This window comes from Pagrus major, chromosome 9 (assembly GCF_040436345.1).
Source record: "Pagrus major chromosome 9, Pma_NU_1.0".
Taxonomy (NCBI): Eukaryota; Metazoa; Chordata; class Actinopteri; order Spariformes; family Sparidae; genus Pagrus; species Pagrus major.
The window spans coordinates 23,505,306-23,793,663 of NC_133223.1; the positions used below are offsets into that span (position 1 = coordinate 23,505,306).

Genomic DNA, 288,358 nt, shown 5'->3' on the forward strand with positions numbered 1-288,358 from the left:
CAGTCTAGACAGTATTTAAAGGGATTTAAACATTTGATTTGGCCTATAAAACATTGGATTTTGTTATTTTAAAGTTTACATTTAGCACATTTTCATGATTAATTTTATGATTATATAACCTTTATTTTACGAGGCAACACATTCAGAAAAGCTCCGTATTTACAGTGACGGCATGGCGAGTGCCAGATGACACTGTGGGGGAAAGGAGGTGGAGTGGAAAAAAGGCAAACATAAGATAATTTGTAATGTTTCTACCAAGTAACTTTGATTACTCAAGCCTAATGAAATGAATATGAATGACCAAAAAGTATCTCTTTCCTCCAGAAAAGGATTAGGACCACTTGAAAAAAACATTTTGAATTGTTTTTTTTCAGTTTTTTTTTTCAGAAAGAGTCAGAACACAAATACTTTTTCCCCCAGTGTCCCTAATCCTCTTCCTTACCTTCCTCAAGTGAAATTCAATCATTTTTCCTCGAACTGATACAGCATTCTTTTTTATAACAGGAAGTAACATGTGGGATTTCATTCGAAGTGAACAACAATAAATGTCACCAAACGTCACCGTATCTGCATTCAGAGTCACGATCCTCTGTTGAACCCTGCAAAGACACATCTGTGTTTTCAGCGATTTCTGCATCTGTCGTATCTGCTCGTACCATCAGTCCCCGTCAGGATGAGCCGGGATGTGTTGTCAATCTTGGAGTCTTCGTTTTTGTCATTCTAACACTGAATAAAATTCAATGAGGAAACATACGGCAACAAGATTCTGTTAATGACATAAAAACAGGATTCTCTATGTTTTTGGATTGTAACATAATGCAACATTATACAGTACAAGAATTAATGTGTTAGCCTCGAGCCCATTAACTATTAAATTCACATTCGACCCTTTGAGGCAAAAGGTTGGGTGCATTAGAGTTAACAACTTTAAACAAATCAGAAAAACAAAATGTTGTTGTTCAACACCATCCCTGACCAAATAACCCTTAAAAAAAGGCCTCCATTTTATAACTGATTATCCTCATTCTTGTGTGTGAAAAAACATTATTTGTTCTGGTGCTCACCCTCCATCTGTCTCTTCATCCATGTATCCAGCACTTCCTCCGTCTCACTGATATCATCCCATTTCACCATCACATCCATCTGGCTTTAGACACTGCACCTGAGGGAATCCAGAGAAGCTTTCCCATTGGAGATAATGAGACAACACTTAAACTCGTCCGCAAAACTGTGCCTCCAATGAAAAGGGATGAATTGGCAGCTGCTTAAAGACGAGCCATGGAGCGCTCTCTTAACAAAAACTGATTAATATGATTATAATCGCCTCACTGTTTTTTATTCTCCCTGTTGAAATATACACTTGAGCTCCACGGAGAGAGTCAAGCAGCCAACAATCATAAGTGTCACTGGGTTATGGATTACAGTGGTTTCGCCCCAGTCCAGGACTCACCTCAGAGACTTCATAAAGCTCCTGACTCCTGGCCAGGCTCTCATTAGGGCCCACACATCCCTTTGCCCTCTATCTGACAGCCCTTGGCGAGTGTCGTAGTAAATGTGTGTGTGTTGAATGTCTGAATTCGTCAGGCCAAACCGTGTATATATCGCAGCTCGGTGATGACGACACATACACATATACAATAAGACACACTGGGGTGATTTACAGCAGTGTGGACAGCCTCTGTGTGAAACATGTCAGTTCAGAAGCATAATCTCCCCAAAATTCTGCCAATTATTAATTTATCACCGCTTCTTGACGAGGCTCCAGGGAGGTCAGGATATATACAGTACGGTGAAACAATGAGATGAGAGACAAGGAGGGACTAAAGGCCTTCTGATTATTTTACCAGACACAGAAACAGACATTTCTTCCACAGTACAAGTTGATTACTATACTATATATTTTATAGTTATTCTTCTCAAAGCAGTTTTTGAATGATCTAACCACAGAATTTTGACCTGATGTCACTCTTAAATTGACTGATTACAGATTTTAACCTTGAAAACAGTTAAAAATATTATAAAGTTAATAATCTTGCTGTTTAAGTTTTGTGTACTGTACTTGTTAACACACCAGGAATATTACAATATTTTTAAGCCTGCTCAACAAACTAAACACCAATTCAATATTTATATATCTAACTATTTAAAAATGAATGGAAATATATATACAACATTAACATTAAAGAATTACATTGTGATGTTCAATGATCATATGTGAAGATAAAGTAAGAGTCCAGGAGTAGAGATTTTTGTAAAGTGTAAACTTTTAGGCACTTAAAGCACTTGGTTGTGATTGGAGAAAGATCTTGGCCTTCATTCAATATTTTGAAAAGTTAATTTTACATAAAGGAAAAAAAAAACAAAAAAACATAGAATTTCACATAAAAGAAATGAGCAACAGGCTTAAAACAAGCAGCAAATTACATCCAGACAATACATTTACCAGTGTTCAGTAACAGTACGCGTGCATTCAGTGGTCAAATACTCCTTAACTCTGTTTTTATATCCCTCCATGCTCACTGAGTTTCAGGTGTCTATGGCTCACACCAAGATGAAGGTGCAAAATCTTCTAAAGCACTTTCACCAAAGACAGTACGCGTTCGACGGATGACGCACATAATTTGTCGGCATGACCGAAGGCTGCAGCTGCTGATAGTTTTAGGAGTCAGTAGAGAACACAAATGAGGAAGCAGTTCATGCAAAATGGCAATAACGCTCCAATCCACGTTTGTACAATACAGACCAACCAACTTTTTCATACAAGCTGCAGTGAAGCTTGTGAAATGCAGCATGGAACACTAATCTGACGTTTTCAAAGATGAATTTGCATATCATCATAATCAAAACACCCATTTCATGAATTTTTTCCTCATACTAAAAGAAAAACAATTTAAAAGAAACCCAACTTCACCTAGACCTTTTTAGAGAGACACTCAATGTGATGTGTAAAAAAAAATTATTCAATAATATACTGAGAAATGGTCAACGGTACTGCAGACTGCTTTTCAACAAGTGGCTGCAACAGAAATCAAAATAATGTAGCTTCTTGAGATAATATTCATGCATTAATGATAAAAAGAAGTGACTGAACATAAGAGCAAAGAAATGACACAAAGCATCTGCTAAAAGACTGAACAAGCACTATACCTTTGAAGAAAGCTAGGTCTTAGGCAATGAGCATTTTATCTCACCTTGCTTGATCTCCATTTTCAGTATAGAAAAAGAGAAAACAATCCTTCTTCTGCTGAAGTTGTCTGATGCTGCATTAAAAACAGAACTTAAAATCCATACCAACTCAGTTAATCTTTATGATTGTTGATTATTATCCATTAATTTGCCAGATTTTTGAGGATTTATACCGAAACTATTTCCCCTCTGTGCTTGTCAGAGTAGATGTCAGTTGAGGAGCAGTGCCATTCACTCTCCCTTTTCATAATGCATTTCATTTTTCTGTGTCTGTGAACAGCCTCTTGTGTCTGTTTAAATGGAGTGTATTTAGAGGAGATGCTGGGCTTCACCCTGAAATTGACTGCTGACACTTTACAGACATTTACTAAACTCTGTGCCGGGAATGGAAGTGAAAAAAAAAGAAAAAAGACAGACTAATCATGAATAAATTTTCCCTCATCCACGTGGCCAAGATATTCTATTTACACTTTTCTTTGGGTCTTTATATCCATTTAATGAGATTTCAAATACATGTGAAGTGAGCGGCATTTAAATTGCTATTCAGTCTGGAGGCATGGCACTGGAAAAGGGAGGGATTCCTCCGGATGACAGAAGAGCTATTACCGGACTCGCTCCATTCGGTGAACAGAGCAGTTCTGGGAAATGCAATAAGAGGCAGGCGCTGCTGGGGATTGTTTGAGGCTTTGAGACTTTTAATCTGGTGAAGGTGTGGTGTGGAAAAGAAAAGACGAGATGTGTGTGAAAGGATGCCAATATTAAAGGAGGCGAAGGGCTGTCTTTAAAAGTGAGTGTCCTGGTGTTTTTAATCATCCTGTCACATAAACCTACAGTCAATTTTAATCATGTTAACACTGATTTATCCCATAAATCTGCTGTTAAATAAAGTGAAAACAAGAACCCTCCACACACAGTATGACAATACCCACATGCATGTAGTTGTACTGAGTAAATAGTACATTCAGTCCCAACATGTTGCACAATCTCAGAGTAAAATCTCAAACTCAGACAGGATGTAAAATCACAATCACAATCACAAAGAGCATACATTTGTAAACAATGAAAAATATAAAATGAGTTCAAATGCATCTTCTTAGTTATTGTCTTCCATTTATTTTACTGTAAGTCACTTCTTCCTATGGAATACAGGATGTTCAAGCATATGTCTGGGCATTAACTGTCTGCACATGTACAATTATAATATAATGTATGTTGTGCAATAATAGAACACATACATGTATAGAATACATGATATGTATTTAATGGTATCCTGTCCTTTTAAAATAACTTTTATCACTGACTTTGACTAATTCTTTTTTACTATGACATTATCCCAAGCCTTAAATCTAAACAGCCAAATTGCCAGAATAATTGTTGGCTATGTATATTTCTGCAAACCACGGCTATGTTGATACTTTGCATTTCTTTATGTTGCAACTTTATGTTTTTTTTCAGTTTCAGTTTCCTATTTTATGTTGTGACATTGCCAATGCTCTGGTCAGGTTTAGGCACAAATAAACACTTGGTTAGGGCTCGAAAAAGATCATGTTTTGGCTTAAGATACCTGTTTCGGTTGCCATAAAAACGTCTGGAAATTCTCCTGAGGTCATGAAGTCTATTTTCTTTGTTTGTTTGGGTTCAGGTTTCAATTTCCTTCTTGTCAAAATTGCTGTGCTTATGCTCTGGTTAGGTTTAGTCGAACATCATGTTTTTGCTTAAAATAGCCACTTTGGTAGGGGTTAGGGTTTAGAGATGTCCTAAAGTCTCATTAAATACACCCGATTTTTTTGGCACAAACACAGCTGCAGAGGGGCCGACTTCCCGTCAAAAATGTTTATTTTGTGTTCTTGTTTTGTGTATGTTTGTTGCCACAAACATGGTTGGAAATTGTCCTGAAGTTTCCTAAAATACATCATGGCATGCTTACAATAATACAATGCTGTGGTCCCTAGTCAAAAATATCCAGTGCTGTCCAACATAAACCCTTCAACGTCCCAGTATTCCGAAAGTCAGGTCATAAACTTGTAATGTGAATATGATTTGACACGCATTGTTGAAAGACCAAAATAGTACGTAGCCGATGATAAATACAAATGTGAACGTATCATTAGTTTGCAGAAACATTAGTAACCATAAACATCATAGTGAGAAGCAGCAACATGGATTTTTCTCATCTTCCTATCCATGAGAAGACATTTAGGTCTAATACAGTGTAGACTACAGAAAGACCCACACATACAACCCTATTTGACCTCTCTCTCAGCTGGGTGACAGAGACCACGAGAGGAATGAATAGTGATGAGCCTGAGAGGACACTGAGGTTTCTGGAGGCTCCACAGGCTCTGCAAGCCAAAGACCCAGTGTGAGTAAGAGGTGAGAGAGACAGAGGGATCAACTGTGTGAGAGAGGGCCAAGAGCTTCAGGGCCCATCCACAGGGAACCTGCCAAGTGCTGACAGCAACCTCCATGACACCACATTGGATTTCAACTGGGACTGCAAGCAAAGGAAAAGTCAGAGTAGATTTCAATTTCACAGGCGACGATTTGTTTCTAGCATTATGTCCATTTTAGACGGGATCATTTACTATTTCAGTGTATCCAAAGCACAATGATACTGCACAGATATCACTGTTATCTAAATGCATTTCATGAATACATGAATAACTGCTTTGACGTTCCCTCCTATATTGTTTTATATACAGTGTCAAAGTCCAATATACCATGTACTGTTTACAGCATAATTAATTTTTAAGCATTGTATAACCTGCGGTTCCTGTTACCAGCAGTGTCCATCCAAGGAGTTTGATTTTGAATCATCAGTACTCTGCATCAGAAATGATCTATTTATTTGATAGAAATTCAAGTCAGGCCTGTATACATAAAACAAATACATAAAAACTGACCGTAACATAAATCTTTAATATCTTGTAATCTTTTGAATGAAGATAGATTTCCAAAGTCAGCTGTTCCTCCTACATGGCAACCACGAACCACAAACCAGAAGTATTCTCACCATAGTTACTGCACTCTAGTATACTTTAAAGGTGTAATAATTAAGAATTTTAGCATAAAACATTAAACAATTAACAGTTTTGATGTAATGTCTAAGCACCTATGCGTGGTGTTGCAGAGATATCTATTAAAGTTTGCATGCTAACCAGCTAGCCCCTAGCCAGTTTATACCTCAAGAGCTGATAGTCTGATTGCAAACAACACTCCCCCGCTTCTCCGAGCCCCCAGTCCGGGGCAGTCTGCTAATATGACAGCTAGCTAACACCTGCAACAGTTATATGCTGCCCTCGGAATGATCAGAAATATGTTTTAAGAGATTTTTTTTATTATTACTTGATTTTACAGACATACCAGCCACAATCAGATCTGAGTAGCTTTCATAGCCATGGTGTACTTGACATGTACGAGAATCTTACTTCAATAATAAGCCAGTGTACTGCAAAATATGTCATAACTTTTTATGAAGTGAGTCATAGCGCATCTGGACACATCCTGTCATCCCATGCTACACTGTACTTATTGTTCTGCCCTTCCTCTTCCTCTGGATGTCTCAGCTAGCACCCCATTCAGTCCCTCCCCACTGAGGCCATCGTGTGTCATCCAGGTTCCACTGATGCTGGATGAAACCAATACCTACGGATTCCATGAAAAATATGTATGCATATATCAGCCTGTGACATCATAATGACACAGCTGCCACAGTTATGCGTCTTCAATTTCAGATCTGAATAACACTCATAAATAAACGTTGGGCATTTTGACTTTTGGACAGCTGGTTTTCTAATGTATCAACATTCTTCAGATAATGGTTTTAAGGGCTTTTGTGGTTGCTTTTCTTTACAATGGACATTAGGGAGCAAGTACTCATCTAATCCATCTTGTCAGGAATCCCACAGTGAAGGGAAAACCTAACTCAGATAGGACATTTATCAAATAAGTTGTGCTTGCTTGCTGATTGTCAACAGTTGGACACTGTTGGACACTTTTCAACTTGTTAGCAAAGTCTGCATAGAGATGTTCACAGTTTATCTTGACCCACATGAAAACTGCCATTGTTCACTTCTTGTGTTTTTTTTTTTTTGGTTTTGTGCAGATATTCCAACTTTTACATGCAACCTGGATCCCTGTCTCCAACTAACAGTTGATGTTGGCTTCTTTTAACCCGAAATTCGGTCTTTCTCTAAACTCAACTATGACATGATATGGAGATCGCCGATCAGAGAATGTTTTTATCAATCGTTTTTGCAATGTCTCTGACAAACAATGGACTTATAATTATTGATTGGTTGATTCTCAACTCATCCCTCATTAAAGCTCCTTCTAAAAATACCTTGGCTATAGAAAAATGTAGCACACATTTCAAATTTCAAGATGGCAAAAGAAAATGTGAATAAATGCTTGTTTACAGCCACTAGAGTTATAAGATTATTAGAAATTGGTTCATTAAAGAAACAGAAGGTGGAGATAATTTTCCATTTGGGTACCATTAAATAATTACAGAAAAGGGTGCAACAAGATGACTAAATAAAATGACTGCAAGTCAAACCTCAAAAAAAAAGAAAAAAAAAATAGAAATCACAGTTCAAATTTGGCATTAATGATGGTTTTATTAGTTAATTTGAGGAATATGACAGCTACTTATTGCTCCTAACAAATCTGATGTTTTCTTTTCCTCATATTTTCCATCTCTCCAATGGACGTTTAAGTCAAATGCTTGGAACATCATGATTTATTTGCTGTTTGTTGACTCTGCATTTTGATTTTATAGAGCCAGCTTTTGTCCCTTTGTCTTAGCGTGACATCAACAAAATATACCACTAATGTCCCGTCTGAAGTATTGAACGGATGAAAATTGGTGGATGAACAGTCAGTTTGTCACCATACTGTTGTTATTGCATTTGATGCTCAGGGGGATCTTAACGTCTCACCGAAATGTTACGACAATCAAATCCGATACGTAGGATGAACTCTACTCACCAATTACTTATCAGTGGGTTAATATCTTATAATATATAACTATAATGAAATATAGGCAGGGAAGACGCCTGACATGATGACAAGGGTTTACAGAGCTAAAGCACATTGTTACGAGGGCTTCTTGCAGAGATATTTGTGCATGTGCGGTGACGCCTACAGGTAACACCTGCTCCTAATCTGTCATCATCATGAAGCACTTGTTGGCAGAAAATCAGGTAATAGACACCGGCGTGGCATGAGTGTTCCTGTGATGACAGTGCTAACACCTCCATTTCCTGTTCAATTACCAGCTTTTTACAGAGACACCTGCACACCAGTTTCCCAACGTGTGACGTCGTAGCACGAGGTGGCCTGGACTTGGATTGATGGGCGATGTTGAATAAGATGATAAGAAAAAGTAACACAACTTAAATAATGGATTGATTTTATATTTATTTTGTTTTCCTCTGGTTTTACGCCCTTTCATTTACTCTCCATTTTTTTATTGCTCATTTCCTCTGTCCTTTTCCTTCTTCTCCTCCTCTCTGCTCGGGTCTCATGGGTCCTCCTGACAGCTGGTTTAACTGACATTTGTTTGCCAACAACAGGCCGGCGAACACTGATCACTCAATCCTCCGCTGTCCAAATATTTCAGACTGTTTCCATATCAGAGTCGAATCATTGGAAACTCCACGGCATCTCTTATTCATGGTAGCCATAAATTATTCTCCCTGATATGAGCTCCAGTCACGTAAGGCAAAGCTGGAGACTGTGGCACACTTTGACAGAGATATAAAGACGGAAAGAGACGGAAAGAAGGAGGAAGAGACAGAAATGAATGGATGTAGAGTGAGGGTCAAAGAAAGTGATTAGCAGAGGGTCAAAAGACATGACGGAGAAGGACGAGCAGCAGCTAAAAGTAATTGAACAATTCCCTCTGGATGCTTCACCATCCAGACAGGGAAAGAGTTAAACGGTAGCGTGTGTATGCTGAAATTGTATCAAACTGTATTTTGCATTTAGCAGGACTTACAGTTTATGATACATTATATGAATTAGCATTCGTATTTTTCACATGTTGCACATGTCCACTTTGGACACTTGTGGGACTGTGTGATTATTCATTGACTAATTTGTTTTTGTTCCTTTTTTTCTTTTAAACCTTTAAGTGGCATGAATCACATAAATTAATGTATTTCTAGTGTGTGAAATCAGCACAAATATGAACATAGTTAGAGGATGTTTTGCTTAAGAAATAAAAGCAGGCCCTTCTTTTTCTTTGTTTTTCACATTTGCCTTTGTTTGCCAAGTAAACGTGTCAACCGACCTTTTGTTATTTGGTAATACACAATCATATTTTCAAGGGAAAATTACTAATTTTCATTTATTATTTTTAACACCCTGTACATATATTCTGACATTTTTTTGAGACTCTACGTTATTTTCAAAGCAGACATGTTGAAGTTTTCATAGCAGGAAGATCACAGGTGTTACTATAAATATCAAGGGAGGCTTTGTTCTATTTGAATATCCCAACAGGCCCTGACAGTACAGCTTGAGCAATACCAGGACCCTGTGAATTCCATCCCTCGTAATACTGTCTACAATATCTTAGATGGTGAAAAGCAATGTTTCAGTAATTGTTATCTGACATTTTGACAGTCAAAATATGTTGTTACACTTAATATATTAAACATAAAGGGAACTTCTTTTTAGACAATTATCACCTGCTAAAGTAGAAGATAATTTGATACTTTTTGACAGCAGTGTTCAGCAAATGTGCTCAGATTAGCAGACTGGACATTTTAAAAGCTAAAGAGCCAATGTTTGTTACATGGGCAAAAGAAAACCTGAGCAACAAAAAACAGAAAAAAAAACTCTTTATGACACAGAAAACCTTTGATATGGTGGCACTGGTTTGCCCGATCTTTTACGATGGAACATTTTGAATGACAACAAAAATGCTGCATCTTGGGAAATTCCCCCTCCTTAACCGTCAGTGACGTGGGCACAAGTGAGTCAGTGAGAAAAAAATCCTGTGAATAGGATTTCAGTGTGTACTCATTTTTGTGTCCCTCTTGGTGGAGAAAAAAGGAAATTTGACTTTGAGCTGCTTGTCAGACGCTTTCAGTAACTTAGAGACGGACAGATGTTTTACACATTTATACTGTAAAAGCTATCTGGTTGAGAGAAAGTGGACACTGGTACAGTCACACAAGTGCCATTATATATATGAGTGCCACTTCTATTCAAAGAAGATCACACACACACACACACACACACACACACACTGTAAACACATTCAAGGTTATGTTCCTACAAGCAGTGTGGGGGCAGGTCAGCGCCGCAATAAATCAGCTCCCTGGTTGGTTTCGTATTGTGTATTATTGTAGAACCCACCATAGCTCGGCACTTAAAGCCTCTGATCCATGAAGAGTGCCGGTGTGTGTCACAGTGATGGATATAGTCATTACGCTGCCCTCCTTGTCTCTGTATCTGTCCTTCTGGTCTATGGAACTGTTGTACTCTCACTTCACACATTCCATAAAACTTCTTCCTCTGTGTCACAAACAGAGCAGGTATGGAGGCTGGCTCAGGTGGTGTAACATTGATTTCAGGAATGCATGAATGAATAAAGGGAGAATCTATTTGTGTGTGTGTGTGTGCTCATGCTTTGAACTGTAATGTCAATGTGAGATCATGCAAGAGAGGGTCAGAGAGGGTAAGAGGGCTGCTGTATGTGCACTGGTTAAAAAATGATTTATTGGCGGTAAAATCTATTCTTTAAAAACATCACAGATTGGATCATTAAATATATTTTTTACATAATATATATTGCATTATATTCTGTGATATATGATATATTTATATCTCAATATATGATTTTTAAATTAATAGTAAGGTAATTCCCAATTAAAAATGTTAGGCAGATATCGATTTACTTACATTCTGTGCTTCAAATGAGATATTGGCATATTTCTCTTAATTTCTATGAACAAATTCAATATAAACAATGTATTATTCCATCTCTCAATATTTTTGTTTTATTCATACAGAAAACATGAGTCATTTAAAATTATAATAATTGCAAAGGCAGATGGGCACTGAGTATTAAATGTTACTCAAGCAGAACTAAACAGTGTATTTATTAGGGACTATTTTCAGCTGTGGATCAATACACATTTTGTGCGCTAGTGAGTATACACAGCACCAGGAGAGTGTGTGTGTGGGATTGATTTAAAGTAAGTAACATATAATACACACAGTGCACGGCTGGTGTTGCTTATTTATGTGTTCTTCAGTGTTCTGACTAATAGAAAAAGTGAGATTGTCATCAGCCTGAGGTTTTATTAAAAGTTCTCATTCTGGTCAAGTGGTATTATTTTTGGCACAGCTGTTTCAAAAACAACTGGATCGCTTACTGTTTTCCTCAGAGTAGAAACTAACAACACAGGAAAAAAGCAAGAGTTTATTCATTTATTTAGTCTAATATGAAGACGTGACAGCAAACAGAAATGGTGCCAGGCTGTTAGTTCACTAGTGAGCCTTCATTTTCCTCTGAGATTTCGTGCCTGATTATTCTACAGCCGTAGTATTGCGCAATCAACATTTACTTCAGAGAGGCGAAGTCCTTTCCCTTCTGGGGGACAACCATGGGACCTTATCTCAGAAAAAAAATATGTACAGTAGTCAATGGCAAGAAACAAATCTTTTTTTTGATCCCCGTTCGTGTCATGAACATGGTCCCACAGGAATGAGTCCTAAAACCTGGACATCATTTAGCTTTTTTGCACTTCTGGTTCCCTCGTCTCAAAGTCAGTGTCACAATTTAATTATAAAGCGCAGAGCTTATTTTCAGCAAAGATGCAAAATCCAATTTAAAAATCCTATGGGCTTTTTGACAAGGGAACCAGGGTGATGCTAACGTCAGGGTTAGCTACAAAAAGACATCCTCCGTACCCCACCTCTACACATATGATGTTCTTCAATTTAAAAGACAGATTTTTCAACTCTAGAATGTTGCATTTTGTCATAAAACTAATGAAGTGTAAGACTTTGAAAATGCATAATTAGAAAGACGACACCCATCAGTCATGTGCAGTAAGTGACGTCGGGAGTCGTCCTGTATATTAGATAGCTCACATAACTGACTAACATAACTATTCTGTACCAAGGTGACGGCCATGTTGGTGTTGTTGACGTATATTGAGCTAGATGATCACTGAGCGGTTTTCACAGAACTAAATAGTATTTTACTATCTTGACTACAACGTGCAGCTTTCTTTAATTACAAAAAAAAATCTTTTAAATGGACAAACACCATATGTGAAATTCATGAAGCAATTCCAACTGGATAAAAAAAAAAAATAATAATAATTTTCAACCATTCACAACCATACACATTTTTTTTCTGAAATAAGGCCCAAAACTTGTCCACTGCCAGTTTAAAAGTGTAAATTGTGCAAACTTTCAACCAAGGCAGCCAGCTGTCCCTGTGATTGCGTGTCTGCTATTCAATAACCTAGATTCCATCTCCGAGGATTCTCCACGCTGTTTAGGATAAACGCAATCACTACGATTTTAAGTGTTGGCATCAGCTTTCACATTTCATTCACAGCTCTTGTGTATCTGTAGATTGCCTGCTGCTAACTCAACAACAGACTGCTGTTTGAACTCTCACAGCACAGTGAATAGCAATAGCACATCAGAAGGTGTAAAACCACCTCAATTCACCCCCCGAAGGCCTTCAAGTGATCTCACAGTTTCCTCAGTGTTGTGGTAAATTTATAGTCTAACACATTTGGGAGCCCTGTGAATTAGTTTCCTCTCTATAACACCAAGAGGGAGAGGGGCCTGGTAGTAGACATTGTATTTAGGAGTAGTATTGACCAAGAGACGCTCCACTGCTAATGATCTCCATAGGGAGACACACACACACACAAACATCTCAATCTGGGGAGTCTTTGAGTAGCAAGAGATTATGAGTGATCTTAAAAATCCTGCCGAGCAGTGGTCCATTGTCTCCAGCAGAATTTTCATATTTACTAAAGCAGTGAAGGGGCTACAACAGCTCAGAGAGGCTCGGCAAACAAAGGCTGAGCAGGCGAGGATATCTGCCAGTGCTGGAGGAGGGCCAGTGCCAAGCATGGAACTAAAACAGAGAACGAAACATGGAATGCACACAGACAATTCGTTTTTATTCATTTTTCAGGATATATTTTGTTAATTGGATCCCGTTTTGTGAGATGCATCAGGAAAAATATTGGGGGACATTTTGCAATGTTAATGTTACTTTGCCATTAATTACGGTAATGTTTAAAAATTGTGAGGAACTGAAAAGACAAAACAACAGATATGTAGCCAAGTACTTAAAGTAGAAGGGAAATTATTATTATTATTTTTATTAATTTAGTGTTCCTAAGATAAATATTCTATATTTTGCAAAAGAAAAAATAAATAAATAAATCTGGAGAAATGAAAAAACTGCAAGCTCTTGCAAATTTGGGTGAAATTGGTTGTCTAATTATTTTACATATATTATACACAGCAGGTTCACCTGTGCATTGAAATGAGACTTCAGTGAGCTAAGCCTGCTCATGCTTGTGAGAGCTGACCAATCAGAACAGAGGGCTTTTCTGGAGAGGGCCTTAAAGAGACAGGCACAAAAAACAAAGCATTCAGACAGAGGATGAAGAGAGGTCCTGCAGAAAAATGGATAGTAAAGGAAAAATAGGAATAATAATAAGTTTTTTAACTAAAAGCTAAAAAGCATTTTCTAAAAAATGAATCTGAACATGAGTATAATATGGCACCTTTAAAATCAGATTGAGATCTTCCTGGAGTCACTGTTGTCTGGGAGTGATAGAAGATTTCATTTCCAGCTCTCTTTGATTCCCTTTTATTCTAGACTCCTAAATGCAGAGTTAAAGTAACCGATGTGAATAATTGTCCACAGGCATGAAACAGCAAAGCATTAGGCCTTGGATAATGTTAGATGACAAAATAGGGATCAAAGGTAACAGGAAACAGCTAACAAGTGTTTCTTTTCCCAAAAGAAATGAAATGGACTCAACAATATGATTTAATGATTCTTTCATTTTGAGTTTCAATTCAAAGGTAGTAACATGAACACAAACCCAGTGCTACTTCACCATTACAGATGGAACTCTAACAGTGCTGTTTTATGATATTTTAGATTACGCAGCAGAGGAAAATTCTCAGAAGTGAGGGAGTAATGTCTCTTTTTTTCCATTTCCTAATAACGTGGCCCTCATTCCCATGCGTACACTGAGAGTTTTTAATTGAAAATGGAAATTTCTCTATTTAAGTCCTGATTATCATAGCAGGTGGAGAGCAATTAAAATAAATGAATGGTGATGTGCCTCTGTCCGTGCGTTAAAAAACGCTGGGGGCGTCTTAACACACTTTGTTCACACCTAGGTCTTAGATTCTCTTATCACATATTTCATTTAACATTTGGCCTATATTCAAAGGAAAAGGGAGGAGGGCAATCACGCTGCGTGTGTGCGCTTTGTGAGCGTGCACATGTGCACATCTGTGCGCGCGTGTCCTGGCTCAGAAAAGATGGTTTACTTTCGGCTTTTGAGTATTGAACAGCTGAGAATGCAGGAAGCCTGGAGCAAGTGCTGTGGAGAGCGTCTGTCATCTGCCACATGGAAAACTGAAACACTCACGTCGTAGATCATCATCATCCTCATCATACAGATACATACGCACACACCCATAAACACACACACACACACTAAGAGGATGACAGGATGTAGGAGAGTCCCAGCAGGGAGGAGGAAACATCGGAGAGCTTTATAGAAAGAAATTATTTTCACTTATGGTCAGAAGCTTACAAAATGCAACTTTTACTTCCATTGAATTAACCAGTGATGGGGAAGCTTCTTTGAAAGCAGCTTTGCAAGCTCACAATTACTCCACACTGGAGGAAGTTAACCCACAGCAACAGCACCCTCGGGAGAAATCTAGTTTTGCTGACACAAACAACTTAGAAAAAAGTAGTTAAAAAAAAAATCAATCAAATTGACAATGTACAGGTGAATAGAAGTTATAGCAAAATATAATAGTCACATGTCAACACATTCTCCCCCTCCAGCTCTAATACAAAATACAAAGCTTGCTGACAAACAATTAAGTCATTATGACACATGACTTATGGACTGTTATTAACACACGTCAAGATTTGGTTAGGTTTAGGCTACAAAACTACTTGGTTAGGTTTAGGGAAAGGTCATGATTAGAGTTAAAATAACTGTGTTCAGTCTCATAATGTTACCTAACGTACATAACATGAAATCACTCATGACTCTTGGTCGCAAACTGGAAAAGAATTCTGATATCTGGACCTTAAGTCCAGTAAATAACCCATCCAACTACCCTGACCACCACCTGACATGGACTCTATCACTTTAGCGCTTCAAGGTGCAATGCTAGAGGGGTATCTACAGTGTCAAACTCAGAAATGTCGGACCACTGACCGGGCTGCTGACCCGTTGGGAGCGAGAACTGAGCTGCACATGGCAGCAAAAAATGCCACTGGGTTGACTTTATTGCAAAAATGAAATACCACACTATCATGGGAAAGTGCAGGGAATCTCAGCTTTGGTTTTGCACGCAATAGCTTCTCTTGGCATTTGTAGCAACAGTCATACTTGTGACTAATTGACTCCTGATATATTTAAGTGAAGTTTTACAAGTCAAGATTTGAAACATTCATCAAAGGTGAGCTGACGATCCAGCTTCCTGGAACACCCTTGTCCTAAAGGACAACATAGCAAGCAATGTTATATATTCGGTGTGAACACATCTGGATTTGATATTATCAGCTAAAACAGAAAAAAACTACACAATAGTTAACTTCACCAAAAATGTCAATAAATAAATAAATAAATAACATATATGCAGTTGAAGTTCACAACTTCCCAACACTGGATTTAACACAGATGTAGTCAAATGTTCGGTTAACTTTTATTGTATACAGCTGTCGACAACATGAACTTACATCATGATAAAAACAAGGTTTCCTGAGACAGCTTTCCCCTTGTCTAACACAGTCTACATGCCACATTCATTTTAACTTTAAATTTTCAATCTCATGCAAGTTTCAGATGTATCATGTCCTCAAAAATGTGGTAAACTCTATTCTGCAAATGATCTGAATGGTAAGTTTTGTTACATCTAGCCTACATGGGAAATGTCTGATTTGGGAATCTAAATTGTTTGACATGTGCAGTGAGATCCTAAATTGCAGATAGGTGTACAGAAAATCTGGCCGCGGTTTGCAGCAGATACTTGTGGTAAAGTATCTCTTTACCACAAAAAGAAAAGCATGAGAGGCCTGTTTCATATAGACGACGGAGTCAGTAACATAGGGCTTGGTTGTCTTCTGATTGGAGCATGTCTTGTTGATATCATTATACCCCTTCGAGGAGACGCCAGCTGCTGAGGTTTAACTTAAAATGATTCTCTAAAAATAGCCACAATCCATCACTGCTTCATGTCTGATCACATACGTCGATCTGGATTGTACATGAAAAACGGTCATGTGCCAAAATGTTCTGGGTGGTGTTTTGTCAAGAAAACCAGAACTAGTTGGGATTAAGGGAAGTTGCTTAAGACGGGAGGGCCGAATGACAAGGGGCCACCAAAGAAAAAAGACAGAGGCAACGATGCACAGACATGTAGTGGAGTTAGAAAGCGATCTCAGAGGTGTGTTTGACAGGAAACACAGCCGTCGCGTCATGCTATGCCCCAGTTGGGTGTCGTCTTCGACTTCAGCCCCCGCTGATGGATGATGAGACACCAGTGGGAGCCGACCGGCGAGGCGGGGTCCGGGAATTGGAACCAATGTCTGGAGCAGCCTCCTTTGTCATAAATTAAAACAGGGCAGCAAGGATTGAATAGCACAAGTATGTGTGTGTGTGTTTTTATACTTTGTGAGAACCAATTTGAGATTTAGACATCCGTAGTGGAGACATGTTTGTGATGTGAGATCATTTTTGTTGAAAGAGTTAAGGGTTTATTGACTACAAAAGTTCAAATCTGCATAACTTTAACCAATCATTTTTAATTTCTTATGTTTTTATTGGGATTTTTGCTTTACCTTAATTGGCCTTTTCATAAACAGAGCTAAAATGACACTGTTTTAACCCTGCTTTTTTCTAAATATCACATTTAAAGCAATGTTGTGACATCTACCTGATTTTCTATTTTAATTAGATTTTATTTTTTATTTCATGATTAAAATCTGGCCTTAACTGGATTTTGGTTTGTATTAGCATTTGATTTAGGTAACATTAGCAGTTAGTAGTAAATGGGAATAACAGTTTGAATGTAGCTGATAGAGTGTCCTCAGAAGTAAGGGGGGACCAAAATGTCTGTGTGTGTGTGTGATGTGTGTGTGTGTGATATATAGCGTAGCCGTGTGAACGATATCAGTCCATGTGTATGCACTTGTGCGTGCTTGCCCATGCATGACTATCCGAGTGCAGTGACCAGCATGTGTTTTGGAATCTCATATTGCGTCCAGATGTCACGGGAAATCAATTCAAGTCAAAGACAGCCGAACGTGTTTCATAAGGCTCACAAACCCGCGGCAGGTGCAGCCCCCTCCACAGCTTTCAACAATGCGCTGGTGGTTGGTGAGATGGGTGGAAAAGTTAATGGAAGCTATTATGGTAAGAGGGAAAATATATTAAATATGGGATATTAGCTATTATCAGTGCAGCACCTTCATGTTTCAATTATATTGCAGTATTATTTTATGCTTAATGTATAATAAACATCAACAGACAATTGGATATATAGAATAAACAGTCTATATGATTGAAGTTTTCCATGTACCCTGCCTGGTAAATGCAGCCCTTTCACTGATTACATGCGAAGCATAAAGTAAAGTAACCTCTGACAGGAAATGACATGCAAAATACTAAATTTGACTCCGCAGTGCTGGTCCAAACTCAGAGAATATAAACAGCAAAAATTCTATATGATGAGTGAATGAAGGTTGCAGTAAAACAAACTAATTCACAATGAATTAAGTATTAGTTTCCAGATTTTGGGATTATGAAATTCCCAGAAATATCCCATGAATTTGAAGCCATCCCGACATATCTGTATTAGATTAGTCTTTGAAGGTTAGCTGATGTAGCAAATCTTAGAATTATGCACACCTTACTGACAAAACTACTGAAAATGTGATAAATATAACTATAAAGAGTGATCAACTGAAGACAGTACCAGGGCTATTGTAGGTAAAAAAATAAATAAATAAAATGAAATACAGAGCCTGGGTTGAGGGTAATCTTCCATGAAAACACACACTGAGATTTAAGTGGTAAATTATTAGAAAGAACTTGAATATTAACTGAGATTAAAAAGATGCAGTGTTTTACGCCTGCAGTGGATGACCTTATCAAATTATACTTACAGTAGCAACTAACAGAACTTGTGATTTTAGCCCACAATCACAATATTATCCTCAGCATCCAGACTTTGAGGAAACATGCAGACATTTCATACTGCTGCACCTCTGCCAAACATGCGGCCTGTTTACTGGTGGCGTCTGTGGTGCGATGAGGTTGATCCAAAAAAGAAGTAATTTCCTTGTCCAAAAAAACAAAAAACAAACACTTTTTTGTTTGTTTGTTTTTTTCTAGCAAATTTATGACTTTATAATCACAGCAAGTATTCGAGTTTTTATCTCATAAATTTGTGAGGGTTCTCCTCAAAAATCTCTGAAGTTGAGCTTTGAAATTTAACATTTTTGTTCATATTCAGAAAAACTCCTGTAGGAGCTATAATGGTGGGGACAAAATGCAATGACTGTATATTAATGTTGTCTCGCTGTCAGAAAATATACAGAAAAAAAAAAAATATCCTGAGATGCAACATACTGTGAATTATAATTGCAAAACTTGAAGTGGGTTTTGCACAAATAGTATTTACATTGTGTGACCATAAATCTGATGCAGAATGTTTTCAAATTATGATCCAAAAGAAATGAGGGCATCATCTGTCTGTCAGCTGTTTGTTTGCGACAGTATATTCTGTATATCTGCAGTGTACATGATTCATTCATTCGATCATCCATCTCAAATGTTACCATTCTTTATCTAAATTCCTGCTTTTTCGATCACTTCATCCTCATAAGTCAGATCACTTGGACAAAGATAACGCTCTTAAATAACAACACATTCTTTCCTCGAGAGAAGTTCATGGGAAAGTCTCATAAAAAAAGTTATATATGATAGGAGGAGTTTGATGTGTTAGTGATTTATGTCCCGTGTTCCAGTCTACCTCTCAATCAAACTCATGTGTAACGATCGCACTCCCCGCGGTCCTCGTTACCAGCATGATCCTGTGACCCACATACAAACTGGACGCACTTTCACATACAGATACTCGCTCATGGAGGTCTACAGAGTAGAAACCACATATGACGCATTTATGAAAAATATCTGCAACCGTAATAGTTTTCGACATGCCAACAGTGTTGAATTGTCTGTCATTCCAGTACAACATGATCCATTATCCTAAATTCACATGACAAATAGTCTTCAGCGAAGGGAGTGGAGTGAGAAGTGAGAGGATGGAAGAGTCTCTGCTGGAGAGAGGAAGAGGGAACACTCCGTCATCTGTCTGGTTGGGCTCGTACTGGAGAGAAAATGTACTCGGGGTCCACAAAGAAAACACAATAAATTACTCTCTGCTCCTCATTCATAAAGCAGGATTATCATCCCAAATTCATACATCACATAGAGAGAGTCGTTTGCGTTGTGCACACAGGCACGGCCATATGGAACTAGGCAGGACTAAGGAGACACATTCACACAGACACACGAAGCCAAAAGACATTAATCCACTCTGCGACTGGGAACCGGTCCAAATGGGCTTGTGTTTGTGTGTCTGGGTGTCTGATGTTTTGGTATGAGGCGTGTAGCAATCAATCCCCCATGTATACTAATATGATTATGACTCTGTCATCTGTAAATGCACCTCTGAGGGCTGTAAATGTAGGGAAGAGCTGGCATTAAGGTGCAAGCGACAGATGCTTTTTAGATGAAATAAACATAAACGTTTGATTTTTGATTTGCAAATATTTGGTAAAGAAAGGAGACGGTAATGCTCAATAAAAGATGTTTGCCAAACCGACATTCAACAGGAAAGGAGAAGCTGCTATGTTGCTATGCTACAATTATGCTGGTCCTGCTAGTGATTGTTCGTCCATTTTGGCAGATTAAAAAATATTAGTAATCAACCAGGGTGTGAGGCAAATCATTGTAGTATGTTTTAAAGTGGTGCAAAAGGTCAAATTGAGTGAATAAAAATGTAACATTACTTTACACTCAATTGTGTTTTTGTAATTCATGCTGCTTGTTTGATCACCAGCTGATGTGATTGGCCACCACAGCATGACGTTGGGTTGCGTTTCTCCAAAAGTTAATTCTGTTTCGACTTCTGTTTCTGTCTAGAAATGGCTATAATATAATGAGATGCTACGAGCATATACTGACATCGAGCAGTTAGCCTCCTTCAGTGTATGGATAACAAAATCCAAATGCACCCTGGGACATGTAGCGAATGGACAAGGTTATTCTGTAACGCAGCAAAGAACATGTTATCGCAAGCTCTCACGAGTAACATAAAATGGGTTGTCGGGGCCTCGAGTTTAACGCTGTTAAACTTGTGACTTCAGTTATATAACCCACACATTCACTAAAGCTTTGAGATCATTTCCAAGGTGGTGTTACGAATAGGTTCAGTTCAGTTCAGTTTTGTTCAGTTGTCTTGTGTTCTTTAGATCAATAACCAACCTATTTTTATGCATTACCCTTAATAGCATTTTCACAATTTTAACTTTCAAGAATTTGACCATCTGTTCCTGAGCGAGGTATTAAGTGTTGAATGCACAATAATACGATACTCTTTCATGTGTTAATACATCTCCGAGATGTTTAATGCGGTAAAAGTGAAAGCAAGAGGTTAAAATAATGTTGTTCATGTTTTATGAGTATCTAAAACGTTCAGTGGGCCTGTTAAGAAATGTGATGTTCATGTCCAGCATGTCATTAAATTAATTCTCCTCTCCGTGCAAAAACTTTCCATTGCAGTCTTGGCCAGCACAAATGTTCCACATCTGACTTAAAAGAATAAATTTACTGCGTCTTTGCTCAAAGTGGACACAATACATGAGTAGGGGTTGTGATTGTTTTCAGTCAATGCCAAGTCAGTACATTGTTGGTTTAATGGCTGCAGAGACTGTTTGTTTTGATGAAAGCGCTCCACGTTTCATGTCCAAAATAAAGACTTTATGATCATGTAGCTCTCATAGAGCATCTGGGGTCACTGACCAACCAAATAGGCTAACTTGAACTTGCAGATGGATGATGATTAAAGCAGCATTAATTGCTTTCTGGCCACTTGGGGGCAGCTATACAAGTCGTAAACACAACGCCTGGTGCATTTCATTTGGTCACCTGTTGCTTTAACTTACAGGGAATCACCAGATGATAGGTCAGGACTAAACGTGACATGAATGAAACTTAAAAACATTACCTCGTCTCCAAAGACTTCTGCCTGAGTCGATCTGCAATGGTGGTTGTTTAACAGTGAAGACAACAACTGTGTGTTTAATGTCATACCAAATTTGACAATAGGATTATCTTTGACACTGAAGAAGAGACCTTGTAATTTGACAGAACTGAAAAAGCCTGAAAGAAATTGAAAGCCTATGGTCAGGTCGGGTCGGGTCCATGATCACTGACAAGAACAAACCTGCAGATAATTCCTTCACTTCTTATGTTTACCTCACCCTGTGATACCTCTGGGAAGGAAAGTGTAATTCCCTTTTTCACACACTTTCTTTCTTACCCTGTCCTCCGTCCACATGTCCCCTCATGGACAAAGGATGGTGCCACATCGTCTCACGAATGTGTTGATGATGACAGCAAATCATGCGGCCTCACACCTGTAACACATCATTCTCAGCTTGCCGCCCGACCACCTGCTCCCACACTAATTTACTCCAGCCGCTCCCTTCGCCGCCACCCACATTTCACACAGAGACAAGCTCATACTAACCTTTACCGGTGGTGGAGTGAAGGTGAGAGGAGACGGTCACATGTGGCTCGGGGCTAAAGTCGTGATTGCTGCAGACAAGGAGTCTGCTCTGGTGTGGATACTGGCTACTTCCTAACAGGAAATTTGCGAGAAAAAAAAAATGAAGTGGAACAATGGCTGGATGGTGTGAGACACAAGACTGGATCAATAAAAAAGGGAGCGCTTTTAAGGCACGGTTGTTTGATCAACATGAGTCAGTCCACTTTTCACATGATCTCATAGTTTTCCACCTGCCCTCTTTCCATCTCGGGTGTTTCTATTCTATCCGTGGGATGGCCTCATCTTTTCATCTGTGCTCTGTATCTGAGAACGGTACAGTCGCCACTGGAGCAGCGTTTCAGATACACCTGTTGTTGCTGTGTGTGTTTGAACACTAATGAATGTGTCTTCAGTACAGCTACTCTTCTACTCTTGCCATCTCTCCATGAGCGTACATCTGATGTTGAACTTTGAGCCCTCTCTGTTTTTTTGCAACAGTCCCCTATGGCACAAATCCATCTATCTGTATCTTTCTATCTGCGCTTTGGCTCTGACTAGATTCCATACAGTAGAGTATAAACAAGTAGGTACTGTATTGCTTGTTTTCATCATAGGGATTCATTGCAGTCCTTACTTAAGGACTAGTGACGCAAACCCCAACCTCTGTAATGACAGAAAAATATTCATTGTACATCACATCAAAAATTTGCACCATATTGCTTTGAGTCTGCCAAATGCAGTGCTGAATGATGATAAAGGCAATCAGCAGGGGGTGCTATAGAGCTATACTCCAGGTTTATTAAGCCTAATCAATGTTCTGATGATGATATCCAGGTGAAGTGTTACAGTGTAAAACAGAGATGTTTCCATCTAAAAGTCCCTGAGATGGTCTTCACAGCATATGAGATGAGGTACCCTGACAAGGCACCTGCACCACTGGTGGTGAATAACTTTTGGCAAACAGATGTTTGGGTATGACAATGTCTGGCCCGTGTACAACCCCTACGTTACTCTAATTTGTATCTTGATCAGTATGCATTAAACGATGATCACTAAAAGAAGCCAGATGCTGCTGCTTTCAGCTTTCTGTTTTTGATCCATCTTTCTCAGCAAACCAACAAAGACCGGTGCTGCCTCTGAGTCTCCATCAAATGTTTTTATCAAGATCAATGATACTGTCTCAATCATCAGTAACTGAGCCGCGTTTCCCAAGAGGTTTACTGATTTAACTCTGGCTGGCGAATGCTGGGAAACTTCAATACATTTGCATTTGAAATGAACTTGAAGTGAAATTAAAATTAATATTTGGCAAGAAATTAGTATCCTTGGTGTTCAGACATGTGTACTACAGTCGAGTTAACCAGCAGTGCCAGGTTTGCTTCCTCTTTCTGTGTGGAAGCTAAATAGACCAGTGTCTCGGCACACAACTTTCAAAGTCATCAGATTGCTGAGCTGTTCACGCTACACAACTACACACTTTCTCTTCTGTAATCAGGAGTCTTGCAGCGGTTGCACTTTGCACTACATGATTGATCACCGACAGGGGGTCACACATTACAAGATCATATATAAAAGATGTGACACGTGAGAGAGACAGTCCAAGTTGTCCAAGTTGTTTGTGCGCTGATTTGCAGCAACAAAGCAGAGAAATAAAAGAAAAGAATGCAGGTGAGAGGATGGATTAGCATGCACAGAGAGCAAAGATTATTTTTGCATTGAAAGCGTGAAACTGCCCACTCGTGTTCTGGTTCAGCAAGGACGGCACAGGTTCAAACACTAAACAGCTTGTGTGTACATGTTCTGAGAGAAACTATGGGATAATATTGGCCCACTCCATATAAATAGATGTACGATAAGACGGGGTTCAGAGAGCAGAGAAGGACAGCGGAGTAGAGGAGTGTCTGCTCTCACTGGCTGTAGCTCGTTCCTGGCTCCCTGACCCGTCTGCGAGTCAACCAGAAATGCAGCCGGCTTGAGCTTTCCTCGGCTTCCCCCGTCTTCGAACAATTCTGGCATACTAATAGTCACTCCGATCTGTGACTGATCTGGGGCTTTTTGTTTGCCATCTCCAGAAAACCCATTGGCAAGATCAGGGCTAAAATCCTGTCGTGTGAACTTGCTGAGAAAGAGGAAAAACATCTTGTAACAACTCAGTTCTTCACAGCTGACGTTCTGCAGCTGTGTATCAGGCAGAAAACCAGTGCGTTATCAGCGATGACTTCCCTCAGATGTCACTTAACAGTCGCATGGGAGACGCCCACCCAGAGGCTTCAAGCTCCAGTGTTTCCATAAACACGCCCAAAAACATTTTCATCAACCAAACAAAAGTTGTAGTATTGTTCATATTATAACAGTTCATATTTCACCCTCTCGATTTTCTCTCATTCGACCATTTCCCTACTCCGCGCCTGTATTTGTATATCTTCTTTTGTTTAAACTTCTCCTCTGCTCTCCAAAGAGCAGATAAGATAGTTTATCAGTGGATGAGATGAATAGTCTGGGACAGTAATATAGATGGTGGCTTTGACCTGTACAGGCTCCTCAAACTCGTTCCAAATCAATCTGCCGTTCCATCACTGTGACCCAGATGTCCATCCTTCTTCCCTGTCTCTATCTCCCTCCCTATCTCTTGCCAATCTCCATTCATCAGTCTTTCTATCTCCATTCTCTCCTCTCATCTTTTCACCCAAAATTACTCGAGTTAGACTTGCTCGACGGTAAGAAAAAGTTTGTCTTTGAGCGCGGTACTTCAGAGAAGAAAAGAATACATGAGGATGAATTGGACTTTCAAAAGAAGTTTGCCCTGAAACCTTTTGTTCAGTTGCTCTCATGCAGTATTCATGTTCTCGATGAACTCTCTCTGGCTTTGTTTTTAGTTTTTTTTCCGCCCCTAACTAATCAGGGAGAGAGTTAATGACCTTGAGGCATTAGCGAAAGAGTGTGACTCACACCTGCCGCTTTGCTGAGTGTGTGTGAATGTGCGTGGGAAGGCCAAACGGATACATTTCTTTTCCTTTTGTTCTTCTGTTGCAGTGCATTACGGACAGTTTTACATTTAAGGTGGGTGACTACTAGATCTCAAAATTGCGTCAGATGAAAACATTAGATCTTCTGGAACGTAATTACATCATCCCTCCTCTTCTGCAATGGTTTAATGGCACTCGACTGGAGAATTAGCGCAGCCAACTGCTTATTTCGATGCACCCATCTCAAAAATATTCACATAACAGTTGTAGATGAACAACATGCATTAATTTGCATTTATTACATGCAAATTAATTGCTTGTTTGGGTGAAAACTTGACTGCAGACGCACATACTGTAATAGGTGCATTTGTTTCCAGCAAGTTTCCAGCTCACATCAGCAGTCCGGCTGCCAAATTTGCTTTTCTTTCTGTCTGAAAGTTCATCTTTTATATTTAGGTAAATTATGGAGCATAAAATACTCACTATTGAAGTCGTTATTGAATAAACTCTCAAGAGAAAATCCCGACTTCAATGTCTTATTGATTCATTTTTACTTTAGCTGACTTTGCATTTCCGAGAATGAGTGTTAAACTCACATCCGTATTACATTTTAAACCAGGAGTTTAAAGCCGCTCCCTTCCAAAGGCCCTCACTGATCGTATACTGTATATCAGCCTTTCAATATGGGAGTCAGCCCCTTGCGACAGCCGCGACACTTCTTTGCAATTATTATAACCATATTTTCCCGTAATACGGAAGTTTGACATGTCTTTGCTGTGTTTTGTCAGGAGCAGAATGAGATCGAGGTAAATCCCTTCTTGTTCCTTTTGTAATCCTGTGTCTGCTTTCCGACAGGGTATTGGAGCCTTAGCAGAGATGTGAATCGATGATGGTATTTGCACAGTTCTTATCACAGCGCCCATCTACTGTCATAGAAACCCAGGGATTACATTCACCTCCGGCTTACTGCTGACAGCGACGGAAGAAGGGGGCAGCTACAATGATTTGTTTTCTTTCTTTCTGTCTTTCTCTACAAGAACACATGCAATCCCGTGTTTTCTCTTTGTCTCACCTGAAATGTATCCTGATGGAATAAACTGATGAAGGTTTCAGTTCAGTCACCTGATCACAAGCAGCAAGATTAGGCACTGATGTGAACATTGTGGGACATCAGAGAAGAAGAGAGCCGAAGGATTACATGGGGCTCACAACATGCAACAAAGACCAAAACCACAGAATGGAGAGGAGGGGTAGGAGGCAAACGGAGCGGGGGACAAAGCAAATGAATAGAGGAAAAAATTATGTTTGAAGAATATCAATTAAAAGAGGCGTTGTGCATGAAAATAAGGAGCCGTGATAGATTATTTTTAAACTTTGATGAGTGCTAAACTTCTTTGCTTCTTTGTTGTTCTTTAGAGTAAGTGCAGGGGAAGCAGTGCAGAACTAGAACAAAGAGCCGCAACACACATCTGTCCTTTCTGCTCTGCATGCAGGAGGCCACCTCCAGCTGTCTGCATAATAAACACTCTCTCTCACACACACACATAAACACACACACACCGAAAACAGGCAAATATGCAGGACTGCGTGTGCGCGCTCACACACACTCACGCAGGCAGCCTCAGTTCCTGGTGAACGTCGCTGTGAGCGCGAACATTAAGATGTTGTAATTTTTGGGATAATTAGTTGGCCTGTCAGTTTTATGGCTGTACCTTGCTAGCTCCGAGATTAGGCCTCCGAGACCTCCTGCTCCGCTGCACACGTAGCACTGTGCCATTGTGTGTGTGTGTGTGTGTGTGTGTATGAGAGAGAGAGAAATGGAGAGAGAGAAAGAGGGAGGCAGAGCAAAAGCCACAGAGAGCGAATTATAATGCCGCTATTTAATTAGCCAAACCTCATTCAGCTCTGTCTCTTCCATCAGTGATTGTGAACTGCCATCACCATTAAAGAGATAGAGATTTCCCTCGGCCATATATACTCTAATGTATCTTTGCATATACAATAATTGCAAATTCATAGCTATCATTTATATTCAAATACCCTTTGTAATTACTGTAATCATAACTTTTCTGAGAGAAGTGCCAGTTATTTCAGGCCTTGAGAGAAATACTTAATAAGTTTGAGCCCAAAAATTAAAGAAAACTTATGTAACTTTTTTCCACCTTAAAACAGCAGCTTCAAAATCATGTTGATGGTACAGTGTGTTGTAATAGGGTGAATGGTCTCTCTGTCTCAGCCACTCTGCACTATGTAACTTCAGTGATAGGGTAGGATCACAGCGTTACATACATGTTTACTTCAAGACGTAACACTGTTATGGAGTGATGAGTTTTGTTTGTAGTTAGCATCTACATTACGTCTGACAAATTGCTACAGACTTGGGATTTGTATTTACGACAGTGGTGTTGCACTCAGAAACTGTGGGGGGCGCCAAATTGGACAAAATGACAACTTCATATAATACACAATACAAAATACATATTGTTGCTTTAAAGAGCAAGTTTAATTAGATTTTCTGAGTCACAGTGGCAGCAGGTTACCACATCCCATATTTTAAGAGTAGCCCATTTGTCTTTCCTTAGCCGTCTCATCCAGCTCTTCCTGGGAGATCTTGAAGTGGTGGTGAAGTTACAAACAGCAAGGCTGCCAAAAGGGTGACCGCAGCTGAAGCAGCATTTGTGAGCCTGACACCATTTTAAAGGGGAGCTGGGGGGCCTTTCCAATCGTGTTTGTGCCAACCAAAACCAAATATTTTTGACAGCACGTCTGGCCATCTGCAGCCGTGTATGTAGTGACAAAACCAGGTGCTTTTAAGGAAACAAATGGACATTTCCAGCCATGTTTGTATCGAACAAAACAAGTATTTTAAGCCAAACAATGATGTTTTCCTAACCTGAGAAACTGTTTTTTGTGCCTAAACATGCATAAGCACAGTGTTGTGACTCAAAGAAAATTGAGCCTAGACAAATATAGAGTGGTGGAAAGAGTCCTGAAATATTACTCTATTACAAGTAAAACTACCGGTATTAAAACAATACTTAAGTAAAAGTACAAAGTACTCCTCTCAAAAACTAGTATGAGTCACTTTTGATGTTTTTTGACAGATGTTTAATGCATTATCAATAACAGGCATTCAATCAAGTAGTTTTCTGTTTCACTAACCTTTAGTTTTTTCTTGTCTGTACATTGTATGTCAGGGTTTTCATTGGTTTGTGATCAGATAGCCTTATTGGCTACAGAAATGCAGATGAAAGGTTTCGATATGAATTCAAATTGTACTCGGGAATCAATTATGATTTTCAAGGTAACTAAGTAGATTACATGGTGTAATGCATACTCAAGTATGAGTAAAATATAGATTGGAAAATAACCCCCCAAAAATTACTTAATTACAGTAATTTAGGTAGATGTGATTAGTGACTTCCACCCCTGCAATATAAAATTGCAACATAAAGAAACGCACAGCATGAACTTATCTGTGGTTTTGCAGAAACGTGCTCAGCTGACATTTACTCTCATGAAAGGGTTCATAATGTAAAAAAAAAAAAATCCAAAGCTAATCAGCGCCTCACTACGACGATATTTTTCCATCACACAGGAACAGTGTACATTTACTGATAACATGAATGCGCAGACACACACCAACACATGTGCATTGGCAAGGAAGTTTGCCTCCACATACCCCACCACCCCTCCTCCTCCTCCTCCACCCCTCCCCACACACATATTCGCACACGCTCTCCAAGGATCTGACTTTGTCTTTTGAAAAGACTCAATAATTATCCAGCGAGAACAATGCATGCTCAGGGAATGAGCTTGGCAGCACAACGGAGTCTGAGCGTTATTTTCTTTTCATGAGTAACGGAGGCTGGCCGACACGGGAAGAAGTGGAAGAAAGAAAAGCCAGCGAGGAAGACAATTCAATCTTTTTATTTAGCACACGGCTGCAGCTTGCGGACATCTTAAACAGTGTGTTTACTGGCTGCAGTCCATTAGCTCATACAGACTGTTAGTAATTCATTTCCTTGGACACACACTCACACACACGCACATACATGTGCACGAAGCAATTATTCACGACTTGAAACAGGAGAAGGCAACTAATTGAATTATGGTGCATATAAACAATAAACTCGGGAGAAATAAACCTGCTGTTTCCATACTCCCCGCTTTACATCCAGCCTCTTGGCAAATAGCCTGCATGTAACACACACACACACACACAGAGAGAGAGACACACACACTTACCAAACTGGAGGTCGGGGAAACTTTATCTCCCATAGGGCGACAAAATTGTTGTAAATCTTAATTTTATGGACGAAATTACAAAAGAAAATCAATAGATTTCAAGATTCTGAATGATACATACCCTCAGGGGTAGAGCCAGCGTCTTGTTATCGGAAGGTAGCTGGTTCGATTCCCCTGGTCTTCATGTTGAAGTGTCCTTGGGCAAGATACTGAAACCCAAACTGCTCCTGATGTGCTCGTCGGCACCTTGCATGGCCACCATGCAAAAGCGTCTGCTAAATGCCCTAAATGTAAATGTAAATACATTAAATGGATTGATGATTTGATGCTATAATGCAATCCCACATGATGCTTACACTGTAGAATTCTGGTCTCGCTGGACCTAAAAAAATCCGTCTCAACCTTCCACCCCCCTCTCAGAGGTACGAAAGTCATTCATCTGCTTTCTTTCATCGCCTCCCTGTGAAGCAGATCCGATTGATGGCAGCCGATTCAATAACAGCCTTTAATTAACAGAAAGCAGGTCTCCTTGGAACCTTCCTTAACAGTACAGAGTTCACAGTACAGTAGGTATTAATCATCACAAGATTCTTTACAGGCCGATGCTGCGGAGCGGGAATTAAAGACTGCTGTAAAAAAACACTTGGGTCAATCGTCTTCTCACCTACTTTCACCCACGCTCAAATTTGATTTTGTTATTGTAACACTTAAATGCATATTGAAACACATATTCCAAGATAAATGTAACACACTCACTTGGGATTCTTTATTAGGGAGCTGTTTGACAACTCCGGAGGCACCACTACTGAGTATTTCTGGCTCCAGACGTGTGTTCTAACAAACGTAATTGGCAGTGTTCATACGGTAGGTGGGATCCAGTTTGGGGTTCACATCCTTGTCACTGCAGTGGTGACTCGTGCTGGTTGATTGGGGTGTCTAAACAGAGTTTTTTTCTCTTTGTAAGATTTGATTGTATATATCACTCCTGCTTCTTACCTAAATAATGTCTCCCTGGCCCTCTAAAACCCATGTAGTGTTTGGATGATAACCTACATTATCATCCATCTCCTGGGGAAACAGATGACACTGGATATGGATATTACTCCAATGTTTCTTTTTTTTTCTTCCATCCCATTACTCTGTTGGAGAAAGGCTTTGCAAAGAGGACTTTTTTTTCCTTACACTTCGCTGTCCACAGTCAGGGTGTGAAAGTAGAGACTGTAAACACTTCAGATGGAGCAGTCTTATCATGGCTGAGGGTTCATTAATTTTTTTAGTTTGGTCATGCCAGGAAGAAAATTGAAAATGTGATTCAATGTTATTAAAAAGATAAGAGGCTGTCTCAATCTAATACAGTTCTTTCAGAGGTCTACTTTTGTGCCCGACTTTAGTTTGCATCCTTGTACAATGAAACAACAATGCATTGCTAGTTTTTCAGTAAATGAAATAAAATCAAATTCAAGGTCATCCAGAACTCTTTCTATAGACAGGAGTTAATAGAAAAGAAAGATTGAATAACATTTCTGATGTTATGCTCTAAATAATGTATGTTTGATGTCCCAGGCATCACAATCTGTGTTTATATCAAAGCATTTTTTGAAGTGGCATTTTGAAGTATCACTTTACAAATTGTAAAAATGGCAAAATTCATAGAAGAAGAAGGTGTTTCCACTGTTGTTCCCTGATTCCCATTAATTCCCACATTCCCTCGTAGGTGGCAAAAGAAACGGCATTTGTGTCTCCTTCATCATCTACAACTGGTTTTGTTTCCGGTTCATTATGTCTACTTCTTCTACGGCTTCTACTCTTTTGCAGCCATGCGTGACATGGCCTATACCGCCAACAGTCGGAATAGGAGGACAGCAAGAACAATGGCGGTCTATCGAGCTTTATTTGCGCTGCTGACTCTACTTTTAGTTTATTAACGCTCCTCCCGAAAAGCGTAGATGTGGTTCACCGTTACTGTGATGTCATGGCACACCGCTCTGTGTGGTGATTCATTGCGAAGTCACATCACCACCTACAGGCCCGGCATGCACACTACAGCACTTGCAATAGTTTTTGGGGATTCTTGTGCACGAGGATCGTTTTCACAACATTTAAAAGGCAAAGGAAAAACTTGTGCAAAAACTGTTGTCATCTAAACGTGGTCTAATATTGGAGTGACATACTCCTTTGTGTCACTACTTAGTTATATCAACATCATGACAAATATGGTGATAAACCAACATAACCAATCAAGCTGCAACATTACAGACTTCCCTGAGTGACCCGATGACCTCTGTGAAACAGACGGCATCTAGGGGACATCATGCTTGTCTGCGAGTACAGCCCGGAGGTATTACCCTAACCACCACACACACACACACACACACACACATACACACACACAAACACACACACACACTTACACACATTTCCCCTGGCTCTGTCCTAGGCAGCATATGGCAGACCTTGAAGTTCAAGGACACCAGTGTTTCACAGATTTAGGAGATTCATCACTGACAAACACACATTCATCTCAGCCTTACCTTGTAGGAAACACACACACAGGCACACACATCCATGCTTGTGCACACACATGACAGAAAAGTCAGAGAGAAGCAGAGGCAGCCACCAGCTCTACACAGATTAGCTTCTATCTGACGACTGGAGGTGCAGCGGCTTAACAAAAGGGTCCCTAGAGGAGGGGTGACGATGGACACACATACAAAACACACATGATGCCTTTTGTTGACCTTGTATGGATGCAAGAAGGCATACAAAAAGTTATTTCTGGTACAGCGCAGACATAAGCTTTAAACAGTTTACATTAAAAACAATGTAAATCCTCATGTTTACTTTATTCCGTCCAAATGTGAAATCTAGAAACTCGCTTCTTACTTTTGTTGATGTAGATGGGATAAGATTTAATCCGTCCACACAAATATTGAAATCCACGGACGTGCTGTACATGATGCGGAGCGTTGATGCAGAGACACAAAGTGCGTCTCATGTGACATATTGTCAACAAACAAGTAGCGCTGCCCGGCCCCTCTTATTTGTCAGCAGCCTGGCCTTGGTGTCTCAGCCTGACATGTTTGAATAATCCGGGTTGTGCTTGAATAAGCACAGCTCATATCAGCCTCCCATGGATCCGATGGATCATATCTGTTGGCCCGAGCATTTGTCACAACAAAAGGCGGAAACAAACACAATGGCTATGGTAACTTAGATCATGTCTAATGCTTCACTCACCATTGTTATTTATCGTAGATGTTGTTTAATAAGCGTGGTGTGTTTGTGTGAGATAGATAGACAGATAGATAGATAGATAGACAGATAGATAGATAGATAGATAGATAGATAGATAGATAAAGAAAGATGTGAGGTTTTCATTGATTTTTATGAATCTGACCTGTGAAAGAGCAAGACTGTGTGTGTGTGTGTGTGTGTGTGTGTGTGTGTGTGTGTGTGTGTTTGCCTGTGTGTGTATGTGTGGCGGACTAATTAGCCTGTTTGTTCTACATGCTTTATGGGTCCTAGGGGAGCGCCAGGAGATGGGCACATACATACCTTGCTCCCTACAGAGGCCCATCTGTTGTACACACATACACACACATACTCACTGCCATAGACAGCCACTATAAAACTGCTGATGAGGGAACACAGATATTGATGGGATCACTCATTTAAACTGTCTGTTCGGAAATACTGCTCTACTGACAGCAGAACGAACGCAGTGATGAAGAGGAGAAAGAACAAAGGCTGGGAAAAGTGTCTGTGCCTCAAAACCATCAGCATTTATTTGGATTTTAGCATTACTGTCAGTATTTTTAAAGCTCCTGTTAGTAAGACAGTTGATTTCTGGATCTCATCCCAACTTGTCAAATGCTGAGACTTTTGGACGGCAGCCGACCCAACCTATAATCCCAAAGAGTCAGTATTTGACAAGTTGGGGGAAACCCAAAACATCAGTGTCACTATCTTACAAACAGAAGCTTTAATTTAAACAGCTTGGTACATTGTAATGTAATGGGAAAAGCCACAGTATGTAATGTAAAATAATCCAGGACAACCCAAGACTACTACAATCTAAGTATACAAGTAATTTGGGTTAAAGGTTTTTTAATTAAGACCATCGCACAACAGTATCTATCAAATGTTATCCATTGTGTAACTGAAAAATGTCTTTACTTTGAGCTTTAAAAAATGGCAACTCAGTTCTCCTCAACCAAATATTAGCTAAGTGCAAAACCACAGGTAAGTTTAAACTTAACGGTTCTTCATGTGCCGATGCTATGGATAGGTTAAAACCCAAAAACCACTTAGGGTAAAGAAAACATCATGATTTGGCTTAAAATACCTGTTTTTGTCACAACAAACGTGACTGGAAATTGTCCCGAGTTCAAAATGTGGCATGTGGCTGGACCATGTCTGGTCAAGGTGTGAAAATGTGGCCAGTTCGTTACTGGGGTAGTCAGTGGTAGAGTTTACGTACAATTTGAATTTCTGGGATATTACATGCTTATGTGCAAAAAAATTTGAATATTCCCTTGTCAGAGCGCGACAACTTAGTGTGAGTCACAGGCAATTTGGTAAAACCCCTTGGTGGTGATTTCGAAACGGCAACGACCATTGGGAAATGCTAACACTCGACCGCTTGGACCAATCCTGTAACTTCATCAGTCAGTCAGTCATAAACAAACACATTTGTAGGAGTGGCCATGCTTTTGCGGTCAAGCCAAAAAAATCAATGTGGTACATAGCCCGTGACACGTACACTAGGAGGTATCTGTGTTTCGCTGGAACATTAACTGACATTACATCCTGGCAACTTGGCTGACATCAAACACATTGTCTAACTGCCAAATCACATTTATGATAAAACCCTTTCAATACATATTGATTACCGCATACTCAATTGTGTGCGAGGCATCAATTTTCCCAGGGTCAAACACAGAATCATGTTATTCTCACACTTTAATATCTTCCAATCAATCACAGAGGTTCATGACCATTCAAGACTTTCACCTTCTTTCCTCCCATATCGTTCCTTGTTTATACACTCAAAACCCCTCTGTAGATCAATGAACAGAAGCCAGCCATGCTCTCTGAGTCTTGAGTCTTAATGTTAATTTTAAGTATTCCTACTGAGATGCACCATATAAATTGATCACTCTGATGAATGAATCTCAGCTCAGAAAATGTATAAATTACCTTTGTATGCACCTGGGTATAAGACTTTTACTGCGCCATTTGTCGAGACCACACTCTGTAATTATGAAGAATACCTTTCTGAAACAGGAAAAGATCCATTCCTCTCAGAAGTTGTCAGAAACCGCTGGCCGTATACATCCCTGTGGAATTTATTTAATTATCACTCCGCACCAATGCTGCTCACACAAGCTGAATACATAGTATCTGAAACAACAGGGATCTCCCACCGTACGCTATCAGAACTCCTCGGCAAAACAAAGGCAGGCGGAGGAGTCAATATTCCACCTTTCGGAGAAACACATAACTGTGAGGCTGAAATATAACACATTGTGTGGTAAGCTCTTTCTCACTTGGCTAACCTTGAATGAAGCCTCAGATGAGAAGAAAATGCTATTTTCACCTCACTCCTGGGCTTCGCTCTGAGCTGTGTGTGTGTGTGTGTGTGTGTGTGTGTGTTTCTCTGCCTGTGTTTCTGTGCTCTATTTTCAGGACAGAGATTGCTTTCGTACAACCAAGACCATCTAATTATTGAGTTTCCAGTTTATTAGCAGCACTGGTCGTATCTAACGCAGTCAAATACCGAAATAACAAATTCTCTCGGTTCCTTTTTGGTGTTTTATTTTGTTTTGTATTTTTGGTTTACTTACATGCATGAAGGAATTCAGCTGATTTCAGTTTATTAGGATCCCCATTAGCAGTGCTGCAGCTCTTCTTCCTGGGCCTCGAAGGAGACTGAACACCAGAGACTATATAATGCAATCCAATACAACACTACCAATAACAGACTTGGTTCAACAAAACCTGAATATCAGTATTTTATTGTAGAGCTATTGGAATAGAATGTATATGATTATATGGGTAGTTAGAACAGCAGACTAAAAGTCTACAGTCATGCTAACGGCTATTGGCTGGCACAGTTTTGCTTTGAGCTCAGTGCTAACGTCAGCTCGCTTAAATGCTTGCAATGTGTTACATGCCAATGTTTATGCTGGTGAAAATGTATGTTTTATTATGCTTGTGTGTGCCAATTAGCACTTAACCCAAAGAACAGCTGAGCCTGACAGGAATGCCATTTGTTTTGCAAGTATTTAGCGATACACCAAAGTGTTGGATCATGAGCTCATGATTTTATTTTGTTTATCATGAGCTGTGTCTCAATTTTGGGGCTGCATCCTTCGAAGGACGCGGTCGATGAAGGCCGAACTAGCTTAGTTAAATGTGACGGTCTGGTCTACGGTGGGTTTCCTATATACGTCACCGCAATAGATTTCCAAATGCAGCTTTTGAAGGATATGACCCCCGAATTGAGACACAGCTATGGTGAACATTTTAGTGTGAAATCCTGAAGAAGTACCCCTTGGGAATGCCACTAGTTTTTCTGTGTGTTCTGTGGTATTCCCCGCCATAATAAGTGTCTCCAGGACCACATTTTACCATGTTGACACTCACACAGACTCAAAAGGGGAAAACATTACCAGCTGATGGCAAACATATGAAAAACATAAAGAATACAAAAAACAAATTTCAGATTTCTCTCCAATTTTAAACCTTGTTCGACTTTTCGTTTTTCCTGGTGAACTACCAGTGGAAGAGACCCCTCTGCATCGTATGATTTCTCTGATAAATGGATTATTCGTCACAGCAGCAAGATTCAATCGCAGGGTATGAATGGTTCAGCAGCTTAAGTGTGTGCAAAAGCCTCAGTACTCAGTGGGCAGTATCATATTAAAGTTTGGGTGACATCTGAGACATGGTATGTTCGTGTGTGCAACTGATTTGAAATGGCTGCTTTTAGAGAAGCTGCTCGTGGACGTTTTTTATTATTCTTTTTGGGCTCATGGTTTCAACCGAATACGTCATGCTCTTGAACAATACTGTTAATTTTCGACTAAATTTCAACTGAAAGCTGGAGGCTGCATGAGGGTCTGTATTACACGTGAGTCTGTTTTTCCCTCCCTACATACCAAACCACAGTGGGGTGTCGCTTTCACAACTTCATTCCTCCATCCATCAAACACTCAACCCTCGCCTTTCTGTTTTTTGCCTCTGTATATCAGACCCCATCTTTCCCTGCCTGTCTCTCACTCTCTCTATCTCAGTGGGATTCAGGCCCTTAAACTACTTTCCCTGTGGCCTCTGACCTCTCAGGTCACATCCTCCCTGTCCCTGACCTTCAGAGTCAGAGCAGCCTTGGGAAAGCGTCGGCGGACTGATTTACCGATACACGGGATGGTGGAGCTCCAGGGAGGTCAGGAGGGGCTCGCATTGCTTCACGATCCCACGAGCTAGGCTGGATTCTGGGTTAGTGGTGATTTAGTGATAGGGTGTTCTGGATCTGAAGTGCAAAGTCAAAGGACACGTGGGAGACATGTAGAAATCTGAGAAGTGTGTTGCAATGGAGTGATGTCTCTTTTCGCAGCTCCATCATGTTAGACAGGCAAGGGGACGAGAGGGGAGCGGCTTCCGGTTCAGTTAGTAGATGTTTTTTGTTCAATGAGGATCACACGCCCCAGTCTCATGGTATTAAAAATACCTCTCTAGATATCCAGGTTAACATACTTTTATTCTAATTAAGTGTTTTGAAATGCAATGTGCGGGGAGAAGTCGGTAGCTTTCTTTAACTTCAAAGTAAGCTTTCCCATAGTGCCCGTGGCTTCTAGCTGTGGTGAAGTTGGAAAATTCAAAATCAGTATATTTGTACTGAAAGAAAACACTGCTTTCTGTGTTTTAAATAATTGTCCAACCCTTTACAAGATTCGATTTTGATTATACGGTACCTTTTATAACCTTCCATTATGTGTGTCGTCTTTCTGAACCCCAGTCAATAAAAGTTTAAAAGACAGTTTTCTTTGTCTGGTTGGAAAAGTTGGAAATCAGGAAGGAGGCTGTAATGTTAACATGATACTTTATTGGTCCCTCAGGGGAAATTATTTCTCTTTTGCCCCCTTTTACAGAAAGGTCAGAGGTCAGGGTCAACTACAAAGCAGCACCGCTGGAGGTGGAAAATGTTCGGTCCATCTCAGTCAGTAGGTTTCCATGCACACTGACATCGAGCTACGGTCATAGCTTGATTAGGCAGTTTAATTGGTTTACTGCCATCGTCCCAGTATACAAGCAGCAGGAGAGAATCAATTTATTGACAGTAGTATGTCCGACTCCACCACGGTAGGTGGCAGTACGCACCGTTTCAGCTAGTTGCTACTGGATCTTCATCCGGTTGACCTATTACATCACATACCAAACAAGTTAAGAAGCGGCAAACGGGCTGCACAGGGAACAGTGAAAACATGGATGACTTTTTTGCACTGTACATTACATAATATATATTGAAGTAATACCTTCTTCATTGTCTTCTTCCTTTGTTTTTCCCATCTTCCTAATACGGATTCATGCCATGGACGACTTCCAGGTCAATGCCCTGGTGCATGCGCAGAACGCTGAGCCAGTCAGTTCAGGTCCAACTTCGAGAAATTTGATTTAGTGTGATTTCAGTCAGACTAACATGATTACATGGACTTTAAAAATCTGTTTTTTTTTTCTAACATCATGTAAACGTACTGAGTGATGGTCAAGTGACAGCGTCCCTGCAAAGTAATACTGGGTGGAACTTGTTTTATCTGTGGGGAGGTGAGCGCTGGCATGAAAATGGCTAAATCCCCAGCATGCAGCTGCTAGCTTGTTTAGGCTTGTACAGTTAGTGACCAGGTCAGTGTTTGAGTAATTTGACATTTTCAGCGTGTAGGCTGCGAGCTCAGAGTTTGACTGAAAACAGTAGCACGCTGATAGCACGAGGAAGAGGACAATGTGGCCTGAAACTGGCACCCAATGACAGGCTTTATACCAACAGTCTACACCTGGTGAGTCAGACCTACACAGAAGTGGCTGTTGTTAGTGCAATGTCACGGTGATTCAGTCTATGTGCAGGGGTGTCTCTGAAAAAAGTGTTATTCTTGCTTTATTTAACATTACAAATGTACTTTTTCTTGTATTCATGCCCAAATGTCGCATAGTATATATATTTAAATGTATTTTCATCACCAGCAGTGTGCTGAAAAAGTACAGGGACGTAAAGATATACGCCACATTATCTACATCAGACTTTTGTGTCAGGTTGGACTCATACATGGAGAAACCCTGTGGACATTAATACACAAGAGAACAGATAGAGGGAGGTGTGGATTTAGATAAAACCCAGTCTTCATGGATTAGCCTGACATTCTGCATTTCTCCTGTACATTATCAGAGAGCAGTTTTCTCTTTAACCGTGTGGATGTTTGTTTATCTGGCAGAGGGGATTAAACACACTGTGTGCCAACACAACCATGTGTCCTCTCCCTCACTTTGTTCATCTTACATTTTCAAAGAGCCAATTAGCATCATCCATCTGCCATTATACTTTCAGATGTAATGCACTCGTGAACCTGGAATCTCACTCTCACTTTTACGCTCTGTTTAACTGAGCTCGTGGAGGTTGCAAATTGTATGCATACATGTAATATATAGCGCGTGCAAGATGTTAACAATATTTAATCAGCATTGTGAGGATCATTTGTAAAGAACTTGGCTGCATCTGACTCCCACCTAGCTTCTATTCTTATCAATGCCTGGTTAATGATTCAGGTGAGCTGCAAGCAAGACAGATAAAGAGTTACGTTTCAACGAAACACAAGTTAAATCTTATGGTTTTAGTTTAATGTTTCAAGCTGTGATTATATAAAAAAACGTAAAGGTGCACTATGTAGATTTGGGGAAGACTTTTTAATCAGAAGAGAGACTGATTTTTTATGCCTAAACAAACTAAATAAAGTATCTCTGTATAAACTGAATAAACAAACTCACTTTAAAGGACGACTCACTAACATACTGTTTTAGTTTGTTTGTATTTGGCGGACCCTGCCACCTTTCTAGCCTCAAACAGTGTTCTGGGGAACCTTATTTTCCTCTGAGAACAGCTTGTTTATTCAGTTATGGATATAACAAATATTGCTAAGCAGTATTATTACTTCATTAATATTGTAAATATTAAAATTCTGACTTTAAATCTCTTCAAAACTACCTAGTGCCCCTTTAAATCAGCTCTGATTGATCGATCAGTTTATATCCTCAGTGTTGGATCATCTACATGTGCAGAATGATTTTGTTTAAAAATGTCCAAATAAGAACAGATAAACATACTGCATGTTTACAGCAACCTAATATAATGAAAATCTCTTCAGTTTGTATATGATAAATTGTTAGCATATTAAAACGGTGTAGTCATTACTAATGGACAAAGAGCATGGTCCATTTTGGATATCCCATAAAGACTCAACGCACACAGTTTACAGTGAATTCATAATAAAGGAATCTCCCAGGCTACTTTTGGCATACTTTGAACTGTACTTTTAATTTTACTGTCAACAACAATCTCTAAAAATGCTGTATGAAAGTACTTTTACCCAGCCTTCAGTCCTGCCATCATGGTGGTCCTTCATTTATTGCCTCCATTAATCATATGGCAGGCATTAATTCAGCCAGCTTTATCCTACAACAAACATGAGCCGTTTCTGACATGTTTAGAAACAATGTCAAATCACCTAATGACAGCCCACGCTAAACAGACAGCTGAGCGCATGACATGTTTTCAGCTTTGCACATGTTTAGGGCTTTACTCAAACAAACATCATCAATTTTACTCCAGTGATGTTTTGCCATTTCCATATGAGGGGAAAAGCTCACATAAACAACATCAACACTCGAACTAAAAGGTTCCTATTGACATAAAAATGACTAACGCTTAAATTACATACACAGAATAAAGGCTTATTACTTTTATGATACTTGTCATCATCATGTTTGATTATAATGGAATCCATTGTTCAAATCCAAGCTACCTATCCGAGCTAACTACCGTGGCTATCCTCCATGAAGGAGCAAGCTTCACAGTTACCTCTTAAGCCTATAGTGAGTTAGATTCCCAAATCACGGATTTTAAATAAAGAACGTGTCATTGGCTGTCTTTTCTACTGATGTGTCGAAGCTATAATGGCTCACACTAAAAAAGCTTGATTGTCACAACCAAGGAACCAGCACATCATATTTTCAGCATGGCCATAAGTTTGGGAATAGTGGTATAAAAAAACTGCTCCAGTTTTTAGCCCCAACGACCTCCGCAGTAAGGAACCTGAAAAAGAAGGTAGGATCATTATATCACAGAAATTCGCTTTGGTGCCAGACTGTGGTGACAGGTTTGTTTTTAATGTGCATGTTCTCCATGCATCTCCCGACATGACATCAAATAAAGAAATGCCTGCAGTGAATGAAAGACCACACTTCGGAGAGTAGGCCGATTTGCTCCTGTTCACAGTGTAATTGCAGCCTCCAAAGCGACATTTGGTCGGACCTGTCCTGTTAGGGCTATAAACTGTGACCAAATCGGGACCAGTCATTCATAAATCGTTTCAGTTTTTTCTGGAGGCATTAATGACCCGTCCTTTTTTTTTCAGCTTCCTTGCGCAGGGCAGTATGTATGTAACCTGAAAGGCACAACTCAGGGCAAAAAAGTCTATTTTAACACCGCTCCCTGTTGCTCGTTAAGCCTTCTGCTCTGAGAGCAAGGTAGAATTTGAAGGCGAGTCGGATGAGCACATTAACATTTTTATCAACTCAGATCTTCAGGGGTTCACATTTATTTAATGGAGGGTGGACAGTAAAATGACAACATTTAGAGACATTTTAATACTAGCCGAAACTATAAAAGTGTGTGGGACAATAACATTATTTTGGAAAGTTGGGGGGGTTCATGGCCCCTCCCCCATCCCCAGTGGAAATTACACCCTTGCATGCCATTGGAGCTGTTGGCAGCCCGGAGCAGATGTTTTCATTTTAGCTCATGTGACTGGCAATGGGATAGTTTTGTATCACACTCCATCATGTAGTCAATGCTGATGACAAGGTTACAATCATATCACAGTGTGTGAAAACTGCCATTCCCACCCATAGTGGTGGGAAAGAGGCAGCTAAGGAGGAGAGTGAAGATCAAGATGATCAAGATCACGATACTATTTCTTATTCTCAATCTCTGTGTCTGTATGTTCTCATTCACTGACATGTACTTACCCTTTACAATCGCACCCTTTCCACCAGGCTCACCTCCCTGTTTCCACACATACGCAACAACTGCACGCACACAACTGCCGCCTTAAACATCAATAACGGATCAGCAAATCCCCAAGAAACCCCAGCAGGCCAGCTCTTCACACATTAGAGCAGCCGACATCATGCCAGCCGCATCAGCCACCACGGTCTGTAATAGTTATACAGCTTACATTAAGAAGTACAGTATAAACAGCCCCGTCCGTGCACCAGACCTTCTGAAATGCAACAGTTGCTTGGACCAATCTGTAATAAGCATACTCAGCCCTAAGGCACGCATTAAACATTAACACTGGCTCTATACAGGCCTGTAATCCAGCACTGTATTCCTTCATGTGAGCCGAGAGGCCAAATCATACAGCCCAGAAAGAGAGTAAAGCAACAGACATCTTGATTTCTTCTGTACATCAGCCACAGAATGTTCCGCTTCAATGAAAAAAACAAGTGCATCTGGTCACTTTGAACATTTTCTGTCTGCACAGGGACCCACAAATAGCCTACCTACATTTCCTATGAATGGGGAAGGTGAAAGTGTAACAGTAAGGATGCTAATTGGCTGTTGTGCTCTGAAGCTCCCAAGAAGCAAATATTGTCATATGTTGTGTGCTGAGCATATGGATCGGCATATGGAGGAGTGGCTCATGCAGCAGGAGTAGATTTTTGTGGATGATTTGACACTTTTCCACCATCATTGACATCTTGGAAAAGCTTAAATCTAAAGGTTAGACCAAAATAAAGTATATACTGTGGCTGCATTTTTCACCCTAAGTATCCAGAACATTTAGTCCCAGGAACTACTTTTCAAGTAAAGGCATTCCTTCAGCATGTTGTTGTCTTTGTTTCCACTGCTGTTTAAGGGCCTGCAAAGATTTGGGAAATCCACTGACATATGAAAAAGCCACAGCTGTTTTTAGACGTCATTTTTGCACGCATGAAATGCTCCATAATTCTTGGACTTTGTCTTTGGTCCATCTGTCGTATGCTTCTTCCGTAACTCCATGTTGATGTTAAGTAGGATAAACAAAAAACTAGCTGGTTTACAGCTGCAGATGTTGAAAAATGGTTGATGAACTAAAAAAATGAGAGGACGGCTCTGACTTAGGGTCAGTGGTTCGATCCCTGCAGTCTACATGTTGAAGTATCTTTGGGCAACCAGCTGAACCTCAACTTGCTCCTGATGGCTCTTCCATCAATGTGTGAGTGCATATGAATGGTTATCGCTCCTAATGAGCAGTTGGCGACTTGCGTGGTAGCCTCTGCCACCAGTGTATGGATGTGTGTGTGAATGGGTGAATGCTGACTTGTGTTGCAAAGGCCTTAAGTCGCTGCCAAGACCAGAAAAGTGCTGTATAAGTACAGTCAATTTACCATTTATTTGACCAATGAGAAAGATCAGCATTGCAAGCCCAACCTCCTGTACAGTTCCTGTACTTTTGGAGGGTACTACCCCTCAAGAAAGAACTTTTTAGGGTGTATGATAATGTCCCCTGAACTGAATTTAGATCCTGATCTCTGTGTTGGAAACACTGAGTTCCTCTATTTGTTCCTAGTCCCTGGGGAAACTTCCTGAATGATAAATGTGGCCTATGACATACACAAACAAACAGTAAGCACTGTACCAACCCAATGGCCATAATAAATGTTAGCTAAGTACGTTTCTGCAAAACCACAAACTCAATGTTTCTTTATCTTGCAACTTGCAGTTTGTTTAGGTTCAATTATCTATTTTCATCACCATGATGTTCTCCTCACCACTTGGGTTTGGGTTAGGAGAACATGATGGTTTGGCATAAAATATCTCTTTTGTCGCCACAAAAATGGCTGGAGACGGTCCAACTTTGAGTGAAAAATAGCCAGTTTTGATCACCACAAAAATGGCTGGAAATGTCCCCACAGACTCGAACTGCGGTTGCCCTACTGGCAGCCTCGTGGCTTGTAACAATGCCACCACGTCCCCCTCCACCTCTGGATGTGAAAGTCAGCCAAGCGTATAAAGTGAATGTGATATGCCACGTTTGGTAAAAATGTCAACCTTGAACGTATCTGTGGTTTGCAGAAACTTTAACTACTAATGTTATATCTTCGTGACTGGGCTGGTACTATACTGTACCTCAATTAATTTCTCTGTCATTTACAGTCTCCATTCAAATAGTCAATACATTTGATCTATTTGAGGGGGATCCAGTCTGTAGAATGGGTGTATACGATAACCTTTTCTTTTCAAAGTCATGAATCACATAATTTCCACTTGAATTCAGTGTCTTTCAGTGATGTATTTGAAAATGAGTGGTTGGCGAGGTCCTGTATGTGACACAGCTCGCGCTGCTGAATGCTACTGAGATCATGGTATTCATCAGTTAACCACACTTCCCGTCTCTTTTCAGCAGACAATGATTGCTATGTAGCCTCTGCTGAGGAAGCTTCCTGCTGATGTGTGATGATCAGCCTGTCCTTTGTGTGTGTTGCTGAGTGTGGTGGTCCACACTGAGGATATGACTTTTATACAACACTTCTACACTGGTGACAGGAATCCCAACTTGGCAGGGCAAAATAAAACGGAAGACTTTCAGTGAACCTTTCCCTAGAAGCACACGCACTGCAACAAACACACACATCCCAAGCCTGGTCCTGTTTAAAGGAAGGAATTAGGCTGCACTGCTCAGCGGTTTGCAGTTGAACTCTGGTATTAATTGAAAGCCGGATAATCTGCTTTATCAGGAGCAGATTGCAGAGTTCATGTGATGCACACTTTCTTTTAAACGCTTCCAATTTGGCTTTTGTATGACTTGGTATAAAGAAGTACAGGATGTTGTTAGACTGCTACCATAGCCACAGAAAAATCTCAGTTTTTCTGACCCTAAATTGAAGTGTTGAGGATTCCTGTGAGCCTGCAGTGCTTACAAGTACAGGGAAGTTGTTTTACATTCACGTTAAATGTCACATTATATTTTAGATTGGCCTTCAAGTCGTTGTCTTTGTCGCTGGAAGCAGTGGTTTACGTCCAACATTGGTTTCTTTTAGCCATGATGGTGATGTTTTCCTAACCCCACGACACACCCTAACTTTAACCAAGTACTTAAAGTTGTCTTAACTGTGCCTCACTTTAAGTATGACATGCACTTGAAATGATTGCATTGGTTGCTTTAGGAAACACTTAACCTTGAGGACTTGCATTTCTTTCCCTCCCTCCCTCTCTGCTCTCTTCTTTAATGTCTTTGGTAGCAGTTTGTTTGAATGTGTAGGAGGGCATTTAAGCTGTAAAACAGTATCCTATTCAGTACTGCAATATGTATCTCTTGTAATCTGAATTCTATTAAAATTCCACTTCATGCTTTCAATTTAACGCTTGTGTATAACAACACCACTGCAAGTATTTACACTGTTACTCCCTCAGGCTAGTGTCAATCTTGAGGCAGCTACTCTGAAGGGAACCAGACATGCTACTGCAGCTGGTTAGCAGTTCTTAGGGTTCCAGTTGGAGAATATGAAAAGAGGACAAGATGTCCGCAGAGTTGCCTGTGAAATAGTTGAGAACAGAAAAGACATGGTACATCGCATTCCCAAACAGGATTAGGGAAATTAAATCAACAATGGCTGAAAAGAAACTGACGAGTGTGTTAACTAATAAGAGTTGATGCAGTTAATAACAAAATGAAGCAGTGTCTCACACAAGAAATATATAAGAAAATATGGAAAAACCCTAAATGCTATTAAATGCACAATCATTTCTGCCACTAGGGGTCTCTCTAGGAAAACAAAACAGAAGACATTTGCCTAGTGTTGTGTGTGGAGAGCCAGGCAACCAGCCAATTCTGGAGGACAGCGTCAGGTGCAGAGCCAGACCTGAAGAAGGAATAAACACTCGCAGTCACATCGAATTGTGCTCCAATACAGAAATGTATCAGATTAAAAAGTGGATTTATCTTCACTCCTGTTAATCAACCTGACTGAGGCAGCAATTTGCAGAGGTGACACCACTGTCAGGTGTGTATCTAATGTAATTTTGATTATCAACTGGAGCTGGACAGGAAATGTATTTAATGAAAGTAACGTTACAGAGATGGATTAGGTTGTGAGAAGTATTTAATAGGTTGTCTCTTTTCAATTGTTTTCATGTTGATACATGAGCATTAATATTAAGAGTTTGTTGGGTTTTTTGAGGAAATATTTTTTTATAGTTCAACTTCAATTAATCAGCCACAAGATCACAGTCAAAATCTGTTACTAGTTAATGAATACCTATTTTCTGATTATGATAATACCACCTGAATAGCAGCATATTGACCTTTTTCTTGAGGTAGTTTAGACGAACATACAATGTTCTTGTTTATGTCTGTGAAGGAGGTTGAGACATTTGGCAAAAAAAAAGTTTCACCTCTACCCACACTAACAAATAAAATAAAATAATAACTCGATGTCCTTATCTGTAAACCTTACATGACTTATTTAAACTTGAATAAGTTGGCAAGTAAGTGGACACCAATAACAAACAGCCCAATGAAATGAAATGTCGAAATGAATTTGTTTAGCACAAAATCAAGAGAGAATTCATCATGAAATGGTCTGACAATAAAACCAAACATTTCTCAAGTAATGAACTGTAAATCTAAGAATATCCAAGGATGAATTTTTCCTTCGACGTGTCTGTTTTAAACAAACGTCTATCTGGCAGCAGGAGAGGGAGTGACGTAGCGCAAACTTGCCTGTGATTGTGATTCAAGCCCACATTATGTATGATATACGAGCAGGCCAAATATGCTTGATGGCATAGTAATTAGGAGCCATATATTTTCCAGTGCAACGTGACGCCAGAATCATTACCGCCTATCGCCGTGATGAATGTTTCATGAGACTTAGTGGTTATGAATATATTTGTTCGCATTTTGTATGTACATATTAAAATTATGGAAAGTTCCACGGAGAGGTTGTTTGAGAACATTAAAATTCCAGTTGCCGTCCAGTTGTTGGTTGCGGCTGTAGCTTGGATGCACGGATGAAATTATAATATTTTTTTCAAATAATATGTTTTCTATTAATCATCATTACTGTTGCTGGCCTTTTTAATCATTCAAGAGTGAAGTTCTGGAGAAAACAGTGATTTTGCGGTCTTAATAATATTGGCACATGTCATCAGCAATTGGCAGCATCGCTGCAAATATTCCACTGTTTGTATGGGCCTTCAATATATCGGTCTATCAGGCTCTGGATCAGTGAAAGGATCCTGGAAATAGCGTGTTTGGGCCAATTGGAGGAAATTTAAAGTATAATAATCCTAACGCAACAGATGTAAACCGAGCAAAAAGAAATGTAAATACGGACCACTCAGTGTTTCTCACACACGAATGTGCCCACACACACACACACTTACACACACACACATACTCTCACATATGTACATTGCAGGTGTAGCTCTTGTGACTGATGAGTCCGAAAGAGTTTCCAAAGAGCGAGCCGCTCTGTGACAGCTGTCTCTACATACGGTGTTAACATGAAACTCTCCATCCCGCTCTCTCTGCCTTCCCTTTGTTCTTTCTCTCTTCTCTCCATCCCTCTCTCTCTCTCTCTCTCTCTCTCTCTCTCTGTCTTTCCACTGTGGCCGAGCGGTGCCAGAGTCAATCTTTCATCCCGAGGAGTGAAGTGCCAGCTCTCAAGGTACGGTAACAAGAATAAAACGGAGAGTCATCTAAAAGAACTCTGCTCCGTAGTCCACTATAGGGCAGGGTGAAAACCAATCTGTAGCGGTTTAGGGGTCCAGACCAAAGAAGGGAAGCAGCTGCAGCTATGCCAGTGCCAGGATTGCATTTCTATCTCCACACATTGACAGAAAGTTCAACAATTACCCCAGAGCCCAGCCTCAAAATATGATTAGCATGGACCCAGATGATAATGGCTTTTACATGCAATTACGCCAAAGGGGGAATTACCGAGTGTATGGGAATAATGTAGCTGGGGAATGAGACAATTGCTTGCTAATGTCTGTTTTTGTTGGCGGAGCCACTGGAAATTTATTTATTCTAAGTTTTTATAAGCAGACAGGCTGCGTCTGCAGTAAATGATATGATGGATATTCATGAAAAGAGGTTATGTTTATTTTATTCAATTAATAACATGCAAGGTTTTAAGAGTTTTTTGGACGGCAACAATACTGTGCAGTTTGAGCGACGACAGAAGTGTGCAGCACAGACTTATTTAAAAAGTTCATTGTTCAAAATCTGCAAATAAATGTGAAAGTAACACAACGGCGACTTAACACTGAGATCTACAATTTTCCACACATTGTCTCTCTCTCCAAAGAGATAATCGAAATGAGGTGAGAACTCACACAGATGGTACAACTGTTGTGAGGAGTTGTGTCGAAGCTTGTTGTTTATTTGATTCAGCCACAAGAACTTGGAAGATACACCAGTTAGTGAAATGTGTGACAACTCGGCTTCTGCTGTTGATTTCAGTGCATGAAAAAAAAAATGGTGTCAAATTTATCACTTTCAGTTGCTCTCTTTCATTTTGGAGGAAATGTATGCAAAAATCCAGATTTCGATGACTTAAAACAGCACGTGTATTTTCTAATTAACCCATTAATGTCTATAGTGGAATTTTATATCTTCCTTTAAAGCACTTAAAGTAGCAGCTGAGCTGAGCATGTTTTTCACCAACATTCAAACAGTTTATAAACCACTTTTTGGGGATTTTTTGCATTTCAAATTCAATTCTGTGTACGTGAAATAAAAAAAGCAAAAAAAAACATCATAACATCTGTAGCCACAGGGGAAAAAATATATATATTTATGACAATGAAATCTGATCAGAGATTGGCAGAAATGAAGACCAATCCATGTGTGCCAGCATTGATGAGCTGCTTCAAATCTTTAAAGTGAGACAGAACAAGTCAACAGAGAAACATGCTATAAAAAATAAAAAGAAAGCCCAACTCTGTTATCGGGTAGTACCTGGAGGGTTTTAAAAATAGAGAGAAAATAAAGCCTCTATTTTGAACAATACCCTTCAGGAAAATCTTTCTCTGTGACTTAACTTGATTTCCAGAATTTCCTGAAGCACCTTTGGGTGAGGCCCAACAACAAAGAGAACAATAACTCTTTCTACCAGACATAAATGTTTGACTGAGACGATATTTCCAGCTGAGGTGAAGCCAGTTGACGATATCGTTGCTGTAAGAGCTTTCTCGGTGGGTGTTCTACACACCCTACCACAACAATACTAAGATACACACATGCACACGAAAAATAACTGAATAAAACAGCACTGAATTTCTCTGTAATCCAAACCCCTCACCAAACTGTTTTTCTCTTTTTTCTGCCCTTGTACTGTTGAAAATGAACAACAGATAAATCACATTGTTTTAAAGAAATTCATATTTTTAAATGAAGCTGCTGATGTTTTATTGGTAATGTATGATGTTTTACTGCTGCTACCCTAAAACAGCAACAAATTCAGTATAATCCAAGTTAAACAATCTGTCATCTCTCTGCCCTTGTACATCTGTCATAAATACAAAAGCAAAATGAACAAAAACACAGAAGCAGAAATGGTGATTAATCAAATAACCAGAGAAGTGACACAAATAACAATTGAGGAAAAAACGTTTTTTGTGCAAGTGAATGTTTTTTTTTTCAAGAACTACTAAAGATAATGATAATAAAGTGGTGAAGAAGAAGAAGAAGAAGAAGAAAATAAAGGAGGTGTAAAATTGATAAAATCTGCAGTACATATTCAATCAAATTGCACTGTATCAACCATATAAAACATGGAAAATGCTGGCTGCGTATGATTTTGACAGCACAATATATCATAGTAACCTTATTATTAATCATCACTTCCAAAGCTCTCCACTTCATTTCTATTGTTTAGACAATCTCCGATCAGAATGCTTATAAAGAGCCGCTGCTGCCACCCAACAACGTCTGCTTTTTCACTGGGAGTCAGCTGCGTCGTCTGGCGGTGTTGGGTAACCCTGAGTCAGAGCTCTGCGGCTTGTCTCGGTGTAAACAGATGGTCTCGCCGCTGATGACTAGTTTCTGATCTCACCCAGATAGGGATTCAGGCTGTCAGATGAGATTTCCAAGCTCCACAGAGGTGAGACGACTGAAATCGTATGAAATATGTGGAGTGTAAACAAAGGCCCGGGTCCGGTTTCCATGGTGAAGTTCTATTTAGATAATCACAATTGAACTGTGTGAGGAGTGACAAGTCCTAACGTAGGAACCCATGGTTTTGTGTGCGTGTAGCGTTACTATCTTCGATGTATGTTGACAATAAAGACGTTCACCTTGAAAAAAGAAGAAAAGAAAAGAAGAAAAGAGTCTTAGAAGCTCCTTTGGTTGGGCGGCAGCTCTTTATTTGAGGCGAACATTTTTCAAAGAACAGTCCAAAACAAATACATCTACTTCTTAATTCTTCTTCTTATACAAAGGTTCAGTAAGGAACTCCAGGGTTCTCCACAAATAGGTACAATATTACATTCTTACAGAAAATATATACAATTTCACAGTCTCCGACATGTACTGTACTTTAAAAGTTGCAACATGTAAGACCAGACAATCAAATATTAAATCATAACCAAAATGTGAAGAAATAACAGTTTTGATATCATGACATCTATACTGTATATTGTGTTGCAGAGGTATCTACTGAAGTTAGCATGCTAACCAGCTAGCCCTAGTCTGTCCTTGCCCAGAACTCCTGTGCTCCTGTGTAAACATCAACGCTTCCCCAGTGCTCCGAGCTCCCAGTCCGGACCGCTAGCTGCACGGCTAACTGAGCTAAACAGCTAACTGCAGCAAAAATAGAAGCAGTTAGCAGTTACTCGTAGTTACTAGTAATATGGTCCCTGCTTTTTTTTTTTTAGTTTGAATTCGACATTTGGCCAATTCTTACGTATTGCTCCTTTTGGGGCAACAATTACTAACTGTGGACTAACTTTAACCATCATTTGAAAATTTTACACCCCCCTTGCTTCCAATATTTCCTGTCGGCCTCATCACCTGTAACTATCCAATAAAGACAAAACATGCCCCCAAAAATAATCTTAAAAAAAAAGCCTTATTGCTAGCCTGCTAGTAGTGAAGTTTGATGTAATGTAAATGATCCGTTTTTACTACATTTTACTAACATTACTTTTGTAACATTGCTCAGAGTTATTAGACTGAGGTGTATTCAGTAAATGCAGCTTTAAAATCATACAATTAATGAAATGAAAATTGATGAATGTTGTGTAGACGAAGATGTGACTACTCATCAGAGGCTGATGAGTAGAGAGGCTGAACTGTTCAGTTAATAAATGCAGCTTAGTTATAGCCATTTTTATGCCTTTTTGATACTGCGTCTGCGTCGTTGTTTCTGAAATTACCAAAGAATCTTGTTGTCAGAGGTTCTTGTACTGTGTTAATTGAACCATTTCACTCCAAAAACCAATATCCCAGTCACTTATTCACCTTATTAACCAGCTATATAACCACAATCTGAGGATTCTTAATTTGTCATTGGTTTTATACTATACCAATATAAATCACAACAGAAGAATCTTCCTTTTTTATAAGATATAGCACAAGCCATGCATCTTCCTTGCAACTACTGTATGCTGTCACAGAGTGCAGGGCCCGGCCTTAATAAGAACCAAATGTCCTTGACCTTTACTCACACTGTCCACTTTCCTTTACATTCCTCACACACTGACTCTATTCTTCCATCTCATGATGTCAGTTTTAAAAAAGTGCATATTCTCTGGACCCAGATGAGGGAGGAAGAAGGACTTTCCGCGTGGGATGAAGTGATCATCCCTCCTCCCAGAGCCTACAAGCTTGACGAGGACCAGGGTTTATCCAAACCAAGCCGCTTAATACAATGAAAATATTCCTCCTGATCCCTCCACCTTGCTTTTCAAAAGGGAGACAGTAGGAGGAGGGGGGATTTGGGGTGAGTTAGTGTGGATTGTATTTGATCAGACTGGACCTTTACTAGGATCTCTCCTCACATTTTCCATCCAAAGAGGCTGAGGCGCTAGTGGACCATCACATCATTACAAGGGCTTTGATAGTCATACCTCTGTTATAAGGGAAAGTAGGCAAGGTGCCCTGTGTGTGTGTGTGTGTGTGTGTGTGTGTGTGTGTGTGTGTGTGTGTGTGTGTGTGTGTGTGTTTGTGTGTGTGTGTGAGAGAGAGACTGTCTCATCTGCCAGTTTGGCCCAGTTCAGTTTGCCAAGGTGCTCTCCAAACTGAAATATAAGATTTTTGTCATAGAATAACATTTGTCTGAAGTTTATTCTTTCCTTGCCCTATTTCGCTCTTTTAATCTGTTTTTAAGGTTCTTGCTCACTGACTCCTCGAAATAATCCAAAACAAATTGTTTGTTTCCTGTGTTGTTATTCTGTAAATTCACAAACTGATACTCTTATTTCATCCACTTTTGTCACAAACTGCATCCTGATACTGTTGTGTTCCAAAGAAATTTCCCACATCTCCCAAAAGGAGCAATGCAATTAGAGATGATCAATTTTTCAATTTCTAAAAACAATAACAATAATATACAAATATTAGTAGAAAACACAACAACAGTACAAGCAATGAATGAATAAAAGAAAAAAAAGAAAAAGGACAATGTAGCATTGTGAAAATATATTAAATTACTTCCATAAATGATCTTTGCACACTTGTATCTGTAAAACAAATGTGTTAGCAGTAAAAATAAATAAAATGAAATACTGAAAAATACTGCAGAAAAAGTAAACGAGTTTCGAATAAATGTGATTTACAAAACCCTCAAAATATTTTGGTGCAGCAAAAATGCTGAATAGGAACATGTTAAATCATTAAGCATGAGGTTGTGTTTTAACTAATTTTTTCTGAACTCATTACGTTTGTGTGCTCAAAGTTTGGTCTGCTTTCACATATGTTTTTTTCTTTTACCTTTGCTTATTATATTATTTTTTACTACTCCCTCAGGGATGAATGAGGTGAGGAGAGAATATTACATATGAGAGAATATTGGAATCTCAATATCCCGATGGGCAATTTCAGCATCTCAGTGTGCAATGGTGTAAATATTTTTGGCGTTTTGGGTCTTATTTATATTGTTTATATTGTCCTCGCTGCTTTTTTACTTTTATTTTGTTTGCTTATTTAATTTTAATTGATGCTCTCTACTTTTGCTATCCCCTTCGCTGCTGTAATAACGCAAATTTAGTCACCGTGGAACTTATAAAGAATTATCTTGTCCTGCCCCTTCCAGTGGACCATCATGGGACCTAAATTCAGAAAGGTATGTACAGTAGTTACAGTCGCGTAAGTGATGTTTTCTTGATAAACACTCACCAAAACCCATAACCGAGCCTTAAAGAGCCGGTTCCACATCTTAGCTTGCTCACAAAACTGACCAACTCTCCTTACGCATAACTGCAGCTGTGACTATGTCATATTATTTTCACTTTTTATTATACTTTTTCTGTGCCGAGGTGACGGCCATGTTGGAATTGATGATGTTTATTATGCTAAGCGATGTAGTTCACTTAGTGGTTTTACACCAAACTACCACACTTGTATATTTAGCACGAGCTGTGACTTCCAGAATTATCTTTTAGATTTATAAACATCATATGTGTAACTAATTGCACAATTCAAACTGGTTTAAAAAATCATTTGTCTCTTGCCATTGAGCACCGTGCACACAGGAGGGACTTGCCCCTCTGTACTGTACTAAAGCAGAGGTGGTAATAGATGCAGAGTTAAAGTGGGCTCACAGAGGGTTGCAAATTTAAACCCTTTTTTTATGGTGTGATTCTCAAGCACTGTGGTTTAAAAGCCCTTACTGCAAATATGTATTCTCAAACAAACCCAGGGGAGCTCCTCTTGACCATGTATAAATGTGAAGTACAGCCGAGTTTGATTTATCTCTCTATGAAAACATTATGCTGGATTCCATTTTGTTGTAGTTTCATCTATTTCAAACCACAATTTTGTCATTTTGTGAAAATTTCCTTCACATTTTTTTCCTCTATTGTCAATTCTCAAGCTTGCCTTCAGTTATACCAAACTATACTACATAATGAATCACTGCAAAAGACAGTATATATCAAAACTTTAACACAGTACTCTCCATACACTTGCATGTAAGTATACATGTAGTGAGACATGTAATCAATAAAGCAAAAAGGCTCTTACCCCTAAATGTTAGGTCTGTTCCTCTAGTAGCCCACTGTAATGCTGTATTAGCAACATAATGCCTCCATTAGGACAAAGTGTCATCTTACCAAATCAATACCGACATATCTGACAGTCCCCACGAGTCTCTCTGTCTGTCTATCTGTCCCCTGCTAACTGCTCATGTCATTAGTGCATTAAAGCAGCCACTTCCCTGAACTGTTTGGACGGCTGTAACTGGAGAGGAAGTCAGAATCAGAGCATGAAAAACCCTGCCGGCACGGCCTGGCTCGTTAATGTCGTTTTCCCTCTTATGACAATCATCGGAAGAGGAACGGTTTTATCATTTCTCGTTGTAGCAATCAGCTCCATCCGGTTCCTGAGGGCTCTCTCTGGGCCTGCAAAAGTCCGTCTACATATGTACAGGTGCACATGAAAAAAGCCCCACACAAATGTCCCAGTGTTTGCCAACCCAGCTCATGCATGCTCAACATCGCACGCACTGAAGTTAATTTAGAACCGTACATGTGTGTTAGCGAGCATTTCCACCCTCCTCCACACATGCACAAACAATGAGGTCCCCTTGAAAGGAGGACTGAGATCTAAGGCGACCTAACCAAGTTTGACAGTCAACAGCCCTATTAAAGCAGGCCCCACTGCAACCAAACACAGCAGTAATTGTAAATGTCAGGCAGAATTAACACAAAAATAAATAGCCTTACTCTCCTTGTGTGTGCATATGAGGGGAAGAAAGAGAGACACTCTGCAGTCCAACTTTGAGACACACAAGTCAGTCATCACCCGAGCTTCACAGCGTGTCTCCTGTCTAATTTTAATCTTAAAAGAAACCTGATCCACACTCAAAAGCATCAAATTATACATTCTGACTGTATAAACAGATTACACTATGTGAACCATGTAACATTTATGGCTTTTCAACACAACACATTTACCATGCCATTGCACTTATGTGTGTTTTTCCATTCTCTCTACCTCACTATGATCACATTGCAAAATGAAATGACTGATGATGAAAGGACTAACCCAGGGCTGGACTCTTCTTCCACATTCCTGCAGGACGAGTGCGGTGTGACTGACTGACTGGTTGGCTGGCTGACAGACGGACTGTGGTCAAATCTGAACTGGCTTACTTTGGGGAAAGGCCGGAAAGAACTTGTCATGTCTCCTGAGCTGACATGGAAACACACAAGAGGGGAGAGGAATAAAGGGGAATGAGAAAAAAAGAAAGAGAGACTGTGACTGAGAATGTGAGAAGGATAGCAGTCTTGCTTTATGCGTTGTGTGGAAGCATTCATGCATGTATGCCTTATGGTCTCAGCAGTACGTCTGCTTGTGTCATTTGTTGTTTTCACTGTGTTATGTCCCAGTTGCCCGGTGCTCTGTATTTATGTGTGCAAGCGCAGATCTGGTGTAGTGTTCACTGGTTAGGTCATGGCTCCTGGCCTGAAGTCCTTCTAGACCGGGTTTGGATTAGTTTATTATTGTTCTGGGAAGAGTTAGCCACACAGCAGCTCCATGTGCAACGTTCAGAGAGGAGGGTCTTTAGTTGGAAAAAAACAAAATCAAGATTTAAGATGGTTACATAATGAAATGGAAGTTGGTAAACTCCTTCATGCTACACAAACATAGAACACATAAACTGTAATTTATCTACATTTATAAACATTTTGTGTTTATATATGCATTTTTTGTACAGCGCGTTCTTTAAATTTGCCCGGGATGCATTTAAAACAGCTGCAGCCACAAGATGGTGATGATAACATGGTCGGCATCCTCACATTAAAAGCTCGACATCTGGGAAACGCTGTTCATACACTTTGACTGTGTGTGAGCACCAAGCATCAATGAAGTAAACACAGAGTCCACCCCCTCTTGTCCCCTTATACTCCTGCGCACTGTTGGCTCGGAACAAGATCCAAGTGCAACAGCTTGATCCAAGATGTCAATGTGGAGACAGGTCTCTGTAAACAGTCTCCAACTTTCTGAGTCCCATTTGTCTATTTGTTTTTCGTGCTACTGGACATTAGCCAGAAGCAGCCTTAAATCAAAGCTGCATCAGCATGACTCTTATCTCGACCCTCTTCCTCACTGGAGCTGTCCTGCTGATCAGGTCCGATGGTCAGCAGATGCCGTCAGCAGTGATTGTCTCAAAGTCAGTGGGATAAAGAGGTCACCGCAGCAGGACACGCTGATAAAAGAACAAAAAATAAGCAGAGTCATGATGGAAAGTTTTGTTAAAAATAGGAACAAAATTGATGCAGCAGATCCGTTGTCTTTTTATTCCATCGGTCCTCCTCATTTTTAAAACCTGTGGCCATAATTACCCACAATGCAACCTAGCCAGTGACAGTTTGGTTTGAAATTTGGGCGTGTTATAGTAGGAGAAGTTAATGTTGCCTCCAGCTGCTACCCTCAAGCAGACATGATGAGCTGGCTGCAGAGGTCTGGTAACATTGCTTCTTTCCAACCCCACACCCCAGACTTCATTTCATTTTCAAACTTGTCTTCAGCTCCGAGCGACACCGACTCAAGTGACGTCACTTGAGGCAATTCTCGGACTTCATGCAGCTCCCGCTGGAGCCACGAAATACTGAATTTCAGAAGAATCCTTAACTTCTCCTGTTAAGCTTTTTACCCTGTATATGTTTATTGGTTTGTTTACAAAGAAAAGCAATTGTTATTTTATTTTTTATCTAAAAGTATGGACACAAGTTTCTGTTTTTTTTATTTTTCTTAAAAAATAGCATCAAAGGGATCATTTAGATCTTTTATTTCAAACACTATGATAATCTTAAACTCCAGAGAAGTTCAACTTGAGGCAACAGCAGGTTTTGAAATCATCTCTTTCCAAGCAGATTTATAAGAAGCAACCACCTTAGTCCTTTTTTTATGTACGTTTGCGGTAGAAAACTTAAAAAAAAAAAAAAAAAAACATTTTGATGTCAGACCCTCTTTATATCAACCATTCACTAACAGTATGTCAAAGTAGCTTGACATTTAATGGAATCTGGCCACCCCAAGTCACTAACCAAACAGTAGTTCTGACGTTTTTTCAACAATATCGCCCCCCCCACCCGATAATAAATAGTCACTCCTCAACCACTGCAGCAGCTGGTCAGCGCTGGCTGTGATATCTCCTGGAACTCAGCTGTTTAAGTCAAAAGTGGCATTAACATGTGGCCTTGCAATTCACGGAGGTCAAGCTGAGCGAGAAGCAAGAAAAGTGCTAGAAACACCAGTAGTCAAAGAGAGACCTTGTCAGAAACGTATCCCTGCGTCCCTGGCCCTCGACCCCAATCATAAAACTCACAGACACAGAGGAAACCCACCAGTAAATCAGCCCGTCGCTGGCTGACACACTGGGTTTGATCCTGGTGATATATGGCTTTAATATGTGGATGGAAAGATGGGGCAGTGAAGAGGATGCAGGACAGGCAAAGACACAGAAAGAAAGAGTAGAAATAAATAAAGACTGCATATAAATGTTACCCTAACAATTATGTCATAATGTTTCATTATAAATCAAATCATCAGTCTCGTCCTTTCACAGATTCACTGTAGTCTCTCCAAATATAAATGTAGCAAAAACAAAACTCAACTACAGTTCGACTCGAGCCTGGGAACCCGAAAAATATGCAAGCTCATGTTTCATTTGCTCTGGCACGTATGACTGACATCAGACAGATTTCCCTGCAAGGCGGTTTGTAATGGGCCAATCACAACCATTTATTTAATACCGGGTGGGTTTGATATGATGGCTGACAAAGGAGCGTCACACGTTTCACAGCTCTGATTGGTTATAGGTCTGTCCAATTGCATTCACAGACATTTCAGTCAACGGCGGTTGATAACGCCCCTCAGAGAGGTTCCAGACTAATACGCATTATGCAGATAAGTCTGGTGATGTGTCGATAGAACAGTTTGGCAGCTCTAGATTATGTAGACTGGGAGAAAATGTTTTCAGCAATTTGAGCAAGATAAATTAAGACTCAAAGGATTCCTCTCAGGAAATGTGTTTGTGTGTTTTTGATGTTGACATGCAGTAATAGATCTCAGAGGGTCTTATGATGATCAGCAAGTAGAGGGCATGTTTTACCAACCAATATATTAAAATTGTCATTCTAATGGAGTACAGAAAATGTTGTGTGGAACTTGTGTGGTTGTTGTTGTGTGGTTATAAATATTTATAAAGTATTTTGTGCAATGGTGTCAGGACCCAGAAGCAGAGGAGATGCTTGTGATGAGCTGAATAGTGTTTATTGTAAGGGCAAAGCCGAATTAGTGGGTTGAAGTGATGAGGGGCGGTGTGCTGGATAAGATGTGGACCTGGAGCACAGGACATTCTCAGTTTGTGGAAGTAAAAAAACATAAATTTAAAAAATAAGGTAGCAAAAGCACGAGGAGGCCTTAATGTTTGTGGCGGACCCTGCCACCTTTCTAGCTTCAAACAGTTGGCCTTACTTCCATCTGAGAACAGCTTGTTCATTCAGTTATATAGTTTATATAGTTATATAGTTTATAGTCCATGCGATTACCTCATTAATATTGTAAATATTTTCTGAGTTTGAATTTCTTCTTTAAAACTACACAGCGCCCCTTTAAATTATATCAAACAGATATCAGTATTAGTACACTCATCAGCTAAAGCTTTAGCATCAGTAAATGAGGCCTTTTTCTGTCTACGTGTATTCGTTGAGGAAAGCGAGAGATGAAAACAAGAGCGGGCCTGCAGGGTTTCTTGCTCTTCTTCCAAATTTACCTCCAAATCTCCTCATTTGCAAAAAATGTGTAGGAGCTGGATGCTGAGTAAACAAAAGGCAATCTTGTTCCAAAAGGAAGACTCCATCACGCTCAACTGTGTGAAATCCATTCATGTGAGTGATGCAAAGACTGTGACAGCAGTGGAAATCGGGCTCTTATTGAGCATCGTGATCTCATCCTGTAATCATCCGGCCTGCCACCATAGAAGAAAAGATAGAGAGAGGGTGAAGGAGAGAAAGAGCTGCCTATTTACTTCTGTGTAATTAATACTAATAAGACATAATGTCTATAAATTGATCTTAATGACCAGGACGTATATTAATATGTGATTCCAATGAAGCAGAAGAGACTTGAAGAGCGAAGGAGAGGATGAGAGCAGAGGAAGGAGCTGAAAAGTGGAGACGGAGGGTGGAGAGGTGAAGAGCGAGGAAAAGGATACTGAACTGAAAAGGAAGGACGAAGAAAAGAAGGGGGAAGAGGAAAAAAGACTGGAGAGAAAGGAGAATAGAGAGTGCCGGAGATGATGCAGAGAGAGAGAGAGAGAGAAAGAAAGAGATGACAGAGTGCTGACATCAGAGGGCCAGCAGTCCCTCCACATCACTCAGCCTTCATGGAAAATCAATTCTCCGCGGCATGGACGATGGTGTCAACAGCGGGCAGGACCAGCAGCTCTATAGCCTCGCTTCAACCATTAACATTAACAGACAGAGTGGTAATAGCACTCCTCAGGTATTATTACAGTCTCTCTGAACTTCAGATGGGGTTCTGGGCTGGGCTCCAGAGAACGATGCTCAATACTAATAAAGGAATGACAAACTCTTAGAGGTCATTTTGTGGAAATTCTGGGGTAAACACCAAATTCTAATCAAATGTATCAATATTGAATAGAACCATGTGTCACTTGTTTTTTACATTCAAGCAAAAACTTATGTTTGTCATGTTGTGAGGACATGAAAGGTTTCATGCTACACAATAGATTTGTCAATTGCACGTGGCCACACTATTTGGTGGCCATGTGGGTTCACTCAAAAAATGACAGACTGTATTGGAAGAAATCTAGACTTAAAGTAAACTAGCCTTGCGAGCAGCTCTGGGAGGCTACATTTTGACTAGATGCTAATGTCAGCATGCTAACATGCTCACAATGACAGCACTGTTTTTACATGATGATGTTTATCAGGTGATGTTTACCAGGAATTTATTCTAGTTTAGCAAGCCGAGGTGCAAAAATCTACCTAAGTTGCATTAAATATAAAGTAATTAAATGAGCTGAGGCTGAAATGTTTGTTTCTATTTGTAAAATATATATATTTTTTATTTTGTAATTTATTAAAGGTACTGGATACATTTAGATTGACATTTCCAGATAATGGTGGTGAAGGAAAGGTCATGATCATTAGCATACATCATCAGGAAACCATTCAAAAGTCAAGGAATTTAACTCAAAACCAAAATTGTAAACCTCAATGTCACGCTAGGAAAAGTCAGGGGGTTACGACAAATTCTACTGCAGTCTATGAAAAAGATGTGGAGATGGTGGAGAGGAATTTCAGTCTGGAAAGACATCAACAGACCGACTAACCAACATTGCCGTCTTAAAAGCTTCATGGTTAGCATGGCTGAAAATCAAAGCTCGAGACAGGAAAGAAAAGTTATGTGGTTCTACAGCTTTGCCTGCCTATTTATAGTGCTTCCTGAAGTTGAATTTAATCTTGGTCATATCACTGTGTTCCTCGCAGAAAAATAGACCAAGTTTAGCCAGAGGCTATTAACTTGTCATTTCAGAGACCAAAATGTCCTCTTCTTAGAGTGGGTTGAAGAGGTGGGAGGGTCAAATCATTTATGAGCTTTCTTTGGACTGCTCAGGATGAACTTTCCCAGCCATGACAGTACTGAAACCACAAATCTGTGTGATATTGTACATATTTTACATACATACTTTACATATATTGACTTTATTTAGTGTGATTGGATACGCCTCTGTGGAAGTTCCAACGGGCTTCAACAGAGGCTGAAAAGCTGTGTCTTGCCTGATTGTTTAGCTTCACAGCACCTCATGCATCTGAGATTTATGTGTTGTCATGTGCCCGCATGGATCGTGCTGGGGGAAAACCCAACCCGACATCCGACATTAAAAAATCGAAAACAGCAAGACACGCAGACGCTATTAATCTAGTGCTGACATGCAAAAATCCTGCAGGTGATTTTAAACTTCTGATGAACCAAACCCAAACACGAACATGATTTTAATCCCACTTGAGACGTGTAGCTGGCAGTAGATCTACCTGGGGTCTAGCTTGATCAACATACACCTGTACTCTCCACTATAGACAAATATGTTACAGTCATCCCTCTGCCGTACCACCGCTGTGATGATAGCTTCACTTCCCTTTGTGATGGCACCATTTGTTAAAGTGACAGAAGCGGTCGGAGCACTGCGGTCCTGGGACCTGTGTGTGTGTATGTGTGTGCTGTGATGATAACGCTGTATGTTACATTGGTAATAAAATGATTGAAGAGTCAGCGCATGCTTAGGTTCCATAGAGAGCACAGGCATTACAAAGCCAGCAACCAACATCCATCTATCTGTGTATGTGCGCACGTGAACATGTGTGTGGCGGAGACAGTATTGTGACAGCTTAGTGCTCCCCGCTGTGTACATGTGTACGCAGAAGATCCTCTTTGTGTCAGCGCTGCCTCGCTTTGTGTGTGTTCTGCACAACACTGGAGGGGAAAAACCCTCGATTCATCCAAAATCTACTGCTGCAGAAAGATAAACATGTTGTGCAACAAAGATAATTAACACATGACATCCCGGTCCTTTATCAGTGAACTTTGAACCCAGGAAGTGAGCTTAGGAGGATGACATTCTCACAGCGGGCCGCTGGGTTAGCCGAGCGGAGCGGTGTGAGTTTGCAACATGGAGTCAGGCCCTGCGAAACAGCTGCACACAGCTGGAGGCCAGTTTTTACCAGGAACAGAGAGGGAAGAGAGAGAGAAGATAGAGGGATGAGGCCACGGAACAGGCTTCAAAGGGAGGAGACATAGCTACATGGGGAGGATGGGATATGAGCCACCGTCATGCTCGTTTTCCAAAGTAAATAAATAGATAAATAAAATGATTAGGTGGGTTTACATCAGCTGTATTTAAGTGAACAAACATGCTTTAGAAATACAGACAGAAATAAAAAATACTGTAGGCAACACCAGTGTATGTCAGTAATTTTCATTTGTTAACCATCATCAGCATTTCTTCTTCTTTTTCAGAACATTTTTAACAAATTATGCCTTTAAAAAGTGATGCGGGACAAAATCGTCCATTTAATAAAGTGGTGAGGACACGTTCCCAGCGTCCCCATCGTTTACAATGGGGACGCATGAGTCATGATGGAGGGAATGTTCGACACGTAATTCAAACAATAAAAGCGTCTGAAAAACTGTCTTCAAGTCAGCATGTTTGCAAATTAAGTGAATGACTAGCGTCTGTTTTCATTCTCTTTCCTCACTTTGGTGTGTGTGTGCGCGCATAGTTTTTAAGAGACGGTTTGGCCCCTGAAGTGTCATTTACTCAAATAAAATACAAGCTGGAAACCACAGTAAGAAAACTGTCAGTGATGGTCTGTGACATCCGAGCCCACATAGAAACAGCCCCAGTGTCAAAAAGTCTGGAAAAGGCGCTGTATTTGGGATGATTGCATATTACCCCTGTTCAAAACGGGAAATGAATTTTACACATCATGACTTTGTTTTCTCATTATCATTACTCCCCAAGTGGAACCATACTTTCTGTATCAGTAGCAGCTAGGGGAGTGCATTTCAACAGCACGTTGCCAAGCAAGATGATGAATGGTGCTGGTTAATCTTCTCCGGCGTTATTGCATTATTGTATGCCACTGTTCCAAAAGTTCTTATCTACTTGGACAGAGCTGCCACAGGCATCATATTGCCAGCACACCTGATTTCTCTCCTCCTCTCTGTGGCCTCTCTACCTCCCCCACTTCCGCCCTCCCTCTGTCTTTCCCATCACCCCGGTGGCTTCAGTACCATGGAAGTTTTTTTTAGACGAAAACAAGACAGAATTGGTGGCGTTGTCAAGCATAGTGTGTTCATTGTTTCCTGAATTGGGGAGGGCAATGTCCTGTTTTCTCTCCGTGCACATCTGCCTGGGAACATCTGGACAGTGTCAGCCTTTCAACATCGAGCAGAGCGACCATCACTCTCTCCCGTCTGACACATCTCATCTCCTCCAAGCCAGCGAGAAAGAAAAAAAAAAAAAAAGACACTAATATTCCACATTAAAATCAGACAACAAATTGACTTTAACTATGGATGATCGGAAACAAAATGCTTTATTAGATGTGGCGGGGGGAGATGAGAGGAGAGGCGGAGGCAGCTGGAGGCTGAGGATTAGAAACAGAGGTGGATAAATTGGAAGCTGGTTAACAGATGTGGGAGAGTTTGTGGACAGAGTGTAGTAGGTCCACTATAGAGAGGTAGACTGAAGGATGGTATTAAATGCATCTTGTTTTCAGTCCTATAACTAGACAGAAAGACGTTATTGGGGAAATTGGGCAAAACCTTACAATAATGTTTTAAACATTCAAAACTGTAAAAGTTCTTCATTTCCACAGTGGACATACATAGGGACTATGGGTATGATATAATAGAGAGAGTGGCGATGGTAAATGGTAAAGTTTTAATTTCTAAAAAAAAAACAGCAGGAAACAGGAAAATGAAGTAATACGCACATCTTTATTTAAGTGCTTGCTCATGGGTAGACAACAAAGAAAGGAAGGGGTCATCTATGGAAGGTCTGAGCTGCCAAAACGTAAAATAAAATTATGTTATTAAATTTGAATTTCTGTGTGTAAAATGTATGGAAATGTTTTCTTTATTTTTTTTTTTTTGTGTGTGTTGAAAATGTTGTTTAATTATTTTTTAATTGTGTCCAGATTTCATCCAAGGACACAGGATGGATCCTCTCCTGTGTCTTTTATCCCCATCAAAACCACTATGAACTGTTGAATCATTCAACGGGCTGAAATGCATCTATTTGCTAAACTTTGCTTAATATTAAAGGTGCAATATGTAAGGGGCAGCACAACACCAGAATAACTGCTAACTGCTGCAAACTATTCAAACTATACATCCGTGATCTGTAGCTACTCTTAGCATGTTAGCTCAGTCAGCCGTGCAGCTAGCCGGACAGCCAGGGGAGTTTTGGCGTTTACACCGCTATTACAGGAGCTGTGGACACCTGACAGTAAGAGATTTTTGGGGCCAGGACTAGTTGGTTAGCTGCTAACTTCAGTGGATATGTCTTCAACACAATACAGAGATGTCTTTGACCTAACACCAATACTGTTGTTTCTTCACACTCTGTAGATAAATTTAGTTCATTTTTGAATGTTTTGAACTATAATTCCTACATATTGCACCTTTAATGTACAGTTATATGTGTCTTTTAGAATTTGACCCACTTTTAGTTAATATTACTTTTTATTTTGTAATTTTTTCGATGAGATATTTGATATTACATGCTTATTTTCTGCTGATCTTATTTGATTTTATTTTTTTTTAACTAAGCGTGTATTTTGATCTCTCTTTAGTTGACTTTAAATACTGAATATTTAACGATAACTGCAATTATTTTGTAGACTTATTGTTCAATTCAAACACAGGCATTTACATCTTTTTATACTTAATAGTGAAGACTTATAAATGCGGCTATGAATGACCTCTCTATGGACTCCTTCTCTGTTCAGGTTCATTGACCTGTGAACTCAGTGATTTGAAACACCTGTCGCCGTACACTATATATGTCAGTCGGATGATTGCTGGCTTTTATCCCGTAGAAGGCAGGATGTGCCAAAAGATTGATCTATGGAATGTATAATAAAAAAGAGAGATGACATCTGAGTTATGAGTGGTTGACTTGATCTTTTCAACATATGGAAATATGCTTACAGTTAGAAGAGAAGCCAAAAATTATTTGCTGGTGTGCAACATAGTGACAGGATGAAATAAAAACACAGGAGCAGCTCTATCATCATCCATTTTTTGGAAAATATTTTGCCAATATTTATTATAAAAATATAAATGTTTCCACTACAAATCATTTTACATTAGTAGACAAGGCCATCTACATTTGCACACGTAAACTCTCACACAGACACACGGGTCAGTCTTGAGACAGAAGATGAGGGATAGGGTGCATAACAGTATTGCTCTCTCAGATGTCCCAGGTTTATAAAGTAAGTCAAAAAACCAAAACACAGATAGCACTGACACATAATTTACTGTATGCTACAAAAAAAACATCATCATTGCGCTGTATAATGTTAACAAATAAATAATAATGTAATCATAATTGCCTTTTTATTGTAGAAAAGAAAAAAAAACAGAGCAGACATATAATTCAAAATAAGATAAAATATAATACAGATGATTTTTGTCTCTTTTTTAATTAAAAATGTTGCACAATTTTTTATTTATTCTTTTATACATACAAACATTTGTACAAAGAAGGATGGCCATGTACATATAGTGGGATCTGTAGCGCTAGTTGCTATCATTACGATGGTTTACATTATGTACATGCTAATTAGAACACATAGCAGCAACAGCAGCATCCACAGGTAGACCGAGTAACAGAGGACCGACTGACACAATGGACAGGGCTGGGGTTCCCAAAAGCACCAAAAATCACCTTTGTCCATTAGATATACTACAGCCAAGGCAATAAAACGTCCATTCAAAGTGCTCAAATAGTTTGTACTACAGTAAGTGCTCTGAAGAAGCTTAAAGATATTACCTCATCCAACAGCACAAAGTACCAAAGTGCCAGTTTAGAAATACTGGGTAAATGTTTCACTGAAGGAATTGGCTGGGTGACTTTCAAACATCTTTAAGTCTTCATAGTACAAAGATCATCTCAGTTTTTAAGGTGCCTTTAGGAAATCCCACCCTGGACATATGATGTACTAGGATACAGAAAGCAATCATTTTCTGGAAGTGTTGCATCTCTTTCAGGGCATTTTCACACCTTGTTAGTTTAGGGCAGTGATTGAACGTTTTTTATAGAAAATAAATCAAAACTGGAGCTTTTTGCTCGGTGATCCCACCATGATCCAACCCAACGAGAGGAGGCACTCTACTTTTTGCATTAAACACACGAGGATTTATGGATTAACAGCTGATTAGTTCCTTTTTTACAGCAAATGTATGCTTTTGTTAATAAGTTATTCTGTCCAAAGCAAACGGACTGAAACACCCTCAGATCGGCTGTTGATCTTGACCTTTTAAACTTATCATACACAGAAAAACAGATCCCATTCCTTAGAAGTGACACTTGATGTGCAGGGTTGATGAAGCTGACAAATCTTACCTGAAGAAAAAAACTCAAGTAAAAAAAAAAAAAACTCACTTCTAGTTTAAAACACTTCCGCAACACAGCAAGAATGTCTGAAGCCGGGGTCTTAATGACACCACTCCATCTTATTTAAGTTCTTTTTTCCTCTTTCCTATTCCCTTCTCACAGTTTCCTCTTTTCTTGCTCCTCTGGCTCTGCTGCCTTCTCTCTTTTCACTTCCCCATTGTTCGAGAAAGTAGAACGATTAACGTGTACATCCTGAGATTTCACACAAAGGGCGTCGGGTTGAGGGAACAGCACTAGAACTGTACAATATCTGCTCAGAAGCACATAGAACATAGATGTCACCATAAAGAAAACTGTGTGTGAAGTGTATTATGGCCCCAGTACCTTTTCAAAGCACAGCATTCAATACATTGTACACGTGACGGACTCATGGCTTCCATACGATGAGACTATTGAACTGATTATCATAATTATTGCTTTTTTTATGTGACATGTCTACTGAATGCAAATGCTATAGGTTAGAGCTACGGAGTAAAATGGCTCGGTTATTGTCTAGGTGTGTGTCCATACCAGCTCCCCATGGATAGAGACGGTAAATGTAGGTAGTTACAACAAAATCTCACGCCTCAAGACCTCATTAGTCCAGGAAGGGTCCACATCCGGGTGAGCTGCTGCTGTCGGCCATGCTCCTCTACGCAAGGCATCTCAGCTGTTTCACCGCCTCATTCCACAGGCGTGGTGGGAGGAGACTGTGAGCATGCCCGTCCCCTTTTCTTTTAAACCATAAAGGGAAGGCTGTGCAATCCAGCTTAGCCAATATTGGAGAGCTCCGGCTTTATGTTAGTCCAGTCCTTGCCCTGTATCCTAGTCCAGTCCAAGTTTGTATCTCCGGCCAGGTCTCTCTGACCTCCTTGGCTTCACTTTTTCTACCCTCTTATTTGTCTGTAAGGCATCTCAACTTGGGCATGAAGGGACGGAGGGCTGAAGAGTCAGCTTGCAGCTCTGCACTGAACTCTTCCTCTGTCAGGACTTGATATCGTCTTTCAACGAAACAATGGAAGCCCTCGTTTGAATCATATTTTTCCATCCATTTCCTGTTTAAATATGAAGCCACCGTGTTAGACTGTGATTAGCAACCACACCAACAGACAGGTCTCTGGTGTTTTCATTCGTTGGGGTTCATTTTTTTTAAACAGGTACCGGGCCGTTCTTGGTGTGGGAATCTAGGGCTTTGAGGCTGCTCACGATCTTCTTCTGCGGTCCAACGATAGTCACTCCAACTTTTTTCAGATCCCTGAGAGGGCGGAGAGGAGTGGGGGAGAAAACCAGACACGTGATGGAGGGAAAGATGGGGAGAAAAAAAAAATGCGCGTTAGTGTTGGCGGATGTGACACCCATGTGACATTTAATGACATGCTCCCAGTGCTGCTCCCTTGCATCTGTCATTCACAAAGGACTGCATTTCCCAGAAGGCCACTGGGCTGCCACATCTCTTGAGGTGGTATAAGAGGGGGAGGGGTGTTGCCTCCACTCTCCATCACTAACAAAAACGGAGGTGGGCCTATGGGGCGCCACTGACAGCTGCTATTATGACCCTGTCAGTGGAGGAAACATGGCCACGGTGGCATATGAGACCTAGTTTCCTGCATTGCATTGAAATGGGACTAGTATGTGGAGAGGAGCAGCACTGGTACATGTGTAGCATATAACAGTCTCATTCAAATTAATCGGTTAACTTGTTAAAACTCCTAGAAGCCCATAAAAGATTAGTTACATGCATTCAAGTGTAAGAAAAGACCATTTGTATAGCTACAGCATCAGTTTCACTTGTGTTATGACTCATACACATCGAGGACACACAGTAGTTAGTTAGCTCAATAAAACATCAAGTCCTTCTTGAAATATACAGTAACAGCAACCTGAAAATAAACAATCGTTAATATTAGAGCACACAAGAAGTCACAGCACACGTTAAGACTCATCTCTTCTGCTCATCTAGTAGTAATAACAATGGTATTGTATTAGTAGAAGCAGTGGCGTTGCAGTGGTGGTGATTACCACGACAAACACTTTCAGCCATTGAGACATTTTAGTGTCACGGTAAAGTTTGTATTATTCAGATGCAAGCAGAGCATATAGTTCTCCAGAGCAGCCAAAATAGCAGACATTTAGAAACTTCTTGACCAGCAAGAAACTGAAAAGCGACAAGAATCACAGCGTTGCTTCACTTGATGCTACAATATAAAGGGATAGTTAAGGGATGGTAGTCCGATAGTAAACAATGCCGACACTACCCCGGTGCCCCAAGCTCCCTATCTGGGAGCTCATTAGCTTCATGGTTAACTGAGCTTACTAGGTAACCACAGCTACAATTAACAGCAGCTATGTTTGGAGTTGTTTGGAGTATGAATTTGGGAGGTGGCTCATTCTTACATATAGCACCTTTAATATCAACTAACTATCCCTTTAAAAGTCAGACAAGTGAGAGCCCAGTCAGTGGTTCTGGAGGTAGGTTAGTGCTGGTTGTTCTTGGTCCTCCACCCACCATCCAGAGCCTGAGGAGGCGGAGAGGAGCTGGGCGTTAGAGTGTGGTGATTCCCATGGACGGCTCCCATTCTGGGCAAGTGGCCGGTGTGACGTGGACCTCCGTCAGAACCACTCTACTGAGAAACAGCCAGGCCAAGCAACATTAACACTTTGAACTGGTTGTCATCAATATGTGCTTCTAATAGAATGGTAGTCAAGGAACATTTTAAATGTAATAATACAGGCTAAATGTTGTAGATTTGACTTTCCAATGCAAAAAAAAAAACATTAATGTTACAGACAGGAAAGACAAATGTGGTAACGCTTTATAATAGCCAATAAATGTTAAATATATAGATAATTCTACTTTAGTTAACAATTATTTAACTGTTATCGAACAATGAAATGCTTTACAAACCATTTATTTAGTAATTGTAACATCAGTTACAACTTTGTAATGGCCATCCAAATGTTGGATAATGTTTGTAGATGAACTACACAATATTAATTAACCATATACAACATATTATACAAGCTTTTCATTGTTTGTTAACAGTGAAATAACTGTTAACTAGAGTTTAATTAACCATGAATTTAACATTTGTTAATTATGTTTTTTTGACTGTTACTAAAAATACTCTTTAGTATCATGGTCAGTAACTGTAAGCAAAATATACAACCTCAAAAGATACAGAAAATACAATATTCAGTGTCACTGGTGGACAGTACTTTTAACAAAAAGAATAAATCTTAGCTAAAAACTATTAAATTAAATGTGAAATAAACTTTAAAATATCAATAATTAAAAAGCTAAGAAACCCAAATCAACAATTGCAATGTAGAGGTCATAACTAAGCCTTATTTTGATTTAATTCATATAATTATGACCCTTTGCTTTTGGGATATAACCATTAATAATGTAAAGCCTGTTGTTTTAAACTATGGAGTGGGCCAGAAGGGTAAAGGGGACCTTACTGTCCAAGAGTGCAAAGGCATTTGAAAAGCAAACAAAATAAGACATATCACAACATAAACTCACATCACAACAGTGTTAAGTTGCAATTCATAAGGAGTTGAACTAGAAGTCATGTGCAATAACATTGTTCTTGAGTTCATTAATTATAATGCAAATCATATATCCCAATATGTCATGTAGCCAAGTTTTAATCTCTTGATCATTGTGGAGACCATGAAACTAAATCACCATTATACATTAGAAACACATAGTAACTCATCACTGTTGTGCCTTAATGCTGTTCTGCTGAGAGTCAAACAAGTGGTGCTCTCCAGGAGCTGCAATGAGTGTAAATTAACTTTACCCTTCTTTTAATAAGATGGGTCATTTTTATATCAGGAGAGCCACATGAATGATATAAAAAACAGACAGTAATAGAATAAGTAAAAACTAGGGTTGTACCGATCTGATCACGTGACTCGGAAATCGGGGCCGATCACGCCACTGAAGACTCGATCGGGACTCGGACGTTACGACCCGATCAGAGATCGGTTTTATATATATTTATTTAGTCATTATTTGTATTAGATTGTTGATATATGGGCTATTGGTGATTCAAAATAAAAAAAATAAAATGAGTATTTACTACCACCGTTTACGACATGCGCATGCGCAGAAGACCAGCACGCCAGTTTGTTTTGAAGCGGAGTGGCGAGTTGTGGCGCACCATGTCTGCTGTGTGGAAGTATTTTAAAGTGAGTGACGAGAACGATGCAGTTGCAAACTGTCAGATATGTAAATTTGGGATATCGAGGGGTGGTAAAATATAATAAAAAATAAGGGACACCTTGGATAGTTTTCTTCGATCTTTTTAATTTTTTAAATGTATTATAAGAGTATCGGATCGGGACTCGGTATCGGCAGATACTCAAAATCAAAGGACTCGGACTCGTATCGGGGGCAAAAAACCCTGATCGGAGCATCCCTAGTAAAAACTGCTGCTGCATGAAACACATGAGGTATGGTTACACATCATACTAACAGAAAAACTTTGACAATCACACCATCAGAACCGCTGACAGTTCCTTCTCAAAGAGTGTTGCAGTGTTAACTTTAAGTGTTATATTTAAAAGTTAGTTCTCATGTTTTTCGTCAACAGAAACCCACCAGCTTTAACCGCTGCATCACTTTATTAACACACATGGGCACATGTGTCTAGGCTCAGGCCAAGTTCATCACTTCCTCAATCAAATACCTGACATGAACTTTGCATGCACTCTGTCCAGATGAAGAAAATAGTCCAATTGATGCAGTATTTCTTGGTCAATCCATTCCATCCCATCTCGAAAAAAAAGGACTTAAATTACTCCAGCAGATGAGTCAGCACACTGCAGCCAAGTATGATTACTGTTCCTCAGAGGTCAGAGCATCGCCAAGCCTTGTGCTGAATATCAAGGACTAGATTAAGACTGTACAAATCAATAGCGGGATCTATATTGAGCAATGCCCAGTCTCAAGCCAAGTTTGTTAGCCTTGTAGCTGAGCAAGCCTTGGGTGCCTTAGCTTCAGCCTTCAGTGGATTAATACTGCAGTGATCCAATTTAGCATCTAGCTACAGAAGAGCATCATAGACTAAGATGATTTCTTTAGTGCAAGGTTACTCCAGTGCAGTTTATCTGCCATGTGTTTTGTCAATACCTAATGTGTATTTCCATGTAGTGCAGTGTGAGCTTTTTTGTTTTGGAACGTGTTGAATGAAGAGAACTTTTCAGTAATTAAAACGTATTCATTGAATGAATGGGATGAGAAATGTCGAGAGCAAAAATGTGTGTTTGTGTAGTACTCCCGAGAATAACAAACTGAAATCATCATTAAAAAGACTCAGTGTTATTCATATTTATCCACAAATGTCTCTTTCGCAGCAGTGAGTCAACACTCTCCTCAAATAAAGCTGTGTTTTGCTTCTTGTTCCTTTGTCGCCTTTGGTATAAAGTGTCAATGTTCCCTTTTTAATTGAAGCTGTAAGATATGAGGTTCTATGTTTTAGCCACAAGTCATTGCATTTTGTAGCTGCTCATGTGGGACGACTTAAACTCCCCTTTTCTTTATTCACAAAAAAAAAGACACACGCACACATTGCTTCTTCGATTGCCAGTTTGGTAACTTATTGACAGCAGTTACAGCTGACTGCAGCACTGACCACCGCTCCCCAACTGCCCCGCTGCTGCCGTCAACACAGTGAACGGCTGCTTTGATCACAATGATTAGAAACGTCCAATTATTTACCCGGTCACATTCCACATCAATTAAACCAGCAGCAGGCCAACAGAGGGAGGGAGAGAAGAGAGGAAAGAAGACCGGGAAGTAGCTGCACTCTGAACTCTAAGTCTGAGGGAGGCTTGTTTATCAGTTTAATCTCAGAATTTATGAACACTATGCCGGGGATTCATAATTCATTTCAGTCGTCTTAAGTGCAGGACTGACCACAATCTGATCCACCCTCTCAGACCCTTTAGTCAGCATGAAGATCTGACGTTTAATCTCTGTCTCTGTCCCTATAAACTCCCTTTGAAATAAAATACCTCGGCTCGGAAATAACTTCACACCAAAAGTTCCTCATACTGCAGAACTGTACACAACCAAGAACAACAAAAAACATCTGTGCACAAATCATTTGCTTGTTTTGGAGTAACATTACTGGCTGGAGCCTCATTTTTCACTGACATGATGTGCAAATTAGTCCTATTTTGTGCTTGAAGTCAGAATTGACATACATTTTTAACCAAAAACAACCAACACGTGGCCACATTAAGGGAATCCGGGGTGCCTAAACATAACCGTATAAACATTCACGCATTAGAAAAACATGTGGGCGCTTCACATTTGCCACGAAACACATTTGCCAATGGATTTGTCATGGAACGGTTATAAAACGGTCTCAAATTAATACTGACGCCTTTATATGACCTATAAAAGCAAATGAGACTCTTAGAAGAAGATCAGTTATTCCTACATAGTTATACTTAATGTCTGTCATTGGGTTGGATTCCCGACTCATGGCTTGGGTAAGCCATAAACTTCAAACTACTTTTTATGGCGGAGAGCTGAGAATGATTAGAGATATCTCGCAGCTTGAGGAAAGAAGCTGCTCTGTAGTCCGGCCAGACTGCAGCTTATAACTTGGTAGTTGGAGTTTTATCTTGCTGTTAGCTTACATATCATGAAGACATTACATTACGAGGGAATGTTGATTAACTTTAGCTTTAGCTCAACAAAATGAACTTCAAATCTGTTCACTGTAGAGAAAACATACTGTACGTCCTGCAGCGTGTTCCCCTTCAATGGGGTTTCTCTAGATTTTCTCCCAAATAATTTTCTGACAGTCTTGGCTTTGTGTTTTAATGCTTCACAGTATAGAGAGTGCCATGCATACCTATTTGACAGCTATGCCTTTATCTGCTCTTTCAAAGGCCCTTCTCTCTGCTCTTTTATCTTGTCAAGTCTCCCCTCTCATTCTCTCCCTCAATAGTTTCTCTCTCATTCCCTCACCCATATGGAACTCACAACTCCTTTCCTTTCTCTCTTTATCTCTCTTTCTTTTAATGCTCTCACCTTCTCCCTCTGTGGTCATACTTGCAACATTGGGAGCGTGGCTAAAGGCCTGTCATTATGAATTACCATGACTCTCATCTGGACACCTTTAGTAAGGGCTCTATAGCTTTCTTTACTCACTGAGAACAAGAGTATGTGTGTGTGTGTGTAGTCTTCACCAAGAGCCTCTTCAAATTCCTGGGTCTTGCCACGGGTACTGGGGCCCTGTAAACACTGCTGACATGAATAGGCAGAGAAGCTCAGTGTGTGTGTGTGTCTGTGTGTGTGGTTGTCTTACTCTGTGGAGGTCTTGGCCAGGGTGTCACAGGAGCTGTAGCTGACCCCGGAGAAGGCCTCCTTGCAGGGCAAGGTCCTCATTCCATCCATCCAGTCAGCCATCGTCCCAGAGGGAACTTCTGAACTGCTCCTGTCCAACAACAAGTTGGCCGGCCTGAGAGGACACAGGTGAAGTATTGTTAAAAAATTTCCAGGAACACAAAGGCATTAGACTCAGATCATCAGGTGACACATCAAATTGCTCAATACATGTTATTTCTTATGTTATTACAGTTCCAAACTGCTTTTTTTCTGTTAGCCACCTCATTCATGGATGTCAGTGTCAATACATAGTATGGACAGCGTTTGTTCTGCACTGTTCTTGTCACTTCATTGGGGAGTGACAATAAGAAACTTCCCCCAGGGAAATCAAAGCCCGCAGGTGGACAGTATGAGGGCAGGGCACCTGAAATGCTAGCTGAGCAGCAGCATAAGTAGCTGCAATGATTGCAACATTGTTGCAGGAATATTTACAGTGAGCAGTGTAGCATACTCTGGCAGAAGCAGAGAAGAAGAGCAGGCAGCACTGTCAGCACATAGACTGCCTTACTGTATGTTGCAGAGAGTTCACTACTTCTTCAATCCTTGTTCAAACCATTGATGTTACTAATTGATTATTGCTGCTCTACTATTGGCAGTTACCAGCCAGCAGATTTTTCATCACCAACTTGTCATCATTTGTGTTCTGTTGACACTAAGTCACAGAGTCATGACGGGCTCCAGGGTTGAATACATCATAATCATATTCATCAGCACCGCTTCTGAACTCTTCCTGACTGATTGTTTCATGTTAGTTATGAAGGTTCTATCCAAAAATATGATAAATGTTTTACTGATTTTTTCATTGACTTTTGTACACTGCATGAAAGGAGCGAGAGGTCTCACTCCTCAGCGAATTCTGTTACCAGCTCTGGAAAAAAACAATGTGTGTAATTCATAATGTCATTAAGACTTTTTTAAAACAAGTTTTAACGCTGTCTGGATTTTTTTCTGATGATCTGCTGCTTTCTATTGTTCCCTGTTTTTCCAGTGCGTTCGTGATGACAAGGAAGAAAAGGTCTCCTGGCAATGCAAAAGCAGTAAATAAACAATTTTTAGTGGGTTTACCTGCATTTAAAAAAAACACATACATAATTTTGGTGTAAAAGTGGTATGATTTCTGTAGCTGTACAATGTTGGTGGAAGGTTATAAAAACCTGAAACTGAATAAAATCAAATTTTGGTAGTGAAAGCAGAAGGGAAATTAGAGAAGGAATGAGTGGCATGGAAAAAGATTAAATAATTAAATTTAAAATATGTTATATAACATTATATACGTGAATACAATGTTTTAATCATATTACACATATACTTATATATACTTACATTTTTACATACATACTATGCATTCTGTGCTGGCACACATACGCATGACTAAACGAAAACCAGACGGCACTCATTAGAGAGCCACACAAACTGTTACATAGTGATATACACCGAACCTACAAAGTGCCTTTGGGCTTTGAATACAGGGGGGAAATCAAACCGTCACAGAAAATATTTCCATAATATATTTAACATATTCACAGACAACTTTACTAACAAAAGCAGCATCAGTTTCCGTCTAATGTCATTAGCGTTTCCTGCTGTACATGTGCCATGCGGCTAAATGCAATTTTAGATTTGATTAGACTTGATGGTTTCAATTGGATCAAATCAAATTAAATGCACTGCGTTGGGCTTTAGAGTGCTCAGTCAACAGTAGAGGGTGAAGGAAAGGCTGCGGGCTCTGTGCTGACTCGCTCTGATTGATGGTTGCCGAAGACGGGGGGAAGAGGAAGTGCGAGAGAGGGAGACAGACACACAGAGAGGATCAGAGGAGAGCGGAGAAGACACTGGAGATTTATCAGTGTCTGATCTCTGATGTCACTATGGATGCTGTATACAAATGTGTCTCACTTTGTTCTTGTGAAACCTGATCACATCAAGGCAAGAAAGAGGAAACCAGGCCAATAAAACACATTCGGGTCAATCTGGGTCTCCAGACACAAAGACCAATCAAACATAATGGTTAAAGCATTCTGCTTGTTTATTGCTAAATTTGTGGGTAGCATTCAAAACTGGGTTGCAAATGCACCCTTTGGTTCTAAAGAAAGGCTGCACCTGTCTTGCAGCGAAGACAAAGGCACCTACGTCAAGACTGGCACACACACACACACACACACACACACACACACACACACACACACACACACACACACACACACACACACACACACACACACACAAACAAATGCACACAAGGGAATAGAGTCTTGCAAACAAGGCAGGACAGAACAGGGAAAAGGGTAGTTCTCCCTCTGGGGATACTATTCATAGCCATGTAAATAAACTCATTAGAATACCAGGAAGTCCACCTCTGCATAACTGATTTGGATTGGCAGGGACGTTTGGAGCCAGTGTGTATTTTTATGTGTGAGAATCTGGGAAGTATTACCTATGATTAGGTTATTAGCAAAAAATTAGAAAGGTTGAAAAAATTGACTGAAAATGTTAAAAATATTTTTACAAAGTAGCGCTTTTTGTAAAAGGTGGACTGAAAATCAAAATATTGTTTGTGAAATCATAAACTTACATCAATCAGAAATACGTGCAATCTCCCTTTAAAAATCTCATTATCAAATATCTACTATCACAAATTAAGTGTCTTCACACAAGACACATGTACGTGTCATCTACACTACATACCATTTTGGATTTTCTCCATCTTTCATTGATCATCATCGTATTTCAGAAGAAAACAGAAATATTAAGGTGGAGTGATAAAAGAGTAGAGGCACACATTTGTTAAATTTAACATCTATGCATGCTCTTATTCTGAAGAAGTGAGAATTTAAAAGTTCCTCAGTTGAGTTGCAAGTACTCACATGGGTAACTTTTGACTTGTAGTAGTAGTTTGTAGCACTGGAAAACTACAATATATTCCTCGTACCCTTCATGTTAATGCCATATATTTTCATTTAAAGAATCATAACACAATCAGTAGATTATTACAATAGAAAATCATCAAGCTGCCATCATGCAACGTTGCCAAAAAACACCATGCGAAGCTAACAAAGAGGTAAACAGAGAGAAGAAAAGCGAGATGACATCTCAAGCTGAGGCAGGAAAAAGGGGAGAAGAAAAAGATGCATTTGAGGCATTGGAGTGGGTGTTGTTACAATGATTGAGTCTTTTCCTGCCAGATCAGAGGCCTGTCAAAATTCTGAGGGCCCCCCAGGACCCCCTGGAGAGACTCGTTTGTAGGAAAAGAGGGAATCGGGGACAGGGAGGTGGGGTGGTTTGCATGAGGGGAAAAGAAGCTAGTGTGTGAATCTCCCTGCGAGGACAGTGGAGTTCTTCTTCCAAGAAGAAAAGAAACGCAAAAATGTAAGTGACTATTTTTTTAAGGCAGCATAAAGGAAGGCTTGAATGAATAGTTATGTCTGACTTTTGCTGAAATGAATATTGGGACAAAAATATATTTATATCCACAATTTCTTAGATTCTTACTTTTGGGCTGTCAGGATAAAAACATTCAGCTTTTTTTGCAGGATTATTGATCCTCTCCTCCCCTGTACCCCTCTTCTTCTTTTTTTCTCCTTGGATCTCATCTTCCCCTTTATCCTCCTCTTTCTTTTTCCCCTCTCCTGTCTCCTTGGAGAGATAAACTGCAAATGACCTTGTTTCCCCTCCCTTATCATTTTCTTTGTTTCCTTTGTTATAACATCTTCAGCAACATCTCATGGCAACTCAAGAGACAAGATGATTGGAGAGGAAACCGAGAAACAGAGGGAAGCGATGGAGAGGAAAATAAAGACAAAAGAAAGCATCTGTCTGAAGGCAGAGGGGGGTTTCAAAACCCCTCGTGGACTTAACACCATATAAGAATGCAGAAAACAGCCGCTCAAACAGAAGGAAGAATAAATACACCGGAGAGAGAATCAAGTCTACCCCCCTTCTCGTTTTCATTTCCCTTTCCCTTTTCTGCTCAATCTTTCATTCTTTTGACCTCCAAATAACCAGGGCTGTGTAGTGTCTTGTTTTTAGAGCTCTCAGGGGAGGAGCGAGGAGGATGAGGAGAGGAGCTTGAACAGATACATGTGGGCAGGACAGAGTGGGAGGAATTCAAGTCTCACTGTGTTAGTGGGACAATTCCCAGGATGTCACTGGGAGAGGTTAGACTGATGATTCTGTATAGGAGCAACATCAGGACTTTGAGTTGAGATGTTGATGTGTCCATTTGGTATCCTCTGCTGGGTGATGGATATGGTGCATGCCAAATCAATACTACTCAGGTGGTCTGAGGGAAGCTATTAACCTAAACTAATCCAAGTGTAACATTTTGATTGGATTCCAGTCAAGCATGCATGGCTCTTACGCTGAACTCTTAATTCATCTCACTTGCCAGTGTTTCAGTGTAGAGTTTTAGTTGTCTTTAAGAGACAAAATATTGGCATTTGGGTGAGTTCATTTAATGGTACTGCACTTTAATGCACTGTGTCAGCAATGCCAAAATACAAATCTTGTGTTAGCCATTCAGTTTTCTACACTTAGCTTACACATTTTGACATGTTTTATTTACATGGCAGCTGGATTTACAAGATCATGTCTTTTTTGCCAGGCTTCATGCTATGTTCTTGCGTCTGAAACACATTGGTTCGTACCAATTAGCAGTCTATGAGGAACTACTGGCAGCTACGGGTGAGGTTTTCAGTGTGACGACCAGCGAGAGAAGCAACTGTTTGTTTGAAAATAACAACGGTGGCTGGAAAAGAGGTTATCGTAGATGCTGCTACACCATCAGTTATATGAGAACTATAATGAGTATTTCCTTCTTGAAAGAAAAGAAAAAAAAGATAGAATAAGACAAGATGTTTTTGCTCTTTTCCCACCTGGCTTTGACAAGAGTATGACTTTAGCTTTCCCAACTGGTGGTCGCGTTTAGACCCCTTGAGTGTAGAGAGAGTCGTGTGATCTCGGTTTACCCCAAAGGACCATTTTTTTTAAACCAATGGCAGATCATAGTGCCTCACAGTTTTTCCCTGAAGTTAGTTGCTAATACTAGCAGCCCAGTACTGAAAATCAATCAATCAATAAATCATGTATTAACTACAAACTGCCAAACATCATACTTCTGTCTCTCTGTATTCATGCATTTAAACTGACCGCTTAGAACTTGCTGGAACTATGTCCGTGAATCATGTGATTATCGCCATTTTGAACATCCTTTGTCACAAATATCTCGACTCAAGGGCTCTGGTTGCGTTCTCCTACTGTTGATCTGATTAGTTGAGGTTAGTAAGAGAAAGACAAATGGGTCGTCCAAACACCTGCCAAGTATTTTTTGAAAGGACCTGCCCTTTTCTAAAAAGTTACCAAGGGTGACTTTGCAGATGGCTCTGTGTAACTCAACAACTATCTGGCACATCAGGTTAGAAGGTGCTGTCCTACTATCTGCCTTTTCGTATCTGTGTATTTTTGCATACATATCTGCATTAGTACCTGTGCTTTCGTACCCTAAACTGGTTTCCTTTCACTAATTGAAAACTTTCTTCCAATTTCCATTCCCAGTCCCAACCTTACCCTACAGGCCAAGATCCACACCAGCATAGACCTCCTTCTGTGGGCCGTGGCCCCAGCCCCAGTCCCAGTTACTTCCCTCCAAGCCCTTCACCAGGGAACGGGTTTGCTTTTGTTTCAAACCCCATTTCCAGCCCGGCCCTAACTACTGAAAATTAACGGACCCTTATTCTCCAGACAGAGGTTGTTTGAGTTAAGGAGAGGACTAATGTAATAGATGTGATTTATTGTTACAGGTTTACAGAAGCTTGTCATTACTCATTTTGCCTTGTATGGCTTGGGGAAAAAGTTTATTACGTAGAAAGCCCAAAGCAACTACATCTGTACTGACCGCTGCACATTAACATTGACTGACAAGTATTTCAAAGGAGTTGTATTCTGGCATGTGTCTTGCTGACCACAAAGAAACACAATGTTCAGTTTTAAAAAACAGAACGAACTGTGATCATTGATGTTCTATACACCCTGTAAAGCCAATCTGATAGACAGTGGCTTCTGACCCTGACTGGGCTCCTGTTGGCTCATAATTAGTCCCAGACTGCCAACCTTAGCCCAATGACCCTGGTCCCTCTCCATCCTCATGCAGGGACAGTAAACTGTGACCAGGTCCCACCCCAGATGCTCTACCCAAGTCCCAGACGTTGGTCTGGGCTTTGTGGAGGAGGTGGGGTGCTCCATTAGAGAGCAAGGACAGCCCTGAGACAAACGAGGTGTGTGGAGCTGAGTGCAGCTGCTCCCGCTGTGCAACTGCCACCGCCGCACACACTCATAGGCAGACACACACATACATACACAGTTCTCATAAATCACCCCAGCCACCTCTGTCGGCCAGCCTGTGCTCGCCCGGTGTTAAAAGCCAATCAGGGAAATTACATGCAAACTCCAAGGGACCTATTTTCACTTTCTTAAGAAATCATTAGTCAATGTTATGAGCTTTGACGTCTCCATAATACCATGGCCGTCTGCTGCAGACCCAACGCCTGCCCCCCTCCTGGCTGAGAATTGACAACTGTACATGGGCTGCCCTGGTTCCCCACGGCCCCCTGGGAAAGAGTCGTGGTCCCAACAAAGGAGCAAAGTATAAGGGCTGGTAAAGAGGAGGTAAAAAAGCAACATAACAACAAGGGAAAAAGTAAAGGGGAATATGACATGAGACTGCATGGGAAAGGGAAAGATGAGGAAAATAAATAGTTTTAAGTAAATATGGGGGGATGATGTGATAAGTCGTGCTAATTCTCATGTAACACCCTGCAAACACAGGAAGCAGGAAGGCAATATTTATGTCGAGCTCCTGTAGCGCCTGGTTCCAAAAACAAACAGAAGTGCACCGAGGGAGAAAGCTATTAAATGCTAATACATAACCTCCTTTTCCCCAAAAAAACTGTATCCATTTGTCTTTTTTTATCGTCTATTACTTTAATAATCGTGAATTGTGCTTCATTCATGGACAATAAAACAAAGCTCTTAGCTAATCACTAAGCAGGCAACATATTGACCGGCAATAGCCCATAATGCTGTGCATGGAAGTCATAATGGGAAGTGTTGGACTGCCTGGAGCCAGGTGTCTGTTAGTCAGCTACATGGGAACCAAAGCAGGAGCAAAACGTCACCAGGAAAACAGTAACTGCATTGTTCAGTCTTGGCCTTATTCTTTAATTGTGTGATAACATAAATGATTACTTGTTATTCCTTTGAAGATTCAGAGTACCTACTGAAACCGGATGGTAACTCTCTCACTGATTAACTTTTAACAAACTGCAGAATACCCAACTTTCTTCTCGTCTAGATCAGTAGATGAAAGCCGACCACCTCTGCCTCCCTGCATCACCTGCAGGCAATTTTTCTTTTTGTGTGCTGTTTTCTTTGCACACATAACACATTTCAAAAATGAGAAGAAATAAAACATGCAGTATGCTTCTGATACCTGGATGTGGTGTTGGCTGTGATTTTGAGGCTACCAGGGTTACGGATGAGTTTATCCAGGATGCTGACAATCTGTTCAAACTTGGGCCGGTTGTTCCTCTCTTTCTGCCAGCAGTCCAACATCAGCTGGTAGAGGGTGGCAGGGCAGTCCATGGGCGGGGGGAGGCGGTAACCCTCATCTACAGCCTTTATTACCTAGATGTAGGAGGGAAAGTCAAGATTTGAGAAATGACAGATGGAATATCTTCAGTGTCAAAACATCTAATATGCTCTGTTTTAGTTGTTACTGCTGTTTTGTCATCAGGTCTTTACATATAATTGATGAAATAATAATCTTTCTTCTAGAGATGTTTAATATATCATTATGCCATTATGAGTGTAAGTGGTGGATTACACATACTGAACTTTTTGATACAACACTTAATCCGTTAAGCTACTGTATTTTGGAGCTAGTTGTGACATGAAATGGATCCAGCGGGAAAAAAAAAAAAGGTTTCTGCTTCAATGAATGGGGAGCTTAATAAATTAAATGACATAATGCTGCAAATGAACCACTTCTGAATGAATATATTACGGCAAGCCTTTTAGAACCATTCAAGTCACACTGCACTACACCCTAATAATATGATCATTAGGCTGAATTTTTTATAACCCATTCCCTTATTTCCCTCTTATATCCCTTAATCCTATAATATTGAACTTAAAGGTCCAATTCTTAAAACGGTTGATTATTGAGTGTCAGTCCCAACTCTTCAAATACTGAGGCTTGGGGTCGGTCGGTTGTGCTGGCCACCAACCCAAATCATTAGTACATAGACTTTTAACATCTCACCAGAATCAGTAGAGCCCTATCCCCTAGAAATTATGTAAATATACAACAAATTTGCAAGAGCAAATGTTCTGAGGGGAACATAACGCAGACTGATTTAAGTTTTCTGTAAACATAATGAGAAATGTTGCTAATTGCCATTTAGTGTTCACACCAAAATAGGGACACTTGCAATACACGTTCCACTTGTAGTGATGACAGCATTATTCAACTATTTGATGATTTTGAGCACTGTCAGCCCTTTGGTTAAGGTTAGGAAAAGATCATGATCTCTTTTTCATATAGTAGTGACTTGAGACCTAAAGATTTTTTTCTCTAAATTTACTCTTAATCCTGATCTCCCCCTAACCATCACCACTGGCTTTTGTTGCCTTAACCTAACCACATACATCTTCCACTTTGTATGTCCACCCTGACCCCCACCTTGCATCTCCAACGCAGCACATTTTATCCACTGAAAGAAACCTCTGAGCATAATCCAGGTACGATTACATTATCCAAAACACATAATCACAAAAACTATTTACTACTCTACAAAAACAGTTTCTAGGAGACAGGGTTGATCAGTGGGTGATGCTGGTGCCTTAACTTCCTTCCCATCAAGGCTGGCAGCACTGCTGCAGCGGTGGGCGCGCCACACAGTCGCCACTGCTAAGGGAATTTAACTTGGCACAATGGCAGTACTCACATCCTGATTGGACATCTCCCAGTATGGCCGTTCCCCATATGACATCACTTCCCAGAGCACAATGCCATAACTCCAAGCATCGCTGGCTGATGTAAACTTCCTGTAGGCAATAGCCTCTGGAGCCGTCCACCGGATAGGGATCTTACCTCCCTGAGAGACAGAGAGCGAGAGAAAGATTAATTAGTCAGTCAGTAAGTCAGTCAATGAATCATTCAACATTTTTAACACAATCCATATTACCATCTACTTAGGCTACATGATACATATATTTAATATTGGGTATATTATACCCGATACACTCTGGTTTCTGTCACATCCAAAAGCCTGATATATATCCTGAAAGATTCAGACAATTTATAAGCTGTTCTGTATCCTGTTAACCCAGTGGGCTCTGTGGTTTGGACTGAGCATGGTGATCTCAACCTCAGATCCAAACTGTAATAGTTATCTGAAATATTATTGTTATGTGGTGTGGAGGGCCTGCAGTGAAACGTTCAAAAGAGATTTTCAATGTCCGATTGAATATTTTTGCTCTGTCACAAGGCAAGTATAAATACTCTGACAAAAATATCGGAAATTGAAATATTTTTCTAAGAAATTTGGATTTGAGTGTAGCCATAAAAAGTGACACTGAAACCTTCATACAACAATATAAATATAGGTCATATTTAGTTTTAATCAAAGAGTATTGGCATCAACCTTAAAGAAAGAAGGAAAAGACACATTAATAAAACCATAATCCAAAGTTTCCTGCTGAAATTCTCACTGTAGTGTCTGCTACATTCATCATCCGAACTGAGAAGCAGGACAAATGAAGAAAATGTGGCTGAGGAAAGGAGGCTTATGGCAGCCAAAGCTAACAGAGACATCGGCCAAGTCGCTCAGCTCTCGCCTGGTGCTGTGCATTCACACGCACTGCCGGCTAAGAAGCCTACTCTTATTCTGCCTGATCCATAAAGAAACACTGCCGTCACACCTGCTCCCCGAAGAGGTCAAAGTGCGAGATGTGTGAACACCGCACACGTGCTGGACTCACATGCACAAAACACACATATACAAAGTAAACCATACATTGTGCCTGAAAAGTAGAGGCTACAGACGTTAAAAGAAAAGAAAGTTCCATTGAGGGATGGATATCTGCCAGCATGTGTGGAGTGCTGTTAGTTACTGTAACATGGCAGAGTTTATTATTCTGTCTTATTATTTTAGATTATGTATTTCTGGGAGAAAGGCAAACGGCACACTGACTGTTTATTTGACAAGCAATTCTCAGCCAGAAAATTATACTGTGTTTAAAGGGGCTGCACGAACGGTCTAGACCACAGGATCCTACGATGAAGACGACCACACACACACTCACACACACACACCCGCACACATGCATGCTGCATAAAAAGTACAGATAAATGCCTGAAGTGTGGCATTTCTGTTGATAATGTTTAATTCTGTGACACATGGTTCAACAAGTGAAACAAGTTAAATATGGTGAAATATTTCCAGTGCAAATCTCCTCAAACTGACATTGGCCTGCCTCCGAGATGTTAATACTTGTTTCTCGAAAACTGAATTGTCTCATATACTGGAGGGACTAGCTTTTGGGGTTTGTATCCTTGAGGTTTCTATTCAGGGTGTTGCAAGAAATATCCTTTAGAGAATGTCTAACACTAAGAATGTTTCCACAGTTGAAGTTGCTATGGAAGCTCTAAATCAAATCAATCCAACCTGTCATTGTTGTTCAGGTTTTATGGTCTCAGTTTTTATGAAAAAAAAAAGTTAAGAGAGTTGAGGCCAAGTCGTAAAGTAAATCTGCAAATATCACCTACGTTGCAGCAATAAAAGCTGGAGACAAAGGGCAGGGGTAACGCTTTACAATAAGGGACACAAAAATATAACTGAGGAGCAAGAAAAGATTCAGTAAGGATGATTCAGTGTTTAAGGAATCTATTGGGTAAATACTCAGTATTATGTTGCACTTTACTTGAAAGTACACAGAAAGAGTATCTAATGATTCAGTAATTAGTATTTAAAGAGTCTATTGGGTAATTACTCAGTATTGTGTTGCACTTTACTTGATGTACACAAAAACAGTAACTAATGATTAAGTAATTAGTAGTGAATGAGTCATCACAAGTTTGTGCCAGCGGGTGGTTGATGTTTAATCAGGCAGGTTAATCATTGCCTAATGATTCGTTAATGTAGTATCTCCCAGTTTGTTCTCTAGTAACTCATCATTATCTACTATATAGTCCTCAAATCGCAGTTATTAAGGAATTATTCATTAATTATCAAGTAGTTCCTGAGTCATTCCTTACTTGCTCCTCAGTAACTACTCACAGTTTTTTGTACCTTGCTATAACGTGTTACCCAAACCTCTAAAAATGATATATGTTGCCCTTGAAAGATGGTACATGTTTTCCCTTATTCGCTTATGCTTTATAGGACATTTATGCCACAAGCAGTGAACTTGAACCAAATTCTGTTTCACATACTCATGTACACATATGACTTTTATCGGTATAATGTATCCCATCAGGGCACGTCGTTCTTGGAATGTATCTTCTCCATGACCCTCCCAGTTCGTGAAATGTTTGCCATTTCTGAACTGGGATTCAGGGAGGTGAAGCTCTGTGAATTTATGTCAGTATTATCACAAATTTGCTTTTATTTATGTGGTCTTCTCCCTTACCATGCTAGGAGAATGGAAGACAGATGCAGTGTGCGTCTGTTTTCTAAGATTACCTCATTATACAACATGTGTGTGGGAGAGAGATGGCAAGAGAGGATGGAGGTGTATATGTGTAGCTCATTTCATAATAATGTATGTGATTATGAACTCAGTAGCCACAAAGACAAGAACATTAATAACTGCTATTTGGTATTTTCTGATGATTTTTGCTGCAGAGAAAATAGAATCTTTCTGATTTAATAGGGGAACAGCAGATGATCAGTTTAAGGGCTAATGTCTTGCATATCCCTTTGTTGCATTCAGGGAGCTTTTCCTGTGACTAACACATTCCTGAAATAAATGGTTTGCCCTGGGACAGTGCCCAACATATTTATTCACGCTGTCATTTATGTCCTTAATTGAGTTTTTGTTCCAGCTCACCCTTGTGGTGTAAGCAGCCTCCGGGTCGTCCTCCAGGACTCGGGACAGGCCAAAGTCTGACACTTTACACACCAGATTGCTGTTGACCAGGATGTTTCGAGCTGCCAGGTCTCGGTGAACGTAGCCCATGTCTGACAGATACTTCATGCCCGAGGCGATGCCACGCAGCATGCCAACCAGCTGGATGCCTGTAAACTGGGCATCATGTTTCTGAAAGAAAGAAGGAAGAAAGAAAAAAACAGGCATACACTGTTAATGCTACACTCTTAATATATTTTACATAAAACACAAAGGGTCTGACCTTTCTGAATATTTGCATAAAATGAAAGCTTTCTACATTGGTATCCGCAGCATTTTCATTAACCTTTGAAAGCCACCTTTGACATTCTGTACCTCATCTTCAGCTCAACTGTGAAATACCAAACCCAAAGAGGCGGTAATGTATGGAAATTAGGATCAGACCAACATATAAATAAAATGGTCTTTCTAGTTCAATCCATTTACTGCTATCCACTCCACTATGACGCTATTTTATTACGTATTTATTATATAATGGCTAATGTGATGACCAATGAGAGCCCTTTTTCTTGGGCTGACTGACCTAATCCGTGACATTTGGAGAAAAAAAGGGAAAGCAGGGACATGTGTTTGTAGTGCAAATCCTTGATATCTCAACTGGATTTTTAGCTCAACAAATTGTTTGCAAAGTGGTTAGACAGGGCATTCAAACAGACCCTGGACGAAATATAAACACAAAACACATTTTTTTTCTATTTGCATTGGCAAGCGGGAGTGTTTGTATTGTTTTACACTGGCGAGTGTTTACAAGTAAGCCTATATGTCTGGTTGAGAAAGAAATATCAACAAAGAAGACAGCAAATGCTTAACATGATGCAACACTGTAAGAGATCTACCTATCTATCTAGCATGTGAGTGAGTACAGTTTGTGCCCGCTTGCATTTCCATCCATTGCTCTTCACGTGCACTCGTTTGCTCCGTTTTAGTCAAAGATCACCTAATTTGCGAGATGACTGTAAGATGAGTGTGTTTCCCTTTGAAATCCAACTGGGCCCACTTCACATCCCATTTCGTCTGGAGCAATTTGCGGCCAGAACCACCTGGCTTAGTCACCTCAAAGCTTTGTAGATTCAGAACACAGAAAGCTACAATGGCTATGGATTTCCGTGTGTGCGTTTGCACGTATGACACACTTTCAATGATGAAGTGCAGGCCTCTGGGAAAATGTCAGGAAACAACAGCTTCTCCTCCTGCATGTGTCTGGACACTGTGCAGACACATGTGGAAAAGGGCTAAAACGGGCATCTGTACACACGCTTTCATGCCAGTGTTGTGGCTTGGCTGTGGCTAATTTCAGCGAGGCAGGTCAATTCCTCTTTAAGAGACAGGGGCATGGCAAGAATCAAATCCACCCCTGGCCAGACGAGTAGTGGGGTTACTGTTCATAAAGTGTTGTCATTTGATAAGCTCTGTGTGATGAGTTCAGCTCAAACAGTCAAAACTGCTAAAATCAACTATTAATCCTAACCCTTAGGAACGTTTTTTACAGGAATCTATAGAGTCTTTTCATTTTCTCTGAATACAGGATATTAGCCAGTGGACTCAATTGGTTTCTTACAAAGAAGAAGAGCAGTTAGGGATTCGATGCCTTGCTCAAGGGCATCTTGGCAGTGCTCAGGAGGTGATCTGGCTTCTTTCCAGCTACCAGTCCATATTCTGTGCTAACTGGTCCAGACCGAGCTACTGCTGCCCGCTACATCTTTATATCTCAGTAACCTTATTATAGAAAATTGCATTTTAGAAATTCAAATTAGATTCTATAATTAAGAAATAACTGAATAAGAGTTTTTCCAGTGGAAAAACTGGCATATATATACAGTATATATTACATTTATAAATGTTTCATGCAATATCTGTTATTTGACAGCATCCAGAAAGTACGATTTCATATACTTAAAGACATTTTGAAGCAAAGGACAACTTTTAAGCTTGTTAAATCTAGGGTTGAGGTTAGTCTCTTTGTCCATGTTTCATTGAGTCCTACACTTTTAGGCTAAACAGTTGGACTTTTCAGGGTGTGTTTTACACGTTTGAACCAAATGTCACTGTTCAGGATTTGACAAATTCAAACTCCATAGACAGGTGTCATTTTTAAAATGCAAAAGCAAAGATTTACTGTACTGTTTGGCTGAATGACCTGATGCTCGATGTTTGTCCACCTCTGTTGTTCAGGTGGACAGAACATTTTCACATCATTGAGGTGTTCTCTGATGTGTGTTCCTATAATCCTCAACTTAGTCGCTAAACATGTGCTCCCCCAACTGCCTCAGAGTATCTCTACGATGCATCATGAGCCATTCTAGACTCCAAACATGAGTACGTGTGTGTGTGTGTTTGTGTTTGTCTGTGTTTTTACTCACTCTCAGGAAACTGTCCAGGGATCCATTCTCCATGTATTCTGTGACAATCATGACGGGTTTGCCTGTGACAGAAGAGGAGGTTTAGGTCTACAGTCACATCATATGAGAACAATCACTTCTGTTTGCTGTCCAGCCAAACAACAGACACTTACAGTCCAGCATCCTATTGATTTCAGATTTATTCTCTCTGGGAGTGAACAGGGAGGGCTGTAACTTGACTTAAAGCAGACATAAACGGGTCCAGATAGGGACCAGGTTGAACTCCCTCTCTCTTTTGTCTGTCACACACATACACACACACTCATCAGAATTAAACGATCCTAGTCATAGTTTTAGGGTCCCGGCAGGTCAGCTGTCAAAGTGTGACATCTTTATTTCTGTGGAAGATCTGGCTGTAAATCCATGTCGCCTGCTATCATCTGTACCTGATCAGAGTGTACGGCTGACACAAGGTTTATTACAGGAGGGGAAAAGGGAAAAAAATCTCTTTAAGAAACCTTTAAATCAGACGTTATTAAATGAACAGCATGGGTGTCAGACAGTGTTTGTGTCCCAGATGGCTTTGTTCTCCCTGCTTCACTCTTGACTTACCACCAGCCGCATGCTTCTACTCCATTTTATTCTGATTAATGTGCCCTCCTCCCTCTTCCCCTGCCCTCTTTCAATCCCGACCTATCTTTTCTCTATCATCCCTGCCTCTCTCTTTTTCTCCAGCGCCCCATCCTTCCTCCTTTCCTTATATCCCTCCTGCATGTATTAATGTGAACCCTCCCCACATCTGGCGAGACAGACCTTTTTTTTTTTTTCAGGAATTACACGGGCTGAGTGGAGAGGGTGATGGAATCGGCCTTTAAATGAAACAAATCCATTACACTCATTGGAAAAAAATAAACTTTCCACTAATAGTGATGGAAGAAGTTGGCTGACTGGATGTGTTTAATTAAATCAAAGCAGATCTGAGCAGGGCTGATTGAATTACAAATCAAAATGTCCAATGAGTCAGTCATTAAAAAAGTTCCATTTGGCACAACAGCTTGAAGCGAATGAGCCAAGACTTACGGTGAGCCTGAGTTATGTTAGATAAATAAACTATGACTTCAAGTTTGTGAAGCATATACAGTATATGACAATTTAAACAAACATCTTTTCTTCTTTCTCAGTATTCCCCTGAAGAGTCTTTCTGATGTTAAAAACATTTCACTGAAAGCGCTTTTCATGACTACAGAAGAGGATCATGGCTACTGGGCGAAATTTTGGGGGGTCCGACTTTTTTTTCCACAATTGTGACCATAATCTAAGAATTTTGACTTTAAATTCAGAATTCTGAAAAAAAAGTCAAAACTAATTTTTTTACAGTGGCCCAAATCCTCTTCCGTACATGCCTTTTTGCCTCTGTAAAAAAAAACAGAATAAAAAAAAATAGCTGACTTTTTTGTCACAATTCTGACTGTAATCTCAGAATTTTGACTTTAAACTCAGAACCTTTACTTTAAACTCGGTATTCTGACTTTAAATTCCAAATTCTGAGAATTAAAATTAAAATTGGAAAAAAAAGCCAGAATTGTAAAAAAAAAAGTATTTTTTTTTCTTTTTACAGTGGCCGTAATCCTCTTCCATACATGCCTCTTTGCCACTGTCAAAAAGAGATTCACCTTTCCCAACAGCATGGATTGCCTCGATATAGATGCAACACTTTCAATTACAGTAAGAAAATACAGATACAGTTAAACACCCTCCACCCACCCACCACCGCCATCCCTAAAAGGCTGTGATGGATCGCTTCGTTTACCAGCGGATGGCTTTTATAGTCGCAGACGGGAACACACGCACCCGGTCCTCCCTCCTGTCCTCCGCCCTCTTCCCTTCCCTCTTTCTCTCTATTCTCAACATTGGCAGCAAAGATAAAGGCCCCCAAGCCCCATTTGTTCCATGAACACAAGTGTGAGTGTGTGTCTGTGTGTATGGGCGTGAGAGAAAAGAGTACATGCATGTGTGTGTGTGTGTGTGTGTCTGCAAATATGCAGCCTGTGGATCAGCCAAAAGCAGCAGCAAGGTAAATGGGGTGTGAAAGTCTCAGGATTATTAAGAATTAACAGGAGCAGCTTAATAAATCACCCTGCAGCAGTGTGTGTGTGTGTGTGTGTGTGTGTGTGTGTGTGTGTGTGTGTGTGTGTGTGTGTGTGTGTGTGCATGTGTGTGTGTAGGTGTGTCTGAGAGCATATCAAATGGACCTCCTAAAACTATGCCCTGCCCTCATGTTGCTGCAGCTCACGCACATGTGTTCACGTATCCCACCAAAACTAATGTAGATACACACTCAAGCACACACACACACACACACACACACACACACACACACACACACACACACACAAAATTGGGTAACCCCTATTAGTCTAAAAGCAGCAAATGAAACCACAGTGTGTTATTAAAGCATTTCTCACCGGCTTGACACTAATAGGAAGAGTGGTATAAGATGTTTTAGACAAACATTCTCAATAATGAAGGATCAAACTCATAAAAACTCTTTTATTTTTAGAATGTGCTGAGTTTAAGGCTGGAAATCTATGTATCAATATTTGCCAAATTCAGTTCCCACGATTGTATTCGATTCCAAGAATAAAAAGCCAAAAAAAAAAAAGTATAAGGTAACTTGAAAAAATCCAGATCATGTACTTTTTCCCCCGAAATATCCCACAACGCAAAGTTCGATATTTGTTCCAAGGAGAAATTACAAATTTGCAGGGTTATTCCTGTCAGCGGTGACTCAAACGATGACACGTGCGTTTCTCTGAAATATAAATTTATAGTTGCTAACCCAGCATGGATTATTTAAAGCACTGACGTGTCTGCGAAAACGCCAACTGCCGACAGAAAAACCAGAAAAACAGAACAAGAAGGGCCGTTAACTAATCAACACAATATGGTTTCAATGTTTTGTCTGTAAGTAACAGTTTGATTCCTTTTTGGCTGAACTGATTTTGATTAGGGGAAGTCAGGCTATCAAGTGACTGAATTTAAATGAGTGAAATTTAAGAGGCATGAAACAATTAAGACTTTGGAATCCATGGAAAAATGGAGATGGAGAAAAGACGAACAAATGAGACGAAGTAAGTGGAACCAAAAATTGAGGACAATAAAGTGAAGGAAGTTCTCCATGTATTTTATTCTATTCTTTAGAATAACCACACTGGCAGAACTACTTAACAACCCCGGTGCCGCAGGGAGAGATAGAGGCCAGGCCCGTTTCTCAGCGACAAAGTTCAGACTCATTATTTCCCTTTTTCTGCAGTCATTCCTTTTTAAAGAGGCCTTCTGTGTGCTAATGATAGTCTTATAAAGAGGCCCAGAGGGGAGCAAGTCAGAGATATGGATTTATGGATTTATGCCCGCTTTGGACACAGGCTTTGATCAGAGCACATTGATCTGCAGAGATTTACACCGCGGCAACTCAATAAAACTCCTGCGTTCTTTCACAGAAGTGTCGGCCACTTTAGAGCCATTTGTCAAAGACAATTGCAAATCCGGAATCGGTAAAAAGTCTCTCTGGTGAGGCCGGTTCTGTGATGGAATGTGAATGCAAATCATATCTCTGGTCTCTCTTACTCCATCCTATTCTATTTTATTCTATTGCACTCTCTTCTCTTCTTGTGCTTAAATTGTAATTGATTAGCATTACTGCCAGTTTCCTCAGTTAATATTTTATTTTTAACAGAAAAAGACTTAAATATGAAATGATTTAAAAAACTGAATCACTAAATAATCTCAATTGCACAGCAGAGAGTGATTTTCAGATTCAGTATTTACGTCATGAGCCATGGATGTACTTACTGCGTGTGACCACCCCCTCCAGCCTGATGATGTTGGGGTGGTCGAACTGCCCCATGATTGACGCCTCAGCCAGGAAGTCCCGCCTCTGTTTGTCAGTGTAACCTCCTTTCAGGGTCTTGATGGCCACACAGATCTCCTTCTTGCTGGGCAGCTTCAGGCGACCACTGCACACCTCACCAAACTCACCTAAAGATAAAATCATGAAAGAAATTAAGATATATATACAAGCCAGGATTTTGGGTGTATTGTCCTATCCTGAATAATTCTTTTATACATCAGTCTATCCTGTTGCTTGACCAAAATCATCATGCTGGTAAATAAGACCTGGATCCAAGGTTATTATGCAATATTTTTCATAGTCATGACTATTCAATGTGCTTGTATGATGTATGCTATATGTGTCTAGATTTAAACGAATTTCAGTGTAACCTGACAATAAAGTTGTATTGTATCATATCGTATCGTATCGTATCGCATCACATTGTACCATATCGCATCGCATCGTATTGTATGGTATTGTAAATTTAGATATAGATATACTTTGTATGACAATACATCTTTAAGAAAAGGTCAAAATGGTTGTCCACTTAGAAATCCAGGAGAAATTTGTTTGCATTTTCTTAACGGATAGCTGTTGTCTGAAGCTAAGATATGAAGATTTATGTTTTAACTCCCAATATAACGTCCATCTTCAACTATCTTTTTATGTTTTTTATGGAACTGACATGATGTGTAGAACGGCAATTGCATTAAACTGTAAGAAAAAAGTTTTTCAATTTGGATCTTATTCTCATCGGCTGATTGTGTCTACTCAAGCTACTGGTCATGCTAACTTTGAACTCCCGTTTAGATAAAGGGAAACAAATACGACCAAACATACATGTGTATCAGGTAAAGCAGTGCAAGCCTCAGACAACTTTCAAAAAACATAAATTATTTGAAACACTTGGAGTCCAACCAAAAGTAACAAACAAAAATGAGCCCCCCCTGGATTAGCTAGTGTAGCTAACTCTGCAGGGATCTAACTTTCTAGGTGACAAACTAGCTGTCTTGTTCGGAAAACACATTTTTTTGTACTTTCATACAGAGCCAACTTACGACAGACAAAGAGAGAAGCTGTGATCTACTTTTTAGAGGATGTTTGATGTCACTTAGCCCATGGATGGCTAGGTCAATGTCACCATTGGCAGAACTGTATGTTCAGTTCCTGTGTACTGAATCAGAATACTGGTTCAACTGTTATTTGCAGCACATCCTCATACTCAAATAACTGGATAGGTTGATTGCCAGCATCTCCCAATAACAACATATATCACTGTTCCCAATAAAAAAAACCTGAGAATATTTGAGACGTCACACCACATAATTTGAACAGATGCACTGACCACTTAGTGCCAAACATGAAGCTGCAGATCAAAGAGGAAGTTGATGAATACTCTGTCATGACTTAACTCCCATTAATCAGACGATGTATTTATTGATTTTGGAGACAAATCACTGCATAATTATGTGTCAAGACCACTAACTAATAACACCATGTGCGATGATTACACTTTGAAATTGATCCCCCCGAATGCATTTTCCAGATAACACACGACTCCACGCTGAACAGACAGCAAAGTGACCTTTCAACTTTCAATGTCGTATTAAAACTCGCCGTGATTCAACATCCACTCTGGGAGAGATCAATTAGCATTCCTCGCTGGTGAGGGGATGTGTGTGTTTATCTCAGCCTGTATGTGTGTGTGTGTGTGTGTGTGTGTGAATGCGTGTTTCACTGTAAGCTCTGTAGGCAGGCTTACTCTATAATGCATATCCATAGTGAGTGTGCTCATGTGAGGTGATGTCAGGGCTTAGACGTGCAACTCTCCCTCAGTCCAGCACAGTCATTCCCCCACAGCAGCTCTGGATCAGAGAGCATGGGTCAAACGCTGGACCTGAAGCAACGTGGGTCTGGAAAAACTTAAACCAGAATAATTACAACCTGTCTAAATACCAAACGCATGCCTGTTCTTCTGGCCCTCAGCAGTGGACACACGAGCCAGGACGAGGCACCTTTTCATGTGGTCACTGTGAAGGAGAAGATCTCAGTCTAATAAGGCTTGATTAGGGACGCTCACTCCTTTCCTGCTCAAGGTATCCCACTTTGATGTCGAAGCCTGACCCATGTAAGCAAGGTGGAGCCTGCGTTCTGTCTTTTAACACAATCACCGATTGGCAAGAAGCTCAAAGTCTTGTTAAGATGTTTAATGAAGACAGATGGCAATTGAGGCAGGGATGGAGAAAGACGAGGTATGTTGTGTATTGTTCAGAGTGCTTATATGGTTTCATTAAAAATCGCACAGATGGGTGGTATGTTGTATTAAAGTTGACAGACAGAAATGTTTACCTTGTGGATTAAACTTCACTGTTAACCTCTGGTGTTCACTTTACATTTACTTGTTTTACAAAAGATTTAGAGGAGAGAGGTGTTTTTGAGCTAACCTCTACTAGCATCTACAGTAGGATGGATATTCTTGCTTTTTCCAAAAGAATCTAAATGTTTCATATAATAAGATTAGTTGCTTTCTTATACTCTACTGGTGACTGAAATTTGATCATTTTGGTATTTTAAACATGGTTAAAAAGTGTTCTCTTTTCCTGGTGTTAAAGGCAGCATTACAATAAAGTTATGTCATTTTTTTGGACTTGTTTTACTTGTTTTCATCTTTATGGTCTTTATCCATTTAGTCCTTAAGTCCACATAAATAAACATCATGCTGTCTTGAAGAAAACTTGAAACTAGCCTTTGAGACCATAAACTCATTAGGAATCTGTTTACTGAGGTAATAAATCAAGTAAGAAGTAGGGTCATTTTCTCATAAGCTTATATACAATCAAACTTCTTTTGAAACCAGTGGAATCAGCCCCTCCCTTCTTAGAATGAATGCAGGATTTCTGCATGGGATTCAGGCCAAGAAGCTCTGTTCATATTTTATGATTAGCACTGAACACAGTATTTCCCAAAAGTCTTAGCAATTAGCGTCAAAGCCTCAAAGGAGCTGTAGTTGCTGATGCTAACAAAATAATTACCATTTTGTCTTTGTTGGAATGAAACAGGTATAAGGTGTGATTATTAAGCCAAGCGATGCATTGCACTATCCAAACAGAGTTTATCCCAAGTGGCTCCAATCATCTCACATCTAAAGTTTGTTGTTGTAGTGTGAAACCAAAGGTGATAATTTATTACAGTAAGATATAATGTTTAGCCTCCAACATTTTTCACAGAAGCATTCCAGCATAGATAAAAATAGACTTATTACACAATGTGATGCTGGACTTCATGCAAGCACGGAGACACACTAAAATAAATATACTTTGTCTCAGCTGTGCACCGTGCACATTAAAAATGTATAGTATACTGTAGTGTGGGCTTCATCAGTGTAAACACAACTGTGTGAGGGTACTGGGGTTCAACTGATATTGGTTTTGGAAGGATGATACACACAGCAGTATTACTTATATATATATACAATATTTCTCTTCATATTTTCCAACCACTATTATTTTATTCTTTTTCATATGCCTGCAAAATCGCAGTAAATGTAAATTTAATAAAACAGGAATTCATTTTTGCACATTTCCTGGCAAGATCTGAAGAGGACGATGCTTAATTGAGTCTCTATAGTAGCAAATCATGATAAGGGTTTCCCACAGAGAACCATTGTAGCAATGATAGATTCTACAATGAGTAAAAACTGAACACAAATACTTTATAATAGAATTGGACAACACTGGCTTGCCCGTATCTGATTTCTAATAAAATATAGCCACTATCTACCCATGTATCATTGGAGGCCTATATAGATTAATATGCCTTGTCTCTACTATGTACTATGAAAAATGCATTGTGGAGTGTAGCGTAGTCCAGTGAAGTCGGGTATTAAGACTCTCAGGCCGTCCTGACAGCTTTACAGGGTGGAGGGCTGGAGGGACTCTGGAGACCGGCCTGCCGTTATGTGCTGTGTGCTCCAGTCTCCATCTATTCTGCCTGCACTCGACATGAATCACAATGCATTACCCTCCAGTCTGCACTCCTGCTCAAGTTATCAGGGAGTGCATGAGCAGAGAGGAAGAGTGGTGACGAGAGGAGAGAAAACTTGTTTTACTTTGGCGATCATTAGACTTAATGGGACATTAGACAGAATTAGAGCAACAGGCAAATGCCTATGGGAGATGTAAAGAAAGAAGGGAATGAAGAGAAAGAGGGAGGGTAGAAATGAACAAACTGAAGGCAAAAAGGACAACTCCTGATTTCTCTCCCCCAATCATCGAGGAGGGCTGGAAAAAAGAAGGGACCCTAAGCTGGGGCATTAAATGCTTCTCATTCCCAGCTGTGCACTATAGGAGCTCCACATGCACTTCATTTTTTCTATATGTGGCGTGCACTTGGTGTGTCTTTGTCATTTCAATAGAGTGTGAAAAAGTAAAAAAGTAAGGTAGTGTGAGGTGAGAGGAGGAAAGAAGAGGTCCGAGAGATTTCCATTTTAAAAAAAAAAAAAAAAAATGGAATAACTCTGCAGTGAATGTTTTCTGCACTGATAAACTTTTCCTCTGACTACCCAAGCAAAATGGTAATCTGATTTGAGCTCGATTCTTATAATACATGCACCTTAGACAATTAAGTTCACAACCAGCGAAGGTATCTCCCGTAGTTTCATTTTGCTTGCGGTGTCTCTGTCTGCACAAAATGTTTTCCCTTTGTCCGTTCTCACCTGCTCCCACCACTTTATCGATGGCGATGCAGGAGGCGTCCAGCTCCTTGGCAAACTCATGCACAGCCTGGCTCGGGTCCTCGTACGTGTGGGGGTCTACGTAGGTCCTGATACCCGGCAGACGCACTGCGGCAACAAAAGAACAGGTTGCATCAGTTAATGACCATTTAAAAGCTGTGTCCCCCCCGACACCCATACATCCTCTGAGTATTATAATGACTTTAAACTTTTTAAGGACATATCACCTTGCTGGTGCTCAGTTTGTACTGTGAAAAACAGGACTCAAAATATATCGATGATAAGCGAAGAGAACAAAAACAACTTGTAGATGATATAGTCTTCACTGTCTCAATAATTTAGTGTTGGTGAAGAATTTCCTTCGGGTCAGGAGAAGCTTTTAACAGGAGCGAGTAGATACAGTAAATCATGTGTTAGAATAACAGCGCCTCACAGATGCTGCTAGGTTGAACAATATGGCTCCAAGTAAAACAGTTTTTATGTGTTTGAGTAAATCTCAATCAGGAAATTCATCACCAGATGCAAACACAGTCTGATAACTGTGTAGCTGATTTGCGAGACAAATACACAAATAAATTAATTAAGGAAGACTGAACGTACTTGTGATTTACTCTAAATTGAAAAACTGAATCCCAGCAAACAAATAGGCATAAAGAATGACTGAAGAAGGCTGTTTGTGGCGCTACACGTGGGTTGATACTCCGCTTTTTTTGAGCATGGATTGTCTATGTTTTTAAGAAGAATATGTAAGAATTGGTCCCCATCTCAAGTGTCCTCGGAGTGGTATTACAGGACAGGACGGACCAGGGCTAGCTGGTTAGCATGCTAACTTCAGCAGAAATCTCTGCAACACAATACATAGATGTCTTTGACAAAACTTCAAAACAGTTTTTTCTTCACTTTCTGTTAAAATTTTAGTAGTCTTTTTAAATGTTTTAAACACAAATTCTTACAATTGCACCTTTAAATAGCCTTCTGAATAAAGGCCAAAAAAATGCCTTGGATCTTTACTTCTTTGACCTTTTGTGTTTCCTACCAAAGAGCACCTTTGTCACATTATGTTTGAATTTCCGAGCACTCTGGACATTTTCCTTCCTCTAGGCGTAAAGATAGTTGAATTTAAGGCTAAGTGGATTTTGCACAAAAAAGAACACTTTGGATTTTGTCCCTTCAAAGCCAGTACGAGCAACCACAAACTGTTTCAATTCACATATGGGCATGTGAGTATTGTTTTAAGAAAGTCAACCTATCCTCTAAGTCATAAAGTTGTACTTTATGAGTCCCTGTGGAGGAGTTTATGCTCTGCATCTGACCCATCCTAACAATTCATGAAGCAGTGGACAGCCGCTGCTCAGTGCCTGGGGAGTTTGGGGGCCGATACCTGGGTCAAGGTTAAAGGTAGGAAGGAAGGAGTATGCCTAATAAATAACACATCGTATATGAATAAAGGAGAACAAAGCAACACAGAAGAAGCGAGGGGGATATAAAGAAGATGGGAGTTAATTTTACACTCCTTTGTCCCTTTGTGTTGGCCCAACTCAGGGGACGAGTTATACTATTTTACACACTGGTCCAATTTCAAACAAAAAAGTTTACCTAAAGCCACATGACTGAGACTGATTCTGGAGTAAACCCTACAATTAGAGATTGTTTTAACCCTAATGCTCAGTGCTTGCAGCAGCTGGCAGGGACAGCAGTTTGATCTTGTCCCCTTTCCATACGAAGCCTTCAGGATTGGTTGCAAATGGACCGAGAAAACCTCCTTCTCAACATGGTCTCGGTCCGATTACTGTCTTCTCATGTGACCAAATGAACCAGACTAAAGAGGAAACCACTTCAAGCTTGGCAATAGCTGCTCCAAAACAACCACTGTTGGTAAAGACGCGTGAAAATGCCCTGACATAAACATATTCCCGATTGTAAGTATCAGGCTACCTTTAACGTAATTGCCTAGTTGTATTTCTATCAGTAAAATGCAGTGAGGACAGATCGAAGCAGGCCTTAGGAAAATAGAGTCCGATACTTACAGTGGCCGTTGCCAAAGTGCAGTCTTTTCTCATCAGGATGTTTGGATTTGCTGTGGCAACAAAACCTGCCAATCCAAACAGAGCAAGGTCAGAAGTAGTGCCACATCTCCCAATAAGACTTCACCCATTGGCCCAGCCTGGAGGCTAGAGACAGCTCTCTGTATGTGTGCGCGGGTGTATGTGTATGTGTGTGTGTGTGTGTGTGTGTGTAATCCCAGCTCTTATAAGCCAAGAGAGGATCAGTAAGTCTTATAATGAGCCATGGATTTATACTCTCTCTGAACAGTACTGACTGCCAACTTTCAACACACATACACTCACAGAGAGAGACAGCCACACAAACCCACACAGAATTCTTAGCTTCTCCTATACACACATGCACACCTACATACAGCTGTTACAGCATCCTTTAAAGGACGTGCAGGAAGAAATAGTAGGAAAAAACAATCATAGTTTATGTAGTATGGTTAGCTGGTCAACTTTCAGGTGAAGGAAGAGAGAAAATGGTCAGATGGCTGGTGGACAGACCTGCCAATCAGGACGTAGAGCAGCACTGTGAGCAGGATGATGGCCACGGCGGAGGAAATGGCGATCAGAACAACCTGACTGCTCTCACTTGAGATGGAGAAGGCCGCTGAAAGACGAGTAATGAGCGGCGTTAACTTTTTTTGTTTGACAACAAATACACACATTAAGTCCTACTTCACTTTCTACAGTGAATTTATTCAGTTACCATAAGAGGATATGAATGTTGTGTCTCTGTGGACACTTAAGGCAATAAAAGAGATTTGAAAATAATGCGCTTCCACAGTCCTTATCTGCTACTGCAATAATGACTACACAAAACTAGACACAACTGAACATTATTAACCAATAAGTAATTTGAAGACGTCCTTCAAGGCACTTTAGGTCAACTTTGCAAGAAACTTGATTTTTGAGTCTCATTTCCAATTCGTCAAATATTGATACGCTACAACTCCAAAGCAGCAGTATTTACAAAATAAAAGTAAAGGTATTGTTTCAAAATATTACTTTTGTGAAGTGAAAGTCACCCATACGAATAGTACTTGAGTAAAAGTATCTGATAATAAATGTACTACAATATTAAAAGTCATTTTCTGGCAATGCATGTATTTCAGGATCATAAGCACAAGGTAAAGTAATGTATAAAGATATATGCATGTACAGTATGTATATACTAAAGTTATTAAATAAATGTAGTGGAGTGGAAGTTTAAAGGAGCAGAAAATGGAAATACTCAAGTAAAGTACAAGTACCTCAAAGTTATTACAATAATTGAGTAAATATACTTTGTTACATCCCATCGCTGTTTAACTAAAACATGATCATCAACAGTCTTTTCATTCCTTTCCCTGTCCTTTGTAACAGAATTCACATGGTATTGATTTTCAAGAACAATATTGTTGCTAAATTTAGCTGGCTACCCTGATATTTAAATTTGGCCAGTTTCATGGAAAAATGTTCCCCCATAATGCAATAGAGAAGCATCTGAAACAGCTGTTAGACAAAATGACTCCTCTTTGAAACCCAGGAGAAAAAATAACATGCATTCTAATGAGAATGGCTCCAGAATCTCACTCCTTCCTTTTTCATTAATGAACAGTATTTGTCCTGGGCTTTTTTTTTCGCTCCTGTTCTTAAACTTACAGTCGGGACTGGTCTCAAACTGGAAGCTGGGGCTGCTGGCTCCATATCCGGCAGCGGTGCGGGCTCTGATCTGCAGCAGGTAGGCTGTGTTGGGCTTCAGCCCATTCAGAGTCACGTTACGACCCCGGGCACGGAGGATGGTGTAACTGGTCTCCTGCTCCTCCTGTAAGACAACAGAAGGACAGGGAAGGAATTCATAATGAGTGATTCCATTGGCAATTTAGTTTGGGTTAAAGTTATTAATGAATACAATAAACACAAACAATATTTACAACATTGTAAGCATCGTCTGCATGTATTTTATCCCACATTTACACCCCTCAAACACAAACACTCACAAACATTCAAGACAGCTTTGCAGCTTTCTTCCCAATCCGATGAATTATGCCTTTTATATTTTATGACTTCTCTCCTACTGATCTCCACTGATAAAACACCAGGAGGATTTACACACCAAGTCTGCATTCGGCACATTGTTTCCAGATGTGGAAGGAAGAAAAACGGTGGAGAAAAGATTAGAGGGCAGGATGAAGTAGATGAGGTAGAGGAGAAAATTTAGAAAGTAGACCCTTGATTTTGGCTCTGGGTAATGTTTCCACAATCAAACAGAGTTGTTGAAATGAAGCTGCAAATATTCTGTTTTTGTTAAGTTTTTGTCATTTGTTTATGTTTATGTGTGCTCCATGGTTGTCGGGTGTTGGATATATGTGGATATACAGACATGGTGAAAGAGAAAACAAAGAATAATCTGTCACTAACCAAAATGAATGTGTTAAAAGAAAACCAGACAAATATATCTAGTGTGTTTATGTAAAATACTCATACATGCAAATTGTTTCAGACACTGTCCAACTTAATTACACATCACTTACAACCAAACATTTTATAATAAATAATGCATAACATGCATATGCAGTTTTATCTACCACTGCACTTTGTGTGTGAGATTATTAAAGGTGCACTTTGTAGTTTTGGGAAAGAAATGAAAAGACTCAGAGAGATAATCTTTATAATATTGATAAGGTTATAAACAAACTCAGAAATATTTATTAATTATTATTAATAATGTTATTATTCTTTTTATTTCCATAACTGTATAAATAATCCTTCTTTAGAGGAAAAAAGGTCCCCAGAACACTGTTTGAAGCTAAAGTGGTGGCAGGGTCTGCCAAATTTAAACAAAGTAAAAGAGTATGAAATTGTGTTGTTGTGTTTGTTTATTCAGTCATGAAAATTAAGAGTTTTTTTCAATTTCTTTTAACCATGAAAATCAATCAGTGAAGATATTCGATTAATGAAATTTCTTCCCAAAAGTTACATAGTGCACCTTTAAAGAAGAAGAATATTAAAGGTGCAATACGGAAGATTTGGCAACCTTGAATTCATGTTCCCAGCAAATAGGCGAGCTAAACGCTAAAAACTGTTTTATTTTTATACATCCATGACTGTAGCCACTGTTAGCCTGCTAGCTCAGTTAGCCTGGGGCTACTTGGTGAGTGTTGCACAGGAGCTTTGGACTGCTGGGAGAATGGGGTTTTCAGGCCGGTTAGCAAGCTTTACTTCAGTAGATATCTCTTTGACACAGTACATAGTCGTCTTTGACATAACAAAAACAACACTTTTTTCTTCACATTCTGTTGATAATGTTAGTCCATTTTTGAATGTTTTAAACTAAAGTTCTGGCACCTTTAAGAGAAGATCTATACATTACACTAAGTAGCCTGCCACTATCAGGACAGGACAGAAGGCACAGCACAGCATAACATCAGCACCAGTAATAAAAAAAACACTTCACTTAGGCTGAATTAATGAAGCCCAATTACTGCCTGAACAAAATTACATTTTACACCAAATGTTGTCTTTCTGTGTCTGCGCCCCGTTTGAATTGTCCAGAGTGAAAATTGCAGAGCCGATCTCTGCGTCAGACAGGCCTGCAATCACATTGTTATTGACCCGTTTCGATGCTATGAAACAAATTGTTAAATAGGGGGAAAATAGGACAAGGCCGATCCTAAATCTTAATGACAATCTATTAGGGATGACTTCAACAATCCTGAAAATGAGCTACATGTTTTGCAATGTAGCCGAGCTCATAAAAATCATTCAAGGCTGAATCATGCTCAAATCCTCGGTTTATAGACCCAGTTATAAAGAGAAACTCATTGGTACGGGCATATACTCTCATAGGCATTTGCACACATACACACAAGCAGCGTCTAAAAGAAACTTCACGCCCATTAATGGAGCGGATCAGACTTTTATGGTGCACAAAGCTTTTTAAACTGCTCTATGTGTGAGGAGGTAACTGATACACCAGACCTGCACCAGGACAACTCTTCATCACAACTATAAATCTACTCGCAGCTTGTCACCGTTCCGCGTTCAGGACAGCATGTGATCCCCTGAAAATCACACACAGGTGTGGCACAGGCACCTTTGTGTGTGTGTGTATACGTGTGTGTTTGAGAGAAAGACGATGCAGACGGACACAGAAAGCATGCTGCGTGATCGTGAACCGTCCACTTGTGTGTGTCTCACCAGAACACGGCTCGAATTTAATACGGCCTCTGTGCTGCGTTCTGCTTTGACAATCTAAACAAAGCTGTGGCAAATTATAGCTTGTATAAGACACACACACACACACACACACACACACACAAACACACAGTTGCTAACTCATGCAGACTCAAAAACAGGAGATGTTCAGCAGAAGTCTTGTAAATACAGTGTTTCAGTCGGCATTCCTTCCATCTAAGACTAAATAAACAACCCAAATTAAAGTGGATCTGAAGCTCTGTCGTTGCTCTTTAGATCACTGTGATAAAACATGCAAAAATAATCAGCAAAGTTTATTCCCACAAATCCTATTTTCACAAAGTGCACTTGGAAATGCCTTATCGGCTGCAGAGTGCCCTTTAGCCGGTTTAAGCGACAGGAAGATCATGTAGTTAACCCGGGACTTCCAAAGATGAAACACCTCAGTTCTTCTGGGAAGCTTTCTGCTCGGGAATTCCCAAGTACATCACCAAACATTCCCGAAGAATTCCCATATATAGGATGCATATAGCTAGAGAGCTGCCCTCGCACCCGGGCCTCTGGTTGCACAGCCGTGTGACACAGTGGAATGTGTTGGCGGAAAGAGCGGCACGGCCAAAGACGGAGGCGAAAGACCGGCTAGGTGGGTTTAATTAGAAATGATGAGCTGTAAGGGTTACAGCTCATCATGTACGAGCCACGTCAGCGACTTCTGAACTTCCTGAACTTCTTTACAGTTTAAAGTAACATCATTTTATATGAGAGCTGTAGTACGGCCCATCAGCCTCCAAACAAAAAAATCAGAAGAACTATATCTGGAATTACTGTTTCTTAAGTGGTTTATGAGCCTATATTTGTTATTTATCACTATTTGTATGTCATAAAAGCAGTAGTAATGCATCACTCAACTGGACTGCAGGAAAAATGTAGTATGTGGGAGCTAATGCTATCAAATACTTCATCATTAAAACACTTGACTAGAGATCCAGAGCACTACATCTCTGCAGACTTTGCAGTGAACTCAACATTCTTCTCATTCTTTCTCTTAAATGATGTCTTCAGTCACTTTAGTACTCACAATAACTCTCAGTTAATATTTTTCTGTCATCAATACTGCGTTAATATCTTGACTTTCTCAGATTGTTACAAGTTTCACTTAACATAGTAGTAACATATATTTAGTTTTAGCCACTCAACGGTGGGTTTATGGTATCTTTTCATTTGGTATCAGTATAATATAGCAACAGTCATGATTTTTTCCTAACTCTACCTTACCCTAACATTTATTCTGGTGATCAGGTTTGTGCAGATTGCAACCTATGAAATATCCCTCATCTCAGCCCCCCACCACGGCTGCTAAAAATGCGAAAAAACATGAGCCAGTGCTTGGTTTGTCCATTCTGGGCTACTGTAGAAACATGGCAGTGCAGCAAAGTGGACTCGGTGGCAGAGAACCCGCTCCTTCTGTAGATTTTAAAGGTTACGATCATACACTGGTTCTTACAGTTTCAGCTGATTGCAGACTATTGAAAACATAATTTAGAACATTATCTTCCATTTCTGCCCAATAAATTCTCCTAAACTCCTCTACAACCTACACTGAACCTTTAACATAGAAATCTAGCAAGGGGACTGCGATGGTTCCAGTTGTTTCCAAAGAACTATATATTTCATGTAACTTTATTTAAAGGTCTGTAGTAAATCAACCAACTCCCTACTTCCTAAGGAAACTTTAAAAGGTTTCAAAAAGTTTAAAACTCTGCAGGTCATCAATTTACTGTCAGTTTTATGATTTTGGAAACAACAGCTGCCATACACATTGAAGGTTATTTATGCCACTGACCTGCTAATGCCTCACGTAGAGTTATCACGGAGCCTCCGATGACTGGGCGTAATTCATGTGTTAGCATGCTAAAGTGAAATGATCTATTGGGTGCACATGGGGGATTCTGGAGGCCGTGTTTTCAACAGTTGGCAGGACGCGGGGCACAAAATAGTCCAATCAGCACAAAGGAGTTACAGAGACTAAATGACTTGTGACGATTAATGTTTGTGTTCTGCCTCATATTATAGAGCTCACACTAGAAAAGCCCAGAGCTATACAAGTGAAATATCTTCACTTTCTAACACAAAACAGTCTTGTTTGATTTTTCAACCACAGAACAAAAACAGAGCTGTAATTGTATGAATTTCCTTGTCAGCCGTTATTGGTCCATTGAGTAATTAATCTATTTTGCAGAAATATTTTTAGTTGAGTGATGTCGTGTGGTTGTTGGCAAAATGTTCACTTTTCTACATCGGGAGATGCTTGTCGTCGTTAAAGTTGCGATTGAATTACACGATGTTGTACACTGTGTACTTCTGTTTTAAACTTGTGTAAATACAGACAAAACCCACAAACACATAAAAGCGGAAAAGTCTGGCTGATGCTGTGGATCTGAACATCTTCCTCCTGCTAAAAGCTTTCTTTTAATCTCTGTTTTTGTGTTCTGTTTCGCCATCCTGTTTATGAGTATATGCAATTATGCCTGCGTGTGTATGTGTCTCTAAAAGCCTCTTTCTGTCTCATAAGTGAGTCATGGCGTGGTCTTGGTGTGGGGAATTTGTGCTCCAACCCCTTGTCCTCCTATGGCCTTGATCCTTGGCATGCTAGAGGCCCTCGGCGTCCCTCCGCCTGCCACACGGAGAGGCCTCTATCCTGCGTTGTTATGGGGGTCTCCTACGGTTGTCCCTGTTCGCTCTTCTGCATGGAAGAGCCTTTTGTCTGGGGTTTAAAAAATCCCTGGGTACGTATGGCTGCTGTGGAGAATCCTCTGGGAACTCGGTTTGTGCGTAGGTGTGTGTGTTTGTGTGTCTGTCCCCGAGTGTCTCCAGTGATTCCTGAGAGACGATGTGATTAAGAGAGATCAGTGCAAAAGCTCAGATATTTTTCATTATACAAGTCTGTCGCACACTCCTCTTTAAACTCCACCCTCTCATTCTTGTCCCTATCCCCTTTTAATGAATATGCATTCGTGATGTGTGAGCCCGCACAGAAAAACCACAGCTGAGAATGAGACCTGCATGGAGCTCTGACTCAGTATCAGTCATTAACTTTTCCTCTCGCTGTTTTCCAGCCTTGCTTTAACATCTTAGGTAAGGATGGCTGAGCAGGGAACAGAGTTTAGAGAGGAAACAGCTTCTGTCGGCCTACTAATCAAGAGATTAGGGGCCACTGTTGGCATTCAAGCAAACTGTGATCTGGGACACACACATACTCACACACACACATACACACTGAATCTGCCAGAGTGATTAAACTTGCATCCACGGCTAATTTCACCATCAAATGTCAGCCATGGCACAGCGTTGGTGCTGAAAGCCAGTGTAATTCGTTCTGCACTAATTTCCCTCACAGAGGAATGAGCGACCCCACAGACGCATTTACTGTCTGCCATAAAACTTGTCTCCATTAAGGAGGGGAGAGGAGAGGAGGACGGGATGTGAAATAGAGGGGGAAGTGAAAGGAGGAGATGGGAGGTAGAAGTAAGGGAGGGACGGGATGAGTTAGGAGCAGAAGAATGAAAACAGAAAGACAAACAAGAAGACAAAGAGGGTGGAGGTAAAGATGCAGAGGAGAAAGGGCGAGGTAGTAAGAAAGGGAGAGGAAATGAGAGAATGGAGGACACAGGAGGAGAACAAAAGAAATTACTAACACTCATTTGAAGTAATAATTATATTAATCCATACAACCATTAGCAAAATTGACTCATCCTCTAAAGGGTCATAGGGGCTACACCCAGGACAGTTCGGCTGTCAGTCGCAGGGCTCACCCATATAGACACAGAGGATCATCTACACCTATGGGCTAACCGAACCTACATGTCTTTGGACTGTGGGAGGAAGGCGGAGCCACGCAGAACAAATGCAGGCTGCAAATTCCAACCGAACGTACAAACAAATACCTCGCTATATTGTGTGACGCTTTCGTGACTATCGTAACCAGATTATTGAATATTGCAGATAACTGTAATTAACTTTAGCCGAAGCAATAATTTGTCATTTTGCTCATTTGCTTTCTAGCCAAATTAGAGTCAGATGAAAAGACTGATACCATTCTCGTATCTTTCTGGTAAATGTAACAGCCAGTTAGCCTAGCTTAACACAAAGACTGCGCTGGGCTTTGAGGCCATTTTGGCGCAGAGGAAACACTTCTGGAGCACCATGTAACAAACACTAGTCCAAATCGCATTTTTACCATCCCTATTCACAATGAGGACCTCATCACTGCATGGTGAAACACCTGGTTTGGCTCTTTCCAAAGGTAACAGCATCTACTTTCTAGCAACCACCAACAAATTAACATATAATATACATGTTTCATGCTTGCTGTAGCCTTAAATATTTACCATACAGATATGACAGTGATATCAATCTTCTCATCAAACTCTCTGCAAGTATGCGAAGAAGAGTGTGTCCCAAACTGGTGAACAGTACCTTCAAGAAGTGCTGTTTTACGATACCGCCTTACTCAGAGGCACATGATCCAAAGCATCAACAGTGACACATCCTGCACCAACCTTTTCGTAGTATTTGATCTCGTAGTCGAGGATGATGCCGTTGGGTCTCTCTGGCTGCTGCCAGGACAGTGAGACGCTGTTTCTAGAAGTCTTCTCCTTTCTGATCACTGTTACTGGCGAGGGAGCTGAAACGGGGACACAGACAGACACAGAGTGAAAAAGAGAGACTAAGTTCCTTCATGGTGAGGTTCAGTGGAAGTTCAGTCTCCGGTGTTGCATCCTGGTGATTGTCTATGGTTCCTGTTAGCCTAATTCAGTTTGCTGCCCAGTGGGGCCACATTAAAGGCTGTAGCCCAGGGTTGTTAGGTGGAATGAGACGATGTACACTAATGCAACCTCTGGCTGGTGGACAATAGCAAAGACATACACACATATAGGCCTAGTACTCAAATCACATGCTTTGAATTCTGTGAGAGCAATGCAGCAGATAGTGCTTAAGATGATGTAGCTTTAACTCATCAAAACCAAACCTTATCCAATTTACTGTTTAATTAAAACTTTAATGGATTACTAGATCGGGGTGTTATAGTTTTGGAGTTTTATATGTTTTCATACTGTAGTTGCAATTGTATTTTCACTCTTTTCCTTCAATACAGATCCACATGGTTGTCTCCTGACAAACCTTTACAGATCCTACAGAACCTAAACTTGTTGTGTTAAGATTTTCTTCTCAGACGAACACATTGCTAAGCAGATTACTCAGGTTGTAACTCAAGTAAGTACTGAGCGAATAAAAGCTTCGGAATGTAGAGTCTGAAAATGTGTCTGCTTAGTCTTTCCTGAGCAAAATTTGGGGAAGGAAGATAATGATGCCAGGATAAACGCAGTAGTGGTAACTAGAAGCAGAAGACACGGAAAAGACTGCCAGCTCAGAATTGAGACGTGATCTCTGGCAGGAATCACGGCCCAATTTCACCCCAATAAAGGGAATCAAGACGATGCCGGGGATACGAGCCCAGGTGCCAAAATCAAATGTTGGCAATTTACATTATTGCAGACCACGTACATTCAAATTTTTTAGGTGTCATGTTCATCATTTCAAAATTTTAACAATACATGTCGAATCACATTGACATTACATGTATTTGATCTGACTTACATGAAAGGAGGTGGTTTAATGTCAGCAGGGCGAGACAGTCTCAACATTTGTAAGCATGAAACCACTGCATACTGGGACATTTTCTAGCTGTGTTTGTGGCAGTAGAAGCAGGTAAGCTAAAACGTGATCTTGTCCTCACCTTAACCAAGTGTTTTTGTGTTTTTTATACAACTGGCAATTGGGCTGAACTTTCTCTGGAGCTGGTGGGACATTTAAACTCACAAAAACACACTACTACTACCACTATTTGTCCTTTTGTAGCGTCAATCGTTTTCTGCATTTCGAGGAAAAGTGTTGTACTTTTAATTAGAAACCCTGTAAACCGTCCCCATCCCTCTCTGTGTGGTGCTGTCTCCCTCGCCAATCTTCCTCGCCAATCCTTCACCCATGCATCGCCTTGCCTCGGGGAGTTCACATGGTCCCAATCCAGTAATTCAGCACATCCCTCCCTCTATCAAGCCCCGCACCCCCACCCTCGTTCTGTCTCTCTCTCTCCTCACTCCCTTTCTCATTTCCCTTTTTTACTGCTCTCTAATTGCCAGGCAGCTCCGGGGCCAGCCCGGCATCTGAGGCATCGACTTTTAATTTTATTAGACCACAGGAAAAAACATGTTTGTCTTTGAAATGTTCAAGCCTTTCTTGATTGTGATTATATAGCTGCAGTGTGTTGGTGAACGTGTGCGTGCGTGTGTTTGTGTCTCTCTGTGCATATACTGGTGTGTATTTCCGCGGGAAGTTATTTTTTCTCCTGTAATGAATCCAGATGGGGAGAATCTGTTTCTATACCCCCTGCTCCTGCTCTCCTCCTCTCCCTCTGGTTCTGATAGCGGGGTGAGGCTGTGCTTTTTATTGGTTCTGTGGTTTATGGTGGTAATGATTTACTGTGTCTGGGCCGCTTGGAGGCAGCTTCAAGTTCCTCTCCTCCTCTGTTTCCTTCTCCTTGCTTCTCTCTCTCTCTCTGCATGTCTATGGCCAAGCACTTAATTTGCTGTCACTCTCTGTTTCTGTCTGTGGTATAACTGTAAAACTGATACAACATACCAGGCCCATGATGGCCTTAAAAACTGGCCTTCAGCCGCACTCACCTGTGATTTGAGGGGCATGATGCAGCTGTTGGAATACATCTATTTGCTCCGTGTAACACCAGTGTACTATTAAAAATGATAGTATTCATTTGGAAGTGGTAGAAGAAGTGTAAAGACTTTTTTTTTCCTATGTAAAAGTTGCAATAGAACAATGGAAAAGTACTCCACTACAAGTTCAGTATTCGAAATCCTAAGAAAGTATAATTGTACTTGAGCTATCAAAAGAAAAACTGAAACTGCGTCAGTTACGACTATATTATCAAATAATTTATCATTAGATTGTCAATACTGATGCATCAATGCATAGTCAGCATTTTACCGAAATGACTTTGCTATTTGGTATAGCTTCATTCATCATCTTGGCTTTTTTTTTAATGAAGTTTTTGAGAGTTATGCTTCTAAAGGCTCTGGACTTAACTTCCAGGTAGAAATGGGAAACACAAGATGATATGTCAATAGAGTGAGGAAAGAAGTAGGCGAACTAGCTAGCTAACAACTATTTGAATTGCTTATTTGCGACTGAGCATGATTATTATCTTTTGTTATTGTTTTGAATGAAAAACCCTGAGTAGCAGAAATTACATATTTCATTGTGCAAAATGCCTTAATGTATAACAAAGTATTGCATTTTGGAGGTTTATTGTATATATTTTTTTAATGTAAAATCTTAATCTGTTAGGCTACTAATAACTAAAGCTGTTGAATAGTGAAGTAAAAAGTAAAATATTGGAGTAGACAAGTAAACTAAAGGTATCTCAACATTGTTCTCTTGAGTAAATGCACTCATTCCATCACAGTTAACTGGTGTCAGTAGCCTGCTATGGAATTCACTGAAAAGGTGTGCTGTCCAAGAATTGCTAAAACTGATATTGGCAGACTAAATTACAGATCCATACTTTTCTTCAGGATAAACACATTGGTCAATGCCAAAAAATAATTTCTTCAAGTCTGTCTTTCTTCAAGTTTTTCCTTTGCTTGTCATTTCTCTCGTTCTGCATTCGTCTAATCACATCATCTTGTTTGTACATTCTCTTAGTTTGCTCTGGTTCTGATCATCACCACCTTCAGGGACACATCTTTGATATGTGAATACGTGCTCTCATTAAATATTGATGGAACTGACGCAATTGGTGAGGGCCTCTACGTTTAAAAGTGGTCACCTATAACTGCATCATGGTATCGTGAGCAGATGAAGAAGGAATTCGCACACAGGCATGTGTATATACTGTATGTGCCTGTTTTCTTCTGTCAAACCCACTCTGTTCAAGTTTAGCCGCAGTTCCTTCAGTTGAAATTAGACTAATGTGGATCAGAGTTACTCTGCTGTTAGCATCGTTATGACAATGAGTGGAGGGCAAAGGAGGAGGAAGGAGGAGCGCTATCTGACAGCACCTTGACAGCACAGCCAGGACACACTGCCTCTTCCCAGGGAAACACTTAATCCGGCTTTTAACAGCTTTGGCATCTGTACGTGTGTGTGTTTATGTGAGGGAAAGTGTATAGACGGGTGGGGCTGGTGCACTGACATACCTAATCCTTGTAAACTCTCAGGGCTGATGGAGAGTGTGCAGCTGCAGGCCAAGATATTTGTTACAGAGAGAGAGGACTGTGCGTGCACGTGTGTGTGAGTGTGTGTGGTAGGGAAAGTGTGTGTTTTTGTGCTACCATGTGTGAGTGTGCTTGATCTATGATATGAAAAGACCAAGATCCATCTCTTCTGATGATCACTCAAACATTAAAGATGGTTTTCAATATTCAGAGCACACACAGCTCTCTAAGTGTTGATAAGTCCTCTTCAAATCTAATATATATTCCAATCACAGATTGAATCCCCCTGACGAACCACACACAGATTACAGTGCCACACTAACTGAAGACGCCAAAGCTTTGCAAAAGAAACCGTGTTGTCTTTTTCATTTGTCTGAATATGTGTAGCTTTTCCTCCCCATTGCCTTCTCTACTTTACCAACACATTACTGGGGACCTGACTTATCTTCAGCCTCGACACATGTCCATGCACTGTATGTGAATGAACTCAAGCACAAAATCTATATTTGCTTCTCATCCTGCCTTCACTTTAAAGACATCCGTCTGTATATGTATCGTGTGTACACACAACCTTCAACATTTTGCATCTTTATCACACTGACAAGTTTCTTCTGTTGCGAGTTTATCATTGTTGCACCACTGAGAAGAGTTACGCTTAGAGGCTATTTACATTTGGTATCGATATACGTCCTGAGGGATCTGATCACGAGTGGACAGTTTATGCCCGTCATATGCAAAAAAACACAAATTGATACAATATTTTTACACAAATAAAGAGATATCTTTATGTATAACCTTGGCTGAATTAACAAGATAGTCCAAATAGTTCAGAATATGTTGTAGAGGGGTTTCACAAAGTTTAGAAAGTTTCTCCTGACTCAACAACTCATAAAATTGAGCGATTTTTTAAGGGAGTCTGGGGACTTTCTCCATGGGCGTCAAAGAAGTTGCCTTTTTTTTGGATACTAGTTCAGTGGTTAGTTGACTGTAATCACTAACATCTGCTGCAAACATTGGCAGGTTAACAGAGCCAAGAACTTAGGCCTTGCCTTAGTTTCAAGAAAATGTGACAAACCCTGAGATTCTACCTAAAAATAGCAAATGCATCCTTTACAGTAACCTCTAAATCAAAGTGACTTTTATTCTCCTGAAATAAAGCAGGTGCAAGGTGGTACCTTGTCTGCACACGAACCAAAACAAACAAAGAGCTTGAGGCTAGATCAGTTCCATCACGATACACCTACTCCGAGCACTCAGTTTAAATTCACAGCTCTTGCCATCTGCCTATCATCGTCAATGTGATGGAGTGTGTAACTCTGACCTTGCTGTATGACAACTTATGAGAGAAACTCCCATCTGTTCTCTCTGCTCAAAAACCACATACCAAGAGCTGAATCACCTTCTAAGGTCTGGAACTAAAAAAGCCCTACGGAGAAATGCGGGAAACGCATAAATAAGAGCAGGGTGTGGATTTGGTTTAAATAAAGGAAAAGAAATAGAAAAATAGAAAAAAAGGATCCTGTGTCCAGAAGAACACAAAAAATAAACAAATACAAGGACAAGTTAAAGTAACGGTGAAGGGAGCGGGAAAAAGAAAAGAATGAACGGATGTATTAAAGTAAGACGTTCGAGCATTCCACGCCAGAGTGCGGGATTTCTGAGGTTTGGCTCTTTCTACTGCAGCAAGATTTATTTTACTCTTGGAATTTCATAGCAGTACTTTCCTTATTCTTCTTAGATCTGGATGTGTGGAAAGATATTTGTACAAAGTCTCAATGGGAAGTCTAGGAGCCCATCTTCACGTCAAGAGTGTCTGTTAAAAGGTTGAGATTTTTTTTTTTTTTTTTGCAATGGAAGAAGATATTCGATCCTGGTCGTTAAACAAGAGAATAGCGGCCTGGGATCGCCTTGTAAATGTCCAGGTCTGATGGTTTGAGTGCATATGTTTGGAGCACATAAACTATTATATGATAAGGATATTTGGAGGGAGAAGAAGAAAGGGGGTGCAGTTAAGAGAGAGGTACTTTTATTTTTATATTCACACATATTGTGCACAGTATGATTTAAACTAGGCTTCTTTCTGCATGAGCACCATAATTCCAGACATCGTGCCCGGACATTTGTGGTTCACATACGCTGGCAATCAACCGAGCAGCTCAATCAGAACCTGCTCCAATCAGTGACCAATCAGGCCTTGAAAACTCTTTAACTTTAGTATCTATTATTTAAACCAGGACTTGTGGACCAGGCAAATCTGTGGCATGATGTATGATGATGATGTAGTGCTTTTTTGGAATGAAAACTGGGACTTTAATGACGTGTTCAGTAAAGTACGTCTTCCTGATTATCTGAGTGATTGCCTTTACTCCACCCGCCTCCTATGACGTCTTACCTGCTTGGTTGGTGGTGATGGTGACAGCGGCGTACTGCCTCATCTTGGGCGCCAGCGATGACACGCCGTTCTGCGCTTCGATCTCAAACGTGTAGTTAGTGTGGGCCAGCAGATCGGCCACCGTCACCGTGGTGTTCTGGAGGCCCGCGGATCTCGGCAGGAAGCGAACGTTGCTCCGGCAAGGCTCGCAACTCAGGGTCCCACCGCTGCTGCCGTTAGCGGTGACCCCGCGACAGCGTTTGCAGAGGACGGTGAAGGTGATGTCCTTGCGCCCGCCACTGTCCTCTGGCCAGCTCCAGTCCAGGATGACTGAAGTCTCGTTGATGGAGGAGATCACATTTCGAGGAGCTGAAGGAGGACCTGTTAGACAGAGAAGAGGTGAAATGAAGATGAAAAGAGGTCATTGGATACATAGCAGGCAAGAGAGTGCCCACTGGAGAAATGGAAAAGGGAAATGTTGTGCAACGTATAAAGAAGTACCTCTGGCATTGTTTAATCATGGTACAGGGTAATAAAAGGGTTGCATTAATATGAGCCTGTAAATGTAATACAGTATGTGCCTGTTTTCCTCTTTCTTTCTGGATCTCTAAGAGAAGAGAAGGGCACGACTCAGGCTTTTTCACACAAAAAAAGTGAGTCTGTCAAAGTTAGACTGACATATAAAAGTAAAAATGTCTTATTACAAACAGATCTCTCTGAATATTTCCAGATTTTTATATCAAAGCTCTGACTGTAATTACATGGAGGACAAAACAAAACTGCCAAATAACTCCGCAGAGAACTTGAGGAGCTGGAGGAGGAAGAGGAGGAGGGAAAGAGAATGAAATGGGCTTAGATTGTGTCTAGAGATAAAATGCTTTGTTTGGTTTGTTAGACTTGACAAGAATTTACTTCAGGCCCAGACCATGCATAGCTCCTGTCTCGGCAATCAAAAGACTCAAAAGAAGGGAATCAAAAGGAAAAATACACCATATGTTGAGCTGAGGAGAAAATCTGAAAAAGGCATCAGGGTATCTGTTTAATGTTGGAATAAATCTGACGTGACTGAAGTTTTAAAGAAGTTTTGCAGCTCCTAGACTAAATAATCTGTCTCACGCAGTGTCTAACTGAAAGGGTATATGATGTGAGATAAATCAGATTTATTGTGTATTCATCAGGATACACATTGCAAGAGGTCATTACTGGAGGCTGTTAGAAATGCCAGAACCATTAAAACTTCTGGTACAATGACATAATTTGTGGTTTTTCATGATTTCATATCAAAGTCTCCACCTCAGCCTGAAGAGAAATCACCAAATACAAAGAATCTGACATCCTGTTACTAACATCAAACTTACATGCATACACTGCTACCTTGAAGTTTTCCAGACATCGCCCGCAGGAGCTTAATGCGTGGACGCAAATGCCAGAATCAGTTGGCTCGGTCAATAGGTGGACTCAGTGCTTATTGCTCCTTAGTGAAAAGTCCGTGTAATGTCTGATTGAGCCCATGTGTGAATAGAGCAGGCCAGTGGGCATGTTGACACTAATAACATTGCACGAATGTAGCTCGTACTGTTTTCTGCTTGCCCTACATATTGATTCCACTCTTTATTGATATTGCCGATATGTCCGAATACATGTAGTGTTGATATCAACACAAAAACAGTCATTGTGACAGATGAGGCCGCCTCCTCCTCCTCCTCCTCCTCCTCCTCCTCCTCCTCCAGCACAATCCACCCAGGCGCCACCACTCGCCTACACCAAACAGAGTAATTCCATGGTTTTAACACATCTCCACCCTTGAAAGCAAAAAGAAAAGAAAGCACAGAAAAGGCTCTACTTTCTTAGGAAAGAAGGTCAAATTCTGGTGCCAAATTCTTCTCAACTATTCTGAAAGAGTAATAGAAAACATTCTGACTGGAAATATTACAAACTGGCATGATTTGTGCAAGGCCCAGGACAGGAAGTCTCTGCACTGGGTGATTACAACCAGTCAGAACCAAACAATTGACAGAACTGACGAAAGACACAAGAGTATCTGTTGCCGTACCACCAGATTACGGAGCAGCTTCTACCCTCAGGCTGTGAGAATCCTGAACTCATCATACATTTTGTTTTGTGTGTGTGTAACATAAAAGGACTACAATTTTAATATCATTGTACAAGCCTGTTTTGTAGAAGAGACAAATAAAGGAACCTTGAACATTGAACACATGTGGAAGGGCAACTCGGACAATGTCCAGGACTGGTCCTCCAATTAGATCAGCACCAATATCTATCATCAAAACTATTACTCCTTTTCTAATGCATATTTGGTATCAATTAAAAAGAAGAATGTACACACATATATATATACATATATATATATGTATATATATACTGTATATATATATATATATATATATATATATATATATATGTATATATATATATATATATATATATATATACATATATATATATTGCCACGAGTCCATGTATTCTTCAAAAACTTTGATACTAATCTGACTATGACAGTCCTCTGGCTCACCTACAGCTAACTCCGCTGACCACGTCAAACTCTTGGACCTGTAATCCCTCTACGATATTACCTGCACAGGCATGCACATGTGCACATGCAGGCAATCATACACTAATTCCAAATGTCAAAATAATACATTGAGGTCGAGATTAACATGTGACATGAATTATGTTGTGTAAGACCTGAGGATGTGAGTGTGTGTGATGTGCAATCCCTCACAAAGGGACTTATGTATGGACAAGTCTCTTTGGGCTCTTTCCAGCCTCCTACTTATCACTGGAGACATCAGCAGATGCTAAAATTTTAAATTAAAAAAAAAGTTTTTCACAGCAGTGGCGATGATCAGCAACGAAGACCAGTACTTGCATTTTTGCGCTAATTTGGAGGCAGTGCTGTGGGACGTGGGGGGAATGCATTGATGCATCTTTAATTGGTGGAACTGAATTTTTGGGAGTGGACAAACTGCACTGTTAAGACAGCTGTTACAGAAACGTCTCATGTTGAACAGAGCAGGAAATACCATACAGTTGAAATGTAAGTTTGAGTTTAGTATCCTCATTCTCCTGCCCTCTGAAATGTTCCTGCAGACATTTTCAAATTTTCAGAGTCAACTCTAAACAACCTCTACCACGCCGCTAACAGCAAAAGCCCCCTTCGGAGATAATCATGATCATTATCTTCTAACAACGTATCTATTCATTTGCAGCCCTTGCGCCAGTCAATCTGTCCCAATGATGTGAAATTTGCCTAGTTGACAAGATGGTGTTGAGATAATCACAACAGGGACCTGCCATGACTGTCTTTCTAATTAGGATTCTGTCAATGGCTGTGGGCGTCCAATTTGTATTTCCTACTGTTCTCCGCATGGTGAAAGAAATTTTTTTCTCCTCCCTAGCCCATTTAGTAACGGATGTATCCATAACCTGACATGGGGGAATGCAGTGATTTATAGTTTTATGGGGAATGCATTTTGGAAGGCTCACAGGAGGCATCTGCATCTGCAATCCATTTGCATCAGAGGGAGACAAAGGAAAATCATGTAGGGAGAAGAGAAGGTGATAAAGAGTTATTGGGCAGCCCTTGCTTTGGTGACCTTTAAATCAATAAATAATTTATCGCTCTTTGTCTTAGAGAAAACTATTGTTACTGGTGAACTAGGAAATTGCATACTATCATAGCAATCTTCAACTGTATTATGTGTAGAAATCAAACTATAAATGAGATCCACTGTAACCACCGATCAACTGTTTACATGAGAACAAAATCCAATTGGGAGAATAAATGTTGGCATTGTACGCTTCTACAAGCCACAAATATGTCTATGACTCTAAGTTTTAATTTTTTGTTGTGACAATGCTGCATATCACCCAACCTCTCCTAATCCAAATTAAAAAGTCAGCTCATATAGATGTCATCAAATAGTCATAATGAAATGGAGATATTCAACGCATCCATGTTTTGCACAAAAGCACAATTCCAACATGGCAAAAGCATTTTTTCAAAAGAAATTCTGAACCTCCTGGATTAATTTAGCATTAATACAATGTGTATAGCTTTTTGTGTTGTACATAGGTGTATTGCACAAGGGAGCGGTTAGCCCCAGGCTAAGAAAGCGTTCACACAGCACAATCCTGGCACATTTCAAAGTGGGCTATCCTCAACTTTAGCCTAGGGCTTGCTGGCCCTTCTCTTGAACTAGTACAAATGCAGTGTGGATCGTATAGCCCTGGGGTTAGGTTAGCCAAGGGGTAACAGTATGTGTGTGAAGGGGTGAAGTTATCCTAGGGTCAACTGCCTGCGGCTAAGGAAAGCCCTGGGCTAAGAATATGCAGTGTGAAAAGCCCTTATGTGTACAAGAATGACGTTGGGTTGTATGAGATTTTGCATGGACGGAGATAGTTTTTCAAGTGATTCAGTGTGAAAAGCATCTGAAAGCATTTAGACCATCATAGGACACTAAAACTCAATGGCAGCCAAACTTTATGGGTTGCAGCATATCTTCTAGGCAAGGTTAAGACAGGTTATATTGCATGTTTTATGGGCTGATGAGAATAATCCTCCCTCACCACATTGGGGGGTCCTCTGGTCAGATATGGGAAAATAGGAGTAGCTATGATCAGGGAGGAACCGGTATCACTGCAGGATGCCACAGAAGGCTTGTTTGATATCAAAAAGCCCCGAATGTTGAGCTGACCGTGGTATAAAAAGCACACTTACGGGTACAGGCCATGGAGGCGGGGTCTCCCTCAGCACGGAAGTAGTTTTTCTCACAGCCACAGTGCAGCGACCCCTCGTGGTGGGAGAAGCTGTGAGGCGGACACTTTGAACACTCCATGTTCCCGAGCGTAGACTTGTAGAAACCCGCCCTGCACACTGGAGACAAAAGAACACAAGACAGACGCATGAGTGTCATGCTGAACCAGCACATATATAGTAGCTACAGAATCAAATAGGTGCATTCGTCAACAACAAGAGCAGAAGAAATGAAAGATGGAGATTATTCAGTGCACCCACACACACACATAAGCAAGGGACAGGGATTGAATGTGAATCTGCTCTTAATGTAACAAGAGTCCCTTAACTGCTGGTAAAAAAAAAAAAAAAACAATAATTCTCTGGAATGTCTTTGTCGCTGCTCCCTCTCTTCATCTCTCAGAAGGCACAACATGAATAATGCAAATTGTCCCCTCAGATAAAAGGGCTGTTCTCTTTAAATATCTGTGGTATTAAATCTGCACTCAGCAGCTCTTTTAACTCCTACTCACCACAAATCTGTTGCAATCTGCGCAAGTAGGGTGACACTCCACCTGCGTAAAGTATATTGCATGTGTAAGTGCGTGTGTGTGTGTGCTTGTGTGTCTGCGTAGGGAGGAAGATCAAGGGGAACTTTTCCCTATGTTTTTTCTCTGCTTTCTCCATCTATTTGGTTTCCACCCCGCTCCTTTATCCTCGACTCTTTTCTTCTTCTTCTATCACAGGTTAAATCCTTGTCATCTAAACTGGGCTTGATGATGGGAAACGAAGCATTTAAGCTTACAAAGCGGCTCTTTCAATGATGGCAAACTCAATTTTACTGGCAAAAGATAGCAGAGTTTAACATCTGCAGTGCTGTACTTCCAAGCACATACTGCGAGAATACAGGAACTGACAAATAACATTAAACAAATATGACAGAAATTCAATATTTTCAAATGTGACCATTTTGTGATTCAACCTTTTAATCACTAACCCACACTCACACTCACACTCACTCACTAACACATATAAGGCATGTTAAGGAAAAAATGCAATGAGATTTGTTTCTGTTATTAAAGATAACACAACTGTGAGTTTTTGATTACACACATGTATCATGCCTAAATTGGGAGACAAAGTTTATTTTTATTTGAACCCTCTCTTCTGCTCCTGTCACGTTTTTACTGTCCTGCACCCAGGGTGGGATTAAATGGAAACATTATACTTGGCAGACCATATTTTTTGGAGACCCTACACAGTTTCATACTTGATAAACGAATAAAAATGACTGAGGTGCCACATGACTATTATTATACTGATTACTTTAGTTAGGTAAATATATTAGTGTATGTCGGTGTTTGAAAAATGAATAAATGAATGTAAAGACATTGAAATTAAGTTTAAGAATTTAGCTTTTTATTCTGGAATTTTAAAAAAATATATACATATTTAATAATTCATGTAGGCAGTTGATGTTCTTTTACTCTCTGGCTGGGCCCCCTAGTGGCATGGAGGCCTAGATCCAGCCCAGCTTTGTAAACAGAATAATTGTGGCTGGAATTACGGGAGAACTCAAAACGGTCTTTTCTGCTATATAACACAGCTGTGACGGCATAAATCATGAGCGGAATTTCTTTGAAAATGTATTTTACAAAAAATAAAGAAAACAAGAATCAAGACGCAACATTCTAAAATTCACAATAATAAATGTGACATTCATTTTACATGCTATAGCTGGATCACAGCACATTTTGTCAAAATTGAAGTTGTTCTGAATCCAGTGGTACCAGGCATTTGATATATCTTCTCGAAGTGTATGTAGTTATGAGTCACATGGGTAATTTATCTTGGTTATTTGTTTCAGGGAAAAACAGCTTCCTGTGATCCCTTGTGACTAACAGCTAAAAATTAAAGATGTTAAGAAAAACTTGTGCTGTAGCTCAAACTTTGATTTTAAAAAATTCAGTGGCTTTATGCTCAGCCAGCACTTAAAGTGTTGTAAAGAGAGTTATAAAATTACATTTTGGACATGGTTAAATCCAGTTGGGTAAACTGCATGGTCAGTTTTTCTTCTTTTAACTGCACTTAGATTACATCAAATTAAAGGCTTCCCACAAAAAGCAGGCTAGCGCTGATTAATTATGCAATAATCAATTAACCAATAACCCTTAAATGAAATCATATCTATCAAACAAGAGATGGATAACAAAGACTGGATCAGACCTGGTTTTTAAAGCAAAAACATGAAGCTTGTAAAGTAATCTGATACTGTTGCACACAGGCAAACAAGCATGTTCTTTCTCTTTCTCTCTCGCTCTCACGGACACACATATGCCCTCACACACACACACACACACACACACACACACACCAGATTAAAAAACATGGCTTGCAGCAACAGCAGCGTGCCAGCAGAATGTGTGGGCTCAGCAGAACAGGTCTGACAGATCCCAGTGGTGGACAACACACTTCTGCAAAAGCCAACATTGCTGATACTACTGCCATATCCATCACTGACACTGGCACACCAAGGTCCCCACGCTGCTCTGAAATACTCCTCTACCTCACTGTGCACGTGGGTGTGAGGGTAATACAATGCGAAGCGGATTTAAACAGCCCAATATGATCCTACTGATGGAACGACAACCACAACACACACGAAACAGACCACCCTGATTGGAGGACAAGACAGGAAATTAGACCTGACAGCCAATCAGGTAGGAGAAGCAAGCGAGATAACCGCTGGGTCAGCAGAAATACACGTAAGAAACGTAAAACAGAAGTGTGGATAAACAGACATGAGTTCAGAGAATGAATTCATCTCATAGCAGTGGCAGACTGAGCCTCCATCTGATCCCTTTATCTACGAACAGCCTTTGACAGAGCACAGTTCAACCTTGGATAACACCAAACAAGAAAGCCTTTACTATATTCACTGGACAGTTAAAGAACCGGGCTCGAAACCATCTGGACCTGTTTTCATTTAGCTACCGTATGTACTAACTCCTGGCATCAATCTCACTGCGGATTATAAACAAATCAATTATGGAGATATGCATATCCACAGGGAAATTTGCTATATCATATTTTTGGGGGTTTTCATATTCAGATGTCCCAAATCACATTTATCTTATTGCTGTGTGTGGAATTTTTCTTCTGCTGTTAGAATAACACACATTAAGACAGATATGAGAGATAAAGACACTGCATTCATCTCAAAATGTGCAGTTGCCAGTGTTGGGTTTTGACCCAGTATGAAGTAAGTTGGATAATGTGTACTGGCCGCTGCAGGGCTCCTACCAGAGAGCACAAAGTCAAACAAAAAACTGTTAGTCACTAAATATCAATTACTGTAATAAACATACATTCGATTCACGGTGCAAACTACATAAGCATCCTCTCTAATTCAACAACAAGCTAAAGGCTCCAAAAAACGTATCACACATTAGCTACAGGCATACGTGTGATTAACAGTTTTTATCTTATCCAAAATAACTACAGCTAAGTAAAAATAACATTCAGTACTCTTCATTAGAAAATGTAAACAACTCAGGAAGAGCTTGGCCTGCTACAATAAAAGCTATACATTAACTCCCATCGTGTCTGACTTCTGTTCGTGCGACCTCCATAATTAAAAGATAAACACACTGCATCGAGGTCTCTGGTAGTTATGATGCATAACTTAGTTAGCTGTATACAATCTGGTCCAAACAGTCGCTGTAACGTCACATTCATCTCTGGACCTTCAAAAAGTGTCTGTGGCTATTAGCACTAGGCCCATTTACGGAAGCCCCGAGGGACAAGTGATTTTTATCTAATGATCCATTTTCTAAGTCTTATCTGAAGTGTATTCTCTCCTGTGTTCATGACTTGAGAACTGATGGGGGAAGAAAGGTTTTGCCAGGATAATTCTAGTAATCAATTAGTTCCTGAATATTTTCTCCATCTGTGAAAACATGATTTTTTTAGGATAAATGAAAAAAAAGTGCAAAACCAATTTTATATATATATATATATATATATATATATATATATATATATATATATATATATATATATATATATATATATATATTCATGTGTGAAGCTGAGGGATTTTTATTTTTTCCAGTTTCACAGAAAAGAAAATAATTAAGTCATATTATCCTGGCAAAGTTCTCAAGTCATAAACATAGAACAGAAAACAACTTAGATCAAACTTAGAAAATAGATAAAAAGAAAAAAAAAAAAAAAAAAAAAATCTGCACTTGTCCCTCAGGGCTCAATATTATTACCTTGGAGACAATTAACTAAAATTAACATCCTGCTAGACTTTGACAAATGACTCGCAAGTCAACACTCCACAAACATAAGAAAATAGGCCTCATTGCCACTTGAAGGTTAGACTTCATTGTGCATGCTCACTGTAATGAAAGAACATGTCATCTTGTGCAACGTTGCGGCTCTGCGATGTGTTTGTAATATTTTTCAGACAACAATGGATCACATCATCAGAAATACTTGCATGATTCTTGCGTTACATATTTAAAAACACATCAGCAGATGTATACTCTCTCTGTATGGCTCTCTGCAGCTGGAGGAACTTAACATCTTACTAGACTTGGACGAATAATTCTGGCAAGTCAGCACTCCACAAACATAAGAAAAACAGCCTCATTTGCACTTGAAAGTTAAAGATAAACTGGGACTTTTCGGTGCGTAACACAGCCGTGAAACTTATCAGCCACTGAGAGGATTTCATAAACTTTCAATGCAAAAAAATAATAACCAACGCTGCACTTACGGCATGAGGTTTTCATATGACAGTGTAGTGATATGTTGTATTTTCTCGACCGCAGCCCTAAAAATATTTTTATAACAGTTGGAAAAGGATAATAAAGGTCCTGTTTCTTCCCTGTGTGTGTGTGCCAGGCTGTGACAGAGGCTGATGGTAAAATCAGATTTGGCTCACAGGAGGTTAACTACTCATCTAGAGGGGAACTGAGACGTGTGACCAGCAGTGTGAGCAAGGAATGGAGGGGATAGTATGATACCATGTGTGTGTGTGCCCCAGGAGAGGAAATACACTGCCTCTTCAGATGATGGAGTATGTGTGATTAATTAAAATATCTGGTGTGGGCGTGCATGTGTGAAAAAGAAGAAGCGAAAGACACACTTTAAAAGAGCATCACTACCTTGACAAATGAAAGAGAAAACGAAATATTTGCAGGAGAGAAAAAATAAATCTTATCCCCCTGAATCATCTTTTATTTATTTTTAAATCAATAACAGCTGCAGGAACAGCATGTAGGGACTGAATCACTGTCCGTGTAAGTAGTCATTTGTGATACACACACACCCTCACACACACAAACGCGCATTTCATGTGAAAGTCCTGCAAGTACCCACACACTCACAGGGGTACAACACAATGTCTCGCTACTTTCGCTGCATAATGAAGGCTGAAACACAATCTCCTCGCTCACTTTTAAAGGGAGGCGCACACGAACATTTACACACATGTGCGCACACATATAGAGCTGCAGCGGCCACATGATATGGTGGTTGTAAAATAACTGGGGCTGCAATTTGCTCAATCAATAGTCCAGGTCATAGGACACCCTCATCAATAATTAACATGACTGCTGGATGGTCGAGCGGTCCCATGCAGTCCCTCTTTGTACAACATGTTAGTTGAAAACCTGACCTGACCTTGGTGCGGACGGATTCTGTTACCGTGCATCTTTTGAAGAGGGCCGGTTTCAAAGGATTTCGAAGCGACAATGAGAATTTATTGTCTGAACTGGTGAATGGTTTTAAAATGGAATAAGGGATCTGTTTGTGATTTGTAGCTAAACCTCAGTTACACTTTTTAATTTTGAAAGTCTAGCACTACATACCATACTAGACCAATGTCTAGCCCTAATGGGTTTCAGGAGAGCTAGACATTTTTTTTAGAGGTCCAATATGTAAGAATTGGTCACCTGTTGAACTAACGGGGGGCAGTATATCAACAGGGGGCAGTATATCAACAGGGTAACCACTTAACTACTACTAATATCTGCCCAGTTAGTGGTGCAGCGAGAGGAATGTTGGTATTGTTTACAACACTAGCACTGGAGCTTCGGACCACTGAGAGGAGGAGGTTTTCAGGCCTGGAATGGGGGGACCCAGCTGGGAATGCTGGCAAAAAGCGGTGCCACATTTCTTCACATTCTGTTGATAATTTTTGTCAATGTTTGGATTGTTTTAAACAAATTTCTGACATACTGCTCCTATTTTGTATTCCTATTTGTAAGAAAAGTTGATTTTTGAGTCTCATTCCCAACTCGCCAAATACTGACACTTTGGCAATGTAGGTGGGGTCGGTTGCCGTCCCAAAGCGTCAGTATTTGATGAGTTGGGGACAGAACAAGACATTTGAGGACATCATCTGGGATTTTGGACAACACTGATCAATATTTTTCACAATTTTCTGACATTTTGTAGAACAAATCAACAATAATTGTTAGCTGCAGCCCTATACATCTAAGAAATGACGGCAACTCGAGAGTCCCGAATCCATTGCATGATTATAGTCTCATTAGAAGCATAGATAAACACTTACGAGATAGTGTAATCAATAGAAATAAGACTTGACCCTAAATTGCACCCAACGTGTTACATCTCACATGACTCGTGTCCTCTTGACCTCACTCATTACTTGTAAATTGATTGGTGCTCCACAGGGGAAAGCAGGACAGTACCTCTGCCCTTGACCTCTATTTTTGCGTCAGCCTCACAAGCAGCTTCACTTTTAGTCTCTATCCCTCGCTCTTTCTATCTCTCTCTCTCTCTTTTGCACCAGACTTCAAGGTTGAGTCTCGGCTGGAAAAAAAACAACGACCTAACAATTGATTTCCTGTTTCCATACCACCTCCGCCTCTTTCCTTTCGCAATCCGACAAGATCCCAATGACTTTCACTCCCTCTCTCCTCCCCTTCCATCTTCCTCCGCCTGCACCCCCCCGCCATCCTGCCCGCCCTCCTCCATTTCTTTTCTGTGGCTTTTCCCTTCTCTTTCTTCCGCTCCGTCCTTCTTGCCCTTAATTGGAATAGCGCTCTTTGAAATGGAAAAGTTATTTACATTGACAGCTCGGGCTTTTGGCTGGCGGTCTTATCCGGAGCCACTTGTAATGTTACTGGAAACATGGCAACAGTAAACATCTTGCCCCCCTGCCATGAAAACCCCCTGTGGGCCAAACAGTAACAAGTTACAGAGATCTGGAAAAAGGTCAGAGTCTTTTGAAGGGAAAATTTCACTTCCTAATAATTATGTCATTGTTTAAAAATGGTGCATCATGGCATGACTGAGGCACATTGTTGACTGATGTGAAAATACATACAAATTTGAGCCAAGCTGCATTTTCAACAATGCAGTCACGGTGATCTTATTATCTTCCATCCTCGTTTTAAATTCTGTGTCAAGACTTTATAACAATTTCATAAACATTGTCAGCTTCATCACCTTTTAAAAGCCAGAAGACACTGAGATATCCACAGAAACAAGCACATATGTCACAGAAAAAGAGAGACACATCCATACACTCAAGCCTCCAGTTTATGACTATATCACTCCAGCACACAAAGTGACATAGACATCCATTATGCTGTATTACAATCAATTTGTTAAAGCTAATATGCCCGTAACACGATAAAACGAACTCCTTTCTGTCAGAAATACAAATGAAAGCAATCATCAGAATGGAAAGGTTGTGTCTTGGGGCAAATTGCGACGTATTCCATCTCTCTTATGTTCAATTATTGTGTCATTTGCCATGATAATCACATCGGGAACGTATCAGAGTTTATTCATATGTCGGCAGAGCGGACCAATGTGATTTCGCTCGCGCATCTGAGAGACGAAGTGATTCTGTACATCTGCAAGTTTCCAGAGGCTGTATCCATCAACTGGAGGACACATTAACTGTCCCAACTAAACCTTTAGAGTAATTTAGTTTCTGCCACAGCGATGAGCGCTGCCAAAGTTAATCAGAATATAACAAAGCTCTCTAATGGGCTCGCGGCTCTTAAGGTCATAATTGCTGAGGGTTTTATATCGTGGTCGTTTTAGTCCTGAGCTGCTGCAGCAAACGTTTGGAGGAAGGGTCAGGTGGGATATCATAGGAAAATCTGCAGCATTTAGTGGCCTCTATGTTCATCTGTTAGAGATCTGTATGTCTGGACAATAGCCAGTAACTGCTCAAAGGCATCCCTTCCAGGTGGGAAAGGAGCACACACTGAAGATCAAGGATGAATGCCAAAGGAAAAGAAATGTGTGTTGTTCACATTACACGTATTAACAGCTAGGTGAGAAGGCTGCCAAGCCAGAGACCACTGTTCAAGGCAGCGTTTCAACATTTGTAAGCAGGAAACCGCTGGAACCAGGTAAACAACATCTTTTCCTTACCCCAACCAAGTGGTTTTTGTGCCTAAATATAACCAGTCCACAAGAACAGCATTGTCCCAGCCTAGATTTGAGAATTGAGACTAATGAAGTGTGAAGTTTCAGCATATCTGTGGTTTGCAGAAACCTACATTGCCAACATTTATACTGGCAATTGGTTTGAGATTTTTCATTTCCATCCAAGAAAGCCAAATCTTTATAATGTACAAAAATGTAACAATATATTGCTGACCCTATAATTATGTATTAGTTCAAATTTCTCGCTAAAATTAGCAATAAACTCGCTTTCCAATAGGAAAACTACTAACTGTTCTCATCTAGCTTTCACGGAGCACTTTAAACGGGCCATAAGATCAGTTTCTGACCCTGATGTCCAGCTTCATCTTTGCTGTGACCTCATACGCTGCATTATCAGCAGCCATAGAAGTGAGTTGGGTTCATCAGCTGAGCGGTGGAGGGCCAGATTGGTGTTTGCAATGCTAACTGCGGGCTAATGGCCTGGAGAGACCCCGCTATTCAAGTCTGTTTATCTATACACACTCAAAGAGGCTCTTCTGCTGCCTGGATGCAATGTGTGTGTGTGTGTGTGTGTGTGTCTGTGTGTGTGTGTATGATTCAGAGCCCAGAATACTAATCATTATACCACACAACCACCAGCACTTTATGTCTGTGTGAAAGAAAGTTGCCGTGTGTGTGTGTGTGTGTGTGTGTGTGTGTGTGGTGTGTGTGTGTGTGTGTGTGTGTGTGTTTGATTGTGCATCTGTGCACAAACTGGCACAGTGAAGCTTAATTAAGTGATCTGATCCAACACTGATTTGCATAATAAAGCGGCCTGATGAGGAGGATAAGAGGAGGACGAAAGGAAGCAGAGGAAGATGAAGGGAGGCAGAGGAGGAGGATGTGAGGAGGTGAAATAGAGGGGGGAAGAGGAGGAGGAGGAGGAAATGCAAGGTGAGGAAGGTCTACATTAGATGCATTGCAGGAGGCAGGAAACACGTGTTTGAAAGTGGAAACACTATAAGCCGTACAAGCACATTATCACCACACACTAACAGACCAGAAACTGTGTTTGTGTTTCATGTGATGCATCCTCCCAACTATATTTCTCGAAAAACACCCTGATTTACCGCAATTACCGTTCGACCCTACACACAATTATTTCCAGTAGATTAAGAGTGTGCAAGTAATTAATGTTACATAATCATTAAGCAGTATAGCCAAAGTGTGCTGCCAGCACTGAATTAGATTTTAATAGTGGCAAATACTGGCCTCCATATATCAGTCTAACCTTGATGATGAAAAAAAAAGAAAGACAGAGCTCCTCTCTTTGTTTCCTCCCTCTCTCTTTTATATTCATAAAAGCTCTGCACAGTTCAAGGGGAAATTAGCAGAATCAACACATCAAATGTCTATTAAAATATACTTGTTTGCTGAGCTGCTGCTGTGGTATCAACCTGAGATTCTCTAAATCTAATTGAAATATTGAGGGGCATGGGCATTGGATACTTTGAGTTGTCAGATTTATGGAGATTTCAAAAACAATAATGGGGAATGAGAGTTGTCCGAGACTGACATTTGTACAAGTGGAATATCATATTCACATTATATGCTTATTGGCAGGAGATGGGGGGAAACGAGGTGCCGTTATTACAAGCTACAAGGCTGCCAAATCTCCAGGCGTTTTTGTGGCAACCAAGACCAAGTTTTTCATGGGACGGCAGACCGTCTCCAGATGTTCTTGCAGTGACCAAAACTGGATGTTTATCACCGGAAGTTGGACCATATCCACGTGTGTTTTGTGGCAGACATAACCGGGTGTTTAACACGGGAAGTCAGACCATCTCCAGGTGTTTTTGCCAACCAGAACCGACGAACAATTTCCAGGAGTTTTTCTGGAGACCTAAACAGGTATTTTAAGCAAAACCATGATGTTTTCCTCACCCTAACCAAGTGTTTTTTATGCCTAAACCTAAGCATAGCATAAGCACAGTGTTGTGACAGAAGAGAAATAGAAAATTGGACGGAAACTAACGTAAAGTATCAACATAAAGTAACATCCGGTTTTAACTAATCTGTGGTTTTGCAGAAGCTTACATAGCTGACATTTAGTCTGGTGATTGGGTTGCACATTTCTGAGTGCCTCTAATGATTCCATTAAAAAAATCAGTTTTTATAATAATGTAAAATGACACAGTTCAACATTGTTATTATCAGTAACAAGTTTAATGCAAGTCACTTCACAAAGTAGTGTCTGCAAAATACGGCAGGATACAGCATGTGGTGCCGTTCCTTAAACTAAATAAATGGAGCATGAGAGAGAAATAGGAGTTTCATTAAAATAGCATGTTTGTGTGTGTGTGTGTGTGTGTGTGTGAGTGTGTGTGTGTGCACAACTGCTCTTATGTGAAGGACAATAAACTGGGGCAACACAGGGCAAGTACTGTACAAACCCCACGCACGCAGAGGCATGGATCAACTCCCCGCTGTATCCATCAAGGATGCAATAACTGTTTCCTACACTCTCCACACTCCAGAGGTTAGCCAGGTCAGTGAGAAAATCCAGGACAACCAGCACAAATTCTCTAAACACACACCCCCACACACACACTAATGTGATGTTAATTTCAGCGCAACGGATGCGGGGAGACAGGCCTTTCCCACACACGTAAAACACATTTATCTGTTCTGATTTCACATCCGTCCAAGTTACATATTGATCACTTTGTTACCCCAACATGTGTGTGTAGTAGATGACAAAATGGAGAGACAGGAAGGAGGTTGAGGGCAGGGAGACCGAGTGGGAAATCACAGTCAGAAAAGATGAGAACACATTAGCACATTCCCACACATAAACACTAACCATTTGCACACACTAACAATACACCTATTTGTCTTGATCCATCACACAGCACCACACCACCGTGACATTTTCACAACACACTAGTATGCCTGTGTGTTTGTGTGTGTGTGTGTGTGTGTGTGTGCATCCTTTTGTGTTGTGTTTGAAGATGACGCTGACCTCTTAATGCCCTCTCACTTGTCCAAATACAGACTCTCTCTCTCTCTCTCTCTCTCTCTCTCTCACACACACACACACACACACACACACACACATGCACATTCCACTGTTACACTCCTTGGAGACACACACACACACTGCACCACCTAAAACGGCCTTAAACCCATTTGCCTCCACTCATCCTTTACAGGACTATTGTGCTGCTTTGAATACGACCGATAAGCAGCCATGTACACCGCACACACATTCGCACAAACACACTAGCTGTCGTCATCTTGGTGATTTAGAGCCGGACAGACATTGTACCGTAATCCGCATGTGTGACAATAGTAGCCAGGTGCAAACATGTCACCATTTACATGCAGATATGGGAACACTCAGACAGATTTCCATCTTGTCCTTGTCTTTCCATTGGCAAGTTGGGGATTTATACTGTATTGTTACCAAAATGCTATTTTTAAGTATTGTTATTATATCAAAGTAATCTATTACAGTGGATTTACTTTCTGTTATGAGTCCCATGACATACAAGATACAAGATTCATTTATTATCATTTTACAAAACAAGGTTGCATGAGGAAATGTAGTTTTCCGTCCCTTTAGGCTACCACTGAAACAGTAATTATACAGGCCTACATGGATCCATTATCAATAAGTCATAAAAATAAAACTATTCTTTATATATATTATTGAGTGTGGAGGAACAGCCTGAGGAAAAAAGCTGCTCTGTAGTTCACATTTACTAAGTACATTAAGTACATTTACTCAAGTACACTTTTGATGTACTTGTATTTTCCATTTTCTGCCACTTTATACTTCCACTCTATTATATTCTAAAGGCAAATATACTTTTTACTCACTACATTTGTTTAAAAATGTTAGTTCCTAGTTACAGATTGCATGATGCATCACAGCCAAACCAGTGCATTAAATTGATTTATTTTACCATAATTGGATAAAAATTAATGGATTCTGATAATAGTATCCATAGTATTCACACTTTATTCATACAAGTACCTTTGTGTATAATTTACTTTTACTTGTAGGTTAGATACTTGCACTTGGTACATTTGATATGAGATACTTTAAGATTTTAACTTGAGTATTATTTGTATGGGTGGCTTTCACTTCTACCAAAGTAATATTTCAACGTGATACCTTTATTTTTACTCAAGTATGACTTAAGGTTACTTTTTACAACACTGTACAGCAGCGGATACTTCTGTATACTTCTGTATTCTGCAGCAGTTCGAGCATGCTGTAGCTCTTGTCTTTTAGTGTCCTCTTGTCACCAGTATCAGACAGTTGGTAAAGAGTGTCATTTTGTATGCTCTGTTTTGAATGATCTTTTTGATGAAAATCAAGCTCTTACTACTGTATCCTTGAAAACAAAGTGGCAGAATACTTCAAAGACAAAAGTTTTTATCGCCTGAAATTCTTCTACCTTGTCAGAATATTGCCCAGTTGCAAGAACACAAATTGTGGGTGAGGTTGAGGGCAGTTTTTGATGGGTTGATACTGGGGGAATCTTATATTACTGACAGCAGTGCGGATATGAGTGAGGAATAGACATAGATACAAGCTATACAATGAATGGATGGATGGATGGATGGGAAAACTGGAGTGAAGAGTTCAATGGGTGAGGAAAAGGGGGACAAAAATTGAGAAATAGGGGGGAAATGTTCCAATATGCATCTTTCAACATCAAGTAAATGTGTCTCTAGTCGTCTGTGTCTGTGTGGGCGCCAGGTCTTTTTCTGTAACAGCAACCAGGACAGTTTTATTGACCAGGGCCAGAGAGGACACGCTCGCTACGTTAAGAGAAAATAGGCCATCTACAATCCTGCTGGACACACACACACGCACACACACACACACACACACACACACACACACACACACACACACACACACACTCAATGCTGGTGACCCACTTCACCCAGTGTGCTCTGTCGGCAAGACTTACACAAAGAAACTGATGTGAGGCACTTTTATAATTGTATCGATGCAAGACGGCACACAGACGTAAACACTATTCTAAACCTCTGAGATGACAGATATGATTACATATGCTTTATTACATACAGAATTTATTAGAAGATAGATACATACCACAGTGGTAGAACATCTTAAATTGAACAAAGCAACAGTTTATTGAAATGCAAATTACTTCTGTGTTCTCTACCTTAGGTTTTATTGTGTTTTAGCGATGATGTAAATACATTTCAAGAAGCCTTTCCACCAGTATATTTATATATTTCTGCATTTTTCAATTCGATTTTAAAGTTATTGCATGTAGACATAAGATACGTTCCTCAGTGAGTCTTTATTTTCCATCTTTTGTATATAAACTTATAAATATGACTTCTGTGCTCTAACGCCAGTCTGAGGTCCCTCTAGTGTCTATTGTAATGCAGATGTATAAACATCCATATGGTCGCTGACACTGAGCCCCGGTTGGGGAGTAGCTACTCTGCCTGCTGAGGTCTAGGTGGAGAAGTGTAGTAAAGCCCACTAGGGAAGACCACTTTCACTGCTGGAGCACCTGAGGACGACTGAAGGACACACACACACATATGTATATGCATACGCTGACAGACACCTACGCACACACCTCAGTACGTGGCTGCTGCCATATGCTAAAGAGCCCCCGGGCTCCTCTCACTTCAGACAACATGACATTCTGGCTTTCACATTGCCCACCGTGTTACTCTCGCTGGGATCTTAAACACCAGGACTGGAGGATGGAGTCCAGGACGAATGGAAAACTGAAGAAAATAAAGGAGCATTTACTTCAAACTGATAACTCCCGAGCATTGGTTTCTTGTCCTTGCCTAGCAACATCATTGGGAGATTACTGCAGGATTAAATTGCATTACACATCACAGAAAACATGAGAGAATGCAGATTGTCTCCTGTTTTCGATCAACTTATTGTTGATTTTCTCATTGATTATCGTTACGGATTTTAGTTTGTTTCATTCTGAAACAAATAACGGTAACACTGGTGTTCTTCAGTCTGAAATTCCAACATCTGGTTTGCATCTGTTGCTATGGGAAACCACCTAAACTCATGAAAAAACAGGGATATGATCCATAACGACTTCATCCACTTTTCCACTGTCTGAAGCTAAAACTGTTGCACTGACACTCACTAAGTCCTTTTTCTTTAAATTCAAAAGTTGTACTTGTCATTTGATTAAAAAGAAGGTTGTCTGGGCATACAGGATTTGAATTTCAATAGAAAATGTCTGCAGCAGTGGTCAGAAAGCCACAGGTGGAATCATACACTACAAAGAAAATAAAACTAATTCTTCAGGTAATGAAACCATGTAACCTTTCTCAAAATATTCACCCAAGACTGCTTCAAATCACAGTCACACCTCACCTCATTACATCAGACCAAACCAAGTATTTCACATGCGTCTCATTAGTCCTCACCTTGAGATTGAACATCACCCTATGAATCTCTGACACTAGCGGGAAGGTCAGAATCTATTTGTTAAGGTCTGAGAATTCCTGTGTGCAGCCCGTACCCGAGGTGGCTAATCGGATTCTCCTGCATGCCACAGGGGATAAAATGAGAGGCAATTTGATCAAGGTCTCATATAACAAAATAATAATCACATTCACAGCTCCATGCCGATGTTGCAGCCCCTTCCTCTTACAGTTGGGTGCATTCAAATTAGCTCTGTCTCATTTGATGTCCTCTTATGCTGCTCCCCAGCGTACACTCCTAACCTCTGACACTCTTGTGAGAGCAAACTAAGGAGAAGAAGAAGACAGAGAAAGTCACGAATGTGACTTAGCCTGGGCATGTTTTAATTTGATCTTAGACTTTTGCTTGCTTTTTGTTTTCTTATCAATTTAATTAAACTGGAAACAAAAAACCAAGCAACCAGATAATGACTAAACCTGGAATCCAGACCTGTAAAAAACATTCCTGAATTCCAAGAGCCTGAATGTCACTGAAATGAACATTTGGGCCTAATTATGTGTTACTTTGTTTGGACTGTTATTTGCATCATTAGCTAGTAATGTTTTTTACTGTTGTCAAGGACGATCACGTCTGCTGGATGGAAACAATTTAGGTGTGTTAACATGGAATGGACTTTATTTGTTGGCAAAACGAAAACACACAGAACAAGCTTTTTCTATCGTGTTATGCATTATGTAGTCATGTATCTTTTGCACTACCTTTAGAGGACCAGTGCGTAAGATTTAATGGCAGCTAGTGGTGGTTGTAGATTGCAACCAACTGAGCACCCCTCGTTTTGTTTGTCCATTCTGGGCTACTGTAGAAACATTGAAGAGGGCCCTCTCCTTTTTCTTCTGTACTGTAGATATTAAAGGCTCATTCTAAGGTAACAAAAACACAACAATCCTTGGTTTCAAGTAATTATATACATATTAAAACATAATTGGGATAATTATTACTCATAACTATGATTATTATATTCCATTTCTGCCAATAAATCTTACTAACTGGTCCGTTAAGTGAGATAAATTGAGCAGTTGTCCTCAAATAGTAAATTATTTCTATTTTCACTGTCTTTTAGAAGTTGTCTGGCTCAATCTCAGCAGTTCCACCACAACTCCACAGTAAATCACCCATCCTCAACTCAGTCTGACCTCTTGCAGAGCCTCTCTGCCACACACAGACTGAAAGAAGCTTAATTTCCTGTAATTGGTGGTGTATGGAATATCTATCTGTTTCTCAAACTTCTGGGATTTGCTTTGGCCTCAGTGCGAGGCCTATTGAGTCTGTAATGGCTGATAATACAAGTTCCTTGTTTTGGTTGGATTCTAGTGAGAATGTGATCATTCGGTGAACTCTCAGGAGTGTTTCCCTCCATTGAACCGAACACACGTTGGGACAGTGTCCAGTCCCAGGACCCTCTGGAAAGGATTAAGTAGTGAGAGAAAATTCAGGAATTCATAACCTCTAAGTTCATGATCCACTGAGAGATGGTATGTGCTGCTTTGCGGAAACAGCGAAATGGGGTCTCCTCAGGCAAGAGGGACAGGGAGTGTATTAGGAGGTTATGGTAGAGCTGAACTTCTCTGTGAATGTATGTCGACCATGTGCACATGTATAAATGCATGCATGTGTGTATCCATAGAAATATGTGCGTGTGTGTGTGCAGCAGGATTCCTGGGGCAGGTGTCTCAGCAGTGGTTGGGGCAGAGCAGCGCTAAATCACTCCTCAACTGACACACCTCACCACAGGGTGTCCCGCCATGTGTTGCTGCTGGGAGAGAGAGAGGGGGAGAGAGGGAGAGACCCAGGGGTAGCGGTTACTGGGTCACAGAGAGAGAGATAAACCTCTCTATAAATCAGCATCATGTGATTTAGGTGTAAGATATGCGTGTGTGTGTGTGAAAGAGAGAGAGAGACTGTTTGTATACATGGAATGCCCTTGGAAGTGTGTCTTTTATGTGTGTACTGCATGCATGTGTGCACCCGTTTCTAGTGTGTGTGTGTTTGTGCGTGTGACGGACCAGCGCAGGTGAACTACAGACAGGGCCAGACATCCTGGCACGATCCAAGTACACATCAAGATTCTCGCCTTACCCCCCAAGTCTCTCCTGGCTCCTCCTCTCCCATCATCCTCAGCTGTCGCCACACACACACACACATAGACACACCGTTACACACACATGCAAGGGTGCAAACAACTAATTAAAATGTAAATGAGTGTCACTCATTTTTCATTACTTGTATGATTTTAAATCAAAAGTCATTTGTGGGTGCGAGTTTTATGTCACATATAACGCACACAATCATATACTGTGTACATGCACGGACACAGAGTGTAAACAACATGTTGTGTGCACAGTGTGTGTACATTGCGTCACCACTGATGACAGAAGCATGGACAGTATTCACATGGGTCCACTCAAAACAAACTTCCTGTACTAATCTTAGCACACACACACACACACACGTACACACACTACCATGTATGTTGTGGAGATTCATCGGAGCTGTGAAACTACACTCTAGAGACCAGTTAAGAATAGGAAAAATGACTGTAATGGGGACTATTAATATATGAAGACTATTTCAGATGAGAGACATCACTGAGCATTTTATAGAAGAAAAGCTACAGTGTAAATAAAGCTGAAATATAGCAGCAACAATTGGCAAGATCCAAGCACCATTGGAATTGGACATGTTGTATTTCAACGTCAAAGGTTTTCTTAAGATACAACTATTATTGCAATTTTATTGGCATTTTGCACAATCAAGTAGTTAAATGACCATTTTCTAATTTTTCCTATCATTAACTACTGAAACTGTAAAACATTTTTGGTCCATTAAAAGGGTCTGAATGTATTTTGTAATTTTTAGTTGGAAACATTAAAAATTTCAAGTTATTAACAGAATGTGATTAAATAACAGTTTGGACATTATGATATCTATGTATTGAGTTCCAGAGATATCCGCTTAAGTTAGCATGCTAACCAGCTAGCCCCGTCCAAAGCTTCTATGCAGGGTGTGAGCACTGGCACTCTCCTGGTCCCTGAGCTCCCAGTCCGAACCGATACCTGCGCGGCTAACTGAGCTATCTAGCTATGCTGCCCCCCATTTGAGCATGACTTTGTGTTTTAGAAGTTACCTTCCTAAGTGAGTAATCCTTTTTACATTTTGTAATAAACTCAATTGAGAGGCATTTTGTGCCTGCTTGTGATTTTTTTTACAAAGTAGTTTGAAGGACTTTTTCTAAGTAGCTTTAGCTAAGTAAACTTGATTTCTCCATAGCGTTGCTGCTGTTTAACTTCTTCATTTGTAAAGTAATTGGTAGCTTGCAAATCTGCTTTCAAAGTGCTTCCCTAACTCTGTTTATTGGCTTACAGTGAGGAGGAACAAGGATAAAATGACACATGTAACAATGTATAAAATGAAAGTAACTAAGATAACATTTTGGGTACGTATGGTACAAGGATTTGCTTTAGTTCTAGAAACAAACACATGTAAAAACTCAAATATCACAACCATATACTACCTTTGCTCAGGAAACGTTAGGTCATGACTTTCTAAACTTTCATTTCTCTGACTTTGAGCCCCAGGGGTTCTAAGAGTGGGTGTTTGGTGGTGGGGTTGAGACACTTGGGGAAGTGCAGGTTCAGCAGAAGTGTATTTCCAGGGTTGCACCCTGCTGAGCTGATGTTCGTGGGAGTCTGCGGAGCCCCTGCTCATCGCTGTGGGAAACAAAAGTTAAACAACCAGATTGGAGTTGTCATCCTCCCAAAGCAATGCTTACAGGTCTCTTCGCAGTTGCTGTTACGTGCAAATACACTACTGTATGCACACACACACGCCCTAATGATACGCTGAGGCACAAGCACACATATTGAGAATTGTTCACCTCACACATTGTCTTGTTCTATTATTACCATTCTTTGGATCTTATAAAGCAGGATGTGTGTATGTGTGTGGGTACAGAGTTAGTCATCCAGATAGAGCAATTGTTTCTTGAGGACTGAGGAAGCAATAGAAAATAAAATGCTTTCAGGAGGCCTCTTTGTCACGTCAACATCGGTACACATACAGTATACAGACACGAACACAACCACATCTGACCATGAATCAAAGGAGCACCTCTTTGGGCAGCAGAGCCCAAAGCTGACTCACATTGTCCAGAAGATAATGGCCTTTTAATGGGAATCAGATACTGGCCAGGCTGTCTCGTCCACAGCTTCCTCCCTGACCACAGCTAGTGAAACTTTACTCAACACTCTGTAAAACGTGCAATGAAACCTCCCTGACACCGTCCTAGAAAGCTGGAGAATAATAGTGTCCCATTATGGCCCAAGTGCTGTTTTAGAAGCTTAAACTGTCCTTGGAAGAGACAAATTTGCGTAGAAAGACTGAATTTTTGTTTTCCATCCTTCTGTTTGCACATACCTCGTCTTAGGCCCAACAGTCTCCTTTGATTCTATCAAGCCTAATCTGATATCACATAAAGCAAATGGCAGTAAAATCTGCTAGATCCAGATTTTTATTTGGATCCGCATCAAATTGTACAGTGTGTATAGGTACCAGCCACCTAAATACTTTGATATTTACTTGAAATTTACAAAAAATGCCCTATCTTGCAATGTTAAAGAAAGTGGGGGAAAAAAAAAAATCCTGGATCCTTTATCTGAGTCTGAACCAATAGCGTATGGGGTCTTTTTTTGGACCAAGACCCATACTCCATCCAAGTTTTGTGGAAATCCCTTCAGTAGTTTTTGTGTAGTCTTGCTGAACAACCAACCGACCAACCAACCAATCAACCAACCAACCAACCAAAAAAACTATTAACCAACCAACCAACCAAAAAACTATTAACCAACCAACCAGAAAAAAACATTAACCAACCAACATACCAACCTCCTAATCAACAAACAATCAACCAAGATGGGCAAAAACACAACCTCCTTGGCAAAGCTAGTTGTTTATTATCACAAAGATAGTCTATCTCTTCTTTTCCCACAGTCTATACACTTTATCAAAAGGCTAAAGTCTATGCGACTTATTGTCAAACTGTCAATAAGAATGGGACACCAGCGAAACCAATCAATTAACTCAATTAACACTTTCTATTTAGCATCATTGGCTTGTGTTACTGTAGGTTAATGTTATGAGGAATGGCGAGCCCATGAAAGGCTCTCACTGCAGCCATTCATCAAGGGCGACCGTGGACATTCATCATAGGGTTGCTAAACAGTCCTGTGAAGAATGGACTGCCACGGCCCATTTAAGTTCAAACCGCGTTTTGAATGCTTTTGTGTATTATTTAAGCATTAGGGAGCATTAATATGAGGTAAAGCATATTGTTTTTTTTATAATTGGGAAATTATTTGCAATTAGTGTAATAGCGAATATTTGGAAGAACACAAGCTGGAAAGACAGTCCATTACTCCCACACACACACACACATACAGACACACACAGACACACATACATGCACTGGTGTCCCCCTTAATACTGGGGCCAGTGACAGGCTGAAAGGCGAGAGTGATGGATGGGCAGGGCTTAATCACCTTTAATCAGCTCCGTCCTTGAATAATGATGAACAGCCCCCTTTTAACACACTCAGAATGCAGAGAGAAAGAAGAAAAAAAAGAGAGGGAGAAGCTTTGAGTTGCGTACTCTTTGTTGAATTCATAAGTAGTGGCAGATGCCGTCCCTCCTCCTCTGCCTTCATTCCATACATCCACTTACTCAATGCGGCAGATTCACTTTGTACAAGGCTACTGTGTACATCGGCTTGGCTCGCACAGCCTCAATCCGTGTATCCTCACTGTAAAGCAAAATAAAATGACAACACACACATGTCCTCCTTAAGCTCAGCGAGCGCTCAGAGAAGGTGTTGTTTTGTTGTGCGACTGCCACTTCGCGATAGAAATTTCACGCAATGCTGAGATGGAAATATACTGCAACTCTCAGTGCCAGGCAGTGAGAATACTAAAACGTGCTCCCAGCTTTGCAGGTGTGAAAAGCATGCAGGCACTCAAAAGTGAGGTGCTGTTAAACACAACAGTTAGACATTTTCAAGCATTTCACGGTTGAATGCAACCGAGTATGTCTTTTCTCTGCCACCAGGTTGTATGTAAATATCTCATCTTCAGCATCTGGTGAGAATAAAGCAAGCAATTTATGAATTGGACGGCTTCCTTTATATACAGTGCTCAATGAGAAATTCAGCTTTCATCAGGCACTGATGAAGGTAATATTTACTGTATAAATGTAGCATTAGCCCCAGCCCCGGGCCTCATCTTCTTGACCCCTCCCACTCGCCCATCAACCACCCGAGGCTTGGCGTGGTTGACAGGCAGCTGAAGGGCAGTGCTGTCAGGGAGGCCAAAGGCTGAAGCGTGGGGGGCCTGGCGAGGCGGCTGAGCCCCAGGACAATGCCATTACAGTGGGGATGAGGACTGCATGAATGACCTGAGGAAATCATGGGGCCAGCAGGAATGTTCTCCCGCTGGGCGCACACATGGTATTTCACTCTACAGCAGGGTGATAACCCCTGCTCTGCCCAATAACAGCCGCCCAGAACAGTCCGTCATTAAAAAGAAACCTGGTGAAGGGTTCTCATTGCAGGCAGATGCAGAGCGTGGCACAGTTACATGTATGCAAACTTATGACAGCTGTTCATAAGTTCATAATCTTTATAGACTCTTTTGAGCTCATTAACCATGTTCATGTACATGCACATCTTTTTAGATGACTAACTTATTAATGTACATTGTGTAAAAACCTTTTTCTTTGTCACGATGAGGCTCTCTATGAACTGTAACAGTGAAACATCTAACTGCACACATGCAGATAAAACCCCCTGATGCATTTACTGAACACTTGTACAAACCAACTTATTTATCTCATCCTCTATATCTCATTTTTTCCCATGCCCTACTGCTCAAACACATAAGGGCCAGCCATCCATTGCATTTGACCACAATATGTGTGAGGGGCCTCCCATTGAAGCTCATGTGGCCCTGTGTTTTAAGCCACAACGGAGCCAACAGGAGCATGTAACAACCCCATATAGAATAGTCTATAGTGTGTGTTACGTACTCTTCATTGACAGCAGCCACAGGTTACCATAGTTCACCAGCTGACAAAAGTCTTGCAGTCTAAACTCCTTGAACCTCAACAGGACAAGGACAGTCCAATTGGCAACCGGTTATGGAGACCGATAGCTGCAACAATGGCCATGAGGTTACATACATCAAATGTAGCTAGCTGTCAAGGCAAACCCCAGAAATATAATACTTTCATGAGCATATTTAAGTATGTGTTTTTTAATAATAGAGCACAAGCTCCAGCTACTATGGATCCCATACATAATGGCCGTAATCACAGTGGTAGCTTTAAAAGTGACACAAACTGTTATTTTCCATTGAGAGGCATCTTGCTGTTGCTAGGTAATGAGTAATCAGTGGTCAATCACTTGTATTCTAGTGTGCTAAGTATATAAGTGGCTGTATTGATGCACTTCAAACCACGATGCTCTTACCATTCTACCATCAGTCTCGGGCACTTGAAGGGCTCTGCAGTCAAGTTTGTGATAATACATATGCAGCACTCGTTCAGAGTTTCAGAATAAAACTTAAAAAAAAAAAAATCAAATTTCCCACATTATGACATATGACTTTTGGACAGTTATTACCGTTGTCAAACGGCCAAGGTTACATTAGGTTTAGGCACCAAAACTACTTGGTTAGGTTCAGGAAAAGATCATGCTTTGGGTTCTAATAACTACATTCAGTCACGTAACTTACATTCTGTAATTTAGTTCATTTATTATCTAACATGACTTAAAAACAAATCACTCCTCACACTTGTTCACTCACAGGACTCAACCCCCATTCTCCTGGAGGTGTATGACCCACCCAAATACCCCATCCACCCCTGACATCACCTGCTTCATAATTTTTGCAAATGTTCAACCTCAACTTTTAGACTAATTTTGATCATTAGACTCTTACTTTGAACTTGGTCATAACATTTTCAAGGATTTGAAAACTGCCAGACTGATTTGAAGAAGAAAATTGTGCCATATTGTGCATAAACTCTTCTGGTACAGGATGTTTGATATTGTCTCTTCGTTCCTAACAAGCAGTCCGTCTAGATCAGCTTAATTTTCACTTGTGTTGCTAAATATTGAACAGACTAGCTGTCACATGTCAAAAAAACATACTGCGTGTATGAAAACATCTTCCAATGTTAACCATATGTTAAGAATCTAGCACAATTAACTGAAAGTGAGGCGGTATGCTCCATCGAACTCAACAGGCTTCCTCATCTTTCCCATGCACTGGAAGCGTCTGTCGTGCCAGTAAAACCCTTCTTCTCTTTCGTTATTGTTTTTATAGGCCCATAAATAGTCCAGGCTAAATTAATGAGGCCACAGAGACGGTGATGGAGGGGATAAAGGAATGGAGAGATGAAGGGAGTGATAGATGGCATCATTATAATGCAGCACATCTCACTTAACAGAACTGTTGGCTTTGGAAGTTGCATGTTTTAGCGTTTGCCAATTCTCAGCTAGCCTTGCGTGAAGGTACACACACACACAGACACACACAAAGTAGAAAAAAGCTAACAAAGCTCTTTGAAGCACCATATTCACATGTACACCCTGTAAACAGATACGCATGAACATACACACAAACATACTAAATGCGAGCTGGACCAGTGAGCTCACCACATATATATATACATCAAAAAACCATCCCAAGCACAGCTTGTTCACACACATACACATACACAGACACACACACACACACACACACACCATCATAATTAGCTCAACTGCAGCTATGAGAAATGAAGATAGCCTATTCTTTCCCCACCTGGGGACAATTTACTGAGTATCTCAGTTAAGCTGAACACACTGGTAATTAACACTGAACCCCACTCAGTTGGCTGGCTGATAGCAGAACTGTCCATTGTTTTAGGTGAAAGACTTTACAGAGCCCATTTTTCTGCATACCACAATGAGCCATTCTTCACTGCGGCATCCTCACACCAGGAGGAGAACTTAAAATTCACATGGAGAGGCAGACTAATTACTGTAAAACTAGACCGCACTACACCGAACAACTCTGCAGCCTTCTGTTAGACTGAAAGCCATCATTCTATCGGTTCCAGGACAGCTTATGTAGACTGACTTTTTGGAGTTTCAAGCAATTCCTTATTAAGTTAAATCACATCTCCTATTCTGTTGATTTTAAAGTAGTTATTGGTCTTTACCAATTTCACCAGCGTTTTTATTTTCTGAGATGCAATGCTGGCAGACAACTACACAAAGTATTGAAAAAGGGAATAAGAATTTACCAATTTGCTCCTCTAGAACTTGGTGTTCCCCACACGTGTTTTATTGCCAAGGACAAAATGCACAAGCATGAAAGAGAGTTTTATCTTTCTTAATATCAGAATTGAATGATACTGAAATTTATCTTCAAAATAGGGGGGAAAAAACCCAGATACCCTGAAGTGCGGAGATGTGGGAGGAGATTGACATGCTAGATGAAAGATGTTTGCTTCATAATTAAAAGGTGTGCACTCCCCCGGTAAATGTATGGCACCGTAATTAACACCTTATTTTGCTGATAATGGGATGCAGTGCAATCTATCAGCGATCAAGCAGTCACTGTCTGCCTCTCCCACCTTTTACGTCTCTCAGCCCCTGAATTTCTGCATGTGTGTCGAGGGTGTATGTGTCACTCAGCACGACATTAGCATGGTAAGTGCATGCAGATGGCAGCCACAGCCAGTAACCTTTCAGGAGCCATTTACATGTAAATCGATGGATTAATTGGCTAAAGCTCATTAGAGTTGGGGTCTCATCAATACCATACACCTCAATTACCCCTGGCACTGTGCTGTCTGCTCCAAACCCCATCCCCCTGACATGCACACACAGACACACACACACACACACACACACACACACACACACACACACACACACACACACACACACACACACACACACACACACACACACTCTCTCTCTCACTCTCTCTCTCACACACACACACACTCACACACAAGAACAAGTGGTGTACATAAGGCCTCTTAATCAGGAGCTTGCAATCCCCCAAGAACATTTAAATCAAGTGATTTTATCCTACAGATTGTTCATTTACAAATATAATGTATATCTTATAATAGAATCTTTTAATATTTAATCTGTCTGTATTTAACACATTCACAACTGACAAAAGCCGGGACAAGAGCCGCATAACCCGTGTTCACCAACATAAACCTACATGACATCACAGCAGTGTGGCGGCGCACATGGTGAACAATTACTTTTTACCTCTTCATCACTTTTTACTTCATATAGTGTTTGTTTTGTGAAACTTGCAGTAAATACAACTTTGAAGTTGTACAAACAATTTTCCCTGTTTGCAGCAAGCATCCATGTTTCTTATTCTGGGCAGGTGCACTGGGACGCTTTTAAATTGGAGGTCGGGAATACCAACTCAGTAATTCCGACTTCCGACCCACAATGGAACGCACCATATGTCACCCAAGGAAAGGCAAGGTGAAGTTATTTGTCCAATCAGCATCGCCATCTAGTTGGCTTCACCACTCTATTGGTATGTTCATGTATCACAGATCCGCTAGTCGATGAAGTTATGTGAAGTTTGGAAACAAAGGTGAGGGAAATTGAATACCGCAATCTCTGTGGACGCCTTCGAGATCAATCACAATCTGAAATGGTCAGCTCGCCCACCCCTTCGTGTGATTAAATAAGAGAAAAATATCATATCAGAGGTGGCGAACAAAAACTGATGTCCAGGTTTTGAAAGGCCAGTATCAGCCCACTCACATCAATAAAACACCTACAGTGATACAAAGCCAGTCAGAGGAGCAGGGAATCAGGCAGGAGTCTTGCATTAATCAGTGAGATTCCTTGAGGCTTTGCACTTTGGCATCGCCTCCAGGTGCTGAAATTGAACACTTAATGGCGAAAGACTAGCAGAGCGGAAGAAATGGAAAAATTGGTCGGTTGTATCGCTAGGCGTGGGCCGTGCTACCTTCACCTTGACAAATGCCTGGTGCCATCCATTTGAACAGGGAGAGATGAAGGGAAATGAATCGGGGGAGGTGGGAAATCTGTGGATGATGAGTACAGTAATCTTGTTGGACACTGCTGTCTGACATTTTTCTCTGCTCACGTTTACAGCGCTGCTAACCTTCCATGCATATTTGTGTGTGTATGATTGTGTGTGTGAGCCAGTGGGAATGTGTGTAATTTCTAAGAAAGGTCAGTGCTCATCTCCCCAGTATCCCTCAACCTTTAAAGGTTGGATTCTTTGTCCTGGTATAAGTGACACTTTATTCCAGCCTCTTCAAGAGGAGAGACTTAGACAAAGACGGAGAGAGAGGCCTCTAGTTTGAGGGCATTAAACAATTTTGGCAGTGCAAACACTTGTTGACACACAGTGGGGGTATTGCTAGTGCCAATGCTTAGAGACTAAGCTGTGGGGCTAATTTGAAGTACTGAGCTGCTTGGCTGGTCCCTATCCCAGCAACAAGTCATTGATATCATGAACCATTATCACAGCTTAATAATACTGACAATATAACTTTATTTCATACCTATAAACTTAAACTTTACTGTTGAGACCCAGCAGTCTCCAATCAAAACAAATCACATACTAAAGAATTCAGCTGTGGGATGGAAATCAGAGGGGGAACACTGGGTCCAAGATCATTTTTAAAACAGGGCCAAAAGTAGCAACATATTTCAATACAGGTACAATAACATGCATGTTGATTAAATGTAGAATGTAAATGTAGTCCGACCAGTAGTTCTTGTGTAATCCTGCCTACCAACCAACCAACCAACCAACAGACACAGGTGAAAACATGATATTTTGCCAAAAGATGTTTCTCAAAGTGTAGTTACTCAAAGAACACTGTCTTTCTTTGCACTTTACATTTACATTTCTATTCACATAACGGGGAACTGTAAATTAACATACCTGGCAATAACTCAAAAAACATTGTCTCTGAACAAAACCCAGGTTACATTATAACAACCACATCATGATAATCGTCTAAATCTCATTTAAATTGTATTCTACTTGATTTTTTGTAGAGCTTGTGTTTGAGAACACAAATGGCTTGAGGGAATTTGCATGACAATCTCTGGAGAAAACATCTGAAGCAATACATAAACTTTCACACACACACCCACACCCACACACACAGTCAATCTAGTTTTTTGTTGGATGCTGGAAATTGGTATTGGAAGATAAAAACTACTTTATTCAGTACGAATGGTTCTTATCTAGATTGCTTGGTCAGTGAAGAACATAAAGGCAAACACAAAAGTGAGAGAAGACACACAAGTACACACAGTTGTGGACCTTTAAGGTTGCCCAGTGTGGTCTGGCTGGTCTCCTTGCTTCGCTGCTCTGGGCATGCTCTGTTGTGTTTGGCATTCAGGGTGCAGGGACAGCTAAAGGCGTGATCACCGAGGCCTGACCGCCTTTAATCAGCGCACGCAAACTGACACACACTCATATGCATACACAACAGTAGTACATAACTCACACGCAAACGACCCCGTTGTCTCTCGCGGATGCACACATTCGCACACATACAAACCAGAGGGCATGCCATTCCATCTAACACCATTTCTAAGTCAACCGCCGTGGCTGAAGGTAAAATGTCACCACTCTGCTTCTAGTGGGTGGATAGGGATGGCTAGAGTATGCAATAAATGAGTGCAGGGACCTTTTCCTTTATCTCTATCAAATGTGGGAGTAGGGAGAGTCAAGGATGCATGTAGTCTGAGTCTATGAATCATTTCAGGAAGACAGGGCTGATGTCAGGGACCTCGGCGACTCCTCCACAGGGACACAAGCTGAGAAATAAGTTCTCTTGAGATGGCTTACTTTATTTTCTGTGTGCTAATGCCACCACTGTATGTGTGTGTGTGTGTGTTTGATCAATGAGTGAGTGGAGTCCACTTAATTTGGGTTGCATAATTTCTTTGCAGCTATAGAAGTTCTGCATAAGTGCCTGTGAGACATCTTTACCCCAAACTTCTCTTCTATGTGACGCCAGCGGCCATAAAAGCAAAGGTTGCTCCAGCTGCTTGTCTCCTCAGCGTCTTTTTTCCAGGCACAAGCTCAAGTTTACACTGGTGGCTGAAGTCATTGGCCATTGATGCAAACAGGTTTGCACGTTATCCCAAAACCCAGGTAGGTAGATAGGAGCAGTACATCTTTCCTGGAGAGAACCATGGCAGATGTTTACCTTCATGACACTTAAACAGCAACATCCAGATCTTTGCTACTGGTCTCATGTTAAACTAGAAAGGCACACAATAGAGTGCATACCTCCATCAAGACCCAACAGTCCCCTTTAGGTAATTCAATCAAGCCTAGTTCAATATTAAATATAGTATAACTTAATCAGCTCGATCCAGATTTTCATTTGGATGAAAAATTAACAAAAAATTTAAAAATGCCCTGTTGTGACAAAAAACCTTTCATCTGGATACGCACCAAAAGTTAACAGGATCTATTGTGGGCCAAGACCCATTCTCCACCCAAGTCTTATGAAAATCAGTTCAGTGGTTTTTGTGTAATCATGCTCACAAGCCAACCAACCAACCAACAAATGGACATGGCGGAAAACATAACCTTCTTGGTGGAGGTTAGAATAACACAATCTGCGCCAACATACTACTTTCACTGTATAAAGCCCAAATAGATTGGAACAGCCAGAGTACCCCCCCTCCTGTGTTCCCTTGACAATCTCAGTCAGACTATATGCATGAAAAGAGTGCAATCAAAGTTTCTACAACCTTAGGACCTGTAACTGGACCTGAAAACTCGAGAGCAGCATTTTCACAGTCTTTCATTCCATCCCTTGAAATTCTTTTCTGACCAGGTTCCTTTGATCAACTCCAGCCAGCTCCGGGTCAAAAAGAGGAGCACCCTTGACAGGCATCCAATTCATCCCAAGGCTGTTGGATAGCAAGATGTACATACATTTTAGAAAGCTCTGGGAATTGATGTCTTAATGGATACATGTAGACAGGACTTTGGAATGCACGAGTGGAGGATAACGGATTGGTTTGACAATCATAAATGAATTCACAGAACGAGTTAAAGCATATTTTAATGTGAGCATCAGAATATGTGTGTGTGTGTGTGTGTGTGTGTGTGTGTGTGAGTGAGAAGTGGCTCCTGCTGTGGTAAGCACTTTGTCTTCCTTTCCTCACCTCTGCTCACTTCTGGTTTACTAATGACCTGTATATATTGACAGACATGTCTCTCACACTTATGTCGTCCACTTATTCTCTCTATCATATACACACACACACACACAGTGATCCCAGAGGAGCTCTGAAGCCTCACTTCCTGCAGACCTGATTAAGATGGAAGACACAAACAATAAAAACGCCAAGGTTACCATAGCAAGGTCAAAAACACACGCAGACAACAGGTACGAGGAGATAAACATATTCAAAAATACAAAGCAGTCGTGGTCGGGTAAACCACGGATAAGTTCTTTGAGATTAGTTCTCCGCCTTTTTTAATTCAAGGTTTCTGAGGCCCGCTGAGACCTACGACCATAAATATATACATTGATATTTTGTATATGGTGATTTGCACATTGATTGAAAACACACAATACCCAGAGTTACATATACATACAAAACACCCACAGGTCAGGATGGATGGGAGTGGAATAAATAAATGAATAAAGTAGATAAATTTCATATAGTCTCTGGTGTATAGTAAAATATAGAACAAAATACACTGTAAATCTTGCAGCCAACATTATTCCTGGGCTACAATAGTGGGCTGCTGGATGATCATAACAATCTGTGTTGCCTTAGTATCACCAACTCCAGGCAACCTCCAGGGCTGAAAGATGAAGCCAATAAAGAGGTGCCCAAAGCTGCAATTCAGTGGCCACTTGAGGCCTTACACTTGAGGCTTATAAGTGCAAGGTGCATTACTGCCTCCTACAATGTTGCCCCCCCTATCACTTGTTTCTGCACTATGTAACTTCAGTGAGAGGGTAGGATCACAGCGTTATGTCGGACAAATTGTGACAGACCTGGGATTTGTATTTACGACAGTGGTGTCGCACTCAGAAACTGTGGGGGGCTTTAAATATCAAGATCATTGTTAATATCTGTATATGCAACATAATGTAGGGCATGAGTACTTTGAGCCAAGGTTAGCTGCTAGCTGTATAGCTAGCTGTCAGCAAGCAGGTTTAATTCGGCCGCCTCAGCTCCACCTCTTTTTCCATTTTTGAATTAGCCGGGAGTGAGGTCATAGCTCTTTAGAAACATGCAGTGACATCACAGAGACCATGTCCATGTATTATACAGTCTACGGATGACCATTTAAAAGATAAAAGAATAAAAGACAAAAAGGCATCTGAAGGGCATCAAGAATCCAGCCTACCCTTCTGGCACCAAGTCAGTATCCCAGGATGACAAGTTTGTGGGTGACTGCTTGGACTTGAATGCATCAATATGTGTCACATAATTTTGCATGAGACAAAAGTGTTGAAGCTGTCAGTGCTGAAACTAAATACATAAAAATTCTGTATTTCTTTGACAGATGAGTGCAGCAGCTCAAACCTTTCACTACATCTAAGCTCGCTGTCTTTATGGTAACTGGCTAAAACCTCACTGCAGAATTACCACCAGATTTCCATGCTGTGCATTTACTCTCAAAAGTGCTAAAACAGACATCGCTGCCTCTGCTTGGCTGTCATTAAAGAGAGCGGTGTTTGTTGAGACGGAAAGGTTGTTATGCTGACATCTGCGATGTAGCAGCACGGCGGGATCAGACAGCTGCCGGAAGACAGACATTTATGCGGTGACGTTTCGGGTTTTTTTAAGAACTGAAATGACGCTCAGAGGCTCCCCTCCACTGAACGCATCGCCGCTGTACAATGAGATGATGCTTCTGACAAGTACTCTAAGTGTCACGATACATGCCTACAGGACGTGTTCAGATAAGTGAGACACGCGACAGCCGAAGCCCCCGGATGTGTGTGAGGTTGAGGGGCATCTTCAGCACCAAGGACAGCAGACGTGACATGATAGATTCACAGTAATGGGCCCAATTTTATTCCCCAGTTAGATAAAGAATGTAAGAAAAGCTTAAACTGAATTCTTTGACCCTCTAATTTGCCTTTTGTGCAGTGATTTAAACTCTAACCCTCTTCCGTAGGCCAGCGCCCCTAAAAGTGATTACAAAAAACACTAACAGTAAAAAAATATGATGAAGCTTCATAATATTTGCCCAACACATGGTGTTTTTGTAATCAGTTATTCACATTTTCATCTGCTTTTCATGCAAATTACATAAACAACTGTAATGCAACAAGCCCTCTTGTTGATTTAGATAACTACTGCATTCAACAGTGACAAAGAAAAGGCAAAATATTTATTGAACTTGTGAATGTGACCTGTGTGTCGAGTTGCAGTGGAAAATCTTTTCATCAGCCGACTTAGTGGAACATTTAGGAGGAATGCAAAAAGATAAGCATTAGTGTGGCAATGCTGAAAATAACAAAAGCATAAGCAGACATGTCAGCCTCTGTGGAGGTTGAATTGATAGCGCTAACGTCACAAAATCAAAAAACAACCCTTCTGTGCCAAAGACTTTTCAGCGGGGGTCTGGATCCCGGTGACAGCTTGCTTTCTTTCTGTCTTTCCTTCTCCTCCCCCCATCTCCTCCCTCTTCCATCTCCCTCTCCAGCTTGCTCCCTCTCATCCATCAGGAGTGATGGAGTGACTCCCCCTGTTCCGCTCCCCCATTTCCCCTCCCCTGTTACATTACATGTGTATCCAAACATCCACTGTGTCTGTCAAAGAGGACGCTTCCCTGCAGTGTCCGTCCCTCTGTCCTTGCCTGTCCACACACACAAGTGATGTCAGGAGTCTCGCAGTGATCATCCGTAGTCAGTGTATACATATAGAAATTATATATGTGTGTTCTTTTCTTTCTTTTTTGTGTGACTATGAATGCTGCATGCACACCATGTCTCTATGACCAGTACAGTTCACACAACAACCCACACATGCACACACACACACACACAAAGACTGACCACTGTGAAGTGCTCCTGTCAACTGACAGGGGCCCCCCCAACAAATAAACACCCCATCTATCTATCCCACCATTTCTGTTTTAGGCCTGGTTGTGTGTGCGTGCGTGTGTGTGTGTGTGTGTTGGGGTGTATTTGTCTGTGTGTGTTAAGTTGAATTCCTGAGCCTGTGGTTACCAACAGCTTTGAAGTCCCAACAGCACCAGGGCCCCGGGGTGACGGGCTTACCCGCCACCCCCAGCCTGCGCTGGAAGGCCCATAAAGAGAAAAGCAAACAGGCAATAATACCCCGAATGAGCAAACCTTTCCTGCATCTTTGGCTGCAGCCTCCTCCTTGGCCCCTGCACGCCAGGAGCAAACTCACTCGGGCATACTCACACACACACACACACACACACACACACACACACACACACACACACACACACACACACTGACAGTGCATCAGTATACTATATGAGTGCATGCTGAGATAAAGAAGTAAACATTGATTTTGGAGGGACAAACAGTCGTACGCTCATGCAGCCGTTCAGCATATGCAGCAATGGATGAGCATATGAATGCACTCTCTCCCTCTCTCTCTCTCTCTCAACCACACACACACACACACACACACACACACACACAGATGTGTATGCAGCACACTTTATACGAGCATACACAGCATTATTGCTGAGTTTCCTTGCTTAGTGAGTCATTCCTGCCTTTGCACTCCAGCTGAATGGTGCCTCTAATTAACGCTACGTTCATTATCTCTCCTCTCTCTCTCTCTCTTTCTCTCTGTCTGTCTTCCTCTCTCTCGCCCCCCCCCAGTCAGATTACCCTCCCGGCTGCTGTGTTGTCGAGTGGGAGTCAGTATGATTGCTGTGGGCTCCTCGGCATGCTTTAATTAGCTTGGGATTTTTTAAAAATTTTTTTTTTGCACATCAAGGTTATAGAAGACGCTCAAAAAGTCAAACAGTACTGGAGGGGCTCGAAATTTGGTCAGTGATGAAAAAACAGGATAAAATAAATAGTGAACAAATAGAAATGGGTTTGAACCGAGGATGCACTTCCAAACACAGTAACACAGTTTCCTACAAGCTAATTAAGGAGTGTAAACAGAGCGAGATCCAGTGCAACATGACACACATGCGGTGTCCCAGAGAAATTCCCGAAAAGCTCCCGCCACCAGCTTTCTCACAGACTTCTTCTTTGTCGGAGAGTTTATGCTTTTACTCATTGTGATTTGTGTATATGTCTCTAGCTGGGATGGGAGACTGTGATTCGGGGAGTATTTTGCATTCAGCACATTTTGCAATGTACAGTGTTAACACCGTGATTCAAGAGTTTCTCTCGTCGGAGCACTCAATCCAGGCCTTGTCCTTTCTTCAAGCCTCTTCTCTCATTTCCAGCTCCAAAAAGGCGAGATGCCAGGCAGCGCACAGCCAAAAGGGCTGCAGCAGAGAAAGCCTCCACGCTAAGCTAAACTGACAGGAGAGGAGGAGACTGATGCAATGGAACACTAGTGCTCGAGCAGTACAGTATAACACTTCATTCACCCAAACAAATCAGCGCGCGCACACACACACACACACAGGACGGCGTGAAGTGATGTGATCGCCCGGATTGGCTTTCAAAATGTGTGCGGCGGAAGTATATGGGAAACACCCGCTCTCGACCACGACTGTGCAGGTGCGACTCAACAAGGAACAGAGCCCATAACAGTAACAGGTTATTGTTACACTCTGACTGTGCAGCCTCCATTGTGTATGTGTACAGCTTTAGTATATGAGGTGTAGCCGGAAAAAGGAACAATGGCTCAGGGGACTCTGTGAACGGGATAAATAAACGCACATGCAAAAACGCATTTGGTAACAAAAGCAGAACAGAATCTGTGATGTATATCAGCCTGTTGCTGGATTAGAAATACTGTCATTGTAATTTAGAGGCTTTGGTGTTGAGTGTGTGTGTGTGTGTGTGTGTTTGTGTGTGTGTGTAGCACTGACATGTTCTTGTGGAGAGCCTGGCAGTTATATAATGGCCAACACAAACAAACAGAGTCCTTCCAAGGGACCAGAGGAGAGCCAATAGCTCCATGAATTCACAGCACTCAGCCTCAACAGTCTGGTAAGAAAATATACAAGAAAACACAGAAGAAAATACAAAGCGGGCGATGAGAAAAAATGTAGGCACGACCGTGGGACTCTTCTGTCTTTACTAATTGGCCTAAACGGGTATTTTATCAATAAATATTACAGTAGAGATAGATAAACACACGCTGTATGTGGCACACACAGCCACCTTGAATCCATCCATGTCTTTTATAATGTAAATTAGGTTGCATTAAATGATTTTTGATCACTGAGGGGAAGACAGTATCAAAAGAATCAAAGCAACACTAGCTTCCCATTGGACTTGGAATTTTGACGAATGTAAGTTCAATATTTGCTGGTACTGTCTAATCAAAAGTGAAGTATGTAGCTTCCTTTTTGCAAGCTAAATGCTAAATGAGTGTTTTGAACAGTCACAGTCTCAAGACTAGTGACCACCAACGAAAAAAATATGAACAAATAGAGATTGACAGCACTAGCAACCCCCAATGACGTCAAATTCGCTCGAAATCAGAACGCATGAAATGGACGTCGGGTCATTTCGGAGGCCCGAGCTCGAGCGCTCCGTCGGTCAGGTTGACTCAGGTTCGCGTGACAAAGTCGGTGAAAGATGTGTAACGTGTCTGCCTGAAAGCCGAGCATGTCAGAGCGCGAGGGGCAGCAGCTAAATCACTTAAGCGAGAGAGTGGAGAGTGATATAAAACATTCGACATGAGATGGAGATGGACGGCAGGCTTTGAACCGGTGGCCAAGACCGTCAGCCAGAGGGGGAGCAGAGGGGGAACGGAGGGGGGAGAGGGAGAGAGGACGTAAACAAGGAGAAAAGAGCCTGTTATTTGGAAATGCTGTCATCAGAGAGTAATTATTTCAGAACATGTATCATCAGTGCAAAATGACAACTTTATTTTACATGCTTTTCCACTTATAAAGGGTAAGAAACGCAGGCAAGAACAGCGACTCAGGCTTAAGTAGGCTTCAGTGTATGTGTCCCTGTATCTATGTATACGGATTTACTGTATATGTGTAATTATAATAAGCATTATGTTGCTGGCAAGTTTGAGGATTGTGTGTCTTGATAAATCCTGTAAGAATGTAAACCTGCGTCTCTCCTCGACGTACAGCGGAACAGCTGCTTGCATTTGCAACGCACACACACACACACACACACACACACACACACACACACACACACACACACACACACACACACACACACACACACTCAAACTCGACAGACAGACATCCGTTTGCTGTTTTAGGATCAAATTAGGGTTGCAGGAATTTCACACTGATGGTAGATACGAGTTAGTTCACCTGCTCCAGTCTGTTCTAATGACAGATGAAAGAGTGACTTAGCGAGATTAGATCTGGCCTCGCATTCTCTGTGGAAAGGTCGAAGCCCGCTCACAAAACATACAGTAATCCAGACGATGACTGACGCGTCCATTCACCTCGTACGGTCGGAAAAAAACCTCGCCTCTCTCCCCGACAAAAGATCCGATAACATCTCCTGCTCTGATACACACGGTGAAATATCAAAATATGTTCGCAGTAATATACACTGTAGGCTGTGAGATAAGAAATGACACATTGCAGCTATAGGCCACACACGCATGCACACACATTTTCATAACGCCAGCTCGCACATTGCGTCCCATCGCCGAAGCCAGACGGAATTCATGTGTTCGTTCGAAGGCGCCACTGCAAAAACATCCTTGCTTTCACAAACATTTCTGGCTACACACACACATAGAGACACACACACACACACACACAGCCCAGCAAGATAATGACAGTCTAATACTGGAGTGTATTCTGTTAAAGCCCTTAAACACACTTTGGAGTCTGTATAAACAAAGGCAACTGCTCTCATACTCGCTCTCTTCCTCTCTCGCTCACACACACACACACACTCATAGAACAGAGACTCATGTAAATGAAAGATGCTGCAATAAAGGCTTTCGGTCAAAGAAAACAAAGCATGAAATATTCAGCGAAGGTGCTCCATCCACATCTGACTCCGAGCTAACGGACGATGCCAACAACACTCAATCCAGACACCTCACTGTGCGTCTTAAACACACGGTATGTACTGTACGTTCTGTCTTGAAAACAAAAGACCAATTGACCCAGTTGTCAATGAAAGTCTATCAGATGTGACTCAGGATAAAAGGTTGTTTTTATACATTTAAATGTGTTTCAAATCAGATTTAGGGTCGGTGTCTTTAAATCCACCTCCTCTGCCCGACAACGAGAATACAAAACAACAATATAAGGACATTTTTTCTTGGAGTCATAGGATTAAAAAATTACAAACTTGGCTTTGGAGGCTGAATTTGACTCCGTTTTGAGGTATGCAACATGTAAATACTTGAGAAACCACGGTTTAGACATCTGTCTCTGTTTTATCTCGCTGTGCCACTGTAAATATGTTTTCATCTTGGTCCCTATCTGTCCGTACGACGACCTAACCCCGTGCACTCATCTATCTGTTAACACAGAGGGCCTGAAGAGCGGGGCTGCGCGCTGGGGGCCCCCCAACGGCTGCACGCGGGGGCTGTGGGGGCCTGTTGGTGCAGCTGTCCCACTCCAGGGTAACATAAGACCTTATTAGAGTCCATTAGACCTCTCTGAAACCAATAAGAGATTGTCAAATACATCCAAACATTCACACAATTCACAGAGAGGACGGGAAGTGAAAGGAGGGCGGTAGGCAGGGGGACAGGGGTCTGCCATTTGTCTGGATGTGCTGCTCTTGTATTCACAACTTTTGACCTTTAAAGATTTGAGGGGAAAGGCGAGATTTGTGGATTGAAGATTTAATTATTTAGCTTTAGTTTCCCTTTAATTTATTAGATAAAGACTGAAATGGCATGTAGATACAGGGCACTTCCAATTAAGAGCTATCCTACTTGCTTTTAGGGTTGTCAGACTCCCTTTTCATCAAAAATAAAGTTTAAAAGTAAATGAGACTGGCCCAAATTCCACAGTATCTCATGCGAATTCTTGCATTTGTTATCATTTTTGCCTGCAAGCTTACGTCTCCCCCAGTCTGTTTACATTTTGTACATATAAGGTTTTCATCCGACAGCTGCGACAAAGTCTCCCCTCGCATCTGGACAGGCTCGTCTGGAGTCCGCTGCCCCAGAAAAAGAAGCTTCCCTTTGCCCCGACAGCAGGGGCTTGACCTGGGAGACTGCCTTTGATCTTTAATTAACACTGGGCACGGCTCTGAAGAGAAGGGAGCTGATGAACATGGGAGCATTTAGGAGCCGCTACAATAACTAGGACCGAAGAGAGATAAAGACAGGCTGCTTTTTCTTCAAACCTGCGGCGCTGTTTCAAGTTTTGAGTCGTCGCTGAACAGCCGCAGTGCAGAGGTGGCTGCTTTCAAATACACGATGCTGTGTCTGGCTTCTTAAGCAGAGCGAGGAGCTCTCTCAAACTGAGAGAAGAGGAGCACATAGAGAACGACACGGGCCACAGAAACCAACCAAGCCCACAAGAAAGAGAAGGTGGGGTTTCATGAGACATGCAGCTGGAGCTTCTGTCTCTGACGCCAAAGCCACTGTGAGAAGTTTTCTCTCTGACATCATTAAACAAAATATACAGAATCATAAATCAGTGCAGCATAAAGTAAGCAAGTATATACTGCTTCTATCGTTATTTTACATTATATACTATGGTATTCAAATATGCTGTGTGCTTTAACAGATGTATTTCAAGCACTGCTTTCTACAAAAATGCAGGACACAATTATGCAGCTGCAATGCAAACTGTAATTGATGAAAGCTGTTACACTAACCACAGAAGCCGCACACTGGAAATTTAATTTTGAGTTATCTAGTCATGTCTGTGCGCACACATGCAACTGTTTATGAAGAAAAGGTTTACAGGGGAAAAATAATGAAAAGTAATAAGTATACTTTTGGGGACTTTATAACCCATTACCCTGTGTATTTAAGCAGCCTCGGGTGTGCTGAGTGCTGAGATGAAAGGCTCATTATGACAATTAACTGTTGAACCGCCTGGTCAACATGTTCTTACTTACAGCTTGTCAAATACAGCAGTTTGGTCACTGGCCTTCACACTTCAATTTAGCAGTAATGCGTAATATGCAACGGCCAGTTAGTCTTTCAAAATAAAGCCTGCTGACAAAAAGTTATGTTTAATGACATATTATGGCTAGAGATATACCAATTATTGGCCTGGCCAATTATCAGGGCCAGTGTTTAGCCTTTTTCTGATTAACAGTTTTGGTGATTTTTCTGTCAGACTGCTGATAAAATAGCATGTAACAATTAATAGCCTATAAACGCAAAATAACATAAATCTGCAAAGTTACTTGTAACTAAATGTATCAAATAAATATTGTACAAAGGAAGTTTAAAGTAGAAGGAAAAAGAAAATACTCTAGTACCATCATTATTGTGTAATCTTGAGCTTGAGTTAACTGTACTTAGGTTCACTCCATCACTGGTTGTTCTAAATTTTGATGCCAAGATTTTTATTTTTACTGCAAATGAATTGGTTCCAAATATTGCTTATCGGTCTCGTTGATCTCTTTAGATCTGTACAGGTATCGGCCCTGAAATAGCCATATTGGTCGACCCTCATTATGACTTTTGGACTGTTGTTAAGGTTATCAAATGGTAGCAGTTGGTTAGGTTTAGGCACATATAATACTTGGTTAGGTTTAGGAAAAGATCATACTTTGGGTTAAAATAACTACGTTAAGTCTTGTAACTTGAGTAATGTAAGTGATGCAAGTAGATGATGTTAATCACGCATGTTAACTTACACAACATAATTTAAAAACAAATCAGTCTTGACACTTGGTCACAAACTTGATGCAAACTCTCATTTTTGGGGGAAAAGTCTGATGTATGACCCATCCAACCTCCCCAACCACCCGCTGACTCTGACTTGCCTGTCTCGTTATGCTACCATTTGACTAAAGTAGGGCACTTTAAGAAATGCAATAGAGAGGTAACTATGGCGTCAAACTTAGAAGCCTAGGGCAGCTGACCAGGCTGCTGTATTTGATGCTGCACTGGTTGCTTGATCCCAAATGGATTACATTTACTTCATGTTTTTGGCAAAGTATTGAAAAAATGAGGAGCAACAAGGACAATCAAAGGATGATTACACTCAATATACAAGCTGTCTGAAAACCTGCTGCATCTGCTCGTCCAACCATAAGGTATGGGCTTTTTCCACTGAGCAATGTGTCAGTCCAATTCTACAGCGCCAGGGGCCAAAAAATCTTTAGTGACTTCTGTCATTGTGACATTTCTCTTTCCAATAACCACTTGGCAGCAACTCAAATCAATCCCTCTGCAATACATGTGTGATGATGGAGTCGCAGACAGTCTGAAAATGAAAAGTCAGGCAGCCAGACGTATACTTCTTGACTTTTGCAACCACCTCCAAAGGCGACTTTGGGGTGAGATCGAGTAAATCCAGACTCCAATATCTGCCCACTCATGACTCCACCGACACCCACAACCATCACCGCAACTATTCCATTATTCACCATCCACCCCGGACTGCTCCTTTCTTCTGCGTTATCAGTCCCATCCTCGCTACTCTGGTTAAGATCTTCCCATGGCTAATGATGTGTCACAGAGGAGATTACTATTGAACTACTGCACGCTGCGCCCCACAGACCTGGAGAACACATCACACACGCATGGAAATATATACGCACACAACTATCAGCTAACACTCTGGGATTCTGGGGTTCTTTTGAAGGCCTCACACATACAGAATCAAACATGCACAAGCGTGTACACAACGTTTGGGCATCAGATATTAATGGTTCTGGGCCGACAGAAATGAAGTGTGACAGTCTTTTCATCAAACACTTGGCACACTTTGCAACTGTGGCAAACTTTGCTCTGCGTCACACAGTTTTTTGAACAAGAATGAAAAGAAAGAATGGATATTTTAGATTGCAGGTTGCAAGATGGGATAAGTGAAGAATGGGGGAATTATTGTGGGTGGACCTTTTGTGTAAGTGCATCTTAACCTGTGTGTGTGGAATCAAATCTGTGAATCTGTAGACAGATATTAAAAGCTGATAAAAAAAAGCTTTTTGCCTGGAGAGCTGGAAGTCACTAGTTACAACTCATGTTTGCTACAAAAATTTTAGATTAGATAAGGAGAAAGGTAGAAAGTATGAACAAACAGATATAAAATCCATGACTGAAAGAAGAGCCGTCTTACTTTGGCAGGTGTTGCTTCTCTCCTCGTACCCCGGGTTACATAGACACTTCCCAATAGGCACGAGCCACTCCCCCTCTGTGCTGCAGTACATTCGCGGAGGCTCCTCCTCTTTGGAGTGATTGACACATGAGCCTTTGACCTCCACCAGCGACTGGGAGTCCATGGGCACCGTATCGGGGAAGGTCGCCAGATTCCTCACAGTGTACGGGCACTTCTTGAAGTAAACCCTCACTGACACTAAAGCTACACAGGCGCCCACGTCCTGGAACGCCAGGTAGAAGCCCTTCTTGGTCATGGGACCCACCTCGCGCACCTCAGTGTTGAGCTTGAGGATGCGGTCTCCGAGGTCCATTTGGGTGAAACTCTCGTCGGCGGCGATGGTGTCGATCTTCGAGAACTGGTGCTCCCTGAAGTGGCTGCCCTGGTCGTCGTCTGTCTCCAGGTAGAGGAGGTTGAAGGTCTCCTTGCAGGTGCCCAACACCAGCGGGATGGAGTTGCAGTCCCTCAGGGTGAACTTCAGCTCCACGTAGATCTTCTGGGCCGACTGGCGAGGGATCCAGTTGGTGCGAAGCCAGTTGTTCTGGCTGTACTCCATCACGTTGCAGACCTGGAAGGTCCTGATGGGGGTGTAGTGCTCATCCACGCCACTGATCTCCTCCCACTGAAAGAGATGGAGAGAGGGAGAGGTGGAAGAGAGAAATGGAGGGAGACGAGATAGAGAACCAAATGCAAGGGGAAAAGGGCAAATTTGAAGGAAAATGCAAAAAGAGAGGGATGCAAAGGAAGGGGAGCAGGCAGAGTTATAAGGAAGGACCAGAGAAAAGATAGGTAAAAGATGTCAGGATACGAGGAAAAATTTGGGCAGCAAGGGGGGCAAGGGTTTGGGGTCAAAGGAGAAGATAAAGTAGCAAAAATATTGGAGTAAAGTTGGAGAGGGAATTTAGAGTCAGAGAAAGAGGAAGAAAGAGGAAAGGAGGGGAAGATAGCAGAGAGAGAAATAAAGTTATCTCCACCCTGTAAGCATTTACACATAAATTATTTAGACTCAGATTCACTCTTTGCTGAATACTAAGCATCTAATAAACACTTAAGGGTGAAAAATCACACTACCAGATCTCTTGTAAATGACTCAAATTAATTAAAAGCAAACCTGCTGCCTCAGCCAAATTCCCGTGATTAGAGCGCTGTGAAAATATCTCAGAGAAAAGTGTGGCTTCCCGTCTCAATCCCACTAAATTTGTGTGAAGCTGCGTAATTGCTGTTAAATATTAGCAAGATCTTATAGTGTTTTTTTCCACCCCTTTATACTAACATGTTTTTTTTCTCTACAAGTGAGGACTTTCAAGCTGCAGTCTTGGTTATTTGCATCACAGTACTACTTCTACTAAAGGAAACGTGCTGAATCCACTATGAAACAAAAGAAAGCTACGAAGTATAGACAGATGTGAGTGTATACCAGGAACGTTCGTGTCTATCTTACATTTTCCCTCCACTGGGAGAAAGCAATGAGGAGGAGAGGAGAAGAAAAGAAAGCGGGGTCATTCCTTTTGAATTCAACACAGCGGGAAGACTCATTGATCATGCGCTTTGGCTTCGCTGTCCAGGCAAATCAACACTGAATCAGAGCGATGATGAATGGGCAAACACCTGAAACACTGGGCTCATTGTGATTAAAATGACAGTCATTAGAATGAATGGGCCTAAATGTGTAAATGGATGCGTTTTTCTATTTTCTTTTTTCTCCGTGAAATTCAGAATAGATGTATGCGTGAATGAGCTTCAGAGAGAGAGAGAGAGGGAGACGGGTAAAAGAAAAAAAAAAACACTTTCTGGGTAAGTGGAAACTGAATTATCGCTCCTTTCACACAAGCATTAATGGAAACATAAACCCACACACACATATACATTCACATAAGGCTCATGTGAAGTGTTTAAAGTCCCTGAGCAGGCGGACACAGCAGGTGCTTTCAGCCCCAACACAGAAATTAATGACGAGCTAAGAAAGTCTCGGTTCTCTGTTACATGTTTTTTGTGCGCCTGTGTGTGTGTGTGTGTGCGTGTGTGCGTGTGTGCGTGGGTGGGTGGGTGTAAAGCACATCTATGAGTGCCTGGCGTTCGAGGAGCTCTCAGACTGAAGGATGGCCACTTGTTTTTCATCTCACAGTAAAGTTAATGAAACACCCCTGAGAGAGTGAATGAGGGAGAGGGAGAGGGACAGAAAAAGTCGAGAAAAAGTAGAAGAGATAGAGCTGAAAAATAGCAATAGGAAGAAGGAAGGAGAGATAAAACGAGAGGAAAATTGCGGGGAGAGATTCCATTGGTGTTTAGTCTCCCCCGTCATGCCTTCCTCGGCGTCACCTCATTCATCAGAGCGCAGTCCCGGCTCTCCGCGGGCCCAACAATAACAAGGAGAAGTCGACAGAACAGGAGTGGGGCTAAATATGAAGAGGCGAAGCTAAACCTGACATTTTCACCTCGTTCGACTCATGTGTTTAATCACTCGACTCCAAATATATGTAGGAATAATGACGTGGTGACATGCAGACAGGTTTGATGATAGACCCTGACACAACAGAGCGCAGAGGGAAGGCACGATCTGCCACTATGATTAGTGATTCTGGTGACATTAGGTTTGATAAGACAATGTACTTACTTGAACGTAATGAAAGGGAGGCATCCTAATCTGCTGCATGCTTTATATATTTATTTGCTGTCAGAGTTAAATGTCTCTCTGCCAGGACTGAAAGCAGCACAGCCGGGGATCTAACGATCTCTGTGCAGATGCGATCTGTCTCTGCTGCCGCTGGTTAAAAGATATCAGTGGAAGTTTTACCTGCTAAAAATTCTCAATGCAGAAATATACAGGGACAAGTTCTTTCCAAAAATACATGAAAATACTAAATACTTAAACCTTGTGTGTATAGAACCATGACGAGAGTACATTTTTTGTCTCCCTGAACGTTTACAGAGCACTAATTTAATGCAGCAAATGAGTTTTGAGAGAAACTTAAAGGGGCACTGTGTAGTTTTGGAAAAGCTATTTAAACTCAGAAAGTTAATATTTACAATATCAATAAGGTAATAATACAATTATATTATTTTCATTACTGAGAAAACAAGCCATCCTCGGAGGGAGATAAGGTCCTCAGAACACTGTTGGAAGCCAGTGAGGCGGCTACTCCTGCAAATACACACTAAGTGAAGTAAGGTTGTTTTTTTTTAATTTTGGTGATGTTTATGCACTCAAAGCATTTGGTTATGATTACAGAATGATCTAGGTCTCTCTGGATAGAGCATATTGGTAAATATAAGACATTTTAAACTCTTTGTGGACCTTCTGTGTTGTGCTAGAAGCCGATCGTTTATGTTAGCAGGCTCCATTTCTCAACTAACGCGAGCTACTGTTGTTTTCTGTTAGCGGAGCGGAGAGAGGAGGCACTCGAGAACGTGCATAAAGTCAAACAAATCTTTTGGACTGTGGCGGAAAATCCAACTCAAGTCCTTCAGAAAGAAATCCACAGTCCAGCAGCATTAAACAACTTAAACAAATCGCCCACAGGCTGAGAGAGACAGTAATGCCTCATTTTTCATATCATGTGGTCAATCCGCTCACTTAAAGCCAATAAAAAAGTGATTAATACACGTAAATTGCTACAAATTGCTTTATGGAGCTTCTTTAATGCTGACTGGTAGCAGTGCAGGCAATGTTTTGACCTAAATTTGCCCCCAGAGAAACTTTTTCTTGGCCTTAACTGTAGTGTTTTAGGAGGTGCAAACCCTGGTATCTGGTGCCAAAACACTTTGTATGTAACAATTATGTTCAATCAAAAATGCATTTGGCGAAATAAATGTAATTTCTGGAAGACAGGGTTTCTCTCTGAGAAAATTTGTACCTCACATTTACAACACAACAGTGGCAAACAGCACTGTGGCCGTGTAAACACGAAGGGCACACAGCACGTACAGTATTCTGCCACTGGCCCTGTGCCTTTCTTTCTAACTCTCTCTCTCTCTGCCATCTAATGAGAAATTTAAAGAGGATGGAGCACATTGTAAATGGAGCAGACTTAAGTGTCTGCTCTGGCTTGTGCCCACCCTGTCTGGTTGCTTCAAGAGCTTCTCCGCTTATTCAGAAAATCATTCTTACATTTCATTGTTCCGTGTTTGATTTCCCCTGACCCTGAAAAGTAAGCTACTCAGGCAAAATTTGTTTCTAACGGAACAAATGGCCGTGAGGGTGGAGGGCACAGTGTTTGTGTTTCTGCATGAATGTGTGTGTGTGTGTGTGTGTATTCTCTGTGAGCAGATGTCTTTGTGAGCTGCAGGCTTTATGTCTTATCCCTTTGTGTACTTTCGTGTTCACCGATATGATGCAAACTGGGCTAAATCTAAAGCTGTTTTTGTTTCTGTCTTTGGGAGGGGTCTGAAGTTTGCACACAAACACACACACACACACACACACACACACACACACAAGGGGCTCTAAAATCAAACCCAGGTGTGTGTATGCGCCTGTATGTAGGCTATGTGTGTGTCGGGTGTGCTATATCCTATCCCAGAGGACAGAGATGACTTGACTTGAGCTAGTCTCTGCCAAAGTAAATGAGACCTCTGCTATGATGTGAGGATCCCACTCTGGAGGATAGCATCTATTACATGGAGCTACCCCCCTCCTCTCCTCTCCCACCCCCCCAATCCCCAAACATTACATCATAAGAATGATCTCCTCCAACCTTGAGTCACTTCCCTGGGTTGGTTAGGTAAGGCTTGTTTTATTGTCCCTTGCTCGACAAGGAAAGGAAATAAACAGAGAATGTCTCAAGATAATTATATGGCTCCAGATCCCCAAAAAATAATCTGTTGGGAGAGAGTGATGTGCTCTTTGGTCTAGTGCAGGTATTACTCGTATGGGGTGAAATGGGATTGCAGCAGCCATGAGTCTTCAGCCACTGCTATGAAGAAATAAACCGCCACGGAGCTTGTGCAGACTAGAGAGACAATGTTGGACAATCCTGCAAAACTTCATGGTAAATTCAGTGACTAAATTAAAGGATAAAAAAAAAAAAAATCAATCATTATCTCCTCACTCCCATGGAAATTTAGGGGGGACGTTTCTTAATCCACAAAAGATTATGTGGTAGAACAACTGTAGCAGGTGGGGACAAAAGCAGAACAAAAACATAAAAAAAAACATAAAATGGCTACATACATCTTGTCTGGTGTAATCCAAGTCTCCGGAAGCCCTGAGATCCCAAATTGACTTGAAAATGTGTTATTTACACAGTTCTTTGAAGCCGAAAAATGCACTGTGGCCGCTAAGCTAACAGTGTTAGCGCCCACGCTGCCTAAAGTGAATGCAGTGAGCTTGACTGTGCATCAAGGGTGAAAATAATGTCTTTTTTTAATCAACCAGACAAGCTGTATTAAGTCATTTTATTATTATTATTGTTATGTTTATGTTTGAAAACAAGACCCCATCTACTTCAGTTGTTTAGGAGAATGCTGCAACCCTGTTTTGCTGTGAAGCTCCAGAAATGTTTTGTAGACTAGAAAATGACTGCATTTTCATTTTCGGGTGTCCTTTCAATCCAGACGTAACATTTTCACCGCTACTGCTTTTCGCTTTCTGCAGTAGCATGAAGCTCTGCCACCAGCAGAGGCAACTCCCACAGTGAACGTGTGGATCTGTTTGTATGTCGACCAGGATAAATAAAGGCCCAAAGTGAGCGGCCACCTCCTTGTTTCTCTCCAGGGAGGCATAACTCCCCTCTCCCTGCCCTCTAATTGATATATAACAACACTACGACCCTACACCAGCCCTCGTGACCTCTGACCCCGACCCCTGATGGTCACAGTTGGGGCACAGTTTGGTGTGATCTTGCCCCTGGTTCCTCTGATCTGTGCTGTAGGTAGGTGAAGCAGCCAAAGGGACAGTAAAATGGAGTGCGGTAACTCGATCCGCTCGTGACATTACAACTACGGCAACAGGCACGTCTCAGAGTCACCGAGTCAGCACACCAGTCCGCCCACTTCAAAGAGACGCAGGTCAGTGGGAGTTAATGGACCAGTGGATGGGCCAGTGTAGGGTAACAATGCAGTTATACCGAGACTAGTCATGTTTAAAGAAACAAGATTGAGAATCATGATGCTTTATTCCAAGGTTTCAAAATGATGCAATCATTTTTGCAGTTTTCAATTTCCAATTTGTATTATTTATGTCGAGGATTGACAATTACTGCAATTTTTAAAAAAAATTATTTTATGAAATTAATGGGGTTTCAGTTATGACCTAATACATTTTTTCTTTTTTTCTGTGACTCTATTCTATTAATGATAGGAATAAAGGTCAAATCTTCAGTGTAACAATAATTACTATATTAATAAGATCCTTGCTGCCCAAAAATTATACAATTAATGAAATTGTTTTACTTTATTTTTAATTAATTTATTTTTTATTTTTTATATTTATTTATTACAGAAATATTCAGTTTAGCACAAAATATATGGAGATTTTTCTGTATTTAAATGTTTCTTATTGTTACTTTTCAAGTCAAACTCTTCATTTGTATATCTTAAATAGACTATTTGTGGTCTTTTTTTGGAGATAGACTTGCTGACTGGGGCTTTATAATAAAAATCTTGAGAGAAACAGAGCTCATACAGTACGTAGCGTCTTTACAACTGTCCATTATACTCCTACAGCTGGAGAGGAGTGTATCGAAAGACCGGAGCGCCCACAACAAGTGCGGAGCCAGCTTACATTCTGGGCTCCACAGAGGTCGGCGGGGTCACAGACACGACAACTGCAGCATATCAGTCAGAGGACATTTCATCAGCCGGCCTTACCAAAGGGAGACCCTAATACTCCTCTCTTCTTCGTCCTTCCTCCTGTTTCCGAACGGCTCCGAGCCTTTGCCCCAGCTAATCCTTGTTAATGCTTTGCTCAAGGACACATCAGCAACGACCGCTGAAGGATTCATTCGTTTTCAATTAATTCCGAAGAAACCGCGTCGGCACGACATTCATAATACTGTGGGGTGTTATTGTTACACTGGTAGGACATCTGTTATTCACGGCTGTTTAATTATACAAAGGGCTAATATTTTGTATTGTTTTGGGGAATACTGATATACGACTGGGATGTATTTCTTGTCCTAACGTGCGTATTTGATGTCGTATTTAAACCTTTGTCATGCTGTATCCTTGCTATCAGTCAGACGGTTGACATCAGCTTTTCTTACCAGGACGAATGTAACTATAACACACTTAATACACCCTCCTCTTCCTCCTCCTCCTCTCCGGTCACTCGCCCTGCCCTGTTAATCCTCGTTTATGATGGGCTTTTCTCTGTACTCTCTCTCTTTCGGAGGGTACGGGGAGAACGTTTTATGCTGGTCAGGCTGATTTCCTAGATGGGGTGGCAGCAGGGTGTGGGGGGCTTTAAGAGCCCTTAGGTGACAAAAGGAGTTGAAACAGCAGTCTGTACACTGAGAGGGGGAAAAAAAATAGGAAGCCTGCTGAAGTAGTAGACCCTGATCAAAATATAAAAGACCATGCCTTGCAGCCCCCCCACCCACCCACCCTCTCTCCCTCTAGACCTAAGAAATGGAATGTGGGCTGTGAATGTCTGTATGTTAAATATCTCTCATTATTTCAGACGGTATGTGCAGAGTTAACACACTGTGACTGCCGGGGTGTTTTTTTATAGTCGTCAAGCTTCTTCATCGGGATACAAAAGTTCAGTCAGTGCCATTGTTACTTAGCTTTTTACAAAAGACTTACACAGTCCTGTGGAGAGTATAAGTCTAAATATTTACAGGCAGGATATTTTACTACACAATGTATATTATTATATATTGTATATTATTTTTCTTCTTCTTAGTAACCTCTGCCACACTGTAAAATCTGAACCAATAACCTAAAAAAAGTAGACTAATAATTTTAAGTTGTTGAAACTTTTTTGCTCATACAACTTAAATGTAATAGTCCACTTTAGTTGGTACTTCTGAGGTAATTGGTATCCTGACTTTTCCAAAGTAAAATCAACTTGTAAACTTTAAGGCACAAGGAGGTCATGGCTTCACCCGTGTCCGTTTGTTGACTGATCTGTTGGTTTGTCAACAGGATCACACAAAAGCTACTGAATGGATTTCCGCGAAATTTGGACAGAGGATGTGGGACGGGCCGGAATAGAGCCCATCAACTTTTAGAGCGGATCCAGGATTTTTTTTTCTCACTTTATTTAATATTGCCACATAGAGTGTTTTTAGACATTTCGTCAATTTCTGAGGGAATAATGCATGGATGTCTGGTACCTATGAGTGAGGTGGGGGTATGTGCTCTATTGAGTCTCATTCTAGTTTTGGCACTGACTTCTTTTAATACCAATTTTCCTATAAGGACGCCTGAGTACTGTAACATCTGACACACATGTTTTATTCTAGCATGAAAGAATTCAAACGGTTGTTGAAAATGCTGCAAAATAAGTAAAGTTAAGTTGTGACTGAGTTGAACTGAGGCAAATGTGTGTTTCAATGACCTTTTATAAACTTTTAATATTAAAAATACTTTATTCTCTCCAGATTTCAGATGACCATAAAAACTCTCACATTGCAAAAATAACTAGCTAAGCAGAAATGTTACTTTTTTCCAGTTAATATGAAACAGTCCTGGCAGAAACATCAATGCGGCTGTATCCCCGGTTGGTCCTGATGAAAAATGGACTTCACTCGTTATGTGCCCATTAATTCTATTTTGTATGCACAGCCAGTGTCTGGGGTGTTGGTTTGTTGCTGAAGAATGCTTTCAAAGCACGCAAGAATGTAATCTTTAACACTCTTTAGTCTTGTGAAGGGCTAAGCCCCCTGGACACTGCTCAGCAATCAGCCTGCCTCCCAGACAGATAACAGTATATCTGGATCACATGCACTCGCACACACAGACACACACACACTTGTCAGTCTCGTCGGTGGCTACGGAGTGAACATCCAGGGGAGGCTAAGCTCTTAATTTGTTGTGACCGGAGCACGTTGTGTCTCGGTAGGCCAATAGCCGCGGCCTCTCCATCAATGTGAATGAGTGTTTGTGTATGTGTGTGTGTGTGTGTGTGTGTGTGTGTGTGTGTGTGTGAGGGCTCAGTGCCACTGCCACATTATGAGAAATCATTTGTGAGCAGCAGTCTCCCAGGGCAGGCTGCTTATCGGAGCGCAGTCAGTGGATGACGTGAGTAATTACAGATGATTCACCTTGAGGACTTGATCATCAGCAGTATCTCTCCCTCTCTGTCTCTCTCTCATCCTCTCCTGTCCTTCCCCCTTCTCCTCCTCTCTCTTTCTTCCCCTCTTCCTCCCCTTCTCTCTCTCTCTCTCTACCTCTTTTTGATCCTCCTCCCTTTCTCTCTGGAGTCGTTCTCGTTCAAGAATGACATTGGCTTCCTTTCCCGTAGCATTTTCTTATGAACTGTGCAACCACTTGTTTTTTCTTCTGAACTTTTTCAGAGCAAACAACTTGAAATAAAGCAGAGCTCGCTGCAGAACTTCTATCGCACATTCCGACGTCCATCGCTTCGCATTTTCCTACTCGCTCATACGTGAATAACTTCTATCAGCACAACATCAATCTCTCCCTCGGAATGGTCACGCAATTGTTCTGCAGTCTGCAATCGTCTTTGGACTGAATGCATCTCAACCAGCGTGCACTTTTTTTTCCTTTTCGGGTCATTTTTTTCATTGTGGTTCAACCTCATGAAGAAACTTTGAGCGTTGTGACAGTGCCAGCGCTGTATATGGCCGAGGGAAACAAGGTTTGGCAGCTCCACGGAACAAATGACTGGATTACCTTAAGCCACTGCCAAGGAGTAATTCTAACACTTAATAAAGGAAAAAGAAGGAAGTGTGGTGTGTGTGTGTTAGCAGTCTGTGTGTATGTGTGTGTGTGTGTGTGTGTGTGCGTGTCAGCGAGCCAGCCCCCAAGGCACAGTAGTCTAACTAGTTAGACAAATAAACACTGAGTGAGAGCCCACTGGAGGGACTCTGGTAGCAGAGAGAGAGAGAGGTTGATAGATGAGGCTGCAGACGCCGTTTTCCCGAAAGTTGGGTCTACGTTGTTGCAACGTTGCGAGTTGATTTTGTTGTGGGTTTTTTTAATGAAAGCTACATTATTATATTTTATATTTTGCATTGTGGTAGAAAACGTTTGCGCCATAAATTTCGGCACAAATCTGAAAAAAAATGATTGCCCTCAGGGTCGTTCCTAATTTTCCGGACATTTGGACAGAATGACGCATCTAAAAGTAAGAAAACAATCAGAAATCAGTCAAGTCGAGCAAAATTTAAACTGTAAGGTTAATTGTCTTAAAAATATGTTGTAAGAGCAATTCTGTACCGTTAAAGGTGCATTGTGTAATTTTGGGGAAGACATTTTAACTAAACTTGAAACTAAATAAACACCACCTTTCTAGCTTCAAACAGTGTTCTGGGGATCTTATTTTCCTCTGAGAACAGCTTGTTTATTCAACTATGGAAAAAATAAATATTTCTGAGTTAGAATTATTTCTATTTATTTTATTTGTATTTATTATTTCTTCTCTAAAATGACATAGTGCCCCTTTAATCACATACTTCAATAACGAATCATATTTTACATCCTGCTGAAAGATGTGCCGATTTGTTCCGCACATAATGAACATTGCACGTTATCCAAAAACGTGACAGGAACTCACTAAATAAAACATTTTATGGAAAAAAAAAACATGTATTTAACGTAACCAATTATCTTTAGGAAATGTGCTGGATTTTCCCAATGGCATTTTCAAGTATTATTGGTGTTGACTAGCGATGGTAGCGACTTTTAATCGACTAGTCCGCTAGTCACGCACAACCCTAATTGCAATATGTTGGTAAATATTACAACAGAGGTCTAATCCAGAAGCAGAAACTTTGGTAAGAGATCTCATAATTTATTTTAAAAAAATTTTCAGAATGTTTTCAAGCATAACACACACCAACTTGAAAAATGTGTGTTAGGAGACGAGTATTAAAGCATGTGTGACTGACAGAATGAGGTGGGGCGTATTAACAGTCAAGAACAGATGGATGAACAAGTGAATTTTCAACAATGTTTACATGCAGCAGCAGCAAAATATTTGTTTCTGTTGTTGATGTGGATATTTACTACAAAGGGGTAAGCCCATCGACATTCCTTGTGCCTACAACCTAAAATCCTTTAATACCTTAATCTTTCTTTAAACACCAGGACATACACGCAATACATTTTCCCTTAAGCATCTTGACCATATGGCAAGCTCCGAATGCTTAACCTTTAACCTGCGAGACGGAGAATGGACAAAAAAAAAAAAAAAAAAATCGTCTAAAGAAAAGTGGGTTAATCTGCACTTGGCTCATTGGGTCAACATCACATAGTGAGAACCGCAGGAGTTTGAAAATCCTGATTTCATGTGGCGTGGGCCTGAATCCCACATCCAGTTTGTGTTCGTGGATCTGTCTCCAATATGTCAGCACATTCAGACATGATGAGGGTAAACACAGAGATAGAGGTTACTCACCCCATGCGATGGGTAGGAAATCCATCCTAACTCCCCTTGGCTTGCTTTAGAGTCTAACAGGTTGACTGTGGTGGGGAAGAGAGAGAAAACAAAGAGAACATATGAGTGTCTAGTCCTTGTTAGCCCCAATTAGCCTTCATCTAATCCCGAAGGAGGGATCACCAACCTCAAGCACTGATCATGACTCTATTTACTCAGCTGCCACACACTTACACACACACACACACACACACACACACTACCCATATCCTTAGCTTACCAACTGTGAGAGCCGGCTTTCGTGTCTTGCTGTGTAAAGCATCAAAGCAGAGGTTGGCAAGGTGGACTGGCTGCAGCACAGGTATCCAGGAGAGATATTGAACTAAAGTAGAGCCAGCGTTTCAAAAATCGCAACAGGAAGTGTTTATCCACCCATTTGAGCCTCATTCTTCCAAGCGACACAATGGTGTCACCAGGTATACCAGGTCACATCCAATCATCAGTTTCAGAGGAGAGTGAAACAATATGATTGGCCACGCTGAAAACAAAATCTATTCATAATGAATGACATGGAATTGTATGTGAATGTCCTGCTGAGAACAAACAGAAACTAAGATGCAATCCATGTCTAAAAAATTGATTATAAGGGAGGAAAAATAAGACAAAGTGCTCCATTAGCGTGACGGTACAAGGGTCGGTGAAAGGGGTTCATTTTATATGATGCCAAACTAGCAGCCGTGTCAGTTTTTAAGGTGCAACACGGAGCAATTTTGGTGTCACGACTTACTCGTAATTGCACTTCTTTGTAATTGCCGGCCTCCGCGGACTAAAATCAGTAGGTACACAAGCGCACGCATAAACAGACTGTCCTAGCGTTTATGTACTTGTGTTGGCCAACTTGACTCTTAAACACAATATCTTCTTCGGGCACAGAAAAATGAGCCGCAACATTTTCTATTCTTAGTGTATACACATGGACGGGGTGGGAGTGCAATTGTCAGTGCAGACCAGAGCTTATGGCGGGAGGAGTGACTCCATGGATGCCCCCACCCCAGAAGTCAAACTGTCACGGGCACCAGATTCTATTAAAGGTGCACTATGTAGGTTTGGAGAAGACGTTTTAATCAGAAGAAAAGATGTAGGAAAGACTGAGTATTTATATGTGGCGGACCCTGCCACCTTTCTAGCTTCAAACAGTGTTCTGGGGAGCTTATTTTCCTCTGAGAACAGCTTGTTTATTCAATTATGGAAAAAATATGTATCATTACCTCTTTAACATTGAAAATATTACAATTCTGAGTACTCCTTTATGACGTAATACAAGCTTGTGAGTACTTCCACTTCAAATAAAATAACAGAAAGCAACTGTTAATAGAGCTACAATAAAAATAATGGAAATGAGTTAGCAATATTCATGTAACAATTCATTTTAAAGGGGCTCTATGTAACAATTTGTAGCAATTTACATGTGTTGTTTTAACAAGACGCGAAAAATGAGACCTTCCCCGTCTCTCTCTGTTGCCTATACAAGCCTGTGGACGATTTGTTGAAGTTGCTTAATGCTTCTGGACTGTGGATTTCTTTGTGAAGGACTGATTTTCGAGTGCTTCAGAGCGCAACCACATTAGCTCAGGATAGTTTAGAAACGGAGTCCGCTAACATAAACGAACGACCGGCTTCCAGCACAACACAGAAGTTCCACAGATCCCCTTTAATTTGAAATTCCTGCAAACTGATACGATGTCTTGTTGTTGTGCGACGCTGCTGCAGCGTGAAGAAGAAGCAAACAGATACAACTTGTGGGCAGAAGTGCGACAAATGGTGAGGAGACTCTTATTTGTGCACATTTTATAGCAGTATAGCATTTTTATTATTATTACAAAAAACTTCACTTTCAAAAACTGTTGAATTCAAAGCTTTTTGGAGTTCAAATTATTCTAAAATTATTCATTTATATTATTTCCTTTCCACATTTTGACTTAATAATCATAAAAAAAGTGATCTGCATGAAAAACTAGAGGATGAATAGTCAACTAAAGTAAACTGAACAATAAAGCTGCTTTGCTCCGACGGTCTCCTCCTTTAAGTTTGAACATGAAGCCTCTTTCCCATCCTGCTGAGAGCGAATCAGTCCACAGCTCGACACACACACTCGCACACTGAGGCGAGCGCACGCACACAACAAAGTGAAGCAGCAGTGCAGTCAGGCCCTGCAGCTGTAACTCTATTCACTGTGAAAATATGAGCAATACAATCTCCCTGTATTCTCCCATTCAAAGCTCCAGTGAGAGCGTAGACATCTCCAAAGACAGTCAAAGAGAGTGTTTGTGGGTCAGCGCTGTGAAAACCGTTTTAGTCAAGCAAAATTTACCCCTCACAAGGAGCATGAACGAAATTTTCAGGGGGAAAGTGATTTCGCCGCTCTGGGAACTAATTGTTGTTTCACACTGGAATAAAGGTTGAGATGGAAATCATCATTTTCTCCAGGCAGAGTCTGATAGCTATCAGCCGAGAGGCGGAGAGAGGAGGAAGACACACACGGAGGGAGACTTATTATCACATTCCAGGCTGAAAAAGCCTCTAAATGGAGGCTCACCTGAGCTGCAGCCATGCTAAGCCACTCATCCAGTTGAGTGGCAGTAGACACATTCCTATTAGAGTCTAATGAAGCTATCTGTTCATGTCAGATAATAGCAGCTCAGCATCCAGGGCCATTGCTTCCAATTTACATTTCTCAACGAGCCGAGCCCACCACTCCAATTGAGCCGAGCGGGGGAATTTGAGAGCAGAAAATTAGACGGCTCTCATATCGCAGGAGGAAAAAAGCCCCCTCCAGCTGCACTTGGCTAGGGGGAAATAAGCAGCCGCACACACACACACACACACACACACAGACTCACACACAAAAGCATGCATAAACACTGTGTGTACGGGTGAGGAAAAACACAGAATCACAGCAAAAGGATGCACAGCCAACAAAACTAGTGGAGTAAACACACATCTTTGTGCTGAAATGAACGCACCAAATGAAAAGCATTTACAAACACACACACACACACACACACACACACACACACACAGTACAGTGTGTATTCGCACTCATATTCACATATTCCCGCACATGCGCACTTGAGCGGGTGCAATAAAAAAAGAGAGCAACGTTTGCTGACAGTCTTTCTTACTCTCGCGCCCTCTCTCTCTCTCTCTCTCACACACACACACACACACACACACTCACACACACACACACACACACACAGTCGGTTAGCAAGCTAGCGTCAGCCAAGCATATAGCCCCTGCCCCATCAGGGAGTGCCTCTAAACGGGAACTAGGAGTATTAATAGCAAACTGAGCCAGGCTGTCTGGGAGGGAGCAAAACATCACAGAGGTGGAAACAGGTGAATCGATACATGAAACGCCCACACACATACACTGACCCCAGTGAAGCGGAAGTGGGAGGTTTCACGATGAACTGAAGGGAACACATAGATTTTTTGGGGGTTGGTGCTGCTGCTGCTGGTGGTGGTGGATGATCTATTGTATCATCACTCAGTAAATCCAATGAACACCCTTTCAAACACAACCCCGAGACCACTTTCACTCGCCTGGCAAAGCATATGTTGAAATATTAACACGAAACATTGGAGCAAAGATCCACAGGGCGCCTATTTTGATGTCTATGTTCTCATAATTCAACAGCTAAGTTAGACGTTCGGCAGCAAGCCCCCTCACTTCCAGTAAAATATGATGAAGGAAACCCGATTCACAGCAGATGTACGCAGGAATTCAATCCTCCAGCGGAGACACAGACACAATTAAAACATTGGGACGTTGGATGAGTGAGATGGAGGAGCTGTCAGTCAGACAGTGGGTCCAGAATCAACACATGGGTTGATCAGCAAAAGCGGGGAGAGAGACGCTCCCCATCTGGACCGAGGCAGAGCAGAACGGGGTGGGATAGAAGTTGTGTGCACATGTGCTTCGAATATCTCCGATCTGATGGCGAACACGGCGGAGAGGGCTTTGTCTCTCTCTGCAGCCTGGCTCTGAGCATGTGAAGGTTGGCAGGCCGCAGTGCAGGCAGAGCAAGGCGACTTGTGTCTGTGTTAAAGGGTGAAGTGTTCACCTCCCATTATGAATTATTCAAGTGCAGAGTCGCTCTGTCTGATGTTGCTGCTGCTTGCCCAACCCCTCTGCCCCCATTCCTCTTTCTTTCTTTCTTTCTTTCTTTCTTTCTTTCTTTCTTTCTTTCTTTCTTTCTTTCTTTCTTTCCTCTGTTCCTCTTCTATTCTTAAACCTTATATCCCTGATACACACACACACACACACACACACACACACAGACTTCAACTCACATAAAGACATACAGCTCTCCTGTGCAGATCCAGGTTGTATAATCTTATATTTCTACACTCTCAAACACAAACCTTATGTTTTATATCCAACTCTGAATCCCAAAACACATGCTGTAAAACTGAAGATCTCACTCCCAGTGCTCAGCTCAGTGTTTACGCATATGAATACAGGCCTGTAGTACAAGTAGAGAGAGGGGGGTTATTTTTAAAGGAGGGGCAAGGCTGTATGTAAGCACATTTCCAGCACCTCTGAAAGGTACCATCGCTCACAAGAGTCCATCCGCCCCAGCGGGACCGCTGCGTCTCCCGGGCCAAGCCTCCCAACCGCCGGCTAAAAATACCGGAGGCCTCCCGACGCCCCGCAGCGGGCCAACATCACACCACGCACAAACTGCACCACGGCGAGAGAAAGTTTCTTTTTTTTTTTCGATTCAATAATGGAATTGTTTTTGATTTTTTTAAAACAACATCTAAAAGAAAGTGAAAATGAATCCGCGCCCCTTCAGTGATTTTCTCAAAGGTTTCCTGTGTTTCATTAAACTTTTCCCAAAAGTTTTACACGAGTTCATTACAACCTAATGAAAGTTACACACGCAGTAAATGCTGTTGAAAAAAAAATGTGGCCGAGATGGGGGAGAAGATTACAAGAAATATGACTAAACTTCTGGTTTCTTTATAAAAGAGCAGGAAAAAAATAAAATATCACAAGTTTTCCATTTTTGAGGTTTGTATTCCTTGGAAATATATATTTTTCCTGCTCTGTTGTTGGTGCGCAAGGAGTCCCATAAAGTCCACAAGTTGTTAGAATTTAATTAATTCCTTAATTTGCTCATTTGGAGCCTGAGAAATCTGTCGGCGAATTTACTGCAGATCATTTTATGAACATCGAAGTTAAAGTTCAAAAACAAGCTTCTTTTTAATCTGCTGCGCGCTCACAGGCTGGATCTGATCACCAGCAGCCTGTCGGCATAAAAATAAGAAGCAGTGGAACTTCATTTATCCCAGCAGAGGACAAGTAAAACCATTTGAGTTGGGTAAAAAATAAAAAAAATTAAAAAAAATTAAATAAAAAGGTCAGGTTTGTTATTGTGTCTAATTATAAACTTGAAGTAATTAATGTTTAGTGACTTTTTAACCAGTTAGTTAACCAGTCACACATGTGGTTCCCATCACAATTAAAGTGTCGTTTGATTTATTTTATTCCACAAGAAGAAAACCAAACTCTGCTCCTCATCTGTGAGTTTGTAACTTGTAAGTTAGTTTCGTCTGCTTCCAGCCTGATCTGCATCAGACAACAATTAATTCCGATTTTTGTGTTGATCGTCTGTGGAAGCTGAAGCTCAGTCAGGTTTAAGAAGCAGACGCATTTGCGTGGACAGAGAGACTGAGAAAATAAAACAGCTTTGTACCAGTTCAAAGTGTGTAACAGGGTCAGATCTGCGGTGTAGCTGTCTATATGAATATCTATACGATATGGAGACGGAGCGGCTCGATACTGACACTCTCTGGCAGATTTATGTGTTGGGAAGGTGGATTTTAATTTAATTGGTCGATTTTTTTTTTTTTTTTATAATGGAACTTTTTTGCTTTGTTGCTTTTGCGTCATACGAACTTTTAAACCGGTTACATGATTTATCTCTCTCTCTTTTCCTTTTCTCTCTCTTTCTCTCTCACACACACAAACACACACTTATCATATTGTATGTTCTGTCAGGGTGGCGTGTGTGTTAGTTGTGCTTTTGCTCAGTTCGCTGATACCAAACATCCATCAGCTTTACATCTCGATAAACTTCATTCTTGACTGATATTCATAGAAAATGTGTTAGAATTTAAAAAAAAGTTTTGAGCACAGGAGAGTTTTCACAGGACAACACAGTCACTCTCTGATTATTTTGGGGGGTGAACTGCAAATTGTTCGTCCACTCGTGCTTTCAGGTCAGATAGACGAAATTAAATAAACGCCACTGTCCTACGATTTACGTAAGATACGATCTTTGTCTGACACAGACGAGGCGCACAAAAAAAAGACAGCGAAAAAAACAGGTTTGTAGGTTAAAGTTAGTTGAAGGAGTGTTTTTGACGAAGCAACCAATAACTTCCAATGACCTTCTCATTGGTCACACCAGCAGCGCAGAGTAGAACAAACCCAATAGACACAACACCATCTTGAGGGGCTCTTCTGACGTGGCCTTCACACCCAAACTCTCCAAACTCATCCTCCATCACCAGGACGAGTTACTTTCTTCCTCCCCACTCTTCCTTGCTGTCTCCATGTAATAAGGCACAGGGCGCAGGAACGTTTCATTACCTCACTTGTCTGTCTCTCTACACTGAATTGACAGAGGAGCCTAGATTACGCCTACACTGAAGGCTCATTTAATTACTTTATTGGTGTTAAGGTTTAAATCACTCAGATCTGCGTTACAGCCTTTTGTCTTCTCCTTGTAATCACATCTATTAAGTCAGTATTTTATTAATTCGTTGTATTTTTAAAGGGGAATAAGAGTGACCCGTTACAGAGTGTGACCCACATGTATGTCTCCCCCCCTGTGGACGGTTTTAACCTTTACAGATCTCAGCTGCCCCTTCAGCACGTGTGTGCCATTCATTTTTTACTTTGACACTTTGACCATGACGAGTGGACGTAAAGGTGACCGTGTTGTTGTTTTTGTTACTCTTTTTTTGTGTGTTTGCGCATTTGAGGAAAGTTAAGCTGATCTGTGGCTACATGAGGAGGCTGGTTCACTTGTTCCGGGCGCAGCAGACGCGACTGAGCTGAACGTGGATCAGTCTGCGTTTTTTTTTTCTCAAAATATTGCCACATGCCTGCGATCGCCACAGAAATGAGCGAGACTCGCTGAGAATAAGAAGAGTTAAGTCTTCCCTCGTTTTACGCTCTTTTAATGAAACATAATTTGAAACACATTCGTGAAAAAAAACGGACAGTTTACGAGCTCTCCCCCTCAGCAGCCCACAAGTCAACTCTTTTTTGGATGTATCCAGGTCAGACCCATAAAAAAAGAGACATCCGCGTTTTTACGCACTGTGCGATTGTGCTCATCTTCTATTTATTGCCTTTAAATCGGCGTGGCTGGAGAGCCGAAGTGGGGCGTCTACCCCCAAATGGATTCTTGGATGAAACACAGACATCGGAGTTTCCACGCATCTCTTGTATTAACTTTGGCTGTGGGAGCTTTTAAACACCGTCGTTCAGGGTCATTTAAACAACTATTAACCGCTTCGATCGCGACGTTTTCCAGAATGAGGCTACCTTGTCTGCCTTGTTTGGCCCCACTTTCAAGTTATTGTGTAATTATTGTCTCTAAGTGATTAATATCCCGGCACCGAGTGTCACCTTCACGCGCTTCGGATCGTCTTTTAAATTGTCTTCTTCATAATTTTTTGGACAGAAGCAAGTCCGCGGTGAGCGCACGGCGCTGTCCGCGACGTGTGCCGTGGCGCACCGCTCACACGCACACACAGACACACACACAGGCGCGCACGCATACAGACATAAACACACATGTCCGCAGACAGACATAGAGACAGACAGAGACAGAGAGAGAGAAAGAGAGAGAGAGAGAGAGTCCCCTTACCTTCATTGGGGGGGTAGATGATGGTGAACGCAGGGACAACGCAGGACAATAAAAGAGGTAAAATGAAAAGGAGCGATCGCGGATTGCAATCCATGGCGGCGGATCAGAGGTACATAACTCCATGAAGCCACTGACTGATCTGAGAGCGTCTTCTCTCCACTCAGCTTTCTCCCTCTCTCCTCGCTCCGGCTCCCTCCGGTTGGGGGGAGTTTTCCGCTGGGTCCTACAGAGTCTGACAGGCAGCACAAAACACAAAAACGCAGCGCGCAAGTTCACCACAGGTCAGTTTAGATCCTTTACCACGGGCTGTCTTTCTGGACGTGACTGACAGCTAGTCAGCACATTTCACAGCCAGTTGGCAAAAAAAAAAAATGCAGTTTGATTCACGCAAACTGAGACAAAGGGGGAAATATTATAAAACTGTCTGGGAAGAAAAGGGTAATCCAATCTCCTGGATACATCTCTGCTGTATAATTTGATCACATTGACCAAATATCATCTCACTCACAGTCTTTATCTGCTCTATTCTCACTGGAAGTTGGCTAAAACTACAGTTGGTTTGATTCTGAACAGGAAATGTGAACTATTTGATATAACTACACATACAATATGTAAGAGATTCAACATTTTTATCACTTCAGAGTATCACTTGTGCTCCAGTTGGCCAAATGACAACCTCAGCAGCTCGATACAGGCCTCGATTAGAACAAGTGACTGTAAATCAACCAGTAAGAATTTCTTTTTTAAACAATACTGTGGGAGAGACTATTACAACCTGGTGTTTTCAATCAAACAGACAAACGTGGCCTGGGATTTTTGGATCATAAATAAAGATCCTCTTGGTTTTAGGGTTGTTTTCCATCAAGAAACTGGAAGAGCCACCCGGATCCTGTCATTTTGAAAAGGCCAGGAGGGACTTGTGTTTTAACCCGCGTTCTGGAAGAAATGGAGCCCAGTTGTTTGATTATTTGTCACAGGGAAAATGAGGCGGCTCATTCAGGCAGTGAGTTTTTGAAAGGAGAATTAAAGGGGGCACTATGTAGTTTCGGAGAAGAAATTCAAAGTCAGAATTTTAAGATTAACGAGGTAATGATACAAACTCAGACATATTTATTTTTTCCATAACTGTATAAACAAGCTGTTGTCAGAGGAAAATAAGATCCAAGAACACTGTTAGAAGCTTGAAAGGTGGCAGGGTCCGCCAAATATAAACAAAGTAAAACCATATGAAATTGTGTCGTCCTTTAATCAGTGTGTTTATTCAGTTCATTCAGTCATGAAAACGAAGAGAGTTTGTTTACTTAGTTTGTTCAGACATAAAAAAAAATCAGCCAGTGAGGATATTTCTATTTTGATGAAAATGTCTTCCCCAAATCTACATAGTGCTCCTTTAATTCATGCATGAACACAATTATTTTTGCTTATATAACTGTGGCTGCGATGCCTTATATTTTTATATTTATACCGTTTCCGTGTTATAATGTTCACGTGTCTGACGGACAGAGTTTTATTCCTCATCGTCTGGACGTGCTTGTATTTCGGTCGACTTTGTGCATTTTTCAGTGAGGGCCATTAGGGGCCCCTGACACCACAAGACTTGATCCACGCTGAAAGGCAGGGGTGGCAGTGTAGCGTCAGGGCCCTCGCTGAGACGCCAGCTGTTGTGGTGGGGGGTTGGAGGCATCTGACGTATGGGAAAAGTTAAAGGACGCGGCACACACGAGCACAGCGATAACACTGAGGGTTTGTCGAATCTGTCAGAAAACTCAAATTATTTTTACAGTTTCCTGGATGTGATTTATAGCAGCGTCGGTCGTCTCGCTCGGATATAAAAGAAATTCCTCTCGCATTAAATAAGACAAAACATTTTCTGTGATGAAAAACTCATTTAGTGAGCAAAGGGACAGAACGGTTGGGATTTCTCCAAATCTGAAAAAAAAGAAAAACTGAGGGAGATGCCAAAAGTCACAGTGGCACTCAGTCTAACTAATGCTAATGTTATGCCCCCACTGAATGCACTTAGTTACCTTTTATAGAAGAACGATTATACAAACCATTATCACACAGTAGAAAACATTGCTAAATGTGTGGAAATGTCTCTGAGCCTATGCAAATGACATGCTGCATTTTGACAAACCGCTCACTTTCTCAGGCTGAAAAATCTCTTTTTAAATTTCATTTTTTTTGTCTCGCTCGGTATATTATGTTGCTGGCGGTGTCTTCAGAATCCCTTTGAAATGAGCTGGGGCTCTTTCACAAAGCATTTAATGCAGATATTTTTATGAAATAAATGACTTAACAGCAAACTGGGAGCGCCAGAGATTTATTATTTTCAGGTTGTCAACGGATACAGCCAAGAATGATGCCAGGAGGTCTCTGGCCACATTATTAAGTGGCTGAGGCATGTGGATTTACAGCAGGTTCGAGACGCGCCAGCCTTCGTCATACATCATCTTCTACATCCCACTAATTCACTTATTACACAGTGAGAGAGATTAATACGAGAGGCTCCACGGCTAACAGTCCGTTCAAAGGGCTGGTTGTTCTGGGCTCGTAGTTTATACTACATATGAGGATGTAGTTTCTGAGAAAACAACTGCATTTATTTTGAAATACTACACATTCATGGAAAATTGTCAGAATTATAAATATGCTGGACGTTGGAAAAGAAAGAAAGCATTCAGGAGCTGAGCTTAAGTTATTCTTTATTTGAATGATAACACATTTAAGCCCTTTTCCTACAAGAAAGTCAACTTAAAGTACTTAAAAATTAGCAGATTAACAATAAGATGAATGCTGACAACAGAAGAGTTTCAAATTAAAATATGTGCAAAAAAAGAGACTGCCATCAAAGAAAATTAATGTTATTTCAAGCATATCTCAGTGATACATGAATATGAATATATCATAACTTTGAAGGAACTTCATGCTGACAGGCAACAATAATCAGTAGTAATAGTTTTCATTGGTCTGAGAGTTTTCAGTCACTAAACCTGCAAGTTAGCTCAGACTAATTGTTGGAAATCTGTTTCTGATTGTGGTGAATTGGAAAAATGCGATGGGTCCCTCCCGTCTATCCACTCCAACATTTTTTCCCTCTTCTCAATGAGCGCTTGTCCATTCTTGAACTCTTGCCAGTGGAACAATCCGGTACGAGATGGAGGGAAATATTGATTTAGAGCCGCAATTGTAAGTCATGATGTGTCCTGGCGTGGCCGTTCGCTGCTCCAAACTCACAGAGCAGATGTTGTTTGAAGCTGCCGAGCCTTGGCCTTCTTACACAGTAACATACAAACAAACAAACAGATAGGCGGACTGTGTTTACTGCCTGCTGTCAGTACCCTCTTCCTCCCTGCGGTTCTCAGGCGGCACATTCCTCCATACTCGCAGCGTACAGAAGGAGGAGAAGCCAGCGGGCTGCTGGCATGTAACACTATCCCCCCACACCAAACATCATACCAGGGACGCTTTCTTACCAGTGCCAGCACCACCACTCTTCAGCCTTTTCCCTCGTCTTTTTCATTTTCTCGCAGCACTTCAGGGAATTCTAACTGAGGAAAATTGCAGCGGCCTGGTTATTGTTCTCATTAAAGCACCATTATTGTTTTTTTTTATGTGCATTACACCCAAGTGCATGATAAAAAATACTACTAAAGTACTTCTTTATGAGTCCATTCAAGAGAAATAATCATAGTAATTGGTACAAATACTAACAACGCTTGTCAGATAGAACTATTGTCCCCAAAAATAGAGTCAAACATTATTTGGGTTTATTGACTGCTGCTACCACCCAACATACAGTATACAGTGCTCCTTATGTAGCTTCAGAGTTTCTGTGATATTGACTGTGTTTACATGCAGACAGAGGTGCACTGTCAGGAGAGACAAACCAGAAAAATGTTTAGGGACCCCCCCAAAATATTGGGAAAAGCGGCCCCGATGGCCTCTCATATTGGCACATTTTGCATTGACAACTATAAACCCCCTTGAACTTCCAAAAAAAGTGATTCTATTGTTCACTATTGCTGCCTCAAAGTCAATGAGGTTTGGATTTTGGATTTTGTACATTGTTCGTTGGCGTCAGATTATTTATAACACAATAATAACTGACTTTAGAATCGCCGCTGCATGCAGACTCATATTCCACAATTTCTCCAAATATAACAATATCCCAAATTTGATACAGGTCATGTAAACATCATGCTCCAGTCAGATATTTTGATTGTGAGATAATGTCAATATTATTCAGGTTGTAGGAGCATTCTTTGGACATGTATACAGTGCATATTCATGGGGTTTTTACCTCCATTTGCAGCACATCTTCTTGCCTCACTGTTGACGGATGAGTTGGATATAATCAGGGTTTTGGATTTGCACTAGGGATTGGACAATAAGATTTTATTGCAGATCACAGTAAAAATGCTCAGAATTAGTCAGTTGTGGTGAATTTCGACTATTGGGATAATAGTGAATATCTTTACATGAGTGGCTTTTAAAACACTGTCTAGTTTGCTGATGAAAATATAGAATAGGATCGGGGCCACGGTAAAAGCATTCTGACCTTAATCTCAGAATTCTGACTTTTTTTCTCTGACTTTAATTCTGAGATTAAAGTCAGAGTTCGGAGTTTATAGTCAGAGTCGGAATTGTGAAAAAAAAAAAAAATCTGTGGCCCTCATCCTCTTCTGTTAGTACAGTCTAACAGTTTCCTGATCTTTTGACGAAATGTAAGGGAAAGTGATTTCAGTATATTTTAAGGCCAATTTAATGTTTATATTTGGGTGATTGTTGGGATAATATTGTGAATTTCAATTATTTTGGCCAGGATAATCGTGACTATAAATGTTCATAACGTCCCATCCCTAATATGCACTACACCCATGCTGAGCTTCTCAAGAAGGTGGTTGAATGAAAAAATGAAAAAGGGAGGTTGTTCATTAATCAGAGAATGCACTGCTGGATGTAACCCAGAATATTAGTGAAAGATTTCTTTTTCATTATTCATAGGAATGTTGCCTGCTTTGGAAAAAGGGCAGAAGCCAGAATACTTTGTATGTGCAAACATCAGTGTCAAACTGATCAAAGGGCAGAAAAACTGGAGCCTCTGATTATTACGGCTGAAAACAATTTCCAGTGGAAGTTTGTGTTGTAACATCGTTTCATTCTTATCTCAAAGAATTTGTCTAGTTGAACTGTTTACACAAAGAAATCAAGTACCGTCTGATTTCCTGTATTCGCACCCGTGATTAATTGGGTCATGGTTCATGTGGCAAATTCTCCTTCTCGCCCTCAGAGAGACGGCTCTGATGGGACTGACCGACCTATAACAGGGTCCTGTGAGACAGAGCTGGCCCAAACATCTCTCTCTTTCCACATCCAGCCACAATAACTTCCCATCAAACCGCTGTAGTGCAGTGGGAAGAGGCTGGCAAAGACGAGGGAATAAAGCACGACAGAAGTAGATTAGGATAGGATTATTGTCCTTTGTCAAAGAAAGGACTGTCCGCTTGATGTCGTTCTGTAAAAACCTTGAAAATGAAAGTTGCTGCACCCTTCAGTACGCCCTTCAGTAAAGACTGGTTCTGCAGGATTTGTGGTTTTGGGATGTTTTTTTTTCACAGAGACGTTGGTCAGGTCTATGGTCACACGTGTGTCTGTGTGAGCGACAGCAGTGTAAGCAGTCGGTTGTGTCATTCCCTCAGAAAAGCAACAATATGTCAGAACAAAACCCAGTGCTGAAATCAGCATCAGTTACGTTTCACATAAATTGGTCAGTAATACTATATTATTGTACTGAGAATATTAGCTAAGTATTCATGGTCAAGAAAGAAAGAAAGAAAGAAAGAAAGAAAAAAAGGTAAAAGAAACAAGTTAATGAAAGCAGAAATGAAGGACAGAATAAAGATGTGAGTGAAAATAAAATATAATTAGAGCCACCAGAGAAAAACACAGTAGTCTATAAAGTAACCAAAAGTCACACTTTAAAAGTAAAAATATCTTGTTAAAATATAAATAAGTAAAAGTGACTAATGCCAATAGTAGTTGAGTAAAAGTCTTAAGTATCTTTTGTATCAAAAGTAATTTTCTGGCAATAAATGTACCTAAATGTACAATTAAAGGAGCCTGGGGAGTAATGGAATACATCTAATGGGATTACATAATTAGGATACAAAAAAAAAGGTAAATGTATTCTGGTGAAGTAACCATAAAAGAGGATGTAATTAGATTACAGATACATTCATTAAAAAAGGGGACTAATAAGGGGATTACAATTTTAAAATAAAGACTGATATACTACTCATGCACATGCGCACACATGACAACAATTCACTATCACCAGAGTGTGAGACTCTTGAATTGTTGTTACAATTGAGGTAATCCAAAAGTAATGGAAAGTAATCATGTTACATTACTTTGATATTGTGATACTTGAATTATGTTACTGACTACTATTAAAGGCGATTAGTAACTGTATCAGAATACATTTTTAAAGTCACCCTCCCAACCCTGCAAGAAAAAGTTAATTATACTTACATGAACTACAAGTACCTAACAGTTGTACTTAAGTTCAGTAGTACATGTACTTAGTAACAATCACAAAAAAAAAAAAAAAAATCATATTTCTTTGAAAAGGAAGAAAGGTATGACTTTTCCCAAAAATGGAAATAACCATGTACAAGTACCTCAAACTTGGAATTGTGTACTGCAACTGAGTAAATGTACAGTGTTACATCCGATTAAGAAGTATTATTGCGTTCTTTATGTGATTATCTGGCTATTGAAGCTTTTTAATATTCTTCATGAGATAAGAAATGTCATCATAGATTTATCTTATTGTAATTATCTGCCTCAGATGTCCTCCATTTGGAGCTACAGGCTTTTGTTGTGTTTTTGTGCTGCACATTATTATATTAAGTATTGTCATGCATTTAACCAGTTCAAAGTGATAGAGCAGTAAAATGTAAGACATCCTGTGTTCGTGAGGATCTTTTTCTGGGAAACACTGACCAGACAGGCAAACTCTTCATGAGCTGGCTACAGGCTACACCACTCCTCACGTATATCTACAGTAAGACAACAGTATAATTGACATTTAACTAGATTTAAACGTTGCTTATTATTCCCCTAAAAGAATCAAACAACAGTGTCCTATCCGGAAACACATTTAGGCAGCCGAGAAGTGCCCTGAAACAAAACAGTCTGACATGACAGTTTATTTACTGGGGCAACTAAACAAGGCTAAACCATAAGAGCTGGTAATTAGAGAGGGAGGAAACAACATTTGGTCTCCTTGATGGCATTGAGGTTTTGTCACAAGGAGACACACAAAAATGCAAACAGAAAAAGCAGACAGAAACTCTACCACTCTCTCTCTCTGTCTCTCTCTCTCTCTCACACACACACACACACACACACACACGCACGCACGCACGCACACACACACACACACACACACACACACACACACACACACACACTGAAACTGGTTAGTGAAGAGTAAAGTTTTGGAGATTTAGTTGTAAATCATTAAAATTCACCCAATGACCCATTTACTTCAAGTTTTCGGAATGTGACTCCATAAACAATATAATTTCCTTATTGTTAATTTACAGAAGCTGTGTCTTTGTCTCCAAGTCACAAGAAAATAATCAGTAATTCTGGATCTTGAAATCTAAAAAATGAATTGTTTTAACTCATAAAAAAAACATTTGATACAAGCAGAATCACTCTACTGCTAATTTGACTGTAACAATAAACCCATTTCATGGTCTTGCAACAGTCACAGCCAAATACTGCCTGACATAATTAGCTAAAGTGAATGGAAGCAGTGTGTTTTCTGGGAAGGAGTTCTGTCCTAACACAAGAATACGTCCATCACAGAGTCGGCTCTCATCAATCTTTGAAGGACAGTGTCTTAACCCTCGGCTCACCCCTCTGCTGCTCCCGCTGCCAGTATTGTCTTGGATACTGTTCCTCCTCCATCTGCTGTAGGATTAGATTCACGCACTTGCATGGGCGCACGCACACACACACACACGCACTGTCACTCAGGTTTTAGAACAATGTCTGCCAAATAGGACCTTGGCACCACTGAGTGACGCAAATGTAGTTTTTGCATTTTTATTCATGAAATCAACTTTTGGAATATATTCACAGACAATGAGGAAAATAATGGGACGAGTGGCATTTCAACTATTTAGTTTAAAAAACAGGTAAAACAACATGAAAATAATGGATTTTCAAAACCTCACATATGGTATTTTTGTACTGAGTTGCCTTAGGTGCGGCCCACGGGCCAAAGATGGCTCACCATAAGGTTTGATGTGGCCCACAGATGTTTCTGGTAAAATAAATGAATAAAAATAAGAATTAATAAAAGATTCATTATGTACGAATTGGCCACCTTGAATTCATACAACCAGAAATAGGGGCAGCATATCACCAGAATAACTGCTAACTGATGCTAACTGTATTTTAATACAGCCATGACTGTAGCTAGCTTGTTAGCTCAGTTAGCTGTGCAGCTAGCCAGACTACCAGGGATGTTTTAGTTTTTACACCGCTAGCACAGGAGCTTTGGACCACTGGGAGAAAGGGCTAGCTGGTTAGCATGCTAACTTAAGTGCATATCTCTTCAACACGTATTAAACATAACATCAACACTGTTTTTTCTTAATATTTTGTGGATAATTGTTGTTAATTTTTGAATGTTTTGAACAATAATTCTATGAATAAAATCATAATATAAATCAATTTTTAATTACCATGTACCTACCATGAAATGTATGGACCTGAAGTGTTACCAAATTCTTATTAAATATTAGGAGGTCATTATTATGAATCATTTTTCATAATCTATGCATGACTTTCAATCAATTAAAGGGTACCTCCACTGATTTTACACCTTAAAGTGTGTTTACAGGTCTTGGGTAATACTGCTGCATATGTGAAAAAAATAGAATAAACCCTTTTGTGGCTTTATAATATAACAATAATAATAATAATAATAATAATAATAATAATAATAATCTATTTTAATCTTCTATAATAATTACAATACAATAAATTGCCTCCAGTGATGTCACTCAGTGCTGCATTGTTACTCAAGTTGCATTGTGGGTAATGTAGGCACCAAGTATCAAAAAACAGAGAAATCGTCTTTTGTATTCCATTCACTCTTCTTCCTTTTCAAAACGTGACACCTGCATTACCCACAATGCAACGTAGCCACTGAGTGACATAGCTCGAGGCAATTTATTAGATTAAAAGCAGCTTCCTCTGGAGCCACAGAAGGCTTCATATTACTTTTTTCACATATGCAGACGTACTCTCCAAGACCTGTAAACACACCTTTTATGTGTAAAATTGGTGATGCAACCCTTAAAGGGAACCCGGGATCCTGGTACCATTTAGCATGTAACAACACAATATAATAGGTGTTTGCTTTTGCCTTTGGTCCCATTGGTTTTTGCCCTCCAACAGAAAAAGTTTGGGTTCCCCTGGTTTGGACAGTAATTGATTATTTTTTATCAGATAGCATTTACTCTGACAAATGAACAAATAAACAAGAAGTTATACATGTCAATTGAAGGTCATTAAGGTGATATCAGTCACTTTTATAATGTGTATGTCTTTGCCTGTATGCTTTCTAATGGCTTAGAAACGGCTCTCGGAGCTGCACTCTTCATTGGAAAGTCAGTCAGGTCTGTTGCTGCGCTGTTGCAGAGACATTTAACTAAAATATTCAGGAGAAAAGCACCTTAATTATACAGATGATGGAGTACAGGCCCTGAAGTAGTGTGTGTTGGTGTGTGTGTGTGTGTGTGCGTATGTGACTGTGTCAGTATCACACTGCTTCCATAATGACATCTAATTGGCCTATGGCTCTGCAGATCTCTCCCTCTCATTGGGTGCATCTGTGTTGTCTAGACTGTTGCTGCACTTTTCTTTTCCTGAAGAGACACATTTATGTATGCAGATACAGACACGCCATATGCACAGATCTCGGCACAGCATATATGCAACACACACACACACATGCATACTCATAAACATTCACTCGTTATTCACATCTTCATAGAGTGTTGTGTGTGTTTTGTGACAGACTGTTTACTTCTGGTGCTGCGAGAGAGGAAGACGAGACAAAATGGAAGACACTGTAGAAACGGGAAGCACACACATACACACACACACACACACACACACACACACTTGTTGCATGCTTCCTGCCCAAGCTACTAAACGAGGTGTTCCTTTTTCATTAATCATGGCGGCTGTTCAGGTTACCTGAGCTACACGCAGTCGTGCAGTTGGGCAAAAAAAGGGCAGCCAGACCACCGAGTGACACTGAACAGCACTGCACTGTACTAATTATATTGCATTAATATGTTTATTTCAACACCTACTCATTAAATCACACTCTCTCGGCCTGGACGGAGCATTTTTCCATGACTGATCTATTGGTCGAGGAAAACTTTGACACAAAAGCATGTACGTTAGATACAGAACAACATGAGGATTGATGTGCTGCGGTGATGGATGACGTAAAACAAGTGCTGCTTTGAGACTTTTACAGTAAGCTAAAGTTGTAGTACAAACGTCTAAATAGTAATGTCTTTGTCTGCCATTGTAAACCACCCTTATGTGGATTTCTGCGTTCCTGTCATCCGCTCCCAGTCTCTTGCCTGTGGAGCTATGAGCAGTTGGCAAGCATGGTGAAAACCAAGGCCATGGGTGTGGTGCACATCTACAAATTTAATCCCAACTGCGTTAGTAAGATCGTGTGTTGAAACATCAGAGTGTCTTAGCTGGAAGCCTCCGCTGGAATGTTTTGTTTGTGGCAACGCTCTTAACGATGTATAATATGCAGATTACAGGCCCGCTGGAAACATAACTAAACGCATCTTACAATATAGCTATTCATTAGTCAAACATCGTGACACAAAACCTTTCAACCACAAGGCATTTTTACTACTGTGAACCGCACATTGACTTCCAAAAATGCTCCGAGAAGTGTGTGATGTGATGCAAAGACGAGAAACCCGTTAGAAGCAGATAAACTTCTCTCATAATATGTAACGCTAGATTTATTGTCATGTGTTACTTCACGCCTCCGGATAGCCAAAAAAGTATTAAACACAAACTTTTTACATCTTGGGTGCTGTTTCGAGTGCAGCAATAAACATGAATTTACAAGGAGCTCACGGAGTATTTAAATATTTTTATGGAAACTGTTATAAGGTGCCGTTGACTGTTCGCGGACAAAGAAACCAAACTCCGTCAAAGAACTTCAGTAAAACCTTAGAGGAAAGTGATGCTGAGCTGCTGCCGCTGTGAGAAAGTGAACAATTATGTGTGCTTCTTGGACTGGGAATGATTATATTTGCTCAGTTGAACATAATCACATCAACTCATAATAAGAGGTTGTCACATTAGTGATTATACATTGCTGACGACGCTCAAATCGGCCGCTCGTCACATAAACTTGCACACTTGGACAAAAACCACCATGTATGAAAAATAAGACATTGTGTCAACTTATTATTACCCACAGGGAGTCTGCTGGGTGTTTTCACTTGTTTTCCAGCCACACTTTCTCATGTAAACTGTTACAACAACACCTCATAGATGTCCGGTGCAACCTGAATGTGCATACGGTTGGCACAAAGTTTTCATTAGTTGAGGAAAAAAACACCCATCATACTCCATTCGAAAACATCAGGGAGACAGTTGCAACACGGACCTTATTTCTTGTAACATGGACGTTGCTAGTGGTCATGGTTTGGTTTCTGTGATTCGTTGATTTCTTGTTTTATTTTGTAGTGATATCCTCTTGTGTCTTGTCACATTCTACTTCCTGCCCACCTGCGTTCCCAGTGATCTGTTTCCCTCCAGTGTTCCTGTGCTCCTCCTCAGCCTGATTCCCCTGCCCACACCTGTCTGACATCAGCCTCGTTAGCACTGCCCTGCCCCCAGTGTCTCTCCACCTAGTTTGTATCCAAGCCTGTGTTGTTCCTTCACTCTTTGTTGGTTTGTCTGTTTTCGTCCACGTGTCTCCTGTGTTCCTGTGCCTGTTCCCCGGTCTTAGTGTGTTCCCTGTGTTCCTGATTTGTTCCTTATGATTTTCTGGTTTGTTTTTATTTGTCTTTAGCTTTTTCCTTGGACTTTCCTTTGCCTGTTTTTTTGTTACTTTTTGGAGTTCACATTGTACGTGAGTAAATTAAAGCTTGCTATTTGTTTTCAACCTGCCTCTGTGTGTCTGCATTTGGGTCCTATTTTGGTATTCAGGTATGTTTTTTTTTTTCTTTCACTTGTTTCATCATGTGACTAGTATTTAAAGATGGATCTCTGTTTATCAACTGTCTGAAGAAGAGCATTGCTCGAAACGTCACTTGTGGATGTGCCAATATCTTGCACTTAAGAGAGCTACAGTGTGCAGACTTTACAAACTATTACATGAAGATGCACTGTGTTCTGCATCCCTGTTAATGAACTAATGAAAGCAACACAACAAGTCAAAACAAACCAATGAGTCTCTCATTGCTCATCATAACCAACCCTGTTCCCGTAAAAACCACACGGCAGTTCATCATGGATCAGGTATGTTGGCATCCATTATCCTATTATTTGTCAGTGCCGGCTGAGTATGTATATCCTCCGGCACACATGGTTACCATCAGGCCGACTCTGACCACAAAACCACAGTGTTAGTCTAATCTCTAAATACCGTGTGTAATGGGCCCCATGTCATTATGTTTCTTCGCTTTATGACACACAGTCCTCAAAAACGGCACAGCGCTGAGTGTGTGTTTGCACCACATCCAAGCGAAACACTGTAATACTGAATGGCAAAACCCTCATCGGCTGTCACAGCCGTGTCTTTCATGTAAAGAGCGTCTGATGCTCTTCCTGTCTTGTTTCAGACGCTTTAAATGCATTCTGGAGAGGGCTTAACACGCTTCTACAAACACGCAGGCACGCAGCCTGAGCGCTGTGAGCCTTGGCTCTTTCGTGTCGGACTTTGATCTGCGTGGGTTGACGGGGAAGGTGGCGGTCCAAAAGTAGAGACATTTGGGTTAACTTGCATTATCATTCAACTGTCTTTAACTGTCACTATCTCTCTCTTCATAAGTCTCTTCAACTCTCTTTCTGTGCTACCAAGACTCGTCCCGTGAACGGAGAGATTACCTCCATTTGTCTTCATTAGCATATTAGCTAACAGGCCCTTCGCTGGAGCCCGTGGGAAACTGCTGTAATTGCTAAGATAGCTGTAGACTAAACCACTGAAGGAATCTGTTGAGCCGTGCGCGCGTGTGTTTCAGTAATGGAGGGATTTCAGAGATTGAACTTCACCTTGACTCTTCGCTCCTCTCTTCTGCTTTATATCTCTGTGTGTGCACACTGACAGCAGCGAGGAGACAACAGCCCAGAAAATTACTCAGAGCAGCCAGCTGTTTCTGAATCTCATCACAGGAATTTATCAACAAGCATAATTCTGGCACCAGCCTCCTACGGCGCTACGAAACATCTCCATGAAAAGAATCACCACACAACTTTCCCCATCCGCGCTTGTGAGTGCTAGCTGCTTATGAGGGGTATTTTTGAGTTTTCAATTCATTCGAAATGAATGCCGAAATGAGTTATCCTTGCATATCTGATTTAGTGATGAGGAGAGGTTTGTTTGATCCGTGCTAATATATGGATGATTGCAATACACAGTGATTCAAATTATGAAGCGTGCACTCATCCTCAAAAACACCCTATACATTCCAACTGGCAGCTGAAATGCTTAATTGCAAGGCACAAACAAACACAAAAATTACAGCAACTGTGCCCAATTAGGGGATATTTTTGCATTGCTTTCTGTGGTTCTATGGTTGATTAGCTGCCTGTTCAGGTAAGCAGTTACCAGTGAGTACATCTGAAGTTCAGAGAGTTCAGGTCAGAAGTGCGGTTCCAAATTTGGCTGTGGATTTAATGGAATATATGGTAGTTGTATCAATACAAACATGTAGGCTTGATTATTATATGAATTCAATAAGTTAACTGCAAGCTGAAGGTTAACCCTCTGTGTGTGTGCATCAGTGAACAGCTTAATACAGTGCTGTCTTCTTGCATTTAATGGCATTCTGTCTCCTGTCCAACAGTCTTGTTATTGTATAAAGAACTGGGATGAGAAACCTTCAATAAGAAATGACTAAGAACCCTGCTTGCATGCAGTCATGGGTGTCGCAGCCATTATATGAGGGTGGGACAAGTTAGCTAGATGTTGAAGTGCCATGCCAGGAAGCTGAGTTCAAGGTGGGTCAGACACTGTCATCACAGAAAGCCTTGAAAAAAGAGTGTAAACTAGGCGGGAAGAAGGGAAACATGGCAGGACAGAGGAAAGGAAGATGGCAGATGAGACTTAAACAGTGGGAGTGAAAGAGAAGGATGAAATGAAGGAAGGGAAGTGAACTGAAGAAAAAAGGATGGAGGGTTTAAAGGCAGGGAGGAGCTCTAGCAGTAAGATTTTACTTTTTATTATACTCACTTGTAATAGTGTGAGGTTTTGGAATTTATGGAATAGAAAACAACGAAAGTCATTGTTGGTGATTAATTGTTTAACATTAATTAAGATTTCATTTTATTTGGTGGGTTTATGTGTTAAATTTTGAGTTATTTTACTCTTTGAAATGTTAATAAATATGTATTTTAGCCAAAAAAGTACAGTATATCATGAGCCTGTGCAAAAAGCTATTATAAATAAGTCATTGAATATATTTACATACTTTTCAATTTCTTCAAATATGTGATCTGGTGCACTTACTCCTCATGAAATTGCAAAATGTAGGCCTACCGATTTTTTCCGGTTTTTCTCACCCTATACCGATAAAGTATCAAACCACCCATTAAAAGGCACCAGAATACTTGAAACGATATCTACGCTAAAAAAAAAATGTTACAAGTGGAGAACTCCCAAACAAACTCGCAACCACATTTTAAACGCTTCCTACGCCCATGTATGTAGTATACATTGTGTGCATAGGTCAACATACAGTATGAATCCCACTGTCAGCCCCAGCATTGAATCCTTATTGACTAAAAGGGCAATGGAAAAAAAGGGCAAGCCCAACCACAAACGCCGTATAATTATTATGCATATGTGAGCACACAATACACCAATTTGTCCCGGGGGTGCCTGCCCCGCGTGTACAGTCCGGCCAACGTACACACGCGAGCTTGTTAGACGGACTAAAGCGCTGTGACACAGGCCCAGTGGCACAGTTTCACTGACATACACGCTTAGCATCACCCCCATCCCTTACCTTCAAATGAGCACTTTTCCCTGTGCTCAGCTGATACATTAGACAATAATACTCCGTGCGGTAGTTAAACCTCATGCCGCCCAGTCAAGTGAAATGCTTCACGAGACACAGTATGATTCATAACGTGGGCATCGCCAAATTTATTTTAAGTGCTGCTGTCACCGATTGAGGCTGGCCTTGAGCCAAATATGTTCATCCTCTTTTTCACAATCTGTACAACAATGCACACGACTATTGCTGCCTTTCTCAAGTGATTATCTCAGGTCAGTGGAGTGTCTAACCACGGATGGCATTCACACACAAAAACACTTACAGTTTTGCTCATTTCAGCAGCAGAAAATGATGCTGTGTTACAAAGTTTCCACAGTGAAAAGTAGTTTTCCAGCTCGAGATCCGAGAGTCCTTTCATCCATTTTCTCTCTCCGACACAGACGCAGGCAAATAATGCATCACACAGCTTCTTTCATGGTGTTGTCATTTCTGAGACATGCTTACGAAGGCTTGTTTGCAACTGATGTTTTTATGTTTAACACCTTCATCTTGAGAAACCATCTTGAGAAAAAAAAACGTCTTCAGACACCAATGCAGAAAACCAAAGCTGGTCTAGCTAAGTATTTATAGTCAGATGCTTTTCAGGAGGAAATAACACTTGTTTTTTTTTTTTTTTTTATTAATTAAGGAAAGTTAAGTTTTGTTTAAGAAAATATAAATATCATAATATATAAAACTGCACATGACAATTAGCTATTGTGTGCAGCTAGCAGAGCATAGAAGTGTGTGGTTGGATTTCCCCAAAATTTGGCAGCGTTTTTGTTTTTCTTACATTACAGTATATGTAACAATACAACCCAAGAACTGAAATCAACTTGAGATAATAAGCTGAACCATTTCAAGTGCTACATTTAGAGACAATGAAGTCTGACCAGATGAGTTTTCAGTCTGCTCCTTCCACCTTTGTGGAGCCAGGAGAGCAAACAGTCTGGATTTTGTTGAACAACCAGTGGAGCAGCAAGTGGTTTGGAAGTAGCAGAGTGTATTGGATGGTTTATGTTTGTTTTATCTGAATACATCAGCATGGTCAGGGGCCCTATGCTTCAAAGTTTGATGCTGTAGTTACCATCATTTCTGGAAGTGCCCCTCTAGTGCCGTAGTATAAAGAGCGAGAAAAGTTTATGTCAGGAGGTGGTCGGGGTGGGTGGATGGATCATACATAGGACTCTCCCCCAGGAGAGTGGGATTCCCGTGTGTTACCTGTTAAGGTTGATTTCTTTTTATTAACGTTACATTACCAAAGTAAGGTACCTTACCTAAACAACGTGCTGTAAGTGATGTGATGGAACTTACGTAAGTAGAGTAGTTATTTTAAGCCAAAACAATATATTTTCCTAAACCTAACCAAGTAGCTTTTGTGCCTAAACCTAACCAAACCACGACGGCTTCACAACGTTCATAACAGTTCAAAAGTCATAATATGTAATCATAAAATGTGAAATGTTTGTTTGCAAGCTTTAATTACCCAGATGCTGCATATTTATTATTGCTTGCTTGGCCGTGGAGCCTTCCACGTGCTAAACTGATTCTAGAGGGACAGGCATAGGGCCGCTGACCAAGCAGTTCTATTTGACAAGTTATCAGTGTGAACATGTCGTGTCATCTTGAAAATCTCCTCTTAGTAAACCTTTATGCTATAACTAGGCTGAGTTTAGACTTAAGAGCAACTGGTGATGTGGTACAACTCCTGCTTAGTATAAGTTGTGGATGCATTGTGAGTGGTAAAAAAAGAAAATGTAATAAATAAAGCGGAAAGATTGAATGAGCTGAAGAAATCGACGATAGAAGGTGAGAGACTGGTGGAGTTCGGTGGTGGTAGCGAGGATCGCTTCGGCCTTCTACACAGGATTGATTGAATGCGATTGGAGGTGCCTTGCTGTCTGCCAGTGTACTCCGGTACCACTTAGATTCTGCTCACTTTGCCAACCCACCCAAGCTTACACTTCCACCCTCCCCCCATCCGTCCATCCATCCATCCATCCGTAGTAGAGCGTCTGCCAGGGGCTGAACCACACGGACAATTCCACAGAGAACAGCATTGCAATCGCTTGTACTGAAAAAAAAAAGCACATAAATGACCTGTCTGGTTAAATGAAGAAGAGGAATACCGCCTGCCTTTTTCCACACATTATCTCTCCTGTCTGTCTTTCCGTCCCTCCCCTCACTGCTGTCTGTACTTCAGAGCCAAGGCCATCCCAGGCCCTGCCAGGTCGGAGAACTCAGCCGCATGTCAGACATCTCACTCTGACACACTATCCCTCCCTTTCTTCTGTCTCTGCCAGCCCTCCACCTCATCCTCCCACAGGCTTTCGTTGAAAGTTGCCCTCTTTTGTTGTGCCAGAAGCTGCATCCTAACACTCCTCCACTCCTCTCCCTCTCAATCATAGCAAACGGAGGCAGCAGAGGTCTTCAAGATGGATTATTTTACTCCTTACTAAAGCAATAAATCATATGTTGGACCATTCAGGGTAGAGCAGTACAGCTCTTTCCGGTCTGATAGCCGCTCAAGGACTGATTTCATCTGCTTTCCTCGTATTGCCTCACACAATTAAAGGGTCAATCAGTTAAAGTAAACCATCACATGCTTGTATATTGAAGTTTGATCAACAGGGGTGTCGTTCAAGGCTGATCGTGAGGTCATTATCATTATTATTTTGGAGCAGAAACACATCAAATCAGCTCCAGACTCACAGGTACATAAATACGGGCAGCTTTGTTTTCCCGAGGTCAGGTGAGTTTAGCTTGATGTATCATCCAAACTGATATGTCGGCTTAAACCAATCACATGCAGGCAGAGTGCCAGAACGGTGAGCCAAATGTTCTGCAAGATTCCTCCAGACTCCCACCTTCACACCTCATGGACATTTACGTTATGTTGGTTTCGTTTCTAATCACCTATAGATTTACAGCGGACCACCTGCGAGAATCACAAACCAAGCACAGGCACAGACACGCTGACACAAAATACAACCAGCTGGCAGACATCAGAGATCCAGTAAAGGAAACGCTGTGATTGATGTCTAAACACAGAGGAACAAATGAAACCAATCAAAACTAATCAGGAATGGCAGCCCAATACAACGGAGGCTGGGCAAACATAAGGAATATGTCCGCGGGTTGACAAGGATGCAGCTACATCCTCTGATTACAATAGCGGCATGACATACTGTATACAATCTGTTTCACTGTTAGTCTCAACTCAGTGTGCAAATGTTTACCTTGAGCAGCGGACGGTGAACAATGACTTTCATGGGAAATAGACCAACAATGTTGTACTGACACTAAACTGGAAACATTCGCATGATGTTTTGGCTGGAGCTCATGCAGAAGCGTCCAGGAAGCTTCTTCATTTTGTCCTCACAGTGCAAAATACACCAAGCATGTCCAAACTACAAAATGGAAATAATGACTGTTCTGGAGACTTGAGAGATAATTTCATTGTAATATCATGTTTATGCACTCAAGCCAAAAATATACACTCAGCTGCCAGTTTATTAGGAATACTACAACTAATGCAGTCTAATACAACAGCTGTGCATGAGATCCTACCTCCATGATGGTTATAATGGTCAATGTTTGTTGGAACTGTTTTAGAGAGGTGTTGAATAAACTTGTCATTTTGGAGGCTTTGATTTGTGATGCTATTGATGGTCTTCGTGTGATTTAGCTTTCTCTAACTGAAATCAATAGGGTGGACAAAATAATAGTTCCTAGTAAAATGTCCTTCCAGAAAACTGGCCTGGATTTATTGCATTACGATGTGGGTTGTAATAAAACAGTGGTATTGCAAAATAACCCTTCAGGAAAGTGGATTTAGCAAAGGCCTATTGTTGTGAAAGCAGTTATCACTTTTATTTTCCAAACTTCCAAAGCTCCAAAGAGGCAATACTGTATATTATATGCCAAAATGATAGGTGGATTATTTACAAAAAGAACAACTGTTGCAGGCTGAAATTAGCCAGCAGGTAAATAACAAGCATTCTGCAGAGAGGAGGTCTATTCAACTACTTTTTTTCAGGAGGGCCAGATTTGAAAAAAATAAATAAAACTTGAAAAACCAAGGGGCTGAACATTTACATTCCCCATGTCTGACCTGTAAAGCTTGGAAATTAAATGTGTTACAGCAACATCATATAAGGTTTGGACCTTAAAGTAACAGCTTCAAACCATGTTGATGGTACAGTGTCTTGTAATAGGGTGAATGGTGTCTCTGGCACTTGTTTCTGCACTATGTAACTTCAGTGAGAGGGTAGGATCACAGCGTTACGTACATGTTCACTTCAACATACATAAGTTTTCAACACATAACATTGTTATGACGTAATGAGTTTCGTTTGTAGTTGTTCAATTCAATTCAGTTCAATTCAAAAACTTTATTTGTCCCCGGGGGGCAATTAAAAGCACGTGGAGTAGTTGTACACAGACACAAACAAGTCAGCACGTTAAGTACACGTGCTGTCTGTGTACTTAACGTGCTGACCTACATTAAAGCACCTGCATTACACATACATTACATCTGATACCTGGGATGTGTATTTATGACAGTGGTGTTGCACTCAGAAACTGTGGGGGGCACATCATGCCAATTCCTACATAATGTTGATTTAAACCAATGCACTTTTTTCCCCCTGTTTTTCACAATTAAAAACAGATATGTTATGCATGCAAGAAAGAAGAATTCTCCTTTTTAATTTAAGAAGTAGGTTGTCATCTTGACTCTCCCGAATTCCCCCTGCTTAAACAGCCTGGTTTAAAACTTTTAAATGAAATAAGCAAACATTGCTTATGATTTTTCCAAGTAGCCTACTAATAAAATTATCAAAGGCCAAGAATGAGGTTGTTAAAGGCTCACATTCAGCCCACGGGCTGCCAGTTAAATAGTTTTGGTATAGAGTGTGGGTGATGGTGAGTAAGTTGGTAAGTAATGTTACCAGTATGCAACCTATGATGCCCCCAAAAATGACACAAACATATTTTTTCACTGTTAGAGAGAAGTATTATCTTTTTTTCCCACTCTACCAAATAGCAAGTACTGGATGGCTGTCTGTTTCTGACAGTTAAAAAAAGCAACACAGACTTCAGTGTGATAACAAAGATGTTTTGACGTCTGAACAACACTTCTGACAGAATATACCGAAAGCTGTGTTGTTCTTAAAGCTCACCCAAAACAGGGTGGGACCCTATTAATGTTTTAAAAGTGATTAGCGTAATATAGTAATTAAGTCTTGGCAGAATGACAGCGTATGGGTGTATACTTTCTTCTAGTAATCCCAATTACAGTGCGGTCTGCTGTATCCTGTGGAGCTGAAGGCGTCGGTGAGAAAGTTGATTTAAGCAGGCAGCAGTGTGAATGACATTCTCCAAACTGAAGGTTATTCATTAAGCCTTCCTCGTTGTTGGTCCGCTCCAAACATGTTGACGGCAGATGTCGTCCGTCGCAGCCAGTTACTGGCATCACAAACTGCTGGTAGTAAAATATAGTCACAGAAACTGTACCATTAAGCATATCTCTGCGGTGAACTGACTCACCCCTCACGACACACATGCACAAACAAGCACGCAGAAACACATTAACACATCATGGTGGTGCCGTTACTCACTCTTCATAAAGGAGCAATGTTTGCTTAAGTAACCACACAAGGGAAATTAACAAATTCTTTGTGTTTGTCTCCATCACAAACACCCACATACACGCACATAACGCACACGTTCAGAAACACAAATCACTTTGGGTGGACACATCGACAGATTCTGTCAAAAAGAGGCTGCTTATTTTCTCTTTTTAAAATTACATCAAAGCAAACAAAACACATGAACATAAGATATGAAAGAGACAAAAAATAATTAAATACATTTAAAAAAAACAGCAGCTGTCAATCTGCTGACTCACCTGGCTGTTAATGTCTTACACACTGCATACACTTAAACACAAATATTGAGAGAATGTATTCTGCGCACTGAGGGCTCCTAATGAAAAAATGTTTATCATAACCGCAAATGATAAAATTATCATCAAAACCATACAAGAAGTTTTGTCATTAAAAAGACAACCTGGAAACAACAATGTAACAACAATGGGCCACATTACGGAGACATCCTGGCAACAACATGGAAACAAAATGCCAAAAACAGGGTGATAACCTGGTGACAGTGATGCAATTTTATGCTCCACTTATGTTCATAATTTGGTGATATATATATTTTTCTTAACCTTTATTCATTCAGAGTTCACTGAATAACTGAATAGCTCTCTTTTCCTGTAAAAGTCAGTCACAGAAAGATCATTCACACGGTTACACCTTCATGATTTGAACCGGTGACCTCGCTTCTCTAACCTTTATGCGTGCTTTGTTTTGTGCTTTTTTTATGTATTGCTGTCCTTGCTTTAAATTTCTCAGTAGTTTAATATGTGCTTTTGTACAGCATTGCTGTTCCGTTTTAATCTATTTTATGTGTCTATTGTAACTGTCACTACATTGGCACAGGGACTGCAGTTGGACATTAGCCAGGATGGCTAAACTGGCACATTGTCCAATGTCCCTGTGGCTTTAAACTGTCTAAATAAATAAATGAAATAGAAATAACTGTCTTTCACCGTGTTTCAACCAACAATAGTACTATCTTGCAAGAGCTGTACCTGTATGGACATTTTGCTATTGGTCCCAGGAGAAGATGAACAATGAACCTAAGAGAGATGCTGCAGTTTGACAGTTTGAAGCAGCCCAGTCGCTTCAATCTGTGTACAAATAACTCGACCTTTGACTTTCAAATAGCTTGCCATACATACGCCCTTTAAGTAACAAGTTCCTTTTAAGTTCTGTGGATGTGATCCAGATATGTCCAAATAACATCTGTGTCCGAAACTACACGTTAAAAATGTCAGGTGATGTAGTATGAAGAGCAAGAAAGTCCAAATAGGAAGGAGGTTGGGCCCGATGGGTCAAACAAACACAGAATTTTCAACCAGTGGGCCAGTGTCCATGTCCCCTTGTGAAACCAAAAGTCAACATTGACTTGTTTTAATTTACATCTGTAAGTCAACAGAGTACCAAGTACCAAGTACTTTTGCTGCCTAAACCTACCAAACTGTGACCATTACATGCATATTTTTTTATTTTCTTTTGGTACCATAACGACACAAGTCACCTGACAATGGTTAGCTGTATCACTCGAATGCAAAATTGGACTTCGGGGTAAGTACTGCACGCAATTTCAAAGCCTAAAGCTTTGTAGTTTGTACGCAGAATGATGAGTTGGCACGAGACCAAATCCACCACGGGCAAACGTTGCCAAAGAAGTAATTACTGCTCAGCATTATTATTGCTTTCTATCGTATTAGTTCTACAGTTATTACAAGAGAAGCGAGCCAAAAATGACACCACTAGGATCTTGAATCTCCCCAAAACAATTACATGTCTTGCGGGTTAGCATGCACTGAATGGATCTTAAAAAACAAAGCAATAAGAAAGAGCTGATTGAGGTGTTTAATATCGGGCAAGCTGATTAAAAGAGTTCGACAGCGAGGTGTGATGTGGTCAGACGGAGCAAAATAGAGGCATACAGCATTTTTTTATTGTTTGTTTGTGTGCATGAGTGTGTCACCGTCACCCTGTATTCACAGTTATTGAAATCCAGGGTTTTTCCAGACAACATCAAACATTATCGAAATGAAACTTGCACACTACTTTATGTGCAATATAAAGTGCTGGTTATTATACATAAAATCATAGGCATCATGGGTCCTGATGTAAATAGAAGGCCATATGTCAACTTTTTGAATTATAGGCCTGAAGAATGCAAGTTTACTTGCTGACCTACAGAAAAAAAAAAAAAAAAACATCTGTCTGGTTTGTGTCCCGTGATGTTATAAACACTGTCAGAGGTTTTCTCAGCCTGCCAAGAGTGAAATTCTCAAAGACAGTGAAAATTATTTTTAAAAAATCCCTATTTGTATAACTTAAAATCCAAACCATAAAAATGTTACATGAAATATAATGAATGGTGGAGCTATACTCTTTAAGATTTAAAGGCGCAGTCCAGCCGGAGTCATTGAGGCCACATTCCATCAGTGAACCACCTTGGAAAGGAGTACGTCCTGTTTCCAGACAATCGCAGTATTGAGTTGTTCTCCCAACAGGCCTTTCCTCTGGTGAGAGTAGCTTAAGTCATTACACAGTGTGAGGACGATGATGATTCCCCCGGAGGTGGTCAAGAGGTAAATTGGAACTGAAGTGAGGGGTTCTGTGTCCACTGTGCAGAGCGGGGCTCAGACGAACCCCGGGGTCTTCAGGCCCCTCGTTAGCAGACTGGCCTACATGTTTTCATTTGCTGGCAAACTGCAGGAGGTCAATTGCTGCTAAATTACCAGCTTTGGCTGGGAAAACAGCGTGCTGATAATTAGTTCACTCTGCCTGTCCACACGATTAAGTTTTCTGAAAAACAGTCTAAGAGACGATTCAGGGCTTCAGTGCTGCAATTAGAGCGACATTAGTGCAGCATTTGTGCCTGTACATGCATCTGTGTTAGAGCGGCGAGGGGGAAGCAAAAATTGTAGTCAGTGTTTAGCAGACAGAAACCATCCTGTGACTGATGCAACGGCAAAGGTGAGACACGAAGTCTATATTTAACTTTAGCTACTTATAAACTAGCTTCAGCTTCTGCTCTCATTAAAGAGATTTAAAGAATTAATAAACACTGTTTTAATCTGAAATCAGTCATATCATTTTGCCAGTTTTAGCACAAAAACATGTTTTCTCTTGCTTTAAAGTAGCAAAGCCTAAATATAATTCGGTGCAGCTGGAGTGAAAAAGCTCAATCTGAGCATGACTAAGTAATTCAGAGCTGTCAGCGTCCTGTTTTGAATAACTGTCCCCAAAAGCAATTGTTCATTCATTTCTCAGACAAGGAAAAACAATTGTTGGCCTCTCAGGATGAAGATTAAACATGATGTATGACAAATACAGACACTCTCAGATAGAGACTGATGTGTCGTATAGTGGTAACAGGCCCACAGCTTGAGCTGACGTTACATGTATAAGCTGAATGTGTGTTTTTGTGCTTCAGTTTGAAGGTTTTCTCACAAACCCACAAAGCTGGAAAAGAAGTCTTTCATCAGTGTGGGACACACTTGATTCAGAAGACAGGACCTGTGCCTCAATAGCATCGCTTCATATGCATTTCATCATCAGTTTGGAAACAAATTCCACAATATAAAAGGCCAAGCATGGTGAACTCCATTCAATGCTTCATTAAGAAGTATCTCGCAAAACACAAAGCTGCTCTGAAATTATGCACAAATGGAGATGAGAGGAATAAAAAGAGAAGATGAAAGAACCGAGCAGATTAGTGGATTTTAATCTAAAGAGTAAAAGAAAGAGAATTTCATTAGTAAGAGGACATTTTGTGGAGGGTGAGAAACAGTGGTAGCTTCACACGCAGAAGAAGTTAGAATTAGCCAGCTAGGTGAGGCCTTATTCAGCGTTTTCCTCAACACGTTGCATGCTAGATAAAGAATCTAACTATTCTCTTTTCCATAGATGTGAATGGTCCAACCCTTAACAACCTTGAAGAAGAGTATATGTCAAAAATGACGGATAGAAAAGAGGAAAACAAGAAAACAAAGACAGCTGGTCAAACTACGGATGTAGAGAATTGAAGTTATCCAGTGATTTAACACTAATACAACGTCCTAACTGTCTTACAAATGGTCTGACAGAAGATACATGTTATTGATATTGTGATTACAATCCCCTAATCTGCCAATTCATTCACTTGTCCATTGTCTATCCTACCTCCCAGAACTTATTAAGAGTCAAAGAGGCTGGAGCCTGTCTCAGCATGCATTGTGTAAAAGCCGAGGAAACACCCCAGATATGTTGCCAGTGGAAATAACAGGATAATCATTGCAGCATTCCCTGTTCTCCCATTTTGATAGGGAGAGTCATGGCAGTTTTCCTCAGGTTCTGAACCAAGTTCTGTTGTTTGTAGACTAGTTCTCCCTTTGTTTTGTAATGTCTTGAGATGTGACATGTGGTTAACTGCAGGCCCCTTTTAGAAAAAATGGTACTCTAACGGTGGAGTATACACTGGTAGTTTAAGAGGCATCTTTCTAATTGTGCTGCTCAATTAGCCACTGGGTAGGAAGCATTCTTAAGCTTTCTACTGTGCAATGCCAATGCTGTATTAGGCACCTAATGTTGTGTGCAAACACTCTGTTATTATTACAAGTGAGAACAATTCGGCACACAAAGTGCACACTTTAAGACTGGAGATGCACGGTACTGATGCGGTAATGACTTAAGGCTTCCCCTTCTGTTAGACTACAGTTCAGTAAATAGCAAAATATACTTTAGGCCATGAGGCCTATAGTTAGGCCAGCAGACCGGGGAGGACTGAGCATTGGGCCCAGTCTTGCGTCTGTGTAAACACTATGCTGAGCGTTGTGATATTGCCGTGATGGTGTTCCTAGAACATCATGATTAATGGTACTTTTGTTTGTTCACTTATTGTTTTCAGTTTTCTGTCACTGTTTGGTTAGGTTTAGGCAACAAAAACTCTTGGTAAGGCTTACGCAATAAAAATACTTGGTTAGGTTTTATGAAAACAAGGTTTGGGTTAAAATAGACCCTTTCACAACTTTTAACAAGTGTTTCAAGTGCTACATAAAAAGTTGTTTTTCCCCGAGTCGCAAAGTTGTGACATTACAAAAATGCGATCGGTCACTTGCAATGATGGTCCACGAGCAACCTTAATTATGATGTTCAAGATAAAACAATAACAGAGTGATATCACATCCTCTTCCCTTAGCATCTGAAGAAACCGTGTGTAAATTACACACTTAGTAAATAAATAGGATCTTTTGGTTTGAATTGATTTGCTTTGTACTCTAGATCTGCAAACACCACTTCAGAAAATCAGGGGTCAGGGAAGTTAGTTGGCTTTAACTTAATTAAATGGGATAAAAAATGGAAATATAATTTATGAGAAATGAGCTTGCCTATGCATGAACTTATTTAAATGATTAATGACGGGACATTTTTTCTGAATACGTCTATTTCTTCTTTAAAAATAATTCAAAAAAATAATTGATTAAAATAATTTAATTACAACAGTGTAGTCCATGCACTAATACAGAGAATGTGTTGACAGGGAGCGGTAGAGTGAAGCTCCCCAACCTGACAATATAAAAATACTGTGTTTACTGTAAACAAAATGCAGTCAATGTCCAATTTGAATTCAATGTAGGCGGTTTGTCATATTTTTGCAAATAAAAAACTTAATTAAAAGAAATCAGCTTCATTTTTGTTCCATTGCTTTTCATTTACTCCCACTCCCCCTCATCATCATTACCCTCTTTCAGTTCACGATCACAGTCCCCACTTCCATGCTGATTTTTTCCTTTCTTCCTGTCTTTACAGATACATTTATCTCACTATTCAGTACATAAATTATGTATCGTATCAGGCGTCTCTAGTAGGTCAAACCAAGATATAGCATAAATGAGTAAAACAGTTTCCTTTTACCAAATGCATTTACTTTAGATTTCCAGACTTAAACAAAAACACTGCGCCTCAAATTTTAAATAAATATTTAAAAACCATCTGTTTACAATCCTGTTGGTCAAATCTGCTCAGTCTTTCATGAGGTCTTTTGTCTAAGACCAAAAACAAATGTTGACATTTGAAATGGAAAGGATAATGGAATAATGTCCAGGTGGAAGCAACACTGACAGGCCTTCTAAGCAACGCTGTTATCTTCAATTATCTGTAGCATATAATCCACGGGGTAAATAGAAAGTAATATTTGGGTTGTGGACACAAGGATTGCCTCTTGTATGCGCGGAGACAGAGATGCAAACACAGTTATCTCCTACACACGCACCTCGCCGTGGGCAAACTGCTCAGCTTTTTAATGCTGGACTGACCATTACCCATGATGCACACGTACGCGGGCCAACAGACAGAGCAAACACACCAACACACGCATGCATGCACAAAATGCTTGTGTGCATGCTCTCAGTGTGCAAACACGTTGAATGGGGGGATTCATGCATGTGTGCAGGCCAGGCGCACAACACACAACATATATTGTTATTCTGTTATCTGACTCTCTTTAGCTATCTCCATCATACAGGCCTCCTGTGACCCCGAGGGTCAAAGCTGGGAGTGCGCCCTCCCCCCAGTGACCTTTGTTAGGGTTAGCAGGGAAGACCCCCGGGGGAGATCTACAGTAGGGACAAAGCAACACACACACACACACACACACAACTACACAACACACAACTAACTGTGATATGAACTAACTAGTTAACCTTTGATGTAAATAGCTAAGGTGGGTGTAAATATATAAACAGAGAAAACAATACATTTCATTTATGTTTACACAGTAGATTTTCTCACACTTAGACCAACACTCCCTCACACTATATATGTCAGTACATACACACATTAGTACATACACATAACAGTTTAATCTGGTGTTTTAACCTTAAAGGTCGTGTTGATAACAATTATATGTAGACCAATCATTTTTTTTAAACAATACACAGAGCTTGTAGAAAGGTGCGGAATAAAAGTATTGATTTTCCTTTAAAACATTATTATGATTGTGAATGAGGCTAATAATTAAAAAAAAAATAATGTTGGGTCTTAAATGATTGTTTTGTTTGTGTCTGTGTAAGAATTCTGATGGTTGGTTCCAGTTTCGACCCAGGTTTGTCAGCCTAAAGTAAAACACCCTTGGTATCACATGGTATCTGTGTTTTGTCAGTATCAAGAGTCTTGGTGGTTGCCGGTTTGTGGGAAAAAAAAACATGAAAAATGGCTGATAATGTGCCCAGCATACTGTGCTGTGCATTGTGTTGTGATGAAAAATTAACTTCTTCCTGTGCATTCTGTGCACTGTATTATCCCTGTTAAAAAACACAAATTATGTTGGTGCCATTTGTCTGGAGTGACATGATAAATGTAAATATTTTTCTCATGTTTAGGGAAACAGTAACGACCAAGAAGGCTCACACTGTGGACTGATTATTATTTAATTAGTAATTAGAACATATTTATTGGTAATGGTTGGACTGTGTTGAAGTGTCAAACAAAGGTTTCCCCCCTCAATAGTCAAAATAATGATCTTTACCACGCAGAGACATCCTATTTAACCAATTTAATAACTGAACATTATTAAACTGCACTACTCCCCTAAACTTGTACAGAACATGACCAATCAAAATCTCATATGTTCAGAAACTAATTCTGTTTATTATTAAGCAGTATGTTTCAACAACAATACACACAGGGTCGTCCCAAAGGTTAACTGCACAGCTGTTACCTGGGTAACCAAACAGGTGCTCCATTGTCCAATGAAATATTGCTTTTTTCAGTGGACAATGCGCACAAAGGCTGTTTTGATTCCAAATTCGCTCTCTCATTCACTATTGCCTAAGAATTAATGGTTCACTCCATTCAGCAGGGAGCAGTAAATTGAGATTTCACCCACTTATGAATATCATTGATTTATTTTACATCACTGTGACAGGCTGAGTGTTGCATAACTGTGATTTATACATCAATCAAATGTGCATCATTGCATTTAGCAAACATTAGTGTACATGCTATGGACACTAGATAGTAAAAACAAAGGAGTGACTTGGGACATACACTGAAACACACACAGATGCTCACATGTGCTCATATAGAATGGACAGAGGAATTGTTTACCAGCAGCAGTCAATTGTTCAGACTGCAGACAAATCAGGTTTGTTTCTCAGAACTGATCTTCAAGACAGACTGTACAGTGTTATTTACAAGTGATCAGATCCGATTTGCGTGTCCAGACATCCCCAACATACAACCAAGGAACAACTAGAGAGATCCATTATCACATCATCAGTTGCTGTTTTGACAGTCCCCTTTTGTGTGTCTAAAATGTGTTTTAAATGCATTTTAAATGTGAATCATGTGTATTGTTGAGTCAATGGGGAATTTCTGTCACTGTTGAGACAAGCAAAAAAGTTTTATCTATCTATCAATCATACAGAATCTTCCTCAAAAAGTGCTGGAGGAAAATTTATTTCAGCGTCTGTCTGTTCTTATGTTGTCCTCCATACAGCTCTGCCATAGCAGTGTTGATTCTGCTCAGCTGCTTTGATGAACTTCCATCACTCTGGATTCGACGTTGTTGTCGCGTGTCTCGTTGCCACACGAGAGACACTGTGAAATCCGTTTTCAGCAGCCAGAGCGTCTGGATTGAGTGGCTTGGATGCAAATTTGCATTTCATGTGGTTTTTTGCTGTCCAGACTTTCTAAAATCAATCTGGATACATTCTGAACATGCCAAATAATGGATTTGGGCTGGTGGACTGACCAAGGACTTGGTGTCCCCATAGTATTTTGGTGAATGATTGATTGTGATATTTGCAAAAATATTTGTGATATTTACAAAAATAAATATTACTTCAACAGTTGAGATGATTTCAACAGATATTTCCCCAAATAAGTTTCAGCTGTGAGATTCAACTGAAAACTCCAAACAAGTGAACCTTTGAGAATATTTTCTTACATAAAATCCAAAACAAGACTTTCCTCCAGTCTGAAGGACACAAAGACGTCCATTCTTACCATGAAAATCTGTGGGACATTATTGGCCAAATCTCCTCCCTATCAGGGATTGGCTTCCAGTTAATCCACCTATTGTTATTCATTAGGCCCCTCTCTTATCGTAGCTTCATCTGTGACCTTTGACTCCTCTGTCAGAATAGATTAGCTCATCGACTCTGATTAGGACATCATCTGCCCCAACTCGGGGGTCAAGTTCATTATGCGCCATCCTAATTACAGATTTACCTTGTTTAATTGGACACGTTTGGTTGAGCTAACAAGGGTCATTTGAAGACAGATTACCAGTTAAAGATTCAAAAAAAGCAAACCAAATCTTAACAAATTAAGGAAAAATCATCAGATCATATGGGTCAGCAGCTGATTCCATGTATTATGCTGAGAGGATGAGGATGACATTTCAGCTTGTAACAGGCCTCCACAGAGCACTACTGGGACTAAATGAGTGTCATTGTGAAACATTTCCTCAGACCAATCATCAAAATAATTGAACCTTTCATCGAAGTGCTACACCCTGGTTCTCTCATCTATTTCCAATTCCAGTTGCAAAGGCCTCCTTCATTTGGAGTTGGTAGATGTGAGTGGTGGCTATAACTCAAGAAGATGGAGTGAGAGGGGGAAGAAAAGGACGGGAGAGGAGCCCAGGCTCTTGTATGAGCAGTGTAGTGAAATATACACCTGACGTTCAGAAAGGACCATTCATTTTTTTTTTTTATCTAGCTGGTAGAAATGGAATATATAATGAGGCTATATTTAGGGCCTGATAACATGACTGCACTGAGTAATGAAATAGCAAAGGTGGAGATTCATTACCTGCCGCATTATGATTTAATCAAACGGCACAGAATTATATTAATTTTTCTCCAACAAAGGGCTCCTTCATATCTGGCCTTTTCTCCCTTGCGCCTGAATGAGGTCGGCGGTGTTACAGAACAATTCTTGCACCTGTGGTTAAAAGGTCTGTGGAAGGGAGAAGAGGGATCTTTTAATGGATGTGGTTGCAAATAAAGATTGAATTTAACTGTCCAAAAGTGTTAAACCAATATTAGTTTGCCAAATCGAAGCCTTTGATCGCAAATCGAGCATCTGCCATTTAATACCATCAACCTGTTGCCTTACATAAAAAAGGTGGTTTACAGAAAGTCCTTTACCTCCAGTCTGATCTGATTCCACAGAAGCATGCGAGAAAGAAAAACACCTCCACCCGTCTATTGTTTCCACTAACATTCATTGGTCCAAGATCTGTTTCGCGGCCTATATTGTGTAAGTCATGTCTGCTTTGTTTTAAATCATCTACACAGCCATACATTAAATATGTACAGACATGAACATGAACCTAGCAAGCCAGTAGCTCCTTGCACAGGTCAGCGGGGCAAACAGAGGGAAATAGCTGGAAAATCGGTCTCATGTGTGAATGCGCCTGAGAGTTCATTTTCATCCCAGTACAGTTACTGTGACTGTTTGCTTGTACTTTTAAGAAGAAGCAGATTGGAATTAGCCTGACAATCAGACTGAATTCATCCATTCACGGGGTTATTCTGTTCTTGTTTACCCTAACCAATCAGGAGTGATGTTTCCATCCTGTTTTTTAAAATGATCATACAATATGTAAATGTCACTGTAAATCAATGCACAACTTGTACCCAGCAATTTATGGCCTGACGTCCCTGTTGGCAGGACACCGTTGATTGTTTTTGCCTTCCAGAATTGTTATAAATCACTGTTGGAAAAAAATACATCATATTTATGATCCAACAAAGCTGCTTGGCTGACGGTTAAGGTTTGGTTAGGGGATGAAAATGATTTGGTTAGGTTCAGGAAAAGATCATGGTTTGGCTTAATGCATGTGCTTTGTTAGAAGGGGGGAACATTCGTCATGCAAAACACATGGTTAAAGTTAGGGAATTACCGTGGTCATAGTTAAAAGAAACCCACGTTGACTATTAGAAGAAAACAGGAAAACAAAAGTGGTCTCCTTGGATGGGTCCGAAGTTTTGGTGTCCAGTCGGAGTCATTCCTATGTTGCCAGAGGTCATACAGTATGATCCCTAGATTTATATGGCACATACTGGGAACATGACAACCTTTGGGGTCTTATGTTCCGAGAGTTAGGGTTGGTTTTGACCGAAAAGACCAAAATGAGGGGGTTCATGGGTTCTAACAAAATATTGATCCTGGGAACACAAGACCATAGAAAAGTAGGACCCTGGGAAAAAATATATCTTTCCTGACCTCCCCTAACCGGACTTTGTGGAAAGGTGTCACCCACCTTTCCACTGGAGGGCTTTGTCGCTTATTCGTTTTGGGGTATTTTCTGAGACGACTTATGTCTATTTTCTTGGGAAAAGAGTCTCTTGTCATATTTTTTCTATTGCTACTTTCATGAATGTGGCAAGGTAAGTTGCAAGGATGATGACATCCTCATTGTTTATCCTGTCTATGATCTCATTGGGTAATTGGCAGTTAAATCTCTCTAAATATTGATACAGTGCATCACTAACATCACAATTAACACAACAGAAGTCTATGTCCAAAATAACTGCCAGTTTCCAACCTTCCTCTATCATTTCTAGCCCCAGTGATGTTATGAAAAACACTTTAATAAGGAGATAGCTAACGCCTATGGCTTGAACCAGCTTCCTCATCTCTTGAGAAACTGCCACACCAGCAGCTGAGAGGACTGTATAACTTTATGGTATATCTTCCACATAAAACAAATACAGAAGTGCTTTGCTACAAATCAGCAAACTCCATCACCTAATAAAGATCTTTTGATGCAATTGAAAGTTACACAGCTGCCACTATATATGGACCTTGAGTTTAGATTGCTTTGTCAACTCCTGCTTCCAAGGGCAAGAGTGAACTTTAATAGTTGAACCAAACCCTGTATATGACTGATATTTCCTCCTATTTGCTAAAAATGTTTGTGACAGGGTTCCGTCAACCTTGCAATACTATTATATCACAAGTTACCCATTGACGGCCACCCCTTTATGTGCGCATCGTCATGTCTCCTTGTGCCAAGTTAAGTCGTCTGCCAAAGAAGATTGTCTGTTAATGCCACTGACCCGGTTATGCTCGCTGCCACTGCAATACCTCGTTGCGATGCACACTTTGCAAGGTAAACAGCATTTTAAAGGATCCTAAATGAGGTAATCCAAATGCGGCCTCTCCTCCTCCCGCCCCAGGCAGGGTTTTGAATGCGAGAACTGTTACACACCCTCTTTTATGTTAATCTGCTCCTCTGGCTGCAAAATAAGAACCACATGTCTGGCAGAAAGTGCTTCAGAGTGCGCTGACAGACCGGTCTTTCATGGAGTGGATGCTGTAGGGCCTGGCAGGGACACCAGCAGACTGAGTGAAAGGCAGAGGCCGACAAACTCAGTTGGAGAGATCTTCCAAGATATTGATAGATGTGGTTATTTAATAAACTTGACATTTGGCAATCGTTTTTAAGAGAGATGCCAGCCTTGTAGAGATCAAAACAAATCTATGAGAACTCACAGAGTGCTACCTCTTTCTACCCATTACCTCACGAACCTACACAGGCACTCAATCAAACTTGCCGCTGACTCTCTGTCTTTATTGCTTTTGATTGAATCAAAAGTAAGACAGATACGTGATGATTTGACACACACATTTATTAATGCCCAAATTAGCTCTACAGATGGAGTGTGAGTAAGCTGCCCCTCCATGGACATTGGGTGTATCATTTAAGTATCCCACACATCACGCTGAAGACTGGGAGGGAGAAAAATGGAAGGAAAATGGTTGCACGGACAAAATACTGATTAACAACCATCTACGGTCCTGCTAGCAGCTCTGTGAGGCTGTACACACTGGTTCAGCAGTGCTTTGAGCTCCATGCTAACATCAGACTGCTAACCAGGGCTGTCGACGGGGGGGGGGGGGGGGGGGGGGGGGGGGACACCAGGTCACCTTGGGTAACCCTTAAAAATAATATGCTGGAGGGCCTCCGGAGATTATTTTGTCCTTGGCAAGAGCAAGACTGTCGGCGGCCCTGCTGCTGACATGCTCACAATGATAATGCGTGCTAGCAGGCTGAGGTTTAGCAGCTTAGTTTAGCGTTCTAAAAAACAAAAAGACAAAAATTTGAGCAAAAGGTGGTGCTAGAGAAAAACTCAGCAGAGGATCACCGAAAGGAAGAGTCAGGGGATCACCAAAGTCATTAGGCTTCATCCTCTAGGGACCATGAATGTCTGTTGAGATAAGTCACAGAATGAGTGAAAACTATGACCTGCAGATGCACCAGAGGATACGTTAGTGGGTCAGCAAAGTCATTGAAATTCATCAGGTTAATAAGGTCTGTGCCAAATTGCATCGCAACCCATCAAATTTTAAATTATTGCCAGTCATTATTGTATCTATTTGGTTGTGATGCACTGGTGTCAGATAAAAGGCATTTATAGGGCCTTTTGAACAGAAACCCTCTCTGACTATTTTTATTAAATCCGCCTCTCCACCTGTCCCTCCATCTCACTTTGTCTCCCTGCACTTTTAAACGAACCAGCTTTTCCTTCTGGTCAAAGCATCGATTTACCGTCTGCCCATCCCTTACGACACAGCCTTGTTCAAGCAACTATAAGCTCCCAGATGTGTTATTCTAATTAAATCTATAGTGTAGTTTAATTCTTTGACAGCTTTCCTTCTCTAAGTTATCCATCTCGCCCTCGAAACAGAGTGGTATTCACTCTGTGTAATTGAAAGATTTCCCTGGACCTGCTCCAGGCTTTAATGTGTCTGGTATTTGCAGCTCAGGGCTGTTTGCCTATTTCTTTTGCACTTCTAATACATTAGCCATCTTGTTGTGATTGAGCACGGCAATAGATCTTTCCAAAGGCCATACAATTGGCCATTACAGTTATTGTTTCCTTTAATGCTGTGCATTTGCCGTATGGGCTTAATGACTAAGAAGTGGAAAAAAACTGCTGTTTTCTCTTGTGTGTGTTCTCAAAGTGACACATTTACAGCCATTATTGTAAATAACTGTTTTATAGGTGAGACTGTACAGTTTTTTTTCTTGCTTTATTTATTCTTATTAATTGAATGGGAGCTGTGTTATAATTTATGTATTAGCTTTATTTCTATTGCAAAATACCCTCTTCAACCTTTACAAATTCCTACAGCTAATCACCATCTGTGCTGTGAACCGCTAAATGATTGTGTCAAACAGAAGTATGAAAAATTCCTCTCCAGGTAATTATGAGAAATTTACTCAGTCTCCTATATCTCAGTTAAAACAGCATCTAACCACTCCGTGATGCACGAGGGAGGGCAACGCAGCGCAACCTGATCCCTACTGTAGGTTTACTTAACCAACACTTTAAGCACAGTGCAATTATACCTATTTTCATGTGATAATACCATCTGTGACGCTCATACAGGCTCACTGTTTCCTCAGTCCTCTCACCTCAAATTATTGCCAGACCAAATCGACAAATTCACGGAAGAAAGGCAATACTGTTTGTTTAGCCCGCGACCAACCATGGCCAACTCTCTGTGCGTCGAGCGTAGAGCCACATGAGAGAGGAGTCGGACCTAATGGAGAAAGGGATCGCCGATGTGAGAGGGCAGCGGCAGGCTGAGAGCATACATGTGTAAGCCATTTCACAGAGCCACGCCATGGGAAATATCTACCTTACTCTCAGCTGCTATTTCCATAAGATTAATTCAGGGAGAAATAATAACAAAACTGCAGCACTTGTTAATTGGGTCATATTTCAACACATACAAGCCCGTCTATTAATGATATCAAAACACACAAGAGTGAAATGAAGGGGCTTCCCCATGTGCACAAAAAAAAGGAACCTCGGGGGTGAAAAAGATTGTCACAGGTCCAAAACAACCTGCTCAGGCTTTACACAAGCCAAATCCAGCCCACAGAGAAGTTTGGAAAAGTCTTTACGACTTTATGGGAATGTACAGTAGAAGGTGGAGTGGATCACTTGCTCATTTCCTCTTCCTGTTTTTTTTCCTCAGGTGTGCATGTGTGTGTATGTACGTGTTTTAGGCTGTGTCCCAGTCTGAGCCCGGGTAGTGGTCATTAACAACGGAGGGCGTCATTGAACGGCTCAGTGGTCATTTCCCTCCCTAAGACCAGAATTTACCACTTGAGCCTTCAATTTCCACTCCTTAGGCAAGTGTACACACACACACACACACACACACACACACACAGAGAGAGAGAGAGAAAACCACCTGCATGAGAACGCAACTACATTTTTGTTAACCTTAAAGAAGTATGAACATACAGTGAATGAACCACCAATGCATTACACTGGAAAAAACCTTAAACTTAAAAAAATATGTATAAACATAATTAATATAAGGTGTTGAGTTAAGTTGTGCTGTCTAAAAATCAATCTGTATATCTCACAGAAATGTTACTCTTTAGGTTATTCTGTCTAAGTGTACATTTGAGTTTGAGCTTCGTGGTGTATAGGCCAATCTTTACGATTACTAACTACATTATCTTATACACTTTTTACAATTTCTGAATAGATAAATTATATCTTTAGCCACTGGTTGGTAAGCAGGATCATGTTTCCTCAAGAAAAGTTTGGTGAATTTGAGAACTGATGTGATTGGACTCCGGAATTCCAAAAAGCGGTGCAGTTACTAACCAGTGAGCCATTCTTGCTGACTTTAAATTGCTTTAAACTTAAAGTTATAACATGTAAAAGTTAGAAAAGATTTTCATTGTATCAAGTTTATCGACACTATTCAGCTTTATATTATTTGAAGATAATTACACTTATTTATTACTTCTCTGTCTAGTAGTTATCTAATAATAATAATAATAATAATAATAATAATAATAATACATTTACTTTATATAGCGCTTTTCAGGGTACACAGACACTTAAAAAGCGGAAAAAGCAGAATAGTAAAAACAAAACTCTAAATATACAAACAGAGACAAGTTATGCATTAAAAGCAGTTTTAAAAAGGTGAGTTTTGGTGAGCGTTTTAAAAGGTAGTGAGGTCTGTACAGTCTCTGATATGGTTGGGGAGGGAGTTCCAGAGGGAGGGGGCAACTACTAAGAAGGCTCTGTTGCCCGAGTAGCATTGTCAGTGGCAGAGTCCGCCATTCCCACAGTGGATCCAAATGGCATGCACATGCACATAAGATTCAAAGGAAGCAACGCATGAACTCGCGAATGAAATCCAGAGAACAAGAGCCTCCACTAACATTAAAGCCTATACATTTGCTAAAGCAGGGATTACGCACTATCCTAGCATGGGGCTACTGGCCTTGTTATGCTGGGGCTAAGTTCGGAGTTGAGGAATCCAGGGGTCAACCCCATGTGAAGCCCCCTTGCACAAACAACAGCCCTAAACTCCCATTAGCCATGCAAATCCAATCTGTGAGTGTTGATTGTCTAAAGAAGAGAAAGAAGCTGGAAGTCTTAACCAGGATCCAGTTCAGCCTTCACCCTTTCTTTGCCTTGCTCTCTCTCTCTCTCTCTCTCTCTCTCTCTCTCTGTCACCCTGTATTGCTCATCGCGGACATTGTGAGTGTCTCTGTGCATGTCTGCCCTCACTGTAGCCTGGTTTAACCAGAGACATTGTCCAGGCTCCTTAAGTAATTTCTCTCCCTGCCACAGTCACACAATGCCCCCGTACCAACAACTGTGTTACGGCTGCTCAACTGTACAGGCGCTGCAATGCCAGCACAGATTGAGACCATGCTACAGGAATTAGGCACACACACACACACAAACACACAATAACGAGTGCCACATGCACGCACACAAGATGCACACATATACACACACAAAGAGGAGCCCACTCTTACTGCCAAGTGAATCGTCGGATTTGCATCTCATTTCACCGGTGTGTGTGCATTAGTTTTAGTGTGTGTGATTTTTTTTATAGCCCTTTGAATACCTTGGTGGCACACAAAGGCTTTCTCTCTCCCTCTCTGTGGAAAGGCCTGTACCATTGCAATAGGGAACAGATTTAGATGCGCAGTGACAGCTTAATAAACTGGATGTCTTTGAATGCCTCCATCTGCAGGGGGAGGTGTCTGGGTGGCTCGGGGAGCTGCTCAAGATGCATCAATAGGAGGAGGATCTTTCTCTGGTGGTGCTAAGGCCTGCACAAAGCCCACAGTGGCTGACCTACAAAATGGTGGTCAAGATGGGGCTTTATGTTTAAGGGCTGAAAGGGAGGAGAGGTCTGATTAGTAGGTTAGGGAGAGTTCAGTGGTTCTGTAAGGCTCTGGAAGACCTGCCGACTGGGGTTTGAATAGGCCTGGTGGCATGGTAAACAGGCTGAATGGGAATCCAAGGCGAGGGGAGTGGAGCAGTAGCGCTAGGTGGGAGGAGAAACGCTTGTCTGGGTTCAGGAAACCCTCACAGGAGCTGTGTAGAGGGCACCGGCCCTGAGTCTAGGACCCATTGAGGCTGGCTCTCCGCGAAAATGGGGCTCCATGGCATGGTGTTAAACCAATCCCACTTCACAGCTAACCTCCCATTTATTCATCATCAAAGCAGGAGAAGAGCTCATGATCAGAAGAGCCTTGGTGCAAACTCAGATAAGTTGTGGGCACACCAGATACCCCTCCATATCAACTGTGAACACCTTGTCTCAGGGCTGGCCTGAATACCATTATTGGGACTTCGAGGCTTCGATGACAATTGTCCATGAAAATTTGACACTTGCGCACATGCGACCAGTGATTACCTATAAACTACGGTATGATTGTGATTTTGAGTCAAATGGCAGTACAGTTGTTGAGATCAGAGTGGTTCCTGCCTCGAAAGTCTCAGAAGCCAACGAAATGAGTGAGCGAGTGGTGGCTGGTCCGACCTGCCATGCCAAAGCATCAGTATTTGACGAGTTGGGAATCAGACTCAGCAATCACTTTAATTACGGACCTATAAGACTACTTAAAGGTTCAATTCGTAAAAAAGTTGAATTTCCAGTCTCATTCCCAACTTGTCAAATATTAACGCTTTGCAATGGTGATACTCTCTTCAAATACTGAATGAGAAAGAGAAAAAGAACTGAAAAACAATAAGATGTTGATAACTTCGAAGCATTTCATCCAGCCTGATATATTTGTCATCTATCCTGTGCATCTATCCTCATGCTGCTACATGAGCATGGACAAAAGAGGAACCCAACCAAAAAACTTCAACAGTATTGGACCTTTATAACTTGTTCAAACAAATGTTTGGTGCCAAAAAAATTGCCAACCTCTACCAAATGAAACCTCTTCTTCTCTTTCCAGCCGCCTCTCTCTCACACACTTTTACCCCTCCGTCTGCCAACATTTAATCAGCACTGTACACATCTCTGGTTTTGTTTTTGCCATTGTCCAACAAAAATTGGTTTGGGACTCTCTGGGGTCCCATTTGAGCCCTATGCAATGTAGAGTTTTCTCCTTTTTCATTTAATTCAAAATAGGACCCATCCCAGGAGGAGAGGAGGAGGGGAGACAGAGGGAGTCAGACAGAAAGGCTGCTTCCAACTATTGTGCTCAGCCGCAGACGTAAGTGGAGATCCCTCGCTCTCTCTTTTTTCTCTGTCTGTCAAGCATTGTGAAACTGGGAGGTGCAGACTTGTTGTAAAGCTTCTTTATGAGGATAATTATGAGTAGCAGACATGTGGTTGTTCTCTACTCATTTTCTTTCTTTACTCATTTTAATCCAACACTGAATAAAAGGAGTGATCATTCACAGTGGTACAGTTGAAACCAGTGCTGCTGTACTTCTCTGCATCTTCTCTAACTGCTTTAGCAAGAAACCCATCCATCCTCTTTCCCCATCCCAGGGCCATTCATGGGGTTCAGCACCAGTCCTCCCAGCTCAATCAGAGTGAATTAGGTGAGCTGGAATGGGGATTGCTCAGTACCTTCTGCTGTGCTCCGGTGTCCAGCAATTATGCTAATGCTAAGCGGTGGCCCTGTATGCGTAGCCCCAGGGCAGAGCAAGTGGACCACTCCCCATTCAAGCGCTTAACCCCAATCTAATGCTCCATTAGTGCCACAATACTATAGCTCTCAGTTTGAATGCGAACTGGCTTCTCCTTTTTTTTTGCAGACAGGCCATAAGCACGCACAGAAGTCTGTTGGTAATCCACTAATTTAGTCTTAACTTGTGTTGGTTTGAATGGGTTTCCATGAGATGAGGATGAACAATGGTATGGTGTCCATTCACATTTTGGGTCTATGCAAATTAGGACATATTGAAAAAGGAAGTCTGAATGCAAACCCCAAATTTAGGCTGGATTTTTCCCATATGTTGTTTTGAAAACCAATTGTCCATTCAACCCAATTACCAGAATAAATGGTGGTATTGTACAGTTTTTGCAAACCATGGATATGTTACAAGTTTTGGTTTTAATATTCAATATTAGATTTTATGTTGTGACAACACTCTGCTTCTAGTTTGCTTAGATTTAGTCCCAAAAAAAACACTTGACCATTGTTGAGAAAAGATCCTGATTTGGCACACCACAAACACAGCTGGGAATTGTCCCAGTGTCTTGTCAAAAACATATTTTTTTGTTGCCACTACCGCAGCTGGAAAATGTTTCAATGTCTTGTCAAAATTACCCAGTCTTGTCATGCTGAGAGCAGAAGAAGGTGGACCCAAATGTAAGAGATGGCAGGCCGGCAGATCAGTTGCAGAACATTTACTCAAAATGAACAATGGAAACAGGATAACTGAACGGCAGGATCAGGGAAACACAGTTGGCAGATGACCAAACTAATGACTGGCCTTACAGACATTACTTTAGTTAGTTAGTTTAGCCAACACAGAGGGTGGTGCATGTGGTGTCTGAATAATCGGAAAAGGTATTTCTGACAGGGATTGGGTTGATGATAACATGCATATTTGTGAAATACATTTCATGGCTTACGTGATCTGTTTCCTTTTCTTTTCCTCTTCACTCAAATATGGGAAACAGCTGTCAAAGTGTTGTTTCAACACTCTTTGAGAGATAAAATGCAAAACAGCGTCCATGTTGCTCCCACATTTCTACTTGACGCAAACACACCAAAGTCGGAAGAACGACTTCCAAGCTCGGGAAGTGGGACCATCTGAGCAGCACGTGAATGCAGTATTAATACAAACTAAACAAAGGTGAGGGGAATGAGTGGAGGAAACAAGAGAGCAGGGAAGGAGCTGATAGGCTGGGAAGAACATTGGGAACAGGGCTGGCCTAACAAAGTTGATGCAGTGCAGGTTCGGAAGGAAAGCAGACTGGGAGGAGCACAGGAGGGAAAGCACAAAAACACAGAAAACACAACAGAAATGACGGGAACATGACAAGTCTGTCATTGCTTGCAAATGTTTAATGGCCATCTCAAACAGTCTCTCGCTGCAAAAAAGCAAATTGCCAGTATTTCATTCTGGGCTCGTCCATTTGACTGTTTTTCTGGAGGAAAATTTGAAAATCCTTTCAAAGAGTGTAAAAGACACCTATATACTTTCCCTCTCTCTCAGTGTGTACTTGTGTGTTTGGTTTTGTGAGTATGAAAATAAAGCTGTCTGCTCTGCATTATGGGCATCATGCCTCTCTGTTTATTCTTTGTTGTATGAGGGAGCACGGTTAGCTTCTCACTCTTCTCACTGGCACAACTGAATCAGTCGAAACCCCTTGAATGTCCCCGAGCTCTGCGGAACAAAATGACTCCTGGTGATCTACTCCCTCCATACAGAACATCCATTATTCCAGTGTAATCGTATCCACGCTGCCTGTATATTAGCATTGTCATGAATCTAACCTCTCAGCCCGTGTGGACATCTCCTAATGAGTCTGTCTGGGCCTGTTTTCCCATAATATCCTTGGATGCTACCTAACACTGTGACAACACCGGTCTGGGGCCTTAGCTTTTTCCAGAGCGAGACAGAGTGGAAACCGTTATTAAATTCCAACAGAGATTCTCATTCCGAGGCAGACTTGGCTCATTAAATTAAAACGACGAGGATCTTTGTTTGCTGCAACAACAGAAGAGCCTGCTAATTGCCTTTTTGATATGAGGAGCTCTCGACTCCAAAATAAATCAATCCAACTTTTTAAATAAGCCACAGGAGCTGAGAGACACTGATTCTGAACACAGTGTGTGAACGTGCACCCACGTTGAAGTGTAAATTGATTGTTGATGTTCAGTTGAAAAATAAAGAAGCTTGGTGTCCTCTGCTGGCTCTGATCGGTGTTCACGTGAACGATTCTTCCCAGTACAATTCTGATAATATTCTGATCTCTGCAGCGAAGAGGAAATAAAAGACTAGACGAAGGAGGATACAAGATAATACTTGTTATTGCTCTCATGGAATATGTAAGTCTGATCGAGCCTGTTAAGAGCCACATCCCTTCACGGCCTTCCTCGTTTGTTTTGGACGAACTAGAGTTCACTGTGGCTAAGCTGAACCCGCTAGCCCACATCTCTTGGCTCACAGAGTGCTGCGATGTGTGTGTGCGTGCAAACAGGATTTATCTAGCATGTCGTACACAAGGCTGTGGTGACTGGCAATCTGGATGACCACAGTGGGAAACTGAGCTTCACAATATAGAGTAAACTCTCTCTCTGTACACACACACACACACAGACACACACACACACACACAAAAGACAGTGAGAGAAAGATGCTAGAAAATCCTATTTGCTTTGTGCTAGGACATGGTATCCTCGACCCACACAAACACACTGCTAAACACACTAAGCCGAGGCCTTCTTCTTCTCTCATACACACTCGTGGCAACATGCACACACACTCACACTGTGTTGGCTCATGTTCAGCAGCTCTATACCATTGTGATTATATGGTTAGCACCGCTGATAATGAGACAGACTGTGAGGCATGAATGTGAGAACATTTAAGGACACACGGTGTGCAGGCGTGTGGTATTAAATGTCCTCTTACTCCGATTTCCAGTCTTCACATAACCTCGTTGACTAGCAGAGCCGCGCTACGTAAACAAACCAATAGAGTGATGTGGCCAACTGCAGGACTGGCTTGATTGGATGAATTACATGGTTCTTCCTTGGGTGACGCACTGTAAACAATGCGATGCGAGTTAAAGCTAGCGGCATGGGGGATGAGGATCATGTGCCAAAATGCAGCTCACTGTCAGCGGTATGGGAACGGTTTGAGTTTTTCTATTTGAGTTGTAAGCACTGATGGAATGTAACATTTACTGTACTCAATTACTGCACTTAAAAACAATGTTGAGGTACATTTACTTTTCATTTTCTGCTACTTTATACTTCCACTCTACTACATTTAGGAGGCAAATATTGTATTTCTTTCTCCTCTACATCCGATCTGATAATTGGTCCGCCCATAGTATACAATAGGCATACATGTAAATATATATGTCAGTTACTTTTATTTTTACTTGTCATACTTAATTACAGTTTTTTGCCAGAAAGTTACTTTTTATTCTTAATTACATTTATGTCTGATACTTGAAGACTTTTACTCAAGTACTATTCACATTGGTGACTTTAACATTCATTTACATTTTACTCCAGTATTACTCAAGTGCTTAAAAAAACTTCATTATAGTTTCATTTTCCTCACAATTTGAAACCTGTGAGAATCTTTAAAGCAATATTGTGTTAAAATGGTGCAAATGGAGAAATTCAAAGGCTATTTCAACTATTTCATAGTCTGGAGGAAACAGATGACAATTTAGATCATGATCATGATCGCAATTAATTTTAATTCTGCCATTCTGTGTTAAATTTCTCAGCTTCATTTTGGTGGACAAATTGTTTAATTTTCACCCTGCTCAAACTACACAACAGCCCGATGGAGCTCGACACAACAGATGTCGAGTGTTGGGAATGAAATGGGCATCCGGTGCAACAGCTGATTGTTTTATCCCACATACTGTATCACAGTGGGCGACTGTGTTGTCACGATACTGGAATTTCTAACTTTGATACAACAACTTGAAAAATATCCATGTTAGATACCACAGGGAAAAACTGACACAACACTGAAGGCATAACATTTCAGATGTACTGTGAGTTAAGCACAACAGCATCTAAGTTCATTTACTTCTGGAGGAAGTGGGACTACGTGGGCACCACAGCGGGGCATGTGTCAACTTGCTGTCAGAGAGGAGAGTGAAAAACCACAGCTAGCACTGGAGTACTGATACTGTTAAAACTGAGTATTGAAACCATTTCAAATATTCAGTATCGATATTTCAATACTTTTGACATATCAGGTGACAACCAACACTGCATCTTTGTTCCAACAACAAGCAAGCATGTTAGAGTTTGTATCTATTTTTTGCTTTCTCTAATGTACTCTATGAAGCCAGTATCACACACTGCCATGGACACCATTGTTTGTTCACATTTTTATCCCCATTAGTCGGTCACTCGTATCTCCTTCCAGATGAAATCACGCAGGTTGTGAAAGGCTGCAGGGCATGATAGGTCAAGGACCAACATTGTGGCCATCTAAACAGACAAAAATATTGTGTAGTCTGAAACCAGCATAAGCTGATACAAACTCACACAAGTCATTATGTTTTTCAAGAATCCACTTAAAACTCACTTGTCTCTTGGATGGAAACACCCTCTGTCTCTCTACTTCTTTGCCTGAATATATGCATTGTATCTAAGAGCGGCTCAAATCAACAGTCATCAATTACTGCTTCAGTCTTCTCTCTTCTCGCTCCCTGCCTCGCCTTCCAGTCATCACACACACACACACACACACACACACACACACACACACACACACACACTCTTTCAGATGGTTTTGGCCAACGCAAGCAGAAACCCACCTCTCCACAAGGACAAAGTGGTTGTTTTCCACCCTTTCCTGCTCCAGTCAGCAGCAAAAAAATTAATATCTCTCACGTCAATCCTCGCTTGAGGAACACGTGGAAGCAGAGGGGTGTATTTATAGAGACTGCTTTGACATGCAACCTTTTCTTTCAGTTCCTTCCCAGTTCTCTCTGCCCATGCAGCTCTACCAGTCCATTGTCTAAAAATCCAGTATCTATCTTACCATCTAGTGTATTCACTGTATGAATCTAACAAAGACATTACAAAACGAGACATTACAAAAAACTGAATATTAAATATATATTTGCCATTGGGATTACACAGGCTTAATATCTATATATACTGACAAAAATTTTGATTGAGACGCTCTTAAATCTTGTTAAAGTGTTGTGTTTGGGAACAGGAAAATCAATACATCTCCAGGGTTTTATTTTTCAATATACCCAAATTCAGTTACTGTTTAGGGGGTATACACTACTGAACCCAAATGCAGACAACACCAGGGAGCCAGGAAATCAGTTTAAGTTTTTTTATTGCAGGCATATCAAGAGAAGATGGAGCAGAGAGGAACAGGTCCAGGGTGGAGGAGTTCTGGGGGTTCTTGATGGATGGTTGGGGGTCCAAAGTGGCAGGCAGGTGGATAACGAGCAGGCTTGGGTGGTGAGGGGGAATGGCAGGGCCGAAGTCAGGAGAGCAGGACTGCGAGCAGATGGAAAATACAGTTATTCTAGGCAAAGTAACGAAGCTGGAGCACGGTAGCACTAACTGTAGAGTAAAGACAACCCAGCAGGGTGGCGATGACTGGGAAGGGCATTTGAAGAGGACTTGATTATGAAGATCTGTCGCAGCTGGTGGCTCCTCCTTGACTCCTGCACACCTGCAGACAACTAACATAACAAGACAGAGCAGCTCCAAGGCAAACGACTGACAATTACAGCCTTCAAGTAGCTGATGTAACAGTTACATGTAACACACTGTTCTGCATGGAAAGCCTTTCAAAAAGGTAATGTCTCTCTAAAGTAGCCAAAACATGTGGATTTCTGCTCATTTAAGCTTGATGGGCGCCACAGTGCACCCCTGACTTTTAACACTGACATGAGATGTTAAATACAGATGACACCAATGCGGATGAGGCAATGATGTCAGCAAATGATATAAGATGGAAGGGAAGTTGTTATTGTAGTATTATCTGTCATGATTGTGTACTTTTTGTGGGTTTTTTTCTATGTTCTTTGGATGTTGGTTGTTCTGTGTGCTCTGAGGCATTTTCACAGGAGCTGGGCGTGGTTTCCGTGGTCAGCTGGAGCTCCCACACTTCACACACCTGCAGCTCATCTATGATCAAGCGCCAGCTTAAATACTCTGGTCGGCTCTTCACATGCTGCCAGATTGTTTCTGCATTGCTACGTGGTATCTATGGCTGAACCTGTGAATCTTTTTCTAGTGTTTTTTTGTACACGTTTGAAAGATTGCTGCTTCTCGTCTAACCTTTGCATTTCCACATCGTTCCTAGAACCAGTGCCATCCCGAGCCACTCTGCTGCAGCTACCTGCTCATCAGTACACCGCCTGATCTTTCTGAGATCCACCGCTTCACACTCACTGGAGCCTTCACCTGAGCCTCAGTCTTCCTGCACCCTCAGCCCTTACGCTGAGCCTGAGCCTACCTCCACCAATCCCACCACCTAAGCTTGTTCTGAGCTTCCGATAAATTCATTTTATTTTACCTACTCCCAGGCTTGGTGTCCGCTTTTGGGTCCTGCTATATCCAAACCATAACAATCATCATCCTGTTTATGAACTCGCACAGCTCATGGAGGCAATTGCAGTACTTTACACCCGTAGTCTGATTGCTGTAATTTGCGTTAAAATCATACTACCTCTCTGAGTCATAACTCAGTCAGATCTGGAGAAACTGACAAAATACAGGCATTTTTAGATTCAAAGCATGACTTACAGTTTCCACAGTTATGATTATCTCAGATGCGAACAAACATCCACTTAGAAATCAAGAGGATGCTCCTTATAATTCCAGAATTTGCTTGAAAATCATCAGGTTTTTGAGTTTTCTTCAGTATCAAAGTCATCCATCAGGCTGTCAGGAAGCTGAACTCTCTCCCCGCACTGCCCTCCTGCCCCCCGCACACACAAACTCTGGTCTCTGACCTCCGCCATCTCCCCCTCAAACATCTTGAACCCACCCCCTGAAACCACTCGCACACATACACACCAAACCCTGTCATTCCCAGGAACTGTCAAACAACACACACACCACCAACTCAGGGCCGCACTAGCCACCTTGCAGAACTGGACTCTTGCACTTGCACTTTTACCCTTTTTTACCTTTTACCATTTACCACCACAACCAGCCTGCTGCTATTGATATACTACAGTATATACTGAGCTCCGTTTTTTTGCACATCATCTGTACTGATATTGTATTGTATTGTATTGTTTTGTATAGTATTGTCTGTTGTACTTTTTAAAAATTATTTATTCCCCTTTTTCTTTTTTCTTTTTATTATTATTGTATTACTGTCACACCGTGGGCCTTAGAGAGCACTGCAAACTCAATTCCTGTGTACTGTACATATGGTTTTGACAATAAAGCTGACTTTGACTTTGAAAAAAAAAAAAAATCCAGTGACAGTTGTTTAAACATCTATAGGTACATTTCAAACAAGAACTCCTAATAGCTAATTCGGCATACTTTTAATGGCGCCAATCTGCCAAAATGTAAACAAAGACGGGCTTAACAAAGTTGTAGGCCACAGCACAACTAACTGAAAACAACTAACAGCAACATTATGCTTCTGGTTTACATCCTCCAAAGTGTTATGGGATGGAAGGTTCAGGGAATCACTGAAACCGAGTAGGACACATCATCTAGAGACCATGGATGTGTGAATCAAATTTCATGACAATCAATCCAGTAGTTCATTTCCAACCAAAATGGTAGACCGACCGAGTGGATGGCAGACCAACATTCCAATCCATAGAGCCGCACTCCTAACACGGCCCCTCTGGAGATATACAAGAAATATTCCTTTTCTTTTGGGGGGCATGTTGTTGTTTTTTGATTGACAGCAAAGTCAAGTATGAGCCCTGCAGAAGCACAGAGAGACAAAGTAAACAAACTTGCTCTGGTTACTGTAGCTTGCAATTTGATTTCCGTTGGACTTTGAACAAAAAAGATTGTTAGAGTAGTTAAAGTCAAAACCACTGCCACAACAAAGCCAGAGTTGGTCAATGTTTGGCACAGATTGTTCACAGGCCTTGGGATCATAGTTTTATAACAGAATATGGCACAAACTGTAGATGGTGAAGTGGTATTTTTGGTTTTAAGTGCCTGTGTTGGGGAATCTGGTTAATTGTAGTTGGATGAGATATTATCGATGTGTGGTTTTTCTGGTGGGGCAGTTGTTTTTTGTTATACACTCTGATGTTAAAATTACTGTAAGGCCCCACCCAGTCATGGGTTTCATTGCAGCCCCTCTTGTGACTTTTCACAATATACATGGCTTAAACAAAACTCATAACTCCATTCCACCTCAGCAGGCAAATTGCTTAGCTTTAACTACTTTGACATATTACCAACTGATATTGTGAAAAATAAACTGAAATGTTCTTCAATCTAATGATAAACCCAGCCTCATGAGGATAAATGAGACTGCTGAGGTGAACACTCGCTTGTGCTCGGGAATGTAACCGCATCTAAAAAAGACTGAGAGAAGAAAGGAATGAAGATTTACACAGGAAGCACACAACAATTTGCATCCATTGTTCACTCTTCAAAGTGAATCATGTCTGCTGTGCCCTTGCCTTGGTGACTACAGCCTATATGGAGATGGAGACGGGGAGAACCAAAAGAAATATTTCTCTTTCTCCATTACTCACCCTCCATTTGTTCCTCCCCTCCCTCATTCTTACAAAGGATGGGACCATTACAGATGTCATGTTGACAGGTGGGAACTCTCCATCACTCTATAAGAGCTCTGGTTTGTGGGATTTGCTGCCACCCAGTTCACAGCACTGCTGAAGTGTGGGTGGGCTAAACAAGCAGCACAATTAGTTCAACTCATTGGTGGCAAGGACCACAGAGGAGAGCAAACGCAGATGTAAAAGTAGTGCTCAAGTACCATTTTCCAGAACAAGGGTTTGCTTACATTTTACTTGCGGCAAGTAGGTAAAATTACAGATCTAAAAATTATCAAAATTAAATCTAATTTAGGGTGAAATATTCTAAAACCTCATACCTAAACGACTGTATAGATCAATTGCCAGTGACCAGCAACAGGCAGACTAGACCTTTGTTGTATGCTGGTTAGGTTTAGGCATGAAAACTACTTGATTAGGAGTAAAATAATCAATAATTAACTTTAGTTACAAATGTACCTATCCTATGTACGCCATTTTATTTGAAAGTGCTTCTGTAAATTGGCAGAAATCTCTATCTAATTAGGAAAAGTGTGTGCATATGGGTCAATGGTGGACTATCAAGGGGTGCGGACCCACTTGGACTCAAAACCTAAGTGGGGAGTTTGTACAGTACAAAAAATCACAACAAGAAACACAAGATTATGGGTTATGGTTATAAAATGGGTCTTGCTTGCAGTTCACAACATTAAATCAAAGATTGCTTCATGACGGCCAATACAGATATCAATCAACTGACAGCCATCTGTTTTTAAAAGGATGATCTTGCCCTGATGTATCACTCCCACTTAATTTCTACCGTTCCGCTCCTCTCACATGATTGGTACTGGAGGTCACAGTGGTCTGATTAAAACCAGGCGATAAAAAAGAGCACAATGATGAGGGCTAAATGGTCCTGGGTGATGGAGTGAGCACAACAAACAGCAAGAGATGGTCAACTAACTGAGCGCTAATGAAACTCTCTGTGGTCACGGTCGTTACGATAACGAACTGTTGAGGTCTGCGGGAAAAAATCTCAATATGCATAATTTATGATTTATAAACTGTCAGACAAATTTGCACAAATCTGCATATGTACACATATACAGCACACACATCCCAGTAGAGCTGTTTGGTTGTTGTCATTTACTTTGTTTGGAAAGTGCTGAGCTTTGGCCCGGCTCATCTTCTCTGTGTTTGTGTGTCTTTGTGTGTCTACTTACTTATTATAATACCCCCCCAACAGCTCTAAGGATCTATTATTGAGCCCTGACACAAGGTTTGGATCTGTGACTGACAAAGAACATGATGAGGAGTTGCCCAGATACCAAACATGTCTGCAGTTTCAATGTTCAACCTCGACAGAGACAAATGCTTTATGAAAAAACAAAGTGTCTCTCAGAATCTTAACATCGGGCATGTTTGTCGTCCAATGTACCTCTTTGTTTGTTTTGCTGACAAATAACATTGACACTCATTCAGTTTTCCTGATATCTTGAGGCAACACATTAATACAATTAGTGCTTTCTAGCATTGTAAATCTCCTCGGTGGAGTCAATGTGGTCATTTAAAAAAGACCTTGAATGTTCTGAGGCTGACTAATAGGTGTGGTTGGAGGTGGTCAGAGGCATACTCTGTTTCATTCATTACCGCTCCTGGAGAACACCAGCACATCACTGTGGAAAGCTCAACCTTCAGCAATAGATTTCCTGGGGTGTTTTTTTTTAAACCTGAACCTGTTTTGGGATGGGTCCAGTAGCTCGCCACACCCGGCAGCCCCAACACGGCTGAAATGGCTGCCACGTAATCCTTTGGAGCAACTCCGACCATCAAAGTTGCATCCACTTAATGTTCTTGTTTTTGCGACTGACAGGCTGAGGTTGTTCTTCTAAGTGTCTGACAACATTATGGAAACAATTTCTATGGAGATAAACCTTTCTGTTAAATAATAAAATCATTTTAGGCAGCAGAAAGAAAAGTCTCGCTTAAAGGTCCAATTTGTAAGAACGTTGATTTTTGAGTCTCATTCCAAGCTTGTCAAATACTGATGCTTTGAGATTGTAGGTCGGGTCGGCCGCCATCCCAAAGCTGCAGTATATGACAAGTTGGGAATGAGGTTGAAAAAAAACTAACTTTCTTACAAATTGGACCTTTAAGGATATGTCTCACTCTTAACTCTTGGAAGAGGTGAGTTGTTGCAAGAAGACGACGTCAGCAAAGGTTGGAGAGAGGAGTTTGGAGTTTACCTTGAGGAACTGCCAGCAGGAATTGATAACCAAAGTCATGGCTAACTATCTAACAGATTTTCAATCTATATGAGGCAACAACTGTAACAACTCTCTTCGCTGTTGACATTAAATATAATAAGATCATTACCAAAGGCGTTTTCTTGGTATCTGGAAAGCAGGAAGAGTCCAGACATCTGTTATGATCTTTGAGTATAAATCTACTTCTCAATCATGGTCAATATCAGTATCGGTTCAGGCATCTGATCAGGATACCTCCTGGATGTTTCTTTGAGCGAGGAAAGCTTAAAGAGTGGAGTGCTGTGCATACATGAGTGTCTTATTCAGGCTGCCAATGCTTAAGTAATTAAGCTTTAACTGCTACCCAGAGAAAGAAATTAAATATGTAGGAGGTCAGGCTATTCCTTCATCTTATGTTGCGTCTGCCCCACCCAGCTCCTCTTCTTTATATATTTCTCCACTTTGCTTTTCCTTCTCATTTGCTTATTTCCTCCTTTTCTGCATCTTTATGTACAACTCTCATTTTCAGATTTCACTATACAGGGCATTGGCAATACATTTTAGATTTTATCTTCAGCTTTTGGGAATTGAATATCCTATCTTCATGCAATATTGACATTAAACACATGAATCCTGTTTTGATTTTGAGTGTAAATTGTTAATTAAGGAATTTTATCTCTCTTGTAATCAAGTTGTGTTTTTTTCTTCTTTGAATTCAACTTAAGTTTGGTTGCCCCTGCTGAAGATTATAGTTTACCGCACCTTTTTATTAAGACTTTTGTGTCCACTTCATCAAGGCCTCCAAATCCTTACAATTGTCCTCAGTCTTAGCCACACCCCACCTGCTTTCTAATGCATGTCGTTGGCCCAGCTGGCAAAGGCAGGGTCACTGCAGGGTCTTGTTTCCAGGGATGTGATCCTTCACTACAAACGAGAATCTCTAAGCTTCCCTCTGGAGGCCGAGACAACGCAGAGGAAAAGGGCACGGGGAGATTGGAAGGTAATGAGTCTGTTAATTAAAAGGTTTTTCAAAACTGACTGCAGTCTCAGCCACACACAGAAAAACACTGTCCCTAAGGTTTGTAGATGCAACACAGGTGACCGGTCAATTCCTGCTCTCTTTTGCCCATTAAGCATCTGATTGGTGACCTCTGACTGAGATGAGGCGCATGAATTAAATTGTCCTCGTCTATTCATTCTAGAGGCAGGTGTTGTATTTAATCCAGTCCACGGCGCCCTACTTGAGGAGGGAATTGAACAGCAGCAGCTATATTATAATGCTGGTCTGCACATGAGCATCCTTAGATCTCAGTGTGAAAACCAGTGGTGTCCAATCCACCTTCACACACTCGTGCACAACATCGTCCCAGAGGTTTGCAAATCAGGCAGAGGTGACCTGTCATTTCCAGCTATCCTCTCCTTGTTAAGTTTCTGATCATTGAGCTTCGATTTATCTGCCGCTGATACAAGCTGTGTGTTTGTGTGTGTGTGCTTAGTCTTGGAGGAATAAAGGAATAGACAACTAGGCTCTGTAGTCATTGATTAGGCCCAAGAAGACCTGACCCTCGTGTGTGCCGCAACTAAAAAATCAGCAAGGTGGCTCCACTGATGTCACACACACACTCCATCGATCACTGTGACATAGACCGAAGATGACAGATACACTGACAGTAATCAGCGCTGAATGTGAAGAAAGACTTTCTGAAGAGCAAACCAATTTATTACTGACTGTGACTGAGTGATAGACAGATGGACACACTGATGCATGAAGACAGGTGAAAAGAAGAAGAAGAGAAAAGATCAGAGGAGCCAAACGGAGGCGCGTATGATGAACCGACAAAGGCAAGACAGAAAGGAGGCAGAAAATGATGCATGTTAGAGGTCAGACGGGGGCATTTCCCCCTATTGGTGGCCTCTATCTACGGTATAGGGTTACACACACACACACATGCACTCCACCTCCACATGGAGACTGAGATTGGATTATTGATTGCATCGAGACAGACAGATCTCAAAGGACAGCAGAGGTCTCTTTAGAGGGGGACTTGTCTGGTGATAGTCACTGCTAACAGGAAAACAATAGGTGACCTTAACTCAGGAATGATCAAATCAGGCCTCACCTCAGTGACTGTCATACAAGTAAAAAGGGTTCAAATACAGATTTACATTTACTGTTTTTAGTAAGCAGATTACTCGAGTGAAATGCTGGCCCCTATTTGCTTTTAGTATGAATATGACAGGACATACTATGTATGTAACTCTTACATACTGCAACTTAAAGACAAATGAATTTGGATGTACACATATTTCTTCTAATATAGCAAGATATAACTAAGGTATATAACATTGTATCTACTAACAAAGATCCAACTTTGTATAGCATGACAATATTTTTTTTTAAAATGGCTGGAAGGCTTGAGATAGGGTGATGTTTGTGTTCGGTAGGTGACTGGGGTTGTGAAAAGGGGTGAAAAGGGGGATGAATGGAGTCGTGGTGTGGCTGAGCATAACCGAGTCGAGACTAAGGCTGGGGGAACGTCTCTGAGCATATGGCTTCATCATCCCCCTGTGGTTCTTGTAATAGAGAAGAATAAAAATTACTGAGATGGAAGTATCAAGCCTAACACATGTCTTTGATGGTGAGATGAAACCAAAGGACCAGGTGCAACACTCACGAGCACAGGAAGAACATGAACTGAAAGGACCTGTGACAGCCAGGGTTCGAATCCAGGACCTTAGTGGAGCTAACCACTGAGCTGCCATGCCACCCTATGAGAGGGGAGTGAGTATAAGAACAGGGATGGGGGGGGGGGACTTAACAAACAGTAGAGATAGAGGTTTGATTCACCTATATAGGTCTGCATCTATTGAGGAGCAGGTGGCTGAATCAATGAGTGTTGTGTTCTTGCTCCTGAACCTCAGTTATAATAACTTCATTAAAATACAACCTAAAGACACCACGTCTCCCACATATTATGTCCTGAGGCAATGGGCTTTGAGGAGTTTTCACCCATATCATGTAACACACATGTAGGCAAACACGGAGAGCAGAAGCAGACAGATAGTCTTCACCATCGGCTACCACAGAAACCTGGAGACTAACCTCTGTGATCCACAACCAATTGAGGAAGATTACTGAACTGAGTTCTGAGAAAGATAAGATGAAACTTTAGTTGTCCCTGAGGGGAGAGTTGGTCTTTTCAGCTGCACAGTAGAACACAACAAAGAAAGCCTGAGCAGGGCTTGGCAAACTAAGTATCAAATAAAGAAACTGCTGTCAGCTTCAAATGAATATGGTAATGTATAAAGTGAAAATGAAAACAAGTTAAATAAAAACATATACCTTATCAAGTATGTGTAAAAAATAGTGCTGCATTAACATAAACAGAAACAAAGTGGTACTCGATGCTTTTCTCTGAATCCTTTAATCGCCAGCATTAACACTCACATATGAGTGTGTCTTATTCATAACAAATATGGACATTCCATGAGGATAAAGTGGTGCGGCACTGATACTCTGGCAACAGGAGGTCTCCATTTAGACATTTCAAGGTGAGTTAGACCTCTTGACCTCAGCTACTTTCCCATGAAGAGGCCCTAATGGCTCCTCTGAGGACTCAGTAGCTAGGACCTCTTATCCTGCATACAGTAGGCTGTAGGAAGTACGGAATAAAGGAATAAGCAGTTCTATACATTTATTGTTGCACATGAGCATGCTCAAGTCACGATCACTTAACCCCAACACCTTGGTTAATGTTGTCATTTCAGGCAGGCTTTTTATAGGACCTGTGAAATTTCACAACGTTGAAGATGTCAGATTAGTCTCCTGAACCAACCTAAGCTACAGAATGGATCATTTGCCAATAACTCCCAAAGCAATATTTGATTGGTTTTACCAGCAGCATACGTTGTGAAACAGCCACAGTTTGGTTACACCCAGGGTAACAATGATAAACATGTTTGCAGCAGAACAATATTACGAAAGGCTCCTAAATATGCAATCAAAGGATACAAGCATACAGAAAAGTTTAAGCTGCTTGTTTGATCCGATCGTCCATCCCCAACCTCCTCTCTACGCAGAGGTTCTCACTCTTTATACTACTTCACCTGACTTCCTCTTTAACTGCCATAATAATGGCAAAAAAAAATCTATATTACAATCTATATATGCCAATATGCATCGTTAAAGCTTCTTTCCCGGTCGATCTACATGGTTATTATTCTGATGAGGACGGGCTGAGAAAAACATACTTGGACAAGCGACACAAGTTATTTTAGTGCTTTACTTCTTGTACTTTGAAACAAACAATATGTCTCACTTTAATCCCTTTGGAGCGGAGGATAGCAGCCACCTGTTGTTCGGTTTCAGACCAAAAAATTGTAGTCCTAAATCAGGCAGGGGTCAAACCGGTGTTCTCAGCAGATAGTCCAATGTCCGTAATCCAAAACTCAGTAGTCAAAAACCCCAAAATAGTCAATAATCCAAGCAAACAGGAAGCAAACAGGAGGCGACAGCATATCTCAAGTGAACGTCCTCAAAAGTAATAATAGCAGCAATTCATATCCTAAACTGGGCTAGCTCTAACCTTTCACTCCATAAAATATAGTTAGCTACAGTTGAACCCCATGAACACCACCTTGACATATGGAGAAATGCCAGGCTTGGCAGCTCTACTGTGCCAGGTTATGGTTTCTAAGATAAATTGCCCAGTCACTGTTTAGGGGAAAGGATTGGCAAATGTTCAACTGCCCTTCAGAAGTGCCATCCCTCAGCCTTACCATGGGGGACCAAAGCATGGCATAAACAGGCAGGTAATGTAGCAGAAGGTTTACAGCTAGGCCTGTTGCTGTACTTTTGCTATCAAGGCCTGGTTGGAGCTATGCATAAATATGATGGATGAAAGGGCTCTCATAAAGCTGTGTCCTCCATCGAGTCTGAAATATGATCAGAATTGACTTTGTGGTCATTCAGTTGGGGATTTTCTTACAATTTTACACTTTGAAATGTAACCTTTGATGAATGCATTAATATAGACCTTAGGTGCTCTGAAAGAAGTTGCATTCTTTGTTCACTTTGTCAAATTGATTTAATACTATAATTTAGTCCAAGTCAGCAAAGCTAACAGAGTCTGTGCCAGTCATTTGTTTTAGCCTGGAGGTGACTTCTTAACCCTTTAAGGGCAAATCTTGACCTGGTATCATACTCCAACAACCCCCAGACATAAACAAACCAGCATGGGGATCATCTGATGGTAATGGGGCCATTCATCATCATTTACTGGTCATGTAACACTATCATTTATCAGTTAGTCATAATGGCTTTGTTTCGGTCTCCTAACAAACCAGATGTTATCGACAGACTGCTGTTCTTCTTTTAGGATCTGTTTCACATCATTTGGTATATTTGCGAGTCTGTAAAGATGCAAGGAAGGATGTGGAGATGCAGAGGAATCAGACATGCATTCCTGGGTTGAATCCACAGCAGGTTTATACAAACATGCTCCATGTGGTAGGAATGATCAGCCTGTGAGAGGTCACTGTTTGCCTCGTATCCCACTGTTTGGACAGGACTCTAACAATCACACAGATCTCAGCTCACCAGGACATTTAAACAAGTGCCCTGCATGACAAAGCTCCTACCCACATTTGTTAGGTATTAACTTGCCATGCAGCGATTCCCAACCCCATACTATCTAAATATTTAGGATAGCTTTGAGATAACTGGTGATCTCAAGGAACATGCTGGATGAGTTTCAGAGTGTGTATTTTGTTTATTGGCCAAAGATCATGGACAGGCTAACACTAACAGCATGCTCAGGAGACTGACAGGCAGACATTATTAGATTCTGATCACTGAATCATTCTCTGACCTAAGAGGGAAATTAGCAAGAGAGGCCCTGGTTTTCATCATCATTTTGAGGTTCGTTCAAGCTTTAGAACATGATGAAAACCAAGGCCTCACTCGGAAACGTGTTCATTTTGCCAAGATGTTCTGTTTTTGAACTGACATAGAGCTACCAGAGGGTTACACCACTGTAGCAACAATGTTGGTATTTTAGAAGAGGATGTTTACATAAAGATGAGATGCTAAAGAAATATTTAGAGGATATTGTGATAAGTTAAAATGATTGAGATGTTGAAAATGCGTTGGTCTATTCACTCGGCGCTCTGTGTCTGTGCTTCATTATCAAATCCATTCCGCCTTTCTGATTGGGAAAACTCCCAAATCAATGAAACTCCATACCACATTTTCACAGCTACCTTGCGCCCAGACAGATTGACACATAGCACACACACATATACAAACGATAGCGGCGCTAACGTTAACATCCCGATGCCAGGCAGCTGACTTGATGTGGGTCACACACTGTCACCTCAAAAAGCTTTGAACAAAGAGAGAATACGAGGTAGGGAGAACGTAAACATGACAGGAAAGAGGAAAGTAAGATGGCAAATGAGACTAAAATGAGAGAGAGGCAGGGAGGAGCTCTAGCTGTAAGCATTTATTTTAATTATTATCTTTTAACTTACTGCAATGCCACAATTACATTAGATGAAACAACTGGGTACCTGATAATCGTGTGAGGTCATAAAATGTACTAATAGAAAATAGCAAAAGTCTTTGTTGGCAATTAATGTCTCATTAATTTAAATATTTAATTAGATTCTTTTGGCTTTATGTGTTGCAAATATGTATTTTTAGCTAAAAGAAGGTACAGTTTATCATGAGTCTTTGACACAAAACTATTATAAATTAATAATTGAATCAATTTCTGTACTTTTAGTTTGAAAATGTGATCAGGAGCCAAATGCTCCCTCAGGATGAAATTGCAAAATGTAGTCTGAACAATTATTTTTTCTCAAAAGTAACAAACCACCTGTTGAAAGTTACGGGAATACAAGAAATTATGACATCTACTCCATTAAAAACATTTCTAGGAAAAAATCCCCCCACTTTTTAAATGCTTCCTACGCCCATGAGTTTTGGTGGTATTTTACTTTAAAAGTCTATATTAATCAAACCTTGATAGAAAAATGTGCAGTATTTTAGAGGTCATGAACTCATAAACTTAATGTTAGTCAGCTCTTAAAATAAGGAACACTGGTCCCAATACTCTGCCAATTCTGACTCCACTGTCTACTGTCACACTTTTCCTCACTGCATGTTAGCACCCTCTCTTTCTCACATTGCTCATCTCTTGCATTGATGTGTGTGGCGGTGTCTGTCTGCGAATCGCAGTCCTCGACTGCTGCCAGGCGCTGGCAGAGCATCAGCTATTGGAAGGGAAAGCTCATGAATCTATTTCAGTGTTTTCATCCACTGACAAAAAGGTAGGGGGTGGGCAGGGGGATCGGGAACCCGCAGAGTGTCCTTATTCAGCCATTCATCTGTGCCCAGCAGCTACCAAAGGAAGAGCCTGCCCTTCTCACTGATTACCACTAAGGAGAAAATCCCCACGTAAAGGAACAGATGAAAAAAAAAATGGAATATCCTCCTTCGCAACTGACACTGACATCAGTGTTTATGTGACAGAATGGAAAAGCACAAAAACAGAAAATCGACTAGGGAGCAAACTGAGAATAAGATTGTCAGGAAGTGGAAAGCAGAGGTTTTTGGCCAGAGTGGAGGGAGGAATCTTTAATTAGAATGTGTTGAGAGATCATAGTTTCCCTTAGAGCTATCGGGCCTTTTCATGTTTATATAATGCATATGCATGGGCTGGAGCAATCATCTGAAACCAGATACCCAATTCCACATCGTGTACCTCTAAAGGTTCACTGAGAGATTCGTTTCTGGACCTGAGACTTTGCGCTGAAAGGTGAAGGTTGAGGTTTGAAACAAACATGTGGTCGGCATGTGAGCCTTGAGACACGCGATATCTATAAAATATGAACAATGCGTCTTATAAATCATTTCTCCCAAAACACTGAGATCATAGGAAATCATCAAGTCATGGCAGAATGCATTATGGGATGGGGGCAATACACACAACTGCGCATCATCTTCTAAAAGACGAGTGAATACCATACCACTGGTGTGAAAGCATGTCATCTCAAGGCCCCAAGCCTAAGAGCTTTGACGTCTGCCAGCATCGTCAGAATCGGAGCAGATCCCCGAAGACGATCCGACAGCAATCACAGTGAATAACTCCCCCACCCTCTTTCCTCATCTGAACCAGCAATAATATGATGCTGGATTAATTTTTGTTCCTCTTGGTAAGCCATGAAGGAGAAGGAAAAAAAAAAAATGCTTAGTGTCCAAAATAATGAAACATTCCATGACACGTCCTTATCAGGCAAATGAAAAAATCACATTATCTTCAAAAGGGGTTTTAAATGCCCGCCCGCCCGTTTGCTCGCTACCTCGAGCTGCACGGGGAATATCAACTGAGAGACAGTAATTCGCCCAAGCGCTTAATATTCAGTTCTCAGCTATGTAATATGCAAATTCATTGGGGTCACGCAAAAGTCACATTGAAAAAAAAATCCCTTAAAGTTAATTTGAGAGGCAGTTGGAGATTTTTCTAAGAAAATCAGTCAGTTATGGATAGGGTTCAGTTAAAGTCAAACTGGCAGCCTCCTCTAGGGAGCGCAGGGGTCCCTGCAGCCCTGACACAAGTTGATCTCTTCAGATTTACTGTGCCTGCACTCTTTTAAACCCCACGGCTACCACATTAACACCGAGCATCTCCATCAGTTTCCCACAGGAGTCTAGTGCAGCAGTGGAGAGCTTGTCCTACAAATCAGATGGTGAAGCCTGGGAGGCCTCTGGAAAGAAAACACACATACACTCTGTGCAAGGGCAATTTATATTTACTTGGAGTCGACAGATTACAGAATCCATATGTGTGAAGTCATGTGAGAGCTCTTTATCTCTCCTCCAGCTTGTGTATGCACGCACACATACATAAAAGTCAACGGGCCACTGGAGAAATCATCATCCATAGTATATTGATCTACATCAACACAAATCCATGCAACTAAATGAAATATGCATGTTGCATGAGATCGCATCTCACTGCAAAGCTGCCAACTGAAAGATATGTCATTATTTAGCAGCTTTCCAAGTGTGAGCTGTTGGCTGGTTTGTTACAAACCCCGATGCCTCTGAGAATGGGATATCGATCTCACTCCAACGGCTCCAGATGTGTCATTTTGTGGTGGCTGCACACTTTGTGAAATCTATTCTGATCTGATATCGCATGTCCGGTAACAACCGGGGATTGTTGTCCTGATGATGGCCTCGATGATGCTGAAAAGGGACGGAGGAGGCTGTGGCGCAGCCTGCGCTAATAGCTGCCAGAGAGGAAAAATTAGCCACTTGAAGATGGGCAGGACTGATAGAGGGATCATGAAGCTATTAACCTCTAAACAAGCTGCTGAGAGCCCAGCAGATGGCAGGGCTGATGGTGAGAGTGCTGCCAGATTGGGCTGTGAGCAGAACGACAGCCCAGGCTTCTCATGGATGCTGATAGAGTGGTCCTCCTGGGCAGCACAGCATGTGTTTGCACAATGTGTGCATGTATATATGTGTGAAGGCAAATATGGGAATGGTTTGGAGTATGTCTGCAATCAGAAATATGAGAGTTCTCGAAGTCGGTGCCATGTTTGTCACACTTTGGGCCAATGTTGATCTTAGATTATGATACAGTGTGTGTTGCCATGTATATGTATGTATACACACACACACACACACACACACATGTATGTATGTATGTATGTATGTATGTATGTATGTATATGTATTTTTAAGTTAAACTCTTCAATGGAAGCACTGAATGTATTCCTGTATCAAACCCCAAAGCCTGAGTGGATCCATGAGAAAACCAGGGACAGAACTGGGCGCTCCCACCATCGTCTTTAATAACATTTTAAACCACACACATCACTGGAATTTGCGCACACCACAATTGAGACAAACACATCAAACATCTACAATCACTCTGCTCCAACTTTGTTGTGTGCGCATGATTGTCCATTTGTTTACTCTTCATAACAACAAACAATGTGCTCCAGCGAGCAAGATAGAGACAACAGAAGAGAGCTGAGGCATAAATACAGGAAAGACATGAAAGCTCAGTAAAACTCTTTGGAAGACGATTTCTCTCAAATGAAGACATCAGGATGGAAGCTACACATACACGAGTTGAGCGTGGATTAACGGTGCAAAGATACACAGAGGAGCAGCGCTGTGCTAATAGGTGTGAGTTGTCGAGGCTCTGACGTTAGTTGACAGAACTGTAAGGCACAGTGGTGGGATTTGATCACACCGCTGAATATGAGGGTGGGAATTGTGTTTGAAGTCTGACAAAAGGGTTGAGGATAGGAATAAGACAAATTTCACACACATACGCTGTCTTCATGTCACCTACCAGTATTATGTGTATACAGAAATGTGTTTCAGGTACCAACTGTTCTGCAGAAATCCCCTCTAATCCCCTTACCCAGTGGTAGTAAGGCAGTAGGTAATAAAGGGGGCCAGAACAACCAATGGGTCACACCACAGAGCCCCCTAAGGGTCATGGTGTCACCTCACAATATGTTCTGTGTTCTCTTGCGATACTTTTGCATACCCTCACCGGTTCACACGCCGACACTTTGTCTGTTGCAGTTGCAGTTGCAGTGTCTTTGGGCACGTAAGGTAGAGCAGACAGCCTGGGTGGCGGAGCATCGGCCGGGCAGCCCAGCGGCAGTGTACAGCTGGCCTGTCAGCTCTACATAACGAGCCCAGAGACACTCTGACAGTTAAGAGGGCCTCCGGAGGATGAGTGACCCCGATAGGAGCAGCAGAGGATCGAGGGAGAGGCCGCTTAGACACTGTGTTTAATCCTTAGTAACATGGCTCAGTGGAACAGAAAGGAAAAAGTATTTGCTAGGGAACGCAAAAGAAGTCCTTAAAAAAAAAAAAAACCCTGCTATGACCCTTACTGGGCTCCGTACAAAGACAATGTTTAAACTATTCAGATATATTAAAATGAAACATCTAAGATAATATCCTCGACGTTGAAGACAATTCCTTATCTCTTCTGTGCTGCTCAGGACAAGAACACCCACACGGTCCTGAGTTGTCATTTAACATCTGTGCAACAAAATCTTTGCATGACTCCTCTATGACTTCACACATTGACGGCCAATCCTTTAAAACCGAGACGGGTGTGGCGATCATGTGTATATATATGTACAGCAATATGATATACATTAGGGAGGTCATACAATCACATTTTTATGAGACTTATTAAGACAGTATTAAGACAATGAAGAGGTGTGAGACACTGAACTTATCAGTCATTTGATGCACTCGGCATGCAGGAGCCTAAATATCTGCAGCTAGGTCACTGAGTTAACTCTATACATGGTTTAAGTTATTACAGCATGCTTCAGTGTGTTGGGGCTGTGAAAAGGGAAATTCCCTGATATCCGAGAGTTGAACTACTCCAAATCCAAGCAGGACTTTAGTATCACACATGTTTCATGTACATAAATACACACAACACCATTAAAATGATGCCAATTCTTATTTTTCTTTGTTTTTTTTGTCTGATTTTGGACCGTTATATATTGTGGAGCCAAGTACGTTTCTTCAAGATCAGTTAAAACTGGACGTTTCTTTATGTTGCAACTTTCCGTTTGTTTAGGTTGAATTTTCGATTTGTTTTCCTTTTTCACAATGCTGTGCTTATTGCTGTTTAGGTTTAGGCAACAAAACCACTAGATATGGGATCAGGAAAGCATCATAGTTTGGTTTAAAATACCTGTTGGTCACCACGCTCACTGGCGGAAATGGTCCAACTTCCCCTGAAAAAATAGCAGGTTTTGGTCACCTGAAAGACCGCTGGAAATGTCTCCAGGTGTTCCTAAAAATATCCAGTGGTGTGACTTGAACTGGGTCACCTGTTTAGTAGCCTCATTGGCTTGTAATAATGAGATGTTATAGACTGAAACATCCAATCACAGAGAATATTGCAAATGCGCTAGTCAATCATTATAAAAATCTGGCAACTCTGCCATCCAGAGTTTACCATCCAGTGTTCAGCACCAGCATGACCCCTGATTCATCCTGCAACAATGCGAGAAATCATTAATATCAACGGCTGATGAAACTGTTTGGCTGGATGCCACATCCCATGTACTGGAGGGGATTTTCACACAGTGTTATAATCTTGCTCATGTCATGTTTTATTAAAATGTGCTTAACAAGAAGCTCCTGTTACAACGGCAATTGCTTTGACAAAAAAAAGGAGTGAAGGTGAGGCCATGTTTTAAATTGCTAAAATGTAGGTTAAGGATTCAACAGAGCTGTAGTTGTAAGGTTAAAGCAGAAACAAAAGTAAGGTTAGGGGGAAAACAAGTCTAGTGGGAGACGGTGCAAGGGATTCTCCATGAACAACATGATTTTACTGGTGTTCCTAGAGGCTGCGTCCCTCAGCTATGCCTGCAGGTACGTGAAGTGGAAGTCAGAGAAATGAATACTGATTAAAGTTACACATGAGCCTTCAGGACCAGTGCTGCACTGGTGCAGGACAGCAGGATATGAACAGGGGTCACGGAGTGTGTGGATGGGTTGGGAGGGAAGAGTGAGTTAATTAGCTCATACCTCCATAAAGGCATGTGGTGCACTATCCCTATAGATCCCTATAGAGCTCTGCTTAAAGCTCAGGGTAATCCTCACAGCTGAGAAGTGACTCATCACACATAAACGTACACACACAAACACTTTGTTTTATGACGCCAGTGAGGACTTCACTACATTTATTCTATAACCCCTTCACCATAACCACTGATCCTGCATGTTGAAGACAATGACTTCACAGATGGTGGTTGAATTCAGCTACTTGAACTCTTCTGTGATGACAGAAGTTTAGTTTATTTTACCTCTAAGCTCTCATTACAGGAAATACCTCATTGATTATTTATGTTTAATTCAGAAGAACATTAAAGATTTTACCGCTAAAACCAAATCACATTAAATTCACATGACAGCTATTGCTGACCAACAAGAATGTCAGACACCATGCCGCCATGCTGCAAAGCTCCAACATCAGGATAGTATTGGATTTTTTTAAATGTAAATGTTATTTATGTTAGTAAGGGTCTTTACATTGATGACATCTTGAAGTAGTGTGGGATCATGGTAGCTGCTGTCTTCATTCAGTTCTTCAATCAGCAAACAAACAAGCAGACAAACAACCGTGTTTTGGTAACTCATCAATAAAGCATCAGGGTGTTTCAGTAGTGTATCAAAATTGGCGAAAAACTGTCTTCTCTTGTTACCAAACATCCAGTAGATCAATTTCAATAAAATATTTAGACTAAAACACAGTATTCCATGCATAAATGGTGACAAAATAGCAACAAACTACAATTACAGATGCTTTCATATGCATTTATCTGTCAAAAAACACCATTACTGTCCATATGGGAGATCCTATGATGGCCTAGGTTTGATTGACTGCTCATTTGACCTGATAGGAGCTTCTATGCCCGGCCTGGAGCCTACAGCAGTCACAAAGTTAGTGTAAATAAGGAAATAAAGAACTATAATGAACTTAAGTTTTTGCTTCAGTTTTTTCTTGATAAGGGGTATTTGAGAGATTACAAAACAGCATTTTTTTCCAGGTGCCTGGATATTTGCTTAGAAAAACATGTGTTAAGGGTTCTTTTCAGTGATATTGTTATCGTATTTGAACTTAGACCATGTAAGACTATATGATGCGAACCCATTGTGTTTTCCAGCTAAAAGGGGCAGTTACAGGTCAACTTCAGGTTTATTTTTTCATTAGAGAATACAAAAATGAATATTTCAGTGTGTTCAAACTCCTATAGATCAATGCCAGAAGCACTGACAGACTTTTTTCCCCAAGCTGCCAGAGGCTCTGAGTCTGAAAGTTGCCATTTCAGGAATAGTTAAGCTGTGATTTTTGTCAGCCAGCCTCTAAGTTCTGTATCATTCTACTGCCTTTTTTTCTCCCTATGCCCTGCAGTTGTCCTCCTCAGTGTTTTTCACCTTTCACCATCACCCCACCTGCACAGCAATCCTGTCATCATCCCAGGGGCTGATGTATATACTTATTAGACCAACCCCTTATTGTTCTCTGAAGGCGCAACCCAGCCTTAGCATTCCAGCGTCCTTGTTCCTGCCTGCTTATTTCTGTTTGAGCCAGTTTGTTCTACTTTATATATAATACCTTATGATCCCTTAAATGTTAAATCACATTTATTTACCCATTTCAACCTTCTGAATGGATTGACACAGGAAAAACCTTTTTTCCTGTTCCTATTCCGCCCATACAGCCGATCAAGCCCCAGCAGCTCCGCTTTCACCTCGTCTACTTCAAACACAGGCGTCACTGGAAGTAATGTAGGACAACTGAACAAACAACGTCATTGCCGGTCCCAGTGTCTCAATTCGGCCACACACACACACACACATGTAAAATACACACAAACAGGTCCTACAGCATAGGAAATGAGAGTGTGTTCAGGGTCCTGCGTGCTGTTAACAAGGTAAACAGTGCTGGGGGTCACTCTGGGGTAATAGTGCTGTTTATCGGGGGGGACCAAGCAGGTTTGCTATTGACATCTGTAATGAGATTAAGACAGACGGGGAGGGACGGGTGGAGAAGATAAAGCGACTTGGCAGGAGGGGGAAGAGTTTGTCTCAACAAGGAGGTTAATCTTGAAATACAGACAACAATATGGGATGGTTTTAAAAGGCAGAGAGGGAAAATATGTTTGTTGGATATAAATCCTTCCTATTTCTCTCCATAGAGATGATTCTATATCATTTTCTCATTCTTCACACTTAAATGATCACTCTGTGGGGAATCTTGGCTTGTCATAGCAGGAAAAGCACAGGTGGAACATTAATGATGACTGCATCGTATAGAGGTGTTCCAGGGAGCCAGCACGCACCACGCAAGATCCCTAGAACTGGCAATCTTAATGGATTGCAGCTATATTTAATGGTACCAAAGGCTCAATGTATATTATTTTTAATATGACAGATTTTCAGAGGTCAGTGCTACAAAACCTACGCTGTTTCTGAATGCAGTTTGCATGTTATCTGAGTTTCAACACATCCTCATACCTAAATGCCTGAAACGGTCGATTATCAGGTAGGTTGGGTAGGTTTAGGCACTACTTGTTAGGTTCAGGAAAACACTGTTGTTGCGGTTAAAATCAGTGTTACCTCCATCCCCTCCTCCTTCTGAGATGAAAGTCAACTCATATACATGTGATGTGACACATACTGTAAAAATGTTGATATGATATATATGAAATGTTCAAATTTAACCTATCCACCATTTGCTTGTTCTGGCGAGTGGGCTGCAGTGTTTAAATATGTTAACAAAGTTTTATAAATAAAACTGACCCTGGAATCATTTGACCCAAGGCTGCTGGTGAAATTGCAGGTTCACTGAAATTAATAAAAAACTCAACACAAACACAGAAACCACCAGTATTGTGTTTCACCTTTTCAGAAATACCAATAGAAGAATTGTTCTGACAGTAAATAAATGAAATGAAGGCTTGTGGAACAGAACTCAAGGACTGTGGTTCTTTGTTTGTCCCTGGACGGTTTACTGGCCCTGAGGGGGGTACTGAGGTTGTGAAACAGAGGCACATCTTTCCTCCATATAATTCTGTTCCTCTTGTACAATACATCCACCCTGTGGTGGTAATAAAAGCTTTATAGAGTATTATACTGAAACATTTACAATGAGGTGTGATCAACACAAACAGCCCTCCTTGTTAAAGTGCAATATATTAATAACTGCACAGTGTTATGCCAAGTCTAAATGAATTGTGTGTCAAATTAATCAGCTACATTGTCAGGTCGCAGGACAAAAACAACAATGGACAAAGTTTTATTGGGTTTGTGCCAATAGAAAAAAAAAACATGCATAGTCTGGTTTTTCAGAGTCATGGCTCAAGCTCAAATCGAGCTCCTTTGCTAACAGATGCTATCAAACCAGATGAAGCTGGTTTGTTCCAGTGCATGAAAAACACACTGAAAAGACGATCTCCTCACTGTTCATTCGTGAGTCATGAATCCCACAGGATCCCAATATGGACATGTTACTGCATGCATTCTCAATAACGTGCTTAAAGGGTGACTCCACCCATTTTACACATTAATAAAGTGTGTTTACAAGTCTTGGGGAGTACTATTGCATATGTGTAAAAAAAACTAGTAGAAAGCCTTGTGTGGCTCCAGAGGAAGCTGCATGTAATCTGATAAGTATCCTCCAGTGATGTCATGAGTGGCTACATTGCATTGTGGGTAATGTAGGCCATACTCATACTTATGGACGGTTTCAAAACACATAATCAAAATCAACACAGCTTAACCAGATATTGCCTTGTATAGTCCATACAGTCTTCTTCTTTTTCGAAACCTTGTGCCTACATCACTCTCAATGCAACTTAGCCACTGAGTGACATCACTGGAGGAAATTTTGCTGATTACATGGAGTTTCATCTGAAGCCACAAAAGGCGTCATACTACTTTTTTTTTCACATGTAGTCGTACTCCCCAAGACTTGTAAATACCCTTTAATGTGTAAAATTGGTGGAGTTACCCTTTAAGTACACTATATCAGTCTAAAGACTACTTAAAATGTTTCAGGTCTTTTCACTTTCTCAGATTTCAAATTTAGATTAACTCCCAAAGACATTCATCTAATTTCATATCCTGACTCATCTCTCTAGTTCCTGCAAAAAGAAAAAAAAAATGGCTTGGTTTTGGACAGATCTCTCCTCTCTGGTGGAGAAATGCATCAAATGAAGCAGAAACACGCATCAAAATACGCAGAAGAATCAACAAATCAGTTTTCCTCCTTGGATCCCTTTTTGCCTTTGTCTTGCTCTGTCTTACCGCCTTTACATATCCATCACTCACCCGCTCTCTCGATTTCATTTGCCGTCTGTTTCATTTTATTGCATTATCCCTACCCTCACACGTCCCTTCTCTCTCTCTCCTTCCTTTTCACTCAGCATAGCCTCCTTTCTCCCACCGTTCTCTGTCTCTATCTGCCTGCAGCGTAGTTATAAGTTAACCTGTTGGAGGAGGAGTGCAAGGTGTGTTGGGTTTAATCATCCCGAGGGCTGACTGGGTGGCTGCTGGAAGCTCGTCTGCTGAGACTAATTGGAACAAAACACTCCCTTGTTCTTAGAGAAAAAAGACAAATGAAGGAGGATAAAGACAGGATCACATCTGCAACTGCAGTTAATTAGGAGCACGCAAAGAGGAGAAAGAGGTGAAGAGATCATCAGTGTAGTGTGTATATATACTCTGAGCTCAGGATGAATGGATGTGTGTCCATTTATATGTGCATGTATATGTGTGTGTGTCAGCAGTGCATGTCCAACAGTGACATATTAGCAAGCTCTCAGCTGGCAGACGTGATTAAAGGAGAGGTGTAATTCTCCTCTCTTCCTTTATGTCTATCAGTGGCACTGCAGCAGCCTGTAATGTCACTCCAGTGTTACTATCCCCTTTAAGATGCCTCTAAGTGGATTTTGATGCAGTGAAACAGAAGACGCAGGCCAGTTCTCACCTTGCTAATGGAATCAGTGTGTTATGGAACACAGCGAAGGGCAAACGATCCCGAACCAAAAGCTTTAAGACAATTTACGTCATTCCTTGTACAGGTCAGACTTGGGCCTATTAGCTAGTTAGCACAGTTAGCTGTGCAGTTAGCGGTCTGGACAGGGAGCATGAAGCACTAGAGGGAGTGTTAGTGTTTACACCACTTGCACAGGAGCTTTAGAGCGGGACAGGCACATAAGACAGTCATGCTAACTTCAGTGGGTATCTTTTGCAACACAGTACATAGATGTCATAACGTCAAAACTATTTTTTTTTTTCACATTCTGTTGATAACTCTACTTATTTGTTTAATGTTTTCAACTGAAATTCTTACATATGGGACCAGTAACGCAAACTTGCAAAGATTTTTAGAGCATGCCTTGTTGTAAGATCGATATTGGATTACGTACCCGACACAAACTGCTCTCAAATTAGTTTGTGACTGGACCGAAACCACTTTCTTTGGGTCTTGGTTGATCGTTCATGGTCCCTTTCTTTATAACAAGTATAAAACAATTGCTACTAGTTTGCTGATGTCTCAGTAGCTAACTAGCTACCTAGCTTACATTATCTTGTTATTGCTGATTGGTGCATGGCAGCCCAGCATTTTGTTTTTTCATTGTCAATGTAGTATCTCCCCCGTTGATGGCATATGATACCTAAAATTTTCAAGTGCACTTGGTACCGTTCCTCTAATATCAGTGCAGATGGGTAGGAGTATGGGTTGCTAGTGTTAGCCTCTAAAGCACCACGAGTGGCCAGGTAATGAAGCAGTGTGAAATGAGGGATATGAGCAAAAAACTGGAAATGGAATTGAGCCCAGGTCTGCCTACCATAGCTGTGTTCATATCTGCCCAACTAAATCACCATGGGGGGACACAAACCAGAGTTGGATTAAACTGGACCAAACATCACAGGTTTGAAAACATCCTTTAATATCCTAACAGATGCAGCAAAGCCAACAGAAGGGTCAGGGAATAAGTGTCAGTCAAACAGCCTGAAATAAGTAAAATTACTCGTCCAGGTAGACCTGTGTTTGTCAATCTGGTCCTGAGGGCCGCCTGCCTGCATGTTTTAGACGTTCCTCTGCTCCAACACAGCTGATTCAAATGAATGAGTCATTATCAGGCTTCAGCAGAGCTGATCATTTGAAGGCCCCAAGGACCAGGATTGAATAACACTGAGGTAAACCATGAGTATCGCAGGGCCTTTAAAGGAACAGTAGTGAGATGTGAAGATTTATACAACTGTTACACAGGCTTACGTTTGTAAAATATAGAGTTACAGCGAGCAGCTTGTTGGCTTGGCTGGAAACCCAAAGTCTGTCAAGACATCTTTTGAGCTATCCACAGTAAGTGGACTAGACTTTATTTAATAGTGGCGGTGTACAGGGATGTGCAGGTAATGTAAAGTAGGGCAAACAGATGACCTCAGGTAGCTTCAGAACTGCCTCATCCTCTCATCTTCCCTCCTCTGTGACTCGACTGTTTAATTCCTGTTATCCTGTATCCTTCTCCTTTTCTTTTCACACCTGCCCACCTATCCGCACCTGTTATCTCCACAGAGTACCCACATTAGCCCATCACCTGAGCCACTCACCTGCTTTCACAGCTGCTCCTCGGTCCCCAATCAGCCTCTGTTTAAATATATCTACACCAGGGTTTGCGGACACAAGGCAGGCAGATTAGAAAAGGCGTGGAGGAGCGTCTCCTCTGGGAGGTGTCTCACACACCTAAATAATTCAGTGACTGGTATGGATGTAACTCCCAGCACTGGTGTCTCCAAAACCTACAGCTGCACATATTAGTGTAAATATATCAAACCAACACAGCAGTTACATATCGAGCCTTGAATTATAAGTATATCTACATATGAATACTGGTCAATAAGGAGCAGAGATTTATATGCAGTGTCTAAAGAATTGAAGCAATGTCATATCCAAGTCCACCTGCACGAGAGCACCTTGAGTACCGACATGATGACACGACAGTGAACTGTGCCACATCCTCTCACTGCTCATAATTGCTCTCCACTTGCCTTTAATTAAAAGACATAATCCCATTAACAAGCAGAAATAGGATTAATACTGCCTCAGACTCCAGCTGCTGCACTGTGATGAGTGTGTGTGTGTGTGTGTGTGTGTGTGTGTGTGTGTGTGTGTGTGTGTGTGTGTTTGTGTGTGTGTGTGTGTGTGTGTGTGTGTGTGTGTGTGTGTGTGTGTGTGTGTGTGTGTGTGTGTGTGTGTGTGTGTGTGTGTGTGTGTGAGTGAATGTGTCTGGTCCCCTGACTCAGAGATATCACCAATACCACATGGGTGATGTGGGTGAGAGGAAGCCAGCAAAGAGAGATTTAAGAAAGGACAGAAGAGAAGAGGGACTGGAAAGAGAAACGGTCGTAGAACTGAGCAGATAATTGAAAGACTGAAAACCAACCCGAGTGGCTTTTGAAGGATTTGCACTGCTAGATGTTTGGGAACAGTATATTGACAGCTTCATTATATGGTTATTTCAAAACATCATTACTGCTGATTTCGGTTTTGTTTGGATTTATAAACGGTTCTTTGTCGGAAGATATTTTGCATCCTCTTGGGGAAAAATGTTTTGTTCTAAACGCTCACGGTGCTGAAGCATCCTAAATTTTAAATTTGCAGAGAGAAAAGGGTTGAAACAAAGAGAGAGGTACTTGATGACAAACCAATGTGACGAGAGGTCACAGTCTGTCCCGCAGAGACATCCTCCCTCGCCGCCGAGCTAAAGGTGAGAAACAATGACCGTGAAAGGATGACATGCCAGCACAACGCCACTATTGTAGAAATAACAAAGGCTGCTGCTGAGCAACAAGGATAAGAGGACACGGTAACAGGGGAGCGTTCAGTGTTCCTGAGTCGATTATGTTGTTGTTGCCTCACAGCAACGCCTCCCTACATCGCTGCTGTCCTCTAATGTACCTCTCACAAGCCGACATCATCCGTATTCTCACGTCTGCTCTGTCATTATCGCATTTTCCTCATCCCTCGACCACATTGTTGTCGTCAGTTGGCTATATTAGCATGTCACTCTTGCAATATCAATAGGAATTTATGCCTTTTATCATTGTAATCGAGAGTAATACATCTATAAAATCACATCAAGAAGTGTTCAAAAGCCAGCATTCCCTCTAAGTTGGTAGTTTAGTGACACTGCTTTTTATAATAAAAAGGTATTAAATGACACTGGAAACATAGTGACAATGTGGAAGGGCTCACTTGGGATGATGAACTACAAGAGAATTCTAAACAGTAGCTCCATTCAGCTTTTTATGAAGATTTATAGCGAGTTTAAGCTCAAATTTCCTATTTCGATGAATTCTAACCAGCTCATAGGGTTGTGTTGCAGGAAGCCAGTTAAAAAAACAACAACTTTGGAGCTGACAATTAGTTGAAATTAGCAATTCCTGAGGGGACACCTTCTCTCAATGACTAGAATTCAAAATGGCAGGCAGAGTTAGTGAGTAGCTGGTGAACATAGCCTACTGTAGCTGTTGTGGGTGGGCCCACCCTAAATGACCAAGAAAACTTTCTCAACATTTTTTTTTATTATTTAAATTGATCAAAGTCACAACAAAGACTAAAACACAAAAGGACAACATTCATTCACCTACTATCATGAGAGAAGTCTGGACCAATTACAAACAGGCCATTTTACGTGGACCCAGCCGTGCAGCCCACACACGTCACAGTATGGAGGTAGCTGCAAATACATTTCCTCCTTGAAACTAGAAGAAATTTGAAAAGGGTGTCGGGAAGACACAGGTAGAGGTGAAATTCCTGCCTGCCTTGACTCGCTCTATATTGCCTTGAAAGCATCTAGAAACCGTTTCTGTTGAGACAAGCTTATGAATTGACAGCGCAGTGTGCCCCTTTCTCTCTTGTTAAAAGTCACCAGTCGATCTCTCTCTCTCTCTCTCTCTCTCTCTCTCTCTTTCTCTCTCTCTCATTTCATCAACTTAAATGATCATCCAGTCAGGTCATTCAAACAATATGGTATGTCCTTAAATATAATTAAAATGTCAGTGTTCTGAACAAATGGATGTTCTGGTGTGCTGTCCACAGAGAGAAATTAAACATGAGAGATCCGATGCTGTTTCAGTTTCACACGATTTGAGCAATATATTCATGTCCAGACTTGTAATAAATATAAACTGTCGTGGGTAAATTATAAGCTGTCTCGGCAACTGAACATGCTTTAGAAAAAGCGTTAACAAGTGTCATAATCAACCAGACATGCTACTTGCCTTCTACTGCATGATATAATTTCTGTTTTTAGCGAGACTGGGAACTGTCAAAAGAAGGCAAACTGTATTAGCATCTTTAATTATAAGGCCCAGCCAAAATTACTTTGGCCCATCCAAATTTGAAATTCTGGCACTGTGCCTGTACTTTAGTAGAGCATTTAGCAGCTAAAGAGACAGTAATTCCCCTTCAGGAGTTAGAGACCAAAAGTAAGTTAAAAAAAAGTAAATAAAGATGCCAGAATACCAGAAACACAACTCCAAATGAATGCTAATGTTGCTCTGTAATTGCTGGATTTGAAACAGGAACCCTAAATGTCTTTAAAAGTCAGTTATTGAAGGTTTAAGCTTTAATGCTCAAGTTTAAATGCAAGCCTGATACGGTGACATGACAGCAACATGAATCAGGAATCAGAAGAAATAAGGATGTTTTGAAAATTGCTCCAGGATTAAAGAAATGTGTCAATTTGTAGGAATGATAAGCTGTTACTGTAGACGGACCAAAACTTGTCTTATCTCTTACCAAAGTTGGTGGTGTGTGGTGGTATAGAAAAGGTTACATTAGTACAGAAAAACTGAAATAGTTCTGTTGATTCTAACTCGAGAAAAGCAAAATTGTAGCTTTACATCACAGTGTGCTGAGAGTAAGTGACCTTGTGTGTCATTCCACATCTACTGGTCAGTATTCCAGCCTACTCTGTCAGTCTGTCAAGTGTGTGTGTGTGTGTGTGTGTGTGTGTGTGTGTGTGTGTGTGCTTGATGTGTCAGGGTTTGAACCAGTGAGTGATAGAGTTCAGAGGGCTTGTCTGCGCTCTCTCTGTAGGTTTCTCTCTGACAAGACAGTAAAGTGACAGCGTCAAAGCGTGGACACCCCGCTGACAACAAAGGTTACACTGATAAATGGGGCCAAAAGTGTCCTTTTTCGTTAAAACTAGGACATACCTGTCAGTGTCATCCTCCATTAGTACGGTGTAATGTGTGATAAAGTTTATTGGAATCCCTTAATATGAGCACACAACTCGTACGCTGTCTTTGATAGACAGTGATGAGGTTTAACACAGTTCAAAATGTCATGGCTATCAACAGCTTCAGTCCAGAAATCTTGGTATCAAACCGCAGGCTCCACATCAGTGAGCCAAGTGAAACCTGGGCTTCACAGAGTGATCAAACCTTCCTGACTTCCACTCCTATAGAGTCTTAAAGCAGAGAGATCAATGGTCGCAACACGAACCATATCTAACACCAACATATACTTGATCTGAAGGCGCCAGTAGTCAGAACTGCCGTTTGCCAGAACTGACAGTTGAACTGCATCAGGAACTTCCTCTATCTACACCTCTCTGATGTCAACCAAAATTGACGGGCGGGCTTTGAATGTGACCAATCAGTTCAGATCAGGTAGTGTTCGGTCAGGTCATAGGAATTAGTTCTTTCCCAGCATAGCCAAGTCCTTCATGTGGACCAAGTCAATGTGTCTGTCTGAGTGAGGATGAAGTTTTGGTGATAAAAAATAGAGGTGCCCCGTGGACCTGGTGGCCATGTTATTTGTAACACACAAACAAATAATAAATGTAGCACAAGCATCACAGTGCAGCAATAAAAGATAATATGACACAATTTAGAGGAAATGTAGCAGTAGTAGATATAGCGAGTGCTATTGGTCAACTACCACTTCAGAGTTATATGATATGACTTAAACCAGTGGTGTGTCTACAGAGGAGACATTTCAGCTGTGTTTATCATGGATATGAAAATAGGACCCAAATACAACACACTCAAAGGCAGGCAGGATGATAGCAAAAAGTGAGCAAAAGAAGTACAAACAAAATAAGCACTGGGAACACAGGCAGGAACATAATGAACACAGGAGACAGGACTGAAAACAGAACAGGTGAACCAACACAACAACAACAACAGAGGCTAAAATACAAACTGAACTAACGAGAGGATGAGTGAAACAGAACACTGGCAGCACAGGTGGAGCAGGAAGTGGATTGTGACAACACAAGAGGATATAACTACAAAATAAAACAGGAAATAACTAAACACAATCATGACAATGTTTTTTGGTCATCTATCTCTCCATCTCTGGTCAAGCTTTTACCATCAATCCATCTGTCTAGACAGACACTTTTTCAGTGTGTGCACCCAGTGAACACCATGTCCTGGGCTTCTCAATACATCCATGCTCTTAACAGATAGGGTTCAGTATCTTCCTCAAAACACACTTTGAGATGCAAAGAAAAAAGTTAGATAAGTTGTGGATGAAATATTGTTTCTAGCTGACCCAGTTTTACTTCCGGTCTTTAAATCTTTCCTTAAAAGATGACAATAATGTGCTAAGGTGAGAGGAAACTTAATGAGGAACTGGTGTGTTAAATAACCTGATTAGAGACATTTGCAATGGAAATGGCCTCACAGCAGAAATACAGTAGAGGATGACTCGCATAGGGTCACACAGGTCAATGTAAGAGCTGCATACAAATTTCAGCAGGAAAAAAAAAACAACCAGCAGTATCAGATGTCTAATCTCATAAAAATGTACATTTGGCCACTTCAGTAGAGCACTATAATGAAATGCTACCACTGATGTGGAATAAAGATTGATTAAAAGTTTGGTTAACTACTTCATGATTTCCGTATAACCACCAGGACTGGTATATAAAGTTTTATACTGTGAATTTATCTGGTATGGATTTATTTAAGTTGGAGAGAACGATAAACAATTCAGTAATATATACGCCTTTCACTGTGTGTCAGTTAAGTTGAGGTTGGATTGCCCTCCTTTCATACCACTTAAGCTAATGTCTCTGCTGTGAGTGACATGATGGAATATATATCAGTATGTGTCAATGCAAAGCCTGCAATATGAGATGGAGAAAAACGCCTATGCTGTCTGCATGGAAATGCAGCCCCACTGTAAGGCTTTGACATAGAGATTGCATAACAGCTCATACATAAAACATTAAGCTATGCATATGCAATGCACACACAAGCAGGCGGGCATATGGTGTAACCTCCTATTTCCTTTTTTTGCCCAGCCAAAGTACCAAGTTCATGGAGCTGATTGTACTGTGTGTGCATTCTTGCCTGTACGTGGACATGTTCATGTCAGACAACGTGCCCTTCTTGAAGAGCTGTTTAATTGGGAAGGTTTCTCTCCCACTCACGTTTTCTCTCCACCTCATCCTCTCTCCAGACCAAAGAGGAAGCCCACCGAGTGATCTTCATCAAGTCGCGGTTTTGAAGAGGACTCATAGGAGACAGGATTAGGATTAAGTAGGAGGAAGTCCAAAGGCGATGGCAGCGGGGCGAAGACGCTACCAGGATCATGTTTGCTTTTAGCACGGCACATGTGAGCTGATTAAAAAGGGGGGAACAAAGTGGAACATGAAAGGCAGACAGACTTCCCTTCAAGTGCTTTTTGTAAGATACTTTGGTGTCTTCTTCGAAAACCAGATAATGATGGCTCATAAAAAGGCCATGGGAGACTTCAGGCCATTCCAGCTGAAGTTTGGAGGGTGGGAGGACGATGAAAAAAAGCTGACAATCATTAAAAGTGAGGAAAAAAAAGAAACTTCAAAGTGAAACTTTAAAAAAATGGAGATAGTTTCGGGGATAATTATGAAAGTTGGAGCGGAAATTTGTCCCATTTTTTTTTTTTTTTTTTGTGAGCCCCAAAAACCCGAATCTTCCTCCTCCGCCTCCCTGTCCTCGAGTTCACCTCTCCGGCTTGTTTTTCCCAAGCTGTCCTCCTCGTTACCTAGCTAATCCCAGCTACTGTCAAGATTTAAATGCTGCTTTCAGCGTGTGCCATATTTTCGGCATTCAGCATTCAGCATCATTTCCCTGAGCCCGACAGACAAGGAGAGAGAGAGAGAGGGGAGGAACTGGAGAGGAGATAAAGAGACACACTCCATGGATTACACCGGCACATACACACATAAATATGCATATACACATGCAGGAACACATTGTATGAGCCTCTGTTTAATTAGCCTGGTGGTTTATCAGGGTGATCAGGAGTTCACAGTAAAGTTTCCGGTAGATAAAACAGTGTTTGGGGAAGCCGTGGCCTAATGAATGCTGAGCAGCACAGATGAGGAGGAGGAGGAGGAGAAAGAACTGAAGGAGATGAGAAGAGGAAGACAGGAGGGCGCTTCGGTTTAATTGCTTACCTGATACTTTCCTTTTCTCCTTATCATCCTCTCCTCATCTATTACAGCAGATGAGGAAATTGCCTCTGACAGATGCATCCGACACAGAAATGCTTTCTTTTTATTTGCTGGAAAAAGAACTGAAGCTTTATGATGACAGTTTAACTGCGATAGTAATTGACGGTGCCCGCTTGCGCTGTTAGGACGTCCAAGAGTTTTGTGCGCTGAGGCAGGATCCAAGGGCGTAGCTTTGTGTTGAGAAGAGATCGGGACATAAGGGCTAAGATAAAGTCACTGACAACCTACAGTAGGTACTGAAAACATGTCACGAGTTACGTTAATATAGGCAGGGTTGGTACTCTTGATCATACAGTTCAAGGACTTTTCAAGCACTTTGCAAGGGCAAAGTATTTAAATGTAAGGGCCATTAATTCATATACATGTTCACATTTTTGTTCTTGACTTGACGTGACTTTTGCCAATGTAATAAGGGGATTATATGGGGACAGAGAAGATAATAACTGTGGGAAGGAAAATCGCATAATTGTGCATCAAAATTCATTTAATCTCGTTTGTTTTCGCACATATTTAACTAATTGTGCTTTTAGGGAGTTAGGGAGACAAAATGGCTTATTTCAAAAAATGATGGAGACATGTCCCCAGTGACACCTATGACTGACTAAGGTGGTATAATTATATTTTGGACTGATATCCAACACCTTTTGTCATGGTCCTGAGTTTTAATTTTGTTATTTCCTGCCTTATTTTGAAAGCCTCTCCTTGTGTGGCATGTTTTACTTTACGCTTCCTGTCTTTGTCTTTCTTCCCGTCTGTTTTTCATTTGTTAATTAGCCCCTGTGTATTTAATTGAATAATTCATTTTTCAGTCTTTGTTGGTTCGTCTACATTTCGCATCTTTTCACTGGTCCTGTGTTGTGTCTTACCATTTTTTTTTGTTTGTTTGCACTCTTGGATTCCTGTTTTGTTGCTGGACTTGTATGCCTTTTCATTGCCTGGATGACATGCAGCAAAGGGCCACAAGTTGGACTTGAAACCTGTGCTGCTGCGAAGGTGGCCATAGCCTTTGCACATGGGACGCACGCTCCATCAGCTGGGCTACTGGGGAACCTTGCATTTGGATCCTTTTTAGTAAAACATCTTTTAGCTTGAGCTTCAAATGACAATTTCACTCCGAAAAGGAGTCAGTATAGTCAGCAGGACTGCTTTGTGCTCTGCCGTGGCCGTGTTTGTGATGGTGCTGATTTAGTATTAGTTTTTCCATCTATATGCCGGATCTCTGGACAGGAGGCACACAGTGAGGAAGCAAGAAAAAAAATACACATAAGAAGGATGGGCATGATATTCAAATACAGTCAGATCTTTTCCTTTAATAATATCAAGCATTGGCACACTTTTTTTAAAATATTCTTACATAAAGATTTGATGTCTTGGGATTTATTTCCATAACTCAGAGGTTTTATCAGTTATGAATGACAAAACTGTACTCGCTGACTGCTGAGGTCTTGAGGCAACATCCATAAAAATAGGCCCTATAAAAGCTGTGAGATAGTCATACATGCAGTGGCCCTGAGAGCTCAATGCAATGCAACCAAATACAGAAACACTGCAAGTAGCACAGACAAAAATGGAAACTGTTTCCACTAAAATGTGATGCACACCAGCACATGACTGGGACAGCTCCCTGGAATCAGCTTGTTGAGTATTTTCAGCATGCTTTACTATGACTTTGTCCTAACAATACTTGCCATTGTTGTACACTCAAAGTTTCTACTGTAAGGGAGGGATTATTGGCAACATTATGGCTGTGTTCACACAGCAGGCAAATGCGATTCGTCTCTCAAATCAGATCTGAAAGACCGAGTGTCTGCACTATTATTTGCAAGTGACCAGATCGGATTTTGGGGTCCAGACATCACCAGCATATCTGCATGGGTGGCTATCGTAACAACATAGCCATCAGTAACTCCTTACACTGGTGATGAGGCTTTCCAACACGGACACATGAGCAGTCATCTCGCTCAAAACGATCACTAGTCAAGTCGTGGAGCAGACAGTCTATGCTGTTGTCTTCCATACCACTCTCCTTGTAGCAGGATGGATTCTGCTCAGCCACACGGATGCACTTCCGTCTCTCTGGATTTGACGTCGCTGTTGTGTGTCACACTGTGAGAGACCCAAAAATCACTTTGAAATCATATATGAGTGTCCAGAACGTATGGACTGAGATGCAAACGCATCAGATTTGAATATCATTTCTTAGAATCAATCTGGACATGCCAAAAAATGGATTTGGGCTGACTAGTCTGAACATAGCCCTTCAGGCATTTGTAGAAATCAGATTTGAATCACATTTCAATCCATCTCCAAATGTGGTTTGGATCCAATTTCCAAAAATGGGATTTCTTCTTGCTGTCCAGAATTCCTAAATTCAATTTGGATACAATCTGGATATGCCATTAAAAAATGCATTTGGGCTGGCAGACTGAACATTGCCTATGTCTGCATTCACTTTGGGTTTTACCTGCGAATAAAGATGATAACTGTTCTGTTGGATCCATTTCTTAAGTGTCTTAAGTGTCAGCAATAACTTTAAGTGAGTCACCACCTTCAAATCCTGCAATAGTCTTCAAACGCAAACTAAAAAGCATCCAACAGTCTCCAAAACCAGCTTAAACAGACAGTGAACATTTTGGACTGTGATGTAGTAGATCCCTCTCTGATATTTGTATTATACGTTGACTGCTTTTGAAGTGATTTGGGGGGTATTTTAAACATTTTAATGTTGCTGTAGTGCCATTATTGAGAGGGACGGTCATTTTGTACATCATTCATCAATTGTTCTGAACAGGACAACAAGTTTGTGCATCTGTCAACATATAGAAGCAGCGGGCCTGCCTACCCACTGAGCACAGACACGTCCAAAAGACGTCAAATAAACATGTTTTAATAATGGTAATGGCTGAATCTTTGTGTCCTCAGTGCTTATCTGCCATTTTCACTATTATTTAATTATTTATCTTTATCTAACATGTATTTCACAATACTATTTGTCAAAAAACGTATTTTAGTTTACAATAATGGCAATAAGATCGGGTCAGATGTTTAACCTGCGTTAGATGTCTATAGACGTCCTGAAACGGGTCCTGGACAGACATCAAGATATTTATCTTTCTTGCATGTCAGCAAGCATCCAATACAGCCCTAGCTTGACATTCAGATATTTAACCTGTTTTGCACATAAACAAACGTCCAAAAGGGGTCCCAGTCAGACATTCAAATATTGAACCTGCTGTGCACGTCCATAGGCATCCAAGACGGTCCCAAGCCAGACGTTCAGATATTTGACTCGCGTTGCATGTCCACAAACGTCCAAGAGGGGTCCTAAGCTGAAGTTCAGATACTAAACTGGTTTTGAATGTCCAAAGCTGTCCAAAACGTTCCCGATCAGACATTTAAATATTTAACCTGTGTTGCACAACCACAGATGTCCAAGAGGGGTGCCGGTCAGACGTTCAGACACCAAACCTGTTTTGAACATCCATAGAAGTCCTGCATGTTCCCTAGAAAGACATTTCAATATTTTGTCCGTGGTGCACGTCCATAGACGGTACTAACCCCGTTTTGAACACATCTATGGACATCCAAAAAAAGGGCCAAGTCGGATGTTCCGATACCACACTGTTTTGAATGTCCATAGACGTCCAAGAGGGTCTCTAACCAGTCGTTTAAATATTTACCCTGTGTTGCACGTCTATAGATGTCCAAGACAGGTCCCAGTCAGACGTTTAGATACCAAACCTATTTTCAACGTCCACAGACATCCCAGTGGTTCCTTAGTCAGACGTCCAAATATGAAACCTGTTCTGAACGTCTATGAGACATACTAAAGTGGTCCTGGACTGTCGGATGTTAAAAAGACATGATCTGAATGTCTCCCTGACGTCGTCATGTTTGCTGGGTACAAGCTGAGGCACCTAATCAGAGCTGATTTCATGAAGGCAAAGCACCAGCCTGATATTTTGTTGTTTTGTTTGCGAGCAAATGATCCCACCCACTGTCACAGTTGTGTCCAAACAACTTAGTGATGCTACTCGATGATACGCAAATTCTCCTGCCAACTTTTATTCAAAGAAAATTAATTCAATAAGAGGTAATTTGTGGTAGAACCAGCACCCAGATTCACCCCATGCCAGCAAGCGGGATCATTCCCTCCCAGTTATAATGTAATCACATCCAATTAGGGGAATGACAAAGCGGCCTTCAGCGTTTCGACAGGAGGGGAAGTGTCATCTTACTGCCTGTGTGTTCACGGGGATAAGCTAGCTCCATCGTTCCCCATCATCCTGCCAATGTTTTCCTTTTTACCCCCTAAAGATTTTATTTTCCAATTTTCCACTGGTTGTCTGGCCAAATCATCACAGAGCCCAGCAAGGGAGGAAAAACTCAACCATATTGACGATCCGTCTGCTGTGGAGGAATGCTGCGATTGGGATCCAGAGGAGCCAGCGAGGCCTGGGAGTGGGCATGGAGCTCGCAGCAAGGTAGGAGATGCTTTAGTTTTTATCATTATATGGGGAGCAATTGTCTCAAAAGAGGTAAAAAATATAATTTGTCCATCTAGAAATGTATTGACCCATAATAAACAATCAAAACAACACAGATTAACCATTTTTTTGCCCTCAGAATAATTTTCCTTTCCAATTTAAATGTTACCGTGAATGATTTAATTTAATGTTTTATGTTTGTTTGAAGTTATTCATAGTAAAGCGAGTAGAGTGAGTGAGTTTAGTGAGTCAAAATCCGAGGAGAATTATTAATAAAAATGTTTAGTCCACCCTTTGAGACTTTCCATGAAGGTCGATCTGGTTTTTACTTTATTCCTGAAAGCTTCAGTACAACACAAAGGGAACACAAAGATAGTGGTGAAAAAGTGGAAGAAAAAGGAGAAGAAAGTATAAAAGCGAAAGCCATTTCTGAAAAATCAATCATTGTCAGTCAATTTAAATCAATCTTTCCTTCTTCAGAAACACAGTTGCCTCATTTGCATCGGAGCACATACATATAATTTAAAAAATGAGGAGCGACAGCCACAGAACCATGACCAGAAGATCTCATCCATAGTTTAAAAAAAAATTGGATATTGACTTCAAAAACAGCGGAGGCTTTGATGAGCAGTTCACAAAAAGAGCTTTGAAAGCCTGAGATTCTTTTTCAGACGGGGAACTGGCGCACAGCGAAGGAAGAGACAGGCGGCCAACATACACCGTCTGGTTCCAGCACCGGGCAGGCAGTGATTGCACATATGCACATATACGCGAAAAGGTTCAGGCAAGCACAGCAAAAGAGGAATGTTGATTATTCATGAGTCTACAATATCACTGAACAGCTGGATTGAAATATATCGACCAGAACGCACACACACAGCAGAGGCCTGGCAGGTCGTGTTATTGATGTCATTCATTGTTCTCCGCTCAGCACCATTACCCCACGAGGAACCCCGGCCGATAGGGGTGCTGACGGTGAGGCTTTAGTGACCCCATCTGGCAGGGGATTGGTTAAAACTCAGAGCCAAACAGAGAGGAGTATGAAAGAGGCAGACCACCCACCAACAACAGCAGTTCCGATTGGATAATCCACAGCTCGGTCCAATTGTTAGTCATCTTTCTCAGTCAAAGAAGTTGGCCTTTGTTATTGAAGGGTGTCTCGGTAGTGTGTGGGCTTAAAGCGTGAGGCAAGGAGGAAATTGAAAATTGCTGATCTCTGTCTGGCGAATAAAGAGCAGCAGCCCACAGCAGGCTGTCAGCTTGGTTATGCCACCCACTCTGACAGGTCTGCCTCTTCAGTGGAGTTTCGCCGAGACTGAATTTGAGGCCTTCGGCTGGATCTGATGTAAGATTTCTGTGGACGTAAAAAGATCTGTAGGTGCCTGTTTACATTCATATACATGCAAATGTGTGCCTATGTAAATTCATCCCTTATAGAAGCTCTATCAAATTAAAACAACTGCAAAATGAACACAAATGAACCTGTGCAATGCTGAAAAAGCGTGTACTGCTTGTTTTTAATGTTTAAAACTTTATTACATGTTTTCCATAGAACATTACCCTTTTTCTAACCATTTTAGCGAAGCACCATAGAGCAGTGCTAAAAAAACCCACGAGAATAAGGACCCCTCATATGGCCACAAGATAAATCAAAAGATTGTACGAAAATGGTCAAAGATTGTATTTTATTCTGTCTTTTCTATATATTTTATTTTGAAAATACTTAAAGTACTTAAAATAGCTTAAGCTCAAAATATTATTAAAACAAAACAATTTAGAAAATGTCCCTTTTATAGAGACAAAGTCTGGTAAGATTTGCTAGATGAACTAATTAATAGTAAAAATAATAACTGTGCTTCTGTAGACTCATGCTGCACGCAGCAAAACTGTATTTTGTTTAGACTGTGTGGTTATGTGTTTTCATGAGTGTGAAAACCCAAAAGTCATACTTGAGTAAAAGTAAAGATATTGTGTTGAAATATTACTTTGGTGACAGTGAAAGTCATCCAAATGAGTCTTAAAGTATCTGACAATAAATGTACTTAATTACCAAATGTACAGGTAAAAGTAAATTATACATATTTACATGTGTATATACACTGTATAATGTGGGTTGAAAGTGTGTAACTAAAGTTATCAAATAAATGTAGTGAGTAAAAAGTGCAATGTTTGGAGTGTCTCAGGAAACGTTGAGAATCAAGCGCCTCATTTCCTGCATTCTGGTGAATGTCTGCAGCAATTTGTTCCTTTTTCTAAATCAATTAATGTTGAAAAATATCTTTAAAACACAAACTTCCGGCCCAAGGTGACAATTTAAAGTGTAATGAGGTATTCTCTACTGCTTTCAAATAGGCATATTTATTCTCTCGTACAATCACCTTTCATATTTTTTTTTATGTTATCCTAACTGAGTCAACACACTCGTGATTTTCTCTTCTGCTGTCATTGCTTTGACTGTCTGCGTCAGCTGCGTAGCTCATGCTTAACTGGCTGATCTGATGCTAACTTAGCTAGAAACTTTAATTTTTTGCAGGCAACTTACCTTAAAATTGATTAGCAAACTCATAAATACCACCTCTAAAAGTTAACCCGAAAATCATTACCTAGAAATTCATTAGCTGCCATCACAACATCCAACTTACTAGGCTACTTGGTTTTGAGACTATTTGAAGAATACATTAATTAATATCTACCCCTTTTTCCTTCTAGCTCCTCCATTGTTATCAACCGTGCTTCGGTCCAGTTGCTTCTCCTTTTCATTTTGTGGCAGATTGCAAACATCGCCTTAGACCAGTGGTTTTCAAACTTTTTGTGTCGAAGGCACACCAAAAGGCAAGCCAAAATCTCAAGACATACCTGTATTCATATCTGTGCAAAATAGCCTCTATAACACGTCAGTTAATCACTGTACATGTTCATTTTTTGGATCCCTTCGAGTTTTTAAAGGATTTTTTTAGGGTATAGATTTTTGTACAACAAAAGATATAATAACATGAAAACCCAGTCATTACTTGTTCTATAGTTGTATATTTCAATAATAACCTATGGCTGTAACAAATTCCTAAGGAACACCAGTGTGTCTCGTCATAGCCACTGCCTTAGAGGTTGCATACTACCACCACTTACTTTACCAGAGGCGTTCTAAAAGTCCTCCACTACTTTCATCATTATATTGGGTGGGACAAATGCATGTCTTATTATGGAGGACGGCCTGTGCATCCCCCTCCAAATGCTTCTCTCATGTATACATGTGTATGTGGGGGTAATTGGTATGGCCAATCCTGTCTGTGCAGTTCGCTGCCACTGTGACTCTGCTGTGAGTCAGGAAAGGTTGTCTGAAGGTAGAGGAAGGATTAGAGCACTTCAAAGCAATGCTCACTTCTAAGCTGGCTGATGCAAAATCCGCTTTGTGTAAATGGACAGCCGGCACTCCAAAAAAAAAAGAAGAAAAATCCGAGCCCGGAGCCGAGGACGATTCGACTGTACTCTCAATACGCTGATATAACTTGAAACAGTCTCAACTTAAACTCTTCTAGAGAGGATGTGTGAGTGTATGCACTCCAACTTCAAATGAAGTTCTGACAGAAATTATATCAAAATGATATCATGACCAGACTCAGACACGGGCTTTTGCTGAGAGTTTCTCCACGCCAATACTGATTTTGTGGGAATTAAGTTTCAAATAGCTTTTTTATCAGTGGTAGAGATTCTTTACATAAGTAAAACTGCTAATGCCAGACTGTGAAAATATTCTGCTGGAAATAAAAGTCTTGCATTGAAAATGTTACATAAGTAAAAGTATGTAAGTATAATCAGGAAAATGTACTTAAAATATTAAAAGTAAAAGTGAGCAATGCAGAAAAATGTCCCTTTGACTGTTAAACTACTACTTATCATTAACATGATTATGATACTAAATTACACATGTACTAATGTAAAAGCAGGATTTAATTGTAATAGTTGGTTGAGCTTAATTTAAATGTTTTGTACAGGACTACAACTAATAATTATTTCCATCATGGATTAATCTGATTTCTTCCTCCATTAATAAATTAATTGTTTGAGAATTTTAATTAATTAATTTTAAAAATCAAGAAAATAGAAAACACAGAGCCCAAAGTAACACCTTTTACAATGTATGTCGTGTCCATCTAATAGTACAAACCTTAAAATTCTTACAAATAAATTGTATTATTACAATAAAACTATTACAGATACATTGGTTGAATTTATGACAAATCATATTTTATAAATTTGTGTATGTTTTGTATGCAAAAAACCTAATTTGCAAAGTATTTAACCCAATCAAATAATTGTTGTAAAATAAACAGTATAACATGTCCCTGAAAATAGCGTACAAGTACCTCAAATTTGTACTTAAGCACGGTACTTGGATAAATGTACTTAATTAAATTGCACTAATGACAGGAGTTTCTGAAATATTTGTTAGCATAGACACGGGAAGTAGGGGTGCTGCAGAACCCCCTGAAATGAGGCATTTTAAAACAATCAATTGGTTAAAAAAAAGTATGATGTGTGTGAACCATTTTGACACAAAAATAAATGTATAATTATTGTGTAACATATGCCAAATTTACAAGAAGGCCCAAATAATTAAGAATTTGTCATAGTCAGTGTTTGACAAAGTTCATAAAGTTTCTCCTGTATCAACAACGCTTAAAATTGGGCAGTTTTTAAAGGGAGCCTGGGGAATTTCTCTCCCTATTCATTTCTTGGCTCTTGCGGCCTGTAGTTGCTGTGGCTGTCATATACTTTATCTGTGTCCGTCTGCTGTCATGCAAAACGTGTCAAATTGTTGTACATTGTTGTTAATAACTATCTGCTTTAAGTTATCCTGGCCATTCAAATTGATAGAAAAACACATTATTGCTGCGCACCATTTACTATGATGTCATTGTGAGTGACCGCTCAGCACCCCCAGCTGTGAGTGACTTCAGCGTCCCTGTTTGTTAGCCCATTTCGGGACACCGTACAGAAAGCAGGATGGCAGCTAGTGATTATACCAGACAAATCTGATGAAAATGTCATATAAGAACCAATTTAAGATTAAAATAACTATTTATAGATACCAACTTTATTGCTGAAAATCAATACAGTAAAACTATTTTCAAAGAAACTGCTTTACTTTCACCAAATCAGACTGGACAACGATCAAATCTTGACCAAAATCTTTCAGTTTATTTTAACTTCGGACATTTAGATTTATCAGTATTACTGATGAAACAACCACACACACACACACACACAGAGAGATACAGAGAGCTCCTGGCCGTCTGTGCAGTGATATTAAGACTAGGAGGTGGGAGGGTGATGGAATGGCTGTGGTCAGAGCACAGTGACCGGCAGGGCCGCTTCGGTAAGTCCTAAATCACCAGCAAACCAGACCGCCGCTGTGATGGATGTGCGTGGCACGCCCTGGATCAGGAAGCCTCCAATCCGTCTCCAAGAAGAAACATTTCAGTCCAGACACACTGGGCTGGGTCGTACACTTAACTCTCCACACACAGAGATGCACGCATGCAAATATACATGAACACAAAACCACACAGAGAGACGCACACACAGTAAAAAGAAAAAAGCCAGCAGGCAGAAGCGGAGCAGTTCAACAGATTTATGTGAGCAGAGGTGCTGTGGTCAGGTGAATAGATTGGTTAGCTGGCAAGGTGGGTGGGTTCTGTAGCCTCTGCGGCCAAGACAAACCTTCTAATCATTCCAATAGCATGGCTGATTTATGCTGATAAATTATATCTGGAGAGGAAATCTACCCGCAATTGCAGTTCTGACCGGCCAGAAGAGATCCACAGCGACCGTTCAAATCTTCTTACAGGAAAAGGAAGAATGAGTGCGCCGCAAAAAGTAGTTTTTATGTCAAAGGGGGATCAGTCTCCCTCAGATTGGTGGGATTTTCATGTGAGTGTGAGGCAAGGCTGTCTCAGCTAACTTTACCCCGTTCATCTATCATTTCATGTATTCATATATAGATTTTTTGTGAACATAACTAATTAAGGCAGATAATTCTCAAATGGGTCCGACATGGTTTTTACAGGAAAAAAGTATAATCAGCACATTTAAATCCTCAAAAATGTTTTCATTTCACAAATGAAACTGCTGGACACAAGATGTTTCTTATTTCACTGTGAAGTTCTGCTTCAAGTCCCCACGTCCTTTTTATGCTGAATATTGGACCAGGATTGGCTTCCAAACTATGTGTGATGTCACAAATCAACCTTATAGGCCCCGCCTCCTAAAATCAGATTTTCAATGAGCACAGAGAAAATTCACACTTTGAGCAGTGAGTGTGAAAAAGCCTTCTAGTTTCAAACTCTACGCAGACATCATTTTACACAGTGAAGCTCAAACATTCAACTGCAGGAACAAGAAGAAAAACACATTTTTGACTGGAGGGGGACTTTAAAATAGTAAATTGCTGATAAAAATGCTGATAAAAGTGATTGTTTTTCTAATGAGTTTTTGTTACTGAATTTAATTTAAAATCATATTAAATAATTGCTGACATTGCAAGTGGAATTACTGCTATAAAAAAAACAACAATAACGTGTGTTAAACTGATGAAAACCGTTCTTAACATCTAAAAAAGAATTATTAAAAGAGTGATGGTTTTGTTTGCTTTCTTAAAAAATAACCACAAAAAAGAGAGGGTTTTAAAGTGAAAATAGATCTGTGATTTTTTTGTTTTCTTTGTGGCATCATTCATTGAGCTCACTCACTTGATGTGGTTAAAAAAGGAATGTGCAACGCGTAAACATGCAGTCAGCTGTTCCTGAACGTTAAAGACGAGGCACGAACAAGCTGGATGTTGACCAGGCCCTCGAAAAATCTGTGTTATTGCGTATGGAGTCAATATGGAGGAGCACTTGGCGTTGTCCACACTGGCTGCATGTTATGTTTATCCAAACAGATTAGATTTCTGCCAGAGGATCCCTGCCAGCTCGTCTCCTCTTATTCCACATTCTGCTTTTGCAGCCACAATAACTGGAAACTTTCTTTGTGCAGGAAACTATAACGTCCGGCTCCGGAAAGCTCCCATAATTAGTGCAGAGCCACAACAAGAGAGGTTCTCCAGTGCACCAGAAAATTATTCTTAAGGTCTGTACACAATAAGCGAACAATCACAGGGAACACTTAAATGGTTCTCTATACCAAACTAATGAGAGTGAATACTGTTCTGGGGGTTGAATACATGAAATTGAACGATTAGCAATTAAAACCACATTTAGATATTTGTTGTGATTTGTTTTTCATAATTCTAAAGAATTATTGACAATTTTAACCCCTACAATGTGTTTAATGTGCAGACATCATGGTTTAAATATGGAGCCATAATGACTTGATAATCATCTCATGAATTATAAAAAGAAGTGGCATTTCCACAAAAGAATCTGGAAAAAAACAAAGCTCTGTGAGCTACATGTCGGACGGCCAGCAGCGTGTGGAGAGCGGCCTGACCGAGTCTGACCACAGGGGACTGAGAAGGGCAGAACCCATTAACCCTCGACAATAACATCCTATAGTTAGAGGATGCCCTAATGGCTCGTACAGTGTAAGAAGAATAAACCAAGATGTGTTTATGCAGAAGTTTTGATTTATTGAGTAAGATTACGGCTCCCGGGAGCTCTTTTCTTTACAGTCTTGTAAAAGTTTAAATGTCACTCAAACTAGATTCAACAAAAGTAAATCCCTTAATCTGGGATGTAATAAAGCAGGATAAACCATTTTAAACCAATTACTGTATGAGCATTTTAGTGGCAGGAATATGTCATCAAGTTTGGATTGATTCACTTTTACTGACTGTGAGTAAACTTCATTTTAGGTTGTGTTGGTGGCTGTTTGCTTCTGAGGATCACTCAGAACTTCGTTGTGTAGATGTAAACAGGGGTGGAAGTTCTGGGTTATTACTCTCATTACTGTAATAAACTCATTTTATGTGCACTTCTATAATTTTGGATTTTAATCAGAAATGTTCCTTTTATTTATTATATTACATAAGTACTTTTTATATCAAGTATTGCACTTTGCTACATTTCAAGTTGTATCCGTTACAGAGTAAAAACAATAATGCCCTAAGAATAAGGATTATGTCATTATTGGTTAAGGTTCACATGATTGTACCTTGGATGATCAGTTTTATTGCGCAAGCTTTGGAAGTAATGGGCTGCATGTAATGGGATAGCATAATCAGGATACAAAAAAAGGTAACTGCATTCCGGCAAAGTTACAGGGGAAAAAAAAGATGTAATTAGATCACAGATACATTCAGTAAACTAACAGGATTATAATTTTAAGATAAAGAAAGATGTACTAGTCTGCATGCACATTCACTCAATGCTTAAAGAGTCTCACAACACATCACTCTGGTCGTCAGTGGAACCAAATACACTCGATATTAAGATTAAATAAAAGTTATCTCAGTGATATTTCTTTTTTTTTTTTTTTAGTCTCTAGTCTTTATTTGCATATGTTGGGTAGTGGCGTAATCCAAAAGCAATGGAAAGTAATCAAGTTACATTACTTTAATATTAGGCTACTTGGAATACATTACTGACTACATTTTCTTAAAGGGGATTAGTTACTCTATCAGAATACATTTTTAAGTAAACCACCAAACCATATTTATTGTGCAGGCTGCAGAATTGAACATATCGTTGGTTTGGACTCACTGTACGGATCCACTGTGTTGTGTTGTTGGATTGACATTTAATGCAACTGTAGCCTGAAGGTGTTCTTTAATTTTTCAGGTCTATTCACTAGAAAAATTTAGTTGGGCCAAGAAATATAGAAGGGCCAGACATTTTCAGCAGCCTATTTAAAACCATTGTTTTTTTTTTCTCTTTTTAAGGTGTTGGTGATTAAAAAATCAAAACAATTCAAATTGTTGCAGTAATAAAGAGCAATGTTAGCATGTGGTGAGTTATATATGACATCTATAAGGATTTACAGCATGTGTGAGACATACATTATACAATATATATGCAGTTTGAATATTTCATCATGTATCAGATTATCTGGGCCACTCTGAAGTTTCTTCTGGGGCAGATTTGGCCCGCTGGCCGGTAGTTGAATTACCCTGCTGTCTATCACCAAATAACGGAGTATAATAGTATAAGTATAAGAGTATAAGTTTAGGAGTTGAGTATAATATTCTAGTATTCTTTGCGACTCTTAGTGTAAGTTTGTGTTTGTCTGCTGTTTTTCTAACAGTTTGTGTGCGTCTGGCCTGTCTGTCCCACCAGTCTGAGACAGCTGGCCACTCTGAAGCAATCTGAGAGATCACTGGGCGTGTCGTCCTATTTTTCTTCATGTCATGCCGCAGAATGAAGAAATCCATGAGATTAGTGCCTGGTTTGTATTTGCTGACAGACTGGTGACAGGCCAGAGCGAGAGTTTTATATTCAGCGGACCACGCCTGGCAGACATACGCACTATATTTGTTTTGAAGCGTTAACAACTGTGCATTGAAGGAATATACTTTAAAACATATTGTTTTTTGTTGCCCAAGATGATTAGAAACCCAATCATATTTATGAGTTTGAGGGCAATGACAGCATTTTATGAGTTGGGGAATAAATGAATGCAGTTATAGCCACTACACACTACATCACAGACTGGAAATTAATCATTTCATCCCTCGCTTTGAGTGCTGGGCAAGTTTTTTCTTCTTGGAATTTTGTCCTGTATTGAATAGTTTGATGGTGATTTGAAGGTTACTGGGCACTGGGGCCTTCATTTGATAGTTTGATGGTGAAAACACAGACAGGAGAAAGCGATATGACATGCAACAAAAGTTCCCTGCTGAAATCAAACCAAAGACTTTGCGGTCATATGGTCGACCAACGACATGTCAACCACTAGGACAGCAGGACGGCCCTTAAAGGGAAAAAAAAACATGGCCGCTCTGCAGACACAGGGAGATTGATCAGCCTGAGAACTATTGTTGTTTAGTTATTTCTTCTGTTGTATAATTTGACACATTTTCTATTCCACTTGATTAAGTAATATAGAATTAGATCTAAAGGTTTACGGTTACAAATTAGTTCATATACAATCTCTACTAGAATATATAAAATATCATACTTTTCCCATTGGTTTATTTTGCCGGTTCCAAAATCCTTAGCGGAGTAGGGAACCACTTAAAACACATTTTCCAGATGCCACATGTCATGTTGATGACAACATATCAAAGAGTAATCATACTAAATGTGATTTTAAACAGTTGCAGATGTCACTTTGTATGATATTGATCCGCGGTGCCGCCCGCCGCTCTGTGTCTCGACCAGCAGGTAGGCAGCACCAACCTTTCCCTGCAGTCAGCGTGAGCATGGCTGCATTGATTAGGTGTGACTACTGAGGTCAGGGGCCAATTCGGGGTCACTCGAGGGTCAAGCGTGTTGTCCAATATAACAGCGGGACCTCCAGACCGGATCCGGCCAGTCTCCTGGCAACAGGCACCGCCCCCCACCCCGAACCATGAGAGCACCCGTCCCGGTGGTGATTGAGACTGCAGGGCTCCATTCTCTTTTCATCAGCCTCAATTCATCCGTCCCCTATAACTTGGCCCAGATGAATTAACCTGAACAATGGGAACAGGGGGTCAGTAAAGCGTTCGCCATTGTCAACACGGGGAGCAGTTTGAACAAATGTTCAGTTCACACTGTTTTTGGCTGAAAACAATTTTAATGCCAAATAATTTGTGGCCATACTGTGCAGACAAAGCAAGGGAAAGCTGGGTCCTTAATTGTTCAATATGAATGTGAAACTATGTGTAGATACAGTTTAATGTCTTGTTTCTATACACTAGGAGTGCCCAGACTTTTTCACCTCGGAGGGACAAAACTCAAACTTCATGTTGGACGACGGGCCAAAAGCAAGCATCTATTGTATTGTACTGTGAAACATTTTTTTTAAAAATTGCCAGTAAAGTTCTGTTTCTCTTTTGTTGTTGTTTTATTGTTGTTTTTTTTACTGCCGCCTCAGGACTTCCAAATTACTAAGATCCCTAGTACCTTTAACAGACTGATCTGTGCACTCATGCTGCCCGCCATGCTCTGATTTCAAAAAGTAGCCTTACTAATAATTAGGGATTCTACAAATTTGAAGAGCATTTTTGCCTCACGAAAAATAGAGCATCATAAATCAGAAGTGATTCATATATACATTTTTTTTTAAAATTAATTTGATTTTTTATTTTTCACGACATACATCTGATGGGCCAAGTCGAACATTATTGTGAGCTAACTTTGCCTCACGGACCGCACATTGAGCAGCCTTGCTATACACCAAACACAAATATAGTGTATATTTTCTGGTTTCCTGACTACAAGGATTTATTAGCATAAAACCACTTTGGATCCTGTGTGTGTGTGTGTGTGTGTGTGTGTGTGTGTGTGTGTGTGTGTGTGTGTGTGTGTGTGTGTGTGTGTGTTTGTGTGTGTTATTTACGACTTAAATGTCACTGAACTTGACGTGACCTTATTTCATTCACAGACACAAACGCTGAATAAATTCAATGCAGCACCATCAAAATGTCCCACTGATACGTTTTCAAGCTATTCAAATAAGTCATTAAATTAGAATAACACATGACTCGGTATCTCATAATGTCAAGTGAATTACAAAGTGATTTGCAATGAAGAGGAGTCAGCGATTCCAGGATTACATGCTTAGTTGAATTCAATAAGCCGGTGTGTACTGTAATAGGAAACCACAGAAAAATCCATACTTACCACATCATCTGATAAAAATGTCTGCCTCCTGCTCTGCGGGACTCTGTTAAACCTATTAAAAACACTTTGTTCTCCTGCTAATTTCAAAATAATATGCCGATTACAAAAGAGCAATAACAGACAACAGTGGTAAATCATCTTGCACCAATCAAACAGTTATTAAAAACACCATGAAGTACGGATCATTAACGTTGTGTGTCTGTAGGGACGAAAAAATGAGAAACAGACTGAGGAGCACATGCATTTGTTTCGATGATCTTTCCATACAGAAGGTTGTTAAAGTCAGAGGGAGAGAAATATAGGGCTTCAAGGGAAACTTCACATTTATAATATCACGCACATTTATAAGGAACATTTTTTATAGTTTTCTCTGGCTCTAGAAGGAGCTGTGAAAACTGACCAGCAGGGCGGTGTTACCTATGAATTAGCATAGCATTTATGCCACACTTTGATTGCATATTTTGATTTTCTTTCTTCTTTTTTTTTTATTCCAGGTTTATTTGGTCAATTCATGGTGTGATATACCTGACGAATAAAGTTTTATCTGAGGTAAAAAAAATAAATAAAAAAGTGACGTGAGGTTCCAGGCATTGCTTTCCGAGCTCTTCCGAAGCGAGAAGTTATTTTTGGAAAAACTCAACACAACTCTGAAAAGTGCTGTCTGTGCAGTCTGCAAGTAGTTTACATTGAGTCAGCATGTTTTATCTACAGTCTATACAGTAGCAGTGATTCACTAGCTGGGGCTCACGACACCCAAAGGTGTCACGACATATGTCTGAGGGGTCACAAAATGACACATTACAGAACACAAAGATATATTATTTGTTTTAAGGCATTCCTCAAATATTTTTTTTTTTTTCTTTTTTTTTTGTGAATTACCAGACACTTTTACATCACCGGGTCTGAAAAAATATTGAGATCAAACATGGAAAAATGTGCTCTTGTTGAACAGTTTATAACACTCAGACACCTGCAATTTAACAATGGGTTGCACGTAGATTGGGAAATCGGGTTGGAACAACTGATGGTCTGTTTGGCTCACGGATGACTAGTTCAATATAAATATTTGTGTGGAGGACACTGTTCATTTTGTACTACATTTTAGTTAACAGCAACATTATTAAATGCTCCAGTTAATTGATTACTAGTTTGATATAAACCAATCAACAAGCATTTAGCTAGCCTACATTTTCAATCTTAAAGGTGCCTTATGTAGTTTTGGGGAAGATGTTTTAAGAGGAAAAAATCTTCCATGATTGATTTTTCATGACTGATGATTCAATGACTGTTTATATTTGCTGGACCCTTCTGAGTAGCCACCATTCCATCTCTAAACAGTGCTCTGGGGATCTTCTCTCAGAGGACGGCTTGTTTATTCAGTTATGGGAATATATCAAATAACTATTTCTGAGTTTGAATTGTTACCAAATTAATATCAACTTTCTGAGTTTTAATTTCTTTTATACTATATAGTGCATCTGTAACAAAATAAAAACATTTTTATAGACAACCTCAGCACCATTAAACAAAACAAGACAATCAGCAAATATGAGAGAAAAAAAAGCTTACTACACAAAATATATTTAACTATAACTTTTTTGCCAACTATGGACTGTTCTTTAATAGATGCACATAACTCAAACAACAGAGAACATCAGATAAAGTCTGCAGAACACGAGAAAGGATGACCACACAAAAACATGTAAGCAAGCTTTATTTATTCAAGGAAATACAATTTAAAAAATAAAGAAAAGTTGTTCTCCGTAGCATGAAGGGAAAACAACTTGTACAAGTTAGTTGTACAACCCTGCATTGTTGAATTACAAATAAATGAACCTGAAGCCTTCAATAGACTGACTGTTACATTTTGGCAATATTCAACTTCTATATCACACAGAGACGAGAAAGCAGTAGAGCGCTTGTTGGATGAAGAATCATGCTGCTTCCTGGAGCTCCTGATGAGACACATTAAAATTGTAGCCAAGTGTTTTCACTTTACACCAACACAACGGCACCTGCGCTGAGTTAACGCACTTGTTATTAACTGGAGGTGGCCTTGGTGCACAGCGATGGTAATTAACACAGAAGTCAGCTACTCAAGAACATAATTTTTGTATTGTTCTATTTTCTTTCTTCAATTTTAATTAAATGCAATCAATGCCACAATACAGTAATTTGAATGAAACACTTTGTACCTGTCAAGTACACAAGTTAATACATCCTTCCCATGATTCCCTGCTCTGTTGCAGGATGTTTAGCACAGACACAGTCCACAGAGAGCCCTTCCAGCACACCTCCAGAGGCCCTTAGGGAGGCCCCCCCACAGATCACCAGGCCCCGCCCCTGGAGACCCATGACCAGGATCATCCATCCTCTGGATCATGACACTAATGACTGCAATGTGTGTCAAGTGGTTTACACTATGGTGACTGCAGCCCATCGAGCCAGTCCCTTCTTCCCAAACACCTCCACCATGGCTGTAAGGAAGATCTGTCCTCTCTGGTATCCACGTGTTGTGTGTGTAGGAGTGTGTGTTTAAGTGTGTGTGTGTGTGTGTGTGTGTGTGCAAGATGGAGGAGTTACTATATCAACATAAAGAGTGTGATTTGCACTTCTGATTTCCAAATATTTGCTCTCCCTGCATCTGATAATGAAGATTATGTTCTCCCACTTTTTCCCAGATTGCTGAGAATAGGTGTACGTGACTGAGTGTGTAACATGCATGCGTGTGTGTGTGTGTGTCCATGTAAGCCTCAGTAATTGGGCCAGCTCTGCTCTCCCTCGGAGCCCCCGGAGGTAGAAAAACTCAACGTGCCATTACATCCTCCTCTCCGCTCCCTTCATTCAATTCGTCACACACCTCATCTTCTCCCGGCAAGTGTTTGCACCTGTGTGTGTGTGTGTGTGTGTGTGTGTGCATGTTCAGATGAGTGTATGGTTATGAGTTCATCGAGGCTGGTATGTGTGTGTGTATGTTTGTGTGTCTCATAATGAAGCCATATGGCCTGTCTGTTAGTATGCGAGCTGCCAGCACTGGGAGCTGTGACGCTGGCAGAGAGCGCTGAGATGAGACGTGAGTGGCATATTCCTTTCTTCTTCTCTTTTCTTCTCTTCTTCTTCTCTCTCCTTTATTTTTCTGCTCCTCCTCCTTCCTCCTGTTGTCTTCTGCCCATCCCTCTGTCCTCGCCTCCCCTCCCTTCTGCTCATATCTACTTTCTGCTCCCTTCTGCCCATCCGCCCCCCTCCCCTCTTCTTTTTACTCCTCTTCGTCCTCCACTTACTTCCATCTTCTTCTCTTATTTTGTAATTACACCCACTTCTCAGTCCTCTCCCTCCTCTCCCTCTTTCCCCTTGCCCTCCACATTAGTCCCTGTTGTTTTTCGCTCTCCCCTCCCTCTCTCCCAATAAGATTAAGTGGTGTGAAACAATCCATTTCCACATTTTCCTGCGAAGCCCGGAGAGGAGACTGTGGCCTGACCTAAATTTACATGTTAGAGAGGGAATCTAGATGACAGCACATGGAGGAGGGAGAGAGAGAGAGAGAGCAGGAGATGAGGCGGGGGCGTCTCTGTCCGTCAGGGACTTTACTTCGGACGTAAGAAAACAATTAATCCGTGTTTCTGTTCAGATGAATAAGTTCAAAGAGAAAGTTATGATTGTATTTTAATTGTATTGTATAGATAATAACTCTGATCCACTGCCTGTGTTACTCTTGAGTTTAACAGTGCAGAAGGCTGATAGTAGATAATAAACATATAAAACACAAGCAAGGACAAAACTATGGAAGGAACTATGAATTTAGATGGTTTGTGTCTAAATGAATTAATTAATAATTTCAATAGTTTATAAATCATAATGTACAAAACAAATTTAGATAAGATTGTGAAAGACGAGCGTCTCAATGAGTTACTCTACAGGAAATAATAAATAATGAAAAAATAATTAGAAAAATCTAAGTATAAAACTCAGATTTTAAATGTTTTTTAATCTTATTGTTTACCTTAAATGCTCTGTACTGTATCTTCAAACAGATTGTTGTAATCACTTACACACAGTAGTTGTTTTTGAGATGTTGGAAATGTGTCTCTTGCACTTTGCACATTTTTTTGTTTCAGTACTTTTCTTTTGAACACATTTATGCCACATATATTTAGAAAGGCAGTTTATTTTAAAAAGTAAATCCACGATATAAGGATGAGGATAATTACAAATGAGAGTTTCACAACGGGACAACTCCGTGTAATTTTGAAACGAAGCATCAACACAGCTGAGTTGTTACTTTGTCATTCCTTTTTCATCACAGGGTTGTTATTGAATTACAGTGTTGTTTTCTACTGAAATATAAATATATAACTTCATAAACAAACAATGAAAGTGTAGCTTTTTAAATTATTATTCTATTTTATTTTAATAAAGACAAGACCTATGATCTATGTCTACATCGTGGTTAACTAGATTACTTTATGAGCTGGTTCAACAATATCAGGAAAACTTTAAGTACTGCATTTTGTGGCCATTAAATAAGTCACCAAATAATACAAATAGTACATAGTGAAATAGTGTAATTTTAGTATAACATTTTCATATAAGGTGAAATTACTGAAATTTAGTAGAGATTTATACATTTTGAGATCATCAGTGATGCACTGTGTCTCCATTAAAATGACACAATGGCCACCAGAATATTTAGAAATGTTGGAAAAACTTTATGTTGAAACTGTTCAGCTGTATAGAAAAAAAACAGCAACTCAAAATTAAACTTCACAGCAATTTTAGTTTTTTCTAATTGTTTGTTAGTCCTGCTGCTGATCATATACCCATTGATCTTTCGATTTAAGTTTAACATTAAATTGCTCGAAACACAGAACTGTGTGTGAATAATCTGTATCCATTCACACTCACATTCTGCAACTGGTGAAAAAAACTTTTCACTGTCATACCCTCATACATAGTACCATGTATATTCAATACTACCTGCTACCATAATATAATGATATAATATATAATTTCCAGACATTTCCTGCTGTATTTTATCACATGAAATTCCACGTCAGAGGTGAAGGCTGAATTTATGCACCATGTTATCATGTGTATAAATACTGCAGAGGTTGAAATGATCCTGAATTTATGTGTGTTTGTTTTTGCTGTTATTTTTATGTGAGGAACTGTTGTGCGAATACAGAGAATAATTCAGTAGTATAACTTTATCCTGGAGCTATCTCTCAGTTTTTTTTTTATATCTGTTCATGTCGGGCTCTCCCTCTTCCTCTATTTTTGTCTGCCATGTGTCCTCCGCAGGGAGCAGGGGAGGTAGACTGCTTCTGCATGCATGGGTGTGAGAGGAAGATTCAACACCCCTTCACTCGCTGAGACACACATGGATGGCTCAGTTCGGTTGGTGTTTCTGTGAAAAACACTCACGCACAACATGAGTCTGTCCCAGACTGTCAGCTAAAGGGAGTGGGCCTTCAGCTTCGTGTGTGTGTGTGTGTGTGTATTGCCTGTTTGTTGGTATGACACTGTGCCTGTGTGTCTGCACACGTGTGTTTCTGTTCCAGCTAGGTGGCATTAGTTAGGCCTCTGCGTTTGCCAGTGTTCCCGTATGTGGGATGGCAGCAGCTTGCGTGATCAGAACAAAGCAAGAGAGCATGACAGAAAATCCCTCAATACCCGGCCTTTAAAAAATGCAGGAGGCCAACGCACGCAGAAGCAAGTAAGGTAAATGTATAAATTATGGACCAAAAAAGTCTGCTTCAAAAAGAGGGAGAGATCCCCCACATGAGGCGGCAAACTTTATTGCATGTGAGGAGCGGCTTCAGCTGCTGAGTGTTTGCTGGAGTTCCTTCGCTCCGTCTTGCTAAATAATGAGCCAGCACCTTTCTAATAAATGGACCGTGTCGGGCTCTGCTGCCAAATATTTGGCATCGAGCCAGAAGGGTCTGTGTACAGGTTGGCCCGGCAAAGAAGCTGTTGTGATTCCACTTAATGTTCCTTTATTTAGAAACACATCCAGCAGATTTAGAGGTTTTGTAAAATGATCTCTGAGGTAATGTTTTGTGTTTTTGACTACAGACACAAATCCTAAAAATTGACCTTCCTTTATATGGAAATAATTATTTACAGTAAAAACAATATAAATGCAAAATTAAAAAAAACATATGAGAATAATATGCATATCCACGTTACAGACAATGACAAAATAAATATAGCTAGTACTTATTTTTATGCATTTAAGGAAAAATCAGTTTTATTTATTGTATCTGTTACTTTTTCACATTATACTCATATTGAAATAAGTGAGAATATTTTTTTTGCTAATGTTAAAATGAAAAGTACCAGTGCTTTGTTGTCTTTATTGTAATTTTCTCTCTTAGCTAAGAAATATCAACATCACAAAACAAATTAGTTATATTGAGTCAAACAAGTTATAAACAACATGATATTTAAAATAAGACTTTAAAAGAAGAATTTTAAGAGATTTGAGGACTGATCAAAGTATTAAAAACATTTTTTTCCCACCAGATGCAGTGAACAGAAATGAAAAAGTACAATATGCTTTTTTATATAATATATCAAAAACAGCATTTTGTGATTTTTCTCAGCTTTATTTACAGTGTTGTTTTATCTATTCCATTCACTATGCGTACAATCAAGTTATCACCCTGTACTTTAATTAGCTGACCTCACTACAGAGGATTAGGGATGTTTGAAATTCTTCTTGATTAATTTTCTGATTTAGAATCATTTTCATATAAAAAAAGTATTTGTTATGGCACTTATAGCATATGTGTGTGTGTATAAAACACTAAAACATTTTTTCCACTAAGGTTATATCCTGAAATCATCACTGCCACAACTGTTCTTGTCTGCCATAACTCCATATATTTTATATTTTAATTCTAAATATACCGAATAAAGTTCTATATGTGTGTTTAGAAAGAGGTTTTGACTGTGTGTCTAACTCTAAACTCTGAGCTGGTGCTTTCAGGAAAACATTCATGGTTCAAGCTTCGCTGAAGGTCCACAGAGACAACAGGCCTAATTTTTTTTATATCATAATCTACACGAGTGGATCGTTGCAAATTTATGTAAAATTTGAAATGGCTATAACCTAAAAAAAGTGAATAATTTCCATAAGCTTTTTAGGGCCGTACCAGTAATTGTGTCAACCGTCGTGCTTTAGCTTACAGTGGGACACACATTTTAAAAGCAAAGTCATGAATAAAACAGTGGCCTATAATATGATAGAGTGAATCACATGCTTTTTGTCTTTAATTTGGAGCCTTTAATTAGATTTTTTTTCAGATGTTACCCTGATGCTAATTCTGTAATTTAAGTGTTCATTAATTCTGTAACTGTACGAGGAGACAGTTCTGAAGTCACCTCAAATAAACACACGACCAAGGTTTCCTGTCAGACTACCAAATGATGCAGCCGCTTTCCTTTTAAGCACTCAGCGGCTGTGTGTTCTTCTCTGCAAATGTGCAAAAAAGTGTGTGCTTTCTTTCTCTCTCTCTCCCTGTGTGTGTTCGGTGTGTTTTTTTTTTTGTGTGTGTGTGTGTGAGAAGTGTGCGCATGCGCATTGCACGGGCTTCCTGGAGTCCTCTTTAAACTGTGCATCAAAGCATGACTAACAAGTCAGCACACGAGTCGGTCCTTGCCCGCCATGACATCGCGCCGTCATCGCTGGGATTTAGACGTCGCCTATCATCGCTCAGGCACGGTCTGAGTATCTTCAGCGCGCAGAGTTTGCATGGTAACATACTGTAGCAATGCACGTGAAGTGGTCGAGACATGCCAGTGTGCTATAGAGGGGGTGAGATGCTGCATCGTAACAGCTAGAGAGCTCATGTCAAACTCTATTATGTGTCTCTTTTCCAAGTGAAAAAGATGCTTTACATGGAAATATATGCAACAAAAAGGAACGCAAACAAGCCATGAGAACATTTTAAGTGGATGAAAAATGTTTAGACAACACAATGCAATATAAAATAGAGACAGTGCGCACAAAGATCACACTGGGAAACAATGAATTTCATCTATGTACAGGCGCACGGGCTGCCACGATGGAGCTCTCTGGAGTCAACATTAGAGAAGAGTATACCGCTACCTCAGCACACTGATAGTACAGCATACTGTGTGTATTTAAGGAGATAATATAAACTCTGCATGACTCATGACATTCAGTAGCAAACAGCAGCTCACGCCTGAGGCTGAACGGAGTAATCAGATCATAAACAAACATAACACTTCGACACGATGACGCCTTCCTTTGGATTAAATACGTTAAGGTACAGCCGCCCTCCCCTCACCTATTCGTAGGTGCAAGTTGCAAAAATATTTGTTTGATACGAAAGGCGGTGAATTATTCAGGGATTATTTAATAATGCAAAGAAGCGAGGGGGAGACTCAAAACCATGGCAGTGAAAACTGCTCAGCCGGGCTGCCTGCAAGCTCTTCCCACAGATACAGAACACGCCATATGTATTGCCCTGTTTGTTTCTAATTGGCAGCTAGTCCTCTAAGACACGCAACCTTCATCCACACTCCATATAGTCCCTTACATACGTCCCATTACCGAGCAAAGTAGAGGAAATGCAAATTTGCTCATTTGCTTTTCCCATAAGCTGGAAGTCCCCTGGATGCACCCAGAATAGCGCATAACTCAGTAACACTAAGTGCACAGATTGTGTTTGAGTATGTCTGTGTGTGAGAGAGAGAGAATGTGTGTGTGTGTGTGTGTGTGTGTGTGTGTGTGTGTGTGTGTGTGTGTGTGTGTGTGTGTGTGTGTGCATTAATCCGGGGATCCTGCAGATACCAGTTTGACGCACAGACAAGTGATATCGTTAGAAAACAGCTGCACTTGTCACCAAACAGAGGAGGCCCTGGCAAAGTAGAACTAAAGCCGAGATGATATAACATCACACACACACTCACACATACGGAGAGGGCGAGAGAAAGAGAGAGAGAGAGTCTACTCGGCTGATCTGTTTAGGTGAGTCACCACTTCTTAAAGAAGCAGTGGGTGGTTATGGCACCAGCTTTAAATAGACGGCATACAGCACGGAGTCGATCTGTAGAGTAACAGAGACGGACACAGAGAGAGAGAGAGAGATGGAGAATAAGACAGGGAACGCAGCAGAATGAGGGAGAGAGATTGGGAGAGTGTATTTAAGTTGTGCTGAGTGTGTCGTGCTGAGCTGGAGGGCTAGGAATCATCTCACATCCGTCATGGAGGCTGGTTGCAGGGTCAAACTCAGTACTGTGGCGAATGGCCCTGTTATCACACAGCTTTACATTCGCTGCGCTGCCTTTACTCAAAGGCAGCAAAACAGGGCTGGAAGACAACCAAAAATAGAGACGCCCAATTAGAACTGCTCCCAAAGCTTTGATGGAATTAGCAGTGAAAGAGGGCTTGCATAACCCACCCTCCCAGAAAACGACAAAATGTGCAGACAGCATATGCAACGCCTGTCCTATTTACTGGAAATGAGTCCTGGGTCAATTTTGTGGTTGCCGTGAAAAAAAAATTACATAAATAAAGTGTGCAAGAAGGTAACTTCGTCTTTGTTGTTGTCCTTTTTTTGTAAAAATGGATTTTTCCCTACTTTTACATTGAGTTCAGTCCTGTGAGAAATTGTTGGTGTGTAGCCCACAGATATGAAGAAGTGCATCCTGGTGTATGTCGTCCACATCAGCAGCCCGCCTGCCTCGGGCTGTACAGCCTCACACAGCAGAAGAGCGAAGCTTACAGTTATTTTACCAGACTGTTTCATATATAACACGTTTTCTGAAGCCTCCACAGTGCCAAACACCGACGGACACAACTGGAAACACCACCAGCATCTTAATTAGACAACACTTTGTAGATTTCAGATTTAGAGATATCGAAGATAAATATTGTAAGAGCGCATTTGAAATGTAAGATGAGTTTCTTTAAGTTTTTCAGGCTTGTGCGCTAAGAAGGAGGTGTCTGCAAAAGATGACAGCAATGAATTTAAGCAAAGTTACGTATCAACAAAAAATTCCCCTTATGTATTTTCAAATAGGACACTGCTGAGTATAGAAGTAAATACTTTTTGAGCATTTTTATTTAATTTAATTAGAGGAAACAGGCCTGTGACATTTTCTAAAGATGGTATTATGAGACATGAAGTTGACTAATTTGATTTAGCTTTATTCTTCTCTCAGTTTATAACAGGGAAGGATCTTCTTTCATGAGGTGACCTACTATAATTATGCAGTACCATTCTCAAGACACACAAACACAAACACAAGCGCACACAGTGCCAGTGTGGAGTCAGTCTGGTTTGATCACAGCCCAGCAGCCAGTAGCTCCTCAGCTGCTGAAGGGACCGAGTGTCATCAGTGGAAACACAGAGGGAAAACAACAAACAGGCGTATGTCACCACTTTGAATATTCTGGGACTTCATCCAGAGTTCATCATCATCTCGTCTGACTTGAGTATAAAACATTCAAATGAGACGTTTCTTGTTGCCTTACCAATAAATCAGAGACAATGCTATAATGAATGTTTTACGCTACACAACTGTAGTGGAGGACAGCAGGAGGTTTTAAAAGCTGCCATATTTCTGCTAAATGACAAACAGTTATTATTTTAAGTTCTAATGAAGAAGGGCTGTTAAAAGTTTTCTAAAAAAATCAATGGACTTTCATTTTTTACAGGTTTGACAAGAAAAAGTTATTTTAAAAAATGACCAAAATTGTTTTTCCAAGATTTGTAGCTTATTTCTTCAGAACACACACACACACACACACACACAGACACACACACACACCATTATCGGAAGTCTGTCAGCTGCCGTTTGTTGGCCAATGACATCTCTACACACCCATGAATGATTGGACAACACCGGACCCTAGCATGACGTCTGCTGATAGACAGATACGTAGGACCAATCATGGGTGGGTGTACGCTTTAGATATTTTTTGACCAATAATTTTCGCATCAAAAATGCCAACAGCTTTTATTTGTAACCAGGATTTTTTTAAATATTTGAGACCATTTTCATGCCAAACATTTTGACTCTTACAAGATACTGAACAAAGTTTTAGAAAGTTGATGTACATTTTTCTTACAGTCAACAAAACCAACACTTAAGTATTATTGGTGTAACCAGCGATAAGATAAATCTTATGTACCTCAAAATCTAATAAAACACGTAAGCCACACTCCTTAATTGGGTGTCATGTTCCTTCATTATGGTCAACATGGGCATTGTAGTTTACTTGGAGTCGATCCCAAGCACACAGAACTGCACCACATGTGTGTTCATCCACGGTTGAAAATAGTCCTTGACAAATTCAACCAGCCAGTGGTTAATGGGTTAAGTCAAAGGAGCAACTCCCCTCCTGCTCCCTACCCGAGCAGACAGAGAGAGAGTGAGGGAGAGAGACGCTGGCGATTGTTGGGAGCTTCGCCCTCCTCCTCTCACTAAGTAAGAAGTCGGATGGGGGCGGCGGGGGTGGAGCGAGTCGGGCGGGGGGGCACGGAGAGCGCCGCCGAGCGTGCCTAATCAGACAGGACAGTTCCTGCTTATTATAGAACCAAGTACGGATAATAAAATCTGAATCAAACTGCCAGCTGAGAGCCACGAGAGAACCTCCTCCTCTTCAATTTTTAAAGTTATGGAAGCGCTTGACACTGAGGTGGATCGAATAACACCAGTTTGCGTGCAAATACTTACTTAGCGAGGCCAGGCCAAATCTGCGCAGCCGACACGCAGGTGAGCGGCACTGCTGCTCCGGCTAATCACACCGCAGCCCCGGCCCCCCCCGCCCTATAGTGACTCAGTCCAGCACTCCCACGCCCCGCCAACTCACCAACTGTTACAATCCCTCCCTTGAGTGGGCACAGTTCATTTCTTTCCATTAGTTTTCATGAGAGCGGCGAACGTGATGACAAATTCATGTTTTGGCTGCTAGGAACTGGTGGCAATCACGGAAACGCCGAAACACCCAAACATAAAGAAGAGAGAGGCTGAGGAGAGAGCAGAGAGACACAGCGACAGCCAAAGAGAGGCTGGCAACTCTGAGCAAGCTGCAGGCCAACCTTTATCTCTTACAAACTATGCTCATATGCAGCAGATTTGCATTAGCAAGATACATTTGGGGGCAAATATAATGCTGTCTGGATTAAGTTTTTCTTCTGCAGATCAGAGAAAACGTTAATTCTATATATATCTGCCAAATTTTCACTGGCAAAGTTTAAAACAGAAGAAAAACTGTTCTAAAAACCAGCTCTACTAAGGTGCAGCTATGTTTTTAATGTTAAGTTAAAGTTGGTTAAATGACTAAATATAGAAAAAGACACCAAGTATTGCTACTGTATAGACTGGAGTACATACGGTGGTGTAGTCATGAGTCCTAAAACCTGGAAACCAGTTAGCATTCTTGCACTTCCTGTTCCCACGTCTCAAAGTCAATGAATTGGTTTTCGGTTAAATGCCTGAAGATATTTTTTTAAAGATATTTACACATTTTGTTCTACAACATAAAATACATCATTAAATGTCCCACAATTGAATCACAAAGCTCTTCCGGTGGTTGCTAACAAGTGGCTAAATGAGACTATGGGACTTTATGTGTCATTGTGATGAACACGGAGACTCATCCACTCACTAATCCGTCTTTACAGGCCAACTTTAGTGGCAAACTGTTCTAACTTCAACTTAACAACTTGTAGATTGATCAATTCACAGAAAATGTTTATAGTTATGTGTAGTTAGAAGTTTATGGTGACGTTTAAGTCATGTGACCACAATGTAGTATGTTTATAGCCTAACATTAGCTTTTTACTTGTAGCGATTTAATTTATGCTACAAAAATCACAAAAGTGCTGTTCATCTGTGAAGATTATCTTGCTGAACAAAACGTGTAAATATCCTAAACTTGTGTTTGCTTATTTTTGTCATCCCCACACCACTCTTTATTAGCAAGCATAGCAATCAGCCAGAAGGCTACTGTATCTCTGAAGGTGCACAGCAGTACAACATGGCCTCCGTTTCATTTGCTTCCAAAAGTTTACTGAAGTTGCGACTTCTGCACGTTGGTAAGTTAAGGCGGGTGTGGCCATCGGCAATTTTAGAAGAGTAACTGAACACTGATCTTTGCTGATTTGGAGTAGTTTACTTCTCACTTTGGTGCAGTGATGTTTAACATCAGTGTTGGGGGTGCTTGCAGGTAAACCAAAGGATCCTTCTGACCACGCCTGGTCCCACCCATCACCGATGCCGGGTGTGGTCAGACATCTCACATAAGTCAATGTTGATTATTTAATGTGATTAAAATCCAACTGAATGGATATTGTGTTACATTGTAAGTGCATATTTCATCCTTACACCACCAGCTCTGCAAACATATAATCCTCTTGAGTATTATGACGTGAAGGCTTGCATGACATTAACATATGATTAGGATGTGTGATTATTTACACAAATCACAGTTGCAATCAAAATAAGATTTGCACGGTTCACAAGTGAATCAACAAGGTAGAAATGTAGCTTCTGCAGTGCCTGATGAATAATAAGCTAAATTCAGTTGATCTACAAATTCCTGCAATTTTAACCATTGGTCTGTAAAAAACTCTGAGTAGTGCCCACTGAAACAGGCACTGCTCTGAATCTCTCCCGTGATTTACAACATGGTGTGTGCTTTCTGAAATGTTTGTTTTCTCATGATCTGAACGGGTTGATTAGGTCAGTGCTGTGAGGATTTAACCTCCCAGATGAAAACTAAGCGGGGGTTGGTAAATATAAGCTCGCTGATTTGCTCAGACAGCCCCCCAGTTTGCTCTCTCAGGCATCCCGAGAGGGAAGAAATAGTTTACTCTGCTATAATCCAAAACCAGCAAATCTGCAACGGTACAGTTAGACTTCATCTGATGCAGAGGAAAAAATACAAACTGTGCGAAATAGTATCACTATAGCACAAAAAAGAGCTCAGATTATTAATTTGTGTGAACAAATGAGTTTTCCTCTCCTTGACACAGTATTCAAACAACCTGCATTTAACCATCCACCTTTGCCCACCTGACAGTAGGTGTACCATCTGTGCTTGCAGCCTCCATCTGTAGTGCTTAGTCAGACCCAAACCATATGTTTGGTCATTGCTCCGTGTCTTCTTTCCTCATCTGTGCCCACTGACTCCATCTCCATACCACAAGTCCAGCTGCTTGGCCACTGTCGTATGTCTGATGCCTGTAAAAGTTGCCAAAAAGCACAACAGCTTTATTTATTCAGGGAACCAGCGTCTCTTTTGCAGAAATGTCCCGTCCACAGTGACACAGCTCAGCATTACAAGCATACAAGGCTTTCGTACTTCAGCTAAGTCCGGTTAAGTGAATTCTTTCTGTATGAGGAAGTGTGTCTCAGAATAAAAGTAAAAATCTGTCTAAGCAACGTTCCCCTTGCCTGCCAATAGACAACACATTACTGAGTAATTCATGAGTAAAGACTGGAGGAGACTGAAGTAGTGAGAAAAACGTTCTGGAAGAGAGATGCTGTGTGGAAGTACCTAAAATGCTTCTGAGATGCATTTGCACAGAAGTACAAAGTGTTAATGAAGCAAACCAAAGAAAAGGGGGTTTGTCTTCGGTGTGAACACACTTTTAGTTCGTGCCAGCACATTTTGGCAGAATTGGAGCATGAATGTTTAAATAAATGGTTTCCCTGATCATTCATACAAAAGCACAGAGCAAGATAATTAATTTTTGGATGGATGCAATCACAAATCTGAGCTCTCAGGGAGTTTTAATTAAAGCGATAATATAACAGTGAAATTAGGTTTATTGTTTATTTGGATCTCAAGTAGCTGTCACCATGGCAACAGAAACTTTTACTGTGGAGGTGATAGGTACGGGCCTTTTTTTTCTCATGGCCATGTTTCTGTGTTCAAGCTCCCAACAACTCAAAAGCCTTTTGTTTTTGGTGACATTTAAGAGCATAATGCAAGCCAGTTCTTATCATCTTATCATTTATCAAACATCCAGACAGCTGTTTCGAATAGCTGATGATAAATGAGAAGAGCAGTGACTCACTTTATGGTGTCATTAGGTTTGTGATGCAATAATGGATTCATAATGTAATAATGCCTTTGGGGAAACCTTCCTTTTTTGTGCCTTGTAAAGGTCAAGATGTGTCTCATGTCAGTACCCCACACCTGCTGAGGATTCAAACCACTTGAGTTGGTTAAATGCTTGCCAAGAAACATGACCTTTCAACCAGGTTGCGTGGTTTAATCAAACCCCCATTGTATACTGTCAATCAGCAGAATAAATATTGGCAACGCATGTTCCTGCAAATCATTTCTTTGTTGCAACTTTATGCTTCTTTGGGTTCCAGTTTTTATTTTATGTTGTGGCACTGCTGTGCTTACAGTCTCGTTAAGCTTAGCCACACAAACCGCTTGGTTAGGATTAGGAAAACATACATTTTTGCCTTAAAATACCTGTTTTTTGCAGTCACAAACACAAGCTCGAGCTCTCCTTAAAACTATCCAGCAGTATCACACTTACAAATATCGAAACAATAGTGAAACAAATGTTGCTTGCCAGCCTTGTCGCCTAGCTTCACTTCAGCACCATCCCCATCTTCTCATGATATTAAAGTCAGGTCACAAACATGTCAAGTGAACGTGATATGACACGTATTTTAGAAGTGTCAATATGGTGCGTCAATAAAGCTAACTGTAAAACATTTCATTCAAGCAAATGGGCTGATGCTTTTAGTCCACTCACATGGTAGTCAATAAAGAGCACCGGGTTTCTGATTGGTTATTTGATATCAAGTGTTTTTATTAAAAAGTAAAATGAGAACAAATTACACTGTAGTTCACCATATTCAAAATAATAGATTTTGTTAATTTGCAACAATAAAGGTTAGTTATTATGAAGATACACAGATACAGATCAGAGAAATCTGCACCAGTCCATTGAAATTCATCACTATTAAACTCAACAGGCCCTGTGACCAAAAGTTCCACATTCAGATTCTGCTGACAGCAGACACTAAACACATTACAATGCATACAAACACACACACACACACAAGCCCACACACACAGGGACGTATGAACACACTCTCACATTGTGTCATCTGTTCTCAGCAGTAATTTAGTCTGTGATGAGATCTGGCAGACCAACATGACAACATAATGAGTACGCTGACAAGTATGAGCACTACGAGAAACAGAAATGGGTAAAAAAAAAAAAAAGAAGAAGAAGAAGAAGAGGATTTGGGATTTGGGCTATTTTCAGGGCCTGTTTGTGTGTGTGTGTGTGTGTGTGTGTGTGTGTGTGTGTGTGTGTGTGTGTGTGTGTGTGTGTGTGTGTGTGTGTGCACAGGAGGACAGAGGAGACTGTTAATTACTGTGATAGAGAAAGTGAGAAGGCTTGTCACGTTAGCCCCAGGTGGCGTTGACAATAGAAGGTGATTTACATGAAGGATATGATGGAGGGATTTTAGAGGGCTCGTCAGGTAGAGAGAGATGATTATGGCTTGGAAAGGTGTGTGTGTGTGTGTGTGTGTGTGTGACAGAGAGAGACACAGAAAATCTGAGCATTTGTTTATACACATTCTCGATTGCAGTCCCTTGACGTTAACCTTGCTCTGTAACAGCGTCACACACTCTTCAACATTCGTTATTAAAATAATAACCCTGCTCACTTCAATAACTTTACTCACTTTAATTTAAAATGTTATCAAGCAGAACCCCAGAACAAAATTAAAATATACAGCGCTGGTCCAACTTCTGAAGAATTTTTAATGGGATGAGGGTTTCAAATGGTGGAAGTTTTTATAAGTCTGACTGATGGTCTCCC

General features: G+C 40.7%; 1 protein-coding gene across 2 annotated transcripts; it reads right to left on the minus strand.

Annotated features, from left to right (window-relative positions):
• Window positions 1–64,805: 64,805 nt before the first annotated feature.
• On the minus strand, window positions 64,806–178,362 carry epha3 (eph receptor A3). Of its 2 annotated transcripts, XM_073473478.1 has the most exons (18): window positions 178,253–178,362; window positions 170,322–170,386; window positions 158,759–159,419; window positions 118,367–118,522; window positions 113,647–114,006; window positions 107,523–107,647; window positions 100,429–100,591; window positions 99,289–99,394; window positions 98,761–98,825; window positions 96,716–96,841; window positions 91,962–92,147; window positions 88,131–88,192; window positions 85,693–85,902; window positions 82,587–82,736; window positions 81,071–81,264; window positions 73,508–73,660; window positions 68,683–68,800; window positions 67,347–67,431 (listed from the first exon to the last, which is right to left on the minus strand). In XM_073473478.1, exons 1-17 carry the CDS (start codon window positions 178,344–178,346, stop codon window positions 68,719–68,721), a joined length of 2,958 nt encoding a protein of 985 aa, XP_073329579.1. In that variant the 5' UTR covers window positions 178,347–178,362; the 3' UTR covers window positions 67,347–67,431; window positions 68,683–68,718. The 2 variants fall into 2 exon arrangements, with proteins under 2 accessions (XP_073329580.1, XP_073329579.1); XM_073473479.1 differs by lacking the exon at window positions 68,683–68,800 and having other exon boundaries at window positions 64,806–67,431.
• Between the last annotated feature and the right edge of the window lie 109,996 nt (window positions 178,363–288,358).

Excerpts from the sequence above, each read along its gene's own strand:
- epha3 (XM_073473479.1), bottom strand. The coding sequence starts at position 178,346 with ATGGATTGCAATCCGCGATCGCTCCTTTTCATTTTACCTCTTTTATTG. Across the intron at positions 98,826-99,288 it reads CTCTACGTCCTGATTGGCAG|GTTTTGTTGCCACAGCAAAT; the intron begins GTCTGTCCACCA and ends TTGGATTGGCAG. Across the intron at positions 85,903-88,130 it reads CCCTGGACAGTTTCCTGAGA|AAACATGATGCCCAGTTTAC; the intron begins GTGAGTAAAAAC and ends TCTTTCTTTCAG.